General features: G+C 39.3%; 6 protein-coding genes and 3 long non-coding RNA genes across 13 annotated transcripts; 5 read left to right on the top strand and 4 right to left on the bottom strand.

The window, feature by feature from the left end:
• Positions 1-5,841: 5,841 nt before the first annotated feature.
• On the bottom strand, positions 5,842-7,008 carry LOC106913742 (uncharacterized). Its single transcript, XR_001417428.2, has 2 exons — positions 6,012-7,008; positions 5,842-5,932 (listed from the first exon to the last, which is right to left on the bottom strand). It is a non-coding gene; the product is annotated as an uncharacterized LOC106913742 (long non-coding RNA).
• Positions 7,009-12,135: 5,127 nt separating this feature from the next.
• On the top strand, positions 12,136-36,928 carry LOC106910956 (ATP-binding cassette sub-family C member 4-like). Its single transcript, XM_088013113.1, has 31 exons — positions 12,136-12,411; positions 14,253-14,363; positions 18,680-18,800; positions 19,748-19,972; positions 20,063-20,152; positions 20,230-20,393; positions 21,625-21,750; positions 23,208-23,457; positions 24,866-24,973; positions 25,058-25,147; positions 25,874-26,065; positions 26,298-26,392; positions 26,631-26,717; positions 27,085-27,181; positions 28,025-28,213; positions 28,591-28,728; positions 29,575-29,612; positions 29,691-29,806; positions 29,867-30,013; positions 30,261-30,340; positions 30,695-30,845; positions 30,926-31,045; positions 31,119-31,229; positions 31,548-31,648; positions 32,474-32,665; positions 32,875-33,030; positions 34,338-34,427; positions 34,510-34,682; positions 34,828-34,933; positions 35,530-35,664; positions 35,742-36,928. The coding sequence occupies exons 1-31, from the start codon at positions 12,332-12,334 to the stop codon at positions 35,817-35,819; spliced, it is 3,957 nt and encodes a 1,318-aa protein (XP_087869239.1). The 5' UTR covers positions 12,136-12,331; the 3' UTR covers positions 35,820-36,928.
• Positions 36,929-38,649: 1,721 nt separating this feature from the next.
• On the top strand, positions 38,650-42,338 carry hemk2 (HemK methyltransferase 2, ETF1 glutamine and histone H4 lysine). Its single transcript, XM_014977692.2, has 7 exons — positions 38,650-38,920; positions 38,998-39,084; positions 40,078-40,168; positions 40,380-40,463; positions 40,528-40,669; positions 40,745-40,869; positions 42,081-42,338. Exons 1-6 carry the CDS (start codon positions 38,784-38,786, stop codon positions 40,858-40,860), a joined length of 657 nt encoding a protein of 218 aa, XP_014833178.2. The 5' UTR covers positions 38,650-38,783; the 3' UTR covers positions 40,861-40,869; positions 42,081-42,338.
• On the bottom strand, positions 40,866-67,329 carry gart (phosphoribosylglycinamide formyltransferase). Its single transcript, XM_088013141.1, has 24 exons — positions 67,212-67,329; positions 46,682-47,263; positions 46,436-46,524; positions 45,984-46,052; positions 45,754-45,903; positions 45,467-45,562; positions 45,218-45,392; positions 45,026-45,137; positions 44,867-44,935; positions 44,664-44,789; positions 44,501-44,588; positions 44,119-44,373; positions 43,810-44,041; positions 43,434-43,528; positions 43,255-43,364; positions 42,926-43,124; positions 42,598-42,849; positions 42,367-42,519; positions 42,078-42,281; positions 41,866-42,006; positions 41,671-41,801; positions 41,465-41,606; positions 41,258-41,373; positions 40,866-41,186 (listed from the first exon to the last, which is right to left on the bottom strand). Exons 5-24 carry the CDS (start codon positions 45,896-45,898, stop codon positions 40,995-40,997), a joined length of 3,033 nt encoding a protein of 1,010 aa, XP_087869267.1. The 5' UTR covers positions 45,899-45,903; positions 45,984-46,052; positions 46,436-46,524; positions 46,682-47,263; positions 67,212-67,329; the 3' UTR covers positions 40,866-40,994.
• Positions 47,598-49,776, top strand: LOC148160721 (uncharacterized). 2 transcript variants are annotated; one of them, XR_015762386.1, is made up of 3 exons: positions 47,598-48,059; positions 48,384-48,552; positions 49,072-49,776. It is a non-coding gene; the product is annotated as an uncharacterized LOC148160721 (long non-coding RNA). The 2 variants fall into 2 exon arrangements; XR_015762385.1 differs by having other exon boundaries at positions 48,379-48,552.
• LOC106913309 (NLR family CARD domain-containing protein 3-like) lies at positions 52,694-103,402 on the top strand. 3 transcript variants are annotated; one of them, XM_088013152.1, is made up of 11 exons: positions 92,995-93,260; positions 93,978-94,083; positions 94,160-94,234; positions 94,465-94,575; positions 95,382-95,445; positions 95,551-95,779; positions 96,608-98,345; positions 100,123-100,302; positions 101,267-101,440; positions 101,970-102,122; positions 102,637-103,402. In XM_088013152.1, exons 2-11 carry the CDS (start codon positions 94,052-94,054, stop codon positions 102,647-102,649), a joined length of 2,769 nt encoding a protein of 922 aa, XP_087869278.1. In that variant the 5' UTR covers positions 92,995-93,260; positions 93,978-94,051; the 3' UTR covers positions 102,650-103,402. The 3 variants fall into 3 exon arrangements, with proteins under 3 accessions (XP_087869280.1, XP_087869278.1, XP_087869276.1); XM_088013150.1 differs by having other exon boundaries at positions 92,995-93,264; XM_088013154.1 differs by lacking the exons at positions 92,995-93,260; positions 93,978-94,083; positions 94,160-94,234; ... (4 more) ...; positions 100,123-100,302; positions 101,267-101,440 and adding exons at positions 52,694-52,713; positions 52,943-53,923; positions 54,029-54,257; ... (1 more) ...; positions 58,606-58,779; positions 59,741-59,914.
• Positions 66,783-70,340, bottom strand: LOC106911664 (uncharacterized). Of its 2 annotated transcripts, none has more exons than XM_088013201.1 (5): positions 70,217-70,340; positions 69,870-70,132; positions 68,660-68,953; positions 68,215-68,367; positions 66,783-68,143 (listed from the first exon to the last, which is right to left on the bottom strand). In XM_088013201.1, the coding sequence occupies exons 2-5, from the start codon at positions 70,117-70,119 to the stop codon at positions 67,980-67,982; spliced, it is 861 nt and encodes a 286-aa protein (XP_087869327.1). In that variant the 5' UTR covers positions 70,120-70,132; positions 70,217-70,340; the 3' UTR covers positions 66,783-67,979. The 2 variants fall into 2 exon arrangements, with proteins under 2 accessions (XP_087869327.1, XP_014833953.2); XM_014978467.2 differs by having other exon boundaries at positions 67,466-68,143; positions 68,660-68,926.
• A 53,212-nt stretch (positions 103,403-156,614) lies between the features above and the next one.
• ncam2a (neural cell adhesion molecule 2a) lies at positions 156,615-241,924 on the bottom strand. The gene is made up of 17 exons (XM_088008086.1): positions 241,873-241,924; positions 241,597-241,671; positions 232,751-232,957; positions 228,234-228,377; positions 226,022-226,159; positions 212,317-212,434; positions 207,424-207,593; positions 197,844-197,989; positions 191,580-191,730; positions 188,833-189,017; positions 188,572-188,668; positions 187,398-187,571; positions 184,774-184,893; positions 184,130-184,251; positions 181,925-182,099; positions 166,039-166,246; positions 156,615-159,254 (listed from the first exon to the last, which is right to left on the bottom strand). Exons 1-17 carry the CDS (start codon positions 241,922-241,924, stop codon positions 159,140-159,142), a joined length of 2,397 nt encoding a protein of 798 aa, XP_087864212.1. The 3' UTR covers positions 156,615-159,139.
• A 4,606-nt stretch (positions 241,925-246,530) lies between these two features.
• Positions 246,531-267,907, top strand: LOC148160720 (uncharacterized). The gene is made up of 2 exons (XR_015762384.1): positions 246,531-246,652; positions 267,360-267,907. It is a non-coding gene; the product is annotated as an uncharacterized LOC148160720 (long non-coding RNA).
• The last annotated feature ends 20,451 nt before the right edge of the window (positions 267,908-288,358 follow it).

Genomic DNA, 288,358 nt, shown 5'->3' with positions numbered 1-288,358 from the left:
AAACTGATGATATCCACAGACTCTCACCATCTAATTTGACACATAACATCCAGACACGCTCACATCAAAGGGCATTTTAGAGAGATTTTCTTTTGTTCTTCCTATTTTGAGCTTCTTTAAGAGTCGTTTTATGGCCACTTGCCACTTTAAATCCAAATGTGCTGCACCTAGCCACGCTCCCCGACTCAACGTTTACACTTGTAAATGAAAATGGCTGCCAACAGATGTGCAATAGTATCCTTGAATAGTAGAAGTGGAACCTCCTTCACAACCATCAGGAACGCAGCAAGAGGTTTCTGGATGGTAAGTAAACAACAAAACACTTGTCTTTTCCAGCAGCCATTGTACAGCTGACCAGATGCGCTGGAGTTCAGCTTGTGTTGGGGCTGGGCTCTGGTAGGGTTGCTAGGTAACATCGCATCATTTTCCAGACAACAAAAAATATTAGTCAGCAAAAAAGACAAATGGGAGCATTTTAAGAAGCAGTGAAAACCCAAACACAATTACAAAAATTTACAAAATGTGAATTTTGCATAATGGAGCCCCTTTAAATGTAAAAACACTACATAATGCTTTCTTGAGGCATTGGATGCTAATGATAAAGATAATAGTGTTATTACTGGTACTCTCTGCTTCCAGTTTTTTATTTCTGTCATAAAAAGCTAATTTTTCTCTTGATGAATATTGATTATGTGCCTCATGTAAAGGTTCCCTAAAGACATCTGGGCCGTTTCGTTCCACCAGAAAACCTACAAAACCTGGCAAAAGTTGTTCAAATGTCACAATTACATTTACAAACTAAAGGAGCCCCTCTGGTCCGGTCCGGCTTGTTTACATTCTGTGAATATTGATGAGCGAGGGACTCTTCCTGCTCACAGGGCCCGGCGGTAATTTGTCAAGAGATTCCCCATCAGCGTTTGGAGCAAGGCGGCCATTATTGCTTCTGTCGTTCAATCAGTTCACTTCTTTCCCCTCATTTCAACACTTCCCTGCTTTGAAACTGTTGAGAAAATAAATTTAAAATAAGCTAGTTTTAAAACTTAACATGTCTTGATTCAAATGGCCTAATTGGGGTTTTGAAATCAGTAACATATTCTGACTTTTTGACCTTTAATTTACCTGTAGTTACAGCAGATGGTTTGCTAGGATCGTTTGAACTGCCTTTTGTCTGTGTGGGAAACAATACAGGAGAAGTTGTAGCTTTTCACACTCATCTGTGAAAGGCCGTAAACACGGCAGGGGTTTCTGGCTTCAGATAGAGGGTCAGAGATAGCTCCTGGTTGGATGAGCAAAGATACGCCTTATTTGAATAAATTAAAGATAAGAATACGCCTTTTACTATAAAACTTTCTACACAGAATTAACACATTAGATTTTGCTCTTGCAACTTCTCCAAAGACGTCTTTGCTTTTTGTTTGTCGTTTCCATCTTTTGTCTTTTTCTCTCTCAGGTAAATTTATGTGTTGTTTGTGCTCTGAGGTTTCTGATGTTATGTGATGTGTTTGTCTGGTGATAGTTTGCATCTGTCTTGAATAAATGCTGATTATTGTGACGCCGTTATCTCTGCGTGATCTCAGTCTTTGCACACAGCATTTTTCTGAACCTGGGCATAAGAGAGGATTTAACGAGTCAAAAGGTTTTTAAAGTTCAAGAATTTTTCCTCTCTTAACAAAACTCTCTGTAATTACATCCCATGTGGTTCTGGCTGCACACACCACCATCTTGTGGAGGGATTTCGCCGTTGCCAAGTTGTCTTTGAATCATAAATCTGCTAAATGTTTACGAGTTCGCACTGATCAGCCGTGAATGTGACCCATGCTGATCACATCTGTTTGAATTTTTCTATTTACTGGGAATCTTACGTTCTTGTAAATGTGGATGAAGCAAATACAGACGTCTGACACAAACTGTTTTCTACCCAGAAATATGAGGGTAAATAAAGTTACACAACTATAACATAACATTCTCACAATTTAATGTACAAGATGGTGTGTTTTTATTTCAAGCCTGGTCCACAAATCTTTACAGAAATACTATAAAACCTTTAGATGTGTGCTGGTTATATTTTGGTTTAGTTTCAACTAGTAAAGTTTCTTAGGATCATATAGAAGAAAATATGAAAAGTCACTGTTGTAAGAATCGCTATATATTATTCTGTGGTTCCTCCTGTCAGGACAAAATCAAACATCTAAATCAAATGTTAAACTGTAAAAACAACATTTTACCAAGTATTTTGGTTTAGTTTCCACTCCAAATGTCTTATTACATTTGGATTTAGAGAAAATTAACTTACAAGTAACTGTTAAGAAATAAACAGGAGCTTTTTTTAACTAAATAATTCTTATTTTCACTTATATTTTTTTAACAAACTCATTTGTGGGCCTGATTGAAATCAACAGGTATCCTCTCTCCTTCTGCCATGTCTCTATGTGAGCATCCTGGGCTGCTATTGTGTATCCCAGGATGGAAAAACTCACAAAATCTGATAAATAGGTCAATATGTCAGAGCCCAGCTTAACATCAGCTGATAGACCCGGGTTCTCAGACAACAAGGAGGGAAACAGTAACACCAAGGGAGGACAATTCAGTTATTTAGCTCTTTTTATTCCCCAACGGAATAAAATGCTCCGTTTTCTTGTTTGTGTAAAATAACAATAAAAATATAAAAATGTCCAAATCAGAACAAACTAAAATCGTCCAAGATCCACATCCACAAAATCCAGTGAGGACGGTGAATCCTGCGCTCCGTCCAGCCTGCAGTCACGGCCCCAGCGCCACCGCCTTCTGTGGTCATTCCAGCCACTCTAGTTGCTCCGCCCGCTGGCGTCCTGTTAGGACAAAAACACCTGGCCAGAAGAGCGATCGCTGAACAGCGGATGTTTTATCTGTCCCAGTAAGGGTCCCTGAGGACAATCAGTGGAAACGTTACTTACTGACCAGGGCAGAGTCCCCCTCTGCCCGCTGATGGTCCGACACGTCGTTCCCACTGATTGTATCCTCTGCTGCCAACCACTGGCTCGTTCGGGGTCGCAGTCCTCCGTCACGAACCTTCCTGGATTCCCCTTTTTCTTCTCTTCTCAACACAAAGTCCTCTGCCTTTTAAGAGCCACTGCCAGCGTCTTGCAGGTTCCAGGTACGCTGCCTACGGGCACGCCCACCCCGCGCAGGTGACTGGAATCAGCTATTAGTTCTCGGAGTCCACAGTGAATAATAAAAAAAAAAAAAACATGCAGCGAAAACACTCAATAAAAACCACACTTAAAAAGTAAAAACAAATTTCCACTGTGTGACAAATACAGCATCCTAAAGTCTATGTAAGTGTACATTTCTACTATTACTGATTAACTTTTTTATAACTAACAAACTAGACAAGAGTGACACGCTAAACAAACCCCCACTAAACCAGTTAAGGTTATAGCCCAAATCTGTAACTTCAAATTACAGCTCATAATCGCCTCCCATAGACAGACAGTGTAGGCATATCATACATTTTCTGATTCCTTAGAGTCTGTTGAGTATTTTAGTCATTAACTCTTGTGTCCCTGGATACCGCTGGGATGAAAGAAGTGTATCTAGTTTGGCCAAAAGATGTGGAAAAATGTCTAATAATTTTGGTGTAACGACCTCTAATGACCTCTGTGTTGGTCAGAGAAACTCAAAACATGGCTTAAATGAAAGCCAAGATTGTCCCCTTTAAGATGATACCAAATATTGCATTATAGACCTTTGACAAATGCCCATACCATGACCCTAAACCAGAGATACAGCAGTCTCAAAAAAACAGAATTTTTCCAAAGGGGTTGTTTACTTCCTGAGATGATAACTATGACTCAGCTACCATTTTGGAAGGGCTATCATACCAAAATATTAACTACAGACATGTATCTTTTCAAAAAATATTGATAGACTTTTCCACCCTGAAATGGACAAAAATGTCCAATTTTGGCCTCTGGCATAAATAACGTTCAGCCTTCGGTTAACTTCATCTCTACTTCTCTTTGTTAGAACTGTGCTGCCTTTACACAAGAACTCACTCTCATTGCCCCCTGGTGGACAACAGCAGTACAACATGCACATAAACAAAGTGACGGGATACAGAACTTGCAGCTTTACCTTTCAAAGTAAATTAGAAAACATGAACACATAACACAGAATAACTCAAAGACAAGTTAAGATGAGAACATATTCTAACAGGTAGAAAGAGAAAAAACAATAAATAGAGCAAATAGAAATTATTTTGTTTATTTTATATCAATCAGTCCCTCCAGTTTCTTGATTATTATTGTGGAAATTCACGCAACATTAACATATCCCAGAACTTTTTTTGCGTTAATACATAATTTCATACTTCTACTAAACGGTTCAAGTACAATTTTTATAAATGTCGGATTATAGTCCAGGATCTACAACGAATAAAAAGTCAAATTTACCATCATAAATAAGACATTAGCACCACAAACACTTTGATTTTTAAGAATTAATTCATATTTCAGTAGTTTGTGAACAGATTTTATCACAGCTGGCCCTTCAAGACCATTCAAGGTCTTGATTTGGCCCAAAACGAAAACACCCTAACTCTGTAGTCTAACGGGCCACATAAAAACCTACTGGGGGCCGAATTTGGCTCCCGGGCCTTGTGTTTGGTACGTTTGGCTTATAGGCTTATAAATGAGAAATACACACAAAAACAGTTTTGAGGTTTGTAGCCAATTTGCTTTGGACTTTTAATATTTTCTTCTCAGTCAACAGTTCAGGGAAAATGTAAACAAATGTTTTTATATTCTGTCACACAAAATATAAATTAAAAAGACTTTGTATTACCAAAATGTTGAAGCTGTATGAATCCTTTAGATGTCTGGAGTAAATACAGTTCATCACATTTGGACTCATTTATAGGAAAATAAGAGAGAGTAATAAGAGAGAGTAAGTCAAACGCTATCATGAATAAAATCACTAGTTATAAACTCCCTCAATTAAAGTGTAATAAATGGTTTAAACAAAGAACTAAGAGACGAAACTGTTCTCTTAATATCTTTGTTTTTCAGCTTGAGGAGACGTTTTCCTGGAGGAGCGGAGCGTCTAGGGATCGTCTCGTATGTAATAACTTGTTAGGACAGAACCTACACTGCAGGTATTTCAGTTTGAGCTCATTAAGACGTCCTCTTGTCTTAAAGTCACGTTACATCAGACCTCACAGAGCTCCATATGTCACAACACATCTGCTGTAATCACTCCTGGCCTCCTCACGTCAGGCTGCAGGTATTTGCACAGCTGAAGCAGTCAGGGCGATATGTACAACCTGTAGTGATGTTACAATTGACCGACACAGTCCTGTCATTTTATTCTTATAAGTTGACTTTGCAGGACAGTTTTTTATGTCGCAACCAGAACCAAAGTAATGTGGATAAATTTCATTTCAGAACATGCCTTTTCAATTTATTACACATATCTGGTATAAAGTTTATTAATGCCTTCATTCAGGTTCAGATATTTCACACATTGCCTCCATGAGCAGATATTGACCTGGATCTGTTAATATGGGATTCTCTGCAGGACCTCAGATTTACAAGGTGAGATTACAGAGTCCAGTAGTGGAGATTCGTTCAGCTGAAGCTTTGATGGCATGTGAGCCAGCTGTTCAGGAAAGTTTATGATGGGACAGGATGTAATGTCTCCCTGCAGATGTGGAGAACAATCAGCTTTATCAGGTCCTAAAATAGAAAAGGTCCAAGTATGTTTTTTTTTTTTTGGCTGCAAGCAACTTTACATTATCAAACAACTATATGTCATGTCGGGTTCTAGCCGGGTTACCCACATGCAAGAACACACTAAGAGAAGCGATATGAAAACAATGATATTTATTTGGGGAAAGGTGGTGGGGTTCAGGGGAAGCAGTCCTGGAACCTGGGAACGGAGGGAACCGGTCGTCGGACTGTAGATGAGAACAATGGAGTGAACAAACTGGACAGACCCAAGGAAATGATTCTGAGAATCTTTCAGAGAGCGCTTACTTGAAGGCGGGGTTAAGTCTTGTCGGTGGCGGCGGCTGGAGAATAGGTTACCGGTGGAGAGCGAGCAGGTAAGCCTCGTAGCTGGAGGGAGGAGCGAGCTGACATCCGAGCTGGGTTCCGATGGTTATTCCCGGGGCATGAAGCGCCGGCAAGCCCAGCTTGTGGCGAGACGCAGGGGATCCACGGGAAGGGACCAGGGAGGTGAGTGCACGAGGGAAGGCAACCGATCGGTAACACCGATGGCGTCGTGAGGAAACAAGGGAAATCCAGACAGGAACGCTTATCCACCTCGAGGACTCTCTCAGGATGGCTTCAAGGAAACCTGACGGGGAGAACACAAGGAGCGATCAAACACGAGCTCAATCGGAGAAGGCTTTCACAAAGGAAACGTTACCAGTAGAGGCAAACACTCAGGCACTGGAGTGTCAGCTAGTCGGTCCTTATGAAGCACCTCCTCAGCTCTTGCAAATTAGACACCGGTGTGTCTACGGGTTGGCCACCACACTTCTCCAGGGGCCCCGCCCAGTGGTGACATCTGGTGGCTGTAAAGGGAAATAGCCTCCCAGAAAATCCAGGACAGAACAGGAGAGGGAAAAAACAAAAACAAAACAGACCCAACCTAACAGTACCCCCCCCTCAACGGACGCCACCTGGCGGCCGAGAAGAGGAGGAGGGCTGAGAGGCGGTGAAGTCACTAATAAGGGAGGGGTCAAGGATAAAGGAGCGGGGAACCCAAGAGCGTTCCTCCGGACCGTAGCCCTCCCAGTCAACGAGGTACTGGTGACCCCGACCACGCCGACGGGAAGCCACAATCCGGCGGACGGAGTATGCAGGATGACCGTCAATAAAACGGGTGGGAGGAGGGGGTTCGGCCGGAGGGCACAGATCACTGGACAGGACAGGTTTAATCTGCGAGACATGGAAAGTAGCATGAACACGTAGGGAGGGAGGAAGACGAAGGCGTACAGCTGCCGGACTGATGACTGACACTATCTCAAACGGGCCAATAAACCTGGGAGACAATTTCTTGGACATTGATTTGAGGGGTATGTCCCGGGTAGACAACCAGACCTTCTGACCGACCACGTAAGTGGGCGCAGAGGTTCTTCTCCGGTCAGCCTGTTTCTTGTTCTGAGCGGCTGTGTTAAGTGCAGTGATGGTTTCTGACCAGATCTTATTACAACGGCGAATGTGATGCTGTACTGAAGTGACAGATATGTCCTTCTCATCGGCTGGTAGGAGAGGGGGCTGGTAGCCAAGGGAGACCTTGAACGGGGAAAAACCTGTAGCTGCTGAAAAGTGACTGTTGTGAGCATATTCTACCCATGGTAGATATTGAGCCCAGTCCCCGGGATTAGATGCAGTCAGGCAACGCAGCATGGCCTCCAGCTCCTGATTCAACCTCTCCGTCTGGCCGTTAGTCTGAGGATGGTAACCAGAGGTTAATGACACCTTAGCCCCTAGGGCGGAACAAAACTGTCGCCAAACTTGGGAGATAAACTGAGGACCCCGATCGGATAGGATCTCCTGAGGGATGCCATGCAACTTAAAAACATGTTTAATGAGAAGCATGGCCGTTTGAGCGGCAGTGGGAAGTTTGCGAAGGGGAACAAAATGACCAGATTTGGAAAAGCGGTCAACGATAGTGAAAATGGTGGTCATACCCTTCGATGGAGGTAGTCCCGTGACAAAGTCAATTGCGATGTGAGACCAGGGTCTCTTGGGGATGGGTAATGGCTGGAGTAATCCTGTAGGTGGCTGATGGGAGGACTTGTTCCTGGAACAGACTGGACATGCTAACACAAACTCTTTGACATCTCTATGAACTGATGGCCACCAGAACCTTCGGTTGACCAATCCGATAGTTCGACTGATACCTGGGTGTCTGGAAAACTTGGAAGAATGTATCCACTGCAGGAAGCGGGATCGAGCGGAGGTAGGGACGTACGTCTTTCCCTGTGGACATGACTCAGGAGCTGGCTCGGTTAACTGGGCCTGACGGATGAGGTCTTCAACCTCCCAGGTAACCACTCCCACCGTGCAGCTGGGGGGAAGCAGGGGAGCAAGTTCCTTCTCAGCGTCATCAGGCGCATGCAGTCTAGAGAGAGCGTCAGGCTTGCCATTTTTAGAACCTGGACGGTAAGAAATGGACAGGTTGAATCGTGAAAAAAATAATGACCAGCGAGACTGTCGAGGGTTGGAGCGTTTAGCTGACTGAAGGTAAGACAGGTTTTTATGGTCAGTCCAGACTACTATGGGATGCTCGGCTCCCTCTAGCCAGTGTCGCCATTCCTCTAGAGCGAGCTTAATAGCCAGTAACTCTCTGTCCCCCACATCATAGTTGCGTTCTGCTGGCGAAAGTCTGCGAGAGAAAAATGCACAGGGGTGAGTCTTATTATCTTTTTCAGAGACTTGAGACAACACAGCCCCCACTCCAGAGTCTGAAGCATCGACCTCAAGGATGAACTGTTTAGTGGTATCGGGCTGGACTAGAACAGGGGCGTTAGCAAACAGGTTCTTGAGACGGTTGAAGGCTTCCTCTGCTTGAGGGGTCCAGGTGAAACTTGACTTGGTGGAAGTGAGCGCAGTTAGAGGTAAAGCTGTCTGGCTATAGTTCCGTATGAAACGGCGGTAAAAGTTGGCAAAACCCAGGAACCGCTGCAACTGTTTTCGGGTCTCGGGCCTAGGCCAGTCCAACACAGCTCTGATCTTGTCCCCTGAGGGTCTTACCTGCCCGCTCTCAAGGATGTAGCCCAGGAAGGTAACGGATGATCGGTGGAACTCACACTTCTCTGCCTTTACGTACAGTTTGTTCTCCAAAAGACGTTGGAGAACCTTTCGGACATGCATCTTGTGTTCCTCCAGGGACTTGGAGTAGATCAGTATGTTGTCTAGGTAAACGAAGACAAACACATTAATGAAGTCTCTGAGAACATCATTTACGAGGGCTTGGAAAAAGGCAGGTGCATTAGATAAACCAAACGGCATAACTAAATATTCATAGTGTCCCATTGGTGTCTTAAATGCCGTCTTCCACTCATCTCCCTCGCGAATGCGAAGGAGGTGGTAGGCGTTGCGGAGATCGAGTTTGGAGAAAATGGTGGCTTCTTGGACGGGGTCAAAGGCTGAGGAAAGAAGAGGTAAAGGATATTTATTTTTAATGGTGATCTGGTTCAACCCCCTGTAGTCAATACAGGGCCTCAAGGACCCATCCTTCTTCCCCACGAAGAAGAACCCTGCCCCAAGGGGTGACGATGAAGTGCGTATAATGCCTGCTGCCAACGAGTCATTAATGTATTTCTCCATGGTCTGACGCTCAGGACGGGAGATATTATAAAGTCGGCTGTTGGGTAGTGGGGCTCCGGGTAGCAGATCTATGGCACAATCATAGGGGCGGTGGGGGGGTAGAGAGAGTGCTTTGCTCTTACTGAAGACCGCAGCCAGATCCTTATATTCGAGGGGAACAGATGAAAGGTCAGGGGGGTCGGCCTCATGCTGCTCTGCCGTTAGAGAAGTCGGAGGGACGGCAGAGTGGAGACAGGTAGCATGGCACTCACTGGCCCATGACTCAATGGTAGCTTTTTTCCAATTTATCTGAGGGTTATGTGCGAGTAACCACTCGAACCCCAGGATGACAGAGGAGCTGACTGCAGGGAAAACAAAAAAAGAAATTAGCTCTGAATGGTTACCAGAAATCACAAGACGGACGGGTTTGGTCTTCTGGGTTATCCTGGGCAGGATCTCCCCATTTAGGGCTGAAACACGAAGTGGGACCGGAAGTGGTTCTGTAGCGATACCTAGCTGTTCAACAAGGGTAGAGTCAATTAGGTTTTGTTCACAACCTGAGTCAATGAAAACAGCCAGAGGAAGAGACTGATGGCGATGGAAAAGTGTAGCAGAAATAAGGAGACGAGATTTGTTATCCGTGGGTTGCTCCGGCAGCCTCCTCGTCGTTACCGCCGGGCCTGCAGGTTTAAACGTACCGGGCAGTTAGCGATGAAATGGTTGGGACCCCCACAATACAAGCATAACCGAGAGACTAGTCTCTTTTGCCTCTCCTCAGGTGTCAGGCGAGTGTTACCCAGCTGCATGGGTTCTGGTTCTGAGGTCTCCGAGGGGTTAGGTGCTTCCTGGAGACTAGAATGGGTAGCTTGTAGGGGGGCTCTGGCTGAAGGATTTCGGCGATTTCTCTCCTTGGCTCGAGACCGAATTCTATTATCCAGTTTTATGGTCAAACTTATAAACTCTTCTAAAGTTTCCGGTTCATCCAGAGTAGCCAACTCATCTTTAATCTGTTCACTCAATGCATGGAAGTAAGCACTCTTGAGTGCAGCAGCATCCCATTTAGAGGCTGCTGCCTTTATCCTGAAGTCGATGGCAAAATCGGACACAGTTCTTTGTCCCCGTCTTAGGTTCCAAAGTTCTCGGGAAACTGAAGTCTGGTCAGTCTCTTGACTAAACACCTGTTTTAATTCTTTAATGAAATCTGCATAAGAACAACCAAAATCAGTAGGGGAGGAAAACCTAGCCTCGGCCCAAGCCAGAGCTCGACCGGACAGCAGGGACAGCACATAAGCTATTTTAGCATTGTCGTGTGGGAAACTCTGAGGGCAGTAATTGAAAATGATGGAACACTGTAAGATGAATCCCCCACATTTGTGCACATCACCTGTGAACTTCTCGGGGGCTGGCGGTCGAATCTCCGAAAACGTGGGACGGACTGGCGGGTCTGGGGCTGCAGGTGAGGCTGGGGCTGGAGGCTGCGCCTGTTGAACTGAACCTTGCAAAAAGTTAGACAACTCAGTTAGCCGACGGTTTGTCTCGGCCCGTCTATTTCCCAACTCTCTTAAAGCTGAATCATGGGACTGTATGAGAGCATGTTGTTCCGATAAAGCCCTTCTTATTGCGTCTGCTGGGGTAGGCTGTTGGCCTGAGTGTTCTGTCATGTCGGGTTCTAGCCGGGTTACCCACATGCAAGAACACACTAAGAGAAGCGATATGAAAACAATAATATTTATTTGGGGAAAGGTGGTGGGGTTCAGGGGAAGCAGTCCTGGAACCTGGGAACGGAGGGAACCGGTCGTCGGACTGTAGATGAGAACAATGGAGTGAACAAACTGGACAGACCCAAGGAAATGATTCTGAGAATCTTTCAGAGAGCGCTTACTTGAAGGCGGGGTTAAGTCTTGTCGGTGGCGGCGGCTGGAGAATAGGTTACCGGTGGAGAGCGAGCAGGTAAGCCTCGTAGCTGGAGGGAGGAGCGAGCTGACATCCGAGCTGGGTTCCGATGGTTATTCCCGGGGCATGAAGCGCCGGCAAGCCCAGCTTGTGGCGAGACGCAGGGGATCCACGGGAAGGGACCAGGGAGGTGAGTGCACGAGGGAAGGCAACCGATCGGTAACACCGATGGCGTCGTGAGGAAACACAAGGGAAATCCAGACAGGAACGCTTATCCACCTCGAGGACTCTCTCAGGATGGCTTCAAGGAAACCTGACGGGGAGAACACAAGGAGCGATCAAACACGAGCTCAATCGGAGAAGGCTTTCACAAAGGAAACGTTACCAGTAGAGGCAAACACTCAGGCACTGGAGTGTCAGCTAGTCGGTCCTTATGAAGCACCTCCTCAGCTCTTGCAAATTAGACACCGGTGTGTCTACGGGTTGGCCACCACACTTCTCCAGGGGCCCCGCCCAGTGGTGACATCTGGTGGCTGTAAAGGGAAATAGCCTCCCAGAAAATCCAGGACAGAACAGGAGAGGGAAAAAACAAAAACAAAAACAAAACAGACCCAACCTAACACTATAGGGCTTTAGCACGAATAATAAAGAATAATAAAGAATGAAAGAATGTAATGTACACATGTGGCTCTAAAAAAGTGCAACACAGGGATGAAGCGCTTAAAAAAAGGATTTTTGTCAGTGTTCATGTTTTTAGTGTCATCAGAAGACCTGTGTAAAATATTCCTATTCTGAGCCTGAAGTCGCGTTTTAAAACTCAAACGCGTTTCTCATGTGATTGTCACGACCGCAGTCATTGGCTGGACTCGGGTCACATGATCAGAAATATGTAAACACGAGCCCAGAATCCGCAGTTCGCCTCAGTAAAAACAACCGAAAGCGAAGCTGATTATCCGAGGTAAACAACCTCACTTTCCCTCCCAGCTTTCCTCGTGTTTGCGCTGCGCCGTTTGCGCACCAGCTGACTGCAAAGGCGCAGCCGCAGCGAGCCTATAGGCTGAGTCTCCGCCTGCGTGTCCTGTCAGCGATTTGCTCCAGGGTCTGACAGGAGCGCAGCCGGCGGAGCCGATGACAGTCCGAGCATGGAGAACCCGGAGAGAGGAGGCAGGAGGAACAGGAACCCGCTGGCCACCGCCAACCTGCTTTCAAAGCTGTTCCTCTGGTAAGAGAAGCGGCGCGGCGCCTTGTGCAGCCAGGAAATGTTTCTATGTTACTGTTGTTATCATGACTCCAAACGAACCGGGGGTCGGTGCTGATCAGGTTTGGTTCTGCATGTCTGAAGTCTTTTGAAACTTTGTGAATAACTGCGGACATTTTTCTCTCCCCGCCGCTAAAAATATTCAAAATGAAAACAAGACTGTGGGACTGACGGCTGCGGTGAACGTTCAGTCTGTACATGACGGGCCATAATATGCAAATTTATAAGACGTTTCCAAACCACGTGTGGTTAAACATGCTTTGTAAGACGTTATTGCATATGTAGCACTTTTAAATCTGTATTAATTTAACTTAATTTGATCAATTTAAAAAATGGCACCGATTTGGGTGCAGTTTTTCTGAGTATGTTTTGGTAAATTGTAATATCAGGCTAAGATGAGGTTAAATTTTATTTAACCTCTTAAGAGAAATTTCCTCTGCTTTTCTGTAGAGGAATTTTTACAAACTCTTGCAGAAAAACTTATATTTTGTCCACTTTCTTCCTTTTTTAAAAAGCTTTTTTCATTTTACTCTACTGGTCTCATAGTTACTACTTAGTTTAGAGTTTTTTTTGTTTGTTTCGTTTCTTAGAAAAACTTTTGGTTCAGTAATATTTTTAAAATCTTGCTTTCAATTGTTTTGTCGCATAACCCAAGTTTGCTTGAGCTTAAAGTCAAAAACGTATTGTTTTAATTTGATGAAAGTTTAGACATTTATAAGTTTCCTAGGCTGGATGTAAACTCATAACTTGAGTTTGCCTCTCAGGATCCATAAAAACTGGATCTGAAACAATTCGTCTGATTAAGTTTATTCGTAGCACATTTCTCAGCAACAAGGCAGTTCAAAGTGCTTTACATCATGAAAACATAAAAATAAAAACATCAAACAGTCAGCCATTGTCAAAAACAATAACAAACATCACATTTAGTCAAATAAGATCATTAAAATCCACAATAAACATCAAATATGTTGATCAATATTCCATTTATTGTCAATCAAAGGCAGCTATGAACAGTTAAAGGAACTCAGTGTTTCAGCAGTTTTGCAGTTTTCTGGAACTTTGTTCCAGATTTGTGGTGCATAGAAGCTGAATGCTGCTTCTCCATGTTTGGAGATTATTGGAATAACAGTCAACTAATTTTGTTAGGATCTGTGTTTTCTGTGTAGTTTTTCTGTGTTAGTCCAGTTTCCCCTGTGAATCTGTCTTCCCTGTTGATTGCTCCCAGCTGTATCCCGTTCCCTGATTACCTTCCCTGTGTATTTAACCCCACCTGTTGTCTTTGTCTGTGTCGGATCCTCGTCGTGTAACACCCTCGTCTCACGTCTGTGTCTGTTTCCTGTGCTGCCAGTGATTTTCTGTTGTTCCTCCTGATTTATTATTAAATTATCTTCTTCATCATGACTACCTGGGTTCCCCGGCGTCTCTCTCATCGTTCTCCGAAACACATCATGACAAATTTAGTAATTGATTAATCGTTAACTGGAGTAAAATGACTCAAAAAAAAAGAAAAGTCTGATCTGTAATTGAGCCAAAACTGTAAAAAAAAAAAAAAGTGGCACAGTTCAAGTTTTTATCGCATTTTAGGCAATAAAATGTTTCATTTTTTATTTTATTTACTAGGAGGAATTTGTTTGTTTATTTCTAAAACTGTAAACAAAAAATTAAGAGGTTAAATGAAAAATCTTCAGAATTAAGACTAACAGAATAATTAATAGCTAATATAAAGGTTAGTTGCAGCCGTATGAACAGCCGTGGTGGTTTCGGTGCTGCTGGGTTGATTTGGACTCTTTGCGGTTCTGTTTCAGTTGGTTGACGCCGCTGATGCACCGCGGTAACAAACAGCGACTCAACGAGAGCGACATGTACGGCGTTCTGCCAGAGGACCGCTCAGAAAAGCTGGGAGAAAACCTACAGAGGTAAACCGACCTGGTTACTTTACTGATGAACATAAACGACTGAGTGGAGATGTTTGGGCCGGTCCAGAATGGGAGCTGAGTTTCCACCTGATCTGGACGATCCGGTCAGGTTTAATCTGGATTAGTTTCACCGTTCAAACCGTCCTGAGGCTCTGAAAGTTTATCTACATTTGGTAGAAGTCTGTTGTTTGAAGTCTGTTACTATTTGCAGCTCAGGTAAATTTTGATTTTAATTTTTATTTGTCGCTTCTAGTGTGTGTTTTAACTCACCACTAAGATAAGAGGGGAAATATTTGATGATTTTCAGTTAAAAGTCACCTAAAATTTTTGTCATAGTTAAAGTCTTGAATGTTTTATTTGGATCAAAATGATTGTCTATCATCACTCTATGTATTTGTATACTTATTAATGTTGCTTTTTTGATTTATTTACGTAATTTTTTAAAACAGCAAAACATGTGCATAGCTTACTTTTCTGTATGAAAAGCAGTAGGAAGAAGTGAACACTTATTTAATCCTCTCTTATCTCAATTTCATGAAATCTGTTACTTATTGATGCACTAATTATCAAAATGTGCAATTAAGACATGTTATAATTACATTCTTGTGCCTTTTCAAAAGAACCAGTAAATGAATTATGTTACAAGCTGAGTTTCATAACAAGATAAGAAAAACTATGGACACTTAATAACAATAACAATATAATAACTGGACCTATGGCATCAGAATAATGACCAACTCATTACCAATGTACACCGGATGATTATTTGCTTGTTTAGGGATCATAAAATCATTTTTCTTGATGGATTTTTAATATTGTTTGTGTTCATCTTTTGTCTGAACAAAACCTAGTAATATGTTTCGCTCACTTACTATTACACACTTTGATTGCGGCACGCGTTTTCCCTGGAAATGTTTTCTTGCAACACAGAAAGTCAAAGCACTCATTTCCTGTCAGACTTTTAGGATTTTTATCGCCAGCTTGTTCAGGAGAAGAGATGAGTCAATATTTCTCCTTCTTAAGTAGATCTGATCTCTGTGGTGCTTTTCAAAGGTCATGCTTCCTGAAGCACTATTTCTATAATAAGAGTCTGTTAAACTCTACTGTTGCCAGGCCCTGTGAGATGAATCATTTATCCGCCATGTGACATAAATAAGAAGCAGTTTGTTGTATCAGTTTAAAGTCAAGCACTAGTATTTTTGCTTATTTAAATCTGTCCATTTGGCCTAAATATAGGGAACAAGCAGAATAGCTGATGGGTCCAATTGAGGGCCTGTTTGTAATTCGCCCTGTGTGAAAGCTGAGCTGTTCTGGTAACACATTAGTTATTTTTTGAGAGAACAAATGGGATCATGAGACCAAGGAGCAGATCAGACGGGTCAGGGAGAAAGATAGCAAGAAGCTTAAATAGGATTAGCTTATAAAACATTAGCTCAAGCTTTGAGCAATTTGTTCTGTTAAATCCTTTATCTGAGGAGGTAAAGAGAGAACAAATAGTCGATTAAGAGTCGATCAATAGTTAATATTAATTGTTTTTTGTTGTTGTTGTTTTAAACAGCTGAAATTAAGCCATACTGGTGGCATCACCTTTCCTGTTTTGTCCAGTTTTCACTCCACAACGTTAAGCAGTTATTAGGCACAGTAGCAAAACCTTAAACTGCTGCTGCGCAAGTTTCTTAGCAGGTTGTTGCTAGGTAACCAAATAATTAATGGGTTGCTAGGTAACCAAAGAGTGAGCGAGTTTGTTGACTCCACCAACCTAGCTTAGCGGCTGTGAGAGTTATGTATTATCTATTGATACTGATCACGCGCCTATCGTCTGTTGCTGGTACCTCATAATTATTTTTGTGTTGATCTGTCACATTAAATCCTAATAAAATTCATGGAAGTTTATTTATTTTACTTGAGGAAATGTGAAAGTTCAAAAGAATCGATTAATTTAGTGAGCTGTGAAATTAGCACAGCAGCTTCTTTGCCTCGTTTTCTTGTCTGGGTTTGGTCAAGAGTTGTACCTCACAAAAACATTTGGGATCCATGTAGGCATCAACATGTAGGCATCAACAGTGAGCTGAATTTCTTGTGCTTGATGTTAAGTCAGACTTTGGACTGTAAGTCGAGCTAAAGATTAGCTCTATTGCTTAATGCACTAATTAAGCAGAAAACCCCAACGCTGTCAGGAGTGACTGACACCACAGGTTCACCGTAAGGTGAGAATCTGCACTGCTCAGAGAAACCTCCAAACACTCAACAGCTAATGTTGCATCAAACATTACTAGCTTCATTTAGCGCGTACAAAAAACTTTGAAGAAAGAAAACCAGAACGATTATTTGTTTATAGGAGAAGACACAAGTTCATATAGTCTGAAAGACCACAATATATTTGGAATATTGTCTTTGGATGAAAATGGGACCAATGAGCCTTGGCAGTTGTTGGTTCTTGCCTTTACATTCCTACATTTACATTTTCATGTCCGACAGCCGTTTTTACATTTTGACAGCCGATGATTGAGAGTGATGTAATTTTTCTTGTAGACTAATGAAAAGTGGTTTGTTAATTGAATCGGAAATATGCTGTGTAGGCAGTAACTTGTAGACACTTTGGTTTAGTTAAAGGGAGTTCAAGCCTCAGTGGATTTGGGTTCAGTCTATTATCTTTTGCTTAGTTGGGAACAAATTCAGGACAGAAACCCTGACATTCCTTTTCACTTGAGCATGACAGACCAGAATAGATTTATCATACCTCCAGCATGTTCTGGGTCTACCCAGAAGTCTCATACAGGTGAGACATTCCTGGAAAGCTTTCATCAAGAGACGTGAACTCTTCCCATTGAGACAATTACTGCCCTTCAACTTTGACCTCAAATGAGCCTTACTACAACCTCTCCTGGGCACAGAGAGGATCATGGATAAAGAGTACCAACAAAAGCACATCATCTTCAAGACCTTGAGTCTCCCAAACAGAGTGGAGGGTTCCTGTCAATGGCCACACCTTGAGATCCAGTTCTTGACACCATGAACAACATCACCAACGTTGGGTAGCCCCAAATGGATACCCGACATTGGATAGCCCCAATAGGATCCCCAACGTTGGGTAGCCCCAATGGGATCCCCATTGGGGCTACCCATTGGGGATCCCATTGGGGCTACCCAACGTTGGGTAGCCCCAATGGGATCCCCAACGTTGGGTAGCCCCAATGGGATCCCCAATGTTGGGTAGCCCCAATGGGATCCCCAACGTTTGGTAGCCCCAATGGGATCCCCAACGTTTGGTAGCCCAATAGGATCCCCGACATTGGGTAGCCCCAAATGGATACCCGACATTGGATAGCCCCAATAGGATCCCCAACGTTGGGTAGCCCCAATGGGATCCCCAACGTTGGGTAGCCCCAATGGGATCCCCAACGTTTGGTAGCCCAATAGGATCCCCGACGTTGGGTAGCCCCAATGGGATCCCCGACGTCGGGTAGTCCCAATGGGATCCCCAACATTGGGTAGCCCAGGTTAAGTCCAGAGATAACTGAGAACAAGCTAACCTAAGGCACAGGTCTTATCTTGGGGATATGAGAACTAGTTAGCACCTGTATTAGCATCTCTATAATTAATAGAAATACCATATCATATTGAGAGAAATTAACTTATTTTTGACAGTACATACAAGCCAAGACAGGCAGTATCATGAAGTGGTGATGGAGTGAAGTTACTGTATCAAACATGATCTCCTCAGACTGGTCATATGGAGTTTGTTTGTTCTTAAAGGCATTTGAGGTGAATCTCCAGTTAAGTTTATTTATATAGCACATTTCAGCAACAAGGAAGTTCAAAGTGCTTTACATGATAAAAATGATTATATGACATTTAACCACTTTAGCTTGTGTGCATTATAAAGGTGAGATGTACTCATTCAGAGTGTACAACTTCAGTGTTTTTCTGGTCAAACTTTTCCATTTCTGGCTTAACAATCAAAACAGATTAATACATTTAACTGGCAGCCAATCAGAAATGTGAATATGGAAAAAGAATGTTTTCCTGGATTTCCAATTTGTGAGACAGTAAATTGTATTTCTATCTTCTGTTGCCATCTTGAAGAAGTTATTTGAAACGGTGAAATGTATCATTCACCAGTCTGGTTAGCTGCTGGTATGTTAGTGTTTGACCTGCTCTGAGTAAAGATTTACCAGGTTTACTGTCGCTGCATTGACGCCGAGTCAGCAAATAAACTCACATTTATTCACTCTAGCCTCCTAAATAAACACAAAATGCTTTTCTTGGAGACTTATTTGTTTTAATAAAGAATAAAACCATTTGTTTTCTCCTAGAATTTGGACCCAAGAAGTAAGAAGTGCGACAAAGGAGCTCCGGGATCCCAAACTGACCCGGGTTCTCGTTAAGGCCTATGGGAAATCCTACGCTTTAGCTGGGCTGTATGTTTTCTCACTGGTATGTTCTGAAAGTTATTTATATTTTATTAATAGTTAAATCACTTCTAGATTTATATTTACACCTTAAATCATATTTTTGCCTAAATCATACATTCACTGTAAAATGTTTTATCAGAAACAGATTATTTATTTATTTTAGTCGCATAAAGTAGCTAAATTAAATTGCCATGTATTGTTTGGTCCTAAGCTTCAGAAACATGTTATCACACTTACAGGTTTAAGATCATAAAACCAACTTTATTGTCAGACTAAGATAAGCTGAGTAAATACAGAAAGTAGCTTTTAAACGCCGCTCTGGTGAGAATATGTTAGAAAAAATGGCTTCTAACGCTTTCATATTTAGTCGATACGCCAAACATTTGGTTTGATAAGATGCAACTAAATGTACCTTAATTACCTTAACTCAAACTGGGCTTTTCTAAAACTTGACGTACAAGGAACAGAAACACAGACGAACTATAAAAACATTCAATCGAATGAAAGCAAAGGAGGCAGTTCAGCCGTTTGATGAAGCGGAGGTGAATCCAAACGTTTGCTGGACCAGAAATGGAAAAATCTGCTGATTGGGTGGAAACTTGTTTCTAAATAAAAGTTTATTTCATTAAGTGGATCTAGTTTTATAGATACAAGGCTGTGAAAACAGGTGCATCTAGAGTTAATCGCCAAATTTGAACCATTTCACAGCTACGCCTCTGATGCCTTCAGCAGGTGTTGTAGTTACTTTTTCACTTTGTCCACTTTAGTTTGGATAAACTTGTCACCCTTAAAACAAATACATCATATTTATTTTGTATTAAAAAGGTTGGTCTGGTGTTAAAATCCAATTTAAATAAACTGGAATATTATCATAGCTCCTCTCTTTAAAAATGTAAATATTTTCCCTTTTTAGCTTCAAATGGTTGCGTGTTTAATTAAAAACTAACAGCTTCCTTCTTTCTCTTACAGGAAGCCATTAAGGTTGTCCAGCCTCTTCTTCTGGGGAAAATAATTGAGTATTTTGAGAAGTACAACCCAGACGATGCTGCTGGTCTTCACGCGGCGTACGGCTTTGCTGCTGCCATGTCCGTCTCCACCTTCGCGCTGACGATCCTCCAACATCTTTACTACTACCAGGTTCTCCGAATTGGCATGAGGATTCGAGTGGCCATGTGTCACATGATCTACCAGAAGGTCAGTGAAATATTTGGACGATCTGCAACAGAAATACTGGATTAAATTGTTCCAGTTTCCGTTATGTGACAGGAAAATGTCTCTCTGCAGGCTCTGCGTCTCAGCAGCGAGTCGATGGGACGAACAACCACCGGGCAAATCGTCAACCTCCTTTCTAATGACGTAAACCGCTTTGACGAGGTAAGCTAACGCTAAGCTAAGCTAAGCGGTCCAATGTGAATTCTGTTTTCGCTCAGTAGTGTTGGCCGTCTCTGTAGATCATCCTGAACCTGCACTACCTGTGGATCGGACCGCTTCAGGCGCTGGTCATCGTCGTTTTCCTGTGGTCTGAAATCGGCCCTTCCTGTCTGGCCGGCGTGGCCGCCGTCGCCCTCATGATGCCGGTCCAGACGTGGTTTGGAAAACTGTTTGGCATCTTCAGGTGAGAAACAGGAACACTTAACTCGCCTATAAAATGTGATTTTAATACTTTGGGTTTTAGTTTACTTTTATTTCGTTGTGACGTTTTGTTTGTATAATTCAGTTAGTTACATTTTTTATAGTGTGTTCTAGTTTTTCATACTTTGGTTCATTTTTAAGTGCAGAATTAAACTGATTATGTTTCAAGGTTTACCTGGTGGCTGGGTCCTAGGCCGGTCGTTCATCCAGCGGTTTGTTGTGTTTTTGAGTTAGACAATGTTTAAAGTTGACAGGAAATTTGAAAATATCACTTGATAATTTGGTTTTTTGGAAGATTAATATCTGAACACCAACAATTAAGTCTGAAAAAATGAATGCATTTAAAAAAAAAACTTAGATAAATAAGCAATGCTAAGCCTGGTGGGGGCACAAGTAAAGCCTGGTGGCCTGCCAGGCTTATAAAACACTGAGGGAAACCCTGTGTTTACATCAGTTGGTAATGAATGGTCAACAGAAGAAAACATTTAGAAAAAAATCTTTCAGTTATTGTTGAACAACCAGTCGACATCTTTTGCTGTCGCCATGTTGCGGACAAGCATAAGAGGAGGAGTATGGAGCGCCGTAATTTACCGTAAACTGCTTGTGTGGAGGAGAAAAATCAATTTCACATCAGTTTGAAAGGCTAATAAGGCTAGTAAATTAATTACCACTTTTATTTTAGTTAACGAAAATGTTTTCTCAGTTTCAGTTTTCATTTTATTTTTAGTTTTAATTCATTAATAACTTTAATTTACAGACACTTTACTAAATTATTCAGCCTCCTTTTTCTGTCACATTACGGCTGAAAACCTTTTTGCATCTTATTGGGGTTTTTGCAAATAGGGATGATTTTAGGAATAACAAATATTTTTCTGGGCCTAAAAGCAGAAAGTTTTTGTGAAATCCTTCAACACGTGAAGTTTTCTAATGTTTTCTTTCTCTCCATATTTGTTGTATGCCGTGTTAAATCCCGGCATTGAAGGTGGACAAACTCGCTTTTGAGGTTATTCCCATTCAGATGTTGTCAAACTGGTTTGTTTTGCTGTTTAATAATGAGTCACAATGAAAACATGTTGGGACTGAAACGGAGTGGATTCCTGGAAACAAAGAAGCATCTTGAGATGTTTTCTTTTGCAAACACAAGTTTTCTTTTCCCACATCTGCGATGGGAGCTTTTCTTTCTGAGGAACCTGAAGCGCTCCGTGTTTCTGCAGGAGCAGAACGGCCGTCCTCACCGACAGCCGGATCCGCATCATGAACGAAGTGGTGTCTGGCATCAGGATAATCAAGATGTACGCCTGGGAGAAACCGCTGTCGGCCCTCATCACTGAAGTCCGACGGTAAAATTTAACCTCACGTCTCCTGGTGAATGGAGGCTTTCGGAGAAGTTACTTTAACTTTTGTCAGTGTGGAATTAAGAAATGATCTCCTCCTCTTGCCTCTTCACACATAAAAACGGATTTAAATGTTTAGAAATGTTATTAATTAGACTTTCTAATGAAAAATAATTATATACATTTGAATGAGCTTTAGTGTTATGATACGATGTTTTAGTCCTGAAAGATTTAAATATTTTCATGTTTTTAACTGGAGTTTAAAGGCAAAAAAACAGTTTCTACTCAAGAGCTGTTCACAGCAAATCCATCTAAAACCAGATATTTATTCATGTATTTAATTTTATTTATTCTTAACATCCCAGTTGTCCTGTGTTCCTTCGAGAAGAGATACTTTTTAATTTTTTTGTTCTTTATTTGTGCACAATGACATTAAAAGGAGTTCTGATTCTGAATTTAGTGTAATATGAATTTAAAGGTATAGCTACACCATAATCTCAGTTTAATGAGGTATTAAACAGTGTGAGTTAAATATCTTAAATGAAAGATTCAACATTATCACCAATAAAAAAGTTATTTTTTTAGTTTTAGACTAATTCACTTTTTTCAAAAAATGACTTAGGCCTTTTTTTTTAGGAAGGTGATAAAAACAAATTAATTTTGCTCCATGTTTCAATATTGGAATAATTGATTTAATCTGCAGTTCAGATTTTTGTTGCTCTGTTTTTTTTCCAGTCATCTCCTAAATCAGTTCATGTGTAAAACCTCATTGGTGCAGAGCCTCAACTTTGACCTCATGAACTAATTTTCTCTAACATGAATTAATGATTAACAGATGTTTTATGAAACTCAGATTATCTGGAATCCTCCGTTGTTGCTGCTGACATTTGAACTTTCACCTCTCCTTTAACCTTTGAACCTGTGAAATTCCTTATTTTCATTGCATCTCAACTCTTGTGAAGCTGCCACTCAGAAACAATAATAATTTGTTTAATACTTGAGAGGAATTTCACTTATTTCAGCGATTATTTATTATGTTTTAGCTGGAAGTTATGTCAGGAAACTGGATTTAGAGACTTTCTCTTGAGCAATTGAGAAAAAAAATCAGTTTCTAGATGTTTGATCAAACTACAAATATGATGACAACCAACTTTTTAAAAGTTCCCTTAACTTCCATTCCAAGTAAAAAAGCAAAACATTCCCTCATACTAAAGTCATAAATGGTCAGTTTTGGCAGTAATGGATGCCTTTCCGTGACTTTTATCTCATCAAAGCTCTTTGATCTGTTTGAGATTGGAGGCTCCAGGGAAGGAGAATAAATCTGTCCTTAGATCTGCGCTTTAAAGCAGATTTATGTTTGAAATGTACAGAAGTTTGTCCTGATCTTATTCCTGACAAACAGCCCTGGGTGAAGCTGAAAACTGAAGCCTGTAGAATCACGTCAGACTGTTTTTTATTCCCAGGAAAGAAATCTGCCAGGTTTTAAGGAGCTCCTACCTGCGCGGACTCAACATGGCTTCCTTCTTCGCCAGTAGCAAGATCACGGTTTTCGTGACGTTCGCCGCCTACGCTCTGCTGGGGAACGCCATCACGGCCAGCAGCGTGTTTGTCACCGTGTCGCTCTACGGCACCATTAAGCTCACCGTCACGCTGTTCTTCCCTCTCGCCATCGAAAAGATGTCAGAGACGATTGTGAGCGTTCATAGGATTAAGGTGATGTTCAACTCTACTACAAACTGGATTAAAAATCTAATTTAGTGGTTAAATACAGCAGTAGGTTGATCAAAACATGTAAAAATCTGTTCATTCAGGATTTGAGCAGTTTGGGTGGCTTTAATATCCCCTTAATGCCGATTGATGCATATTCTACACATACATATTAGAAACACTCTGATTTCATACCAAATCATGCTAAAATTAGCATATTTTCAGATCAAATACCTGCATTTATGTCTGTTTTGGGTGCAGCAGCTTCTGCTATCCACATTAATGGATATTAATGGATTTACAAATAATTTCAGGCAGTAAAAGTTAATTTCTGCATTTAACAGTGCAAATTAATTAACATAACTTTCATCTCTACTAAGAACTAGAAGCAGCTGCAAACCAGACATATTGTGCTATGATATCTTAAATAAAGATACTTTTAAGACTCAACATTCGGGTGTTGGGGTCAAAATACGCCCCAGCCAATGACAGCAGGGATCCATCTGGCTTCATATTCCCAGTTCAGGCTGGTGGTCAGACTTTTTTTGGGCCCCTTTGCAACAATACAGCTTTGTTAAAACCAGCAGGCCAAGCCGCGCGTTGCTGCTGACCCTGCCCGTCCCTTTAAATTCTCCTGGTGGCCTACATAAATCCCGTCACAAAGCTCGAACAGGCTGAAGACCCGACTGGATTTCATTGGCCTCTGCAGTCACATGATTGGATTTAGAGGAACATCAGATTTGTTTCATAAATCAGCACAAAGAAACGAGACATTTCTGAATGTAAAGACTTCCTTTAATCAGGTTTGGTGAAAAAAACATTTTATTTACACATCAGGAAGTTGTGTTAATATAACAGTAAAACTATGTTTAAAGCTGTAAAAGAATTGGTTTGTACTTTAGTTAGAAATACTCATTTAAAACAAACTCAGTCATTTCCATTTGCATGATTTAACATTTTTCTCTTTTTCTACCAAAAATTGGATGATAAAAGTTTTTGGTTTCACTTTACTATGTTTTTTTGAAGGAAAACTTTGTTTACAGAGACTTCATAAGTCATTTTCTTTGCTGTCTTATTTATGTTGCATATTTTAAATCTCTTCCAGTTCCAGTGTTAAAACGTTCATTAGAATTGAACGTTTATTAATCTTTGAGTTCTTGCATTATTATCATTATATTAATTGAAAATGGTGTCAAAACAACAATATTATCGTTTATTGTAATAACTTCTGGGACAGTTTATCGTCCATTTTAATTTATATGGATAAAATAAACATGGCTGCACAACAAAAACCAAGACAGTTTCTGGTTTCAGTGGTGATTTTCTTAAGAAGCAGGAATAAAAGACTGGAGGACAAAATGTCACCTGCGTTTTGTTATTCCTGAAAATCTTTTGTTTATTAACTTCCTTCCAGAATTTCCTGACGTTACAAGAAGTGGAGCGAAGAACCTTTGAACTGCATCTGGAGGAAATGAAGGAGAGCGCTGTGGCGATGGAGAAGCTGAGCTGCTCCTGGGACAAGGTTGGATTATTGTCCACGGGGATTTAGTGCTTTTAGAAAACGTTTGGAGGGAAGAATTTCATCTCTTGTTGTTGGATCTTCCAGAGTTTGGACTCTCCGTCTCTGCAGAACATTTCTGTCTCAGTGAAACCGCATCAGCTTTTAGCTGTGATTGGACCCGTAGGGGCTGGAAAGGTCAGTAACGGGGAGGTCAGAGGTCAGGCCGTTGGACTGGTTTTGTTCGGCCCCCAACTGCAATTAAAATATGATCCAAATTTGAGCCGTACATGCAGATGGAGAGTTCTAATTTTCTGACAAAAGTATTTGTCTTTTTATAACTAAACTTCAATAAAAAGTAAAACCAAGAGAAAAGTGAACTTTGCTGCACCAAAACCAGGTTTCATTCTTTATGAAACTTGGCTAAATTTACCAAAAGTGACCCAAATGAAACTGAATTTATTCAATCGACCCCAAAAGAAACAGAAAACTGGATTCATTTCTTTTAATGCAGCAAATGTGCAAAATTTACTGCGGTGCATTAAGACCATTGTAAAGAGAAAAGGAGTCAATTTCCAGCAAAACACTCTTTGAAATGTCTGAGTTTCAAATGTCAAAAATACGTCAGAAATATCAAAATTTTTTCTGAGACTAATCTCTAAATTTCTGAGTTTTTTGGTGAAATTGACATTTACTCTGCCTTTTTTTATTTTATTTTATTTATTATGGTCCTAACGCACGTTTGATAAAATCCATTTTAAGTTGTGGACCTACAATAAACATAAAGAGAAATAAATATTATTTAAAAAGTGAACTACTTCACTTGTGTTTTCTTGGCTCAGGTTACAGAAAGTTTAAACGCCCCTGAGTTATTTGGTCAAACTGTCCCGCCTTCCTGTTGCTAACTTTTTCTTCGTGGCTCAGTCTTCGTTGCTGAGCGCCATCCTGGGAGAGCTGCCGCGCGACACGGGCGCGCTGGAGGTCAGAGGTCAGCTGGCCTACGCCTCCCAGCAGCCCTGGGTTTTCCCCGGAACCATCCGCAGCAACATCCTGTTTGGGAGAGAGCTGAACCCGAAGAAGTACGAGAAAGTCCTGCGCGCCTGCGCCCTGAAGAAGGTGAGACGCGTTCACACGTCTTCATGAGTTCAACAGGGTTTCATGTTAACAATATTATAGACGTGAAGTTTGTAGGAATTGATTTATTCTTTGAATTTGTTTTGTTTAGTCAGCAAGTTGCTTCTCTAGACATTTATTCCTATATCAAATTAACTGATCAGAACTCTATTAAAGATCTTTGTCCGTCTTGCAGCTCAAACCTTTTTATTTTTGAAATCTTGTTGCTTTTTAGGATCTGGAGCTTTTTCCTGATGGAGATCTGACTCTGATCGGGGACAGAGGAGCCACGCTGAGCGGAGGACAGAAAGCTCGCCTTAACCTGGCCAGGTGTGGAGACAGTCGCTGACATCATCAAGCTTCATAAACAAACTATATCAGACAAGACATTTTTTATTTTGCATTTAGTTTCACGCAGAAACCATAAATTGCCTCATTTCTTAATAGGAAGTCTGGACATTTCACTCTCATTTGTCTGTAAATGATTCTGTAAATATTTGTAGGTATTTTTATGCATTTAAATGTGAACTGAGATGATTGAGTAATTAAAACCAAGCTGTTGTTTCAGGGCTGTGTACCAGGAAGCAGACATCTACCTGCTGGACGATCCTTTAAGTGCCGTCGATGCTGAAGTTGGAAAGCATCTTTTTGAACAGTGAGTGAAATTTTCTCTTTTATTAAACATTAATTTTTTAGAATAACATCCAAGTTTCATACGTAAGAAATAGGTTATTAAAATTCAAAATGAACAGTAGATGACTTGAAAGCAGCTGTTAGCTGCCTAACCCTAGATGTTTGATGTTTCTGTATTAAAAAAAGCCTTTTTTAGTGGTTTTATAACCGAGTTTTAGCTTTTTTATGTTGACTTGTTACAACAGAGTAACAGAAAAAGCCGGAGGGCCGGATCATTTCTTGTCTGTGTTTGTTTCTGGCTGCCACGCTCCTTCGCCTGCAGGGTGAAATAAATACTCCTTGGTTCATTTCTCTAAATCGCTGTTAATTGGTTGGCTGTCGATGTTCAGGTGCATCTGCGGGCTGCTGCAGAACAAATGTCGTGTGCTGGTCACGCACCAGCTGCAGTATCTGAAGGCCGCAGACAAGATTCTGGTCCTCAGGGAGGTAAGTGTGGAGAAACTGTTGCTCTTTTTTTTGTATTGATCCGTTTCAGTGTCACTCACCCAACTTCCTGCTGGAGGGCAGAAAGCTGCTGGCTAACGATGGCTAGCTCTGGTTTTAGCTGTTACATTGTCAACATAACACGCTAAATCTTAAATTTATGCTTGACGTATACAAGAAAAAGGGACGCAGTGCTTTGCTACTAATTGTCAACACTATGAGAACTAAATACCAAGGTCAGGAAAAAGTTATAAGTAAGAGAAAAAAATATGGAAGGAGAGGGAAGTAGATTATTTATGCTAGTTTGACTTTGACAACCTTAGCATGTAGATGTGGTGTAGAATTCGGTGTTTTGCTTTAGTCACAAAATAAAAAAGGCGACCTGAACACCAACTGTGACAGATCATCAGTAGAGCACCACTGTGTTAGATTAGCTAATAGCAGCATCAGTTAATCTACCTCTGTGTTAGATTAGCTAATAGCAGCATCAGTTAATCTACCTCTGTGTTAGATTAGCTAATAGCAGCAGCAGCTAATCTACCAGATTAGCTACTTATTAATAATCACACATAAAGCCTATACACTTAAAACTGTAACAGACTGAATGTTCTGTTCTTTGTGTTGGAAATATTTGAGTGTTTTTGGTGTTGAATCCTGAAACATAAAGTGTCGCTGTTGTCAGTTGCTATGGTAACGAGTCTGAAAACACTGCTTTTGAGTTGTTCTTCTACTGTTACCTTTCCCTTTGCTGTGGCGCATAGCACTGGTTTCTAAAGAATGCATGAAATATCTGGATGGAAACAATAACATGCAAGAGGAAATATGAAATATCTCGGTGGCCTGCAGGGCCACATCATGGGTCAGGGGAGCTACGGGGAGCTGCAGCGCTCCGGCCTGGACGTGGTTTCACTGCTGAGGAAAGACGAGGAGCAGGACTCCGATAAACTGTCTCTGCACAGTCAGTGGACCAACTTCTCCCACAGTTCCCACAGCAGCCTCCTGCCAGCTGACACCGGCTACTCAGACCAACTTCCTGTGGGTATATTTAAAAAAAATGACATTTTGATCCTTTTATACTGAGAAATTAGTTTGTCATGTAACTTTGTTACTAAAACAGGACCGTCTACGCTTTAACGCATGTGATTAACCAGCATTAATTTGACTTAACACAGATTAATATTTGACCTAAAAGCCTCGGTGGGTTACCTAGGCAACAGCGTTGATGCTTTTGAATAGTGTGGCAGTGTACTCTTGATATTTTTCTGCATTTTAATTGGTTGGAGTGCTGCAGGAGGAGGGGCTTGGATATTTATACGTCAAGTTTTCAAAGTTTGGTATCAACTGTGATTAGTCACAGCGCTGCACTGTGATTAAATTGATAATTGGGGGTTGCATTTTGTGTCGTTGTGCAGGCGGAAGCGGCTCCAACGCTCGCAGAAGAGAGTCGAGCAGAAGGAAACGTCGACAGCCACATTTACCTGAAGTACTTCACTGCCGGCTGCAACTCTCTGGTTCTGCTGCTCATCGTTCTCATCAGCATCATAGCTGAGGTATGTGTCGTCATAGCGACACTAAACCTGATTCCTGATCGGTGAAAAATTCATTGTTCAGGTTTAGTTAGTTTCTATGGAAACTAAACCTGGAAAAACCTGGAGATCTGGAGTGAAAACTGACGGAATAAATTAGTTATATGACAAATCAAGTTTAGTTTGTGAATAAGACAAGTAGGACTGAAACGATTAATCATGATGAACTGATTATTGGAATAATCGTCAACTAATTTAGTAATCGGTTAATCATTAACTGGAGACTCCAGAAAGATAAATTCACAGAAAGAGCAAAAACACTCAGAGCTGCAATTAAGACAAAACATTTGTATTTCACATACAAATAAAAAAGTTTATCTGTAAATATGTTTTACCCAGAAGTCAAGTGACAGTTTTAGCTTCACCTGGATAAAAGTATATAAAATAAATAAATAAAATCTCCACTTTTTTGCCGAAAAGGATTAGGGCCACTTAAAAATAAAATAAGTGAGTTTTTCCTCAGAATTATGACTTTAAATGCAGAATTATGAGATTTAGATCAGATTTCAGAGAAAAATGTCAGAAATATTAGGAAAAAAGTTTGAATTCTTCATTTTTCGGTGGCCTAATCATCTTCCACACATTTTGCATTTAACAACTAATCGGTTAATAGAGAAAACAATCAATAGATCATCCATACACTGTATTGATAAGTGAAGCAGAGCTTTTCACATGTTGAAGTTTGATGGATCCTTTTCTCATTTACAGAAGGAATTGAATTATTCATGTTCATTTCTTAATGTATTTATATTACTTAATAAAACATAATAATAGTAATAATTGCCTGATGACCTTGTTGATCTCCCACAGGTTGCGTACATCCTGCAGGACTGGTGGCTGGTTTACTGGTGAGCGCCGCCGTAACGTTTCTGCTGCGAGCCGCAGCGCGTCGTGATTTTATTCCTTCTTTTGTGCGTCGCTCCCAGGGCGAGAGCCGACGTCTTCAACAGCTCGGCTCCCGTCGACGGCATCAGAAACGGCGTCAACGCCACGCCCACGGACGCAGAGCTCCACCTCCCCTTCTACCTCGGCGTTTACTCAGGTGAGCCTCACCGTCTTCGCGCGTAACCCCGGCAACGGGCTGACGCTAACCTCGCCGCAGGTCTCACCGCGGCCGCCGTGGTGTTTGGTTTTGTCCGGAGTTTGCTCATCTTCCACGGTTTGGTGAAATCGGCCCAGACTCTTCACAACAACATGTTCAACGCCGTCCTTCGCACTCATGTTCACTTCTTCGACGTCAACCCCATCGGTGAGCCGTCACGCCGCAAAAACTATGAACGTTACCAAGTAGCTTTGTCCAAATTACTTATTACACTTGAACTATTGAGTTAAGATAATATATGTTGCTCAAAAGTTACTTGTAAGGTAATTTTCTCTTATTTAAACTGTAATTAGATAAAAGCTAATTGGTAATATTTAGTATTTTTGTAGCGTAATGATGTTTCACTGACATGCTGCATGGATAAAAACTCATCTCTTGTTTTCTTTTGCTTTAGGACGAATTCTCAACAGGTTTTCTAAGGACATCGGCCAAATGGACTCCATGCTGCCCATAACCTTTGTGGATTTTTACCAGGTGAAAACTTAATGAATACTTAATAAAACTTGGCATTAATGTCGTATGTTAGTCATGAATAATGTTTTCTAACATCAGTCTAAAAGGATACATGACTAAAACACTTAAAAAGAAAGAAATATAATTAGTTTTTTTTTTGTCATTTGTAGAAATCTGTTTGCTCTAAATGAGAATTTATGATCAAAACCTCAAATTTAAGTTTCTTTCAAAAACTCGTGCAAATCCAATTGTAATTAGACAATTGGATTATGCTAACTATTCAATAATCAATAAAAACAAGATTCTGAAGGTAAATAGTGAAACGCAGTCAGACGTGTTTGTTTTTTAAAACCTCTCCGTCTGTTTTCCTCCCAGCTGTTCCTGCAGAACCTCGGCGTCGTGGCGGTGGCCGCCTCCGTCATCCCTCTCATCCTCGTCCCCGTCGTCCCTCTGCTCCTCTTCTTCCTCTACCTGAGGCGCTACTACCTGCACACGTCGCGGGACGTCAAGCGGCTCGAGTCGACAAGTTCGGCCACCGACCGAAACAAATGCCAATAATTCTAATAAGTGAAATATTTACCCGTTGTGTCGATGTCATTCCTGCAGCTCGCAGTCCCGTCTTCTCCCACCTGTCGTCGTCTCTTCAGGGTCTGTGGACGATCCGAGCGTTCGGAGCCGAGGAGAGGCTGAGGAAAACCTTCGACTCCTACCAGGACCTGCACTCAGGTCCTTAACGCCTCACCTGTAAACCTGCCGCTGCGTCAGAAAGTCAGGTTTTATTCTAATCTTTCTGCTCCAGAGGCCTGGTTTCTGTTCCTGATGACCTCCAGGTGGTTCGCTTTGCGGCTCGACAGCATTTGTTCCATCTTCATCACTTTCACGGCGTTTGGCTGCGTCCTGTTCAGAGACGGTGAGGTTTAGGAATCAGAAACCAGTTCAAACCAGTTCAGGTCCTTAGAAACTTTTCTCCTGTCTTTTGTCGCTAAGCTGCCCTTTAACACTTAAACTAGAAGTTTTCCCTTCCAAATAAAAGCTTCAAACCGGAAGCAGATCCAGAGTTAGAGGTTTGGTTAAACTTTCATAAGAAACTGATCTAGAAATGTTTTTGTTGCTGTGGTCCTTAAAATATCAAAATCTCCAATCAGTTTTATACTTTTTAATTTTTAAACATGAAATGATTAATAATTTGATCATTTTGAGAATTGAAAACCATCGTCGTGGTTCACAGGCCTGGAGGCCGGGCAGGTGGGGCTGGTCCTGACCTACGCCGTGACCCTGGTGGGAAACTTTCAGTGGACTGTGAGACAAAGTGCAGAGGTGGAGAACATGGTGCGTAATGAGCTTTTTAAAGAGCCAAACTGCTTTTCATCAGGCCAAAATGAAATATCAGAATCTGACAGCAAACTAAATGTTAAAGCTTCCCAGTTTGCATCCCAGTGTTTACCAGTTTATTTAAACCTGCAGGCTTGTTTCTCCCCAGAGCCTCAGGACTCAGCAGCAGAGCCTCTGTGCTGCAGCCGCGACAGCAGGTCATAAATATTTGCTAATTTATGACACACAAAGCAAATCCAAGCCTCTGAATCTTTTCCAGATCGTGTCAAATTAAAACGACAACCTTCAGCATATTTTATCGGATGTCGTTTGGCTCATCTTGAAGATCATGTTTTGTTTGACATTTGACTCAGTTTTCAAAAGGAAACGGAAAACCGGAATAATTGTTTCTAAATAACAAAAAAGAACTAGTCCCAGAGCATGATGCTGCCACTGCCATCACGCTTTCATCCTTTTCACTTCTAGACTCTGGTGGGAAACAATCTGAAAACCTTTTCAAGGGATCTTGTTTTGCATTTATCACATGTATAAAGAAAAGTGACTCTCAGCTTTTCCATGAGATTCTCTGTGGAGTTTCTGTGATCCGTCATAAAAACATCACATTTTTACGATCTCTGCGTCGATGCAGGTTTGGCTTTGTCTTCTGCTTCAAACTTGTTTTTATTCATTAAAATCTGATGTAACTGTGAACATCGGAAACCTGCATGAAAATTAATGTCTTTTCTCACTTAGTTAATCTGACATTTAGCTGATAAAACTCCTGGACGGAGCGGCGCTGCTTTCAGCTGCGCTTTGATTTAAGAACGTTTGTCACATTTCCAGATGACGTCGGTGGAGCGAGTGGTGGAGTACACGGAGCTGGAGAGCGAAGCACCATGGGAAACGGAGAAGCGTCCTCCTCCCGATTGGCCGAGCGAAGGGGCCGTGACCTTTGACACAGTCAGCTTCTCCTACACCGCAGGCGGTCCGCTGATCCTGAAAGACATCAGCGCTGCAATTAAACCGAGTGAAAAGGTTTTATTTTCCAGAAACTCCCTAACGTTTCACATCAGTCGGTTTTTAGTAATCGTCGATAGTATTTTTTTACCTGTAAGCCGTTCGGAAAAACACAAACATATCCAGCATTTCAGGTTTTATTTGTGTAAAGACTCTTTTCTTCCTGTTCACACTGGTTTTGGGATCAACTTTAAGTCCCAGTTTGTTTTTCCAAATGATTTTTTCAGTTGGGGATCGTCGGAAGAACCGGAGCCGGGAAAAGCTCCCTCATCTCGGCTCTGTTCCGCCTGGCAGAACCTCAGGGAAAAATCTACATCGACGGCGTTTTGACCTCTGACCTCGGCCTGCACGACCTGCGCCAGAAGATGTCCATCATTCCTCAGGTGAGTGGAAACGGAGCGCGGCCTGGTCCAGTGGTTCTGTTACCCAGGATAAACCCAGAGATCACAGTTTGACTGGGAGCAGCTTGGTGTCGGACTTTGGACCTTCAGGTCACGACCCAAACACACACACACACACACACGCACACACACACACACACACACACACACACACACACACACACACACACACACACACACACCGTGTGTTCAGCCGGTCAAAGATTTACCGCTAAGCGTTACCTCCAGTCTGCTCTGTGAATTATTGTTCTCATTGCTGCTTTAGTCTATTTAAAATCTGACTTTTTAAATTCAGTGTTGCTGTTTTTTGCCATTTTCTTTGACTTTAGTGAAACTGGAGAACATTCAGGTTTAAACAGAAAAACACAACGTAAACCAAAAAACGTTACATGTGCAACTTAAAAATAATGGTGACAGTATAAATGTTGCTTTAATTTTAGCTTAAATGCACAGTTTAAGTTACACAATATTTAAAGTTCCTACATATTTATTTAATTAATGTAGCATGTGCCTGTAATAAAGTGCTGCTAGTTACAAGATGTATTTTACTTTTCTGTCTTTTGTCATTAATCTACCTTTTGTTAACACTGAACCCGGAAGTTTTTCCTTCAAAATAAAAGCATCAAACCGTAAGCCAGAGTTTTGTAGTTACATTTACTCGAGTAAGTTATTGAGAAAAAAATGAACTTTTAGGAGTATTTTTACTTTTTAATTGTTCTTCAGCAGTTTTTAACCTAATAATTCACCAGACTCAGAGAAACACCTTCAGTTTGTGTTAAAGCTTCATGAGGTTCAAATGGAAAGAAACTAATTTTTTTTAAATCACTTTGGCTGATTTAGTTATTTGTTGTTACTCGTACGAAAAATGTGCATGTTTTTCCTTAAGATCTACACTTGGGTTTATATTTTGGTCCGTCTGATGATGTGTTTTTTAAATATGAGGTGATTGATAATTTGATGAGTTACTCAGAACTTGAGTAGACTTTTTACCAAATTCTTTTTTACTGTAAAATAATTTCCTGGACGTCTATTTTTAACTTTTACTTGAGTCAAATATGTAGAAGTTGTGCTGCTCTTACTGCCCACCTCTGAGTACATTATTTATTTACTTTATTTATTAAAACTAAATAAAGTCAATAAATGCAAAGTAAGGACACAAACAAACCCAAAATAATAGTTCAGGGTGACTTACAGTAGATATTGTGTTGCACATGAGTTCAGGTATTTCAGCTCAGACTATAGAGGATCATCAACGGTTTGGTTTTGTTTGTTTTCCCTCCGACCTGAAGGACCCGGTGTTGTTTACCGACACGCTGAGGAAGAACCTGGATCCGTTCGGCCAGCACTCTGACCAGGAGCTGTGGAGAGCTCTGGAGGAGGCGAGTCTTCACAGACAGTCACCAAGTCTTCTTTAGTAACACACACACATTACGACCGTCAGCGACGTTCCCGTTTCCTCAGGTCCAGCTGAAGTCCGTAGCCGAGGATCTGCCGGGGAAGCTGGAGACGGTTCTGGCCGAGTCCGGCTCCAACTTCAGCGTGGGTCAGAGGCAGCTGGTGTGTCTGGCCAGGGCCGTCCTGAGGAGGAACCGCATCCTCATCATCGACGAGGCCACGGCCAACGTGGACCCCCGGTACGCCCCGGGGAGAACCACACACACACACACACACACACACACACACACACACACACACACACACACACACACACACACACACACACACACACACACACACACAGGTTTGGTCAGATCATAAAACATGTTTTTGTTGTTGCAGGACAGACGAGCTGATCCAGAAAACCATCCGGGAGAAGTTCAGGTTCTGCACCGTTCTCACCATCGCTCACCGCCTCAACACCATCATAGACAGCGACCGCATCCTGGTGAGGCTTCTGATTGGTTGATCGCTCTCTGCTTTGTTTGTTCACACTTGGCCCGTTTGGTCCACTTGAGTCCAGCTCGAGTTCATCTGGGAAGGTTCACAGGCTACTCTGGTTGACCTGTGAACCTGATGTTCAGTTTGGTGGAAGTGAATTCAGGTCTGCTTAAATGATGAATCTGATCCAGACGCTGCTGCTGGAGTTCTGACTAAAACCAGGAAGTTAGAGCGGATCACCCAGTTCTACAGTCCTTCCACTAAGGGAATAGACTTTAAAACATGTTGTTAGTTTATAAATCACTGAACAGTTTAAAGATCTGCTGTTGTAGAAGCAGCATTCAGCTTCTAGGCACCACAGATCTGGAACAAACTTGTAGAAAGACAGAGTTCCTTTAAGTCTAGATGAAGAAGCACAGTCTGGATCTGCTTTTGGCTCGGTGGAACATTGACCCACATACTTGATGTTTATTTGCTTAATGATGGCGACAAAACGTGAAGTTTCATTTGTTGATTTGTTTTGTTTTCTGAGGTCAATCACTTTCACTGCCTTGTTGCTGAAATCTGCTTTACAAATAACTTTGACTTGTATCGTGCCTGAAGGTTCTTGACGGTGGCAGCATCCAGGAATTAGACCGACCCTTCGCTCTGCTGCAGAACCAAGATGGCGCCCTGTACAAGCTGGTCCAGCAGACGGGCGAGGCCGAGGCGGCCGCTCTGCTGGAATCAGCCAGACAGGTGAGGAAGAAATGTTTTTACTTTTACCTCTGAGTAAATCTTCTTCATCCCAGTTAACAGAACCAATGTTTCCACAGGCTGCACACCGAACCCAACCCAACGACTCCCAGGACCCGAGAACGGAGCAGAACATTCCAGAACCAAATGAAATGTGATGTGGACGTTCAGGTGTGTCTTAAATGTCTGAACAGTTCAGTTCAAAAGGAGAAAATCAAAACGCACAGAGTTTTTACAGACATGAATGTCATATTTATATTTTTAACATAGGAACGGCTCAACGTTAGACAGCTTGACCTCATGATGCACCGATGATCTGATGTTTAGTCTAGACCGTCTGGATTCATTTGAAATGTTTGAAGTCTTTTAAACACAGGCATTAATGTTCAGAATTATAAATGTGTCTGATAGCTCTGCACCAGTGCAGCTCATTCAAATACACCAGTAGCTCCTCTAGTTTAATAAATAATAAAGAAACTCAGACTGATGAAAACAAAAGGTCGACTACCTCAGCTAAACATGTAAATAAACGGTGGCAAACATTAGAAACGGTTCAGAAAGTTTGATTAGTAATTATAAATAAATAGCAAATTAAATAATGAAGAAATGTTGCACAGAGCACAAAATATTAGAGGGAGAAAACCAACTTTCCATTGACACTTGATGTTTTTTATATCAGAACTGAATCTGGTATGAATATTTTTGGAGCCAGTTTGTCCTTCCATTCAACTTTCCAAATTATGCATCAAGTTCAAATGAAAATAAAGGAACTACATCATTTTTAGAAATTACTTTTTTCAAATTTTCTGTTTTATGAAAATGCATGTGTAGAGAAAAGAACAGTAAATATACCAAAGACGGATGAGTTTTTAGTTGTAATGACGGTTCTACAGAAACCCTGTGGCGGGTCCGGCTGCCGCGCAGCGGCGGCTCAGATTACCTCCAATCGTTCACTGATTGAAGTAACTTTTTGTGACACTGTGTCTTCACTTTATAGTCTAGTTTTATCTAAATACATGCATTTTAAAGTGAAACCAGACAGAGTAGAATTATGAAATTACCGGTATAAATGTCTTTGTTGCCTTTTCAGTGTTTGTCGTTTTCAGTTCCCATGTGAAACGAGTCGCTCGTCTTCAGATTTCCTGTGTATTTTTGTCTTTACACTCCAAATGCTAATTTAATTCCTGTAAGGAAGAAAGAAAACTGTTATCTGTGAATGTAAACTGTTCAATTTTGTATGTATTTTCATAAACTGGAGTTTGTAAAATTTCGATGTTTAGTGTTTTTGTTTGGTAGCTGAATTAATTTGTGAAGAGTTGCTGAGAAATTTGACCTTAGAGAGAAACTGTGGGCTGAGGTGAGGAGATGAATCTGCTAAACGGGAACATTTGAAACACAAACACCAAGATGATGTTCCTTAAAATAATAATAATAATAATAATAATAATAATAATAATAATAATAATAATAATAATAATAATAATAAACTATTCCTAATAGAAACACAGCAATTGTAAAAAAAAAAAAAAAAAAAACTTGTGTTTTTGCAAAACTGAAACATTTCTCTCATTACACCAGTGACATGATCAACAACCAATATGGTAGATATTTAAAAAACCAACTAAACAAATGGAAATCAATGTTTTTCTAAGGGAACCAAAGACAGTATAGCTATGTTTCTTTCAACATGTTCACTTAAAGTTTTAAATCAATAAATAAAAATATGTGAAATTTTCAGACAAACCACATAAAGGACATTTATTCAAAACTCCTGGATGAACGACAAACAAAAACGAGTTTGCAGTAAAGGCAACGTGTCAGATCCTCTATCGAAGATCTCCAGTCTGTTTCTTCCACCACGTTTGTCCAGGAGACACACGGGGTGCCGGTTTGCTACGTATCGCAGGATTCTTTTATTTCAGCAGTTACTGCATCCAACAACAGGAGGAGATGAAGTTATTGTCTCTAAACTCTAAAAATATCAATCGGTGTCTCTTATTCAACGTTATATGATTTATTTGTTGTTACCACCTATAAAGTAGACTGCCATACAACTTGTTTATATTAAAAAGTGTATGTAGGTCTCTATTGTTACTTCCATTAAAAGGTTGTTTTCCTTTTCTGATATGGTTTGAAATGCAGGTATTATATTATAGTTATGACCCTAACCAGGTGTTATTTATGTTAAAAAAGGTAAGAAGTTCTGATGCTGTGTTGGAATTGTTTTAGATAAACTATTGAGAATAAACAACGTACGCATCAACACCTGTTAGCTCGGTCACTTCATTTAATTAGCGCTTATCTGGAGAGAGTGACCCATATTGATCCTTATGAAGAGCTAAAGCTGATCATTTACATTTGATTGATTTATATAATCAAAGCTGTTGGTTTCACTTTGGATTTTTTCTTTATAGAAAGCTAAAGTACTGCAGTTCTAGAATAAGGCTGATATTTAGAGTTTCATGTCTTTGTGTCAGATCCAGGGACAAGAAGAGGCTCAACAACCTCAGGATGTGATGATACAAAGAAGAATGTTGCATCAAATCCAGACATATTTTCAATCTTGACACTGCTTTTAATGAAAATTGTAAAAGTGGTTTCTTCAGTCAGTGGCTCATTCAAACGTGCCGTTATACAGACTGCTGCAGGAGAAATGCCTACATTTATATCCAAGTCTTTGAGGAACGTTGAAATAATGTAACTTTGAATTGAATAAAGTATATCAAAATTGAACAAATTATATTAATTTGAAGGAATGTAGAGCAACAAAATGCAAAACTACATATTGTAATGATGGTTTTAAAAAAAGGTTTTAGATTTCTATGTGTTTATTCAAACTCAAATTATGCAGAACTGCTAAGACGCCACTTCAAACCAGTTTCTTACAGAATGGTTTACGATTATTCTAACATGAACACTAGCAGGTTTTCACATGACGGTAACAGTTTTGGAAAGGCGGCAGCTCTTGTAATTTCTCCTCCTGGACGGCAGGTGGCGCTGGACACAAACGAAACTCTCCACACCAACACATGGTTTTTGTTTGGCAGAAAACAGCCGAACGCGTTTGAAGTTAAGAAGTCGTTTTAAGTTGTTAAGGTTTGTCTTTACATTATGCAGCTGACATGAGCAGCAGCTACCCCACGCCGGTTTACTCCCACGCCGGACGCGGAAGCTTCCAGGACGTTTACGAGCCGGCGGAGGACTCGTTCCTGCTGATGGACGCGCTGGAGAAAGACGCGGAGACGTTGCAGCAGATGAGGCAGGGCTGCACCTTTCCTCCCTGTGGACGGTGTTTGTTTTCACCGTGTAACTGTGGGCCGTTCACGCTGTTTGCAGCCCCTGCGTGTGCGTGGAGGTGGGCAGCGGCTCCGGAGCGGTTTCTGCTTTTCTGGCGTCGGTGGTCGGACCTTCAGCTCTCTACCTGTGAGTCACTCTGACACTGTATTCAATGCAGACACGATAGTAAAAAGATTTATGCCATAAATCAGCGAAAAGAGACGTCTGGTAATTTAAAATAAGGGAAGTGAGGTTCTAAAGCCATGTTTGAAGCTTTGAACTCGTGTGGAAACGTAAAGTAAGGATCTAAAAACACACGAATCCTCCATAGGGGCTGATTCATATGTGTAATGTGTATATTTGTCAAACTATTCCTTTTTTTGGTAACAAAATAAACATTGTATTTCCTAAAATGCAATATCAGCATTCTTTTAGTCTGCATTTACAACCTTAATCCATGTAATCCTAAATTTTCCCCAAACATGCAAATCTTAAAATCAAATGTCACTGATTGTAATTCGAAATAATCAAGACTAAAAAATAAGCAAAAATTTAGAAATATAAAAGGAAAAGTAGTTTTGTAGTTGGTCAGAATAATGACTGGTGTATTTGGCCAAATACGAAAGATCATAATAATATGAATATAGTTTCTAAATGTTAATATATGTAGCGACATCACAACATTTGCACCATAAATTATTCAACTGATTCTCTGTAATTTGAATTAGAGCACTGTACCAGGATGCATTAGAGCTTGGACATGTTTCCATAATTATATCAAACTTTAGTGTCATCACAGTAACATAGTAGAGGCCTCCTTTTACAAATAAAAATCATAAATAAATAAAAATCATATTTAGTTTATCACACACTAAGACTCCAGGTGTCATGTGACCTCGCTGCATGCTGACCAGGTGGTCCAGCCTTTTGTAGCCACAGCTTCCCTCAGACTGACAGTAGTAGCTATAAATTTGTTGACAAGGAGGCAACAACTGACACAAAACATGAGGTTCCCACTCACTGGTTACCAGACAAACTCCTCCCTCCTGAGACACGATCATCATCAGTGTGAAGTCAGAAAAGACTCGCGTAAAGCAGGAGCCCATCAGAAATGTTTCTGAACTTGTTTTTGACTTGCAGCTGCACTGATGTGAATCCAGCTGCAGCTCAGTGCACAGCCAGAACCGCCTGCTGTAACCGGGTCGCCCTGCAGCCTGTCATCACAGACCTGGTACCGATCACAGAGAAACGTCTAAATAGGAACAAAAGTTATGTGTGTGTTGCTGAATGAAACTGTTAGTGACTTTAACAAAGCATTATTAATTAAAGACTCACACCATGTTACTGTAAGCTGAAGTTCAAAGAAATTTCATTCAACTTTATTCATTTTGAAGTATGGAAACCTAGCAATGCCTTGTATTAAATGATGTATTGTTTTCCAGGTGCAGAGTCTTTTGCCAAGACTTTGTGGGAAGGTGGACGTCCTCCTCTTCAATCCTCCCTATGTTGTGACGCCATCAGAAGAGGTCTGTAACTAGCTAGCTAGATTAATATTTGGATTATGATCTAATGACTTGTTTAAATGTCCAGGTGGGCAGCAGAGGCGTAGAGGCGGCCTGGGCCGGAGGAGAGCGAGGCAGACAGGTTACTGACAGGTTCCTCCCTCTGGTTGCTCAGCTGCTCTCCAGTAGGGGCCTGTTTTACCTCGTCACCATCGCTGAGAACAAGCCAGGTTAGTAGGAATGTTTATGATGCAAAATCTAAGAAGTTATAATAATGAGAAACTGAAGGTTTTGTTTCCCCACAGAGGAGATCATCAGGTTAATGAGGCAGTTTGGGCTGGAAGGACAGACCTGCTTGTCAACCAGAGCTGGGAACGAGAGGCTGGCTGTCCTGCGTTTCCATAGAAACCAGAAGAGGTGACGGTGAAAGGTAAGAACAATCATTGTCATTTATTGTAATGTCATGCAGAATCTATGTTATTGCTACAGTCAGTGATTGACTTTAATGAAAACTGGTTTCTGATCATTTGTCAGACATGCATTAGTGGAGACACTTTAACTCTGTTGCTTCCAGACTACATGTCCATCTGGTCCCAGTTTGACCGCTCCACTGGCCACCAGCTCCAGAGCTTTAGGGAACGCTTGGTGCTCAGCCTCTCTGATTCTGGCAGACAGACTCTCCTCTGTGTCTCCAACCAACACTGGTACCGCTTCCTGGACCACGATGGCGCCTGCATCCACCTCTTCCTGCAAACACAGCAGAACTTGTGTTGTGTGGAAGCAGGTTATTAAATGTATTTTCATCTTGCAACACTTACTGCTACAAAGTGGACAGTACACCCAGTTATTTGCACTCCAGCCTGAAGAGCCTGTTTCTGGGCATTGACCCCCTTGAATGATGGCAGCAGAGAGGGATGGATGTTGAGGAGCCTCCCTGGAGTAAAACGTTAAAGTTATCTGGGGTCCAAATGAAAACCACAGACATTTTATTTTTAAATAAACTTTACAAATAAAGACTTTCATACCATTCCATTTCTTGACAAAGTTCCCAGTAAGGATCCTCATGAAACCAGCAAGGCAGACCAGCTCCACTCCAAACTCCTCCAGCACCGAGTCGATGGTGGCGTCAAACTCAGCTCTGCTGCCATACAGCTTGTGATCCACAACCTGTTGGAATAAAAACAAACCAGTCAGTAAACCTTCACATTCAGTCTGATAAATCCAAACCTACCCTGGTCTGGATCCCAGCCAGCGCTGCTCTCTTCAGACCCTGAACTCCAGGTCTGTTGGAAATCACCAACACGATCTCTGCAGAGCTGCCTGGAGCTTTAGCCTGAGCCATCAGGGCCTGCAGGTTGGTACCTGAACACAACCTGAGATGTTCACCAAGAGCATCACCACCAAACATCTGGTGACGTCAACACACCTGTACCAGAGATGAGAACCGCTACTCTGGTCTTCTTCTGTGTTGTCGCGCCATTTCCATGGCAACCAGCATCCTTCTCTTCCACAGTCCCAGCATTCATCAAGCTCTGCTTCAGGTTGCAAACCACCACAGAGGAAACATCTGGAAAAAAAAATAAAAAGATGAGCTGAATATGTTTACATCTACATTTGCTTTAACTGTTCTTTTCTCACCAGGTTGCTTAGGAACCAGACGGCCCACCACCCAGGCCTCATCATGGACCTGCAGCTGAGACAGAACCTTCTGGGCATCAGCCGGACCGACCACCAGAACCGCACCGAGCCCACAGTTAAAGGTTCTGCTCATCTCCTCCTCACTCAGACGTCCTTCCTCATAGAGCCAAGAGAAAACAGCTGGAATCCTCCACTGGGACGCATCTGCAACAGACCACCACCATCAGTGTTTCTTCCTTCCATTAAACTTTACTGAATGAAGATCAGAGTCTGTCTGCTTTCCTCTCACCCAGCTCTGCTGCCAGACCCTGGGGCAGAACCCGGGGCAGGTTCTCCAGAAGCCCTCCCCCGGTGATGTGAGCGTAGGCTTTAACCGCCCCGCTGCGCAGGACGGGCAGCAGCAGGCGGCTGTAGATCCTAGTGGGAGTCAGCAACACGTCACCTAAACGGAAATTAAAAATAATTAATCAAGGTTTTTTAAGTCTTCCAACATTTGGACCAAAGTTTATTAGAAACTGACCGACAGTCTGGTCCTGGTTCCCAAACGGAGCAGCAGAGCTGAAGCTCAGTTTGCTTCTCTCCAGAACTTTACGGACCAGACTGAAGCCGTTGCTGTGAATCCCAGAGGAAGCCGCTCCAATCAGCACGTCTCCCGCCGAGATGTCCTGTAACCGTGGCAACAAGGCGCCCCGCTCCACTGCGCCGACGCAGAACCCGGCCAGGTCGTACTCTCCTGCAGCGTAAACACCGGGCATCTCCGCCGTTTCACCGCCTGTCGGATGGTTCAGAAACATCATGAAGTCCGTTTGGGTTTCAGACCGGCTGCGTCGGTTCGGGTCGGTTTTTACCCAGCAGGGCGCAGCCGGCCGCCTCACACGCCTTAGCGACGCCGCCGACGATGGAGGAGGCCACCTGCAGGTCCAGACTGCCACAGGAGAAATAGTCCAGGAAGAAGAGCGGCTCGGCGCCGTGAGCCAAAACGTCGTTCACACACATAGCGACCAGGTCCTGACCCAGACCGCCATGACGGCCACAAGCCTGGGCGACCTGGGAACAGAACCGGTCAACAAATTTACTACTTTTTAGTGAAAAACCTCAGGTGACACAAAATAAAGACTATATTTATCCAGGGAATGTTTCAAAGGACAGACTTTAAACACTAAAAATGACCTCTGACCTTCAGCTTGGTTCCAACGCCGTCCGTCCCAGACACCAGGATCGGGTCAACAAACCCGGCCGCCTTCAAGTCAAACAGTCCAGCAAAACCTCCCAGCTCTGCATCACAACCTGACAGAAAGAAACATCAGTGGAGCAGAACCACAAACTCCCTGTTACCAAAGAGCAGAGGAGCGTTACCGGGTCGGGTCGTGGTTCTGGCCAGAGGTTTGATGATGTCCACCAGCTGGTTCCCAGCAGCGATGTCCACTCCACTGTCCTTGTAGGTCAGACGCCTGGAACAAAAAGAAATGTTGAAAACTTTAAAGATCTTGACTGCATGTCAGCAGGTGAATGAGCAGCTAATAAAAGTTACTTTATATTTAACTACAAACATAAACTGGCTGCATAGAACTGGAAATAATTACTGACAAACACAAAGTAGGTCAGTAAACTGGAACAAATCTTTGTCTGAATGCATCTCAGTCTTTTTGGCTTATTTATACCCAACAACTTTAACTATTGTCAACTTTATCCATAAGCCTTTTATTGCAGTGGCTGCAGAAAGTTAACAGACCGGTTCTGGTTCAGGTGAGTGATGGCCCGGTGGCCGATGTCTCGCCGGTACACGGCGCCCGGGAACCCGACGGCGGCCACGGCCCGATTGGCCGCCTGCAGGGCGGCGTCCAGGCTCGGCCTCACCGCCGTCACGGCCAGCACTCTGCCGCCGCTCGACACCACGCGGCCGTCCTTCAGGGCGGTGCCGGCGTGGAACGCCTGCAGCCCGGCGTCCTGCAGCTGGGTCAGACCTGCAGCACAAAACACCACGTCACGCACCCAACGCCTCGACTTCTGGTCCAGAACCAGAACCCTGCAGCAGGCCGACCTGTGATCTCAACCCCTTTCTGGTAGGAACCCGGGTATCCGGCGCTGGCCATCACCACGGTAACCGCAGAGCTGCCCTGCTGCCACACAGGGGCGTTGGAGGCCAGGTTCCCGCTTACAGTGTTCATGATGACGTCATAGAGGTCGCTCTGCAGCAGAGGAAGCAGAACCTGGCATTCTGGGTCGCCAAAGCGGCAGTTGAACTCCAGAACCTTTGGGCCCTGATTGGTCAGCATGAGGCCCGCGTACAGAACGCCTGGAAATACAAAAAATGAGAAAATGTACTTTTACTACACCACCCTTTGGCTTCCATTTAAACTATAAAATAATCTAATTCCTGCTGGATTATTTCTAAACCTTCAATCTGTTATAATCAGTTTTACCCATATAAGGAGTTCCTTCCTGCCTCATCCCATCCACAGTCTTCTGCAGGATCGTCTCTCTGATCTGCTGCAGCAGCTCCTGACTCACCTGTGAGAAAACCGTCAGCTAGAAACCAGAGAAGATAACAGATCAAAGTCACCCTAGCAACTGTCTCCTAGCAACCTGTGGGGTGGGGCAGTAGGCGCCCATCCCGCCGGTGAGGGGCCCCAGGTCTCCGTCCTGGAGTCGCTTGTGGTCCTGAGCCGGCGGCATCAGAGACACCCAGGTACCGTCGCTGAAGCACAAACACTTAGAGACAATTTTACAAAATTAAGTTCAAACGTTTCGTAAAGGCAATTTAGCAGAAAGTTTAACATTAAACTCACAGACACTTCCTGTCCCTCCAAAAGCTCCTCGACCACAACCGTAGTTCCTGCCGACCCAAAGGCTCCGTCCTACAAGAACAGGGATCTTTTATAAAACCAACTCTTTTTAAAGTTGCATTAGTTCGGTGTGGAGTGTTTTGGATATTTTTATTTTCCTGCCTTCATGATCTCCATGACGGCCCGGCAGGCTTCGTCCCGATCCCCGGCGACGATGACTCCCTTCCCCGCCGCCAGCCCGCTGGCCTTCACCACCAGAGCTGGAAAGTCGGCGCTGTGAAGAAAGTCCAAACAGATTCAGAACCAAACTTTTTAACTTGGGTTTCAGAAGACAAGTAGAGGCTCGGAGCCGACCTGCGGATGAAGCTGCAGGCGTCCTGCGGGTCGCTGAAGGAGCCGTAGCGAGCCGTGGGAACGCCGTGACGCTCCATGAAGGCCTTAGCGAAACTCTTACTGGACTCCAACTGAGCCGCTGCAGCCGTCGGTCCAAAACACAGAACGCCCGCCGCCTTCAGGTCGTCCACCATACCTGCAGAGACGATACGGGTCAGAACCGCCTGAGGTTTGATCGAGGGAGAAAAACGACTGGAATCTCGACTCCACCTGCTGCCAGCGGAGCTTCGGGTCCGACTACGACCAAACCGACGTGGTGGTCCTTACAGAACTGAGCCAGGATGCTGTGGTTGCTGACCGACACCTCTGCAGAAACAAGAAGCCTCAGTGGTGCTGAAAGCTACAGAAACTCGCTTCTGTTTTCATAGATTTCCATCAAGTCCCTGCAGCAAAAACGCAGCATGGAGTCTGACCCACGAAAAACACTTTGACTCATTTCAGATAACAGCTCAAGCAGCAACAAAGTCAGTTTCTCAGAGGAGATTCTTCCCAGGTACCAGAGTTGCTGATCTTGCCGCAGCTCGCGGTTCCCGCGTTCCCCGGAGCCACCAGAACCTGCTGGACCCGGGGCGACTGGGCCAGCTTCCAGGCCAGCGCGTGTTCCCGTCCTCCGCCTCCCACCACCAGAACCCGCTCCGCCATCGCGACTGGAACCAGAACAGATTCAATTTAAAGGAGGATTTCCACTCAACGCGTGAAGTCACCGTGTAATTATGCAAGCGCTGACCTTTAGCAGGAAGAGCCGTGACCTTTTCCAGGGGATGGAGGTCCGATTAGATCGTAAATAATAGATCAGCTGGAATAAAAACCAAACAAGACTTTTAGCACAATTTGCATCGATCTGGAGCCCCAGATTACTGCAGAAACTGCGTAAAGATGAGCAGGCTAATCTCTGGGACAACAAAGAGTCCAGTGTTTGACCTCAGCTGAACATCTTTAACTCTGATTCGAGTCACTCGGCTCATGTGACCCAAAGCAAACTGAACATGCAGCTTTTAGACACACGAACTGATAGAAAAGCTCATATAATAAGCTGGGAACAGTGTTAAAATGCTGTATTAAAACATGGATGCGTTATTTACATCCAACATCAAAATTAAGCTTTTCTTTTCTACGCTTTGTTGACTTTAAAGCGAATCTAGTAACAAAAACACGTCGACATCCACAAAATTAACTAACCTCTTAGTATGAACCAGGAATTAGTCGCAGCCCGTTTCACCAGATGTGCATTCCCTGCCCTCTGTGGGTGGACTGACCCTCCGTGGAAGCTGCGGGGACAAATGTCACGCAACACAACATTAACACACACACGCATTGCGTGGACTCACAGTGACGCAGGGTGAGAAAAACATGCAAAGTTTGCACAAAAAGAGAAAAATAAAGACGAAAGACAAGCAAACACCGTCGACACGTGTGGAGTCTTACCTTCACCAAATGATGGGAGGCAAACTTTTTGGATTCCACAACTTCCTCTGGGAGAGAACGCGCAAAGCATCACGGGAGACGTAGTTCATTTATCGCTGATAGCTAAAGTGAAAAAATAGTTCTCTTTCTTTTTTCTTTCTTTTTTTTTTTTTTTTTTTTTTTACAATTTGCAATAAATTACCATTAACATTTCATGAATCAATAATTAATCTTTAATGATCATAATACAAGAAAATTAAAGTAATTTAACTCTTTAACAACTTTGTGAAGCCTTAAGTGGTTAAGTTTGACACATTTACACGAATATAAGTAAGTAGATAAAGTTTCTCTTGAAACTCTAAAGCACTTTTCCCAAATATAAAATCAACCTTAAATTATACTAAGAACAAAACATACAGAAGAAACTAAACATTACATTTTTGTCAGAAAAACAAAACTGCACCAGCTAAATTCCTCCACTGACTGAAAATCCCAATTTTTCCACTTTACTTTTATTTTTAAACATTTTTGCAGAGACAAACAAACTGAACTGGATATTTCATCCAACAATATTTTAAAAACTAACATTCATTAATCATTTACCTGCATTTGATGTATTTTCATACTTAAATACTTTGGTAACACTTTATTTGAAGGGGGTGAATAAGACTGTTATGACACTGTCATAAACATGACATAACACCTGTCATGAACATCAATAAGTTTTCATGAATATTTATGATATTTATATTCATAAAGCGTCATTCGGTAAATAATGACACTTTTAATACAAAGTTGACATTATTCAAAATGTCTGTTATGACAACTTGTCATTAATCTAGACTCTAGATTAATGACAAGTTGTCATAACAGACATTTTGTCTAGATTCTAGACAAAATGTCTTCGTTATGACAACTTGTCATTAACCAAGAAATCATGATCTGACATAAATTTGTTATAAAAGTATTACCGATTAAACTTTAAAAATTAGCTTGATGTAGTAATATTATAAAGCTCTGCCATGTTGTTTAGTCTTAATTTTCTTAATTTAATCGATCCTAAAGTTTTACAGCAAGATGTCTACAAAGCACTTATGAACTTAGCATTTGAAACATTATTTAAGGCTGTTTTAACCCTTGTGCGTGCGAGGACTGAGGCAAACGTAGAGAACTGTGGCAAATGATAAAAGTTTTACGTGTGTGGGGTCGGTTGGTATGGACCCCATTTCTAAACACAAGGGCTAAGTAGTGCAATACACCATCTCCACCAGTGAGAGGCAGTAGTGCACGAACAGGCGTGCAGTGTGTTGGTGAAGAAGAAATCTTCCATATTGTGGCGCAAACCTAACACAAGTTATAACGGCCAGACCTCCTGTTTAAAAAGAAGCCGAAGTTTGAGGTATGTGTCTTATTAACTTTACATTTTCTTTTAGAAAATAACATTGACTATGTTCTCTTTCTCTGTAATGTTAGCTATAAGCAATTCAAGCCAATCCTACCTTGCTGTAAGTTAATGTTAGCTAAAGTTATTAAACACAATTACTGTAACGTTAGCCCTTAATATTAAATATATTTTAAAGACAGGCAAATTGTTTTCCCCCCTCCAATTTTAATCTAGCAAATTAAAAGCTAATATGTTAGTCAAAGTTATCCTTCATGTGCATTATTTAGCGACTTGGCTGATGTGACACAGAGTTTGTGTTCTTTGCTTTGGCAAGTTTAGCCAAATGAAGACCCAGGCTAGCCTAAGGACACATGGTGGGAGGACAAAGTTGCCTAATGAAGACATGCTACGAGTGTGGAGGATGATAATAAGGACCAGCCACCAGAGAAAGAAGTTCCTATTTGACCAAAGAGAAAGAAGCAGATGAAATATTCCCCAAGAAAATTAGGTAAGTTGTTTTTGTGTTAATATTTTCACCAGGTGAAGTGGGGTGGGACAGCCAGGTAAGTGGGGAATGGGGAGCAGGAATCAACATTCACCAGCTGAGTTAAGTTACGTTTTAGACAACTAAAACTGATGTTAAATCTATTTATTTATTAATAAGCTTCTTGCAAACAACCCTAAATTAGAGTATCTGGTTAGAAATAATTTAGAATGCTCATTAAATAAAAAGATGCATTCATGTGCCTAAAACTATATGTTAAATGATGCATTCGAATAACAGTGACAGTCTGAACTTCTGCCAGACAAATATTTGATCAGAATAATTTTGTTCAGCTCCAGTTATTATTCCACTTGTATTAAGAAATAATTGTATTTCACTTTATAACAACCAGTCATGTTAACTAGGCATTTGTCTGCCAGTCTACCATTCTGACAGTGTGCAGCAAGGGACATTTTTGAAATGGTATTTAAATAAATGCTGGAATATGATGACATTGTTTTTTGTTTTTGTTATTTTTTTAAGTGACCACAATGAATTGAGTCATCACCAACTATGAGAATGTCCAGAAGAGATTCACCAAGTTTGAATTCATGAAAAGGCTTTCGCCATGATTAACTATTGCAAGAGCAGCTGTAATTTCTGAGCATTTCTGGACACCTTCAAAGAGCTGCTTCCAGGAAATGAAGACAAGAAGAAGATCTCCTGTTTTCAGAGCATTACAGGAAGACTATTACGAAGGAGATGGCTGACATAATCAAAGCAAAAAATGTTACTGTTGAAAGAACCTATTTTCTTAAGTTAAAGAATAAGTAATTCTGTTTTAGTTTTTCAATCAGCATTTCAGAGTAACAATATACTGACCAGACGTTAAACCCTCTGTTATCTTAGAACAAGTTATCTTTTGTTTTATTCCAATGTACAAAGGGTTTGTTCTACAGTTATGATGGTAGTTATAAGTAGTCCAGTGTGTTTCACTTGATTTGAGGTAAGACTTAATATCAATAACTCTGTTAGCATTGCATTTGACACTAAATTACATCTTTATAATTGTTGCTACTTGTTTCACTTTACTTGAGGTAACAGTTAATATTAATGACACAGTAATGACACTTAATGACATATTCATAACTGGTTCTACTTGTTCCACTTTAGTTGATGTAAAAGAAATTGTTAATGAGTCTGTTATTAAATCATTTGACCGTGTAATAAAGCTTAGTGAAATCTTTATTGCTTGTCCTACTTGTTTTGCTTTATTTCAGGGAGTGGAAATATCAATCATTGTTTTGTTAAATCTTTTGCTAGTGTAATAATTAAATCATTATGACTACTATTATGACAAATTTATGTTAGATCATGATTTCTTGGTTAATGACAAGTTGTCATAACGAAGACATTTTGAATAATGTCAACTTTGTATTAAAAATGTCATAATTTACCGAATGACGCTTTATGACAATAGTCATAAATATTCATGAAGACTTATTCATGTTCATGACAGGTGTTATGTCATGTTTATGAAAGTGTCATGACAGTCTTATTCAACCCCCTTCAAATAAAGTGTTACCCAAATGTTAATGTTAGTACTAATGTTAATGAACTGCCTTGATACCATTTTTGTTGGTGGGCATGCAGCGGTACGAGCCGCATTAAGGGAGGCAGAAGAAGAACTAGAAAAATTGCTGTTCCTAGCGAAACAGCCGTGAGGATGAATATTTGCAGAATGATTGCTGCAGAAAATGCAAAACACAGCAGAACAAAGCATAAGAAATAGGGATAAAAGCAGAATAAAGCTACAGACATACATGGTAGAAATCTTTTGCTAAAGAGTGAAATTTAGCCAAAGACATAGCATGAATTAGCAGAAGCATTATTTTGAATTCAACCTGAAATATTTGAAAAGTAAAATATAGCAACAATAGCATGAATTAGTAGAAGCAGGAATTAGTATACAACCTGATATATTTCCTGCTGCAGGTCGGTCAACTTCCTGTTCTCAGTTTGAGGAACTGGTGAGCTGTTTGGGTCCAGTGTGAGCTCACAGAAGTTTGAAGAAAAATATTTATTTTTTTACGTATTAAAACTATTTGAACGGAGAAAAATGTGTGAAAAGTTTATGGATTATACATCACTTGGCAAAATACTTTATATCAGTAACTTCCTAAGTTACAGAAGAAAAAAACTGATGTGAATAAAAATCATCCACTGTAACATTTTCTGAAGTTTGGCTTCAACCTCTGGACAGAACCGGGTTTAGTTCTGTTCACATCAGATCTCCAATCTACCATCTGATCTTATGATCAACAGGCTAAAAATGGGTTTAAACATTTTAAAAACCTGGTTTTATTTCACGTGTCTGTACCTTTAAATGACAGAAAATCCTGAATAAAATGAACTAAATGTAGCAATAGATCTGAAGCTGGATTTGTTTTCGTGATAAAACTTAAACAATTTGTACAGTAAAACTAAAACATGAAGAAAACAAACTTAAGGCGTTGAAGGCGTCTGAAGACTGAACTACTTCCTGCTTATTAGCTCCACCCACCGAGTTTAGCCGAGTTTTATTATTTTGGGATCACTTTCAACAGAAGTTCACTGTGATGCGAAATGAATAAACTTTACTTCGTAGTTCATGTATTAACTGATTAAATTATCCTTTCTAATCTATAATAGCCTCTATGTTTGTCTGGGTTCTTTTCCACTAGTTTAGAGATTATTAGTCCAACCTACCAACAGGTAAATCTTTTTTCATAAACAACCAAGGCTTTGTTTCCCTTCTGAGTTCTCATTCTGCCCCATAATACAATATAACACCACATTAATACTATTTGCTGCATATTAGTCATGACATGTTTAATTAAACCCTTGTGAAGCACGTGATCACTCTTACTACCAGAATATACTTGAGATTGACGGTGTGACGTCATCTCATTGTCACGTGGCTTCAGCGAAAGACGTCTAGTCAAACCTTTCTATTTCATTTCTGCTTTATGTTTCATTAATAGAACAGAAAAACTAAATATTTAGAGGGAGAAAATATAATCAGTTAAACAGGATCGTTTCTTTAAATAGACCGTATTTCCCATCTATTTTAAATTGAGTCTGACTTCTTCTGACTTTTACTTTGGTCCCTGAACGTCTCTGAGTTTTATTTTCACTTCCCTCATTTTGACGCAGTTTGGATTTGCCGCATAAATCTCAATCTGTGGGTAAGAAACGTAACATTTGTTTCGTTGTGATGGTTTGGATCGTTTTAAGGGTCGTTGCGTTCAGAATCAGCAGAAACTTCCGCTCCATAGCTCCCAGTAACAAACTCCCAGCGGAAACTGGGAGGGACCGATGAAAATCTGCCCATAGAAGAAAACACGGCGGCCTGGAGCTGGAAGACGTTCATAGGATCCATAGATATTTATATTAAATACTAAATACTGTTGAGGTGAAACAATGAGACATTGATGAGAATTTTAACATTTCATAGAGAAATGTCGCTTATTCAAAGCTCCACTTCAGTCAGAGTTAGTTACATTTGCTTCAGTAACTTTGAAAAATGTATTTTCAGAAATACTTTTCTATGCTTTGGTTTTACTTGAGTAATTTTACTATGACGTATTTCCACTCTTACTTGATTTTATTTGAGTTCTGACTCAATAAGCTTCATGATTTTATTCTCCAGCTGTTTTACTAACAGGTCATGTGGACGAGTGTCTCCTGAGATTTTTCTCTCAAAGTCTCAGATTCATCAAGTTTCCTCAAAACACAAAATTATCAATTATTTTCCACTTTATTCATTAATTCATTAATCATTTCATCATTTGATTCTAACTTGATTTAGAACATAAATATAAATTCAATAAAACATGAATATAAAATAAAGTCAATATTTCAAACCTGTTTGTGTTTTTAGGTGAGTGGAGGAGCGCCACCTAGTGGCAGCAGGATCAGTGTGAGGACAGAGAGGACACAGTTCTTCCCTCTAAAATGTCTCTTAGTGGGGAACACCAGGACCACAGGTGAGGTCATGACCTTTACCCGTGCAGGAAAGGTCAAAGTTCAGCAGTGGAATCACCAAACCGTCTCCGTTCACAGGAAGCTATCAGAACCAGAACCAGAACCTGGACCTGGACCTGGACCCAGCCGTGTTTCCTTCAGCAGTAACAACTCAAAGAGGTGAGCTGGATCTAAGTGTTTTATTTTTTAAATGTTCATGTGAGTCCAACAAATATTACCTTTACAAAGTCGCCTTTTATCACCTGAAGAAATATTTTCCTCTAAATTTGACGATTTTATACAAATATATTAATGTGATTATTGGAAAACAATCCAGTCCTGCTGCCAACAACCAGGAGGCTTTTTATCACCAATCCATTTCTAACATGACCTTTTTATTAATTTTCAGGAGTCGTGCAGCTGAGCCCAGCTGTGTGTCATGGAAGAGCAACTGGTCAAAGGAATTTATTATTAATTTTAAATCAGACCAGCCTCCAGCAGCAGAGAGTCGGGTCCAAAGGTTCTGTTCAATGTTCTACTGACATGATCATAAAATATACCAGTTCTGGTCACATTTGATTTTCTGTTTGTATTTTAAAAAGTCATCATGATTGAATGTTTTCAGGGACTTTCTGGGTCTTTAGCAACGTTTGGGAGACATGAGGAACCTAGAAAACTCTGCAGCTGCAGAACAAGATGTGAAAGTTTATTAATAGGGAGAAAACATGTAATGATCTAAGAGCTGCATCAGCTGCTGCCATCTTAGATTTCAGCTCTGTGGAAACCACCTGTTGGAGCATTTTATGAATTTATCTAAAGAAATGCAGATACAATGTTGAGAATCTGTGGATAAACATTAGTGGAGCTCCAAGATTAAAACAGTTGATTCCTGTAATTCACTGATTATGGAGAAAAATATGAATTACATAATTGTTTCCTTTTAAATTTACTGATTTTATTAAAAATTAAATCTGCCAGGGTATGAATAATTTTGGTCTGAATTCTAAAATCAGAGCTAATTGAATTGTTTCTGCATAAAGAAGGTGGATGTTTTATTCTGTTCTGGATATTTAAACCTGAACCAAACAGACTTTTGCTGCTGTCTTTCTCTCAGCGTTTCAGTCCCAATCATCAGAAAACAGATCCTAAAATATCTCAGTGTTCCTAGTTAAACACCGATGGAACCTGTGCTGCTGTTTTTAAGGTTTAGAAAACTAAAGAACTATGCAAAGCTAATTCTGCCTCCAATCTGCAGAGAAGCTTCATCTCAGTTTGTCTCTGTGTGGACAGACAGATTCTGGTTCATTTGTCCTGGTTCCTCCACAGAGAGGATCTGCAGAGCTCAGAGGTTCCCACTGATCCGTCTGTCCAGCTGGACTCCATATTTATGGTCTGTACATCAGTTCTGTTCAGTCTGTAGACCAGAAGACTGTCAGTCTGTCCAACATGGACCTGATGTTCAGATCTAGTCTGATGTCTTCTCATTCTGTTCCAGCTGCTGGAGGAAAACATTGTCACATTCGTGAAGAACGAGCTGAAGAAGATCCAAAAGGTTCTGAGTCCAGATGACCCAGGATGCTCAGAGGGTCAGAGTGAGGATGAGGAGGTGATGGGGGGTGAGGATGAAGAGCAGAGGAGGAGCAGCAGAGAGGCGGTGATGAAGATCACCCTGAACTTCCTGAGGAAGATGAAGCAGGAGGAGCTGGCTGACCGTCTGCAGAGCAGTAAGAGGATTTCTACAACAATTCTGCTGTTATGTCGAATAATTAAAACATGATTACATGAGAAAATGAATTCAACTGAAATCAAACTAGAGAAACGAACAAATACAGAAAATCTTCATCAAACAGTCACATGATCTCAATGACGTTCTGGATTCAGCAGCTTTTTTATTTAAACATCACCTGTGGTGACTGGTTGCTGCTCATGAAATATAAACTTTGGGAACTTTATATTTACCGTAAAATACTGTAAAAAACCAACATGGCAGCAATGCACAAGATAAAAACCCATTTTAGTTTTAATTCCTGCACCCAGTACATAAAAATGTTCCGTTCAGCTACAGATGAAGAACCTTCAGAAACACACAGACAGCTACCAAATTCACACTGTGATGCAGCAGCGCCAACATTGAGGCCAGTAAATGATAAACTGCTGCTGATCTGCATGACATGAACTCTCCGACTGTCTACCGTCCATCTACATGCATCCAGACAGAAGAGGTGGCTAGAAGGTCTCCTTGTTGAACTGAGCTGCAGGCATTTGATGCAGATCATGTTAAAAAAGTTCTTGCCAAGTTTTTTATACAGTTTTTCCTGTTTATCCCTAAACAACCAACTATCAAAGTGTCTTCTGAATCCTTCTGCTTAGGGCAGAACCTGGATTTCTACTGGAAGTTGGTTTGTAAAGAGTAAACAGGATAGTGGAGAGAACAGTTACCTGGCTTGACCCAGTGCTGCATAATATTGTGTCCCAGTTTGCTGTTTTCATTGGTCACTCTTCCCAGCTGCAGTGGCCTGTCCAGACCTTACAGTGTTTTGTCTCCATGCAGGGACTCAACCTGGAAACTGTCAATGGAAACTCAAGTTAAACTTGAAGAAGAAGTTCCAGAGTCTCTCTGAAGGCGTCGCTGAACCTGGAAATCAAACGTTTCTGAACCAGATCTACACAGAGCTCCACATCACAGAGGGGTTAACTAGAGAGGTCAACCAGGAACATGAGGTCAGACGGATTGAAACAGCATCCAGGAAACAAGAAACAATCAGAAGAGAAGACATCTTTAAACCTGGAAGAGATCAACCAATCAGAACAGTGATGACCATGGGAGTGGCTGGCATTGGGAAAACACTGTTAACACAGAAGTTCACTCTGGACTGGGCTGAAGGCAGAACCAACCAGAACATCCAGTTCATATTTCCATTCACTTTCAGAGAACTGAATGTACTGAAAGAAGAAAAGTTCAGTTTGGTGGAACTGATTCATCACTTCTTTGAAGATATTAAAGATGCAGGAATCTGCAGCTTTGAAAAGTTTCAGGTTCTGTTCATCTTTGATGGTCTGGATGAAAGTCGACTTCCTCTGGATTTCCAAAAGACTAAAATGTTTACTGACCCTGAAAAGTCCAGTTCACTGGATGTTCTACTGACAAACCTCATCAGGGGGAACCTGCTTCCCTCTGCTCTCCTCTGGATAACCACACGACCTGCAGCAGCCAATCAGATCCCTGCTGACTGCGTTGGCATGGTGACAGATGTCAGAGGGTTCACTGACCCCCAGAAGGAGGAGTACTTCAGGAAGAGATTCAGAGATGATGAGGAGAAGGCCAGCAGGATCATCTCCCACATCCAGAAATCAAAAAGTCTCCACATCATGTGTCACATCCCAGTTTTCTGCTGGATCACTGCTAAAGTTCTGGAGGATGTGATGAAGACCAGAGAGGAAGGAGAGCTGCCCAAGACCCTGACTGAGATGTACATGAAGTTCTTGTTGCTTCACAACAAAATCAAGGAGGAAAAGTACAGAGGAAAACCTGAAAAAGATCCAGAGAACAAGAAGCTGATTGAGTCTCTAGGAAGACTGGCTCTAGATCAGCTGCTGAAGGGAAACCTGATCTTCTATGACAAAGATCTTGATAAATGTGGCATCAACATCAAAGATGCTGCGTTGTTCTCAGGAGTTTTCACTCAGATGTTTAAAGAGGAGACTGGGCTGGGCAACATCTCCATCTACTCCTTTGTTCATCTGAGCATCCAGGAGTTTCTGGCTGCCGTCTACATGCTCCACTGCTTCACCAGCAGGAGGTCAGAGGTCATCAAGACCTTCCTGGGAGAAAAATACAATGAAACATCTCTAGATAAGTTCATGAAGAAAGTCATGGAGAAATCCCTCAGCAGTGAAAATGGCCACCTGGACCTGTTTGTCCGCTTCCTTCATGGTCTCACTGTGGAGTCCAACCAGAGACTCTTAGAAGATCTGCTGGGTCAGACAGAGAACTGTCCAGAAACCATCCAGAGAATCATCACCAACCTGAAGGAGATGAACACTGATAGAATCTCTGCTGACAGAAGAATCAACATCTTCTACTGTCTGATGGAGATGAACGACGTCTCATTTTATCAGGAGATCCAACGGCTGCTGGATTCAGGGAAGTATCTCTCAGTGACTGACTGTTCAGCTCTGGCCTTCATGCTGCAGATGTCAGAGGTTCTGGATGAGTTGGACCTGAAGAAGTACAACACATCAGAATATGGACGACGGAGACTGGTTCCAGCTGTGAGGAACTGCAGAAAGGCTCGGTGAGTCCAGATGTTTTCATTGTGTGAATGCTGATTCAGCACTATTGTCCTCCTGTTTCTTCTTCTTTCTTCAAGTTGATTCTGGATGTTTTTGGCCTTTAACTACTTCCTTCATCCTCTGGATGATTTCAGCCATTCAAACATCTAAACATTCAGTTCATCCAGGACAGCTGCAGCTTCTGGTTTTTACACATTTTGATCATTTAAAAATATTTAACTTTTTATCAGTTTTCAGGTAGAAATGAATAGAAAACCCTGAACTCTAGAAAATGTCTATTTCCTCTAAGATCCAATCATCCAGAGAGACTTTTTAAACTTTAAACTCTCTTCACTCGTTGAGCTGCTGCTCCATAATTCACCTTTTAGGATCTTTGACTGTTTTTATAAAATAATTGTTTAGGTTTGATGGAAATTTGGACCATTAAAATAAACCATTGCATTAATTATAAACTTTGTGAACAGTGTTGATCTTCTTCATCCCATCATCATCCTCTCCTCTTCCTCCTCCACTAGTTTCCTCTGAGTTTGTAACTGAGACCAAAATGTGGTGATTGTTGTCTGGTTCCAGAAAAAGTCCTAGTTTCTGTCAGATCCTCCCAAAGCTCTGAGAACTCTGCTTCCAGAGCTGGAACCATTTTCCTCATCAACTCTTCATCTGCAGCCTTTGTTGAAGCTGTTAGCTGTCCTCCATGAAGACCTGCAGAGACATGAGCTTCAGCTCTTTAGACATCCCAGCCTCTTTAGTTCTGGAGAACTTTCACTGCTTCACCATGAAGATGCTGCTGGACCCAAACGCTCCGTCTCCTCCAGGGGTTTTGCTCTTCAGCTCTTTAGGAATTTAGCAACAATTTCTTCTGACATCCAAACCTTTGTTCCTCTGAGACGATGGACAGACCACTGTAGAGACATGTGTCCCTCTTCCAACCAGTTTGTCCCAGTTCCTCTCAGACCAACAGAGGACGGTCCAGACCTGAAGGAGCAGCAGGACCGGTTCTGCTGCTGCTCTGCAGGACGACCAGAACAATCTGCAGCTTTTAGCTGAAGCAGGTTGACGACTGTCCACTTTCTACTTTGTTACAGCATCAAATCCAGCAGATGAACGGAGACACAACTGGGAGCATCATGTGTCTGGTCTGCTCCCAGTTTCCTCTGTGACAGCATTTAATAACCTGCTGCTGGGAGCCATGTTTCTATAGAATATACTACTATTATTAATGATGAGGAGGATTCTAGATGCTGCAGCAGCAGATATGGGCTAAACAAACCCAGAGATGCCAGAGGTCCACAGCAGGCTGGACTTCCTGCTCTGCTCACTTCATTTATAACTCACTTCCTGCTTGGTGGAAGATCTCAAGGAGCCAAACGGTCTAGTCCAAGTCAGTGTGACTTGTCAGAGCTGTGAGCAGTTCCTCCTCCTCTCCATCACCTCCAGTAGTTTCCTTCATTCAGCTCAGTCAGCCTCTTCATCAGCTGCTGCAGCTCCTTTGAGGCTCTGATGCTGCAGAGAAACTGAACTTTCCTTCACAGATGATAGAAGATCTTCAACATCTGACTGAGCTGAAGGTCTGAGGACATGAAGCCTGGACCAGAACCAGAACCAGAACCTGGACTTTAGTCAGGAACTGCACAGACTCTCTGTCGGGTCAAACTCAGTAAACTGAAGATCAGATATTGATCAGATGATGACATCATGATGACATCACTGTTATCATATTTTATCTGTTTATGATCCAGATTGATTTCATTAGAACTGAATTTATTTCTTCTCTCATCACAGACTTGGTGGCTGTGAGATCCAAAAGGCTGAATGTGAAGTTTTGGCTTCAGCTCTGAAGTCCAACCCAGATCTGACTGAACTGGAAATAAGTGAGATCCAAGGACTGGGAGACTCTGATATGAAGAATCTGTTTGAGATCCTGGAGAGTTCAGTCAGTAAAGTGAAGAATCTGAGGTTTGTTTTCTCTATTTATACAATAAAATCATTTATTGATACTTTAATCCTTTGTTTAATTAATAATTTTATTATAATATATTTTAAAACAACCTGTTTAAATGTCATTAAAATCTCTAAAACATTTTACCTCATAAATGAATTATTTTCTTATTTCTGATTTTGAGATTATTGAACTTTGTTTTTCAGTTTTTAAAATGTTTTTTTTACTGATGAACAAAATGAGTAAAATAATTCAAATGAAGTTAATTAATGATGGAGATGTTTCAGTTTGGTTGGTAAAGATTCAGATTGTTTTATTTCTGATTCTGATCTTTACATCCAGAATGAAATGTTTTCCTCCAGTCGAGCCACAAACACTGACCAGTTCAAATCATCATTAATGAAACATCTAAGTGACTGATTGTAGAAAAGCAAATCTAGATGATCTGAATGACAGTGAGGTTTGCAGCAGCAGCAGGTTCCTCACTTTGTCCTGAAGCTGTGGTTCTGTTGGGCCGGGTCAGAGAGGAACCGTCCTCTTCAGTCTGACAGCTGTCAGTCGGTTGGAGCCTCGTCTCTGTGATGAAGCTTCATCAGGTCACGTCTCCTTAGGAAATAATGGCCTCCATTGGCTTTCAGCAGCTTTAAGAAGAACCCAAGGCCATTCATGAATAAACTGAGTGGTTCTGATCCGGTTACCAAGTCGGGTCTCCAGCTGATGATCAGGAACCAGCAGAAATAGCTCACCTCATCCAGGCTGCTGCTCATAGAAAACTTTGAGTTTCTTTATTGATAAAATGTTCTGGTTCTGCTGGTTTGGACTCTTTAAACCAGTTTGACTGGATCAGATGTTAGAATCAGTTCATCATGTTTCTTTTACATTCAGGGAAATTAATTTTCTACATTTTTATTTATTTGTTCATATTTCAGTTTTAACTGCATCCTGTTGGCTTCAGCTCATATTTTATTCTTTATTCAGATTGATGAGCTGCAGTTTGTCAGAGACCAGCTGGACGTCTCTGTTCTCAGCTCTGAAGTCCAAACTGACCCATCTGACAGAACTGAACCTGTACAACACCAACCTGGAAGATTCTGGACTGATGGAGCTCTGTGGTTTTCTACAGACTGAAGGCTGCAGACTGAAAACATTGAGGTTTGTAATTATATAATTATTGATATTTCAGTGAATAATTATCTATAATTGATCATTAATCAAAGTTCATATCTTCTGTTCTAATAAATATTTTCTGAGTTTGTTCCTGGACTTGGATCCAGAGTTTAATTTAGTCCCTCTGTGTAACTGAGTTGGACCTGCTGACCTGAGGTCAGAACAGGACAGCATTCGGACCTCCAGTGTGTAGAAATCCCCCTCATGTCAAGCAGGTCAAAGGTCAGATCAAAAACGGAGAGAATGAAAATCAATAATCAATGATTGATGCTTCAACACTTTGATCAGAACCTGGAATGATTTTACTGACTAAAATCCTCCAACACAACATGACCCAGTACCAGGTTCTGGTTCTGGTTCTGAAGTCAGCAGGTCTTTATTGAAGCAGCAGCTTGTTGGCTTTAATATTCATGAGAATCTTTAACTGGTTCTGTTGGACTGGTTCACCTGCATCCTGTTGGCTTCAGCTCATCTTTTATTCTTTATTCAGGATGACTTACTGCAGGTTGTCAAAGATCAGCTGTGATTTTCTGGCCTCAGCTCTGAATTCCAACAGCCTCCATCTGACAGAACTGAACCTGATGAACAACAACCTGAAAGATTCAGATGTTCAGCAGCTGAAGGATCTTGTAGAGACTTTAAAGTAAGTAAATGTTTGTAGTGAGTCCAGCTGCTGTCAGCATATTGAACTAAACCCAGTTAGCATCAAAGCAAAGCTCCAGTGTTCCCAGTAAAGCTGCAGCTTCTCAGTGGGAGGAGAATGGTTCAGGCTTCCTGATTGGACACAGAGACAGCAATCAGCCAATCAGAGGAGCAGCAGCTTGCTGTGTTCCTGTGTTTGTGTTGGTGTGAAGATGAGTGTTGTTGCTGTGTCCATGTCTCCAGGACGTCCAGCTGGACTCCAGCGTCCAGCCGTCCACCATGTCTAGAGACAGTGGTCCTCATTCATCAAACTGTGGCAGCAGCAGATCTGATCTCAGATCTGCTTGTTCTCTCAGTTCAACAGGAAACAACTGATCAGGTTCATCTTGGTCACAGCTCTGAGATCAGTCTGACTGCAGCCTGGAAACCATCTACTGGATGTGCTGCGTCACTGACTGCTGCTGGAGAGGCTGGAAACACTCACTGATCTGATCTCTCCATCCTTCTTCTCTCTGCAGGTTCTGATCTCTGTAAAGTAGAGAACGGTCTCTGTGTCCTGCTGATCCTCAGAGGTTGAAGCTGCAGCAGTTTGAGTCTAAAGAGACTCTGACTGGATCATGATGACCTCTGACCTCCAAGATTTTCCTCCTGTTTATTTTCTCATGTCTGTCATTTAGTGTCTGATATTGTTTGTCTCTTTGGATCAATAAAGATCCGATTCAAACTGGGCTCCAGTTAGAGGCTTCATGGAGTTTTGATCTGAACTGGATTCAACTGGAAAGTAGAGATGTGCCGATCAGGTTTTTTCCCGCCGATACCGATACCGATCACCCATGAGGGCCGATCACCGATACTGATCACCGATACTGATCACATAATTATTATGTATTTATTTTTTATCATAAACCCTACTGGTTACATTATGTGGAAAAAGGAACCATGAATCCACCTTAATTTAGACAAAAACTTGTTTTTAATGACTTTTTCCAAGAAGAAAACTAAACAAAACAGGTATTGTGCAAATTATACTACTATTGATAATACTATCTTTAACAGACTGATAACATATGAAGGCTCTGAAGAGGCTAAATAATACAAAGAGCCAAAATAAAACCTCTCAACATTGCCAAAAAAATTCAAGTATAAAACTTAACATTCAAAGGCAAATACAGGTTCCATTACAATAAACAATCCAGAGTTAATGAATGAAAACTTCCTGTTAGCATGGCGGCTAGCTGATTACTGCTAGCTCTGAGTGGCTGTTTCTGACGGAGCGGAGTAATTATGCAGGACAGGGAGGAGATCGATTATTTGTTTTAGAGATTATCTGTCTCATGTTAGGACAGCGAAAATTTTAATATGTAAAATGTATTTTTTTTTAAGTTAGATGCTGCAGCTTTAAGCAGGTTCGGTGTGAGAGTCACTACCAGGTGGAGCAGAAGCGAAGCTCCTCTGTGAAATATTACTACCTGTAGTGTAGCAGCGGTTCAACAGCGAGAGCAGAACCAGCGTCTTACATCGCAAGCTCGAAGACTTAAATAATTTTTGCGGGTTATTTGTTTAGCTTTCTGACCGTCATGCTAATCCGGGTGAGTGTTTGTAGCTGTGCGCTGCTTTACCTGCTATCTGATCCTTCGTATGTCTTTTTTACTGCAGTGAGCCTCGATGTAGCCAAACTCCGTCAAGTATGGCATTGTTTTTATGCCATATTAGATTCGTTGTGATGATGCATTTTGACCTGCTTCACCCCACCTGCTTTAATTTTCCGCCGCAACACGCAAACTTCCCCATTCACTCAGTGCAATATAGTTCCACATCGCTTAGGATTTGTTGCTGCGCGTTTGCGCAGTGTGAAGGAAAGAGGAGACCAGCTGCACAGGCAGGCTGCGAAATGAGAAGCAGGTGATCGGTATCGGTAAAAGAGACAATGATCGCCGATCACCGATCATGCACTTTTTCACGGAAATCGGCCCGATTATGATCGGTGACCGATCGATCGGCACTCCTCTACTGGAAAGTTGATCTTTTTTCTCTCTGATTCATTTTCATCCTGGAGCCAGAAATGGTCTGAGATGGAAACATGGGAATCATTTTCAGTTCAGCTTTGAATCATAAAGACACTTCAAACCTCTTTTCTCTGCTGCTTCTTCTTCTGTTGACAGGAAAATGTTCCTCAAAGCTCCACAGATAAAAAGATGATTTACTGGAAACTGCAGAGAAACTTCAGCTTCCATCACAGAAACCAGTTTAACCAGTTTAGAACTGGATGTCCCACAGAATCTCTGAATGTTTTTGTGTTTTACTTTTTTAACTCCATGTTTTGTGTTTTACTTTAAGTTTACTAAATAACTTTAGGACTCGATGTGTCACTTCAGGATCTTTACTGAGATTTTATTGACTTATTCAGACCTCAGAGAATCACTGGGATAATGTGCTGATTGGTTTATGTTTGTTTATATTTATTCTAATGTAATGTGGGTTATTTGGTTAATAAAGATTTTAATAATGTTATGTGTACAAATCTAATAACTGCACCTTTTATTATAATCCTTCATGCTATTAAATATATTTAATTTTCTATTTTTACTTTGACATGTTTATTTAGTAATAACATAAACATCCTGTTCAGTTGATTTCAGCGTTTTAAGCTTCTAATTTAGACAACAGTTTATTTTGCATTATTTAGACCAAGAATATTTAAATAAAATACATGAGCTAACTGGTTTCCAGCTTCAGACTAGCAGGTTAACTGGTTCCCAGTGATATAAATGAAGGCAGATTCTTCTCCTGGTTCACTTCAATGTTTTCTCTGTCAGTGTGAACGAGAAGCAGCTCCACAGAGACTCTGAGCTATGCTAGCGATGCCAACAGCTTTTAGCAGCAGCTTGTTTTAAACACAAACTGATTATCAGGAGCTGCAGATCTAAACTCTGATGCTGAACAATGGAGTCTGTCCTTCAGTTCACTGATAATCGATCATAATTTTATAATTCATCATTGAACAAGTTTGAAGGATTTTAGTGTGTAGTTACAATGTGTGACCACAGGAGAGCGGTAGAGAGCGAGTCTGGCAAAAACAAAAATGTAAAAATAATCTTCCGTTTACTACAGTTTAATATTTTTAAAAGCTCATTGACTTTTTAATTTTATTAATTGTTCTTTAGGTGGTTCCACCTGCTTGAGGTCCTGATCTCAGCTGGTTGAAGCTTATCAACAATAAATGTTTTTAGTTTAAATGTTTATAGTTTTTCCAGACTGACTCAAAATTACCCAGGGTGGGATATTTTCATCTAAACTGGCTCAGAGTTCTGGTATCCCCAGTTGCAGATGCTGTAAGTCTTGCATGGATTTAAAAAATAAAAAATTACCAATGCTTTCAAGTAAAATTAATCAAAACAGAAAATAGTTTTCCAGTCTTGGAAGGTAAATTTATCCTTTCATGATCTACATGTATGAAAATGGTTCAACAGTCCTAAAGGTTCAGTCAGAACTATAGAGGAATTGTTTAACTCAAAGAACACTCATGTGTTAAAATGACCTAGTCAAAGACCAAACCTGAATTCAAAGCTAAATCAATAACTAAAAATAAAAACTGATATCCACAGACTCTCACCATCTAATTTGACACATAAAATCCAGACACGCTCACATCAAAGGGCATTTTAGAGAGATTTTCTTTTGTTCTTCCTATTTTGAGCTTCTTTAATTGTCGTTTCATGGCCACTTGCCACTTTAAATCCAAATGTGCTGCACCTAGCCACGCTCCCCGACTCAACGTTTACACTTGTAAATGAAAATGGCTGCCAACAGATGTGCAACAACTGTCCATCCTTGAATAGTAGAAGTGGAACCTCCTTCACAACCAACAAGAACGCAGCAAGAGGTTTCTGGACGGTAAGTCAACAAAGCACTTGTCTTTTCCAGCAGCCATTGTACAGCTGACCAAATGTGCTGGAGTTCAGCTTGGGTTGCTAGGTAATGGGGCTGGGCTCTGGTAGGGTTGCTAGGTAACAGCGCATCATTTTCCAAACAAAAAACATTAGTCGCCAAAAAAGACAATGGGAGCGTTTTAAGAAGCAGTGATAACCCAAACACAAGTACAAAAATGTGCAAAATGTGAATTTTGCATAATGGAGTCCCTTTAAATATAAAAACTACATAATGCTTTCTTGAGGCATCGGATGCTAATGATAAAGATAATAGTTTTATTACTGGTTCTCTCCGCTTCCAGTTTTTTATTTCTGTCATAAAAAGCTAATTTTTCTCTTGATGAATATTGATTATGTGCCTCATGTAAAGGTTCCCTAAAGACATCTGAGCCGTTTCGTTCCACCAGAAAACCTACAAAACCTGGCAAAAGTTGTTCAAATGTCACAATTACATTTACAAACTAAATGAGCCCCTCTGGTCCGGTCCGGCTTGTTTACCTTCTGTGAATATTGATGAGCGAGGGACTCTTCCCGCTCACAGGGCCCGGCGGTAATTTGTCAAGAGATTCCCCATCAGCGTTTGGAGCAAGGCGGCCATTATTGCTTCTGTCGTTCAATCAGTTCACTTCTTTCCCCTCATTTCAACACTTCCCTGCTTTGAAACTCTCTGTAATTACATCCCATGTGGTTCTGGCTGCACACACCACCATCTTGTGGAGGGATTTCGCCGTTGCCAAGGGCACGGAGATGAAGACAGAGGCAGGAGGAAGAGGAGACCCCCGACTCTTCTTGTGATAGTGTGGCAATAGCGGTGTCCACTATTAAATTTTAAAGTATTACATCCAACAATGCCACCCGAGATCTTGGCCCCAGGACTATTCAACTTCTCATATCTACAAAAAGGCCACGCCAGGTCGGGACAGATCATAATGTTTTTAAAAAGAATTTAATTTATTTTTCCAAAAGTTTAAAATAGGCCTTCAACAATAGAATATATGCATTAAAGAAGACAGTTTACAAACTTCACAAAATACATATTGCACATCAGCTCTCAGCGGCAAGTCGTTTTCAAACCCAACAAAAAAACATGCAGAAAACAAAACAAAAAAAAAAACAAACACTGCAACCCAACCAAAGAAAACATGCAAAGCAAATGAACAAAAAGCAAAACGAGCAAAGCACTGAACTAAATAAACCAAATCATGCAAGCAATTGACAAATTAAACCTACATGCAAACAAAGAAGAAAAAAAAATACAAATTGTAAAACGTACTGAAAAATAGGGGAACTCACCATAAACGGTTGAACCCTGGCCAAAATAAAGAATAAATCAATTGGGTAAATGATACCCAGCTGAAAAGGCAAGAAGCAAAAGTAAAGACAAAACAACGGCGTTGGCGTGGCCGTGCTTCCCTTACGCCACGGACAATTAGGCCAGGTGCGCGCACCAGTAAGCGGCAGGAGGAGGGAGGGGGGAACCACACAACAGTCCACCGCCAAGTCCCGAACACCTCAGGATCTAAAAATAAAATTTAAGGTGAACTATGGCACCGAGCTCAACAAGCTGACAATGAACCCACCTACCTCGGTTAAGAGCTCCACGCCCACGACGCGTGCCTGATCACACGCACTCCCAGAGAGCAAAACGGGAGCACCAGCACAACCTCAATCCTGAACCAAAAGGAAGCACAATCACCACAAACTAATCTAAAAACCAACATAAGGAAAATCACAAAACTAACCTGAAGACCATTACTTGATGCTTGAGGAAAGACAGGATCACACAAGCTCACAACGCCATCTCCACAGGTCAAAACAATTGTATGAGAGTGCACACCCCACACACCTGGCTTTAAAGGGTACGTTGGTGCCGCCCACCACTCACCTTAAAGGTGAATTCCACAATAGCTTCTTGTTCAAAACGTCTCCAACGAATGGCTTTGAGAGATTAATATCAAGCGATTAAAAGATTGCAAACTGTTGGAGCCTATTAAGAATTAGATTAATTTATTTTTTGCTAAATTATTAATTTCCACAGATTTAAAGCCATGCGAATGGTAGATCTATTGTTGTATATTTATTTATGTATTTATTTGTTTTGCTCCTTGTCAGCCTCCTGCAGTGATTAACAGGCAGAAGCAGCTGCTGGGGCTGATCTGATTGTTTGGTGAAGGAGTGAAAAGGTTTTTGTACCGCAAGTTAACGTTTTATCTGAAGTCAACTCGGAGATTATTTTTTTGTTATTTTCATAAGTAAAATAAACTCCTTTGAAACAGGAGAAGTCTCCGCGAGCGATTTTTATTGTTTCTGAGTGAGTCGAAAACTTCCTCCAGAGGGACTCTGGCATTTTTGTTTTCTGGACCTTTTGTGATGCAAGAGTGGAAATAACAGTTAATATCTTTTTTTTTTTTTAAACAATTTGCAATAAATTACCATTAACATTTCATGAGGCAATAATTAAGCTTAAATGATCATAATACAAGAAAATTAAAGTCATTTCACTCTTTAACAACTTTGTGAAGCCTTGTGGTTAAGTTTGACACATTTACACGAATATAAGTAAGTAGATAAAGTTTCTCTTGAAACTCTAAAGCACTTTCCCCAAATATAAAATCAACCTTAAATTATACTAAGAACAAAACATACAGAAGAAACTAAACATTACATTTTTGTAATATATTTTAAAAAACTATCATTCATTAATCATTTACCTGCATTTGCTGTATTTTCATTGTCAAATACTTTTTCCCATTGGTTAAATTTCCTCCAACATCCCAATCTCATCTTCTTCAATAATCTTTCACAAACTTTGTTTTTGTTTGCAGCCAGGATTACCTTTGTCAAAAATGTCTTCTTTCCTCTCTGCATTCATTATATTCCCTAAATGCATTAGATAGAAACCACCTCACCTTTTCATTTTATTACCTGCACATCATTCTAGATTCTCTCTATATTATCAAATCCATTTCACTCACAGCCTTTCCACTTTATTTCTACTTAAGTTCAGATATGTTGAAGCAGTGCAGAGTGTCCTGAGGATGAGAATCGCTCCCTAAAAAGAAAAGCAGTCGATCTTCAGGGAACGATTTTGGAAAGTTTCCTAAAAGCTCTTTAAGAAATATATTTTTAAACTTATATCAGCCACTCAGGGAGAATACTTACTAATAGTTTCATAGAGTAATACAGAAGAATCTGTTGGTGTTATTAAGTTATTATTACAATATTACATGTAAATCAAGACAGAAAAACATCATGTTTTTCCATCTGTAGTGGAAGAAGCGGAGCAGAAAATGACCCGAAGCTCACTACCTCCATCTCCATCTCTATATTTCAGTCTCATATCTAAGATGGATTCGATGCTTTTATTGCTTCTGAAAAAAATCAATGAACTCAGAAAATCAGCGTTCTGGCTGAGTGGAGGAGAATAATCGGAGCGCTGCCTTCCAGTCCAGCGTTTCTCCAGTCGGCTCCTCCGTCCTTCACAGCAGAGGAAGTTCAGGAGCCTTGAGGAGCTGCTGAGCCGCATCTGAACCCGTCAGCGCGAACAGCGTGACCCCTGAACTGTACGCCGCCGGGATGCTGACGTGAGCCGTCCTGGGCCCGTCCTCCAGCTCCTCCTCTAACATCATCTGCCTCACTTGACCTGGAGAAAAGAAAACCAGAATCAAACATGGCGGCTCAGAGGTCGGCGTCAGGAGAAGGTCGCCGCCTCACCCTCGACGTCCAGCTGCTGCCAGCGCGGGTCGGACTGGATGTCAGAGAGGTCGGACGGCGAACCGTCGGGCGTCAATCTCTGCAGAACGTCTTCCCGACGAACCAGCAGCACCGACTGGCTGCAGAGTCGCTGGTGAACTTCGACCTCCCCGACTGAAGGAGAGAACAGAACCAAACTTCTTTAAGTTCAGATGAGAGTAGAAAACAAAACAGAGATTCTGATAAAGAAAAACAATTCTGACTTGAAACATTTAGAAATAAAAAACAGACATAAATGACCTGAAATCCACATTTATTTGACAACTCTGCACCAGTACAGCTCACTTAAACACACCAACGTGTAAAAACAACTTTAATTTGTTCACTCAGTGCAATTAGGAGTAAAATAACCAATGAGAAACCAACAGGTTGGTCAAATAAACAATAAATCTTCTGGCTCACACACCTACATCCAAAGGGTTGGTCATAAAAACGGCTCTGGGTGCGACTCCAAATATGAGCTGATGGTGCCAAGCGTCGGGCACCTCCTCGCCGTCGGGCACGGCCAGCTGCATGTTCATGGTCGCCACGGGAACGGCGCCCTTCTTGATCCAGCGTGCGAGCCACGGGACCAGCCTGACGCGCCGCCGGGGATAAAGGTGGAAGAAGCGGCCGACGGCCTTCCCGCCGCTGGCCTCCTGAGCGCCTCGGATCAGCTGAACGTGAGTCGCACCTGGACGAAGGTAAACATCACCGGTCGCTAACGGCAACAGGAAAAAGGATTCACACTAGAGATTTTATCCAGATTTTTTATTTTGTCTCATGGAAAATCTAGATTATTTTTAATTAATTCCTTCCTGGTGTTTACAAAATTCAGAGTGATGTCAGGGCGGCCATCTTGTTTTGACTTTGAATTCAGATTTACAATGAAATATTTGGGTCAAGCTTTGAGTTTTTTTCTATTACAAGAATTAACTTGTAATTTCAGGAGAATTTCAACATAAAACTTAAAAAGTTTAAATGTGAAGTTTTACATTGCTATAAGTTTTACAGATAGTTTTTTAACCATCACCATCATATTATCATCATTACAAGAACTCTAAAAATTTATTTAGTTTGTTTTAACGACAGACAGAACTGATCACATAAGATGTTAATAACTAGAAGCTTTTTTCTCATAAAAACGACTTTTACTTGTAAATTTAAGATATTTATCTAGTAAAATGTTTTATTTTTCTAATATCACGACTTTTAGAAAAAAAAATTAAAAATTTCTTGTAGCCTGACTCTAACACTTCATTGTACAACTTGCAGATAAATATCTTCTGTCATTTGTAATTTCTTTTTACGACGAGAAATTGGATGTCATATGAAACAAATCTTACATTTTATTAATCCAGATCCCTTAAAATTCTTTACCAAATATAACCTGCAGATTTAGATTCAACTCTTTGTACTCTAACACAATTAACATCTTTTACATACAGAAAATCATGACAAGAAATAGATTTTCTCTTTACTTTGGCGCCCCCTGTAGCCCAGCGCCCCTATATGCGTCACTGCTGTCAGCTCTAGTCTCAATATAAATGAACAGCGCCCTATTTCGCTGTCAAACATGTTGGGAAACTTTTCTTCACGCACCAACATCCCATAATATAAACACGGCCGCAGCTCACCAGCTTCGCTGCGGGACAGCAGGTAGTCTGCCAGCGGAGACTCGTTCCTCCTCAGGCGGGTCTGGACGCAGCGGTCAGCTTCTTCCGGCGAAACATCCACTCCGAGGGCCTTCAGGACGTCCACCACCGCTGTGGCCCCGCAGGCCGACGCTCCGATCTGCTGGGTCTGCCTCTCCAGAGCCTCCTGGATGGACCACAGCATGGCAGCAGCCGCCTCTTCCTCCTCCTGGTCCTCCGGCTCTGCCTCCATCCGAGCGCTCCACCTGCGGAGAAACGACCAGCTCGCTCTTATTTGAAATCTAATTCAGCGCCACTATCAGTTATAAAGCGACAACAGCGACACCTACTGTCGCTTCTGTAAAATGTTTCAATCCGTTCGGCTTTTGCTCCGTTTCACTTGATATTTTTCTCCACTTTCAGTCAGACTGACAACCACCAGCTGACTCCAACAACAATGCTCAGTGAGCATGCGCACTGTACACGGCATCATGTTCGCTGCTTCTATTCCAAGACAGAAGAGAAACAGCGCGACCGCCAGCGCCCCTTGTGGTCAGAGGTCACAACTGCAGCCTTACAGGAACATTTTCTACATCCAGGAATAGTGATTTTATACTTCATTCATTAATTTAACCCGAGTTATATTTGATCTAAGTGCAGTTTTATAGTATTTGTTGAATATTTCACAAAAGTGTTGCACTTTTAATGAAACACGTAAGTAGCATTAAAAGTGTAAACTTTGTATTTTCTTTAGTACATAATGACATTTTAATGCAGTTACACTAAAACGTTACATAAAAAGTCGATTAAAAGTGTCAACTTTGTATAAAAAGTTGACATTTTTAATGTCATGTTTACAAAATGACATTTCATGACAACATTTATAAAGAATCCTTTGTGATTTTTATGCACCTTCCTTCAAATAAAGTTACCAAATTTACTTAATTGCAACCAGATTGTTTTAAATTATATCAAACCCTGGTTCACCTACATGCTTAGTTGTTTTTGCTGTGGATTAATTTAACACTGAAACATTTTAAATCAAATCTGAGTTGATATTGTGACATTTTACCTCATTACTATCTTCAAAGAGCCAATAAAAACATACTTTCACATTAATATTATAAAAATTCACCTGGTTCTCTGGACCTCTGAAACAAAAACAAGCCCACAGCATCCCGGATCCTTCACCTTGCTCAACCCACTACAAGTTTTTGTCTGATTTAGCTGATTTATTTTGCTGAGAAATTTCTGACTGGAATTTAAATTCCTCTCATAAAGTCATTCCTTTTGTTGATTCGGAAAATCTGCAGAAGATTCTGAGTGAAAACCAGAAACTGTTTAGAAATCAAATGTCATAATGCTAAGATATTTTAGCCAGACCTGCATGCTTTAATGCTTGTTGCAGCAACAATATAGAGAAAAATGATCTAGTGTCATTTCTAAATCATAACAATATGAAGCAGAAAATCCTGCAGCTTCTTCAGAGTTGGTTTGCATACCTACCGCTCAGCAAGGCTGCAAATAATTTCCTATAAAGTTTAGTTTCAATTTATTTATATAGCGCCAATTAACTTTGTAAAACAATTGAACGAAATCATATTAATGCATTTGGACTTTAAGTCATATTTCACCATGTCTGATAGCAGAAAAAGTGGGTTTGTTTTTTCACTTTTCAATGAAGATTATTGATGCAGTTTCCTTTATGGCCAGCAGATGTCACTGTAGCTCCATCCAGAGAGGAGAAGCTGCAGCTTCGCTCTGATTTTCTTCTCTAATTTTACTTTCCAAATATTTATCAGCAATTTCCTGTGGATAAAAATATTTGCAGCTCTCCCTCCGAATAAAAAACAACCCAGAATTTGGAGGGAAAAACTGAATCACCAAATCGAGACAGCTGTTTGCTGCTAATTATCTCGGAGGAAAATTGAGCAAAAAAACTTCTTGAAAAACTGTGAGTCACTAAAACGTCTTGAAAGAGTTCCTAGTTCCTCGATGCCATCTGCTGGCAAAAAGGACACAAATACTCTTTCATCCCTCGTACTGTTGATATTCCTCTCACCTCCTGCTGCGTTTCCCCTTCGGTTGCAGCGACGTTTGAGGAAGAGGAGGAAGAGGGGATACCTTCGTGTCTCTGGGACGACAGACAGAAACAGAGCAGCCTTCACCTCAGCTTCACCTTTCACCATCTGCAGCTTCAGGGTTTAGCAGCAGAAACCAGATTATGTGCTTCTTTTAGTAATAATTTGAGTTTAATGGCTGCTTGAGATGTGATAAGTCACGATCGGCTCGGCTTTGATCTGAAACCATCAGTGTAGATTCACACCGGCTGAAAATCTGAAGAGAAACTATTATCTAGTCTAGAGCTTGTAATTAAGTTGCCAGATGAACAATGATGCATTTGTAGTACAAAGAACTGCCTGAGTCAAAGAACACCTAGAAATACATCAAGCAGACAGAAACGCAGAGTTACGGCAGGTTGCTTTCAATTATGGAACAGCAGCTTAAACTAAACACTTTAGGAGGTTGAAGAAAGACAGAAATAGTTTTTTTCTCAGGTTCAAATGAATCAGATTAAACTTTTCCTCCTTTAGGTCACTTAGGAACATTATTGCTTTTTTCTAATTTCCTCAGTTTTTGGTTTAATTACATTTAAAGGAGCAGTATGATGTATTTTACAGGAACACAATGTTACCAAAAGTTGTAATAAAAAAGCAATATATATCAAATATGACTTCAATAATTGGACTTAGTAATTTGACATCTTGCTTTTGGGTCTCTGTCTCTTTAAAAACTCCTGCTCCTTCTGAAACTCCGCCTTCAGGAAGTCATCACAACATGGTTCCTCTATTAACCCTTCAACAGTTTTTGCCAACGTTGAACTGAGAAGTAGCTCAGCAGATCCACTAAATGTTTGCTAATTGCAGCTGGCTAGTCTGAAGGAGCAGAGTGTGGGAGGAGCTGCATCTTGGAGGCGGGGCTACATCCACCAAGGCGTTTAGGACAGCTGAATGGTCGCCGTGGAGATTAAATAATTTCTCAAACATGCATGAAAGAATCAAAGTGTGTTTTTGATGAAGGATAATATTTTAACAAAAAGTCAATTTTAAATAATACTGCCCTTTTAAAATATCAAGCTTGGTTCAAAAAATTTTGATTTTAGTACAGCAGCATCTTAACAAGGACTTCTGACAAGTTTGTTATAGTTGCACGTAAATATTGGAACAAATCTGCCTCCAATTAATTCAGATGTTTTGAATGAACCAATCAGGCGCTTAAAAAGCAATGACATCATCATTTTGACTTTTTACCAGACACTGTATTAGTTTAAATTAAAACGAACCATCTCTTGTTATTAATTTCCCAAACATAATTATTATAATCAATGAGCCATAAACCTTTTAGCTCACATTAATTAATTTCTTACAAAACTAGGAAAAATAAAGATCCATAAAACCATAAATATTTTTTTCCTTTTTCTGATAAATTACATAATGACAGCACTCTGGTTTGACTGCCGTACTCCTCTAAGTGGTTTTATTTTACTTTACAGAAGTTTTAAAGCACTCAACTTTCCTTCTAACAGCAGCAGATTTTATTGTATTCTATATTAGATTTGATCAATAGCTCTCCAGGTTTTCTGAAGGTATTCAGCTGCTTTTTCTCTCATTTTCTGTCCAGTCTTTGTACCGCAGCAGCGCATTGTGTAGTGAAATAATAGAGACGTGTAAAGTAGAACTAGAAAGTCAGAGAAGAAGAGATGCAGCAGATGAACCTAAGCATCAAAACTCAAACTACATTACATGAGAAGGCAGATTAATGTTTGAAAATCTTCACTTTGCGCCACGATGCGCTCCGTCACCCATTTGTTGGGACCGGGATGATATATGAAATTTATTTTCCATAAAGCTACACTTGCTTTGAGCATCGACTACAGAACAGCCGCTTGCTGTGTTGAGTTTGTCCGCTCACCTGTGTAGATACACCCGCTGCGCTCTTCACCGCCGTTCACTCTGAATAATGGCCACCAGGCAGCAGCTCCGGGAGGAGAAAGGCTCCCGTCATTTTAAGGAAGCTTATTGGTCCCCCGAAAAACTACAAAAATCCTGACATTTTCATCAATCAAAAAAATCCCCACGGATTGAACTTAAAAATTGGACGGTATGCTGCTAACAGTTAGCTTTCGTCAGCAACTCAGAGGCTGAAGTAGGAGCGTTGCGCAATGCAAATAATCACCCGGCCGGAACACAGTGAGCTAATTAATAAAATATAACTTAACGAAGCTTCGAGGTAGATACATTTTCCTCAATGATTTTTAATAATCGAGGAACTCGAGTCATTGGAGGAATCATTGCAGCCCTGGTTTGTTGTGGTTTATTTCTACATATTTGAGCAAAATGGTGAATCTACTGTTTCAGTTTCTTTATTGTTTGTTTTAGATTGACTATTATACTCCTAATTGCACTGCCTGAACAGATTAAAGTTGTTTTTACATGTTTGACCAAACTTGTGAAGCTATAAGTGAGTTGTACTGGTGCAGAATTATCAGATTAAGTGATAATATTTTGTTGAAAAACAGTTTTAAGTCTCAGTATCAGATCGGAATCGGCCGATACTAAACCTCAGATATTACTATCGATACTGGAAGTGAAAAAAGTGGATGGTGCACGCAAGAACCATAAATGTTCCAGCCGATGCTCCATTCTGCTCCTTTGTTTTGCAGGTGAAACAAACACCTGAAGGTTCTTTGAGATTGTTTCTCCTTCTTGGTTTGTGTTTTTCCTTCTAGAAAAGGTCATATCTGGATGTGCACCTCGAGGTCAAGGGTTCATAAAGACGCAACAATCAGAGCAGCTGCATTTTTAGTTAATCCCAACCTGGCAGGGAAATTCATGAACCTGTCAGCTGTTTACAGGCGGTGCGTTCGTCCCGTCGGGATAACGCGGGACTCTATTTAAACACTATCTGCGTGACCTCTCGGTGCACGGCGGCTCCTCGGGGATCTGCGGGATTAACTGGCGCCTCAGAGGTAAGCTGAATCATTATAAACAGCAGCAACGCTTTAGAAAACACCCATAACGGCGCATTAGCATTGAAATGAGGTAGCGCTTTGTCAGGAGGAAGTTCTGGGTCACGGAGACAAACGGCGAACGGTGCCGGAGGGAGCGGCGTGAGCGGCGGCGTCTCTAATGTCAATAGATGCCGGCTCGTTTGCAGAGGATTCTGCAGGGGATTCACCCAAAGACTCCTCCTCATATGCAGTAAAATTTAAAGGTCCACACAAAGCCCGACTTGCATTCTCCATTCCAAGCGACTGTAAAACACCCCCCACTCCTCACTTCCTTTTATATAGGCCATTAAAGCTGAAAACCTGTCCAGCTTTTACTCTCTTCCCGCAGTAAAAGCCTTCTGAAATCCAAAAGGCAGGTGCATAAATAATAAGAGAGAACATTGAGTCTGTGCGAGGACAGAGCTTTTGTCTTCTGTCAGACATGAGCTGGATTATGCACTCCAGGAAACACTTAAGTGGCAGCACCGCAGGGTTTTACCCAGTCACATAAATCCTGATTTGCAGGTAATTAAAATGATGGAGAGAAGTCAAAAACCTGGGATATTTTCCCCCTTTAATGCTTTACTTGACTGAACACCAACAAGCACATATGCAGGAATCAGTGACAGGAGGCAGAGTCAGAATCTGGAGTCAACATGGAGAAACCTTCAGATCTGTCATAGTTTGACTCCACCAGCTTTAAACGTCACTAGAATTTATCTACTCATTCTTCTTTGCCAAGAAGCTCAGTCAGACTGCAGGAGAACATCTCTAAACATCAATTTATAAGTTCTGATTTAGATAAGAGCTACACACCATGATGCTGCCACCACCATACTTCACTGTATTAATATGGACTTCTGCATGCAGGCCAAACAAGTTCATCTGACCAGAGCACCACCTCAGGCTGCGACTACATGAGAACAGCTCCAGAAATGTTTTCAGCCACATTGTAACAGACGGACTGAATGTGAAAAGTTCAAAGGTCAGAATACCCCACTTTATGTTTTACTACATATAAAGTCCTGCTAAGCTTGAAGTCGGCAAACGTGGCTGATGAGTTCATCAGCTCTAGTTATTACTAGAGCTGATGAACTCTGCTGCTTTCTCTCCTCAGATGTGCTGCTTGTTGTCCGGTCACACACTTAGCATGAACTTTGAATGAACAACAACAGCGACAGCTTGCCAGGAGCCGCGCGACAGCTGCACGTCTCGTTCATGAATACAAATCAAAAAGCGTGTGCCACTTCCAATTAAATCTGAGAGAAGATCTTCTGGAGAACAACTGGCGAACGGAGAAGTGACATGTTTCATCAGAACATGGTGTCTCTCCGAACAAAGAAAGCAGACGCTCGTTTTGTGAGCGCCTGATACTGCTAGGCAGAAAAAGGTGCTTTATAGCCTATTATCAAGTCTAAGCAGCATCAGATCCAGGAAAACAAATGCTCTACATCGGCAGCTAACGGCAGGAAACAACCCGTCCTTGGCAGATAATGCTCCGTCAAGTTGCTGCAGCCTGCTGATTCCCCTCCCTCAGAGACATTTGTCAGGCGTCTCCGACGCGGGGATAATTTCTGCTCCGTGCTCGTACATCACGCTGTAAAGGTGATGAGTACTTTTCTGAAGCCGTCAGCGCTAAATAGCTGCGCTGACATTCCCAATCATGCACATGACATTCACGGAGCGACGAGAAAACTTCCCATCTGTTTACCTGCATGCCGACGTATGCGAGCGGCTTTTCTCACAGGAGACTTTGACTGAAAGATGCTCTTTTGCCGCACAAGACAGCCTGGCATTAGATTATGACGCCTGCTGTGGTAGCTGTCACCAGACGGCCTCTGCTAATACAGCTTGTTGATTTATGTTGCCTCTCTGCCTGCACTTTGGTCCCAAACCTCTGACATTTATCAGGTTCCTCCACAAAACTGGACTCCAAAGCAGCTTCTGACACCCGGATAATCAGAGCGGCTTCAATTCAGACTCCGCTCTTCATCCTCGTAGAAACTAGCTGCACTTGCTTGAGGAACTTTTTTTTTTTTTAAAAGCACTTTTTAGGTAATTCTAGGCTCTCAAACTGAAAAAACAAACCTGAGTTGGAAAAAGAGAAGCCTTCTTTTCTGTCATCCAGACAGAGAAGAGATTTATTAAATCAAAGTGGCAAAAGCAAATGAGGTGGATTAGCAGAGCTTGCCACCTTGGCAACCTTTTTAAGTTTTATATCTACAATGATTTACACATCAGTTTTCTACAAAAATCTCATAATGTTCATTTTAATGAAACAGAAATTGTTTAGTTTATTATTGAAGAGCTAAAACAAAAAAAAAAGCATAAAAAGTTCTTTTTTAAAAGACTGTTTCTAAAAAAAGTAGGAAATTTTTGTGCTTTCAACTTCATTTTGACTGTGATGGCAAAAAGTTTGTACACAATTGATATTTAGCAACAGTCTTCAGTCAGAGGCCTACTAAAATTCGCTCCAAGACTGACTGCTACACAGCATCACCATCTGCAACGAATTTGTGAACACACTTGTAGTTTCCCTTTGGGTTAAATAAAGTATTTTTGAATTTAAATCACATAAAGACACCTTAGAGGAGCTAATTGTAAAGTTTTAGAGTGACAACATATTCCATTGGAGGGAGAGTTTCTGTCCTGTTTTCCAGATCGCTGCCTCAGATCTGATTCCCTCAGACTTCTCGCTCAGTGTCTTCATGTGATTGGGCCTCAGAGGAACAGGAGCATCTCCTGATCTCCAACCAATTTCTATGCAAATCCTACAACTTGATTTGGACCAAGCTGCCGTCGTTCGCCGCACGCCGGCGGCGTTGGTTTAAGGTGCTGCTGACGCCGTGAAGCGCCCGCCTCATATTTCCTGACCTGACAAACTCGCCGTGTGATGCATTTCGCCGCGGCGGCGTTCGGCTGCAGGGCAATACTTTAACGCGGCCGTGACAAACAGCTACAGGGAGGGGAAGGTCGGCAAAGTAATCGCCAGGCTGCAGGGAAATGTTCCTCTTACCCGACGTATTTCTCCGCCTCTGCATCAAACCCCAGAAGCATCGCTCAGGCTGCAGACATCGACATCCGCTGAGAGCCGAGTTTCTTCACAAACACAACATCACCTGGAAATCAATCAACTATTAATCGACTTGCGATTAGATTCAAATCAATTATAATCCCAAAAATTTACTCAGGAGTAGCACTACTTCAGCATATTTTTACTCAAGTAAAAGAAAGAAAATTTGCACTTTAAGAAAATGTATGAATATTTGTGATGTATGATGATTTGTATTAAAAAAATCATCAAACACAGCTTAATTTGTGTTAAGGAGATCCAGAAAATTAGCCCAATTAAGATGAAAATGTTTGAATTTTCTAAACATAGTTACTGAAAATGGTATTTAGAGGTGTAAAATTTTAGAAAATGTGATCATATTTCTCATGTGCATTGAAAACCAGTCCTTTATGTTACGGAAATACTGCAAAAACAGAATCTCAAGTAATTTTGATCCAGTTTCTAGTGGGAATATCTTCATACACTTGAAATAAGACAAACTAACTTAAAAGTAACTTTTTACCAGGTTATAGAGGCTTGTTTTAAGTAAACATTTCTTTATTATTGATGAAAAAGTTCTATTTTCATTGGCAGATAAATTAAAAGATGGGAAAATGTTTTTATTACAAGTGAAATAATCTGCCAGTGGAACTAGAACTGGGTTGCTAAGTAACTGCCTGGGCTTTGGTGGGGTTGCTAGGCAACGGCTTGGCGTGGCTGGGGTTGCTAGGTGACGGCGTCAGTAGAAGTAGAACTATTTCACCAATATTAAGTAATTATTTACTTAAAACAAGCCTCTTTATCTTACTGAAAAGTTACTTGGAAGTTAGTTTTGTCTTAATTCAAGTGTATTGAGATATTTCCACTAGAAACTTGACCAAAAACACTTGGTAAGATTTATTGTTTTAGGAGTTGAAGACAGTTGATCCTCTTCATGCAAGAGAAAACTCAATTATTGATAACAGAACAACACAGCTAACAGAGATGAAGTGTTGGCCAGTAAGCGGCGTCCTTCATCCGCGTTTCTGACTTTAAAGCGGCGTAGTGACTCTAATTTCACTTCCTGTGTTCTTAGAAGGACTCGGGCATCAAAGGCAGCAGCCGCCTCGCATCCTGATGAAAGCCTGAGTGGGGAGGAACGCGCCGCCACACCTTCAGTAGAAACGCTGCTTATCTGAACGCAAAGAGAAGCTAATTATGATGCTTTGTGGGAAACGTGGAGAGGAGGATCAGCGCTCTGGAGCCACTTTCCTACATGAAACTGCATCCAGGGCCGGCGTTCATTATTAATGTCCAACAACTGCGACTGCAGCTCCACAACATAATCTGCTGCAATGTGATGTTTAAACGCTGCTGTCTTAATGATGATTGCTCCAATAAAATGGCTGCTCAAGTGTTTACAAGGACACATTTACTGTGAGGAAAGCTGAGAGTTTTAACATTACATGTTTAATGGGGAGGACGTATTTGATTCCTGCTAACTCGGATCCCCAGAGGAGAAACCAAAGGAGGTTCATTACGACGGAAGAAAAACAATCAGAGGAAATCGTTCTCACTAATCTGCAGCCAAGAAACATGTTAAATATTAAAACAACATGTTTACAGAATGAAGTAAAGTTTAGATATCAGCATTTCTTCAATGATCAGGGGAAGGAAAAAATGAAAACAGAATTAAAAAAAAGGAAAGTAAAGGAAGGAAGGAAGTTTTTTATAGCAGATGTGGAATTGAACCGACAACCTGTAAAGGTTTTCAGCTGTAATCCTGCTGACCTTTACTGCAGCCGAACCGACCGAACTAACGAGGAGAAAAGGTCGATTGTCGGAGCGTCGTCGCGCCCGGATGAACAGAAAATTAATTTATTGTTTCTAAAAACTAGCAAACGAAGCATCAGAGCGTTAAAACAAAGCGTGAAACGTGCTGCGACACGTCAAACACGAATTTTACTCCCAAATCCTGAGCTGCCCTCAACCGGCAGATTGGATTTTCTCAGACAATTATAGAGGAGATTTGGTGACACATTTAACAAACGACACACGCTGCCATGCTGCAAAGTATTTACAGCCTCTTTTAATTATGAGCTTATTAAAACATAAGAGGCTTAACCCTCCTGGTCCCTGGACAGCTGCAGTTTCTAAGTTTTGTTTGCATAACATTGGCTGGGTTGATGCAAATGCTAGAAATAGACAAAGTTGAGTATTTTGCATTATTTTGTGAGAATGTGTTTATCTAGTTATTAGATTCTGTTGCAATGATTCCCCCAGAAAACTTGCTAAGTTGGTGTTAAGGCAGTCATTTTTCCAGCGGTCCGTTGTGTTTTTGAGTTAAAAAAATGTTTAAAGTTTACAGGAAATTTGAAAATATCACTTGATAATCGTGTGTTATTGGAAGATTAATGCAAACATTTTAAAACCTTTTAAATAAGTAATGCTAACGCTGGTGGAGGCACAAGCAAAGCCTGGTGGCCCGCCAGGCTTATAAAACACAGAGGGAAACCCTGTACGCATTTGTGTTCAAATCTCATCGAAGCTTCACGTTGGTGCCGTTTTATAAATTATTTTTCTGGAAATGACCAATTTTCAAGTCAAATCTGCAGTTTCCCTCAGTGTATTATAAGCCTGGCGGGCCACCAGGCTTTACTTGTGGCCCCACCAAGCTAAGCATTGCTTACTTATTTAAGTCTTTTTAAAATGTTTGCATTTTTAAGACTTTGCAGTTGGTGTTCAGGTGTTAATCTTCCAATCTTTTAAAAACACATGATTATCAAGGGGTATTTTCAAATTTCCTGTTAAATTAAAAAAAAAAATTATCTCAAAAACACGACAAGCCGCTGGATGAATGAGTGCCCTAGCACCCAAACTGGTGTTTGGGCCTGGTGGCTTAACAAGTTTTCTGGAGGAAATCTTTAATCTGGGGGAGGAGAAACATTTTAACACAAAAATGAAAACGATAATCAGTCTTGAAGTTAATTTTTTAACACGTTCAAAATTGAATTTGCACATATTTGAAGAAAAAAAGTTTTAATCACTTAAATTAGCATTTTAAGGGCATACAACATCAAAAAGTCCATTAATATTTGTATTGTATGACGATAATTAATAAATTCATGAAATAATTCACAAGTTGACTCATTGTTTCCATCTAACACGGCTTAATTTGTGTTGAAGAAATCTAGCAGCTAATTTACAACTTTGCACAAAATTAATTGATCTATTCAATTTAATATAAAAATGTTGAATTTTCTAAAACTAATTACTGAAAATGGTTTTTAAAGGTGTAAAGTTTTAGAAAATGTGTTCATATTTCTCATGAGCATTGAAAACTAAAGACAAAAATGGCTTCATCTGTATATTTTATGAGTTTTTTTAATTATCCTTCTCAGTTGAACACAAAGGAAGTTAGCAAGAATAAAAGTAAAAAATTAATTACACCAGAAACGAACAATCAAAGTCTGGAAATAAATTACAAGAGGAAAGGTGTGAAACTTCATTTTGAATGTTTTCTTTTTGCGTCTCTAAAGCTTTAAATTAATTTATGAATCTGCAGAACGCCCCGAGTCTTCACATGCTGCCATGAAATACATATTTAATGTTTCAAATCCTTTGACATCGACTTTGCTCCAATCAATAAAAAACAAAAACTGGAGGTGAATTTCTCCTCATCTTTAATATTCAATCAACAAGAGGACAGTACAGAGCTGAATTGGGCTCATTTATTATTAATTTTTCTTTACATAAAGCGCTTTGAACATTTATTAGCACCAAAATGTGTTGGTATTTATCTCTTCATTCTGTCTCTCCACTTTAATTCATCTAAATATTAGAATCCAAAGCATTAATGCAATTTAAAAGTTGGCAAATAGATAGTTTAACAATAAACTAAGCTTTTATTGCTTTAATGAAGCAAATAAATTAATTAGATTTGTTGCTGGAAAGGGAAATGTAAATTATTCTAGATACAAAACTTTAAAAATGACAAATTTTGCTAATATAAATTTTCTTAGCCTTCATTTGGGAAAATAATCAAATTTAGTCAATTTTGATCAATAAAATCAGGATTTAGGTCGTTCTCTCTCTGAAATAATGTTTAAACCAAATTTGATAAATTAATTTGGCTCATTAAATGTTTTATGTTCTTCCAAAAGTTATTTGCAAATGATGTTCTATTCAGTTCTTTATCTTTTTATTTGTTGGATCATTTTTTATTCACCTCATAATTACTCAGTTTTTGGGTCAAAAATAAGGTTTGAATAGAAAAATTCAGAAAATTTTCCAGAATGTCACAAACCAAACCAGAACAGCATCTAAACCTCTGCAGGTTGCCTCAGTTAAGGTAGCAAAGCATTGCTTCCCTTTTATTCTTTTATATATCAGGCGGTCATTTAAGATTTAGCGCGTTATGTTGACAACTTAACAGCTAAAACCAATGCTAGTCATCGTTAGCAAGCAGATTTTGCCTCCAGCATGGAGATAGGGGGCCATGATGTCACGCTGCTTAGAACAACAGTAGAGATTATTTAAAAATATCATGATATATCAAAAATATAAAAAAATATCAGGATTTACTCTCTAGCTGAAAATATCCGTCTATTTCAGACCAGAACAATGACCCAAATGAAGCCAGAAAATAAAACCGCATTTCATGACTTTAAGTGGCTGTTAGTGTTCAAAACTAACCAGTGAGGCTAAATTAAAGCAATTCTGCAAAGAACAGAAGGAAAAAAATTCATTTACAGTGATATAAAAAGCCAGTTCCCAGTTAACATAACAAGTCGATGCCAGTTGTGTGAGCCAAGTGTGGCATAAAAAGCCACTTTTTCACCCAGGAACAAGTTGGTTTGGATACATTTTCCCCATTCAATACATAAAAAGAATATTACAAAAGCAGATTTTTGTATTTATGCTGCAATTAAAATTTGTTTGACGTGAAACAATTAGGTGAAACACAAAAACAGAAGGAATGACAGCAGTGGAAATGCTCTGCAGGACGACAGTAGCAGCAACCGGATTGGACACTAGTCATATTTCAGATTAAACACAGTAATTATTAAACCCAGAGCCTCAAATAGAGCAGAATAATGTGCTAGTTGCCAAGAGACTGTTACTTCATAAGAGGAGAGGCTTTGTGAGACAGAGAATGATAAACAGGCTTTATTTGCCATGAGCAGTGAGATAAAGAAACACAGGGAAGAGTGTTTGCAGGGATTTGTTCCAAACACAGAGCTGTGCAGCCAAGTTCCTGCAGAAAATTAATGAAATTTCACCTTTCTAGTAAAACATCCTCAATTAGTTGCTGGAGAAACCTTCAAATCAAAGAAATATGTGAAGTTTTTATTTGTGGAAAATGGAAAAGCTTCAATTCGCTGCTGAAAAATGGATGAGTTTTAGTCGTTCATGTTTTATTACTTCTATCCAGCATGAGTGACTGTTAGCTTTGACGGAGAATAATCCAAGATTTGTACAGAAACAGAGCTGGGTAGAAAATAGTTACATTTACTTCAATAAATTACGCTTCTAGAAAAATACTTTTACTGCACAAAGTGGGATTTCCTACATAATACATTGTAAATATTTATATACAGTAGCATCCTTAAGAATTGGTTCCAAAAACTTCATGAACAGACTTGGGTAGTAACATTTACTTGAGTAACTGTTTTGAAAAAATGTACTTTTAGGAGTATTTTTATGATGCTTTAGTAGTTTTATTACGAGTAAATTTTTTAGATATTTTTACACACCGAATGAAAAATAAACACATTTTAACCAAATATTCACCAGACAGTTTTTGTTAAAGTTTCATCAGTTTATTATAAGAAAAACAATTTTTTTCGTCTGATTTTGTTATTTTTTGTTACTTAAACAAGGTATCCCCCAGAAAACTTGCTAAGCCTGGTGGTTGGATGCAGTCATTCATCCAGTGGTTTGTCGTGTTTTTGAGTTAAAAAATGTTTAAAGTTGACAGGGAATCGGAAAATATCACTTGATAATTATGTGTCGTTGAAAGACTGGAAGATTAATACCTGAACACCAACTATAAAGTCTTAAAAAATGCAAACATTTTAAAAAGATTTTTAAAAAAATCCATGCTAAGACTGGCGGGGGCACAATTGAAGCCTGGTGGCCCGCCAGGCTTATAAAGCCCTGCCTATATGAATTATTTTCCTTTTAAAGTGCCAAATTTTTCACTTAACTTTATATTTTTGGTTTGTCTGATGGTGTATTTTTAAATATTAAATGATTGATTATTTCATCAGTTACTTAGTGCTTGAGTAGGCTTTTTAGTAAATACTTTTTCACTACTTTTTACTTTTACTAGAGTAAAAATGAGTCATAGTAGTGCTTCTCTTACTTGAGTACAATGATTGGGTACTTTACCCTCCCGTGGTTGTGAATAAGAGTGATTTGGAAATGTTTTTTTTATGTATTATCTGTTGTTTTATTATATATTTGTCACCCCTGTTCTTCCTTCCACTCAACTTTCTTGCAGTCTTTCAGAGTCAGTTCGTCAGACCTTCTGAACTTGAACAATTTGAGATAAAATTAACCGAGTTTGACATAAAGTGTTAGTCCTTTTTTTTAATTTCACCATCACTCAGTCGCTATGGTAACAGCTCCCATATTAAACATAAACTTAATTTTGGTTAATTTTAAACTTTACCCATTTAAAATTTAATTTTTAAATCTTCACTTTTTGAGTATTTTTGTGTTTTATCTTGAATTCTTTGTTTTTAACTGTTGTACTCCAGTAATAAAAAGAAAGTTTGTGTTTTGGATCAGATTTTCTCTCCCTACAGACTTGACGGTTTCCCTGCAGGTCTTTGTTTAGCAGCTCCGTCATTACAGGAAGCTGTGGAGGTGAAGTACCGCCGTTCCCCTCTAAGTAAAACACATCAGAGCGGGACGCCCTGGTTACTCACCCCTGCATGAGGCAGACGGAGGTCGGCGACTCGGCGGCGCTCCAACAATCACAACACCGCTCCGAGAAACGCCGGGCGCCAGAGAACGAGCGAAGTCCACGGAGGAGAGGAACGTGTTTTACTCACAGTTTCATCGTTGACCCGTGACTCGCCGTGAGGGGACAGAGTGGAAACATGCAGCTAAGGAGATTTGTTGGGAGGAACGGCTGGCCCACAGAGAGGCCGACGGTGAACTCTATTACACCGAGGTCAGATTGATATGAGAGAGACGGCGCTTCTGAATAGGGATGAGAGGCCCAACACGTTAGGCTGCATTATGGAGGCTTCCTGGAAACTATTCACCTTAAATAAATTCACTTTTGCCCCTCAATACTTTACAAATAAAGGTTTAAGTGCATATTATGTGAGCACAACCAGTTTAGCCAATTCCAGTCTGAAGAACAAAATAAGCTAAATCAGGTTGGATGGACAAAGTTTTAGTCGGATCTAAAAAGTTGGCTAACTTTTAGGGTGCAATCTAGTTCATTTTTCTATAAAGTCCAGTTCGTTTGGACATATGTGGATACGCAACCATAGAAGCAAACAATGGTTCACCTACAAACCTCGGTTCGGTTGAAGTGAACTCTGGTTCAGTTCAAATCCATATGTGGACGGCAAGTTGACTGGAGACAGCTTCAAAAGCAGGAAGTGGACTACAGCGCAAGGAATTCTGGGTAAATACAACCTAAACAATCGTGCTAGAGTAGAGCTAGAAGGACGCCACTCCATTTTTGATTTTGTGAAAAAGAAAGTTGGCTCAGCGTCTCCTTCAGAGGTTTTATTTGTTGTTTCCTTCGGTAGTTCTTGGTGCAGCGCCCCCACAGGTGAGGAGGGGAAAGGGTTTTTTCCAAATGGTTGCACACTAACCTGACTGAACACCACAGAAGAAGAACATGAGAGACACCAGAACCAAAGCAGACAAAACCAACCTGGGCTTCCTGAAAGCCTCACACACTGCATTGATGCAGAAATTTATACAAAAGGAGAGAAAACCAAGTGCATCAAATACTTTTTCACCTGGCCTAAAATAATATTCCAAGTTCAGAGAACACACATATAAGCCACTATTATACATATTAATCAATTTGTGTGTGATGAATTGAAACGAACCCACTTTTGGAAACGCCATCATTCCGAAATATTTCTCCTAAAATGATATTTTCACATCGCAAACGTCTGTTTCTGGATTTGAGAAGCTCTTTAACACAAAATATGTAATTCACGTAAAGTGTGAAACGTCCTCAAGAAGCTATTTGCCGCCACCGCTGGTAGTTAAATGCAGCTGGCAGCACTTAACCTGCCTGCTGGCAAAAAACGTTTGCAATTAGAGAGGAACGTCCTCTAGGTGCCATTTCTCTGCTCCGCAGGACGCCGCTGAACCGCTTCTGATTGTCTGAGTCGCTTCCCAAAATGCACAAAATTGTAAATGACTTACAAAACATAAAAAGATGTTTTATTTTCTCTACAGGGATTCAAGCTCACAACAGAACGGATCACGTCGGAACACAGTTTTCATCATTTTAACTAATTTTCCGTCTCTCCAGGTGCTCAGGACGATGGGTGGAGGTGGAACAAACCACAAACATGGAGACGCTTTCTGATCAGACACAAAACAGCTTCGGCCTTCAAACTATTACAACCCTAATAACAATTCAAGAATGGCATAAATTTTGTTTTTCAGCTGTGACAGTTGATTCAGACACTTCATTTCTACATAAAATTGTTTCATAAAGTTTCTGTTGCTTGGTGCCAACATGCTGGACTCGTTGAGAAAATACTGAATTAAATAAATGAAAAATCTTTGGACTGAGAAGGTTGCCTCTTTAGTGAAAGCAAGTCTTTGATGACTCATCTGATTCATAAAAAAACAAGTCTCGAGTATTTTTTTTTATAAGTTAGAGTCGATAATTAGTTATTTTGAAGAGGACCTTCAGTAACAGAACAGCTGGGTCTGCTTTGTGCTGTTTAAGGTGCTTTTACACTTGATAGTCTGGTACCAAACTTGCAACATTTGTTACATTCACACTGCACTGAGTCAAACAATCCAAACTAACAGAAAAAGTTGTTCCTTTTTCTGTTAGTTGCACCGAAGGAATCGACATAAACCGCTGAAGAAGACCAGAGCAACTTTCTGCTTCACAAAATGTAAACAAAACTGGAGTTTGATTAAAGCGGACTAAACTGGGCTGGTGTGAATACAACATAATAAGATGTGCAGCTCAGTAATCTGATTTGTAAACACTCTAAGTCTAATTCAACATTTTCCTTTTTTTAAATAAATATTAAAACTTGTGTTTATCTTTAACCTCTGCATGTTAAAATTCAAACAACAAACCCCAGCGGTAAAAAAAAAAACGAATAAAGAGGTTATTAAACTAAATGCCTGCAAACAATGAAGGTCACAGGTTGCAGCTGAATTTGTATGAATGTATGCATGAACTGGAGTCCAATTTCCTGTACAGAAAATTAAAGCAGGCTCTAAAATCTAATTCAAGGGCCCAGTGTGGTTAGGGATGGTAGAGGTTGCAGATCCTGAGGTCAGAGCTTTGCACATTCATTAAGTTTTACCTGAATCAGACATTATCTCATTAATCTAGTTTAACGGTGGACAAAACCCAACGTGGCTCTGCAATTACTACTGAGTTTCACCAGCATGCATCTTTTAACAAAGATTTACAGAGCTGTGAATAAGTAGTTGGATCCTTTTAATATTTCAGATAAATCAAATTTTCATAACAGAGGAAAAAAAAATGTTTTTAAATGTTTTGTTTTATTATTAATGGGAAAAATCCACCCAAAGCATCCTGGTCCAATGGGATGAAAGTCATTCCTCCTTAAATGTAACAACTGGTTGCCATCAAGCGCTGCAATTAAATGGATATAAATAGTTTATGACACTAGAGGGATTTTAATAAAATCATATTCAAATGTTTTTATGCATAATTGGTCTGTTTAAGCTCTAAACTTTGATTAGGCCACTCACAAACCTTTGGTAAAACCAGAAATTACAGCTTTTTTGAAAACATGAGTTTGTTTTCTTTCTGGTTATGATTAGATCTGACATGGAGGCTCAGTCTCTCTTTTATTGTTGGGTCATGAACTTTGACCTTTACTGAGGCAGTTCACCACTTTCAGTGTTCAATAAATTTAGTCTGTTGCCAATCAAACATGCCCACTTTGTCCATTTGCTAATGGGGGCAAATTTGTCTCCAAAGAAATGAGTTTTATTTGGGCTGGTGTTGTTTGGGATATTTTTCACTTCATGTAATTTTTTTGAAACTAGAAGTAAAGGTGGACGACATGGACTTCAAATTTCATCCAGGTATTTTGTGTTTCTATGGTGATAACAATAAAAGTGACGGTAAGAACCATTAATTCCTTCATTTTTAGGTGACTGTGTGACTATGATTGTGTGTCACAGCATTTAATCATGTTTTTGAATGTATTGATATTTATTAGTGGATTAATTAAACAAACAGTGGAGAAAATAATAGACCCCCAACAATTTATGATCAAAAATATAATCAAAAACACTATTGAGACAAACAGCTGTAGTTAATAAAGACCGTCGGTCTTCTGGGTCGAGTAAGTAACACAACAGCATATGGTCAAAGTCTTTCTGCCAGCAAACAATGTATTGATTGGAAATGTTTACATTATGGAATTCAGACATCTTGTATTTTAGAGATGTAAACATGTCGATATTGTTCATCGCACCAATTTTCTGCCAGGCTGCACGGTCAAAGTTCGACTGCACAGATCTCTGCCTTCACATCTGAGTCTGGTTAAGCCTTAATGGCAGCGACAGCTTCATCCTGGAGAACAATCCAGGATGTAATTCCTCTGCAGAAAGCTTCCCTCGAGACGAACAGGCTTAACAAACAGAAGAGGCCTGACGTGATTGTTTCTGCTGCCATAAACATCCCGGTTCACACAGGACCCAGGGGAGGGCAGTCTGATGAAGGAGAAGTAGTTTTTAATGTTTTTGGAATTAGAAAAAGGGGAAAATTAATATTAAATTATAGTGAAGGAGGAGCACAGTGGTACAAATAACAGATCCAAGCTCTATGGACAATTGCACCGTATATTTGTGGGTATTTTTGATCAGTTGCTGAACAGTAATAACAAAACAAAAGCTGAAAAATGGCAAAGAGCTGCATGTTGTCAAGAAGGAGTAAATATGACAGAGAACATGCAAAAACACCAACCAGGACTCCAACAATCAGGCAACAAGAGTTGGTTAATGATGCTAACAATACGAGCAACCAGAGGCACAACAGTGAAATGTTTTGGCACCAAATAAATTTCTTCACGACTCCAATATTTAACATCTCCAACACTAATTATATAGTTTGAAATTCCTTAAACTGAACCTGAATCCAACCACTCAACTGTGTGTGTGTCAAAACTTTCTCCAGCTAAACAGAAACAAAGTTGAAGCTATTATCTTTGGACCAAAAAATTAAATGATCTAGTCATTACAGCTAGAGACTAGCAATCAGACCAAAAATCAGACCTGAACCTTCACAGTTACATGAAGACTGTCACAAAGTTGGTCTTCTATCACCTGAAGAACATTTCCAGGATTAGATTTTGTCTCAGCAAGATCTAGATAAACTCATCCAAGAGTTTATCTTGAGTTGCATCAATTATTTCAACAGGTCTGCCTAAAAAATCAATCAGATCCAGAACGCTGCTGCTGGTGTCCTGACTAAAACCAGGAAGTTAGAGAACATCACCCAGCTCTAAAGTCCCTACACTCAGAAAATAGGGTTTAAAATATGTTGTTAGTTTATAAATCACTGAACAACTTAAGGATCTGTTGTATCGACCTTTGGTTTTCATAGTTGTTGACTGTATTGTGTTTTTATTTTTAGATTTTCATGATGTAAAGCACTTTGAACTTCCTTGTTGCTGAAGTTTTGATTGACTGAAAGTGTCTAAAATGACCATTGATCAACTTTTTAATGCACAATGTCTGCAATTTGAAAAGTTTTCCTGCAGGAATTACGCAATGAAGGTCATTTAAACATTTATCCAGAACACCATCAGAAACCATGTCTGCTGCAGACTATTTGTTTACTCCTGCTATCCCTTGGCTGTGATCCGATTAGCAGAATGGCCTCAGTGTAGCATTGGCCTTGCCAGGCATTCATCATGTGTTGTCGGCAGGTCAGGTTCGCCGTCTTTCTGATGGACGTTTGAGGTCCAGGTCTGTACATCACCTCCAGGTCTATACATCAACTGCAGGTGCCTCATCTTGTTTGAAAATGAAAGTCTTTATTATTGATTTTGGCTCAGACTGTACATCCGTCTCCAATTTGAACTCCATTCGTCTTTGTCTAAAGCACACTATATTAAGTCAACTATCAATCTCCAGGCTTCGCTCACAGTCTGCGGACGTGGATGTGTGGGTGGCTCACTGAGAATGATACATTATTTTTTTCACCTACTGTTTTTAAACCTTTATTTTCCATTGGCAAAAGAAAACAAGTAACAGATTTAATGCTTGCAGTTGGGGTTGTTTTTGGATTTTATATTCATGATTCTCTACAAGTTGCAAGGACGTTTCTAGGATTTAAAATTAATCACAAAGTATTTGTTTCCACCTATATTTCCACTCTATTCATTCCTTTTATGTTTGTTAGAAAACCAGGACAATCAAGGACTAACCTGCAAAACTCTGCTGAGAAAGTGAATAGGAAATGTTTTATTTCATAAGTAGCAGCGGTAGTGAAGGTCAGAAATGTTTCCTTTCTGCCCACTTTACTCATCTAAATGTTTTGTTAACTTTAAACCAAAATCTGGCACTTTGGAGGGTAAAAGCTCCAAACAAGAAAGGCAATGTTCAAATGACCTTTATTCTGTTCAAGCCCAATCTACTGCACTCTGAAGGATACAGAGAGCTGCTAATGTGGCTAAAGGTTTATGATTCTTTGGTGATTTTGGGGGCGAGGGTTAAGTGGTTAAGGACAAAATATAGAGATTTAAAATTATGGTTGAACTATGGCTGGGCGATATACCGAGTATACTCGGTGTACTGCGATAATTTCAATTGATGATAGTTAAAATGGCTATATTGCAACTACCAAATATAAATTGTTCAAATAATAAACTTTCGCAGTTAAATTCACTGAGTACGGTTTATCCGACACCCTATGAATGCATCACTAGTCCCTCCCCCCCTCCCAACCTGAACATTTTCTACCAATCACGTTGCGCTGGGAAAACAAACAACATGGTGACAGCGAGTTTGAGCCCTTGTGAATGAGATGATAACTGAAGTGGAGTCAGATGAACTAGAAAATTCCTGAAGAAATTTAACTGGGGCCTGCCAAAGTGTGCCCGTCGGTTTAGACGCAGCGTTCTGATGCTAAAACTTAGCATCAATGCTAAAGAAAGCTGCAATGTACTCAACAGCATGTGGAGAGTCTCAAGCATGTTCAGTAGCATGGACTTATGCCATTCTCTGTGTTAAAATTAGTGTATAAGCTAAAATTAGCCAAAATGCTAATGTTAGCCTAAATGCTGGCAGTAGCATGTGGAGCATCACTAGCATGTTGTTTTAATTTCTCTTGCTCCATTCAATATACTAAACATGTCTAATTAACAAGCAAACTAGCTAATAGCTAACTTTACGAAAAAGGCTAATCCGCACGTTTTGATACCATTTTTGTTGGTGGGCATGCAGCGGTACGAGCCGCATTAAGGGAGGCAGAAGAAGAACGAGAAAAATTGCTGTTCCTAGCGAAACAGCCGTGAGAATGAATATTTGCAGAATGATTGCTGCAGAAAATGCAAAACACAGCAGAACAAAGCATAAGAAATAGGGATAAAAGCAGAATAAAGGTACAGTCATACATGGTAGAAATCTTTTGCTAAAGAGTGAAATTTAGCCAAGGACATAGCATGAATTAGCAGAAGCATTATTTTGAATTCAACCTGAAATATTTGAAAAGTAAAACATAGCAAAATAAATGGCATAGACTAGCAGAAGCATAAATTAGTATAAAACATGAAATACTTGAAAGAGTTGAAAAAGTAAAATATAGCAACATTAGCATAAATTAGCAGAAGCAGGAATTAGTATACAACCTGATACATTTCCTGCTGCAGGTCGGTCACCTTCCTGTTCTCAGTTTGAGGAACTTGTGAGCTGTTTGGGTCCAGGGTGAGCTCACAGAAGTCTGAAGAAAAATCTTTATTTTTTATGTATTAAAACTATTTGAACGGAGCAAAATGTGTGAAAAGTTTATGGATTATACATCACTTGGCAAAATACTTTATATCAGTAACTTCCTAAGTTACAGAAGAAAAAAACTGATGTGAATAAAAATCCTGCACTGTAACATTTTCTGAAGTTTGGCTTCAACCTCTGGACAGAACCGGGTTTAGTTCTGTTCACCTCAGATCTCCAATCTACCATCTGATCTTATGATCAACAGGCTAAAAATGGGTTTAAACATTTTAAAAACTTGTTTTTTTTCACACGTCTGTACCTTTAAATGACAGAAAATTCTGAATAAAATTAACTAAATGTAGCAATAGATCTGAAGCTGGATTTGTTTTCGTGATAAAACTTAAACAGTTTGTACAGTAAAACTAAAACATGAAGAAAACAAACTTAGAGCGTTGAAGCGTCTGAAGACTGAACTACTTCCTGCTTATTAGCTCCACCCACCGAGTTTAGCCGAGTTTAATTATTTTGGGATCACTTTCAACAGAAGTTCACTGTGATGCGAAATGAATAAACTTTACTTCGTAGTTCATGTATTAACTGATTAAATTATCCTTTCTAATCTATAATAGCCTCTATGTTTGTCTCGGTTCTTTTCCACTAGTTTAGAGATTATTAGTCCAACCTGCCAACAGGTAAATCTTTTTTCACAAACAACCAAGGCTTCGTTTCCCTTCTGAGTTCTCATTCTGCCCCATAATACAATATAACACCACATTAATACTATTTGCTGCATATTAGTCATGACATGTTTAATTAAACCCGTGTGAAGCACGTGATCACTCTTACTACCAGGATATACTTGAGGCTGACGATGTGACGTCATCACATCAGTCACGTGACTTCAGCGAAAGACGTCTAGTCAAACCTTTCTATTTCATTTCTGCTTTATGTTTCATTAATAGAACAGAAAAACTAAATATTAGAGGGAGAAAATATAATCAGTTAAACAGGATCGTTTCTTTAAATAGACCGTATTTCCCATCTATTTTAAATTGAGTCTGACTTCTTCTGACTTTTACTTTGGTCCCTGAACGTCTCAGTTTTATTTTCACTTTCCTCATTTTGACGTAGTTTGGATTTCCCGCATAAATCTCAATCTGTGGGTAAGAAACGTAACATTTGTTTCGTTGTGATGGTTTGGATCGTTTTAAGGGTCGTTGCGTTCAGAATCAGCAGAAACTTCCGCTCCATAGCTCCCAGTAACAAACTCCCAGCCGAAACTGGAAGGGACCGATGAAAATCTGCCCATAGAAGAAAACAAGGCGGCCTGGAGCTGGAAGACGTTCATAGGATCCATAGATATTTATATTAAATACTAAATACTGTTGAGGTGAAACAATGAGACATTGATGAGAATTTTAACATTTCATAGAGAAATGTCACTTATTCAAAGCTTCACTTCAGTCAGAGTTAGTTACATTTGTTCAGTAACTTCTTTGAAAAATGTATTTTCAGAAATACTTTTCTATGCTTTGGTTTTACTTGAGTAATTTTACTATGACGTATTTCCACTCTTACTTGATTTTATTTGAGTTCTGACTCAATAAGCTTCATGATTTTATTCTCCAGCTGTTTTACTAACAGGTCATGTGGACGAGTGTCTCCTGAGATTTTTCTCTCAAAGTCTCAGATTCATCAAGTTTCCTCAAAACACAAAATGATCAATTATTTTCCTCTCTATTCATTGATTCAACAAATCATTAATAATATCATCATCTGATTCTAACTTGATTTAGAAAATAAATATAAATTCAATAAAACATTAATATAAAGTAATTAATTAAAGTCAACATTTCAAACCAGTTTGTGTTTTTAGGTGAGTGGAGGTGCGCCACCTAGTGGCAGCAGGATCAGTGTGAGGACAGAGAGGACACAGTCCTTCCCTCTAAAATGTCTCTTAGTGGGGAACACCAGGACCACAGGTGAGGTCATGACCTTTACCTGTGCAGGAAAGGTCAAAGTTCAGCAGTGGAATCACCAAACCGTCTCCGTTCACAGGAAGCTATCAGAACCAGAACCTGGACCTGGACCTGGACCCAGCCGTGTTTCCTTCAGCAGTAACAACTCAAAGAGGTGAGCTGGATCTAAGTGTTTTATTTTTTAAATGTTCATGTGAGCCCAACAAATATTATCTTTACAAAGTCGCCTTTTATCACCTGAAGAAATATTTTCCTCTGAAATTTGACGATTTTATACAAATATATTAATGTGATTATTGGAAAACAATCCAGTCCTGCTGCCAACAACCAGGAGGCTTTTTATCACCAATCCATTTCTAACATGACCTTTTTATTAATTTACAGGAGTCGTGCAGCTGAGCCCAGCTGTGTGTCATTGAAGAGCAACAGATCAAAGGACTTTAATATTAAGTTTAAATCAGACCAGCCTCCAGCAGCAAAGAGTCGGGTCCAAAGGTTCTGTTCAATGTTCTACTGACATGATCATAAAATATACCAGTTCTGGTCACATTTGATTTTCTGTTTGTATTTTAAAAAGTCATCATGATTGAATGTTTTTAGGGACTTTCTGGGTCTTTAGCAACGTTTGGGAGACATGAGGAACCTAGAAAACTCTGCAGCTGCAGAACAAGATGTGAAAGTTTATTAATAGGGAGAAAACATGTAATGATCTAAGAGCTGCATCAGCTGCTGCCATCTTAGATTTCAGCTCTGTGGAAACCACCTGTTGGAGCATTTTATGAATTTATCTAAAGAAATGCAGATACAATGTTGAGAATCTGTGGATAAACATTAGTGGAGCTCCAAGATTAAAACTGTTGATTCCTGTAATTCACTGATTATAGAGAAAAATATGAATTACATAATTTTTTCCTTTTAAATTTACTGATTTTATTAAAAATTAAATCTGCCAGGGTTTGAATAATTTTGGTCTGAATTCTAAAATCAGAGCTAATTGAATTGTTTCTGCATAAAGAAGGTGGATGTTTTATTCTGCTCTGGATATTTAAACCTGAACCAAACAGACTTTTGCTGCTGTCTTTCTCTCAGCGTTTCAGTCCCAATCATCAGAAAACAGATCCTAAAATATCTCAGTGTTCCTAGTTAAACACCGATGGAACCTGTGCTGCCGGTTTTAAGGTTTAGAAAACTAAAGAACTATGCAAAGCTAATTCTGCCTCCAATCTGCAGAGAAGCTTCATCTCAGTTTGTCTCTGTGTGGACAGACAGATTCTGGTTCATTTGTCCTGGTTCCTCCACAGAGAGGATCTGCAGAGCTCAGAGGTTCCCACTGATCCGTCTGTCCAGCTGGACTCCATATTTATGGTCTGTACATCGGTTCTGTTCAGTCTGTAGACCAGAGGACTGTCAGTCTGTCCAACATGGACCTGATGTTCAGATCTAGTCTGATATCTTCTCATTCTGTTCCAGCTGCTGGAGGAAAACATTGTCACATTCGTGAAGAACGAGCTGAAGAAGATCCAAAAGGTTCTGAGTCCAGATGACCCAGAATGCTCAGAGGGTCAGAGTGAGGATGAGGAGGTGATGAGGGGTGAGGATGAAGAGCAGAGGAGGAGCAGCAGAGAGGCGGTGATGAAGATCACCCTGAACTTCCTGAGGAAGATGAAGCAGGAGGAGCTGGCTGACCGTCTGCAGAGCAGTAAGAGGATTTCTACAACAATTCTGCTGTTATGTTGAATAATTAAAACATGATTACATGAGAAAATGAATTCAACTGAAATCAAACTAGAGAAACGAACAAATACAGAAAATCTTAATCAAACAGTCACATGATCTCAATGACGTTCTGGATTCAGCAGCTTTTTTATTTAAACATCACCTGTGGTGACTGGTTGCTGCTCATGAAATATAAACTTTGGGAACTTTATATTTACCGTAAAATACTGTAAAAACCAAACATGGCAGCAATGCACAAGATAAAAACCATTTTAGTTTTAATTCCTGCACCCAGTACATAAAAATGTTCCATTCAGCTGCAGATGAAGAACCTTCAGAAACACACAGACAGCTACCAAATTCACACTGTGATGCAGCAGCGCCAACATTGAGGGCCAGTAAATGATAAACTGCTGCTGATCTGCATGACATGAACTCTCCGACTGTCTACCGTCCATCTACATGCATCCAGACAGAAGAGGTGGCTAGAAGGTCTCCTTGTTGAACTGAGCTGCAGGCATTTGATGCAGATCATGTTAAAAAAGTTCTTGCCAAAGTTTTTATACAGTTTTTCCTATTTATCCCTAAACATCCAACTATCAAAGTGTCTTCTGAATCCTTCTGCTTAGGGCAGAACCTGGATTTCTACTGGAAGTTCAGTTTGTAAAGAGTAAACAGGACAGTGGAGAGAACAGTTCCCTGGCTTGACCCAGTGATGCTGAATATTGTCTCCCAGTTTACTATTTGCATTGGTCACTCTCCCCAGCTACAGTGGCCTGTCCAGACCTTACAGTGTTTTGTCTTCATGCAGGGACTCGAGCTGGAAAATGTCAACGGAAACTCAAGTTAAACTTGAAGAAGAAGTTCCAGAGTCTCTCTGAAGGCGTCGCTGAACCTGGAAATCAAACGTTTCTGAACCAGATCTACACAGAGCTCCACATCACAGAGGGGTTAACTAGAGAGGTCAACCAGGAACATGAGGTCAGACGGATTGAAAAACCATCCAGGAAACAAGAAACAATCAGAAGAGAAGACATCTTTAAACCTGGAAGAGATCAACCAATCAGAACAGTGATGACCATGGGAGTGGCTGGCATTGGGAAAACACTGTTAACACAGAAGTTCACTCTGGACTGGGCTGAAGGCAGAACCAACCAGAACATCCAGTTCATATTTCCATTCACTTTCAGAGAGCTGAATGTACTGAAAGAAGAAAAGTTCAGTTTGGTGGAACTGATTCATCACTTCTTTACTGAAACCAAAGGAATCAGCAGCTTTAAAAAGTTCCAGGTTCTGTTAATCTTGGATGGTCTGGATGAAAATCGACTTAGTCTGCACTTCCAAAAGACTAAAATGTTTACTGACCCTGAAAAGTCCAGCTCACTGGATGTTCTGCTGACAAACCTCATCAGGGGGGAACTGCTTCCCTCTGCTCTCCTCTGGATAACCACACAACCTGCAGCAGCCAATCAGATCCCTGCTGACTGCGTTGGCATGGTAACAGAGGTCAGAGGGTTCACTGACCCCCAGAAGGAGGAGTACTTCAGGAAGAGATTCAGAGATGATGAGGAGAAGGCCAGCAGGATCATCTCCCACATCCAGAAATCAAAAAGTCTCCACATCATGTGTCACATCCCAGTTTTCTGCTGGATCACTGCTAAAGTTCTGGAGGAAATGATGAAGACCAGAGAGGAAGGAGAGCTGCCCAAGACCCTGACTGAGATGTATATAGAGTTCCTGCTGGTTCAGCTCACAATCAAGGAGGAAAAGTATGAAGAAATAGTTGGAGAAGCTCCAGAGAACAAGAAGCTGATTGAGTCTCTAGGAAGACTGGCTTTAGATCAGCTGCTGAAGGGAAACCTGGTCTTCTATGACAAAGACCTCAAACGGTGCGGCATCGACATCAAAGATGCTGCGTTATTCTCAGGAGTTTTCACTCAGATGTTTAAAAAGGAAAGAGGAACCCGCAACATCTCCGTCTACTCCTTTGTTCATCTGAGCGTCCAGGAGTTTCTGGCTGCCGTCTACATGCTCCACTGCTTCACCAGTAGGAGGTCAGAGGTCATCAAGACGTTCCTGGGAGAAAAATACAATGACACATCTCTAGATGAGTTCATGAAGAAAGTCATGGAGAAATCCCTCAGCAGTGAAAATGGCCACCTGGACCTGTTTGTCCGCTTCCTTCATGGTCTCACTGTGGAGTCCAACCAGAGACTCTTAGAAGATCTGCTGGGTCAGACAGAGAACCGTCCAGAAACCGTCCAGAGAATCATCACCAACCTGAAGGAGATGAACACTGATAGAATCTCTGCTGACAGAAGCATCAACATCTTCTACTGTCTGGTGGAGATGAACGACGTCTCATTTTATCAGGAGATCCAACGGCTGCTGGATTCAGGGAAGGAGCTCTCAGTGACTGACTGTTCAGCTCTGGCCTTCATGCTGCAGATGTCAGAGGTTCTGGATGAGTTGGACCTGGAGAAGTACAACACATCATTAGATGGACGACTGAGACTGGTTCCAGCTATGAGGAACTGCAGAAAGGCTCGGTGAGTCCAGATGTTTTCATTGTGTGAATGCTGATTCAGCACTATTGTCCTCCTGTTTCTTCTTCTTTCTTCAAGTTGATTCTGGATGTTTTTGGCCTTTAACTACTTCCTTCATCCTCTGGATGATTTCAGCCATTCAAACATCTAAACATTCAGTTCATCCAGGACAGCTGCAGCTTCTGGTTTTTACACATTTTGATCATTTAAAATTTTTTAACTTTTTATCAGTTTTCAGGTTGAAATGAATAGAAAACCCTGAACTCTAGAAAATGTCTATTTCCTCTAAGATCCAATCATCCAGAGAGACTTTTTAAACTTTAAACTCTCTTCACTCGTTGAGCTGCTGCTCCATAATTCACCTTTTAGGATCTTTGACTGTTTTTATAAAATAATTGTTTAGGTTTGATGTAAATTTGGACCATTAAAATAAACCACTGCATTAATTATAAACTTTGTGAACAGTGTTGATCTTCTTCATCCCGTCATCATCCTCACCTCTTCCTCCTCCACTAGTTTCCTCTGAGTTTGTAACTGAGACCAAAATGTGGTGATTGTTGTCTGGTTCCAGAAAAAGTCCTAGTTTCTGTCAGATCCTCCCAAAGCTCTGAGAACTCTGCTTCCAGAGCTGGAACCATTTTCCTCATCAACTCTTCATCTGCAGCCTTTGTTGAAGCTGTTAGCTGTCCTCCATGAAGACCTGCAGAGACATGAGCTTCAGCTCTTTAGACATCCCAGCCTCTTTAGTTCTGGAGAACTTTCACTGCTTCACCATGAAGATGCTGCTGGACCCAAACGCTCCGTCTCCTCCAGGGGTTTTGCTCTTCAGCTCTTTAGGAGTTTAGCAACAATTTCTTCTGACATCCAAACCTTTGTTCCTCTGAGACGATGGACAGACCACTGCAGAGACATGTGTCCCTCTTCCAACCAGTTTGTCCCAGTTCCTCTCAGACCAACAGAGGACGGTCCAGACCTGAAGGAGCAGCAGGACCGGTTCTGCTGCTGCTCTGCAGGACGACCAGAACAATCTGCAGCTTTTAGCTGAAGCAGGTTGACGACTGTCCACTTTCTACTTTGTTACAGCATCAAATCCAGCAGATGAACGGAGACACAACTGGGAGCATCATGTGTCTGGTCTGCTCCCAGTTTCCTCTGTGGCAGCATTTAATAATCTGCTGCTGGGAGCCATGTTTCTATAGAATATACTACTATTATTAATGATGAGGAGGATTCTAGATGCTGCAGCAGCAGATATGGGCTAAACAAACCCAGAGATGCCAGAGGTCCACAGCAGGCTGGACTTCCTGCTCTGCTCACTTCATTTATAACTCACTTCCTGCTTGGTGGAAGATCTCAAGGAGCCAAACGGTCTAGTCCAAGTCAGTGTGACTTGTCAGAGCTGTGAGCAGTTCCTCCTCCTCTCCATCATCTCCAGTAGTTTCCTTCATTCAGCTCAGTCAGCCTCTTCATCAGCTGCTGCAGCTCCTTTGAGGCTCTGATGCTGCAGAGAAACTGAATTTTCCTTCACAGATGATAGAAGATCTTCAACATCTGACTGAGCTGAAGGTCTGAGGACATGAAGCCTGGATCAGAACCAGAACCAGAACCTGGACTTTAGTCAGGAACTGCACAGACTCTCTGTCGGGTCAAACTCAGTAAACTGAAGATCAGATGTTGATCAGATGATGACATCATGATGACATCACTGTTATCATATTTTATCTGTTTATGATCCAGATTGATTTCATTAGAACTGAATTTATTTCTTCTCTCATCACAGACTTGGTGACTGTTTGATCCGAAAGGCTGAATGTGAAGTTTTGGCTTCAGCTCTGAAGTCCAACCCAGATCTGACTGAACTGGAAATAAATCACATCGACATATTGAGAGGTGAAGACTCTGATATGAAGAATCTGTCTGAGATCCTGGAGAGTTCAGTCAGTAAAGTGAAGAGTCTGAGGTTTGTTTTCTCTATTTATACAATAAAATCATTCATTGATACTTTAGTCCTTAGTTTAATTAATATTTTTATTGTAATACTTTAAAACAACATGTTTAAATGTCAGAATAAAATCTCTAAAACATTTTAGCTTATAAATGAATTATTTTCTCATTTCAGACTTTGATATTATTGAACTTTGTTTTTCAGTTTTTAAAATGTTTCTGACTGATGAACAAAATGAGTAAAATAATTCAAATGAAGTTAATTAACGATGGAGATGTTTCAGTTTGGTTGGTAAAGATTCAGATTGTTTTATTTCTGATTCTCATCTTTACATCCAGAATGAAATGTTTTCCTCCAGTCGAGCCACAAACACTGACCAGTTCAAATCATCATTAATGAAACATCTAAGAAGTGACTGATTGTAGAAAAGCAAATCTAGATGAACTGAATGACAGTGAGGTTTGCAGCAGCAGCAGGTTCCTCGCTTTGTCCTGAAGCTGTGGTTCTGTTGGGCCGGGTCAGAGAGGAACCGTCCTCTTCAGTCTGACAGCTGTCAGTCGGTTGGAGCCTCGTCTCTGTGATGAAGCTTCATCAGGTCACATCTCCTTAGGAAATAATGGCCTCCATTGGCTTTCAGCAGCTTTAAGAAGAACCCAAGGCCATTCATGAATAAACTGAGTGGTTCTGATCCGGTTACCAAGTCGGGTCTCCAGCTGATGATCAGGAACCAGCAAAAATAGCTCACTTCATCCAGGCTGCTGCTCATAGAAAACATTGAGTTTCTTTGTTGATAAAATGTTCTGGTTCTGCTGGTTTGGACTCTTTAAACCAGTTTGACTGGATCAGATGTTAGAATAAGTTCATCATGTTTCTTTTACATTCAGGGAAATGAATTTTCTACATTTTATTATTTATTTGTTCATATTTCAGTTTTAACTGCATCCTGTTGGCTTCAGCTCATCTTTTATTCTTTGTTCAGATTGGAGAAATGCAGGTTGTCAGAGACCAGCTGGACGATTCTGTTCTCAGCTCTGAAGTCCAAACCGACCCATCTGACAGGACTGAACCTGAACTACAACAACCTGGAAAGTTCTGGACTGAAGGAGCTCTGTGGTTTTCTACAGACTGAAGGCTGCAGACTGGAAACATTGAGGTTTGTAATTATATAATTATTGATATTTCTGTGAATAATTATATATAATTGATCATAAATCAAAGTTCATATCTTCTGTTCTAATAAATATTTTCTGAGTTTGTTCCTGGACTTGGATCCAGAGTTTAATTTAGTCCCTCTGTGTAACTGAGTTGGACCTGCTGACCTGAGGTCAGAACAGGACAACATTCGGACCCCCAGTGAGTAGAAATCCCCCTCATGTCAAGCAGGTCAAAGGTCACTCAACCCAGTCTAGAAAAATGAATTCCTGGAATCTGACAGGAACAAATCAATAATCAATGATTGATGCTTCAACACTTTGATCAGAACCTGGAATGATTTTACTGACTAAAATCCTCCAACGCAACATGACCCAGTACCAGGTTCTGGTTCTGGTTCTGAAGTCAGCAGGTCTTTATTGAAGCAGCAGCTTGTTGGCTTTAATATTCATGAGAATCTTTAACTGGTTCTGTTGGACTGGTTCACCTGCATCCTGTTGGCTTCAGCTCATCTTTTATTCTTTATTCAGGTTGTATGACTGCAGGTTGTCAAAGATCAGCTGTGATTTTCTGGCCTCAGCTCTGAAGTCCAACAGCCTCCATCTGACAGAACTGGACCTGGGAGAAAACAACCTGAAGGATTCAGATGTTCAGCAGCTGGAGGATCTTGTAGAGACTTTATGGTAAGTAAATATTTGTAGTGAGTCCAGCTGCTGTCAGCATATTGAACTAAACCCAGTTAGCATCAAAGCAAAGCTCCAGTGTTCCCAGTAAAGCTGCAGCTTCTCAGTGGGAGGAGAATGGTTCAGGCTTCCTGATTGGACACAGAGACAGCAATCAGCCAATCAGAGGAGCAGCAGCTTGCTGTGTTCCTGTGTTTGTGTTGGTGTGAAGATGAGTGTTGCTGTGTCCATGTCTCCAGGACGTCCAGCTGGACTCCAGCGTCCAGCCGTCCAACATGTCTAGAGACAGTGGTCCTCATTCATCAAACTGTGGCAGCAGCAGATCTGATCTCAGATCTGCTTGTTCTCTCAGTTCAACAGGAAACAACTGATCAGGTTCATCTTGGTCACAGCTCTGAGATCAGTCTGACTGCAGCCTGGAAACTATCTACTGGATGTGCTGCGTCACTGACTGCTGCTGGAGAGGCTGGAAACACTCACTGATCTGATCTCTCCTTCCTTCTTCTCTCTGCAGGTGGAAGGACTGATGATCTCTGTAAAGTAGAGAACGGTCTCTGTGTCCTGCTGATCCTCAGAGGTTGAAGCTGCAGCAGTTTGAGTCTAAAGAGACTCTGACTGGATCCTGATGATGACCTCTGACCTCCAAGATTTTCCTCCTGTTTATTTTCTCATGTCTGTCATTTAGTGTCTGATGTTGTTTGTCTCTTTGGATCAATAAAGATCCGATTCAAACTGGGCTCCATTTAGAGGCTTCATGGAGTTTTGATCTGAACTGGATTCAACTGGAAAGTTGATCTTTTTTCTCTCTGATTCATTTTCATCCTGGAACCAGAAATGGTCTGAGATGGAAACATGGGAATCATTTTCAGTTCAGCTTTGAATCATAAAGACACTTCAAACCTCTTTTCTCTGCTGCTTCTTCTTCTGCTGACAGGAAAATGTTCCTCAAAGCTCCACAGATAAAAAGATGATTTACTGGAAACTGCAGAGAAACTTCAGCTTCCATCACAGAAACCAGTTTAACCAGTTTAGAACTGGATGTCCCACAGAAACTCTGATTGTTTTTGTGTTTTACTTTTTTAACTCCATGTTTCATGTTTTACTTTAAGTTTTCTAAAGAACTTTAGGACTCGATGTGTCACTTCAGGATCTTTACTGTGATTTTATTGACTTATTCAGACCTCAGAGAATCACTGGGATAATGTGCTGATTGGTTCATGTTTTTTTATATTTACTCGAATGTAATGTGGGTTATTTGGTTAATAAAGATTTTAAAAATGTTCTTTGTACAAATATAATAACTGCACCTTTTATTTTAATCCTTCATGCTGTTTTTGTATTCGGATCAACAAAGAAAGTAAGATATATTTAAGTTTTCATTTTTACTGTGACATGTTTATTTAGTGATAGAACCATCCTGTTTAGTTGATTTCAGCTTTTTTAAGCTTCTAATTTAGACAGCGGTTTATTTTGCATTATTTAGACCAAGTTAAATAAAATACACGAGCTAACTGGTTTCCAGCTTCAGACTAGCAGGTTAACTGGTTCCCAGTGATATAAATGAAGGCAGATTCTTCTCCTGGTTCACTTCAATGTTTTCTCTGTCAGTGTGAACGAGAAGCAGCTCCACAGAGACTCTGAGCGGAGCTAGCGATGCTAACAGATTTTAGCAGCAGCTTGTTTTAAACACAAACTGATTATCAGGAGCTGCAGATCTAAACTCTGATGCTGAACAATGGAGTCTGTCCTTCAGTTCACTGATAATCAGTCGTAATTTTATAATTAAACCGATTCATCATTGAACAAGTTTAAAGGATTTTAGTGTTTAGTTACAATGTGTGACCACAGGAGAGCGGTAGAGAGTGAGTCTGGCAAAAACAAAAATGTAGAAATAATCTGTTTACTACAGTTTAATATTTTTAAAAGCTTCATTGACTTTTTAATTTTATTAATTGTTCTTTAGGTGGTTCCACCTGCTTGAGGTCCTGATCTCAGCTGGTTGAAGCTTATCAACAATAAATGTTTTTAGTTTAAATGTTTATAGTTTTTCCAGACTTTGACTCAAAATTACCCAAGGTAGGATATTTTCATCTAAACTGGCTCAGAGTTCTGGTATCCCCAGTTGCAGATGCTGTAAGTGTTGCATGGATTTAAAAAAATTAATTTTACCAATGCTTTAAAGTAAAATTAATCATAACAGAAAATAGTTTTCCAGTCTTGGAAGGTAAGTTTATCCTTTCATGATCTACACGTATGAAAATGGTCCAACAGTCCTAAATGTGCAGTCAGAACTATAGAGGAATCGTTTAACTCAAAGAACATTCATGTGTTAAAATGACCTAGTTAAAGACCAAACTTGAATTCAAAGCTAAATCAATAACTAAAAATAAAAACTGATGATATCCACAGACTCTCACCATCTAATTTGACACATAAAATCCAGAGACGCTCACATCAAAGGGCATTTTAGAGAGATTTTCTTTTGTTCTTCCTATTTTGAGCTTCTTTAACTAAGAGTCATTTTATGGCCACTTTAAATCCAAATGTGCTGCACCTAGCTACGCTCCCTGACTCAATGTTTACACTTGTAAATGAAAATCGCTGCCAACAGATGTGCAATAGTACAACTGTACATCCTTGAATAGTAGAAGTGGAACCTCCTTCACAACCAACAAGAACGCAGCAACTGGTTTCTGTATGGTAAGCCAACAACAAAACACTTGTCTTTTCCAGCAGCCATTGTATACTGCATAAATCCAGCTGACCAAATGTGCTGGAGTTCAGCTTGGGTTGCTAGGTAACGGAGCTGGGCTCTGGTAGGGTTGCTAGGTAACAGCGAAACATTTTCCAGACAACAAAAAACATTAGTCGCCAAAAACGACAAATGGGAGCGTTTTAAGAAGCAGTGATAACCCAAACACAAGTAAAAATGTGCAAAATGTGAATTTTGCATAATGGAGCCCCTTTAAATGTAAAAACACTACATAATGCTTTCTTGAGGCATCGGATGCTAATGATAAAGATAATAGTGTTATTACTCGTACTCTCTGCTTCCAGTTTTTTATTTCTGTCATAAAAAGCTAATTTTTCTCTTGATGAATATTGATTATGTGCCTCATGTAAAGGTTCCCTAAAGACATCTGGGCCGTTTCGTTCCACCAGAAAACCTACAAAACCTGGCAAAAGTTGTTCAAATGTCACAATTACATTTACAAACTAAAGGAGCCCCTCTGGTCCGGTCCGGCTTGTTTACCTTCGGTGAATATTGATGAGCGAGGGACTCTTCCCGCTCACAGGGCCCGGCGGTAATTTGTCAAGAGATTCTCCATCAGCGTTTGGAGCAAGGTGGCCATTATTGCTTCTGTCGTTCAATCAGTTCACTTCTTTCCCCTCATTTCAACACTTCCCTGCTTTGAAACTCTCTGTAATTACATCCCATGTGGTTCTGGCTGCACACACCACCATCTTGTGGAGGGATTTCGCCGTTGCCAAGGGCACGGAGGTGAAGACGGAGGCAGGAGGAAGAGGAGGCCCCTGACTCTTCTTGTGATAGCTTCTCGTTCAAAACGTCTCCAACGAATGGCTTTGAGGGATTATTATCATCAAGCGATTGAAAGGGATCATCTTTTCCTTTTGTCTAAGAGTGCACCCCACCTTTCCTCTTTCTTCTCCATCTTTATTTAACGTGCTGGGAGTTAATGGGATTGTTGTGATGGTGATGTATGGCCGATTGTGTGAGCAGACAGACGGGGGAAATGTAATTACGGATGTTTCATGGCTTCAGGGAGAAAAGAAAACTTGTCACAAAGGAGAGTTCAGGGGAAAGGGACAGCGCCATTCGTCATGTGAGGACGACAGCGGGAGAAAATTAAATCAAGAGTTTTTACATAAACAGATTTTTTTTCTTAAAACTTCACAACACAACTAAAATAGCGTCGGCCATTATCTCAAAGAGTTTAAATTCAAAAAGTCACTGAAAAGTTTCCAAAAACTTCATTATCAGGTTGAGCTCTAGACTTTAAACATGAATAGTTTCTACATTCATAAATAAATCTGACATATCCTCACATCATCGTGACATTAAGCAAATAGAAATAATTTTAGTCATTCTAACTGACCTAAAATAATAAAGTTTGGACACAAAAATATGTCTTTATTTCAACTTCTAGTTTATTTTTGCTTCTTTTCCAAAACACTTGAATTCATTGTAGAAAAGAAAAAAAAAGTCACCCCCTGCACTTAATAACTAGCTTTGACAACAAGAGATGAACCGATCCACTTTGTCTCTCCTGATACCGATATTTTGAGGTTTAGTTCAACACAATTTAACACACCAATAGTGTCACTAGACGATATCTAAAACTCCCAGGAGGTTTTGCCATTTTACTGACGAATTTATGTACAGCAAATATTTTAAATCTCACTTTAACAAGGAAGTTTCTTTTTTTAAATTAGAAACTACTTCTGAATTGCTTTGGTTTTCTTCCCATAGAAAGTGTCCCTGGTTCAACACTTTGGCAGAGCTACGAATGCCATGAACTCTGTGTACTTTGTTTTTCTTTCTCGCAGAAAGAACAACAGGATCAGCGATCAAACTACCAAAAATATACCATAATACTTCCTAATAAAGTCTGTAGACTCCCCTAAAAGTCTTACACATGCAGCCCAAGTAGCTGAAAGCAGGAAGTGACCCAACGTGGCTGAACAGCAGACAGAAAGACACTGAAATGTGGAAACACGGATGGGGTCATGACCCTGGATCTGTGAATCTGTGGGAAAGCGATGTTCCACTGAGCTGGTGTCAACCACAACACCTACACTAACTCTATTCCTCCTTTTCTATCCTTTCCTTCACATCAGTTTGTCAGTATTCCCACCATGTGTTCATAACCTCACAGGACAAGATGCTGCAAATCACTTTTTCTCTAAGTGCTTAACATCTATTTTCTATCCTTTAAGGTGGTTTGGTCCTAAACATGTTAATTTCTATGCCGTTTCGCTGACAGCAAAAATAATTAGTCAACACTTTGAATAATAGTGATGGTGATAAATGCTGTGAACAAACTAAAATCAACACTGAATTTGTCTGTGTATGTTTGACTAAGACCTAATGTATTTCATCCCTCTGGGCTACGAGGTTCTGCTGTACAGAAAATAATTAAAACCACATCAGTGACTGACACCGGCGTAATGAATGGATTTTTTCCCCATTAATACCAACAAACACGGTGCAGTGTTTTATTTTTACTCTATCAAATAAATCCAGCTGCAGTAAATATTCTGCAGAGGTGTGCAGTTTCCAAGGAGACGCACATCACAGGTTTCTAAACTAAATGAGATAAAACCAAAAAGATTATTTTGCCTCTGATATTTTGTGCTTTTCTTTGTCTGAATAAGAGTTTTAATATGACTAAAATTATTATTTGGTAAACAAATGGAACCAGGATGTAAGACGGCCTGTATATATTAACAGGAGACAAAATCAATGCCAATGCTGTTGCTTTGACAACCGTTAGCATCCTCTTCATGACAGTTTTTCAGTCAGAGGCTTCTTCAAATTCACTGTAACACAGACTGCTACAAGAGATCTTTCCTGCCAACAGTCAACAGCATCTACAGTGACTAGGAAGAATTTCAATTAATGAATTACAACATTTAATTTCCTTTTGGGATTAATAAATTATTTTTGAAGTGAATTTGAATATGTACTGTAAAAATATAAAAGTTACACATATTTACAAAATAATTCTTTATTCTTGCTTTTTATACATTTATATTTAAAATGACGAGCAAAGTGGAACTAAGGTAAAGTTTTTTTTTTTTAAATATAACCTTATTTCAAACAAATAACATGAACATGCACAGGGATGTTAACTCAATGACAAATACTAAAACATAATAATAATAAAGACAAATGAAGAATAATTACAGACATTGAGGGTGTTGATGTTAAAGTCTAGAGAGACAAAAGTTAAATAAATATATAAACATTGGTAAAATAAAATGAAGTGTACTTTTTCAGTTATACTGTTTTCATAACAAAACGTGTCAAAAATATATTCAAATACACATGAGGAAGGTTATATTACAGCAAAAATAAAAATAAAAGCAAGTTCCTAAATTACAGTAAAAGCTATTTAGGTCCCGCAACAACAATTTAGCTGATCTTAATATTTCCTGTGTTTTGTTTTGATCATTATTAGACTTATTGTTGAGATGTGTGTGATATGTGTGTCTATCAGATATTTATAGCAATACGGAATAAATCGCGTCTCGTATTGGTTCAACACGGGCGGAGACAACAACCACCTGTCATTTTAGGCTAGCTTAAGCTAACCTGAGTATTTACGACCCTCCTGTTGATACTGACTTTACTTACCTAATGCCTTTCAACCACTTTGAAAAGCTTTTCTTCGTCTCTCCAACATCTTTATCCCCCTCTTCCATTTTCTGTTTTATGCCCCGGAGTTTTTTCTGCCGTCCCATTTTTAGCTCCCTGTTGTCCAGTGCACTACAATTCAAATTTAAAAAAAGAAGAAAAAAAACACCTCAGGGGAGGATCGCCTAATCAGTGCTGTTCCTCTGTTATTGATCATTTCATACACAAACAGCTGTTAAGTACATAAAATGCTGACATCTGCACTTTGATTTCTTCTATCTATCTATCTATCTATCTATCTATCTATCTATCTATCTATCTATCTATCTATCTATCTATCTATCTATCTATCTATCTATCTATCTATCTATCTATCTATCTATCTATCTATCTATCTATCTATGATTGCAAATTTGCACGTTGGATCGTCAAACATGTTTAAAGTTACTAAATCTGGACTAAATTACCTTCAACCAAAACAAGACTGGATGTTTTTTTTAGCTTTCAATGTTAAAGCAGAACATATGTTTGAAAGAGCTTTATTCCCCCCCCCCCCACAAGGTATTATGGCAAATCTTTCATTCTGCCTTGTATAATTATGATGTAATATTTTATTGTATTTCCTTCACCGTCTCTCATGATTTGGTCCCACAGAACTATAGCAGCATCAACCGACTGTGTGAGCAAAGTCCATCAACACACCCACACTGGAGAGAGGCCATGTCTGAGTGTGACGAAGGATGTTTTTCAGTCCATCACCAACATACGATGAACATCTCTGAATACACATTAACAGTTTTAATACAGTTCACTACAAAAGCAAATTAAGCCGGTTCCGGTTTCAACCGAAATGGCAGCATAAGAAGAGCGCTCCTCCTAAAAGATTTTAATAAATCTCCTGCAACCTATTTTATCCTTAAAAAATATAAATGGCAAAACAAATCATATTAATAGATTATTGGTAAATAAATAAATATTGTGAAGAGAAACACTTTATTGTTTCTACATTAGTTTGTTTGGGCTTTCTGTGTAGGAAATTTTTATACCTTTTATAAATAGTGTTTTGTGGTCAATGTTATTTCACTATTATTTTATTAATGTGTGTTGCCAGATTGGATAACCTGAGTTCCTATCAAGCCATAAGAATGAAGGATAACAAAATGCCTCAAGCCTGCAGCCTATAGGCAGAGGCTGGTGGAAGTGGCTCTTTGGCTCAAAATACAAATAAATTGTTGCCTTCCTAATTAGGGAGGCAACAAAAACCTAAATATCATGATGGTTTTAATTTAATTACATGAGTAAGGGAGAGCTGTATGGACATATTAAACCTGAGGGGGCACGGGGGGGTTGCCGATGACATGTTCGCATACACCTCAGAAGGTATGTAGTTGCGCTCCTGGCATCTTCTACCTGGAAATGAGGAGAGAAGAACAGATCAATCCAACAGATTCAGAGAAACTTTTCACTGCCTTCTAACAGTCTGACGTTTAATCACCTTGTAGAGACTTTGGTGTATTCTACTTATTTTATGTGATCTAAACCAACACAGAGTAGAGGACAGTTTGGCGTTTACGATAATTAACAAACAAATCTGAAAACTGTGGTGTGTATTTGTGTTCACCCCCTTTACTCTAGTAGCCCAAAATAAAACCATTTCAGAAGTCTCTTAGAAGGCTCATCTTCATTGACCTAGTCTTGGTCAAGACTCATTTTCAGGCTCTAGTGTTGGTCAAAGCTCATTTCTCACATACATTGGCTTGTTTATCATCTGTTGTTGTAACTATAGTTCATTCATATAACTTGCCTACTTTGTGTGTTGCATCCTTTTCACCTATTCTATCAGAGTACTTGTGTGCACTCAAAAAAATGAACTTAGGGGGTTATTAGATTAATAAAAGAATATCATGTACTTTTAACACAATAATTTCATGTTTTAAACAAAAACGTGATAAAATCATGTTGAACAAACAAGAAATTCATCAACTTAACGTTTATGAAATTGAATCATGTTGAGATAACACGATTCATTATAGTCAGACTGATCTTGTGCTGGAGGCGACGAGCGAGATCACGGCAGATCCCGCGAGATCATGGGAAATCACACGAGGCCCTGCGAGATGATTGTTTTTCGTGCCAGGAAAACGCCAGCTGCAGTTTAGAGAATACTAAATTTTCCTGGCAGGATTGTGCACATATCAGTGTTGCTATGTACACTGAAAGAAATAACTCTTTGGATTAACATAAAAAAAATCATGGAAAGATTTTCCACCTGATTACTTTGCTTTATTTCAGCACTATGTAATTCTGTTATTCCAATTTAAAGCAAATGTGTTGGCTCAACTTAACTTTTGTGGTTGATTCAACTTATTTACTTTAGTTGGACCCAATGTAATTTAATAGAACCAGACCAACTAATTTGCAATGTTTTGGACCAAATTGACTTTACTTGATTAAGATGAATGCAAATTTAGTTGAAACCAACTTATTTAACAGTGATACCTTCACACTATGTAATTGATGTACTCATGTCAGTGGCTAACATGTGTTAACATCACATGAAGTGATGGTTAGCTGGTAATTAATCAGCGTTTTTCTAACATTTGCACCATTTCCTGCTTGCTCCATGCTTGTGTCAAAGCACAACTGAATTGAAGTGGTCATTGCATTTATAAAAAATAACATGTTTAACAGAATTATTTTATGTTTCAAAGGCAAATATGACAAAATCACGTCAAATGAACATAAAATTCAACAACCTAGCGTTAATAAAATGTATTCAAGTTGAGACAACGTGATTCAATTTAGTCAGACTAATCTCCCGCCGAAGAGGGTCTAGCGAGACCCGGAGATCACGCGAGACACTGGCGAGATTACGGAAGATCACGCGAGATGCTAGCGAAATTATGGAAGATCACGCGAGATGCTAGCGAAATTACGGAAGATCACGCGAGATGCTAGCGAGATCACGCGAGATCTTGTGTCTGGGAAAACTTCAAACTGTTCTTTCAAGAGAAGCGGGAAGATTCCTGATTTGGATCTGCTTAATTTGAAAAAGGTAAGATTCAGTCTATTTTCATCCGTCTAAATCAAAATAAAAATCGAAATAAAAAGATGCAAATTAAAATCATCAGACCTTTTAAAAAAAACATTTTTTTCTATGTTTGGTCACGTTTCTATGTAATTGATGTACTCAAATCATGCTAACATCACATGAAGCAGTGTAAGGGTCACAAAGCTGCTGTCAAGACAAAAAACGGACCCCATAAATGTCACAGTTTTGCTCCTCCTGAGGTTGTTAAAACTCCCTGGAAAAAAGTTGGACTGATGTAAATTCAGCATCTGGTGCCATACAAACTCTGAAGTCTGAGGTTTAGTGGATTTTAAACACTGGGGCCAAACATAAGTCTATTTAAATGTTTTTTTATTATTATTATTATTTAATTTCAGTACTGTTATTATGTAGGTAAATGCAGAGTGGACATTGGATGCACACACACTTTTGTGGCTTTCTATCGTAATACAGATTCTTCACTTATTAATAATAAAAAGTATTAAATTTGAGTCAGAGGAACCTGCGGAAACCTTTGCTGTTAGAGCTTTAAATGTGCTTGCAATGTCCACATAAATGTCCACCTGCTAACTATGGATTTCTAGTATTGTTTTCTGGCTGAAACACTCAGAGGATTGTCCATTATTCCTATTAGTCCATGAACAGGCTTTCTTTTTTTTTTTATGCATATATTCCTCTGCTCTAAAGATGTATTTTGTTATTGTACTTGTTTTTCCATAAATAATTGTAGTTCAAAACCAATTTTTAAGTTTATCGGTTTAATTTTGAAATGTTGAGGGTTTTTTTTTATTTTTATGTTTTATATTTTTATTGCTTTCTACCATGTTCAAGTCACCACTGTTCTGCACATACATGCTTGCATGTGCCCAGTGGTTATATTCAGTTTCAGAACAGCTGAAACACTGAGAGCCTTTAAATCTCAACTTAAAACCCACCTGTTTAGAGTTGCTTATAGCTAAATTAGGATTAGTGCGGTTTTAATGTCTTCAATGTTTTTAATGTTTTTGGCTTTACTTTTTATCTGTTTCACTGTTTATTAAATGTTGCATGACTCTGTGTTTCTGTTTTTAATTATGTAAAGCACTTTGAAATGCCTTTCTGCTGAAATGTGCTGTACAAATAAAATTTGATTGATTGATTCATGATCCATTCAAGAGACTTGTACTAAAAGTTTGAATGTTCAGATACAACTCTGCTCAGGGTGAATTACATATTTTAATGTTTGAAAATCTGATCTCTTTCAGAACATCACCTGTCTGTTATCCACCTACATAAGCACTGGTAAAGTGGGTCATCGGCCATCAAGTTTTAGATTGCAGTGGCTAATGGTAAGTTTTGCCAGATCTAAAATGACTGAATCTAGTGTTAGAGTGATCATAAGGGTTCAGCTGAACTTGTATTTGGCAAGTCAGTTTTATTTGTCTTTATTTGCGTGGGGATGTGGAACTGTAAGGAGTGTTGTCTCTCTCTGTCTAGTAGATATGAGCTGCTATCAGCCCTATGCTAGCTACAGAATAGTACAGAGCAAGGGGGAAGAAGGATGAGCAGCAACATGAGATTGTGATTGACAGCACTAAAACTCTCCTGCCACTGACTGGTTGTTTCTAGCACTGGGAGAAGGCAGAGGAAATAGATTTTTCACAGTATATCCCCCTGTACTGAACCCTTGTTTCAGACATAAATATTTCTTAGGTGACAGCTTCAGTTAGAAGTTTAAATAAAATGTTAAACTTAATTTTAGTCATGGCATAATGAAAGGAGAATAACAATTTTAAAGATCTTTCAAATAGGCTGCAAGCCACTGATCACTTTCGTTGTGACTTCATTTGAATTTAAGTTTTCAAGTGTGTGACCCTATAGTATACTGCTGGATTTTGGCGGTTGTTCTCATTGTTTTCTGATCTGCATATTTAGGAAAACACGGCTGAAGTCAGACGAGGGTGGATCCTAAAAGGTCTGTGTGCATACCTGGATGAAGATCCAGAGAAGCTGGAGAAAGAGTACATGGTATGTTAATTTATCTTTGTGTCCACAAAAGAGGTGATGATAGTTGGAGTTAATTGGACTTCCTGTGAATTACCAATAAATTTAAAGTAAGAGAAGATCATTAAAACTCTTCTTTTTTTTCACTTGGGTACATTCAATTTTAATTTGACTTTTGAGATGCTTTTAGATTTCTCCAACAGAAAAGGATAATCATTAGTAAGATTGATATAATTACAGTTATTGTTAAGTGGGTTTAAAATGAGGATTTTTAGGTGAGTTAAACTCCACAAAAAGATCTTTGGCCTGTTTTATTTAGCCTTTTTTTCTAACAGCATTGTTTCATACGCAGACAAAAATATTAAGTAACTTTACCTAAGATGTTAGTACTGATCTATTTGGAAATAACTACCACACATAGTCATGACATTTCCTCCATCCAGGAAATAAGACAGGTTCTTCATGTATAAGATGTTTTTTTTGTGTACAGAGTCAGGGCTTTGTACTGGTTTAGAATGACAGTCTGGGTGGTGGATCCTCAGACTGTCATTTCAATTGAGGAGAACAGGCCATGGAATATGGGGCCTATTTGGGATTCATCCCTTCTCTTCATGTTTTTCCATATGAGACAATATACCGTATTTTCCGCACCACAAGGTGCACCGGATTATAAGACGATTTTTGTGAAAATGTAGAAAATATGGTACCTTTTCTAAATGGGAAATCTTACCACTGGACTCACAATTAACACAGACAGATCTTTGATGGACCTTAGCTGTTGTTGAGTCAGCCAAACAAGTGTAAAGTTATTTTTTTATTTAATGAGATGTGAAATCTCTCCCCCCCAAAACCCCACCCTTGTTCCCATCATCAAGGTGCACAAATGGCCGAGACCGTCTGTGGAATCTGTTATCCGACCGGAGAGTGCAGAGCCTGGCGATTGAGGATGTTGGGATTCTCCTGGACGGGGTGGAAGTGATGAACAACTTGAGCAATGCATCTTTACATGTTTTTCTAAAGACCGCAGTCGAAAACTAAATTTTAACTGTTACAGTTCGCAAAGTTGAGCAAATTTACTGACACTTTTTATGTTGTTAAGAATTTGATCTATGCTAAACACAGCCCAGTTTTTTTCTGGAAAAACAAAACTGACCTTTTGTTGTTTATTTCAACTTTCAACTCAGCTGTTTTTTGTGCTGTGTAAAAAGAAAATGGATAACAATTTTGAAAATACAGTTCATGTACTTTTTCTCATTGTTGAGTGTTCTTTCTTTCAGTGTGGTCTTAAAACACTTCATTTAATAGCACTTAAGAAAATGTCTTTGATTTAACATAATTCAATCATGGAAAGATTTTCCACACGATTATATAGCTTTCTTTCAGCATGAAGCATGTTTGTTCAGCTAACTTAATTTTCATGAGTTGGATCAACGTAATTAAGTAGTGTGAATGTATCAGTGTAAAATTAGTTAGGCTGGCTCTATTAAATTACATTGGGTCCAACTAAAGTAAATAAGTTGAATCAACCACAAAAATTAAGTTGAACCAACACATTTGCTTTAAATTGGAATAACCTTAATAAATTAAGTTGAACCAACACATTTGCTTTAAATTGGAATAACCTTAATAAATTAAGTTGAACCAACACATTTCCTTTAAATCAGAGTAACAAAATTACATAGTGCTGAAATAAAGCAAAGTAATCAGGTGGAAAATCTTTCCATGATTTTTTTATGTTAATCCAAAGAGTTATTTTTTTCAGTGTGTGGTCTTGCATCTTTTCTCCATTTGAAACCTTCACATCCACTAACCGTGACATAAAACTAATTTGCAATGAAAAACTAGAAGTAAATATGTCAAACAGCGCTGATGTATTAATGAGAGTTATTGAAGCATTTTTCATGTTTCTCTCAAAGCGATGAAAAAAAAATCTTTTTTTTTTACACATTCAAGATATTTCATCTGGCAGGAGCTTTCAAGGAGATATCAAGGTATGATACAAAGAGGTGCTATTTCATCGCAATATTATGACATGCTCATGAAGAATTTATAGAGAATGTTATGAATGCTGTGAATAGTAAATACTGCAGCAGTGCCAAGCCACAGTGGGAGAAAAAGCCGTCCTTATTAGCTGGATGATCTGGGCTCAGTCTCTTCTGCTGGCAGGGTTTAGTCCTGCTGAAGGGTCCCTAAGCAAGATGGAGAATCTTCATCACTGCACTCAATGACCTGCCAATTAAATCCCCCATGAAAATGTGTAAACACGTGATTTGAGATTGTCTGCAGACGCTCCAGTGGCTGTTTTTTTGTCCTTGTCCAGCCGAGCGCCTCTTGATGGATCTGCATTTAACCTCACTCGACTCTATATTTTCACAAAGCTCGGGTAAAGAGGGATCAATGAGGCTCTTCATGTAGATGGTTCATCGGCCAGTTGGAGTAAATGGAGCACAGAGAGCTGGCCACGTGTGGTGGCCCCCGTAAGATAGATGAGAAATGAAAAACCTCGCCGTCATTTCAGCTCTATCATCTTCAGCCCTCAGTCACTTTGCCAAGAAAACTACAGGGACGTGACTTCAGCGGCTAAGCAGCTTTGTGCCATCAATGCACACTCCGAGGGAACAAAGCGGCACCAGCGAAGCCAAGAGTCAGTGAACTTTAAGAGGGAAAATACAGCTTGGAGCTCATTCTGTCGATTTAAAGAAAAGAAGGGATAAAACAAGCCAGCCCACTGATGTGCATTCTCATCTCGTATCTCCTACAGACACTGGGTGATCCTGTGGAGGGTTGGAGAGGCGGCCAGATGAAACCATGATTTGTTACTTTCACCTTAAAGCCACAGAGAAAGAGGAGGAGAGCGCGGATTCTGCCCAGAGGCACAACGCAGAGGGGAAATGCCTCGCAGCCGGCGAGTCAGGTGGTTCTTATTGGGATTCAGGACATTAGCCATGTCATACTGCATGTACTTATGACCAGCAGAGGTGTGAGGAGGAAGTGTGCAGATCACCACGTGGGTGTGCTGCTGCTGTCCAGACTCTGCCAAGTTCAACCTCCAGCCAACTAACAAGACCTCACACTCGTTTGCAGTGTTAATTTATATGATTTGCTGTTAAATGCTGGAAAATGTTCACAGGAGAATAACCTTTTTCTTTGTGTACCACCGAACTGCGCCGGAGAGCCTTGGGATCAGTTCAGCCGAGTCTCCTTTGCGAAGCAAAGAGGCAGAAAGAAGCATTAATTCTTAACCCTGTGGGAGGAGCGGCGCAGAGCAAAGTGGACGACTGCAAAATCCATCTCTGTCTTGTCCCCCCAGAAGAGCCGAAAGGTCACTGAGCTGTCAGGAAGTAAAATTCAATACCTGAACCTTTCAAGCATGTCTCTATCTCTGTGTCCCCGTCAGAGCTACACAATCCCTCCCTGACGCGCCTCTGACAGACCGGCCCCGCGCTGAACAGACGAGTCATGTTCAAAACTCCATATCCTCCGTGACACCGACGGACGCCGCTGACAGCCACCAAACCCAGAACCTGTAACGAGCTGCGATACCGCGGCGAGGTTTAAACATGGATGACATGAGGTACGGAGGCCCTGAGGTGCAAAACAGAAAGGCAGAACGGCAACAAAGACAAAAACATTTACAAAAAACATTTTAGACAAAAAAAGCAATTTTGTCACCTAAATGCATGACAGCAACTCTATGCATTTAGGCATGTAGACATGGGGGAAGGAAAAGGGTTCAATTTACTCTAAACAGGGAGGTGTTGTTGGTGCAACATGGGAAGATCTGAAGGTTTCAGATATAAAATGTAAGTCAAGAACAGAAGAACAGCCTGAGGAGACAAAGACTGACGAAATAAAACGTCTACGTCTTGGAGAAGTCCATTATCAGTTGGACGTTTATGGATACATTTATTTAACCCCAAAGAAAAAACAGGCATGGCTACAAAGTTTTTAAAGAGAACCTATTATGTAAATTTCACATTTTGAATGTATTTAAAAACAAGTCATTCTTTCACTTTTTGGCAATAAGTTAACGATTTTTGGTATCTGGAAAATAAGCTATTTCAAAAACGTCCCGGTCAATCAAAGGTCACTGCATTGTTACCTAGCAACCCCAGCTAACCCAGCACGTCACCTAGCAACCAAAGCAGAACTCCAGCACCTTTGACCTGGTTTTTCCACTGTATGCTCTGTACAATGGTTGCTGGAAAAACACAGTAACTATAAATAACACCTGAGAATTTGTTACTGAAATTGGTCTAATCCAAGAAGTTTTAATTTTCCTGTTGAATTTTGTTTTGTCAGTCTTTTTGTACATAAACTATTTTCTTTTGCTGATGTGCTAAAAAATATTGTCACTTGATAAAATAAGATAGTGCTGCTACATTCACTTCAAAGTTGAATGGGTATAATAGCACTTTGCACCAATTTGATGGTTAAATAACCTAAAGAACAGATTAAAAACAAATCTTTGTCGTTTTGCTCTTAAGTCTATTCAATAATTTAGCAGCAAAAAAAAAAAAAAAAATTATTGAAAATATTGTTTATTTTATCAATATATTGTCTTTGATTTCAGAAGGGAAGAAATGGCAACATGATGACTCAAACTCCAGAGACCCGTTTTAGTTTTTTGTCTATGTTACATGAGAGCTTTTGGTTTTTGACACCTCGGGGCCACCATAGAAATGCTATTTCACACTTTTACAAGTTTAGGTTAAACAGCTAAATTTTCTGTTAAGTCTATGGATTAAGCAAGCCATTTAAATCAAAAGTTTCATGTTTCCATTTCCTGTTGAAAGTAACAGAAAATTGTTTATGGAGCTACTCTAAAGTTTTCCCTGGAAAAAAAGTTTTGATGTTTAAAGTTAAAGATAAAAGAGCAACATGAGGTCATTCTGCTTTAAAAAAAGAAAAGAAGCTGTAATCTGGGGACAAAGCAGTGAACTTTTAACTGGTAGGGATTCAGTGTTTTGTTGTGATTGATCATTCCTCCTGCAGAGAAGCAGAGGTCAGAGCTCAGAGGACAGTTTCCATAATTCAGCTCTACATTAAATTTTACACAGGCTATGATGGGGTTTCTGCTGCACATGTTGGATTAAAAATTAAAGCAGTAAGAGATTTAACTTTCCAGCAGCATCATCAGAGAGCAACCTGCATGTTTTTAGATCCTCTGCAGGAAAATGACTGATCTTTATTACAGGATGTGGGCTCAGACTCTGACATGTTTGCACCGAAACACTGAAAGCAAAAAGCCGAGTCCAGATTTCCCAGGACGGCCGTGTAAAGTCGCCGTGTGTTCATCAAGAGTGGCCCGGAGTTTCTGAAGCGCTTTCCCGTTTTGTTGTTTAAAAGAGCGAAAATGACAGCAGCACAACAGAGAGCCGCTGCTTTGGTTGTTGCTGTTTGATCGCCGGCCGTGACGGCTGCCTTTCATGCCGCTTTGAAGACGAAAAGGTTAGGGAGAAAAATGCACAGGCGGCATGCGAGTGGAAATAAAGTACAGCCACAGAGCCGAACTCATGAGGAGAAATGTCACCGCGCAGATGAGCTGAAATATTCCTGCACTCCATCCCTCTGATAGAAAGTAAACATGCTCAGATTGAGAAGTTCTGAACTTACTTTCCACTCAGAAGCTTCTGTACAGTCAAAGCAACACGAGTCAGTCTGTAGATTAATATTTATGGATTAACTGAAATAAGGTGCAACTTTAGACTATCTGAAGATTAACTGGATAAATATGAGCACATCCTGATTTTCCTTTAAGCTTTTTTCAATAGAAATATAAAGAGGTGGGTAAAGTACCCAAAAATTGTACTCAAGTAAAAGTAGAAGGTAGTCATCCATCAAATTACTAAAAAGTACAAAAGTATTTGGTAAAAAGTCTACTCAATCATTTAATATTTAAAAATTGCATCATCAGGCGTACAAAAGTATAAAGTTAAGTGGAAATTTTTATATTTTAGGAGCAAAAATCGCAATAATTCATATAAGTAACAAAATCTAGCAAAATCAGGCAATTTCTTTTTCCAAATATAAAAAAAAAAACTAACAAAAACTGCAGCTGTGTGTCTGTTTGGTGAATTTATTTTTCATTCAGTGTGTAGAAAATCCAGAACTTTTACTCAAGTAAGAGTAGAAATACTTCATAATAAAATTACTCTTGTAAAAGTAAAAAGTACAGCGAAGTAAAAATACTTGATATGAAGTGTATTGTTAGTCATTAATTGTCTATGGTTAGCCATGAATATGTTTATGTGTGTTTCAAATCGTCTTTTTCTGGCCTTTTAATATTGACTTCCAGCAATAAGTCGGTTCAAGACAAAGGAGAAGAATCGTAATGGATTAAAGCGAAACCTTCAGTCTGGTGTTATTGAAGGTTAGAAGGATTTCCCATCGATGCAGATCTGGTACAGCCTCAAACTGTACATTGGGATTAGGAAACCTTTTAGAAGTGGAGAGTGTTTTTAATCAACAATATTTGTCCTGATTCACTCAGCATCCAACCCCAGAACCAACCGTTTAGTTTCACTGCTCAAACGTTTAATCACAGCTTTGCATCTCACCCAGCGCCACATATTTGATTTAAAGGCCCGGCTGTCAGAGTTACAGCTCCGCTATGCTAACGCTAAACCCCACGCCAACGTTTTACGAACGTATCGCTGGAAAGGCAGGTTGGGAAACGGTCCTCAAGTCTCTTCCTCCACTTACTGGGACAATTGGAGGAAGCCAGTGGGTTGGCCAGCGCAGCTTAAGAACCACTGAGCGCTCTGTGTGTTCACATCAATACTGCCTCTCTGGGATGAAACAAAAAGAAAGGGCAGGGAGAAGGGAGAGAAGAAGAAGCGGCATTGATTACAGGAAGTAGGGATGTGGAGAGGAATTAAGCCGAGAGGATTGATCCTGTGATGCTGAAGATGAAGGAGGGCAGAAAAAGGAGGGACATTTCAAGAAAAGCAGGAGACGTGTTCATGGTGGGTGGCAGTGGGCAAAAAGACGAAACATGGAGAGAAAGGGATAATTCCTCTGGGAATGGAGCCAGTTGGGCTGAACAATGGGAGTGCATTGCAGCTGATTAGGAAGGGCGAGGTGGGAGATGACAATATGCTTACTGCTGTTCTTTATCCGGACTCGAGCTCCACCAGTGCAGAAGGCACTCCACTCTCAGCGAGACAATTTCCTTCCAACCAGCAACGCGGGCAATTAACCCAACCACCTGCTGCTCCCCGACAAATTGCCTCTCGTCACTGCCAATCCGGCTTCGGCGGAGAAGAAAGGCAGCCAAGTTAAAACATCAAAAAACAACCAAGAAATGGTTTCCCTTCAGACCCGCAGAGGCTCGTATGGATCCATTCAAGTGTGAACGGTAATAGTTTCATTACATGTGGTATGAAATGTAACAAATCTCAACAGATCCAAGGAAAGTGAAAACATCCATCTTGAAGTTAAGATCTGGACAACGGTGTCGGCTGTGATTGATGTTTGAAGAGGCAGAAACTCCATCATTCAGCAAATGGTTTGACTCCTGAAACCAGAATCCCACAGAAGGATCCTGAATCTGTTCATCTCAACAGGTTAGTGGGTCGGATGGAAAGGCCTGACACGAGACAGAAATGTGTGGCATTGCTTGGGATGGTCTTCTTAAAATCTGGACGTCATTTGCACAGACAAAACTTTCCATTAAAAACATTCTGCTATTTCTAGGAGTTTAATAGAGTTAAGTGAAAAACGGTCCACTAGTTTCCTCCATTTTCTTTCAGTAAGCATGAATTCGAATTGGAAATAAAGTTGAGTATTAACAAATGAGCAAAAGCTTCTCAAGTCCTATAGAGATACAAAATATAATAATTTGTAATCTATATGAGTTAATAAGCTGCTTAGTTTTCATTAGGCTTTTTAGAAAAACCAACTGATCCAAAATTTACTCTTGTATGCACTCTTTGCTTGTCTCCACTTATTTAAGTTATAACAGATTAGCTTAGCTAATGTTAGCTAGATTTTGCTTTTTAGCTGTGTATATACGTTGCAGTCTCATAGATATGAATAAACTGAGTGACAGAGTCCATCTGCAGACCCATTATTTCAGTTTGTGGCGTTTCAGCTTGAACAAAAAGGACAAGCAGCTTATCAGGAGGAATATGGCAGTAACTCAAGCAGCGCCTCCTCTGATGGATGGACTCCAAGGATACACAGATTGTCAAGACAAATATACTAAAACAGTCACAAAAACTGAGGCGTTGCTGCTTTACAAAGCAAAAAGAAGCAAATATATTCACCTTATTATGACCAAAGAGTTTTTAAGGATGCTGTCAAGAAAAAACAATACCCTTCTTCAAGAGTACATTTTGTTCTGCTGCCACTAGATGGCATCAAATTCAGACAAACAACTGGATTAGGGATTAAAAACCTATTTTCTGATCTAAATATAGGAAACAGGCATCTGAAAATATTATTTTCTCAATGAGGTTAAAGTTGAGAATCACAAATACAGCGGTGTTAATTATGCGCTGCAGATTTACTGAAATAAACCCTACATGGGAACTGCTTAACAAAGCATTTCCACTTTAATTAACTCCATTTTACTTTCTGTAATTAATCCCACACAGAGTCGCAAAAAAACAAATATGATCTGAGAATCCTGCACACAGAGCTGTGAATGAGGTCAACCAGTTTGCTAATGCACATACTTTAGCTCTTCACTCTCCTCTTTTCTTACCAGACTGACTCACAGCCATTCCAACTCGCCTTCAGTTTTTCATCAATATATATTTCCACTTTCCTTTCAGCAGCGCCTTCCTTTTTCACTTTTAGTGCTTTGTTTTGAAAGAAAAGCTGCTAAACCTGAAACAGAGATTATTCTACTCTCTGTGCCTCTCTTGAGTCAAAGGTTAAGGCTTTCAGACTCTTCCGCTGTCATTTTCTGTGAAAGTCTCTGAAAAGCAGCTGAAACTACAACATACTTTCAGATTTTCTCTGCTTTAACCGTATTTTTCCTTTTTGTAAACATGAGTTCAGTTTCTCTGGTAATTCCCAGAAACGTACAGGAAAAAAAAAAAAAAACTTATTAGATTTTGCAAATAACTTGCAAAATCTACAGAAAATAAAACACAAAAATAAAACAAAATACGTTAAAGTTTTGGAGAAATTTGATCAAATGCTAAATGGTAAATTTTTGCTAACAAATGTTATACACTGTGTGAGAAATGGCATCCAAATATCCCAGTTTGGGTCTCATCTGACCAGGTTTTCTCCCAGTATTTCACAGGATGAATGTCTAAATATTTTGCAGAAAGCCTTAAACAAACTTTAACATGCATTTACTTCAGCAGTGGAGTCTTGCGCCGTGAACAGGCATAGAAGTTAGCCTTTGTTTTAACTTTTTTTTAGTGAAAAATAAAATCTTACCAAGTTCAAATTCTGAGAAAAATCTTAAAATTTGAAGAAATTTAAGAAATTTTCTAAAATGATGTTACATCAGTCTAAAAATATGCCTTAAATTTACTGGGCAAATCATAATAGATACTAGAATTTGTTTAATTAAGTGTTAATATGGTAAACTACACCATGATGATCTGCAGTCAAACATCCACAAATTTAGATAAATACACAAAATATTACGGAGTATTTTTGTTTAGTTTCTATTTCAAACATCTTATTTTATTTAAAATTACAAATAACTTTTCAGCAAGATATAGCAACTTGTTTTGAGTAAACAAATCCTTAATATTGATGGGAAAATATCTGTTCTATTGGAAGATTATTCCACTTATAACAAGACAATTTTCCCATAAGTTAAATCACTTTTTCATCAAAATTAAGGAATTAACTTCCTATTTCTTGCTGAAAAGTTACTTGTAAGATATTTGCAGTAGAAACTAGACCAAAATGTTTGTGTTTTTTTTGTGCTGAATTCATGATCTGAACCTTGTACTCTGCAGAAAACCACACAAACCTTCATTTCAAGACGAGGTTGTCGACTAAAACCTGGTTCGCATTAGCTTTTATACGATATTCTCTGCCAGAGGGAACTGGTAAACATCAATCCTTTACATCTGGTTTGTGATTACAGTATTTATCTGCAAACGCACATAAACAGGTGGAGGTTAAAAAAAGCTGCCCGGTTCGCTTTTCCTCACATCGCCTCTCCGCTCGGCTGAGGAAGATGTGCCTGTTCCTCTCTAACCCTTTATCTCTATTGTGCAGTTTGCAGAAACCCCCCTGACGGACCTTGTCCACACCTAAGGCCATACATGAGTGGACAGCTGAAGAAAAGAGGGAATTTTTAATCCAATATTACCAGCACGGTGGCACTGCAGTGGAAAATTACTGTTTTTTGCATGAGGGAGATCAAAGTCATTGGCCGTATTCTGCCTTTGGTGCTTGGGATTAAAGTTCCCCTCTTTGCATGGGCTCCTGATCGCACGCCAACATCAAAGCAGCGCACAAGCATCTGCTCTATCAGAGGAAGTGATTTGTCAACTCACTCTTAACAAGGTGCGTCCCTCAAAACAAGGAAGCTGGGTGGGAGAAGCGAAATAAACCGCGAGATAAGAAAAAATAAACTTTCTAGAAGTTGGCAGGCGGCATCTCCGAAGGCTTAGCCAAGATCCAGTTGGCAGCGGAGAGCCTCTGCAGAACACAGATGGATTAGAAAGCGACAGTCCGAACCATGCTAGCAGCCGTCAGAATGACAGATGTGTCGCTAAGGCCCAACACATGCTTTATGAAGGTCTCGGATTAGCCAGAAGTCTCCGGCGCAGAAGGAACCGCCTGCATGTGTGTGTTCGCTTCACAAGATTTCATCTCATACTTTTGGTTTAGCAAGGCTTGAATGGAAAAAAAAATAACCCAAACTCAATCTAAATGGTGAATTTTTGCTTCATTTTAAGCAAATCCCTCATTTACCCAACTATGCGACAGCTCGGATCCCAGCTTCATGAATTTAAACATCTATTTACAGGCAATTTAATGTAATATTTGCATCAACTTTACAGTTTTCCATTAAAGAAAAGTGAGACAGGTGACGGAGGAAGCTGGGAAAGGAGCTTTAAAAAGGGAGAAGTCATTAATTCAGATGAGTTGAGAGGTGAAATGAGTTTTTCTGTCCTGTCATATGAAGCTGCTCATCTGAGTGTGCAAGCAGAGCAGTTTTACGGAAAAAAATAATGACTTTAAAACCTTCTTGAACTCCAGAAATGGCAAATGGGCACAAAAAACACTGACGGCGAGGAAAATGAGACCAGACAAACAATGAAAACGGCGCGTTGTTGTTGGTGGGCTTCCAGAAGCGCGGGGGTTTTGGCCAATGTGATCAAAAGCAGAACATGTGGATCTGCCAACTGTGACCTGCCGGGTTTAGCATCATTCATTAGCCGTGTCCTTTCTCATTAACCAACATCTGTATCTTAATTAGGCAGCAGAAGACAGGAAGAGGCGCAGGTGGCGATTTCTATCAACCTGAGTTTGGGCTGCTGAAGCTGCTGCCACTCTAACAGGTTTTATTGGACGATAAATTGTCCCAAAAGTTATTGCGATACATGATAATATTGTTGGAGGTACAGAGGGTGAAGACCGGTGGTTGTTCTTCAATTTCTGTCGTCTTTTTGTTCATTTAGACAAAACAAACAGGTTTGTAACTTTTACACTTTAGTCAAACTCTGCACAGGTGTGTTCATATATCATATGGAATTACTAGATTATTGCAAAGAGTTTAACGACTTTATTTTTTAAATAAAAGCATAGTTATTTACATTTTCTCATCTTATATGAAACGTGTATAATTTTTTTTTTTTTTTTGGCTTGTTTACTCCTTTGAGTCCAAAGTTAATTAATTGGTAACTGAATTAGTTGACTATCATTAATTATTTATTAATTTAAGTAATGGTTTCAGTCGTAAATGGGTGCATTTTTGAACATTGCTGATGTCTTTCCACCCTTTAAACATTTATTTTTATTAACATATCAAGAGGTTTCACTACAAACACATTGCTGCTGTTAATTTCTTAATTCATTTCAGATATTAGGCTGGATTTAGGTTTTGCTCAGACTGATTCTTTTTGCAAAAAGCAATAAATCAAATAATGAATTAAAGCAAATGTAATAATTTCCATTTGCACAATTTTTAATTATTTTCCTCGTTTTACCAAAATCTTAACGATAAAGGTCTTCAGTCTGGCGCTTTAGGCTCAACTAATCGTCTCTATTTATGAATTACCTGAAATCTGCATGTCCTGCTGCTTTGCTAACCTCAACGCTGAGCGATGCTGATGGCAACGAAATGCCACTTTGGTCGTCTCTGAGCCATCAGTCCTGGTGGATCCTCCTCTTCCTCCTCTTCCTCCTGCTGCACCGCTCTATCGACGTTCAGTCATCCTGACAGATGCTTCAGTCACTTGGGATTAAAAATGAGGCTGATGTGACGAATCGCCTCCTTTGTGAAGGGAACTGTTTTTAAAATGACCCAACAAATTGTAAACGGCAAGAAAACCACAGTAAAATTTACTGTAAATTGAAAGCAGCTGAGGAGATTTTTATGATAGTTAGCTTTCGGGGGCGAGGTCAGCCCCTCCACATCGGATCGACTTGACTTATGATGTTTCACTCAAGGCTATTATTCTCTGGGACTTCTTTTTGGATAGTCCTGTTGTTCTTCAACGAGCATGTAAATTCACTTTTCGTGTTTAAAAGTGGCCGAGACCTTTACCGCTCGTTACTTTTGCACTTTCAATCTCTTTTTACTGTGAGCCGTCTAATAAAGTGACATCAGCATGATAATAGTCTTTGCAGAGACATTTAGACTGAACTGCCCTTGGGTGAGATGTTCCAGCAAACTTCCAGGGAAACTGCTTTTAAAAGATACACTGTGCTTAAGCTTTTAGACCCTTTGAAAAGCCTTCGCTGCAGTATAAGGGAACATTACCTGCTAAGTAAAAAAGGAGGACAAATACCCATCATGCAGTTGAATTAAATTATTATAAAACGAGGAATATTTCTCTGCTAGACTAAAAAGCTGAGCTGTGTATTTATTTTATGAAATACACTAGAAAGATGAGTGCAGCATTTAGAAATTCAAGGTAGATTTTATGCCTCCTTATTCTAATGTAACAGGCGGCTACATGAGTATTCCTCTGAAACAGGTCGAACTCTTTCTCTCTCAAACGATTTGATGCCGTTCAATTTCAGGTCTTTTATATAAACTACACAGATAAGGGACTCTTTAGTCAAATAAACAAACTGGGGAGGGAAAATGAAAAACACTTATTTGGACTGAATTCTTAGGGAAACTTGTCATAATTCACTGTTGGATAATTTCTTCAGTTTCCCTTAAACATCTGATAAACCATCGCTACAGGAATCTAAATCTGCAGACCAACATAAGCGTCAGTAGCACGCCTCCTCCTGACAACCACCAACCAATCCAAAAGCAGGAAATACTCACTTCTGGGAAATTTATCATACAAAGCATGTAAAATATCCGACTACATTATTTTCACATAAAAGCCACAAAAAACCTCCTCAAAGCACAGATGACAAAATAGATTTTTATATACTGCTTGTGCCTCCCCGTTTCTTCTGGCACCCTGGGCAACTGCCCATATCAAAAACCGCTACTAAAGGTCTAATTACGGCGTCACAGAAGGCTCAAATAAAGGCAAAAACTACAAAACAACAAGGAAAAGTCACAACCCAACAACAACAAAGAGTCACAACACTACAGCAAAAGATACAACGCAAAAAGAAAATGTCACAAAAGCAACAATATTAACAACGCCACACCAAAGGGTCACAACACAACAACATGGAAGTTATGTTAGCAAGTTTCATAACGTGGATGGATGCTTTTTGTTGTTGCATTGTGATTATTGTTGCATTGTGGTTTGTGTTGTTTTGTTGTAGTTTTGTGTTGTTTTGTTGTGGTTTGTGTTGTTTTGTTGTGGTTTGTATTGTTTTGTTGTGGTTTGTGTTGTTTTGTTGTAGTTTTGTGTTGTTTTGCTGTAGTTTTGTTGTGGTTTGTGTTGTTTAAAGAAACGAATGTTGGTCTCTAAAGGGTCAAAATCATTTAAACACCTGAATACAGCTGATTTAGGTCAAACAGAATATATTTATGTAACCACATAAAACCTTGAATATCTCGTTTATTTTCCAATTATAAAATTGCTCGCATTAATTCGACACATAGAGGTTGTTGCACTGCAGGCTTGCAGAAAACATTTTTTGTATCTGTGTGGCTGTATTTTTTCCATTTGCAGAAATAAACTCCCAGAAAACTTGTGATGGACAGATTTCTGGCAGCGGCAACATGTTGCGTCAGTTTACAGACCGGAGTGTAATAGACCTGTGTGTCATTAAGCAGCCCATTGAACTGGCTAATAATATGACTTACATGATGGAGGCCAAACAAGCCAGTTAGCTTCTCATTCAGTCTCTTTCACAGAGTGTGCTGGCAGACGTCGGCCCTTCTGACTGGAAAATACTGCCAGGATAAATTATTACACTTTTCTCTAAGCTTCTGGTCTCCGATGACTAGATGTTTTCAGAATAACCATGAGCTGCAGGTTGGCGAGGCGCCTCGGTGAGAATAACGCATAGTTAATTCAAAGAATGGCTCAGCGATTTTCCTCGGGCATGTTGTGTGCGCCGCGTAAAACTTTAAAACCAACCGTCAGCGATGAGTTTGAAAGGAGCTACAGCTCATGATTATTTATCAGATTTTTAACAATGAGAAAATTCAGCAGATTTTCCATCTGACCACATAAGCTGATTTTTTTAAATGTTAAAAATCCAAATGAACAAATAATTCAATTCCTTCAAATAAAATAAAAGATGCATCTGCAGCATTAAAAAGTAGTTTTTTAAAAATTAGGCGAAGCTAAAAGTGCCTCTTGATGAGAACATATTTACAGACAAAGTATATATATATATATATATATATATATATATATATATATATATATATATATATATATATATATATATATATATATATATATATATATATATATATATATATATTGTATATATATATATATATATATATACAAAATTTTATATAACTTTTGTACAGTTTTGGCTTAATTAAATATCTAAGGGTGGTGTTCTAATAGCAGATTAGCTTTTTTGAGTCTGCATAACCATATTAACAATTAATCGATTACAAAATTAGTTTATTACTTCAATAATCTAAGTGTTGCTAGCATAGGACTGTTTTGTAAAGATCCCATCGTGAGTCAAATTAATGACCGAAACTTTAAACTTTCAGTTTATTTAAATAATGTCAAATCACAAGAAATATCATCTTTCCACAAATACACCAAATATTCAATCATATATGTAGATTAGAGTCTACATATTAAAATGCATTAATACGCTCAGCAGAAGCCATTCTGGTGCTACCACAGAAGCTAATTTATTAAAGTGACAGCCAATCAGCACCAAGGAAATTAAGTGCCGGTTCTAGATTGGCTGCTGAAATTTTGAAGGCTAAAATAAAAAAAAAAAGTACAAAAACTTTATGAAAGAAGGCAGAAGAAAAACTTTTCCAAATCAGTTTTCACAGTAGCTAGTGGATAGAACAAAGCTTGTGTATGAACAAGAGGCCTCACTTCAACAGAAATTGTAAGATGTGTTTCTGTATCTTTAATTCAAGCTGTGGTTCAGGACAAATTTAAAGTTATTTTCTGAAGATTTCAGTCAATAAACTTGTAACTGGACCTACATAACCACAAACTGAAGCAACGGAAATAATCCAGCAGACTGAACCAAGCTTTTTAAAGACGATGCAGAGAAGAAAGCGGATAGTGATTTAGTAAACATCCTATTTATTTCTTGTGAATACTTTAACGGTTGTAGAACTTACTAATGGTTTTCTAAGCTTGAGGTCGGCTCAAATCCAACCGCCAAACACTAAAATCAGACGATTAGAAAATAAAACGTTTTCCTCGAATGGAAAGAAATAATGTTTTAAACATAAATAAATTCAGTCGGTGCGTTTAGCTCTCCTTGACGCGCTGAAGCTGCCAAAATGTTTTAAATATTTACCAACAGGTTTTATTTTCCTGCTGCACGTCACATTTTACAGACCATCTGGTGCCGCGCAAAAACTGGACAAACTGGGGAGCAACTGTCACTTAAAATACAGGAAACTATTTTCAACCTTGATTTGATAATTAACTCTCCACTTCAACATATGGACAGAAATATAGGTACGGAAAATAAATGCATCGGGTTTGAACAAAAGGTCAAAGTATATTTAGATAAGTGATTAATCACAGATAAAGTGAACATGGTATCTTTGTGTGAAAAATATTAGATGCAAGTGATTTCTTATTTAAATAAAATACTTTAAAGATTGTAAATAAGCACAGAACAAGATGGCAGATGAAGAACAGGAAGCAACACTTTGTTTGGACTCTGGGTTGATTTTTAGGAAAAACTACTTCTCTGGACTTTTAACGTCCATTCCTAAGAATAAAGTCAAAACATTTCTCTGATCCACACAGGACAAAAATTATATACAAATACACAATAAATTAAATCAATTTCCACAATTTTCACTTTGAATAATATTTTCCGAAGGTTCGTTTTTGTTTACAGAAACTTCATAATCCGTTTTATTTCTGATTTTGGTTGTAAGTGGTTTTTATTTCTGTTTTATTGATTCTTTTTGGTTGTTGGGTTTTACTTTGGATTTTCAAAATGTCTTGCAAACTTGCTTTACTTTGCCAATACCAACATATTAGTTGGAAATAGTCTCAAAATATTCCTGTTTAGTGCAATAATAGTTACCGGGACAATTTAACATCCAGCAAAATTTGTTACCATGACAGAATTATCCACACACTTTGTCAAAATCAGCAAACATCTGGCATATTTACAGCTGAATATTTGATCCAATCAGGGGATCTGAGATCTTGTTGCCTACTTCATGTTGCCAGACAGGTACTATGAAGTTATTTCTCGATATTAAAGATCTGGGATTGATTAGTCAAGTTTATTAGTGTAGCACATTTCAGGAACAAGCACTTTAAGTCATAAAAACATAATAAATTGTGAAATAAAAATAAACATTAGATTTAGTCAAATGCGTTGATCAATGCTATATTTATTACCAAGTTAGCTTAGATTAAAACAAGCTCTGTGTTTCGACTTTTCCAGTTTGTTCCAGATTAGAGAAACATAGAAGCTGAAAAAAAATTAATTCCTGATTTAACAAGGAGAAATATTACTTTCTCACCTAGACACATATAATTTCACAAACTTTTAATCCCTCAATGAATAAAATCAATTTAAAAGTGCTTTTTTTATACATATATCTACGGTTGTGTTCTTTGTTGAAATAATAATGGAGTAATAATAAAAACAGACGGCGCTGTCTGCAGTGTTTGTTGGCAACTCAAGGAAGTGATAACAGTGAAATGGACTCCAGAAGGTCAGTGAGCGTTGCCAGCACATTGTGGCTGGAGGAGGAAATGGAGAGGAAATGGAGGATACTCCTGCCGGCCCGTCTGACCCGGTGAGATTACCAGCAGTGGAATAGCATCGTCCATTTCTCTAATAAGACACAGAAAGGCTACGACCCGACTCGAGCCGTCCTGCTGCCCCAAACCAACAACAAACAGTAAAATACAAACATCCAGAAGAAAAACCTTTAGATCAAAAACTCACAAACCTCCTAACTAGAAATTTCCTCACAATAACACAACCTGAAATGAAAATATTAATCTCTTAATTATTGCTGACTTCTTTGTTCATTCTAATGAGAAAGGTGGCGCTGTTTAGTAAATGTGACAAAACCATGAACATGTTTACTCTGCGTTTTGAGTTATTTACAGATTCTTAAAGTGTTTTAAGCTTTCCGATGACCTCAAACAATCAAAAAAGATGAATTTGTTCTTTACTTTCTTTGTAATTTAGAAGCACAAAAAAAGAAAAATAGACTTGGCAGAAATAAAAATCCTCTTCTGTGCCATTAAATATGAAAATAATCCACCCATATCAACTGTATTTATCTGTTGGGTTTTTTAAATTAATTAATTGAATCATTTTCAATTAAATAAAAATAACAATAGTTGTTGACGTAGGAGAGGGTTATAAGCAAACAAAGTTATAAAAAACAAACAGACTCGTTCGTGATATAGAGCTGTTCAAAGAATCAAATCGTTCCTGAACGATACTTCAGTTCTCTCACACGCCTCCGATCATATAAATATTCTAGCATTATTTATTTACTGATATCTCCAGTTTTTCATTTGAGTGACCCTCCTATCCATTATTACTTTTAAACACAATCCTTTAATAAGCTAGCTGTATCCGTCTCACTTTGAGGAAATAAACAGTTGTTTACATGCGGTACCTTGCGGACCACTAGGGGGCGCCTGTGGGAACCACAGCGTTTATCTTGGCTTTAAATCTGGGCAGTCCTAAGACCTAAATGCCCCCTCTGATCCCTAATGGGGGGTAAATTGGCTGGCTTTGTTGGTACAACAGCGCAGATGATTTTTTGTTGGCTCATTTGCAAAGCGATGGAGCTCGTTCAGAGACGCAGGAGCGTCTGCACTGGAAGGGAAAGATGAGTGCACGTCGACTGGAGCCTGAACAAGAGATGCTCCCTCGGTAGTGGCAAAAAGAGACAAATCTGCCAAAGTTTGGTAAATTGAGGAAGGTTTAAGGAGTAACCTCGAGTCATGTATTCAGTGCTTGTTTTGTCGTGATCTCTTGAGGAAAGGAAAGGAGGTTGAAGTGTCCAAGGCTGTTTGCTTATTCATAGATTTAAGTGTTCCTTATTTAATTAACTAATTTATTCAGCAATCCCTTAAATTAAATATGCAGTAACTTTTTTTTTTTTGTGTTGCCACATGAGATTTTCCTTCCTGGTAGAAAGCAGCAACATGGATATCAGCTTAAAATTTTGCAAACAGGCAGCTCCATGTTCCAAAACTGGTTGTTGACCTTCTATCTTACAGGGTGTGAGTGAATAATGAGCTCTCTGGAGAGCAGCGTGTGAAGAATACATCGGTTTAATGTTCATTCACATCTCCAGAGCGAGGAAGAGAGGGAGGTCGATCCTGCTCCGTTTTAGGATTAGTCATTCATTTTAACAATTTCTGCGGTTTAAAAAACTCCCCAAAGAATCGATCTGCACTTTAACCGTCTTTGATTTCTACGACTACAAACACTGGATGTTCTCCTGCGTTTAGTGGAGAATACAAAACATTTCTTGGATTCATAGAGACATACAACAACAAGCAACAAATGCCAATCCAAAGAAACCATCATACTTCTGCTACCGTGCTTTAAACGTGCGTTCACACCAGCCCTGTTTAGTCCGCTTTAATCAAACTCAAGTTCGTTTGTCTAGGAAGTCTGGTCCGCTTGGGGAGGTGTGAATGCTCGATCGAACTCTAAAAAAGATCAATCTGGTCCGCCTAAAAACCTCGGTCTCGGTTTGGTTGAAGTGAACTCTGACCCGGTTTGAATGGCGCTCCAATAGCAGGAAGCTAACCCTGCTTTTTTTCTCTTTGCTGTGGCGCAATGCAGCTTTTTAAATCTTCAAAAAAAACAATAAACTGGACTAATCGCCTGGTTTGCTTGTAGAACCAGAGTTTCCCACAGTGTATCTGTTATCAGCCTGGCGGGCCACCAGGCTTTACTTGTGCCCTCACCATGCAATATTGAATTATTGACCAGTATAAAAGAGAAATTTGCTTAGTCCTCTCTTTTGTATCTTGACAGAAACCAAACTGTTTATAGATTTACAAACATGGAGAAATGTATATATTTTACATATAAAAACATCAACAATGTTCTCAGCTTTAGTTTAAGCAATATTTTATAGAAATCAGGTAAGAAATAAGAGCATTTTGACACATTTTGTGATAGATTCCTGCTCAGTGGAACAGTCTAGTTTTATGGACATGACTCAGCGCCCCAATAGGTGAGTAGGGGAACGGGTTTTTCAGCTAGTTTGGATTGTTTGACTCAATGCAGTGTGAATGTGAACCCAAACCAGCTGAAAATGTAACAAATGTTGCAACTTTGGTCCCCAATTAAATTGAGTCTATCAGGTGTGAAAACACAAATAGCTGATTAAATTTAGTTCTTTTTAGATCCAGCTTTGTTTTTTTTTTCTAAATTACTCTTGGATGTTGTCTTGGGAGGAGAACAAACATCTGACGTAATGCACAAAAACTCAGAATATTGTCAGGACGCTGTTACACAGGATCTTACGAAGAGACTGGATGCAAAACAGGCGCGTTTGATTAAGTTGAAACGCTAGAATTGGATTAAAATTTACTCTAAATTAGTACAAAAGGAAACACATATTTAAAATGGTAACAGTAACATAAAAGGTGCAGTGGTATAGAAAATGGTTCAATGGTTCATGTACCAAATGATGTTTGGTACATGAACCATTGATACAGGATGTTTGTGTGAAAATTTAAAAAGTGACAACAAAACTAAAAGGAATTTCCAGGTTTTAGTTTTTGCTGCTATTTAATAATATTAAGGATCTCAAGAAGCTATAATGGAGAAAAAAAGGAGGACCGAAGTTTAATTAATTGTTTTTCAACAGCAATAAGTTTCTATAAGGATTATTTTTGCAGAAACTCACTGTTCTAACGATCGGATCAATTTCAAACGTTAAAAGGAAATGAAAACATTGTGAATTGTATTTACTGAGCTGCAAGAGAGGTCATTTTTTTCAGCTCCTTCTGCAGAGTTCCTAGAAAAATGTTACCGCTGCCATTCTCTGAAGTGGCTGAGAATATAATTAACGTGTTTCACATTTAGACTCAGAAATGGAGCTCCAGTGTTTGAGCCTGACTGAGTTAAATGGGATGAGATCAAATGAGGAATAAGACAGTTTTTCACAGAAAAATTCAAGAATTTTTCAAGCATTTTTAATATAAATTCTCAACCTTTTCCAGCACCAAATAATACACATGAACTAAATAAGATATAATTTATCACTTTTATTAAAAATATCCATTGATTGTATCCTGCAGGGTCAAAGTAGACTAAAATATAACACAATGTGACATTTGACATGTCTCTCTGGTCAAAGAAAGTCACCAAAATATATATAAAAAATGTTCTTGCTAAGTTTTTTGACATTTAAGCAAATATAAATATTTTTGGTGATTATAAAACCAAAAACAAGAAACGTTTAGTCTGATTTATCTTCACATAGTATTGGAAAAAAAAAAATGTTTTTTTTAAATTATCTTAAATATGTGGTTTCAACTGCAACTTTGCAAATTGAGGCTTTTAATCAAACGTCAGATTAAACTTTACTACAAAACTTTACACAGAATTTAAGCATTTCAAACCTTGAAAGCATCTAATTGAAAGTCAATAACGCGATAATTTCTCTTCTGATTAATATTTTTTGAATGGAAATTTGGCTTACAGAGACTTGATCCATTTTATTTATGTTTTATTTTGGATATTTAAAATGGTTTCCAGTTCCAGTGTTAGTTATTCTTAACTAAATTAAAGATTATTTGGAGGAATCAACATGCATTATTATGACTTTATCGATATATTAGTTGAAAATGATCTCAAGTCCTAATGTCCCAAATCACATGACATCTATTTTGGGTTTATAATGGATATATGTGAAGCATCAGGAGCTCCAGGAACAGTACTATACGTCTCATGACCCAATTAAATTTTCTGACTGTATGATAATTGCACAGTAATTGGGCTTAATTGTAATTGGAGGTCATGATTTAGATGAATAGGTCCAGTGATTCAGGCAGCTCAAGTGCAGCAAATGCAGCCGCCGAGCTCTGATTTATCTTAAGCTTAATGACATATTGCAAAGACTCGTACTGCACTGCAGCGCTCCTTCACCACAGGGCGCCGCTTCCTGCAGGTAGCATTTCTAAAGACGGAAATAAAATCACTTTAAAGGCCACCGGCCTCCTGCTGCTTTGAAAAAATTCCATTTTATATTTTAGAGTAATTTCAGCGCCCTCTCCCTCTCCAACAGGACAGAGTGTATCATTTAAAATTATCCCGTTCGCGTGTGAGCGATGGTCCAGGAGGGAAAGCTATGGCTGCGGTTACCGGGAAGGTTGTTTTCCAGACAAACCGAGGCAGTAGCTGTGCAGCTGTGCTGCTTTGTGTGTCGGCGGCTCTAAGATAAGTTGCAGAGGCTTATCTGTCCAGGTGCTATCAAACAGTTCAAGCAAAAACACAGATTTACAGATGCATCTGGCTCCCATGAAACGCATCGCTGCTGCCTGCTATCCCCTTTAAGTTCAAGGAAAATTTTAAGCAGAAAGTAAGAACTGGGAAAAGAAGAATTTTACTGAATTTTATTGAGACATTACAAGCTAAATGTTATTTTCTTGGTTTTCTGAGTTAGAAACGTCCAAAATACCAAACCTAATTAAAGAATAATACAAATCTGCACAAGCTGTTGATGTGCAAGGTCACAATGACAAAATTTGCTGGACGATAAATTATCCCAGACGTTACTGAAGTAAACAATAATATTGTTGCCATTATATTCAAGCAATATTACGGAATAATAATGCAGGATTGCATTCTCAAAACTTTAAATTCTAATTAATATTTAACACTGGAACTGGAAAATATTTTAAATATCCAAAATAAATAAACAAAATAACAGATAAAGTGAAGTTTCTGTAAACAAAACTGTCCTTCAAAATAAGGGCTTGTTGGGACCAAAACACCAGATTGAAGATTTAAGTTGTCCAGGTTTGGTAGAAAAAGAGAAAAAAAACAAAGATGATAAATCATACAAATGCAAATTATTGAGTTTGTTTTAATTTATCATAGGATTCATGAATTTATTGCTTATTGTGACAGGCCTACATCCACTTTTTTCATTTATTATTAATTCAGACTAAGTGCTCAAACATCCAGGAACTATTCCTACATTTTCCTCAGACTTTCATGCACACGTTAATTTTGATTTAAACTAAATGCTGCAAATGTTTTCAAAGGTGATACCACCTTTTGTTAAAATATTGCCAGTTTAGTAAGAATGTAATGTGTCCTATTTTAATAATTCAAAATCACTAAATATAACTTAAAATGTATTAACACGCAGAATGAAAACAGGCTTGGCACAACGACATAAGCTAACATCTTCGTTTTCCTTATTTCCTCTTTTAGGCTTTCAGCCAATTACAGTCAAGGAAAATTGGATTGGCTGCTTTGAAAACTCCAGCCAATAGCAAGTTAAGTAGCATTATTTTAAATATTTTAGAAAAACCCTGGACATGCACACCAATATTCCAAGAATAATCTTTAAACAAACATTTCACAGAAAGTGATTCAAACTTTTTCATCTCAAATACCAATGGAGTCTTACTGAAAAGGTCAAAAATAAATCAGAATTGACTGTTTTTAGGTGGTTTTACTGCTGTACGACATATCTGAGCTTTAGCTAAGCTACTCTTTGAAGTTGTAAAACATATTACTTGAAAATGGAGTAACAATATTGATGTTTATTGCAATAATTATTAATGTGACAGGCCTAACTTTCTGGCTTTACTCCTTAGTTTTTGCTGAAAAGGTACAAAACAAACCCTAATTATTTTCTTTAAACAGTTGCCTGAAGCTGTAGTTAATTTTGCTGAAGTGGTAACATTTGGACACCTCTGCTTTAATCGCTAAATATAGTTATTTCACTGTACTCAGACTTTCTTTGTAGATGCTCATTAATGCAAAACTGTAATTTCCCACCGCCCAATGTGAGCATAAATGTTTAAACTAGCATCTGATAAACACGTATTATGCATGTCGAGGGTTTTTAACAGAGGGAACTGCCCCAGGGGGCAGATATCTGACAGCGCTGCTAACTGATAGCAACCTCGTTTTTAAGCGCCTACCTGTTGTATCGTTTAAATTTGAAGTAGTGAGTTCAGAACGACGGCGGAGCTCACGCTGGCTTCACCACAGCCGCCGTTTACGTCTCACAGGCCTCCTGACATTTCCATATTAAATGTTTAATATTTATTATCGCGGCTTGCAACAGAAGTGGAATTGCTTCCTGTTTGTTGCGGCGGCAGCAGCGTTTGGAGGATCAAAAAGCAAAATGAGATTAGGCCTGCGGGATGCAAACGCCATCTCAACAGGAGCAAATTGGGGACTGAGTGATGGGAGAAGCCATTATGCCGAAACCTCTTATTAACAATTAGAGCTGAGGAGGGGCCTTTCTTCTGCTGATTGTTTGTGTTTGGCTGTCACAGCCTGAGGGGAAATTTGACTAGAATAATATGCAGAGTTGGAGGTTCTGCTTGTGAAATAACGACCGACTGAAAAGGTCAAGACAGAGGAACATATTTACACATCTTCATCTGGAAGTGTGTAAATGTTATATTTACTTTTCTACGTTTTCAACATTTTTTCTTGCATCTAGCAATGAGGAATTCACATAAAAAGCTCAGCAGATGCACAGTACAATGAAGGGGTTTGGCAACTGTTGCTGCCGCTAGTCTAGAGGAGCCAAGTGAGAGCAAGTGTTTTGGTTGCCACAGGAGATTTTATTATTTTTCTTCAGCACTAACATACATAATTATCTAACTAGACGTGCAATCGAAGGTAGATTTGTACTTCTAAATAACTGAAAGTGTTGGCCTTATATTGACTTGAAACCTTACTGAAAAACCTAATGGAGATCCATCAGAAACATGGATTTGAACAGCTTTAAGCAGGTATTATGATTTTGTGCATCTTTTCCTTGTGTATCTTTTCTGTATATGTTTTGCTAGAAATATTGAAATAAATGAAATTAAATCTTTATCATGCAAACGGAAATTATTGAGCTTGTTTTAATTTATAATGTGATTTACTCACATTTACTAAAGTAAATGTGAGTAAATGGAACTAGTTACTGTACATAAAACTCTTTTTCTTTCCCTAGTTTTGTTCCCCCGTCTCTCCTCGTCCGCAGCAGAGGCGCACAACATGGACGCCCGTGTCTATGGCAACAAAACCAACGTCCGATCAGTCGTCTTCCTACCCTGGCAGCTTCAACACCGGCCGCACGGTTCAGCTCAGTAGTCTGTGTAAAGGACAGCGCCCGGTTGCCCTGGGCGACCCGCTTACATCTGATCACAGCTGGTGACGGCAGCGAGCATCTGGCTTTGTCACATTAACCGTGACCCCCCTGACCCCGGGGCGGCGAGGCGGCGCGGCTGAGGAGCAGCGAGCCTGGAGATCGGGACGGGAAATGAGGCGAAGAGGACAGCGTCTGCGACGGGACAAGCAGGAAGACGGGACACGCTAGCATGTGTTGACCTCCGCCAACTGAAGCAGATGTTAGAGCAGATTCAGTGACTTGTTCACACTCGGGAACTGGAGTCGAACAAATGGATTCAGGTGAAGCTTCAGATCAAACCAACACATCGGTTTTAAAACTCAAAACGGTGAAATCAGAAGAGCTGGTGGAAGTTAGAACTCCACAAATAATATATGTTTAAGAGAGGAATTTAAAACAAGGAGCAAACAAATAAACATTACGAGAAAGGAAGGAAGGATAAAGGAGGACACAAGGGAAGGGAAAGAGGAAGCAGGAAAGGAAAGAAACAAGAAAGGAAGGCAACGAGAAAGGAAGGAAGTGAGGAAAATGAAGGAAAAGGAAAGAAGGGAGGAAACAAGTCAGATAGGGAAAGAAACAAGAAAAGAAGAAAATGAGAAAGAAAGGAAAGGATAAAACAAGAAAGGAAAGAAATAAGAAAGGAGGGGAGGAAACAAACGTTCATTACCAGGTGGAGTAGATTTATGTCTCATCCTGTCACAATATTTAATTTTGCTGGACAATAAATTATCCCAGTAATTATCGCGATAAACAATAATATTGTTGTTTTGAAATGATTTCCAAGAAATAAGTTGATAATTTCACTCTCTCAAACTTTAATTTAGTAAATAACACTTTCTATTGAAACTGGAAGATATTTTAAATATCCAAAATAAAACATGACAACCAAAGAAAACAGAAATAAAAACCCATCAATTAAATAATTTTCTGTAGACAAAATATGAATAATATTTGAATGTTAAAACTCTCGTTGTTGTAAACAGCATTTTTTTTTTCCAGTGCCGATTTAAAGGAACCAGCAGATTTCAGGTTTTCAGGGAGTTGATTTAAGAGCTGAGGAGAATCTAAACTAAATCCTCCCTCACCTTGTTTAGTTCTGGTCCAAAAATGTTCTGAAATCTATTAGCTCACCGATAAAAGAGCAGCATCTGTCCAGCAAGACAACAACATCATAGTTGGTCTAAGACAGAACATGCTGGGGAAAAGAAAAATGTGTGTGATAAGAAACAGAGGCTTGAAAAATATCCTTGAGTTTAAAGTGAAGATCAAATCAGAGTGAAACGTCCCAGAAGTAACTCCCCACAGACAGGGAAAGAATTGGACAAAGAGAAAAGACGCAGGGAGAGTGAAATGGAGAGAAGTACAAATACATCATGGGAACGACAGAGGAAAAGAAATCAGCTCTGTTCTGAGGAAATAACAGATAACAGCCAAGAAATAAATGACTGTAGTTAGAAAAACACACCATCGTCTCAACATAAAACATAGTCGAACTAAAATAGCAAATAAACCTTAAAGCTGACGATTTTCTAAACCGTTAGCCTAGCAAAGCTTAGCTAGCATGATATTTCCAATACTAAGTGATGCCATCATGAACTTTTTTTGTAGTTTTACTAGTGATGGGTATACGTCTGCTAATCTGGTAACAGTGGATCTAATTTTTTGTTTTGCACTTTAGCATCTTTGCTAACTTTGAAACAATTAGCGCAGTTAGCTTCCGGATAAATTCTAACGTGTTAATTTAAATTAGCTGTTTTGTAAACAACCTGTTGAATAAAGTTTGACATCTGTGTTAAAGTCTTGGTTATCGACTCATCATGCTCTTATTTTGAAGTGAGTGAAGACTGATTAGTTCTGTTTCCTCTCCTCATTTTCTCAACCGAAGCATTGCAGCAAATGGCGTTTATTCTGCACCCACAATGCATCTGTTTCCACAAAAAACAAAAAACAATTTAAGATCTACTGAGGCCAATTAAGCAAAATGAACAATGGCGTTAGCAATATTTGACACAACAAAAACTAAATGGATAATATTGGTTTATTTTCTCGTGAAAATCTCTTAGTACAATTGAAATCAAACAAAACTAAATTAAAAGTAAGTTTCAGAAAGATATACAAGCTTGTTTTAAGCCAATTATTCTTGAATACTAAAAAAATAGTTTAACTGCCAGATTTTTTCCAAATTTTTTCCACATTTCTTCTTTTAAGTGAATAATAATTAAAGACTTATTGACTAAAAACAAGCTCATTTATCATATTAAAAAGTTATTTTTGCACTAGGAACTCACCAAAAACCTTTTGGTAATATTTTTTTGTTTTTGGAGTGCATCTATAAATCTGAAATCATGAGTAAAATGATCATTGAAGAAAGTATTTCTGAATAAAGATGATAATAAAAGGTGTTCATCCTTCTACATCCAGGTCATTTTGTCCTTCAAACAGATTTGTTTTTGAGCTGAAGTGTCGGATTAAATGCCAGATTATATATGTGAAAGTTTCTGAGTGATTTATCATGGTCTCATTATTTCACACCATTTTAACAGCGGTGGTATCTGCAGTTTGTTTCCACTCATTTGATGTACCAGTTCAGACAGAGGCCACCTTGGGGATATTTTATATTTTATGATGCGCTGAAGGTTTACAAGCTTGGAAGCTGCTGTGCAGAAAACTTTCCCCAAATCATCAGGAGATACTCAGCTGATAAACAGGAAGATGATCAAGATGGAGATATTCCTGGATTTGTGTTAGCTTGTAGATATTTCTTCTGGTTGCATCAACCAATAACAGTCGTGGAAAGTGTTTTGATCCAATGTGTTGGCATAATGCCTGTTTTTATTTTACAGTCAAACCACAGAGTATTCTTTTTGGCCTTGTACTGCATATTTAGGGCAAATTTAAGCATAAAATGTAATAAATGTGACAGATGTTCCACTTTGTCGTTTAGTTTGTCACTTTAAACCTCAAACTCGACTAAATCAGTCCAAGTTTAACCCAAAATGTTCCCTCCAAAGAGCTAAAAATAAAACCAAATCTGCTTTTGTGGTTCATTTGCACAGGCTGACTCGTCACCATATTGGTGTGTAATATTTAAATATGCTACAGCAGGATTTCATTAGGACTTAAACATAAAATGGAAACGATAAGTAGCTTTGTAAAGCAGAGAGACATACGGGCGGGAGGACGGTCTCCAGCTGTACCGATTCATGTAAATTATAAACATTTACAGCCATTCTGTTGGTGCAGAGCATCAGTGATTATTCTTAAACAGCATCTGTCACCTTTTCAGGGAGTGGACGCCTCCTTTTCAAGCAGAATGCATCTAATGTGACTGTGTCCAGCGGGTCGAATTAAAGTTATTTAGTCGTCTGTTGAGTAGTCTATTCCATTTCCACATCACCTCCCAAGGTGACAGCCTGATATTCTATAATACACTTTCATGTTGTTTTGATGAAGGAGTAGAAAGAAAGGGTGGCGCAGCGTAATGGCTGCTGTGTTTGCTTTGTCCTCTCCTAATACTCCATAGTGCTTTTTTCTGACACAACCTGCCATTACAGCCTCTCTAATCTGATTTGCCGAGTGCGAGCGCCAAATGCAGGGCTCCCATCTCTGCCAGTGAGAGGGGGGAAGACGTCGGAAGCCTGTTTTGGACAGGCAGCTGAAATAACAGTGATCACTCCTGACAGCAGCACATGAGTGGAGACCGCTCTCACATTTTGCACAGCTCTCAAATGTCATTTCACCTTCGCCGTGCACGCTAAAAGGCGACGGGTTCATCCGTCTTCCACGCTAGCAGGCTGGAGCCGTTTGCTTGGAGTCTTTGGATGAAACGGAGCGCAAAGGCAAATCACCCAAAAATAAGCTAATATGCTAATGGTGGACAAGACGTCTCGCTTCATGGGCTCGGATAACCAGGGCGGGCGGGATTGGTTAATAATAAAGGGCAAATTGGTGTGTGAAGCAACAAAACAATCGTCAGCCGCTACGTGACACAAGCTAATCTGCTTTTTGCATGTGATGAAATGCTAACTAGATCAGTAGGAGAGAGGAGCTTCTCCCAAAGCCCACAGAAAGGATCAAAAAATGCTATTCAGATGATCAAATACTAAGAAATTATACTTTAAAAACAAAATTTTATAAAGTATTTTGGTCTAGTTTCTAATAGAAATAGACTAGTACACATAAAATAAGAAAAAGTTAACTTACAAGTAACTTTTCATCAACATATAGGAGCTTGTTTTAAGTTAATTATTTCTTTTTTGGTGAACTATGGGTTTGTAAAGTGGTATTTGTTTTCTGATTATAATGTTCATAATTTAATTTCAAAATCTAAATTAAAGTGAAACTTAAACTGATTTAAAAAAGAAGAACTGATTATTTTCCTATAAGTGAAACAATCTGCCAGTGAAACTAAGACTTTATCAATATTAAGGATTATTGATTTAAAAAAGATCCTATATCTTGATGAAAAGTTAGTTGTAAGTTAGTTTTGTCTTATTTTAAATATGCTAAGATTTTGTGTTTTTGCAGCGTATATGTAGTAAATGTGCTTGTTTTGAATTACTGGATATAAGAAAAGCCCATTATTCAGTCATAATATATTGGATCCATGTGGGTTGATGCATATTCCTCCCTTCAACCAAAAGAACATCCTTTCATGTTAATCCCTGCAGGTGATTGATACAGCAGAGGAAGCAGACAAAGATAAGTGGAACAGAATCAATCATCGTTTCCTTCAGGTCGTCGGTGTGGACACTGAAACCGGTCGGTTCGCCTCGGCCATCACGGCTACACATCGTCCTTCTGAAGGACAAATACTCCCTTACAGAGCTGCTGCATCATATGGCCCTGTAGATTATTGCAGCAGATTGCCTTAACATAGAGAAATCTAATTAATTTTTCAGGTACAACAATTCAGTGATACCCACAAGTGAAATAATTGTCTGACATGTAATAAAATAAAGGGCCTAATGACTGTATTCATGGTCTTATCTACCATCTGCTGCACTGATAGTGTTGCCTCTTTGTGACGGTTAATTATATCCTGAATATCGTCAGAAATGAATGAGAAACTGTAGCTGCTTTAATGATTTTAAAATGAATAAAGTGTAAAAATAGAATTAAAAATGGAGTATCTCTATACTCATCTCATTTTATTAGTCCACTGTGAAGACATGAATCTAGATTTTCTGGTGCAACAATGTCTACACGCAATGATTATTCTTAAATGTTTAAAAAAGAAAAATTATTGTTTCCAAGGGTAAATGACTTTATGTATGCAATGTCTAGGTAAACATTATTTTCTACAGGAACAGACAAGTGATAGATGAGATGATGGCAAGACCAATGGACTAATGGGATGATGGAAAGATAAAAAGACCAATGGGATGAAGAAAAGACAAATGAATGGCCAGAATGAGGCATAGATCAATGGATGGATGAAATGAGGGGAAGTTGACTGGATGGACAGAGAGACGGATGAACGGATGGTTGGAAAGAAAGACGAATGCATGGATGGAGTGACAGAAAGACGAAAAGACAAATGGAGGAATCGGATGATGGAAAGATAAAAAGATGAATGGGATGATGGAAAGACGAATGAATGGATGAAATAAAGGAAAGATGAATTGATGGCTAGGATGAGGCATAGGCCGATGGATGGATGGTTTGAAGGAAAGACGGATGTTCGGACATAGAGATGGATAGTGGTTTTAACAGCTGGTTTAGGAGCCTCAAACTGAGAATCTGAGAGGAAAACAAAGTAAATTTCAGATATCTAAGTCTTCTTAAAAGGTAGAGTCTCTGAGAACAGTTCTTCAAAATATAGTCAGTGTTTTCAGCAAAGTTGAGCTGACTGTCCAGGAACGACCCAAGGTATTTAAAATTTGCCACAGTTTCAACAGGTTGGCCATCGAGAGAAACTGGAACCACTTTAAGGTCTTGTTTAGATCATTTAATTAGCTCTGCATTCTTAAGAGAATGAAAAATTAATAATATATAATAAAGACTTTGCGGTATTCTGATTTAGTAATGTAATTATATTAGTTGTGTTGCCACCCCCACACCACTAGAGGCAGTATCAACCCCGAAAAGACACCCCGAAATTAAAGACACAAGTTCAAATCCACGCTGAGAGTGGATCTCCTCCAATCAGTGCTCCTCCGCAGCTCTGATTGGCTCAGCAATGTAACGTGATCCTCTGCAGCAAGTGATGGCGAAGCGGGGCGTCATCACGACTTTACACAAGTGTGTCTTTACCTCTGTGGCAGAGGCTCCGCCAAACCCCTGGGGTTCGACCGAACCCACTGCTCTAAGGCCACAGCCCAGATTTCTGACAACGTTGACACCACTCCAGCTGCTTCGACTACTACACAACCAGCAGCAGGATATTTACTTCACAGAAAGTCAGCTCTGTAGCTGTCCCACAAATATAATCCATTAATCAACCCAGAAATTCTCCTCCAACGCTGAAGTCTGACAGGAAAAATGGTGAAAACCACAATAAGCTGCCGATTCAGCCAAGGAAGTACCCCGATCGTAGATTTGAATACAGATATCTCATCTTAGCTGGATGCTTCCCCTTTGATAGTCTCCTGCATATTCATTAATCGTGATCTCCACCAGAAGGTTATTATCCATAAATGTCACTCTGTAATTAATTAATCCTGTCTGCTGGTTTCTCTCCCTGCCTCATTAACGACTCAAGTCTAGCTGATTGTATTCATATTCATGGGTCCAAATATACAGCTCTATTTCAGATTCAGATGCCAGAATATTTCACTTCATTAGCAGCAGGAAACGCCGCGGGGCCATTTGACAGGCAGGATCTGAATCCTGAGTTTCCTGTCAGCAGCGAGCGCAGAAATCAGCTTGTTTGGGTTGTTGCCATAATGAGGAACACATCATGGCTCCGGAGTCAGAGGTGCGGGGCCCCTTCAGTCACTCAGGCGAAGTTTGAGCACATTCCAGTGAGAATCACCTTCTATGGGTAATGCGGTCCAAGGAGACAATCATGGGGTAATTTTGTGCTGTTTAGCAAATTGATTTTTAAAGCCACCCCCAGAGGCACATCTATTACCGCCGGTTTGAGTTTTAATAAAAATCCAATATAAATTTGCACAAAGCCAAGAGGAGCAACTCTGGCGCATTAGGCTAATAGAGAAGAATACCACAACTCAAGGAAGCGGTTTGGAAATAGTTTGACATTTACTCTGCTATGCACTTCATTATTATTGGAGGAAAATTTTATCCCACGGCTCTGCTTGGTTGTGCACCGCAAATATTAAAAACATATAGGCTTAAAGGGAACAAGCAACAAATGTCAGGTAGCTATGGATACATTGGCTCCATGAGACAAAAGCCGTTTCTGATTAGCTAGAAATCTTACAGAAATAGATCTAAAACTGTTTTTAAAAAACTGAACTAGAAAATTAGAAGTGAAGGCTACAATCCTTTAGCTCAAGGTCAGTTTAAGTAAGATTTTTTTAAATAATTTAATCTTATTTGTTCTGAACTAATTATGTCAGTTTTACATTAATTCTGTAACTAAAACAGTTTAAGTGAGAACAATTTAACCTGCCCAAATTATAAAAATCTTCTGAAAACTCATTAGCAACCCCAGCCCCGTTACCTAGCAACCCCAGCCAAAACCAGCCCCGTTACCTAGCAACGCAAGCGGAATTCCAATACAACATTGTTTTGATGTTTCGTTTAAGGGATTTTTTTCCAAACAAGTTTTAAGGAAATTAAGCTGCATTTATTGTTGCTAATTTAAATCATAAAATCAGAGATCTGAATCAGGTTATTCTACAAACAGAAGTTATTTTAAACAGAGCTTAAGATTTATGAAATAATTACTGTGGTTGTGGGAGGGGAAAGAATGCATTTTAATGCTTTTTCAACTTCAGAAAAACATAACATTAAGACCAGAAGCTGCAATAGACAGACCCATGAATTTGTGAAAACAAAAGAAAACTCAAAGGTTTGTTAAAAAATATTGTAAAATATTTCTGCTTAAATACCATCTAGATGCAAAAAATGGAGCTTATGGGACAAACTTCTGGCATTACTGTGCCAGAAATGTTTCTGACTCTTACAAAAAAAAACTTCTGGTCTTATTTAAGCTTGTCTATTTAATTATGCTGACTGTTATTTGGAGGGATGGGGTGTAATGCATGCAGTACCTCCAGTCTGCGCTGATTTTAATTTCAGGTCAGTTTCTGTCATTTCAGCTGCTGCTCTTGTAAAAAGACGAGTTTTACTGAGACTGATGGGAATGTCATTTTGCAGGTCATAAACCAAAATATTGGGGAAATTGGACGTGATGATGACAGTAATTACCTTTTAAAGCAATCACAATACATCACTTGGGGAGGGTTCGGGGGGCGAATAACCAGAAATCCAGCAGCAGTGCAATCCGTCTAGTTGTCACAGTATTTTCTCAAAACCACAAATGTTACACCGATGGTTGTGCTAAATGAGAAAAATCCAGAAAACACTGAAGTCATTAGTCATCCATGCTTTTGATAACATGGATATCAGTAGCTAATTTGTCGCTCGTGCCTGGAAGTCTTACCCCGACCTTACAAGAACCAAGCTGGTACCAGAAAGTTCAAAATGAACTAATAATAGGATGGGAACCGTTAAGCTGGTGTTAATTACTTTAAATTTGCCACAGAAGAGCCGACTACGTTAATTATCTGTGAAACGTGAGGTGTGAGGAGTCGTACCTTTGAGACCCAGGATGCATGGAGAGCTTTAACTTCTTCCCTGCGAGCGTTTCTCCTGGAAATAACAAAACATATCAATATTTTCACCATCCAGTTACCTCACTCATGCTATTAATGTGCAGGCACATTAATCCTATGGCAATAGCAATTAGCAGATATTAGCAGTTTTTAATTAAGCCTTGCATTTAATTTGCTGTAAAAACAGCCCTGAACGGATCTTTGAGACTCTGCAGATTTTTATGCAAACCAAACTGTAATCAACTTGTCTTAGTGAGTCACACACATCAGGAGCTACACAAACACTTGATTGTAGTAATTTATGTACAACTCAATGGGAAAAAAACACATTTAAATCATAGAAAATCATACAAAACAATAAAAAAAGCTGTAACAGAATGGCTGCATGACTGAACTTACTCTAAAATAATGTTTTATGCACCTTTGATTATTTTTAAACACTCCTGCTGTTTGTTATAGTGATTTTTTTTTTTTGCTTGGTTAAACCAAAGCCACTGGGAGATTGCAAAGGATCAACACAATCTCATTCTATAAGGGACAAAAATACATAAAAATTACTTGGAGAAAATGTGGAATAACAGGGGCATTTAAAAAAAAGGAGATTTTTTAAAATGAATAAGAAACTGGTGGAGCTGAATATCCACCAAGCACTGGTTCTGTTCCAGTATTCTTCATTTGTCCAGACTATCAGTGTTTTCACACTTGAGGTGTTTAGTCTGTTTAAAATGAACTCCAGTTCATTTGTGAAGATATGACCAATAAACAGACTGAACGTTTCCTTGTGATTTGTCGCATCAAGTTCTGGTTCATTTGGACTTTTCTCAGTTTCAAAAGAAGCCAAACCTCCTAAAAAGCTACATGTTAAACTCACGAGCAGGTTTAAAACAGAGTGAAATAAACTACAGGTGTGGAAACAGAAACCTTCTCTTGGTGGTTTGTTAAAAATACAAACCGCCAGACATCAGAGAGAAACAGAAAGCTGAAATATTCAGACCACAATTTGTTGAGTTTAGAAAACACCATGTCTGTTAAAGAGGAACAGATTGAAGTAAATCAATTATGGGGATTCATTATTTCAATGAATCCTCGTTGAGATAATGTAATTATTCTCACATTATTTCAACGAGGATTCATTGAGGACTCGAGGTTTGGTTGAACAAACATCATCCAAAACTGAATGACGTCTTTGAATCAAAAGGTGCTTCAGTAAAGTGTCTCTATAAGGAAGGCACACAATGATGTCTTTAAGCTGATCTTTAATCTTTGTTTTTTAGTTGAATTGCAGAGCCATGTGCCATTAAAAGGTGGGAAAACTCTTAAATGTTAAGACATTTTAACACTTTAAGAGCAGCTGAATGAACCATCTGCTTCCTGAGCCTCATTAGCTAATAAACCGAAACACATCTGGTCACTGCAAACTCTTCTTCACCTGGAAAAAACAAACAAACACCTAATCTACTCCACGCAGCCGTTATTAGACTCTCCTGGAGACTCTCCTGTAGACGAAGCAATAAGGGTTTAATGTAAGGCAGTAAAAAGTAATTTCATAATTAATTCAGAATTCTGTGCCAACATGTATTTCTTTTAATTAGTATTATCTGTAAAACTTATACCAAAGTATAACTTCACACTCCTCATTTTCATTTCTTATTTTTCCAAGTTTGAGTTCTCATAAATAAAATTGACTTAAATCTCAGAATATCACAACTATAGTCTCACATTATTTCAACTCTTGTCAGACGTCTGTATTCTTATTAAAATCTTAGTCACAGAGTTGACTTGAATGGACAGGATTAAATAAATAGCTGTCAAAGATGGCCGCCCTGATATTACTCTAAACAACGGAGCGCACTGGTGAAAAAAAGCAAAAAAAAATACAAAACAGATTTTTCCAAAGGTTAAATCTTCAGAAACCATGAATTCAACCATTGCAAACAAACATCCATAAAGGTGATGTTGAAGACTGAAAGAAGAAGTCAGGACATGTTTTGGCACATCCTACTGTTAATTTTCAACCCTTCACTGATTGTTAAAGTTTTTTACTGTCAGAAGACGGTTCGGCTTTAAGAGCGTTTTCTTCAATGATCCTTATAGAAATCTGTGAACACAATCATTTATGTCCCCTGTAGCCTTGAGCTTTAAAACAAAGAGCTCGACTCAGAAAGTGTGACCAGCGTTCGTGACTTCAAGATCTCCATCCTGCACTGAATATCAAAATGCCTCTCTCTCTCTCTCTCTCTCTCTCTCTCTCTCTCTCTCTCTCTCTCTCTCTCTCTCTCTCTCTCTCTCTCTCTCTCTCGCCTGAACGCAACACAACTCGTGTGTTTCTCCGTCACTCGCAGAGAGTTACAGGCCGGAGTAATTTAGACCTATTCCCTTGGAAAATCCTCCCAGTGTGTCCTTGAGCAGTACGGAGGAGTAAAGCTGCCATTTGTCATCTGGATTGTGTCTCAGTTCCCTCCAGAGTTTGGAGTTTGGGGCAAATAGAAAGACAAAACGAAGCTGTTTTACTGCTTCGTGTTTAAAATCAATTTATTTTCACTACGCCTGGACAGTAGATCAATAATATATATTGCAATAGACACATAATCAATATCAATAGATAATACATCTGATAAAAGATTTTATGTTAAAAAAACAACATGGAGAGAAAACTGAGGATAAAACAAACCACCAGTTTGACAGTATTTTAGAAATTTAAAACAAAAAACTAACCAATAATTATCGACATCCACTGATATAAAATGATACATTTTTCAGCCACATTGTCCAGGACTAGTTTTCACACTATAAATGCTAAACTCTGCTAAATGTATGCACCTTTGCTCCAGTTGATGAGGTTAGGTTGAGTTTAACAGGAAGTTATACGACATATTCTGCTCTAATTTAATAAAATGTGGCGAAGCTCCAAATTATGTTCCTGAACTAGAGGAATCAGTTCAGACGGAAATCCCAGCAAAGGGAAATCTCCTCTGCACTGAAACAATCTTCTTGTAATTCCCAATACTCTGCTAAATACGTGGTGTCAAACAATCCCCACCTTTGTCAAATGCGCTGTAATATTGATGCTAAACTCCACTTTACTGCCTGAGCACCTGATAAGTAAAGCTTTCAGTTTTCTTGGTTTATTTCTCTCATCCATTTAGGAGGAATCTTTCAGTTTCCCTCCAGAGAAAAAATGTTGCAAACTTCTGTTTTTGCCATATTTAAATGTTCCACGTCATATCAGGCAATGACAACCTGAGTGAATTTATTTATTTAAGAGAAGGAAAGTTGTCCAAAACAGCCTGATGTGTGTGAAAAAGTGACATCAGGGTTGTGTTTTATAAGCCTGGTGGGCCACCAGGCTTTACTTGGCCTCCACCAGGCCAAACATTGTTTATTTATTTAATTTTTTTTTTAAATGTTTGCATTTTTAAGCCTTTATAGTCCATAATGTCTTTAGATCAGAGCACAGATCTCTTAGCCTACTTCATGTTGTCAGACAAGTTCTTAATCGATTTAATGCGTCAGTCTAGTAAAAACTAGTTTGTTTTTTCATGTATTACAAAGGATGCAATTATATTTTAGGCAGTTGTATTTAAATGTCATTTTATAACTATTAATTCTGTATTAAAGGCTTTTTTTTCATATTACAAAACAAAGTAAAGAAATCCATTTTGCAGCAGGAAGCTTTAGAAAAACAACATACTAAGAAGAAAGGAGTCGATTTGAACACAAACCTCAGAGAGAAAGAACAGATTGATTGGCTACTGATCTCAAACTGCTCTGAAATGGAGCAGTGGGTTTGTTTTCCTCCTGTGAACAGTCATGCAGATCACATTTTATGAAATTAGCCAAAGAAGGATTATTAACCGGAACTACAGGCCTCAGGTCCAGGAGTTTAAACACAAGACTATTAATGGCAATATGGCCGCAGAGAGTCAGACTTCAATGAGACACGAAATGAGCGAAAAACAACAAAGAGGCTTGAGAGGAGCGTATTTACTCTGAGACCAAACAAAAACGCACAAACACTCAAAGAAGGTCGTGAAGGCAGAGATGAAACGACCAAAATGTGACTTTATCTACAAAAGAATGGAAACAGAATAAAAACTGATAGAAAATAAACTCTACTTCCAATCTGATTTTCTCTTACAGTTTTATATTTTAAAAGGAAGTCGTTTTGATCCAACTGATCACAAAGGGAAATGAAATGGAGTCTAAATGTGACCACAGCAGAACTGGAGAAGAAAAGCAGTAGATCGAACCCTCAGTCTCTACCCAACAGATTATTGCAGTGATTAAACTGGAGATTAAACATTTACTACCCCAAGATTTAAATGGCGGACATGTGACACGGCGCCTTCCAAATTGTATTCATGACCCTGAAACTTTATCATTTGTATTCTGCTGCTTCACTCCAATACCCCTAAATAAAATTCACAGCCAGCCATTAAATCCAGACCCATTTAGTAAATACTGACCATCTGTGAGTGGTTTAACTCAGGCCTTCAGAGACACTGCTGAGTGACTTCAATCTGGCCTTTATAGAGAATGTGAGGGGAAAAGTCATAAGCCAGATCCAGTCTGCAGATTAAAACGAGTGACTGAAAAAAGTTCAATAAGTTTCTCTGGATAATGAAGATTTTAGACAAGATAAAAAAATGATGTTTAACGAAGACAAGCTGAAAACAACATGGCAATTTTGTGGTGGAAGCATCAGGTAAAGACAGGGAAGCTAGTCAGAGTTGATGGTACGACCTGCCTTATATTTTATAAGTAAAAATATACAGAATATATCAATAAGTGTCCACTGAAACAAGCAGGTTGAATATGTGAAGTGGAAAGTACATTTTTTATTTACTTTCCACTTCACTATACTTCAATAATACTACTTTAAAGTGGTCAATCACATACATCAAAGTAAAATACTTCATATTTTATGGTTGTCATGTATAAACGTAGATTCTAGAGGTAGGAATACTTTTGCAAGACAGTCCAGTTGTGGTGTTCAAACATTTTTTGTCGTGAGGGCCAAAACTGGCAAATTTAAACTAAATTTAATAAATTGAAAAGTTTGTGATTTAGTTTTTTTTTTGTTTTGTTTTACCTGCTTTTTATGAAATTTGCATATTACTAAAAATGAAAACACAAAAGGATTTTGAACTCTTGCCTTATTAAAAAAGCAAAATTTCAAAATTTTTGGGTAATCATTTTTGACTTGTGGTCAGGGGCCAAACAGAATCATTTGAACCCAAATGTCAACATGACAGACATGGAGCACAGCTAAGTCACATTGTTGTTGTTGTTGTTTTGTTCCACCATTCAATAAACAAAATTAGCTAATTTTCTCATGCAAATCTGAATTTAGACTCTATCTGTAGTTACCATGACGATCTAAACCAAGCAGAAGAGAGAAACACAAGAAGAGGTGTGACATGTCTGCACTCTGAAGATGTTGGAAAGAAAACTGTAAGACCTACGGCAATGATGTTTATATTTCCTCAAAGCAGACACCTTTTGCTACGTCTTGGTGCATAAATTATTTCTCTAGAGTGAAATATGTCCAAACAGCAGCATTTTGTTTGTGAGAAAAGTGGTCAAACTTGAAAAAGCATCAGTTGCTAGAGTGCGCACTCTGGATTACATTGAAAAACTGAAATCGACCAAAAATCTGCATAAAACTTAAACCATGATTACAGAAAAACCGTAACGTATATCAAAAAGCTAAATCATCTGAAGATAGCTTAATGCTGTGTGACCCATTTAAAAGTTGAGTGGAGTTTCTAAGTTGAGGTAGACAGAAGTAGCAAGTTGTCAAACAGCACAAAGTGTTTGTGGAATTATGAAGAATTTCAGTTGAGCTGAAATTTGCATCAAATATCTCAAAAATTATAATAGATTAAACTACAGAATAAGCTCCAGAATAAGCTGGACAATTATTAAAATCAGCTAAATGCTGAAAACAGTACGAGACGTGGAATAATTAAGAGAAACACAATCTGAAGAATGTGTTCTCACTGATAATGAGGTTAGCAAGAGCTTCTTTTACTAACAACTCCTGGCCAAAAACAAAATGTTTAATCTTTCCTGTCTTTAGAGATTTATCGCATCACCATTCTTCAGTGGGATTTATACCTCCAGCCTTCCTCACACACACATCCCCTTCCTGTTCCCGTCTTCTCTCCCGTCAAATCAACAAATGTGCTGGGCGAGTGTGAAATAAAGCAGATTAAAGAAGTGGAGGCTTGTTTATGCCAAAAAGAAATCTCTCCTGGATTTGTCTGCACGGCTCAAAGTCAGTAGAGGCTCCACTTCTTTATTGTGGACAACGTTTCAGAAATTAGCCATCAGAGAAGTGACTAAGGAGCATTCAGGCTCGTCACGGTTTGTAAACTTCCAACAATGGTGGAAGGATTTAGTCCTGGACTTCCCAAACTTCTCTAACAGGTGGGATTAGAGTATCAGGAGAGTCTCTGCAGAAGGAAAGATTAGCAGAGAAATATCACCTGAAGGCTTATAGAGCGATCTAGAGAGACCTCCCAGGTTTCCTCAGAGGACTTTCTGTGTGGTCCATCAGTCCCGTTTGTTTTTAAGAAGGAAATTAAAACAGTAATCATGACATTCAGAGTTTGATGTGCAGACTTCCTCCAGGTCTCTCAGGAAGATAAAGTTTGTTCCCCCTGCCAACAGAAACCCTGGCAGCCAGAATCCAACAGGCTGTTTCCCTCCCTGACCGTCTGACCAACGTCATCTGCTGACTTCAAATGAAGAACAGGTCGCTTCGTTGGGAAACGCTCCTCCATACCACTCAGGGATGCTCCAATCTCTCCTTTCAGCAAACTCTCTAAGAGAAGATGTTGGCAGTTTACAGCAGAAGTGATGAAATTTTGGGAACGACCTTCATGAAAATCCTCCGTCCTCTGGGAAAAAATGAGCTCAGCCAACTTTAACGGAGCGAAAACTAAAGGCCATGACAGCGATGTTTGCCTTTATCTCACAACGACAGAAAATATGTATAATTATTATTCATAACAACGAAAAATAATTATTCATTATTATGTCAGCTAATAATGAATAATTATTATTCAATAATTATTATAACAACAATAATGTCAGCTGACTACGTGACGTCAGCGACAATAGGCCGGAGCGGTCTATGCTTTACATGTGTCTGTGCAGGCGCGGAGCTATAGGGGGGGCTGAGGGGGGGTGCTGCCCCCCAAACCGGGCCGGATGGGGGCCCGGGCCTGGAGGGAGGAATGGTTTCAAGTCATTGAATATGTGATTATAGACAGAGAAAGTGCGCCCTCGCCTGTTGAGAAGGGTGTATTTAATCTTAAATCCTCACCCCCCCCCCCCACACACACACACACACACACACACACCCTGCTCAACAGTTTCAGTTTCACTTCACGTAAGGGGCCCAGTGATTCTTTAGGAGCCCAGTGATTGGTTAGGGGCCTGGTAATTGGCCCCGCCCCCCGGCCCGACGCTGACTTGTTCCGCTAGTGTGCCTGTGGTTTCTTTGCTAGCTGTTTATACATTTTCTGCTCCATTATTCAGCTCGTAGTTCGGTTCTGGTTTTGGTTCTAATAGTTCATGTAGTGAAAACAAACAAACCTACGGACAGAGTTGTTCTGGTTCTCCAGAGCCGAGCACCGTCACCGTCATGTAAAAGAATTAGCACTTCGCTCAGATCACTTTCAAACTACTTTAGTAGTTGTTTGTGAAAAATAGAATAAAATAATAAAAAAAATATATACTTGGGTTGTTGGTAAAGAAACTGACAGACTGGTCCCGACAGGAAGGTGAAACCCATAATAGCATAGTTAGCTTACCTGACGTGTTTTCCTCTTCGTAGCAGACCCCTCTTTTCCATTTTAAAACTCTGCCAGTGGGTGTTTTCTACAATAACTCTGACTAATCTTGAATTAATACGAGTTACAGCAACATTTAATTTCCCTTTGGGATCAATAAAGTATGTCTGAATTGAAATTTTCCATACAGCCACCAGGCACCCAAATAAATTTCTTTTCAAGTTAAAATTTAACAACACAATCCAATCTCCATGTAGTTTGCCAAAGTTTTTAAAAGTCAGACAACTTATTAGGACGCGTGGTGTCATTAACCACAAATTACACTTTATTTTTCTTTAGTTTTAATTAAGTCACTTACCTTCAAGGTTTGTAAATTTGTCCACAGAAAAAAAAATTCAAGAACCTTTCAAGCATTTTTAAGGGAAGTTTTCAAACTTTTCCAGCATAGGACTCTGGAGACAAAAACAATACAAAGGCAAAAAATTCACAATTATTTTCTTCAAATCATCACAAACATAACCAGTGTCTTTTGTAGACTAGTGTAGATGTGAAAAACAATGGTTTATACATTTTTGGGATTTATTTTTTTCTGACTTTTGCAAATTAAAAGCATGTCAAATGATTGTATTTTTATTTAACTGTTCAGTGATTTGTTTCTAACCTAAATCTTCGGATCATGTTTTTATTTATACGAATATCTATGTGTAATTGGCATCCATCCAACCTAGGTTATATTACAGTATCTTGTATTTCTACTGTTAAGAGCGTAACGAATGCATGAGTGGTTCCTGTGAAAAGTCAATGTAAAAAAAACAATGAAAGTTGACATAAAATGTGAAAAAGTGTCTGAATTTCATATTTTACACAGCAGGTGATTACAGCTTTGGCATTTATATTACTGTCACATGACATTAATTACTGAAAATGTAAAAAATTTGGATGCTTTTTATTAAAACCAGGTCCAAGGTTTCCCTCAGAAAACTTGCTAAGCCTAGTGTGTCATTCATCCAGCTGTCGTGTTTTTGAGTTAAAAAATGTTTAAAGTTTACAGGAAATATGAAAATATCACTTGATAATTATGTGTTAATGAATGATTGGAAAATAAAACACCTGAACACCAACTATAAAGTCTTAAAAAATGCAAATATTTTAAAAACACTCAAATGAATAAGCAGTCCTTAGCCTGTTGTGGGCACAAGTAAAGCCTGGTGGCCCGCCAGGCTTATAATACACTGGGGGAAACTCTGCAGGTAAGAATAGAAGTAAAAGTTCTTAAAAAGGAAACGTTACTTAACCGTAAAGAAAATTTTCACTAATTAGTTAAAAAGCATTCGTCCGCCCAGAATCCTTCAGTGGGCCTCAAATGGCCCCCCAGCCGCACTTTGGACACCACACATTTGAACTTTTCATAACACAAAGATAAAAGACAAGTCGCCACTCTCTTCTACCAGGACATGTTTATTTACAGCGGCAAAATGATACGAGTCACAAGTGTTCCACAGGTACATACAGAGAAACATCGATAGTTCCCACTTCCTGCACAATTCAGCGGGGACAGTCCAGGGGACACGGGGACAGAGAGGACACATAATGTACACTGAGCTCAAACACGTCTGTTTTAACCCCGGACAGAACCGAAAGGATCGAGGAAACGAGTGGCTTCAGACTCATATTCAAATACAAAAAGAACATGTACAAACTGTATAGCCTCCAGGCACTGTGCTCCGGTATTTACAGTGATCATCAACAGGCAGCAGAACCAAACCCGAGTCACATATGCAGGTTTAATTTTTGTTTTCTTTTTGCGGCGCTTCACGGGTTGGAGATAAAAGCTCAGAGGCGTGGAGGGGATTAATCACCGTCCGGATCCGCGTCATGTCATCGTTACCCGGAAACAGAAAAACGCCTGGAACTGAAACCGAACCGGATTTCTACCCGACTGAACTCTGAATCGATTTTAGCGTCGATGAAACCAGGATGAGCCGACGGTCGTGGACTTACGGTACAGTACGTGCAGATACATTCAACAGACATACATGCAACCTGAATGTTAACGCGCACACACATGTATGCACACGCACACACACACTCACACACGCACACACACACTCACACATATATGACAATGATGGGTTACACACCAACAGAACCAGATCTCTGTTTACTTCCAGGCTCCTACACTTTTATCAAGTAAAAAGACTCAATTTCCCAGAATTCCCAGTCGAAAAACGTTAACCAGGAATCTGTGGACATCAATAAAGGGGAAGATTGAAAAACAGAGAGAAGGAAAGAAAAGTAGGGAATGATTCAAGGATGGCTAGGAAACAAGTAAAGGAGGGAGTTAGGACACAAGAAAGGAAAAGAGGATGGATAAATAGAAGGATAGAAAAAAGGGCAAGATGAACAGAAATACAGAAGGAAGGAAGGAAAAGTAGGACATGACTGAAGGTTAATGGGAAACAAGTAAGGGAGGAAAGAAAAGTAGGGAATGAAGGTCAAGTAAGTAAGGAAGGATACAGGGAAGAGTGGGAGATAGGACATAAAAAAGGGAGCAAGTAAGGAAACAAGTAAGGGAGGGAGTTAGGATATAAGAAAGACAAGGAAGTAAAGAATGAAGGACAAGTAAATAAAGAAAGGTAGGAAGGACAGGAAAAAGGGAGCTAGGAAAAAAAGAATTAAAAAAGGGAGGGGAAAAAAAAGAAGGGATGCAAGACAGAAGGAAAGAAAGAAGGAAGGATGGGTGAGGTAGAAAACAAATAAGGGAGATAGTTAGGATACAAGAAAGGAAAAAGGAAAGGACACAAGTAAAAAGGAAAGAAAGAGGGAAAGAAAGAAAAGGAAAAGAGGAACAGAGGGAGGAAAAAAGGACACAAGTAAAGGAGGGACACAAGTTAGGAGACAAGGAAGTAAAGGGAGTGGGCGACTGAAGGAATCAGGAAATTAGCAAAAGAGAAAAAGAAGAAAACAAAGAAAGAAGACCAACTTTTAGGACAGGAAGTCTGAAAATACAAACGCGTTTTCCATTTTCTTATTTTCTGTCGGAACCGTGTTCCACATCTGAGTCCAGAGCAGCCGGCCGCCGCAGCATCACCATAAACATCCACTCTCTCCGGCGCAAAAAGCAGCAAATCAGAAGCTGATTTCATGGAGCGAACTGCACGAAAGGGAACGAAAAAAGGAAAGAAAAGGCACATTAATGCCGTAATTACTGCCGTGGAATCGCCTCGGGGTTCGGGTTTCCCTCAAGGGGAAGCAGATGAGCGGAAAAAGCAATATTACACCAGAACCTGAACGCAACGGGGAGAGGAAGTAAAACAAAAGCCAAGCCTTCTGCACTGTGGAAAAAAAGACATCCTTTTTTTAATATATTTACATAAAAGCTCTGTAAAATATCCGTTTTTTTCACCTATGTACAACACACAACGACATCAGAGAGAGTGCGAAACAGAAAAGGGGTTTCTTTCTTTTCAAAATAAAAGCCAGATTTGGGGTAAAAATGAGTGTTTCCACGCTTTGGGTCATTTTCAGATCAAAAACACTTTTTTTAGTGTTTAGAAACATTATTTGATTTGTTTCTACGTCTCCAAAGCATGAAAACACAGAAAATTAGAAACGAAGATGGCGGCTGTTTCACCATCCCAAACCGCAATAAAAAAACGAAAAGGAAATTCTGAGGAGTTTCATTAAAAGAGACAGAAAATAAAATAAAAAATACAATCATTTAAGAGGCTCCTACTGAACAAAATGCCTTCTGGATGTCAAAAAGTTTCCTTCACGTTTCCTCTCTTTTAATTTTATTTACACGTGCCTTTCATTCGGGCATTAATATAAACAGATATAGTATTTTACTCCACTATTTTCACTTTTCCAGGTCGTTGGTCTCGTGATCCGAATGTTCTTTTGGTGGCGAGGGGAGCCGACCCCGTTCTTCTTTACCATTACGTTATATATATATATATTTTTATTTTTACGCCTTGCTGTCGTCCGGCTTTATGTGGATGCTGTTGTCGCTGTGCACTTTGATTTCAATCGTATCCGGCTTGAGAGACTCTTTGCCATTTTCTTCCTTCAGCGGCAGCTTCCTGCAGGAAAAAAAAGAGGTGGAGCGACAGGAGGAAAGGAAAAGTTCACAGCTTTTCACCGCTCAAAACCAGAAATTTAAGGATTCAGGATGGAGCGCAAACACTAAATGTGCACATAAAACAGAGTGTTTTTCATTTAAAGCCCAGGAATAATTTAGATTATTCTTTAAATGCATGAATGAGTTGCTTTATTTAAGAAAAACCAACAAAGATTGTAAATATTCCTGCTTCAAAATGAGTCTGAACGACAGGATGCAAATAAGGAAGGATGGAATGAAGGGAATAAGGACACAAGATGGGAAAGAAAAACACAAGAAGGAAATGAGGAAGGAAAGGTCGCAATATATTTTTCTAAATGATAAATTGTCCCAGTTATTATCGCGATAAACTGTAATATTATCGTTTTGAGCTAGTAATGCAAGAACACATTCTTAAAGATGAATTTAATTAACATTTTAACACTGAAACTGGAAGATATTTGAAATATTCAAAATAAACAACCACAACAAATAAAATGGATTATTTAGTCTCCCAAAAACTGGCTGGTCGAGACAAAAACACCAAACTGAAGACTTTTATCATCCAGTTTTTGGTAGAAAAAGAAAGAAAAATAATAAACCGTAAAATGAGTTTTAATTTATCATGTGGTTAATTGATTTATTGATTAATTGTGACAGGCATAAGTAGTACACAGGGAAGCTTGTGCTGTACAAAAAACATAAAATAATAGAAATAAATAAATAAAATAACACAACAGAAAAGCTATAAATAAATGCAAACGAATAAAAATAAGTTTTAAGAACCGATTTAATCTGGAAAAGTAACTTATTCTAGAGAATAGGAGACACAAGGTAAAAATAAATAAAAAATGAAAAAAAAACAATTATGTTTAATTCAGTCAATAAATACAAACTAAAAAAATAAAAAAAATTATGGTAGAGGAAACTCAACCATCCAAGAATGGGCTCAGATCGTAGCGAATATTTACAAAGTGTAAGAAAAACCCCCCATAAAATTTACAGTCATTTGAGAGTTAAACTTATTTTTCAAACACTGAAATAAATGGGAAAAAATATACAAAACAAAATTTGTTAGAAATAATTTGGAATATTTGAGCGAAATGAACAAGAATAAAACACTTGGTGTAATTCATTTCTTTACTGTTGTGTGCTTCATTTCTGTTTTTACAAACAAAAACCAGAAAAAGTTGCCATACGAAATTTAAGTGTCACTATCTGAAGTTTAAAAAATAATAAAAATACCGACAAGAGCTGGAAAGGAAGGAAGACGACACTAAAATGTGAGGCGTTACAGTTTGCAGATGCAAAACTCTGACGAGGAAACTGAAGTAGAAACTAAAATCACCATGTTGGAAAAACGTGGCACCATTTTTCCAGTGGTATGGTGGTGGCAGTGTCATGATGTGGGAAAGTTTTACTTCACAGTCACAAGACGGATGGAGCAATCAGATAAGAGCATAATGAGGGATGATCGATCAAACAGTTTAAAGGTGATTTTATGAAGTCCTGATAAACTGAATGTAAACTTCTGAACGTATTTGAGTTTATGTGAATTTATAGAAGAAATGTTGATAATAATAATATGTTTTGTGTAATAATAAGATTAAAAAACTATGTTCAGTTTTTGGTTTTCATCCAAAAAATGGATGAAAAACTAAGAAAAATCTGTTTTTGTTTTTACTTCAACCATTAAGTTCAATTTAAAAGGAACAAAAAGGAAGAAATACAGAAAAAAGAAAAGGAACAAAAAAATAAGAAAAAAGAAATAAGGGAAAAATGAGATAAGAAAGAAAAAGAAGAAAAGATGGAAGAAAGGAAATAAAGAAAAAAGGAAGGAGATAAAAATGAAAGAAGGTTAAATAAGAAAAACAAAAGAAAGAATCAAAGTAAGAAACAAGGAAAGAAGAAAAGAAAAAGTGAAGGAACAGAAAAATGACAAGAGCAAGAAAGAAAGAAAAAAAGCAAAGAAAGGAAGAAACAAAAAGAAAGAAGTAGAAGGAGGAAAAGCCATGATGATGTGAATAAGGCCACGAGGAAACATACAAAAGGAAGAAGTGAGAAGAAATGAAGGACACAAGAAGAGAAAAAAGGGCTTAAAGTAGGAAGGAAGGAAAGGATGAAATATGGAAGAAGGATGGAAAGAACAAGAGGAAGAGAGGAAGTGTGATGGGGACACTTTCAGATTCTCCAGATCTGAGACATAAAGCCTCAAACTCCATCAGGAACATTTCAGATGTTGAATTTTAACTCCAGTCATTCAGATTTAGAGGATTCATTTCCACGTGATCCATCGCTCTGATTAGAGAAAATCAATCCCTGATCGCTTTAGAAACACGACTGTATCTGGAAACACAGTCAGGCTGATGAATCACTTTAATATCTGGCCAGTTCTTTGGGGAAAAAGTTATTTTAGATCAACCGAAGAACCGAGCAGAGTTCACCACAGGGGCGAGCTTCGACACTCCAACTCTTCATTAATAGAAATTTGTATTTATACAAGCAGCAAATGGTTGATTTTTTACATCTGGGGCATTTACTGAACTGCGGGGGAGTTTCCCGGCCAACCGGATCGTGAATGTAAAACAGTGACCCGCTGAACCTAATAAGCCCAAATGTTGCCGCGGGCAACGGGGGGCTTCCCCTCGCCTGATTGGTGGATGCTGAAGTGGCTGCAGAGTGGAGCCAATTTCATGTCTCATTAGCTTCATGCAAACCCAGATTGGACCTCAGATGGGGAGTTTCCTCACATCCTGGTTCCTCCTGCTTGCATGTAAATCAACACGAGATGCATTTCAGAGAGGTGTGAGATATGAAAGTTGGAGTTGTAACTCTTTATGCGCAGTTTGTAGTTTCAAAGTTACAAGACTCTAAATATTTTAAAGCTGCAGCATGTAACTTTTAGTAAAAAAAAATATGTTTTTTGTCAGTAAAGTTTGAAATAAATTTATACCACAGAAGTTTATATTTTATAACTCTACAGTTTGTGGTACGGTTCAATTTCTTTTGCTTTCAAATAGAAATTTAAAGCAATTTTTAAAAAAGTTGCAGTATAACTTTTATAATAATATCAGTGAAGTGTGAAATCTAAAAGCTATAAAACAGAAGTTGAAGTTGTAACTGTTTATTCACACAGTGTGAGGAAAAATTTTTAAAACTTTTTTTTAATTTTAATTTCAAATAACCAGATTTTTTTAAAACTTCAGTGTGTAACTTCTATGAAAAATACGTTGTATCAAGAAATTGTGAAATATTTAAGTACCACAAAAGTTTGAGTAGTAACTCTTTACGCACACAGATTGCAGTAAAGTTATTTTTTTTTTTTTTTTAAATTTTGCTTTCAAATAACTGAACTTTTTAAACTATTTTAAAGCTGAAACTTGTTAATTCTAAAAAAAATTATGTTTTTTTATCAGTAAAGTTTGAAAACTAAGTTATAGAACAGAAGTTTAAATTCATTTTTTTAATATATTTATTTGATTTCAAAATTACCAAATGTTTAAACATTTTAAGGTATGTCACTTTTGAAAATAAAATATGTTTTTTTTTACATATTTGTTAAAATGGTCACCATGTTTAACCCTTTTACGCCGGAGTTTCAAGCGTCTGCCTAAATAAATCTTCCTTATTTTAATTGTAAGTAGTTCTTTAAATGTCCTGTGAGATGATATACTTACCGATGTATCGATAACAACTGGAACTTTCAATATCCAGCAAGTTATTTTCGCAATATGCCGTCTATAAAACGAGTGCCCCCCTGATTAATTACACTCTCTGCAGCTGCAGCTGTGAAGTTGCCGTATTAACCCGATACTTGCTGGAAAGGGCAACGCCTCCCCTTTCAGAAACCGTTGGAATTTTTCAGATAGCGCTACGTGTGGCGGAATTACGGTACTGCAAATTTGGATGTGTCGCCGCCGACACGTCCCCGCGTAAAAGGGTTAATATGAGACAGATAATCTGTGAAAAGATCGATCTTTTTCATTTCCTCAGTGAGCTACTATTATCATCTGAAGAAATGCACAAAAACAGCCAATCAGAGCCAGGAGGAGGGGCTTAACACAGTCAATCAACCTCATGTATGTGATACTAAATGTGCTAATGGTGGAGAAACAACTTATGGTTACAGGAAAGCTGTTTATCCGCCACCATTAGTGGCTATGCTAACAAATTATCGCTTTTTTTTTCGTTTATACACATTTTGAAATATGTAATGGACATTTTAAAAATATTTTAATGATGCTAATGAGCTCTGTGTGCAGTAAAGGTTATTCTGCTTTCTGCAGCTGCAAGAGCAGATAAATAAAAGTCAGATCTGTCTGCTGAGAAACCAGCTTTCACTGTTTGTCTTCTCCTGTCCTTGAGTGTAAAAGACGAGTTTTTGACCCTGGAAGTCAGAGCTTACGCTCTAATGTGAAATCTCTGTTACAGCCTTTGACCCTAAATAAACCTGACTGACTGCTTTTTACCTGAGCACTGCTTCCATAAATACCTTCCTCCTCAACAAATTGTTATAGATTTAACAACAAACTGCTTCAGGATTCATGTTGAAGTTTAATATTTAACAAGTTTTCTACAAAGAAATATTGTGGTTTAAAAATGGTTGCATCACTTTTTCAATGCTCTTTTAATCCCAGATGGAGACGGGATCCACTTTGTTCCTGCTGTGCTCAGCAGTTGGTTTCTAGCAGAGCAAATGCAGATTAAAACATGTGGGAGTTTCTACTTTCACAGGATTAAAGGGAAACTATCACAGCGACCTCTCTGTCAAAGCCAGAAGGATGATCTAATTCACACGACGATACTCTCTGATTATTACTATATAGATTTTTGTTTACATTGCAGCTTGGGAAGCTACGCTACTTATCGACAGCATTTCCTCCTCACTGCTGCAAATCTTGTGATTTCTGTCTTTTAAATGAACACATCTTTATAACGTAGCATCAGTTTTTAGCGGTTGTAGGATTTGTCTTTTGTTTTGACTAAACTCACTTAGAAGATTTTGAATGTCCTCTGAAATGATTTGTAAAACTCGTCAATAAACCGTTAAAAAATTTGGCAGAATTAAAACTATGGGAGAAGATTACTGCCACTGGAAATTTTTTTTAGAAAATTCTGGTTTTAATCTTCTGAGATATAAAGTGAAAGTTTTGAGAAAAAGGTCAGAATTGTGACTTTATTCTCAGAATTTAGATTTTTATTTACCCCCAGAATTATTACTTGTGATCTTAGAAGATTTAAGTCAGAGTAACTTCAGTCAATTCTGAGAAAATAAAAAAATCAAAATTCTAAAATAAATGGTAGAATTTTGACTTTTTTTTCCACAGAATTTAAACTTTTTCTCTCTCAGATTTTTGACATTTCCCCCCCCCCCAGAATCTGATCTCAAATATTAAAGTCTGAATAACTCCAGTCAATTCTGAGAAAAAAAACAACTAAATTCTAAAAAAAAGATTTAGAATTTTGACTTTTCTCAGAATTTTGAATTTTTCCTAGAATTCAGATTTTTATTTTATTATTTTTTTTACAATTTTTTTTTATTTGAATCTCAAAATATTAAAGTCAGAATAATTCTACTAAATTCTGAGAAAAAAATTCTAATAATGTTATCACTCAAATAAAAACTGCTTTAATTTGAGTGATAAAATATTATTTAAGCACACAATGGTTATCCATCCATCGGTTTAATATTTAACCAGTCTACACCTGTTTGCTATTTATTCCAGGATTTTACAGTTATTAATTTTGAAACGATAGAAAACATGGAGGAACCCTGAGAGATGGGATCAAAACAATCCTGGCGGTGGAACAAGGAGGAAGCTAAGCTAACAGCTTCCTGTAGAGATCTGAGATGATGATGACGATGTTTTCCAATGTTGCATCCTCTGATTAGACATTTCAGTTTAAGACTGTTTCTGATTTTATTAAATCTCCATCCATCCAATAGCCTGAATGTCAGATTATGCAGAAATACTATAATGCAGGAACAAGAATGTCAACATTTTGTAATGATATGGGTACAAAAACAACAGTATTTCATGTTGCTCCGTATCTATCTGCAGTGTTTGCTTGTATGGAGTGTTTTGCATCGCTCTGCTGTCCACACAGACACACACTCTGCATGCAGCCTGAGCAGCCAGTCACTTAGTGACTCAGCGAAAGTCAAGGCCCCCCTCCCTGCTCCTTCTTCTCCCCTTCACACCGACAGCATAAAAAAAACCAAAGAGCGGCTCTGCGGAGGCGAACCGAGGCCTCGTTTCATCCTGAGTCGTGAACTTCTACGCTGAGGAGAAGCAAAGCACAGAGGCAGCTCATGCAGCAGCAGCAACAACAACACAGGCGACTGGAACGCCACAGCATGCAGAGGAGAGGAGAGGACTCACAGCACAGTGGATGGAGGCACAGACGTTAGTGAGAAAGACATAATCAGAGACATACTGTGGTTGAAAGGGTGGTGGGGCGGCTGTTGTAGGTGTACCTACAGTAAACGGTAAAAAGAAGTCTCCTTTGCTCATTTGTAGCAAATAAAGGAGTGACATGAAAGGCAATTTGTGACATTCGACTAAACTGAGGGCTGATTGTTTTTCTCTCTCTTCAGCCCAAAGTAGGAAACAGTTTCTACAGATTTTCATTCATCCCTTCCGGTCTCTAAGGTTGTTGATACACCCACAGCAGATGTTCCAAGCATGAAGGACCTGGCGACTTGCAAACATCAAAAATCCAAACAGTTGATCCAAGATCTGAAGGAGCAGGAGGTGGATACTCACAGGTAGGCCGCCTTGCCCTCCTCCATCTCTTTGCCCTTGCCGCTGGTGGCCGTCTTCTTGCTGCAGAGCGTGCGGGTGATGCACATGAGCAGGCCGCAGTGGCGCAGGAAGAAGCAGCTGACGTCCACCAGCACCAGGAGCAGCAGCAGCGCTCCGAGGCCGAGGCCCACCACCGCGCCAAGCCCCAGGCCGCTGAACAGGGATTCTGCTAAGGCAGGGGACACACGACCACACACACCTGTTAGCCGAGTCAGTCTGAAGGCGTCTGGCTCGAACCTTCATCCACAGGGTCAAACTGAAGACCACTTCCATCTTCATCACATTGGCTAAAGAAGTCACGATGCAATAAACCCCCAACCTAAAACCAAACAAATGAGGTAGATCCAAAGCTTGAAGGAGATTTTTTACAACGGTGTATTAGGGCAACAACAGAAAAAAGGAGGCAATTTCTGCCAAAAACTCAGGAGAAAATTTGACACTTGAAATGTAGAGTTTAGTAGAAAATTTCTAACTTAAAATCTTATTACAATCTTAGGAATCTAAAAGTGTTAGATTTTTTTCAAGCAAATTCTCAACCTTTCAAACTCAGAAACTTCCATCTTTTTTTCCTGGAAAATTTCTGACAATCTCAAAATTTCAATGTTTTCTCGCCAAATTTGCTTCAGTTTTCAATTGCAGCTGGGGGCCGCACAGAATCAGTCCAGGGGCCACAAATGGCCCCCATGCCGCGCTTTGGACACCTCTTCTCAAACTGTGATCTGTAAAGTACTGCATGTGAACAAGTTTCTGTGTTTTTCTTACGAGAAGGAAAAGCGAGAGGTTAGTTAGGTGTTGGAGTCTCTGCTGCTGAAGGACGATCCTTCTGGTCAGGTTCCTGCAGAGTGGAGGCTGAAGGCCACAGCTCCAGCTATACATCCATACATTTCACACAAATAGAGACAACTGCAACGTAAGGGAGGGAAAAAAGAAAGTAGAAACTTTCTCAGAATGACTCGAAGGTCAATGAATTCTTTCGAAGCGAGCTGGAGAGTTCCCAAACTAATCCGCGATTCTCAGTGGAGCCTGGAATAATCTTGAATATTAGTGTGAATCCCACAAAATCTCCTCCAAAACAAATCGATTTCTGCCTTACAAAGTTTCCGCTATTTAGGATTAAAGTTTCAAAGACTTGAATAAATAAGGAAAAGGAGATCTGCGGCAATCCAAAAATCTTTTTGTCGTGGCGATTTAGGTCTTTTGATTTGTTTTCAAACCCACTAAAACCTCTGGGTTTCTCAAACGACAGAACGTCTGCGCGCCCTCCGGCCTCGCATCTTCACTCAGCTTTATGTGGCAGCCGCCTGCATCTCTGCAGGGGAGATGTAGTGCACATTTCCCAACTCCACTGCTCCACAGAGCATCATTAACATGCTGATGTTTCAGCCTGAATCCTTCGGGCGCCTCTCGTTTCACAGCTTGCAGCCAATAACTGGTTCATGTGGGGCAGAAACTCCACTTTTTCAGGCAGGGGAAAAAACAAAAAAAACATGGCGGGCTCGGAGAAAGCCAGCGATGGATTGAATTAATAAAATAAATACATCAGGGTAGGACAGTGCAGGGCAGCTCCCATGGGGCAGGAATGAATAGAGCCGGGGCCTTAAGTGATCCTGGGGTTGAGCAAAGTGAAAAGAAGCAGCGAGGACGGCTGGAGGTCAGCGAGGCTGGGAGTAATCAGTGATTGGAGATAGACTCAACCTACCTGTTCAGATAAAGCTTCCAGTCAGAGAGGCTTAGCTTCTCTCTGTTTGCTGCTGGAGGACAGCAGCCAGCTTTACTCGCTCCATTTTCCACTAATACTCTCTCTGTTTGCTATTTTTTCTGTCGTTAACTTTGTGCTGCCTCTTTGTTTTCTCTTTTTATGGAAAGTATTCGCCTCAGTAGCTGCGTTTAAATTACAAATATACGCATATGTTGTGGTGTTTCCATTAAATAAGAAATGAAGCAGCAGTGGATCTAAACAGCTAATAATCATGATTCAGCCAATCAGAGGAGTCTTATTCAGGCAGCTACGTACACCGGGAAATTGCTGATTGGAAATAGTAGTCGGCCATTTTACAGAAAAAAAAGATGGATTCCAACGTGTTAGAATGACACAAATTATATATATGTATATATATACATACATTATCTTCCTACAACTTCCTGTTGTCGTCTTCTTTGTAGTTTCTGCCAGTAGTAACTCGTAATGTGAAAGAAATGTTTCCATCACAATTTTGTTTTGTTTTGATATGGCTGGAAAAAAAAGAATCCTTTCTTTTTTTTTTTTACAGAAAACATGAGTTTTTTCAAAAGTAGCATTTATTTCATAATTTCCATTTGAGTAATTTTATGTCTTTCTGTCTTTCCTAAACCTAATCAAACTGGAATAATCTGTTATTGAACTGGATTAAAATCCAGTTCAATAACAGTGAAACGTAACTCAGTTTATTTGGGGAAAATTTGTGTTTTCACATATTTTTTCTAAAGTTTTATAAATAAAATGCAGCTTGGTTGTTATTAGCGTCTGTGCTAATGCTAAAACAACTTCCATTGAGTGTATCAATGCATGTTAAAGTATATTTAACATGCATTGATACATTGTACATTTAATTTTATATAAATACTACTAAAATTAATTAGCTGGAGAAACATTTTCTGGTGCATTCAGTAGTTTCTCAGTCAAAGAAGGAGAATTAGCAAAAATAATCCAAAAATAATTGCAGAACTTTCTACTATCCGCTTTAAATCCTGATAAACAAAGTTGTTGGTGCGAGCAAAATTGAGCAACATATTCAAAGAGGGGATGAATGTTGTGTTTGATCCCTCAACAAGACAGGAGGAGGCGATATCTCCTTTTGGACGCTGTCCAACTGAAAGCAAAACCCAGAGGGCTCACTGTAAACAATTTCAAGGTCCACAAAACAGCTTTATAGCCGTTATTATCGCACAAAACAAGAATTACAGAGGTCAAAATATGTGCAGCAGAGGCCACGGTAACCCAAGGAGAAAGCTCTTACAGACAGGTTTTAATATGCAACCAGCAGTGGATTCCCCCCTTTAGAAGTTCAAATTAATTAACCCTGAACGTTGCTTTTGAACTTAAACAGAGGCAGAGAGGCTTTAAGGTTAAAAGCCTGAAATACAGTGAAACAGGAGCGTTCACACGGCACAATGTCAGGATCGCAAGGGTTCTGTTGACATTTGGAGCTGGGAAGGAAAGCAACAACAGGAATCAAGAAAAATAGCAAAAAAAAGGTATAAAATTCTGCAATACGATGTTGGATCATCAATAAGAGATCCAAAATGATCACAAAACGACAAAATGAAGCGTTCAAAAATCAGAGGAAAATGAGAAGAAGATTTCAAATCAATCTGTGAAATATGCAGAAATGAAACAAAAAAGGATAAAAACAAACAAGAAAAGCAATAAATAATGACCCAAAATTGATAAAACATTGTTAAAGGTGACCTATTATAATTCTTTGAACAGGTCAGGATAGCTCTATGGGTTATAGAAAAACATGTTCCTTACATTTTGTTGAGATTTCAGTCTATTTTGAGCTACCTCCAGAATGAGCTGTCACTTTAAATCCAAATAATCTGCTGCTGGCCACGCACCCCCAACTCAATGTTTACACTCGTACATGAAAATGGCTGCAAACTCATGTGCAATTATACAACTATACATCTTTGAAAAGCAGAAGTGGAGCCTTCTGCACAGCCAACAAGAAAGCAGGCAGTGTTTTCTGGATGATAAGTCAACAACAAAATGCTTAGTAATGCAGATTGGGTTGCTAGGCAACGGATGGAGCTCCTGTGTGGTTGCTAGGTAATATCACAAATCAGCAGGTACTGCTGATATGTGATATTACATTAAGAAGGTTTTTGAAACTGCTCAAAAAACTTTAACTTATTGCCAATTATTGTTTTTGTAAGCCAAATGGAAGTACAAAAATGTGCAAAATATGAATGCTGAACAATATTCAAAATTATTATAAAAATGAACACAACTGTGAGCAATTAAAAAAAGCGAATAGTTGACCCGGTGCATGTCTTGTTCCTCGGTACAGAACCTGATTGCTTCTGCACCCACAGTGGAAACCTGAACCCAGATGACTCTCACATCTGTGGCTTTGTTCTCGACTCACAGCCGAAGCTTCAGACAACAGAGCCTGGCAGCGATCCCAGGCACAAAGAGACTCAACCTGGTGGCAAAGGGAGCTCTAATTAAAACTCTTTGCTTTTCCACGAAACAGAGCGACGTGGGATTTGCGACTTCAAGACCAGATCAATTTCTTTTTTCAATGCCACAGGCGGCTGTTTTCTGTTTTACCCTTTTGAAGGTTGATTTGAGCTAATTTGGCTGCAGAAGCTGCAGATTCAGCGACCGTAAACAACACCTCAAGCAGTCCCGTTTTCCAAAGTCGAAAAGAAACACTGAGCAAATACTTTACTCAGTTATCAGTCTGCTGCAGATTTAAGTTAAAAAATAAACCTAAAAAAAATCTCCAAAAATGTTCTTGATAAGTTTTGTCATGTAGCAAAATTTTAGAACCTAAATATGTTGCAATTTTCCTATTAACTAAAAAAATTGCTGTTTGCGATACACCAAAACTCATAATTACTTTAAAAAAATTTACATCTGTTATATCTTTCACTGATGGGTTGATGATGCATAACGGTACTGGAATCTACAGGGAAAACACAGGAAGGCTAACTTTACCCGAGCTGTTGTTCATCAGACTGTGTTTGACGGTGTAATTTTAGATAATGCCACACTGTGTCACTGTTGGCTGAAATTTAAAAAACAACAACAAAGAAACAGTGAGGTGAATCTGGATCGCTTCCCACATGGAAAAAACAAAAAAGAAGAGCGCAGAGGGAGAGAGTCGGAACCGTACACAACTTCCGAAGGATCTACATTTGTGCTCTCAACATTTCTCTCCAGAAGAGTTTGAGTCATTTGTACGAGTAAAACTGACAGAGGCTCTAACAGGTGATCATTACCTTAATGAGCTAAAAAAGTTTTATCCACAAAGCGCCTGAACCGTGCTGCCACTGGAGCAAAAAACGCTGCAAAGAACATCGGCAACAGCGCTGGAAGCTCTGTTAAATGCTGATGGAGAGTAAACAAAAACTAAACAACCTACAGTATTATCACTTTGTTGTTTTTACATCTAAAATGAATATTTCTCACATAAAGTTTGTTACAACTAATCATGGATCCTTTGAAATAAACACCTAAATTAAATCAATCTTTGTGTAATAAATCTCTACAAAAATGAGGCTCAAAACTGAAAAAATAATGTTTCGATATATAAAAAAGTAGAAAATATTGTAGCTCTTGCCTCATAACTTATTTTCCTCAGCAGTTCTACCCGGTTATATCTAACATGTTTCTACAACCCCTGGCAAAAAGTATGGAATCACCAGTCTTGGATGAGCACTCATTCAGACATTTCATGCTGTAAAACAAACTCAGATCAAAAACATGATACAATATTAAGGTCGTTCCAAAGTGCAACTTGTTGGCTTTCAGGAACACTCAAAGAAATGAAGAGAAAATATTGTGGAAGTCAGTGAATGATACTTTTATTGACCAAGCACAGGGAAATAAATATGGAATCACTCAATTCTGAGGAAAAAAGTGTGGAATCACTCAAATTGGAGGTAGAAAAAAAAGGACACACCCAGTCTATTTACTTTCCCTAAATGGACACCTGCCCCAGATTAGATGTGCCCGTTAGTGTGCAGTTCAAAACACCTGCAGTCATGACACCTTGGAGGGCTGCTGGACGAAGTGGAGTGGTGAGAACCATGGCTCCAACAAGAGAAATGTCCCTTGAAACAAAAGAGAGGATGGTGAAACTTCTTGAAGAAGGTAACCCGTCACGCATGGTTGCTAAAGATGTGGGCTGTTCACAGTCAGCTGTATCCAAGATATGGACCAAATACAAACAGCATGGAATGGCTGTTAAAGCCAAGCGTACTGGTAGACCAAGAAAGACATCAAAGCGTCAAGACAAACAACTTAAGGCCATTTGTCTTGAAAACCGAAAAAGTACAACTAAACAGATGAAGCATAAATGGGAGGAAGTTGGAGTCAATGTATGTGACCGAACCGTAAGAAATCGCCTAAAGGAGATGGGATTTCAATACAGGAAAGCTAAACGAAAACCAGCATTGACACCTAAACATAAAAGAACGAGACTCCAATGGGCTAAGGAGAGGCAATCATGGACTGTGGATGACTGGATGAAAGTTGTCTTCAGTGATGAGTCAAGAATCTGCATTGGACAAGGTGATGATGCTGGAACTTTTGTTTGGTGCCGTTCCAGTGAGATTTATGAAGAGGCCTGCCTGAAGAAAACAACCAAATTTCCACAGTCCTTGATGATATGGGGCTGCATGTCAGGCAAAGGCACTGGGGAGATGACTGTGGTTAATTCTTCTATCAATGCACAAGTTTACATTGACATTTTGGACAGTTTTCTCATCCCTTCAATTGAACAGATGTTTGGTGATGATGAAATAATTTTCCAAGATGACAATGCATCGTGCCATCGGGCAAAAACAGTGAAGGCATTCCTTGAAGAAAGACACATTCAGTCGATGTCATGGCCTGCAAATAGTCCAGATCTCAACCCAATTGAAAACCTGTGGTGGAGATTGAAAAAAATGGTCCACAAGAAGGGTCCAACCAGCAAAGCTGATCTGGCAACTGCTATCAAAGAGAGTTGGCACCAAATTGATGCAGAATACTGTTTGTCACTCATCAAGTCCATGCCTCAAAGACTGAAAGCTGTTATAAAAGCCAAAGGTGGTGCAACTAAATACTAGTGATGTATTTTGAATGGTCTTTTGTTTATGCGTTTTTCATGATTCCATACTTTTTTCCTCAGAATTGAGTGATTCCATATTTATTTCCCTGTGTTTGGTCAATAAAAGTATCATTCACTGACTTCCACAATATTTTCTCTTCATTTCTTTGAGTGTTCCTGAAAGCCAACAAGTTGCACTTTGGAACGACCTTAATATTGTATCATGTTTTTGATCTGAGTTTGTTTTACAGCATGAAATGTCTGAATGAGTGCTCATCCAAGACTGGTGATTCCATACTTTTTGCCAGGGGTTGTATATTAAATCCCTCAACAGGGGGAGTGGTTGTCTCCACTCCGATGCGTCTGTGGTAATATTTTTTTTAGCACTGACCGTGCTGCAGCACCGTTTCTTATTTCATGCTCTCTGGCCGGAGGTCAGTCTGCTAGAAACAGCCTGAATGCTTCCCTGCTTGACGTTTTTAATCACATCTACATTTTGGACTCAAGGCAGCAATGGAGGAAACTCAATCTGGCAAACTAATGCCGCCTGACGGCTGTTTGTTGATTTCAAAGAGAGATAAATGGAACATTTTCCGCTGCTGTCAAATTTATTTGGCTGTCAATTTTCAATTTCGGTTCACAATGTAATTTAGCTTGTCTTCCGTCAGCTGTAATTTACTTGAATTCATGACAGAGCAATAATAACCATCATTGTTGCCGTCTTCTCTGTAATTTCTTTCTATTCTGCTAATATTGCTGAAAAACCTTGTTTCCAACTTGACACAAAGAGTTTGGCCTTTTTCACAATTCAGGTTTTATTTTGTCTTCATATTTTAAACATTGTTGTCAACAACCATTGTTCTCAGTTGTTACTCTTATATATATTGACTTCCTGTTGCTGTGCTTAGAATATGTGTTCACAGAACACTTTATGTATATAACAGTGAAGACTTGCTTAAACTTAAAAATCGTATCAGAATGGAAAAAAAGAGGAAATTTATTTACTTTTAATGTTTGACAGCTACATAAGCTGGTCCAGAAAAAAACATTTTTCTTGTTTGTAATGTAAGATCTAGCCTGGTCATTTCCTTCCTACGCAGTTGATTCTCATTTCCCTTCAGTGCCGTTTGGGGTTTCTCTCATTGATCTTGATTTCTCAGGATGAATTTCAACGGGACCAATCAGCAAAAAGGAGGAGGAGTGAATTTTAGAATTATAGTCAATGATCGTTAGCTTATTGAAGTTTAGAAAATATGCTAGTCTGTTTACCACAATCCAGCAGCTGAATGCATTTAGTCATATAAACATGGTGAAGACGCCATGTTGAACATTAAAAAGTATCAGAATAGCATGTTGAGTTATTCTGGCTTCCAAAACTGCATTTTCTTTAGAAAATGTAAGATATCCAGACAATATTTTGCATATAATTGGAAGTTAACTTCTTCAGATATTTCTGTAATATTGAAATGAAATTCAAATGTTCACAACTGAAAGTATCACCTTGTTTATTCAAGTCTAGGGTGTCCTAACTTTTCTCCCACTGCACTGAACCTCCTGGTTATTCCACCAAATAGTGATTTCCAAACTCTTCCTGAGTTAAAACATTAGTAGTTTTTTAAACGATAAATTAAATTAATATGAACTTGTTTCTCTGCATTATTTGAGGTCTGAAAGCGCTGTGTCTTTCCGTTATTTTTCTGCAAATAAATACTACATTTTTGCTTGGAATATCGGAGACATGTTCCCTGTAGTTCATAGAATAAAAGAACAATGTTCATTTTACTCTAACGTATACCTATAACATGTAAAATCAGGTCTCTTATTATTTTAGAGCTGTATATTTAATTCAGTAAAGAAAACAAGTTAAGATTAGACATCAAAATGTGAACATTTATTTGAAATGACAGCATATTTAATGGGGTGTCCTAATTTTCAGAGTGATTTACTTCTAACAGCCCAGCTTGCAAATTTAGACATTAAAGCAACAAAGATCAATTGGATGGATGACTGTTTTTGTGTTATCACGTCAAGACAAAGTCTTTCGGCAGGAAATCGTTTGGAGTTTTCTCAAACTTCCCCAGAGTGGGAACGCAGCAACCATTAATTCCTATTTCTCTGCTCTATTAACCCCTTTCCTGGCTTCCTCTGATTACTTGTTGATCTATAGGCCTATTAGCAGCATTATTCAACAACCAGACATCCAAGAGCATGGGTGGCACCTGAAGACATTCATATACATCTCTGACAATAACATCTCGTTAGACCTGACCCATGATTGACTGTCTATAGATTGGATCTGCGAGGAACTGACTCAATTAATAATGACCAGACGAGAGCTCATTGATTGTGACATTAGTGGGGATAAACATGATCGTTAAGGGATGGGTGTAAGGATTCATTTGCATGGCTCAGTCTGATATGTGACGAGGAGGCCTGAGGGGGAAACTTTCTTTGAGGAGGGCCTCAGAAAGCGAAACTTAATAATTAAACTCGGCTCAGTTTGAAGGAGAGGGATGAGTCCTCTCTCTTTTGTCAATTTCCTCGGAGGAAGCATTCGATCCCGGACGAAACTCAAGTGCACTCAAGAGCCGGCGAAGGAGTAATGAAAAGGCATGGAAAATTACTCAGAACGCACAAGCATATGGCATTTTTTTAACAATCTACCTCAAAGGAAAAGATTTGGTCCACTTTTAGTAATCGCTGCTATCTGGGGTAAAAAAAAAAAAATTGTCCGAGAAGAATCAAGACCTTGATCTTCGTAGCTAAAATCTGATCTCAAAACAGCCAGAAAAACAGAAATATAACAAGAAATGTTGACAGCAGAGCTGCTGCCGAAATGGGTCCTGGAACGTCGAAATGCCTTCAGCGGCTGCTAGGCAAGTTTCCTGAACATGAGTCGATCCTGTATGCAACTTTTTGACTCCGTCTTCTCAATAAGGTCCAAAATCTCCAAGAAACTCTTTGCTGAATCTGCACCATGAAGAATTAAAGCAGCTTTAAAGGTAAATGGGTTTCCCACCCGGTACCAGCAAGGGTTGTCTAATAAAGTGGTCAGTGAGTGTACATTAAGGTGAAAAATGATAGATCTTCGCTTGGTTTCTTTTCATTATTCCCTCCTTGCGTATTTTAATTTTTAATACTCAAACATTAAATTAGCAGTCATAGCTATGACTAATTTAAAACCTCATAAAATCTTTGGAAACTCAAGCATAGAGCTGTAAAATCCATCAGATAATGAATTCTTTGGATGGAAAAAGAGAGATAATCACGGCTAAATTAACCGCCAGCCCTTTGCTTTTGGTAGCTTCCTCCCAACAGTCCGGTTTGATTATTTTCTCTGCTCTCTGCTGAGGAGAAGACGCTGAGGTCATAAAGGGATGGACGTACCAGGAATACACTCGGCTGGGTTATGATGTGTAAACAATATTCAGTTGAGTTGAAGGGGCCACATCAAAATTAGATCACCTCGGTTGTAAGAACTGGTGCTTTAGACTTCAGCAAGTTTTCGTCACGTTTAGATGCACATTTTTGAAATATTGCATTAGAAAAGCTTGAAGGAAATAAATAGTTTATTCAATTTCTCAACAAAAATGGTTTTTGGCGTTTTGGAAAAGGAGGTAATGCTCCAAAACGGAACGGAAACACATTTAAAATGGCCTAGTCCAAACATCCAGCATGTAAGGGAGGACTGTTAGCTTGGAGAAAGTCTAGACTGGGATTGGAGTGGTGGGTCTGCGCCTTACCAGGGGCACGAAACCATCAAAAACTTTAAGTTGAGGTTCTGGGGTCCGTTCCTCCAGTTTTTAGGGGACAACTCTACATTTTCTGAGTTGTGTGGTCCATGCTATCTTATAAATGCTAACTCTTGTTTAACAGAGCCATACAGAGTGTCAGCTTCAATAACAGATTGATTCCTCTTCCTTAAAATCTATTAAAATATATTTGGATTTTAATCTAAGCAGATCAAAATCAATCTATCTAGGTTGATTTTAAAGTCGACAGGATTGTCGCAAGATCACACCAAAGCGAAGGAAGCTAATAAAAAAAGAATACCTGCTTTAGTCATTGTTTACATCCAGATTTACCAAATCTGGCTTCTTCTGGTGCAGAATTATGACACGTCTCATGCCAGTGACGTAAAAGTTGGATAAAATGCGACATGACTGTTCCGAATGATTTAGTAGCACATGTGGAAGTGAAGGATTGCAATTGGGACATTCAGACTGCCAGAAAAAGGTTGGAAATGCATTTTTCAATATTACCTCAAATATTAAGGTTTAATCTTTGGCACCAGGTAAAAAAACACCAAAGATCACAAATCTTTGGTGATCTTTAGCAGTTTAGCAGTTGTGTTTAGCCTCAACTGCTAAACACCAGTTGAGGCGTTTAGCAAAGATTAAATCTGTTTATCTCGCAGCAGTCTAGAGACAGTAATCCTAGCTTTTATCACATCTCAGCTCAATTATTGTAATGGACTTCTTTTCCAGGCCTCTGTTTCTTGCTTACAGCTATTATTTCTCTGTTGGTTTTTACCTTTGTTCTTTCAATTTTTGCTACTTTGCTTGCTGTACAGCTTGTCGCTTCCAAAATAAGTTTGATCTGATCTCTAGGTAGATTTCAAACTTCAGGAAGTTGACTCGTTGAAGGTCAGTCTGCACCACAGGAAGGTGATGCGTCCAAAAATATGAAGCCACCGCCATCTGGTGAGGTGGGTTTTCCTCTGATTGAAGCGTCCCGACAGACCAGCTGTCCTGCGAGTTAAATTGAGGAAGCGAAGCAGGAAACTGCGCATGTTGAGTTGCCTGTTCATCAGAATGTGATGCTGCAGATGATTTATTCCACACTTGCTGGGAACCAGCAGCTATCTGAGCCTAACTATAATCAGCAAGCATTTACACCTTGTGATGGTATGCATTCCCCATCCCCAGTCTGCTCTCCAGTTCAAAACTCCTTAATAGCTGTAAACTGACTCTCCTTGTGCATCTCAGAGCTGCTTGTTGTGGCTGATAGTCGGTAGTATTGCATATCAAACTTGGTGTTTGGCTCATTTTTCTGCTTTTCAGGATGACATTGATATCGTCTCTTTGTAGCTGCGCTCGGAAACCCAATCCTCTGATCGCTATGGGATTATCTGCTCTATGAATAAATAAGTGGGAACACATCAGCTGGGATCTTATATCATACTGGTACACCAGTGAGTACATTACAGGCATTATTATGTTGACTGCGGCATATTTTACACAAAGCAAACAAACAGAAGTCTTTGATTACAGTTCTGTTTACAGTTAAATCCCCGTCGTTCCGTTTGCATGAATCCCCCAAGACGGTTTGATTTACATGCCTGATAATCGGGGAAGTGGCTTAGAGGCACGTTAAGCCGCAGATGGAGTTTTTATCTTGGCGTACTGGTTGTTAATCGGAAAAGAAATGCTTTTTCATCAGAACGGAAACAGATTGTCACAGGGACGCAGTCATATCTGTTGATACTAGTGTTCTTTCAAACGAATGATGCTGGTAATTATTCACATTACCTCAGGTGAATAAAACAAACACATATGGATATTTTTGCTTATTTTACGCAGTTCTGTAAATGTCCAGTCAGTAAATATATTTGCCCATTTATCCACAACAACTGGAACTTTCAATATCTAGCAAGTTATTCTTGCACTTTACCATCTACTAAAAGTGTTTCATCAGATTAAACTGAAGTAAAACCTGTTTCCTGCAACGGCGGGAGTAAAACTACCGTAATAACCCGATACTGGATGGAAAGCACAACGTCTCCCATTTCAGAAACTGTTGAAATGTTTCAGATAGCGCAAAGTGTTGTGGAATTACGGCACTGTAAAGTTGGCTTGTGAAAATGTGTCATTGCCGACACATTTGGCTAATTTAAGCGAGTGGCTAATCATCAATATGTTCATAAACCACATAATATCTTAACCTACAGAACTCAAATGTGGAGTTCCCCAGGGTTTAGTAGTTGGACTAATGTTTATTATCTTTTTACAGATGATATTAATCTGTGCTGCTTATTGGTGTTGCTCCTTGAGGTCCTCTTGAATTAACTTAGCATGCTAACACTAGCATGCTAACATGCTAACATTATAAAAATCCTAAAATTCACAGAATATTGTAATTTTCAGAATAAGTAAAATCACTTTACATGCTAGAAATGAATCATAATAATTTCCCATGATGCATTTTCATACAATAATAATAATAATAATAATAATAATAATAATAATAATAATAATAATAATAAAAACTGGCTATCTGATAATAGTTGGGCTTAAAACTCAAAAATGTTTGAGTATTTTTTCCCGCTATGATAAATAACAAAGTGTAATAGTTTATTTGATATTAGAGTAGAAGTTAAAGTCTGTTTAAACTACCTGACTAAACAAAAATAAATGTTTAAAATATTAAGCTATGACAGTATTTTTGATTCACTGGGATTACTTCCTGAAAATACCAACAATATAAAAAAAAATAATAAAACGTTTTGCTCAAGCTCCTGGAAAAGAGGACAAAAGCCTGTCAAGATCATTCTCCCCTCCAAGTGCTTTGATGAGATTATTACAAAGAAAATCCATCACGGCTGTTTCAATCAAAGCCTCTTCATGACGCATGAAGCAAAAAAAATAAATAAATAAAAAAGCGAGGAGAGCGCCAGGAAATAAATGCAGCAGCCACAACAAAGCTGGGCGCTGGCAGCGGTCAGGCTGCAGGGGGGAAATCAAGAAAACTCAGACATCAAACTACTTCATTTTCTGCTGGCACAAGCTGGCTGTAAGGACCTTGCTTTATTTTAGATTTATGCATTTTTTAAAGCTGGATGGAAGACGTTAAAGTGACCAATTTGTTCTGGTTTCTCCATTTTTCCAAGACAAAAACAGTTTTAGAGTTAAATGGGTTTAGATTTATTTATAAGGTAAAGAAAGAAAAATGTAAACCAATAATCAGTGTCTCTTGACCCAGTTTCAGAAGCCACCAGAGGCCCACAGCATCACAGATCCACTACCGTACTTAACACTTTGTCTGAGCTGCAGGTTTCCATCGTTTCTGTCTTTGTTTCACAGTAAATGCAGCTAAAATTAGAGATGGTTGGTCAGAAAAGAAGAAAACAAAAGACTTTTGGTTTGCTTTAAGAAAGCAGGGACCAAGATGTGAATGTTTTTTAGGGACTCTATATGTGTTAACATTGCTATATTTTGTTGAAAATATGCAAAACATCCAAAATGACAGTGATGTACCGCGAATAAAATAAAAAGTTTAGTATATTTTATAAATTTGAGTCAATTTTGTATGAAATGACGACGTGAAACAGAGAAAATTTGTGTTTTCCGAACAAAAGATGGCGGACAATTTTGCTGGAACTGTTATTCTTTAAATTAAATAGAACATTTTCATCCACACTTCTTCCTTCCACTCAACTTTTCAGTAACATGCTAATATACTTGGATATTTCTGCTTTAAAATCTTTTTTTTTTTTTTTTTAATCCGAACACTCTTCTACTGACTCCAAATTGACTCGGTTGCACCTGGTGGGAAAAGAAATGTGAAATAAAAAGGAGCAAATTGAAAAGGGAATCAAGGGCTGTTTTGCAATCAGCACATTTTTCTCCACAAGCAGAAAAAAAAGAGAAAAGTATGCAGCCAGTTATAAGCTGAAATAGTACGGAGGAAGAAGTGAAAAAAAAAAGAAGCAATTCAATACACGACAAATGCATAATACATAGGAGGAGAATTGAATAGAGGAGATTGCTTGGCGAGAGATAGAGGGAACATATATGTGGACTCAGTTTGTTTCATTAGGTCTGCAGTCGGGTCTTTATGCAGCATGGCGGAGGATAAAAACACGGCAGCAGACCTCAAATGGAAGTGGCGGATGTTTCACATCTAATATCGTTGATTGATTCTGAAGAGACTTCTTCAGCGTCTGACCTGATTTAGAGGAGCAGGAAACGACGAGTCCGCAGCGTTTCTCCATAAAAAATAAACTGATTTTGGCTGGAAATATGAAGAACGAAGTCTTAATCTTAAACTTTAACAGGACCTGGGCTCGGCTTGGCTGGACTACACCATGTTAGAAATGTTTTTGGGTTGTTTTTTTTTTCCCAGGCTCTCTGCTTCGATTCCCCGCTGTTCGCTAACAAGAGAGGACAGCCAATCGAAGTGACCCACCTTCAGCTCGCCACTTCCCAGCTCTTGTTTTCTGGCGGAAAAGCGAGCCCGCACTCCGGCGGCCCATTTAGCCGCCGCGGTAATGACAGAGGCAAACACTGGCTGCATCCAAACCGGCACAAATGGACGCGGTAAAAGGCAGAGAGGCAAAAAACAAAACAAAACTGAAACACAGCACTTTGGTTTCCCAGCTGATTTTGTAGCAGTTAGATTTTTATATCAGATAAAGACAAGATGAGTTGGTAATGATTTATTTGTAAGAAGGAGAAAAAACTGTTAGCTCTAACTCTCTGGTCAAGTCGTTTTTGGAAGCTTGCTGCTAAAAATTAAAATTTTAAATATAAAAAAGAAGAAAACTGGACTTTTTTCAAAAAGAGGTTTCACCTCCAGTTCAGAAACAAATATAAAAATTTCACTAATATGGATGTTAAGGTCAAAGGTCATTAAAATGGTCATAATGAGACGACTTTGCTGCTTTATTATGTTCTTGTTTATTTCAGAGACACCAAAAATAAAATTTTAAGTGGATTTTGGAGAATATTTCAAAATCTTACTCAGTATTTTTGATCTACTGTCTCGGTGAACGAGATCCGATCTCTTGCTGAAAAGTTACTTGTAAGTTCGTACAAGTGTACTAAGACATTTGCACTTGAAATTAGACAAAAGTACTCAGTAATAATTTTGATTTTCTGCTTTCAGTTTTCTGAGATATTTCTTTTACTTTTGTTTGTCGGCGAAGTCGACGCTCTTTACAGGGAAATGAAAAGCAACAGCAAAGTTCAGAAGCTCTTTCAGTGTTTTCAGAAAGCCTGAAAGAGGAAGGTAAAGTGGGGCGATGTTTACCTTTATCGTGCTTTTACCTGTAATGTCGGGCTTCTGCGGCATGAAGAACTGATAGAAGGTGGGCTCCGATAGGCCCTTGACGTTGCGGGCTGTGATTTCCACTTCGTATCTCGTGTTCCACTGCAGCGGCTGCAGCATCGCAAAGTCGTTAGCTCCTGGAACCAGCTTGGTCATCCACTGTTCCTCTTTATCCTGCAGGAAAGGGACCAAAAAATAAATTAGAACTCAGGGTCAAAGCGTGTTAGCTTGATAAACAACAGGTTGGGTTTTAATCCAGTCTCCCTTTACTCCTCTGGCCAAATGCGTTTATGTTCCAACCTGGCAACCCATCGCACCAAATCAAGCTTATTGGAGGGAGCCAGTAGTGCTGATTATTGAGTGGAAGGAAATTTTTTATTTTTTTTTTACAATAAAATATCCTCAAAAGTGTGGTGAGCTTTTTATGGTGAATCATGATGTGGAATATTTATTTTCTGTTTACTCTACTTTGCTTTTGTCTTAATCTGCAATTAAATCCATTTCTTTTGGACAAATTATGAAGCTGAATACTTGATAGAGTTTCATATTTTTTCTTATTTCTCTAAGAATCATTTCAAGCTTCTGCCCTTGAGCTGCCTGTTTAAAAAGTGACACAAAGTCACAACATCTTGACAGAGTATATTCATAAATAAATACTGTTTATGCTATAAAAACAAATAATGTTAGCTCAGAAAATACTGAAATATGTTGCTAAAATATCTACTTATTGAATAATGCATAAAAAATATGTGACGATTCAAACTGACATTTTTTATTATTCCCAAAAAGAAATTGAATGTCTGGCTGTGGGGAGGAAGGACCTCCTGTACCAGTCTGTGTTACTGGGCATACAAAGACGCCTCTGACTGAAGACTCCCTGTTTCACGAGTTGTCTTTAATTTCCTTGACTTCATATTAGGTTTGCTTTCCTCTTTTTGATAAAACTCCCCTTTGAGATGGCGGCCATCTTGGTCAGGTCACAGGGATTTCATTCCAGAGGCAGAGAGAATGCGTAGAATAAAAGATATGGAGAAAAAAATGTCAAAAATGAATATTTATGTGCTAGGAGTTTTTATTTTAGTTTTCTATTGTTGAAAATCATCTTTCTTTTTCTTTATATCCCACTTTAATGCATTGAATTTGTGTTCCTCCATCATATGAAACACTCCACAGCCTCTTTAACCCTTATGCTCTACATTTAATCTGAACCACCATTAAAATAGACGAGCAAATCCTGAGAGACGGTTTGTCCTCTCATTAAAATTGTAAGCAAAACGAGATGTGAAAAACAGAGATCTGCCAGCAGAACATTATTCATTTAAGGAACCAACTCAACCCAGCAGCAAATCAGTCCAGCCTCGCCTGGTGTGCGAAGGATTATGTCAAATATGAAAAAAACTCCATCAGCGTGAGTTACTTTTTAGAAAATGTAAGAGCACGACTTGTGCAAACTGAATGGCCTCATGTAAATTTAATGAACGCTTGATTTCCAAACCGCGCCTGTTGTGTTTCGCTCTCTTTGTGCTCGACGTCAGAAACAGGAGTGATAAATGTGAAACATTTATTCTGTCTGGTAAACAGAGCTGCTCAGTAATCAGAGCCTCTCATGAATAATAATTCAGAATGTAAACCCGGGCTAAAAGAGCAGCACAAAGTTATTTATCCTGATAGAAACGGAGCAAACGTCCATCCTGTCAAAGATTCCCTCTGTATTTTATCTCACTGGATACTAATAAAAATTATTTACATTTACTTTATTGTTTTAATTTGCTCTCCAAAATAATACATTTTAATGTTTATTGTTTGTTCATGATGTTGAAATGTGCTGTACAAATAAATTTGACCATAAGTATTTTTGAATTTGAATCTGAACTCCCAAAGAAATAGAAAAATAAAAATATGAACCATAATTAATAGACAAAATTAACTAAAAAAATACATATTAATAACAATAATAATAGATTAATGATGCTATAAGTAAATGGTTCTAATAACAGAAGATAAAATAACAATTTGCAGTGGATTATTTCACCCGTCTCAAAAAACGGGTGAAATAATCGTTTTCTCCCCCACATTTCTGTGCATTTCTGTCACACATCCAATATTTGTATAAAAAAAAAAAAAAAACCCATAAATTTCCTGGAGAATTTTGGAATAAATTTGCAAAAACAAAGTTTTAACAGACTGAAGGTTTTTCTGCTCACTGTTTTGTATTTGACGATGTATTCCACGATGGGCATCCCGCCGTCGTCCTGCTTGACCAGCCCCAGCTTGTAGGCCTTCCCCACGCCCCTCTGGCCGTGGACCGCCGGCGGACTCGGTTCTCCTGAGGACGACAAGCGTCACATCTTCATCACCTTGCTCTTTTATGGCGTCTCCTTTCCAACGTTTCTGCACTGTTCTCCCAGACGTTTGGCGGATAAATAAAACGCTTACGGTGAAATTCCCTGCAGACGAGGAGAATCTGACAGAATCCATTCCAGGTTCTGATAATCTAAGTTCATATCTGTGAAAGTCGGGAGATTGAGGCTCTCTCAATATAAATTCACCTGGGTTGTGTAATGTGGCAAATAGGTCTAATTCTGCAGAGTTGCTGATGCTCTGAATAGATTCTGGAGGCATGTAATGCATTTCTGTGCATTTCTGTCACACATCCAATATTTGTATTAAATCAGAAGCAAAACATTTCCATATTCCTGCTGAATCGAGCTGTTTTAGTTTACAGCCTGAACTGCTGAGGGGCCCGACGACTCAACATCAACACCCAGTGAGACGTTAGAAACCGTTAAAGTGCGAGGCAGGCGTCGCTATCGCAGGTTTTGATTGGTTAAATTGGATCCCGACTTACGGATGGGTAAAGTCTGGAAGGTCTCCATGTGGCTGAACTCTCCCTGACCTTTCCCGTTCACGGCCGCGACTCGCACCTCGTACGTCGTGTTGGGCTCCAGTCTGGTCAGAACTACGGTGGCTGCAGAGAGACAAAACACCACAACTCACTTTTTCTGTTTGCAGAAAAACAAAACACAGGAGAAGAGGTTTATTTTAACACATCACTTTAATGAGCATCATTACTCCATTTAATGCAGGAAACAGCAGCTTTTTCTGCAGCAGGTTTGGACTTTTTACTATTTTAATGTTAGAAATCAAGCGATTTCTAACATTAGAGGCTAACAGAGCTCTAACCCACTAGCCTCCTAATTCTTTTTAAAATAATCTGTAAAGTGTCACTAACACAATAAAGCAAGTTAGATGATTTGAAAAGATGGACTTCTGCGCTTTCAAAAGAAGCTAGCGCTTCATTTGAGGAAGAAACTAGTTAAATAGCTATTAACTAATAGTTATTTAATTAGAAGTTAAATAACTAGTACTTGAGGAAAAAACTGTTTCTTCCTCAAAAACTGCAGATAAATTTCTCAAATCTTGGCAGAAATCGATCTAAACTTCTTCCACTTCTGTTTACGCAGCCGTAGTTGTTTGCATTTTGACTTACCCTCATTACATCACTAAATGCCCGGCGCCATCTTGTGATGTAATGAGGGTAAGTCAAAATGTAACCTGGGAAAAATGTTACAAGTGAAGTAATCTGCTACTGGTTATAAAATTATTTACTTTATCTTGGTGAAAAGCTGCTTTGTCTTATTTCAAGTGTAATAAGATATTTGCACTAGAAACTGGACAAAAACACTTTGAAAGACTTTGTGTATTTGCAGTGCTCTTCTTTTTGACCCTAATGTTACAAAAGCTGAATTTATTAGATCCAACATGAAGTTTTGCTAATCTGGATTAAATTCTTATTTAAATCTCACAGATTTTATTCTATCAGCCAGCAGAGGGAGAGTGAAATCTTGTTGTTTTTGTCGGTGTGAACAAATTAATTCCTTTGCTGGTAAATAGGAGCTTTTTCAGTCTTTTGGTCCTGGAAAGGAAAACAAATGTTTTGCATTTTGCATCAGCGTTCTGCTTCCATCGCTGGCGCTGAAACGAGGCGAGTCCAGACCTCATTATGCTGCAGTCTACTGAGGGGACCTTCAGCGCTGAAGTCTGTGATTAAATATGGAGACACTTAGCATTATGTAATTAGCTTTGCTCACTTTTTTTGCATTTTAGATCAAATTCTGTTGAAATAATCCAAATTGGACTCATTTGTAGTTGTGAATTTTTCCCTTCATTTCGACATCCTGGTTGGTTTCCTCCTCAGTAAATCTCCAAACTGTAATTGACTCTGAAATGAGGGATATTAGCGATAAGCCCTTCAGGTTTGTTGGAGCTGCTTATCAGCCGGCCATTCTTCCCCCGGCTTTCATTTTCCATCCATCCGTCCGTCAGCACGCGCCGTACTTCCCGACAAGGCTCAGAAATCAATTTGGAGTCGTAAAGCACAGGAAGAGGAGAAGGGCACGCTTTCAGGCCGGACCGGTCCTGGCGCCGGCCGCCGCCAGGTGTTTGGAGCGTCGTCAGGGGCCGACAACATCCCAGGGCCAAAGCTTTGAAGGATCCTGTGACCGATCGTGCAATTATGTGTGAACTGGGCCGATGTCGAGGCGTCAACACAGGAGATTACAGGAATGTCGGTTTACAGTTTCTCTCTCTGACAGGTGAAGGATGAAGTCAATCAGGTGTTTTCACTTCATGAGAGTAAAGTCAGCTTTCCGTTTCCTTCAGGGTTGTAAACATAACGCTACACAGTCGGATGTTTCTCTTCAAAATGGGAAAAACAATACAACATGCACTTCAAAAATGGCTGAAATGATTAAGAAAAAAATCTTTTCTGTCCTGTTTTTGTTTAGACTAAAAACTCCAGAAGGATCGAATGTAAAACAGAGAACATGGTAACTAGTTTGAGGTACGAAGGAGGATCCGTCATGCTGTGGGCCCACACAGTAACAGCATATAATGAGTTTGTGTTCCCAGGTCTGGGAAAAACACTAAGCTGGCATTTTTATTTAAGAAGATATACATATTTAATTTAAAACATCCTAAGAAACACAGAAAATCAAAATGTTTTGTCGTTCTTCACCGAGGCTGTATGAAATTATCACAAGGTGATGTGAAGCTTTCTGTTTTTTAAAGCTTCACTTTTCAGTGGATCATGAAATTACAGAGTATTTTGAACAAAATTCTGCCAGAAAAAGAGGCCATCTTGGATTTTTTTTAAATAGCAAATTGATAAAAAAAAAACAACAAAAAAAACAAACAAAACAAAAAAATCCCAGCAGAAATGGTTCAGCAGACATGAAATCTATAGAGGAGAAAATCAAAGAGGAAAACTTTGACAACAACAAGAATAACCATTGTTACCTCAAGCCAAAAACAAAACAAATAGTTGATATTTTTTACCCTTTATGTGTCAAAAATCTCACCAAAAAACACAAAAACTTTATCAGGTTCAGCTGCTACAAAACATGAAAATATAAAGAGAAGCAGAAAACTGCAACTCCTGACTGATAAATGATGTTCGGACATCAAACTCACTCTGCACGCTGTGCGACTTCACATCCCTCCAGTCCATGGAGCCCAGCTCTTTGTACTGGACCAGGTAGAAGCTGATGGGAACGCCGCCGTGAGAGTCCGGCTTCATGAAGGTGACGGTCGCCAGCCGCTGGGAGACGGCCGACAGACGGACGGAGTACGGATTGGAGGGGACGTCTACGAGAAAACAAGAAAAAAACAAAACACCAGAAACTGCTGAGATCTGAGATGAACAGCGTTTAAAAACGACAGGAAGGAATAAAAAATATGAAAAATAACATCTGATATGGGAGGAAAGGAAAGAAGAACAGAAGGGAAAACAAAAACTGTAAGAAAAAAGGAAGGGAAGAAGGAAAAGAAGGAAAGAAACAAGGAAGGAAAGAAAGAAGGAAATAAGAAAGGAAGGAAGGATAGAAAAGAGGAATAAATAAAAACAGGAAGGGAAGGAAAGAAAAAGCTGATAAACACTGGAAGGAAGGAAGGACAAAAAGATGAAAAAAGGACAAAAGTGGGAAATAGAGGTATGGAACAAAGAAGAAAGAAAGGAAAAGAAAAGAAAAGAAGGAAGAAGAAAGGAGAATTTTCAACAGCAGCAGCAAAGTGACAGGAAATAACAAATAGACTCACACTAACAGAAAACATTAAATATAGATGAATAAACAAAATAAAAAATAACATACTGTACAATAAAGGCAAAATTTCAACATGAATAAAGTGAAGTTATAAGAAAAACTCCAGTCCAGAAAAATGTGCTACTCAGGTGATAAAACAAACATTACAGATGAACAAAAAGCAAACAGGAAATAACCTGATAACAGAACCAATATAAAATAAACAAACAAGGAGATTTAAAATGGATACATAATCAATTGAACACAATGAAATTGTTTAACATATGTGGGTTAGGACATACTTTTTACTTGAATCTTGGCAGTTATTTTCTAATTTGATTTATTATTTTTCTATTCTCTAATATTGCCTGATTAGCCTGATGTGATATTTTGGGTAGAAGTGGAAAAGAGGTTTTAGAGTCTAACAGAAACAACTTTAATGTATTTAACTTTTATTTAACCAGGTGAGTTATAAAAAAACACAGACGGGAGATTATTTTGTTCCAGACTCGTTTTCGTTTTTCATACCTGGAAACACAGAAATGAACTTTTCCTCTCTCTCTCACCTGCCTGGGCCAGGATGAACTCCTGGTACCGCACTCCGATGTTGTTCCGGGCCGTGCAGTTATACCGGCCAAAGTCTCGGTCTGACATCGGAGTCACCTGAAAAAGAAAAAGAAACCTTTTATAGCAACATTTAGGAGTGGTCTAGTCAAAGTTCGGACTTCAAATCAGCTTCAAATGATGTTGTGTGGCATACTTTAAGTGAAACGTAGATAAATAAATGCAGGAGATGAGGATTGGCCCCTCAGAGCCTCCGTACCCACCTCCAGCACCGACTTCCCGTCGGTGCCGTAGATCTGCATGTGCGGCGTTCCCTCTGAGATGGTGAAGCGTTCCCTCCTCCACAGCATGGTGGCGGGCGGGTTGGACATCACGTCGCAGCTGATGTTCACCGGGTTCCCCTCCCACGAGTAATAGATGGTGTGATTGGTCAGGAATTTAGGAATATCTGAGAAAAAAAAGAAGAAAAAAAAACAAAGTTAAAGCTGCAGTTTGTAACTTTAAAAAAAAAATCTTTATATCTTTGTTGAAGCTCATTTTGATATGAGAGATAATCTGTGAAAAATGTAGCTCTTCTGCCTTGTCCCAGTTCTGACGAGAAACAACCAATCAGAGCCAGGAGGCGGGTCTTAGCGCTGTCAATCATCCTCTGTGCTAGCATAACCTGTTGTGAATGCTCAGGACAGTTAGCTTGTCCAGTGATGATGGAGGACAAACAGTTTTCCTGTAACAGTAAGTTAGCATGAGGGTGATTGACAGCGCTAAGCCCCGCCTCCTGGCTCTGATTGGTTGGTTAAGTCAGAAGCCAGTAACAGCTCAAAGAATAGGTGAAGGAGATCGATCTTTTCATTGTTTATCTGTCTCATTTTAAAATGTTACAAAATGGTGATGCTTCCACCAGATGCATTAAACACATATATTTTATAAAAGTTACACACTGCTGCTTTAAAACCAGTAAACTGCTGGTGTGTTGAGCGTTCATGGCAGCTAATTAAACTCTGAAATCAAAGGTGGAGCTGGGATGGATGATCAAAGGCGTCTTAACCCACACATTCTGCAGAAGTAGAAGAAGAAGAAAATGCTTTGGATTTAAACCCACTGGAGAGAAACATGTTGGCCTCAAGCGGGCGAGTGAAGGATGCAAACAGAGGGCGATAATGAAAGACTGCGGCGGCGGGTGTTGTTGCTGCTCGGACGTTTCCTGGCCCGGCTGCCCGGCTCACTCAGACACACATTATGCTTGTTTTATGCTCCCTTGCAGGACGCCATTAGAGAGATTGATGCGCGGCTCCCTGTCACAGCTGAGGACGTGCCATCGCCTCACAGTGACTTAGTAAATGAGTTCATTAGACTCTCCGTCTAAAACATGTTTACAGTGGAAGAGCAGCAACTTCCCACATCCAGACGAACATGTGTGCATTTCTCCCCTCGCGAACTTTCAAGGGATTTCTTTCCCGAAAATGTCAATTTATCTGACGGCTCAATCTGCTGCGCTGGTATAGTTAAAGCATCTCGTAATGAAGCCAATCTCTCCAAAGCCGAGATGAAGATCTCTGCTGCAGAGCTCATTAGGCAGGGGAGAGGCAGGCGGCCCCAAATAACCCCAAACACGACACGACGAGCAGAGGAAGCCGTCAGCAGGAGAAACCCAGGCTTTTCATTAATTATCACTCTTCAGAGACGATACGACTGCAGGGAGGAGCTGTTTGTAATCATTTCCTCTGCTTTAACAAGACAACCAGCTGGTTTCCACAGGGAATGGGAAACTTTTCACCTCTGGAATAACCTTGACAGGTGTAAATATTTGACGTCAATTTGTTTTATTGGGAAATAATGAAGATTTTCAAACAATTTTGGGAAATAAAAGTCTGGAAAAAACTCATATCTCTAAATAAAAATGGAATATAGGTGAATGAGTGAGGGAAGGTTAGAGAATAAAAGACACTACAGAATGGTTTGTTTTGGTCTAGTCAAAGTATAGAAATAAACACAAATCAGTCTGACTGAATTTGAGAAAATAAAAAAAAAAAGAGTGGAGCAATAGCCAAACAGATTTGCACCAAAATTTGAAAATGACACATTTTTTAAGCATTTATTAGTAAAAAAAATTTCCTGTTTAATTTTTTTCTTTTTAGACAAAATGCACCCAAGATCTGTCTGCATGAATAATTTTAAATCTAGAACCGCAAAAAGGCAAAAGTCCATCGTTTATGTAATTACTATCAAAGCGTTTCTGTAAACACGAAACAGCTGAGAGATTAGCCTGGGAAAACAGAGGTCTGCCAGCACCACAGCTCCACCTGGTGGTGGCAGAGATATTACCTACTTACAGCTGGGGTATGTAACTTTTATAAAAAAATAATTTATTTTTACATATTTGTTAAACTATCCGGATGTCATGACAGTGTCAGACAATAATTTGAACTCTTCTGTCTTCTCCCAGTGCTAATTAAAGCAACCAGTCAGAGCCAGGAGGCGGGTCTTAGCGCTGTCAATCACCCTCATGTCCTCTGCTTTCTCTCTGATAGTTCACCATGAACATTGAGGCTAGCTAGCATAGCCGCCGATAACATAAATGGTTTTCCTGGAATGCCATGCTGTTTCTCCGTAGTTAGCATATTTAGTAGCACGTACATGAGGTTGACTGACAGCGCTAATCCCCTCCTCCTGGCTCTGATTGGTTGTTTTTGTTTGGGAGTGGTGCGTTTCTTCAGATGGCAACAGCAGCTCAGAGAAAAGGTGGATCTTTTCACAGATTATCGGTCGTCACATTTTGATCATTTTAACAAATTTACTAAAAAAACACATATTTTAATCAAAGTTACATAATCCAGCTTCAGGACAACAGTAAAGCTCCTCATTTCTGATACATTTTACTATAGAGTTTTACAGAAAAGTAAAAAATACTGTTATGTAAACGTTAGCATTAGCATAGTAGCACAGCTAGCAGTGACAGGAATCTAGCTCATTAAAAAGCTTTAAAGTTTCCAGTTAATTGTACTTAACTTACACTCAATGTCCAGAAACATGCTCTTCTGATGGCCTCCTATCCTACTTTGGGCCTCGCAGTCAAAGCGGCCGAGGTCGCTGAGCCGCACCCCGCTGATGGTCAGCACGGACTTACCGTGACGACCACGGACCTCGAACCGCCCATCCCGACTCTGGAAAACAAACACAGAGTTCCTATAAACATACCGAGGAGCAGAAAGTACTGAGAAAAGCTGAGAAATGCTTCATTTTCCAGCTTTGTAGCTGAGAATGACCCCAGTCGCTTTGCCCTCGCAGGCTGCAGTCTGGTGTCACACCGTGTCGAGGCTAATCCAATAAACCGCCGATACATTACAAGGCCGTTACATCGGTATGAAGACAGATGGCAACAATTTGAAGCGACGGGTCAATTACAGCAGACAAGGCTCTTAGTGCAGCCGTCCCTCGTAATGAGACCAAAACACCCTGGAGCGTCCAGGCTGGACGCTTTCCATCAGGTGACCTCATGACCCCAGGAGGCGAGTAATGGAAACTGTTAAAACACAACTAAACATATCTTTCTACCACGCTCCTGTTAACAGATAAAACTGCATTTATTCATCAGGAAGTGCAGCATTAAGGACAGTGTGGTGAGGAAATTGACTCAAATCAGAAACCAAAACAAACTTTACCCCCCACTGAGCTATTTTTGCAGCTTCAATTTTAATCAGAGGGAGATTACTGCCTTCCTGTTTCTTTTCTTCTCCCGTCTGATTAAAAAGCAAAAGAAAACATCAATGGTTTTATTTAATTTTTACAAAATAAATAACATCTCTCTACAGAAAACACTAAAAAGTGTCAGATTGTGAATTTGCAGAGATTTATTTTCAATGTTTCCCCCCTCCCTCACCTGTTGCTGCCAGCCTGAGTGAGTATTGTGTATACAAAGAGATCTTAATATTTTTTATTGTTAAGTTTGTCATATCAAAGCTGTTTTTCTTAATCTGCTCCCACTGTAAGATAAAATGCTCCTGTTGCTTCTTTTAAACAAAATAAACTTAAAATGTACTTAAATTTGAAATTTATTCAAACTTAAATACAGTTTAGATTTTTTCTCTTTTTTGTTTTTACTTTATTTCAAACAAATAACATTACATAGAGGATATTTAACACAATGACCAATATCACAATATTATGATATAAGTAACAAACAATACTGGTGTTAAGATTTTATCATAGCAATCTACAAAGTAAAATAGCAAAAACAGCAAAAAACAAAAACAACTATTTTTCTGGTGTTAATTGAATATGTACAGTGATAATGCATGAAATGTGACATATTTGCACATGTTTCTATTTTATTTGTGATATTGTGTAGCTCCAATTCAAAGTATATACATTATTATTGATGTTTTTGATGCATTTTAGGAGTTTCTTGTCTTCTAGAAATGTTTCAGAGATTATATAAATCTGCGATTTTGCAACTATTCTATTCGATTTGAGATATTGTGCAGCTCCAATTCAAAGTAAATAAATTATGGAACGTTTCTCGTCCTTTAAATGTGGCTTAGGGATCTTGAGATCAGAGATAAAGTAAATCTGGTCCATAATTGTAGTTTTCTGACATTTCTCCTCTCCGCTAGCAGCTCCCACCGTCACCGTTTGCCTCCATCTGTATTCCCATCCTTGTGTACATTTGCATATTTAGGCCGCTGTATTCCTGTGCACACTCAGCCTCCGCTTTCCCCATAAATCAACGCACAGTTCTCTCTTTGTAATGCCCTGCTGTCGCCCCCCGACCCGAACGCTCCTCTCCTGCTCCAGACTCCTTCTTGATCCTGTTTGGAACGGCTTTCGTTTTGTCGTCACAAAGCTTTCAGCTAACGAGGTGGAGCGCCGCTTAAAGGCTCGGCTCTGGTCGCTTTGCGACTTCGCTTGTTTGCCTGGCGAGTGGCACTGAATGAGGATGCTGAGGATGAGGCAGCAGAGAGACAGAGAGAGAGAGAGGAAGAGGAAATCTTCTGAGTCAGGAAATTACTCCCCCACTGACAGGGCCTGTGTGTGGAGACAAACTCGCGCCCTGAAGCTCGGCCTGCTTGATATGCAGCTCAGTCACCTGGCCAAACGTGAACACAGAGCCGCATGTAGGAACAGCAACAGGAAGCACCAATATCTCTCTGCGTTTGCATGAAGCACACAAACTCTTAAATGGATTTTGGAGACTGTGACTGCGTTATTTTAGTTTTAGTTTCAGATATTAAAAATGTCAGTGGTAAATGTCAGCGAGGCCCGTCTGATTCTCGGCGCTTTGTGGTGGGGATGAACATCAGGTCTGCTGCGTCCGCCTGGTTTTTATGAGTCCTGCGCCACCTCGACCTCGCCGTGGCAACAAAATGACATTTAATAATGGCTTTTCTGCTTCAAGGAAATGGAGGCCAGAGAGACAAGTTCAAAGTGAAACAAAGCCAGTCGGTGGCTAAACATTTCAATTATCTTGAAATCGAAGGATAGACGGTAGCATCTGCGACTGCTTCTCCAAGTCTACCTTTTATTATAATAAATACAGTAAAGGAGCAAAAGTTTCACTGAATTTTGTTGAATTACATGCAGAAAAAACGAGGAAACTGTACCCAGAAAAAGAACAAACATCCAACAATTTGATTGTTTGATAAGGATTTCACGCTGGTGGAGACTCTCAGTCAATTAGGACAAGGAAATGATGACCGCTTCAATAAATGAGAACTAAACTGTTCCTCATGAAAATATAAAATAAGTGTTGCTTTGGGAAAAAAGAAGAAAATATGACTTATTGAAGACTTGTTGCCATAGCAACAGACAACACCACTCTGCGTATCAGGATTCAACACCAAAAACCATCCAAAGAACTGAACATTCAGTCCGTTACAGTATTCTATTTTTAGGCTTGATGTTTATTTAATAAGCGGTGGTAGATTAGCTACAGCAGCTATTAGCTAAGCTAACACTGTAGTGGTAGATTAGCTACAGCAGCTATTAGCTAAGCTAACACTGTAGTGGTAGATTAGCTACAGCAGCTATTAGCTAAGCTAACACTGTAGTGGTAGATTAGCTACAGCAGCTATTAGCTAAGCTAACACTGCACTGATAGGTTATCTGCCACTGCTAATAGCTGAGCTAACACTGTGGTGGTTGATTAGCCAATTTAAACACCTGCTCTACTGATGATCCGTCAGAGCTGGTGTGAGGTTCACCTGTTTTTAAATTGAACTGAAACACATCGAATTCCACATCACGTCTATATGCTATGGTTTTCAAGGTCAAGCTAGCATAGCTGAGCTACTTCCCTCTCCCTTTCTCTCTCTCTCTCTTGCTAATTTTCTCTAATTAAAACTTTTTTCACCTAGTTATCTAGTTGTCATAATATTGAGTTAGTAGCAAAGCACCGTGTCCCTTTTTTTCTTTTATAAATCACAAATAGATTTAAGATTTAATGCAACTTAATAGCTAAAACCAATGCTAGTCATTGTTAGCAAGCAGCTATTGATGACTAGCATTCATCAACAGAGTGAAATAAAAAAATATCTCCAACTATTTTTCTAAAATTATACATAAGAGTAACTTAGAACATCACTAATCTAATCTAATCTAATCTAATATTAATTACATTAACCATAATTATCCATTTGAGGTGTTGGTGCTGATGTGCTGCACTTTCTTTTATCCCAGTTTTGTTGCTTGTTTGCTGACCTCCAATCCAACAGGTGGCGCCAAACACAACAGAAAATTTTGAAATTGAAAACGTAAAACAGCAGCGAAACAAAACAAATATTTATTACTGTCAATTTTTTGCTTTCAATGTAAAGTTTTTCAGAGTAACCGTTAATATATTCAGTGACATTTTCAAAGCCAATATTTCTTTTCCATTTCACTTTAAGCTGTCGTCGTTTTAGCCTCATAGGTTCATAGAAACATCTGAATGTGGACGTTTTATTGTGAAAGGATGGACTATGCTACTTTTTCTGGATTGAGAATGCAGGAAATCTTAGCTACACAATCTTAATGACAATCACTGGCATTTTTAAAAAGCACCTTGCTGGTTGCTTCTGTAGATTTCTGAGTCACTTGGTCTCTTTTTCAGCATAACTGTGACTCAGAGATTCACAGAAAGGCTCTTAAGTCTTCTCAGAAACATCCATCAAAACTCTGTTTTAATCACCTAGTTTATTTCCGTCATGCTTCCATCAGTAGCTCCTTACACTGGGATGCTAGTAACAAATAAACCCCCTACCTCACAACACCAAGCAATGAAACAATACACCAACTCAAACCCTCCTTCAGCACATAATTAAATCCTACAAACTGCCTCCCATTACGCTCTCTTTCCGAGGGTCATGGTGTTAGCAGAGAAAGAAAGAGAGGAAGCAAGCAGCATTATGTAGAGAGTAAAACTAAGCCTCTCGGTGCAAGACGCCTCAGCGGGAGGAGAGAGCGCAGGCTGGATATGCAGATTGGAGAGCAAATTGAGAGAGGAGCATTCTGCCTTAAACCCAAATGACTGCTGCCATCCATCACGCCCGGGCGCCGCTCGACTCATGTTTGTCTTTGCGCATGTTTAGGTGTGTTGGTTTGCTCCGCGCATTTCCATAATTGCATTTGCAGTGGGGGGAGAGAAGCACTTACTCTCATTTTCGGCTGTGATTTATCAAGCCGAGCGATTCGAGCCAACGCACACATTCATTTATCTCCGCCGTGACCTTTTTCCCAGCAAAAGATCGTCTGGCTCCTTTGTTTTTTTTTTTTTTTTGTCCTTCTGTGGAAACCTCAGTCCAATGCTAACACTGACAGAACGCTGTTGAAAAATAATTACTGCTCCCAGAAACGTCTTGAGTCAAACCCAGAGTCTTTGAGGCCGGATCACACAATGCCTTGTTAGGTGGAAGGAAAGCACCAAACAAAGTGTAAACTGAAACGTTTTCCTTGAAAACTTCAAGGTCCTTGGTGCTTCTTTTTGCCTGGAGCGAAACAAAATAAAAAGTGTGCGCTGATTTCCTGAGGGACTATAAACTCAGCCAGGTATGAGCGCAGGGCGAACGTGCATAAGTTATGTCTTTGAGCCTTTTAACATTTATAAACGCTTGGAAAAGACAGCCATCTATTTGTGTCTGCTGCTCCTTAAATTATACCCGTTTGACCCCAGAATGTGGATTTCACAACGTTAACCTCTGCAAGCAATAAAATGACCGAAACCATGGAGACGGGAAATGAAATATTAATGTTTAAACAGTTTCCATTACATGTACTGTCCACAGTTTAATATTCACGAGACAATGGTGATTTTGGAAAAACACACGTCGTAATATTGAATTTATCGCTTGATATTCATGAGTTCAAGCATAACAAACACCTAAAGTAACTTTATTTTTTGCTGATAAACTAAATAGTTTTTTAGGTTCTCTCCTTGTTTCTGTGAATTTTGACATTTTTGTATTAATTTTTATTTTGCTTAAATGGTTGAACGGTTCATAGGCAACATGGATTAAAGCTTCCAGATTTATTATGAGTTTATTATTTGACTAAAAAGTCACGTAATGTGTGTTAATACAGCAAAAAAATTACAATTAAGCAAACAGTGTTTATATAAAGCTGAAAACTGTCTAAAAAAGTTATTTCAAATTCAAATTCAATTTATTGGCCTCAAAAGGAAAATTAAATGTTGTTCAGGGCGCTATCTCTGTTTCTACGTGAGTTTTAACATTTTTCTGTAAATTTGTTTATTTCCACATTCATTTCTGTAAAAAAAAAAAAAAATGTTTTCGCCATGAAAGTTTCCAACAAAACAGAAGAAAAAGTTTCTAACTTGTCACTAATTACTTTTTTTGATAAATTCATTAGAAGTGTCTGGAAAGAGGCTTAATGTAGCAAGAACATTTATAAGTATGCGCCATTTTGCCCCTCCTCTGATTTCCCACATTTGGCCACGCCCCCTTTGCCTCTTGGCTCCGCCCACTTTGCTGGATGCATTTAATGTTTAGTTACACTTTCAAGGTTGTAGCTTTTAAAATGTTGAGTGAAACCATGTAGGATGACTTTTATAGCATCAACGTAGAATATTTGTTTTGGTAATTTTGAAGAAAAATCAAAACATAAGCTCTCTTAGAGTCACTGAAATTTCTCTGTTTGGTGTGAAAACTTGGCCAACTTCCTCCTCACCCCTTCTAACTTATGCCCCATTTGTTTTACACAACTTAAAGTCGACCGCTTGGTGTGTGACGCAGCAAACAACACACACACAGAAAGAGAGCCAGATGGACTTTCTGGCAGCGTCTACCTTGTCTCCGTCCACGAAGGTCTGTCCGTCGCTGGCTCTCCTCCAGGAGATGTCAGGCAGAGGCTCGCCCTCGGCCACGCAGGAGATCATCACGGCGCTGCCCTCCACGGCTGTCACGTTCTTCAGCTGGGTGATGTGGGGCTGGACTGCCGGCCGGCCGCAGAGGACGAGAGAAATAAATTAGAGAAGAAAGAGCAGAGAGGAAGGACAGAGGAAGCAGGAGTGAAACTGTCAAGTGTGTGCTGCAACTCGTAAAGTAGAGTAGATGAAGGCGATACCGCGGGGTTTAGACACGGAGCTGATGCATGACTTTGCACTGACGATATAGGCCAAGATCATTTGTTCACCGCAGTCACACCTCACAGCTTTGATGTAGTGGGGTACGATGGCCTCTTGTCCCTTTTTGCATTGATTCAACGGCGACAGAAAACCGACTTCGGTGAAGTTTTGAGGCACAAACCTTGGTGTTTCTTTGAATAAATATAGATTTTTGTCTGGGAAGACTCCTCTCCAACACCGTGTGATTTGCTTTTGACGCACTAAGAGCAGATAAGTGCTGCAAAGCCACCGAGGGCCGGTCCCTCCTTGCTTCCACCTGATAAGGTGCACCAAGCAAGCCCTGATGCATGTCAAGGGCGCGGCACGTGCTACATGAATCGTGGATTACTCTCTCCATGTAAATCCTTAGCAGGCGGCTAAGACGTAGCGTGGCATCAAATCCGAAAGGAAACGAGGAAGCGAACAGGAAACAGTGAGCCGAAGGCTTTTAGCGGCGCTCGGAGGCGGAGTCCTGGGACTGTTCTGGCAATTTCACATGTTAGCATGCTAGCCTCGGGGTGGAGGAGCCATCGCTGGGGATTTGGAGAGCTTGTCAAAACACGAGGGTCACACACACGTACACACCAACACACTCCTGCATTATTTTACCTCCCAGCACCTTCAGTAAACAGATCAATGATCTGAGGACGGAAACGGGTTTGTGGGTAAATACCAGCCTGAGACGGTGGAGAAGAGCAAACATGTAGATCCATTTACAGAAGGGCTGAAGGATCAGTTTTTATTAAATTACTTAGAATTGGAACAACTTTGACTTAATTATTAAGAAATGGGTGTTAAATAGATGCAAATATTAACATTTTTCAGCAATAATTGCAATTACAGTAAAGTAATATTGGTATTAATGCCATGCAAAGGCTAAACATGTTCTGTACATGTTTAGCCTTTGCTAAACATGTACAGAACATGTTTTATTTATTAATTATTTCACTTATAATTATAAAACCTCCATTTATTCTTTTCTTCTTTTTATATTATTTTATAGTTTGTCCAGCTGGTTTCTGTTTGTGACCTAATATGAATCATAATTTCGTTCTGTTATGTTGAATGACAATAAAGATAATCTAAATCTGAATTGCATTTGAAGTCTGGACTTTGACTAGGCCACTCCAGAAACTGTTTCTGGAGCCATTCACAGCTGAACTTGCGTCATTTTGTTTCTTCAGGTTAACTTCTATATTAACATTTGTTTTGATGATTTGAAACAAAAAAAAAAATAAAAAGGAAGAAATTAGTAAGGATGTAAATACATTTTTACAGCACTGACAAATCATCTTGACCAGTCCATTAAATGCTAAATAATTATGTATAGCAACTGAATGAATAAATTGCACTTAAAAAAAATATAGTTTAAACACCAAAAATGTCCTAATCTGAATATCTAACATTATAATCCTCGATGTCTCAACTCTTGGTGGTTCAACTCCAAAAGTTGGAGACTTCAGTCCAAATTTTGACCATTATATTTGAAAAAAAAAAAGTGAATTATGCCTAAAAACTAAGTCTGTTGCAAAATTTAAATAAAATCCCAATCCCAAAGGAAAAATCCAGCCAGAATTAGTGGATAAGTTTCTTGTTGGTGATTAAATTTTTGCTAATGCTACAGAAGGAAATAAATGAAGTTAGAAAAGATGCAGCGACATCAAGGGTTTGGACGCTCAAATGTTTTTACAGGTGAAATTCAGAGCCAGTTAGTCATCTTTTAATTAGAAAACAGCGACAGAGAAACATCTCAAACTGGCAGGAGAAAACACAGAAACCCTGCAGCAGGATTAGAAAAGCTGCACAGAAACTACCTTTTTACGCTGCTGCCATCTGGCAGTGGAGATGTGCTCTGTGGTACCGACAGAAGCAAAAGTTTCTTCAACAAAAACAAAAAGTTGTATGTCTGAATGGTGGAAATGATGGAAAAATTTGATTTTACTAAACCAGAACAAAAAGTTATCCTAGAAACAGCTTTTCTGAGGCCATATATTCCTTAAAAATGCTGAAATTCTTGAAACATTTTCACTATATTCTAAATTCTGTTCCTTTATAGGGCTGAAACGATTCCTGGAACGACTCGAGTATCTCAATTATTAAAATTCCTTGAGTAAAATGTATCTGCTTCGAAGCTTTGTTAAACTATGTTTTATTTAGCACACCTTTTTGTGATTACTCATGCTGCGCAGCGCTCTCACTTCCGCTTGAGTTGTTGATGAAAGCTAAGTGTTAGCAACATAACGTCCAATTTTTAAGTTTGTTCCTGGGGGATTTTATTGATTGATGATAATATCCAGGTTTATATCGTTTTTCGGGGGACCAAGAGGCATCCTTAGAATGAGTACGGCAGCTTTTCTCCGCCTGGAGCTGTTGCCTGGTGGCCGGTGTTCAGAGCGAACAGCGGTGAAGTGCGCGGCGGGTGGCTGCGCAGCAGATGATTAACGTAAGTATAGTTTTACGGACGAACCGGAAAACAAATGAACCACCATCTTGATCTCAACAAATGGGTGGTGGAGCGCATCATGACGATAGAGCTGTTAGTTTTGTTTTCATGTATGACAAAGGAGCCAAATCCTGTCGCCAACATGGACAAAAAAGCTGTAAGTGGCTGAGCAAAGTGAGAGTTCATCTATTAGACTGACTGAAGATGAAAACATAAACTAAAAGGTAGGATTAAATAAGTGTTCACTTCTTCCTACTCCTTTCAAACAGAAAGGTAATAGTAAACCATTTTTTTGTTCCTGCTTATTTATGCACGTTTTCTACTGTTTGCTTGTTTTCTTGTTTTTAAAAACCTGTTTGAAATAAATAACAAAAATGAAATCAAATCAATTTTTATAAGCGTATTTGTGAGCCTGCCTCAGAATATCATTTGTGTAACTATTCTTCAGGTTAATTTAGAAAGTGAGCTGTTCTTGTTACAGGTTAATTTTCTAAACTACAGAAAAGTAACTATTAGAGAAGCTCAAATATGAAAAAATGGACTTCTGTTGATATCCAATGGTAACACTGTTATTATGTTAGATTTAGCTTCATTTTAGCAATTTTTAAAAATACTTGTAAGAATAATCTATAGATTGCTAAAATATTCATTTACAACAACCCAAATCCTTCACAAAGCTTTGCAGAAGTGCAATATTATATTTGTCTGAAGAATTAAAGGCTGCAAACATTTCTATGAGCTTTTCATGATATTCACATATTTTAGATCTGCTTGGCAACGGGGATAATTTCCTAAATCTCACTCTTTAAAGCCAAATCAGAACAATTTGGAGCTCATTCAGCATCAAGTATCGGTTCTCAAATAACAGCACAAACCTGCTTTAGAGCCATTTTTATTCAACGACAAAAGATCACGGAGAAAACAAGTCAAAATTACCTTAAACAATTGACCGACTCACTTTAAGGCTTCATAATGAGACCAAATGGCTGCTGGGATGATTTCTGCTAAGAGGGAGACGCGTGGAGCACTCAGGATGATTGGCCACATCTATTACACTTTCTAAAAGCTTTTAAAACTTTCGCAGCTCTTAGAAACACACAAAATACACACAGTGAAAGGTTTGAATGGCCGATGTAGTGAGTGAGCTCTTCATCATCAGCGCATGTGGAGCTGCTCTGCCTCAGATTCCCCTCATTGTGAAAACATTACATGGAAAACGTCTCATTCATCAAGATCCCTCTGCTGGGAACGTTATTAATAAAGAATTATCTGCAATATTTCAGGCCTAAATGAGAGAGAGCCGAGATGCATTTTGATGAGAAGAGTCGAGAATTAAACGACCTTCAAAGTTTTGGATTATCGTAAAGACTTTTTACGGGGTTTTTTTGTGTAGCACATTACAGAAATTACAAAGTTAAACAAACAAAAGACACCACAATGAATAGTTTCTGCAAACAAAGACCATCTGTTGAAGCCATTTCAGATCAGTAACCAACAATTTCTACAAATAATGAGGGTGAAACTTTATTATTTAAGGTCGACCTTAATGCTGCCACTTTAATTATTTGTGCTAAGCTAAACGTGTTTTATTTGTTTTTGCACTTTTTGTTCCTCTGTTTTGCTGCAGCTCCCTCATGTGGTGAGTTTAGGTTACTACACATTATTTCAGCAGCCTGTCAGTAATTTTGCATTTTAATTTGACGCTTTGTTAGATGTTTTTTGACACTATTAAACTGAAGTTTTCCCATTTCTGAACATCTTTTGTCTCCGTCTCTCCCAGTTATCCAGCCTCTCTTTCATTGTCGTTTTTATGCATCATTTTCCACAGGAAGTTGTCACTTCTAGAGATTCGTTTATGTTTTTAAATCTAGCCTAACCACTCAGATTTGATTCAGTTTTAAGATAAATAATTTTTAATAATAAAGCAAAAGTGTTCATCTATGGTAAACATTAAACATGGTGGCTGATAAGATTAATCCTGCAGGTGTGGTTCAAATATATCATTGCAAATAAAATAAAATAAAAAAGTCTAAAATCTTCTGTAAAAATGTTAGACTTTATAAAAGTACTTAAGCCTGACTGAAACAAATAAATAAAGGCTGAAATAATTTCAATAAAACATCTTCTTATAACAACCCCCTACTCTTGAGATCTTGTCTGCTAAAAATATTTAATTTTTCTTTCTACTTTAAACCTTGTAGATCCTACTTTAGTCAAAAACATTCATCTCCAATATTTAATAGACTTTAACCTTTTAAAGCCCACACTGTCTGAATCACTGGTTATTACTCGAACATAAAATGCATTAGATGGGAAAAAAAAGAAGCAGAAACAGTCGAAGTCTGACGTTAAATCTGATCGATTGAAAGACTGCTCTCCTTTCACTGCATGTTTTTGCTTCCATCTTCTGACATAAAGCAGAAAAAAGTGTTGAAAGCTTCATCATCCAGCCGGTTTGATGACGACTCCCTTTATCACTATAATTACAGTTTATTATATCAGTTAGAAGCCAGGCATTACATTATTATATGGATGATGTAAGCCACTAGAAAATGCTATTTATGTGTCAAAAAGACAAGAAAGTAACATAAACACGCAGTGTGAGTGTTTAAAATTGCACAATTAAAGCTGGAAAAAGCTGCTGTTTTCTGATGAGTTTTATTTTTACCGTCTCTGTTGGAAGTTTTGATGTTACATAAAGCTCTTATCCCACCCACAGACAGGCATCAGGAAGCAAAAATGTTCAACTTGCTGCATCGGATTGGCCTAATGCGTGTTGTTTGTTGTTTTAGCCGAGCAGATCCATAAAACAAATGTCAGCACAGATTCTCCCTGCTGGATCCACCGCTAATAGCCAACAGGCTCTAATGATAAAAGCCACCGCTGGGCCCGTTCTGCTACATCATCTACATTTTTCGGTTTATTTAAAACCGCTGAAAACTGATGTTGTTTACTTTCCTTGCTCTTTTGTCTTATGCTGATCCTTGGATTGTGTGTCATGTTTCCACTCATTAGGAAAAAAAGAGGAAGGGAGAACAATGTCGTGATGCGAAAACCAGATATTGTATTTCACGCACCACTGGCGAAACCGTAAGAGAAAAAGTGGCAGAACACTCTGATTTTGTCTGCAGAGATAAATCTCCCAAGCCGCTATGATGAATTTCTCCTGATTGCTGCTGGGGGAAGAAAATAAATCCTAGCAGTGCATTTAATATTCAGATCCTTTGTAATTCCTCCTGAAACTGAGCCGTGGTGCGTCTACCTTTCTGCATCTTACTGCTAATTGAGTCCAGTGGACATAAATATAAAGAGAGACACACCTACCTGTATAAAGAGAAGTGCATCATTTTCTACTCTAACAGAAAAATGAAGTAAAATCTTTTGAGTCTAAAACTGACAAAATCATTCCTTCATCTTGTAACATCAAAAATCTACATTTCCGGCTAATTAAGGACACTTTTTAAGGACAAGATGATGGCGTAGTTATCCCAAGTTCCTGAATTTATAGTATCTGGACTTTAATCCAATAAACATCACCACAGGAACTGATTGTATTTGATTTATTGTTGGGTTAAATGTACAAATGTTTGCTATATTCGAGGGTGCAGCAATGCCTCATGTATTGCTAGCATGCTAACATGCTACAATGAGAAAATTAGGCAAAAGGAGCTTTAGTAAAATCATTAAAAAAATATTTTATGTCTTACTTCATTAGTAATCAAACTATGCAAATCTTCCTTTCAATTTTCTCAGCATGGAGAAAAAATTAGCAAGTTGCTAACAGATTTTAATTTTTATCAGCATAAAATTTGAATAAGTTTCACTAGTTGGGCAACCAGTTAAAATTTGATGTAGATTAATGTTTCAATCTAATATTAATAGTATTAAACCTTGATTTATACAGTAGAATCTCTTGAGGATTTCTTATTTACAAGAGACCTGCTAAGCTAACCAAGCTAACAGATAGCTTCTCAATTTCCCATCTTGACATTAAAAACAAGTTAATTTTTAAACATTCTCATTATCATTCACTTTAAACTGAAAAACATTAATCTCTAGAAAAAAAGAGGAAATAATCACTGCAATAAATAAACCTGCAGTTCTTGCTGTATTTGGGCAAACTCAGTTAATGCTACCATGCTAACATGTTAGCTTGAAAAATGTTTGGTTTTAGGCTGAGAATGAAAGACAAAAGATGTAGCTGTAGCAAAATCATAAAACAAAGCCATGAAATCTTGTCTTATTTCAGTTTGTTGTTAAATAAAACTTAGTAATTGAACAATCCAAATTTATTTTAATTTGCTCAGCCTGAAGAAAAAGTTAATAGTTAATTTAATCAGCATATAATTTGAATATGTTTCATTAGTTGATTAATATGTTCGCAACTGGTATAGTTTAGCTAGCTTTAACCTAGCAATTTGAGCTAATTCTCATTACCATTCCCATTTAGCTGGAAGGTATTTACCTCTAGAGAAACAAGCAAAGAATTGTTGAAATAAATACACCTGCTATATTTGAGTAAATTGCACTTAATGCTAGCATGCTAACATGTTAGCATGTAAAATCTTGAGTTTTAGGATAACTGTTGTTATTGAAAATAAAAACAAAGTCTATCTTATTTCAGTTGGTTGTGAAATAAATCACATTAGTAATCGAACAATCCAAACCTGCAGGTAATATTTTCAGCCTGAAGAAAAAGTTAACAAGTTGCTAACGTCATTTTTTTTTTATCTGCATAATATTTTAGTAAGTTTCAGCATGGACCAAGTTGAGGTGGGAACTGAGACATCCCTGAAGCCACGCTGCTGGCATGTCTAACCCAGAGGTGTTGTGCATGTAGATATTCCCTCACTGTGTGGATTTGTTTCTTTCAGACACACACGACTCAGGAGCCTGAAAGCAAGACGAGCTGGAATAATCCCTGAAGACTGACAGAACGCTCTCATTTACAGCTCAAGGGCTGCTTCAGAAGAGACTCTGCGCCCAGATGTCAGCGCTAACGTTTACACATGTGGAATAAGAATAAGGAGAACTCAAACATCCACAGAAAGTGCTCAGAAACTAATTTAACGGTGTAGGGTGTGTCAGATTATTATGGTGAACAAAAAGCGCACACACCTCAAATATCTCGTCTAATTTACAGTAAATGACCCGTTTTCTTTCCGCCTTTGCGGTCAGGAGTAATAAAACTAACTTACAACAGCATTTCCCTACAGTGCAGTCAAAAAGGAGAGCTCCTCCCTGCTGCTTAGCTTTCCCCCATTAAAATGCGCATTTTGACGAACCAGCGTTTCTCCACATATTTCCGCGAGAGGAATATCAGAGCAAATAGCCAGCAGGTTCATGAAATTAGAAATTGATTTTTTTTTGTATTTATGCGAACTGGTCGAAATTTGAAACGATAAATGAGATATTTCTTTGCAGCAGCCGTTGGTGGTGGTGTGGGCTGGCGGCCATTTTTGGACTCTGACGGTTTTGAAAAACCGTTTTAGGATAAAAGAAGATTGTGAGCATCCTCACCATAAAACTTTATGGATGGACATAAAACACTCCTCAGTGTAATGGATAATGCTATTACATCTGGATTTGCTGGAGATACACCAGATAACAGGAAAGGAAAGAAGAATTACTCTATTTTAGTTTGTATGGTTGATTAATAAATAACAATAAAGTTGGCCTTATGCAGCCTATTTGATTTAAACTCCTATGTTTTTTTCAAATACATTAATATAAGTAACAAAAATAAAGGTTTAAACTGCCTGTTTTTTATGTTTTAGTTAATTTATGAAAAATATGTTGGAATTTAAATGAGTGGCGCTCACATTCTTAAGAACTTTAAACTAAAAGAAGGTTTTCATCTCAAACTTTAAAGTGACCCACGATTAGTTGAACATGTTAGCCTAAATATTTTGTAATATTCCTACTAACTTTATCATTATTGCGTTTGACTGGTGTAATTTTAAATAATGTCACACTGTGTCACTGTTAGCTGTAATTTAAAACAGAAAGACAAAAGTGAAGTGAATCTGGATAATTTCCTACATAAAACAAAGACGAAGAGTCGGACCTAATCTGTGCCCTCAACATTTCTCTCCAGAAGACTTTGGGTCATTTGTACGAGCAACACTAACAAAGACTCCAACAGGTGATCGTTATCTTAACAAGTTTAATAGAAGCAATTAATAGTTATTTTCCACTCCTGTTTTACTACTTATGTATGAAGACGCAGCAATAAAACTGCAGATAAATCTTGTTAGTTTTAAGTTTCCCCTTATGCCAACATACAGGCAAGTAGCCAATTCTTAATTTAAATGATTGAAGATTTTGTAACTAATTTTCTTTTCATTAAAGAGAAACATTGTGGTGTTTACCCTGTTTATGACCAAAATTATATATTATGTATATATATTTTGGCTGCAGAAGTATTTAAAAAGTGCTTCTTCTCCATTTTTGTCGCAGTCATTCATTATTACTGTTTTGAGTGAAGAATAACAATTAAAAGGACAAAAATAAACTAATGATAAAAATTAACTGCTGTGGAAATTTGACAAGAATAAAATGCACTTTGTAAAAACAAATCTGAACATTATGCAAATTACATATAAATTCAGAATCTTCAGACAGTGAATCAGTTCATTTGAACCCAGATTAACTAAATTTAAAACTAGTTCTTGTTATTTTATTAACACTCTGAATAACCAATCAACTCTTTTGGTTAATACATTTTTATCTCATTCTCTTGAGGAGACAACGTAAAGATTTTTACTGGTTTCTAACACATGTAAACATTGCAGATTTAGTGACTGTTGACTTTCTCACCGAACACTTTGAGCAGAAGCTCTCTCTCCTGGAAGCCGGCCTTGTTGGAGGCCTTGCAGGAGAACGTTCCTCCGTCAGCCTGCCGGATGTTTCGGATGGTCAGCATGCTGCGTCCGCCCTCCAGCTGGCTGAAAATGTACTTCTCTGAAGGCTCCAGCTGCTGCCCCTTCCTGCACAAACACACAAACTAACACCTTCAGACCTTCTGCACTTCATAAAACAAAAATATCCTCTCTCAAATTTGTCTACAGTCACCTCTGGACTGCAGCACTTTCTAAAATCGCTCCTCTGACGCACTGAAAGCTCTGCTGACTTAATGTCTTTTTCACATTGGACTCTGTTGGAAAATTAATCAGGGGGAAAGAAACAAGCAGCTAAATTGATCCATGTCTATATTAAGGCTTCCAAGCAGAAGCACAATGGTGAGAAGCAGGTTTGCTGCCTCCCCCGCTTGTTTATTTGTGGCTGTTTAACCAGCCGTGTAATCCACAGGGGTAAGACTCGGATTTTATGGGGGGGGAAAATGTCAAATTTCTGGAGCAGATTTAGACAAAAACATCATAAAATGAGTCACTGAGTGAATGATCTCAAAACTTTTTTGGACGAGATATAAATGACGTTCCTGAAGCATCTTCTGTCCATGTCTACAAACTATTTCGATACGGCTGAAAAACGTATCGCAGTAAAAGTGTTTCATCTCAATCGATGTTGGTAATTATTTGGTTTTGTTTTAAATATCTGACTTTCTGACAAACTGATGCTATGACCTTTTTGGTTTCAACCAGAGTGTGTTGTTTTTACTTTTAAGCAGTAATGTTGCAATCACAGCAAACACACTTTGCACGTCAAAAACACGCGTGTGCATTTGACATTTTGCTCTAGATGAGCATCAGATGTGTCAAAATCGCTCTAGACGCTCGTCGGGATGAGCCGTTGTTTCCCGTTACCAGTCTCTCTGTATTATGGAGAATGAGATTGAGAGAGCTGCACCAAAATATTATGTAGTGAAAAGCTTCTGCTGTCACAACGGCTCAGATGTCTCTGCTGAACTTTTTCTGTTCAGTTTTTATTGAACAAACAACGTCAACAGCTGATAATGACGTGTTAGGATGAGTCTCTTGCCTTTTTTTGTCTCCCAGTTACTTTGAACAATGGCGGATGAAATATTGAGAGTGTCTGGGTTTTATTTACTGAAATCGATAAGATGTGGCCATCGGACATGTTTGAATTCACCAGATAATTCAGAGGTTTTGTGAGTTTCACAAGCTGGCTGGGCGCTGACGACGGTCGCAGTCAGCGCTGTTTTTGTACCAACTACAGGTCACTACGTTACATAGAGGAGACTCTCTGATTGGTTGAGGCTCTGCATTGAGAGGCGAAAGTTCAGATTTTCCAACTCCAGCGTCAGACGCTCGAAATGCTTCAATCACGCCCTCGACGCGCCTCCACATAGACTTTGAATGTAAACCAGACGTTCAAATCCCGTTTGGTGTGAATGCAGCATTATAAGACACAGTGGTGAAACATGAAACTGCTCAGTAGGTTGTTGCTAGGTAACCAAAGCATGAGTGAGTTGCTAGGTAACCATGGAGTGAGAGTTAGTTGTTTCCACCAACGTAGCTTAGCTAGCCATGAAGTTGAGCGACTAAAGTCTTTCCTCTGCCTACATTTCCCAGAATGCTGTGCGTTTCTGGATAATTTCAGTGAAATTATTGATTAATCTAACAGTTGCATTATCTATTGATTGATTTATTATCCAACCTTAATGAACTCAACCAATTATATAAAACAGGTGGTTCTATAAGCTGATGAATAGTTTTTCACACAAAGTTTTCTATTTTTTTTCATAAATAAGAGTACTCAAGTTCAGGTTTTAATAAATGCATAAAAACCTTCTAATATTAGATTTTAAAAAATATTTCGTCACTAAAACAAAACAATTAAAGGAGGGTAAACTTCATTTTTTCAGCATAGCTGGATGCATGTAAACTAATATGTATTTCCATCTGGACAAGCCTAAAACTTACCTACATGTGTAGTTGAATCTATATGTATAGAGCTATACGTGTTTCTAAACAAAGCCAACCTTCTCGTCTGGTAGGAAAAACCTCATTTAAAGTCGGCGGAGGAATCACCAAAGCAAAGTAATAATAACTTTACGAGGCAGAGAGGAAATGAAGAGAGGCGTCATCGTAGCAGTGGACAGTCTAGGACGCGCCGCAGCAGTGGATGTCATTACACTGACTGACTGCTGACAGATAGTCTATTACCAAAGATGCTCAGCGGACGAGGTGAAGCCTCACTCTGACAGGAAATGCAGCTGTGAGGCTGGAATATGCTGGGAGGCGCGAGATCAGAAGCAGAAACTAAATTGGGTTGTGATTTGTTGTTGGCGTCAAAGACGTTTTCTTTGTTTGCTGGTGAAGAGTGTGAGCGACCTGCAGGCTGGAAACACACCTCCACTGTTCCAGTCAGTGGGCCTGCTGATTATCTACCGCTAAAATGGCTTTTGTTTGATTAGTGGAATACTAATGCGGAGCAGAATATGTAGCACCTGGATTAGCGGCAGTCAAACAAGCCGCAGAGTGATTACATCAACAGGACAGAGCCCAAATATTTTTTCAGAGCCTTTTATTTTTCAGTAGAAGTTAACAAGTCAGATTTTATGGGAGAGGCTGGAGTATAAAAAGGAAAATAAAAACCAAAAGATTAAATTTTATGCTATATAGCCTGAGGTGACTGGATTCAAACCAGCAATATTAATCTGTCACTGAGTCAGACTGTCATCCATTAACGGCAGAGTTACGTTTACTTGAGTAGCTTTTTAGGAGAAATTTACTTTTAGGAGTATTTTTATTTCAGCAATTTTATTATTTAGTATTTCTGCTCTTACTTGAGTTAATATTTCTGCATTTTCTACCCACTGAATGAAAAACAAACATGTTTTAACCAAAAAACTCACCAGACTCAAAGCTCAAAGTTGGGACAATAGAGCAACATTTTCTGGTTGCGAAGTTGCTAAAATTAGCGTTTAATTTCATCCACAAGCAATAAACTGGTTCTGTCCTACCATCACAAATATAAAAATGGACTTTACTCATAACATGTCGAAGATTATTACGAAATTGTTAAATGGAGTGGATTATTTTCAAAGATTAATTTACATATCAGCAGACTTAAATACATTTAAATAAATAAACAAATGTATTTTTTAATTTCTTCAACAGCAGAATCTTAAACTTGAATCCTGAACACAAGTTTGATGAGATGGAGAGAGGGTGAGAGAAATGGTTAAAGATCACATAATGCATGCTCAAATATTTCCAAATATCACTGGAGAAGATTAAATGTTGTCCTTTTGACAAAAGAGGTTTCATGTGTAAATTATTACTAGCGTAGGTGCTAAAACCCTGCAAATTCTTGCACTTAATTAGTCGACTCAAAGTAAAGGTTGGATTTTCTAATGTGATTATTCTAATGTGGTAAAAGGTGAATTTGTTAAAAGGATTGATGCGTCTTTGCTATTAGTGCCTAAAAATGTGGAAGAAAGGAAAGAAAAAGTTACAGCTTTTGATATTTTAACCATTTCCATCAAATTAAATCTCGCCTGCAGTGAGTTTCTAAAGAACGCTTCATTTTTTTGACTGTTTTCTTCCAGAGAACCATCGATTTCTGTTCACTTTGGCACCGCGTGTAAAACAAGTCGCAGAGAAACCCGCCGGAGCAGCGAAGCGTGTCACAGTTACAACTGTTTGTGACATCTTTACAGTTCGCAGCGATGAAAATAGTTGCAGGAAACACCGCCTCTGTGCTCCGTTTAGACGAAAGGCAGAATGACAGAAAACAGAAAAAGATGGTGCAGGGAAAACAATATGACCTACAATTGAATCCCCATAAAGTGCTATCAACAGATGCCCAGGTGCAAAGAGCTTGTCACAATTGCCTGCTGAGTGGGAGCGAGCTAATTGCTGGATGTTGGAGAGAAGAGCGGATAGCAGAGAGTCAACTACTTCTGGTGCAAATTCTCGCACCGCTGCTGTTTGACATTTGATCTTTTTCTGCAGCTGTTGGAGGTGATGTGTGAGGGCGGATTGCAGATTCCTTAATTGGAACTGCGACATGATATCTTTGTTGTCTGCAACTGAAAATACTGAATCTAGAGTGTGTGAGTTATGGGTAAAAGACAAGAGTGATAGTAGAAACTGTACGGATTCAGTTTATGTTCATGAACTTTAAATGACATGCAGGGTTTCCCCCAGAAAACTTGCTAAGCCCAGAGCTCAGGGCGCTACGGCTGGCGGCCATGTTTTTGAGTTAAGAATGTTTAAAGTTGGCAGGAAATTTGAAAATATCACCTGATAGTTATACAATTTTGGAAGATTAATACCTAAACACCAACTATAAAGTCTTAAAAAAGGGCAATTATTTTAAAAACCCCTAAAGAATTAACAATGCTAAGCCTGGTTGGGGCCCAAGTAAAGCCTGGTGGCCCGCCAGGCTTATAATACACTGGGGGAAACCCTGGGCATAGTGGAAGGTTGTTGGATCAAATCAAAATGGCGTATGTCCTGGAAAATGCTTAAAAAAACTAAATTAAAAATGAAAACTTTATGAGAAATAGACACATCTGAAGTAAATTTTAAATATTTTCAGGATCATAAACTGGGTAAATGCACCTTTTTTTTAATGAAAAAAAAGATGCAAGTTTGATGATGTGGAGCAGAATCTCATAATTACGAGCCATATTACGATATTTCAATCAGAGGCAATGCTGAATATTCACTCTTAAAGGAAAAGAAATTTGATTACTTTCCTTTACTTTTAACGCTAAGTTTGATTTTTTTTTTTCTGTTTCAACTCTTTTCTATGAACAAAAAGTATAAAAGGCATTACCTGTGCCATGTGACCAGAGGATCAGGAGATCCTGAAGTGATGCAAGTGAAGGTGACTGACTCCTGGTAGTCGGCTGTGGCGTTGAAGGACTGCTGGAAGACCGATAGCGATGGAGGAACTGCACAGACAGGAACAAGGAGTCACACATTCTGCCGAGGTAATGGGACAAAAACTAAATGTTCTGCAAGAAATGTCAGTTTTCATGAAGCCGTATAAACACCTTCTGATCACATATGCAGGAAACAGCAATAAGACAACAAGCTGGCATTGTTAGCAATCTGTTGGGACTTCCTGGAAATGCTGCGGATGTTTGTAATTCCCACGGGGATTTCAGTTGACATTTTGACCCAGCTTTGGTGAAAACACAGGGACGTGAAACGATTATGTTGTTTTCTGCTTCCGAAATGCTCGGTTAAATCCATTCGAACGGAGACGAGACGGAAACGTGTTCGAATCAGAGGAAAACAGAGAGTTTTTGCTTCCTGTCTCATTCACAAGACCTGAGCTGATCATGTCAGGCCGATTTCTGTGGCTCAGTAGAGACACTTCAGTCCGGTGGTTGTTAGATTAGGAGTTTGAAGGATATGCAGCATGAATGTTATTTTCTTTCCAAGGTGCATATCATTTTTACCTTTGGGAAAATGTAATTTTATACTGAAACGGCTACTTCAAAGAGATGGAAAGGAACATTTTTCTGGTTAAAGAATGGCTCAGTTAGCAGAATAAATAAAAGATTACTGTGGCCAAAGACACAGCCTTGAGGAATTCCTTACATCTCAGGAACCACAAGGTTTATTCGAATTGTTGTGGAATAAACACAAAGCTACCGATGCTACTAGCTAATCTAACACATCAGTGGTACATTAGCTGCTGGTGCTTTAGCTAATCTAACACATCAGTGGTACATTAGCTACGGATGCTATTAGCCAATCTAACACATCAGTGGTACATTAGCTACCGATGATATTAGCTAATCCAACACAGCACAACTCCACTGATGATCTGTCAGAGTTGGTGTGTTTTGGTCGCCTTTTTTGATTTATAACTAAAGCAAAAGACCAAATTTCACAGCACATTTACATGTTATGGTTGTCATAGTCAAGCTAGCATAGCTAAATTACTTCCGTCCCTTGCACTATGTTTTTTCCTTAATTAAAGCTTTTTCCTGACCTTGTTGTTATTGCAGTGTTGAATATTAGTAGCAAACACTGCCTCCCCTTTTCTTTTATAAATCACACGTTATATCGATAACTGAACAGCTAAAACCAAGGCTAGTCATCGTTAGCGAGCAGCTTTTTGCCCTCTAGGAAGAAGCTGGGGATGTGACGTCACGCTGTGACGGTCTATATGATGCAGGAAATAATTATCCATGTCAGCAACTGCATGTCTTTCGGTGTATTTTATGTGAGTAGAAGCGACATTCCTATTACATGAGCCACATACTGTAAATACAGCGTGTCTCGCTAATCTGCAAACAGCAGCATTGTTACAGCAGAGGCCCTGATGACTTTATCAACGGCGCTGGGTGAGGGCTGTCAGCAACACGCAGGGAGTCCCTGTCACCCAGTCAACTGCCGCCTGTCGTTTTATCAACCAACAGAAGGAGACCAAGGCGAGAGCAACCTCGCTCTCATCTTTATTCCCCGTCGCGCTGACAAGGGAACGACAACTTCATGGCGCTTGAATGTAAATGAAGCAAATCAACCCATTTCTCCAGCACATATTTACGCTGCGCCTCTGCTCCCACTGCTGCCACCCTTCCCAATCTCAAGAAGTGATTAAGCGTGTTTGGAGCAGCTTAGTGGTGCTCTGGATGTTTACTCTCTCCAGTTTGCCTCGGCTGGGTGGGGGATGATTATGATGTGCAGAAAAATGGCCGACGCTGGAGCAACTGCAGCTGGAGGAGCAATTCAACCAAAGACAGAAGATTTTTGTGTTTGGTTTTTATCAGAGGGCTGGAAAACCAAACAAAACATCTGTCATGGCTACGATCGCGTCATAATTAGCACCAAAAAAGAAAGAAATAGAGAATGTCAGTCGTTTCTGAGGAGTTTCTGGATTCAAAAATAGTGTTTAACTTTACTTTTAAAAATAACCAGGTTGACTTCATTCAAAATTCAAATATAAACACCAATTTCTTCCAGCTGCCTTTTCTTCTTAATCGCAGCAGGAGGCCTTAAACAAAACAAATAAATACATAAAGAAGAAGGTTTTCGACCACTTGTATACATTTAGAATCATTTTGCAAATAATTCGTCAAATACTTAACAGGCCACAACATCAGCAACAACAAAAAAGGCACATAATTCTTAAATAATTCAATTATTTCACTTTTTAAAAATGTGGCTCTTATAATTAAGAAAGTCTAAATAGTCAATGGTTTTCAGTATTTTTTATAGAAATACTAAAATCCACTTTGGCATTCAAACAAAAATGTCATAAAGTCAAATTTATTAGTACAACACATTTCAGCAACGAAATGTTTTATGTCATAAAAACATTAAATAAAAAGAACAGAAGTAACAAAAAGTTATAATTTAGACCAAAATTAATCTATTTTTCAGAGGCAACTCTAAAAAGTGAGGTTGACTTAAAGTAAAAGAACTCATTGTGCCTGAAAGTAATTAAAAAGACAAAACTGTTGCTTTAATGTCTTTTCAAACAAACCTGAGAAACAAAACACTAATTTCTTTCTTTTTGTTCTTATCCTTAAACGCTAAAAATCACCAAACTCCTGCTTGCATTTTGCTCCTGGAAGGCAGAAACGATCCCTTTCCTCTGAAACGGAGCCGTGAGCGAAGCTCAGGCTGCAGCTTCAGGACGGGAATATCAGTCAGACCAAACTGCAGCTCCTCCTGCACCATCTGCATAATGAAATCTGATTACAGTGTGAGGGAATCGGCTCAGTGCAAAGCCTTAATAATGCCAGGTGTCGGTGAGAAAGCCTGCTATCTGTCGTTATTAAACAAATAATGCATCTCGGTCGGTACACAGCAACCCATTACAACACATTACGGTAAGCAGGATGTAATTGCGCTGGAAATTTAATTTTGTTTTGTGTTTTGTCTAACCTGACGTGATGGAGTGTTTTTAAAAATTTAGTTAAACGACAACCACAAAAATCAAATAAAACTTTGAACTTATGATGACAAATTTATTAGAATTAAAATAATTATTAATAATGTGACTGCAAAACAATAATCAATCCTCCACCGTCATGCGCGACGCTTGCTAAGAGGTGTTACGATTTCCTCAATTTTGAGTGACTGTGTGCAACTCACAAATTGAAATAATCATGTAATGTCTAAATATTTAGTTAGATTAAAAGTCCTAATTATTTTCATAACATTAGGAAACAATTTTAAATCAACATTTAAAGCTTTTGTTCTCAATTCTAAATGGTAAAGACGTTTAAATTTAGGGTGTAAGTTACAAGAAAATCAAAGAGACAAAATATAAGTAAGTTTGAGAACAAACATAACAGGAAGTGCTTTTATTTTGATTTTTCTGGCAGGAAGTAAGTCATAATCAGAGGTGGGTAAAGTACCCAGATATTTTACTGAAGTAAAGAGTAAAAAAGTATTTGGTAAAAAGTCGAATCAAGTCCTGAGTAACTGATCAAATTATCACCTAATACTCGTCAGACGAGCAACAAGGGTGTAAAGAAAATGGATGGATGGAAATTTTGGTGTTTTAAGATAAAAATTGACAATAATTTATATAAGTAACAAAAAATAACAAAATAACACAAAATAATTGTTGTCCAAATCGGTTTCTTTGAATAAAAAAACTGATTAAACTTTAACAAAAACTGCAGCTGTGTATCTGTGTCTGGTGAATTTTTGGTTAAAACATGTTTCTTTTTCATTCAGTGGGAAGAAAATCCAGAAATTTTACTCAAGAGAAGAAATACTTCATAATGAAATTACTGAAGTTAAAGTAAAAAGTACAGCATAATAAAAATACTTCTAAAAGTACATTTTTTACTTTTACTACCCAACTCTACTCATAATATTGCAGCTAGCTTAGCAGCTAAGCTACGTTTATTTTGTTTCCTGAATGATCCGCTTAACATGGGGTTTGTTATTATGAAGTGGCGGCTAACATGAACAGATTATGAATCAAACATCCCATAATAATCCAAAACGTACCACCTAATAATCAAGGTTATCCTTTCAAAGTAAAAGCTGCAGTCTGTAGCTTCCTTTCACTCTTCAATGAGACACATAGCCACGTCAAATCTGGAGAACACATCCCCTTTTCTTATGTTCTTAAAATGACCTGTTCAGATTTTTAATCACATAATCTCTTCTTTGGTGATTCTGAAACCACCTCATAGTAAGAAAGCAGGAAGAGCCCAAACATTAGAGCAGAATGAAGCTTCACCAGGCTGAAAATGAGCTAATCTCTGATCAAAACCATTGATTCCAGCAGCAGCTGTTCTCCAGTGTCGTCCTCAGGCGTCAGCGCGCCTCGCTGAAGCGTTAATGAGACGCTGCCAAGCTGAGAGACTTCAAACGAGCAAACCGGCAACAGGCTGGACGCATCCAACAGGAATCTGGCAAGATTCATGAATTCTTCATGCATTAGTCATATCCTTCAAACTTCAGACGATCGGTGGAGATAACACACACTTAAACAAACACTGTAATCACGTTTTAAAGGTGACAAGTTGCTTGGACTGATTTAAAAAGCTCCAAAATTTGTTTTCCTTTACAGGCTAATGGGCTAAAAGTTGTGAAATCCTCTGAAAAACCACTGAAAATGTTGCTTTCTGGATTAGCGCTGGAACCAAGCCAGCTTTTATTTATATGAATAAGTATTTATACTCTTTACCTCATTGTGATTTATGTCAAGAAAAAGTACTTGAAGAAATATTGACGGACACAAGCGGTGGTTTCCACTGACAGCAGAAGAAAGGAAAATTGCAGGCTCTGGTTTGAGAGTGAGTGAGCCAACAATTAGGTGAATGTGTTGAGGAAAGCTACTGGGAAATTAGAACGCTTTTTTCTGTTTTGACTTAAAATATTACGACTAAGACAAAAATAATTGATGGCTTGGAAAAGGTTTAACAGGGATTTCATATGATGTTTGCGAATCTCTTGGTTTTATAAAAATCACAACCAGTGACGACTGATTTTATTGAGTTTGGGTCTGCAGAACAAACACAGCTTTCAGAAAATTACTTTATAATCTGCTGCTGCCAGTATCCTATAAAAACTTTCCTGAAGTTAAAAGTTTCCTCTTGACAAGGAAACAGTATGATATCTGGTTAAAACGGCACAAAAATGCATGAAAACCAACTTTTGAGGCAATTTTACTAAATATTTTTGGTCCAGTTTCTAGTGTAAATAACTCATCTTAAACTAATTTACAAGTAATTTCTCAGCAAGAAATATGAGCTTGTTTCAATAAAACCATAATACTGTTGAAAAAGTACTTGTTTCATTGGCAGATTATTTCACTAAAACATTGTAAAGTTTTTGTTTTAAGTTAAATAATCTGCCACTAGAGATGGTACTTTTTTCATAAATATTTAGACTTAAAACAAGCTCATATTTCTTGTTGAAAACTTACTAAGATATTTCCACTTGAACCTACTTAGTGAGCTTTTGTGTTTTTATAAAAAATGTCAAACTATTGTTTTAGTTTAACTGGAGTTGGTGTCGAGTTTCGGAACATGTCCGCCTCAGGGGAAACCTGAGCTCCGTCTTGTTTCATTAGAGTCCAGAACTCCGACACAAACGGACTGAACTCAGAACAGGATTAAACTTCAAAATTACCTCGTTGTGTCAACTTTCCACCAAATCAAACTTAATTCTCCACTTCCACGATTCTTCTTTTCCAGATAAACCCCTGAAATGTTCAGCATTCTTCTCAACGCCAGGCCGTTTCGCCCTTGGGTTGATTAGCCATTCAGTGGGTGGCCCGCTTTTAGTCAATATGCCATCGCTCTCATCTACGGCCGCTTTGATGGTACACTGGAGGCCAGGCGCTCCTGAGGGTCAGAGGAGTTTCATTCGCTGCATGTTTGCTGGAAAAAACACACTTTTATGAAGTGGTTCATTAATATTTATGGCTTTACATCGGGGGGAAGCGTACAGTAAGCTAATTCAGTCCTGCTTTCAGATGTTCTGCATGACTGGTTAAAGCAGTCGCAGCGCTAGCAGACAAGCTGCATCAGAAGAGAAACATGGCTAATCAGGACGGCTAACACTTCCTCTGAAACACTTCATTTAGAGAAAACTAAAAGATCTTTGGACGTAAAGAGGAACGAAAATTGTGTATTCAAAGAAAAGGTTAAAAAAATAACACTAAATAAGTTTTTCTGTAGCTAAATTCTCCTTTAATCTCTGCCCCAGGTTGTGAGTTTAGCGACACCTGGGAACTTCATCAACTCTAAAGGCGAGAAACGGTCAAACAGCACAAGTAGAAAGAGACAGAAGAGATGGCTGGGAGGCCCGAGTTTGTCAATGAGCGCAACAGACTAGATGTTTTATCAATCAGCTGCAAACTGTTTATTGTTCTCTGCTGCAGCGCCGGGGGATACAGACAAACCGGTGGGAGAAAAATGAGGCATAAATACTGTTTTTCTTTTCTGTTTCTGCCGGAGGACGAAGGAGGAAGAAAGGCTGAGAAGTTAACTGATGTTGCAGCAGAGCTTCTTTGGGCTTCACCTCTGCTGAGGCGTGACCGCCACTTTAAAGGCGTCTTTGTCTGAAAAACTGGACTGGGCATTGATTCCTGTTAGCACGGCCGTGGCAGAGCCGGGTTTGGAAAGTTACCAGCAGACATTTATAGTTTTAATCTGAATCACTAACTTTTTGGTGACCAGACTTTTACAACTTTCACAAACATCCGAATAGATTACGTCACTCCTATCTGCACAGCAGTAATACGAAATGTTACCAAGTAGTTTTGGTCTCTTCTTCTTCAGAAGTTCCTGCATTAATTTAAAATTCATGGTGTCGCACAAGTTGAGGTGACCAAGAAGTTTTAGTCTAGTTTATAGACCAAATATCTTCATAGACTTGAGATGAGACAAAACAAAACTTTTGAGTTGGTGTTAAGTGACTAATTTCCTAATATTGATGAAAAAGTACGAGCTCTATTGGCAGATTGTTTCACTAATAAGATATTTTTACAATGCAAATTTGGCTGGATCATCGCCGACGTGTTCGGTCTACAAGGGTTAAAACAAGAATCTATATATTTCTAAAAGGTAATTTGTAAGTTAGTTTTGTCTTATTTCAAGTGTAATCAGTTATTTTCTCTACAAACTAAATCAAAAATACTTTCATCCTCTTTCATCAACCTGTGAGTCATCAGATTGCGACATTATGGATTTTAGATTAACTCCTGAATTACTGCTCCCTGTGCAGAACAGACACTCCTACATTTCCTTAAGCACACAAATACTCTCAATAAAGCAAAATCATTGAACCAGTTTGTGTTTTGACAAACCAAGTTTTCCTACTTGCAGTAATTTTTAAATTAGATTTCAGAGTTTGCTGAAGGACCACAGCTTGTTCTCTCGTGACCCTCAGTCTGGTCCTCAACAGCAATAATTGTCCCCCAAGGAAACATAAGCAGCTATAATTCTGTACGATGGACCACTGGCTGAAAACAGTTTATGTAAGTATGTTGATTATCTAAGTGCATACTTAGATAAACTGTACCGCATTCTCACAACACGACACAATGTTCTACACGGAGCTGCAGGGTGTAAGGAAAACGTGTCCTTGTGCTCCTCCTGAATAAAGTCATATCGTTTATGGATTAGCCACATTTTCAGCTGTTTATTTTCTTTCATTCAACGTCTCCAGCTTTAACCTCATCCTCTAATAAACCACATCCAAACTGAGGGTCTGGAAAGTAAACCCAGCAGGACAAATACGACGCCTGAATGCAAAATGTGAGTCTGTTGCCAACTCAAGGTTACTGCTGGTGAAAGCAGAGTTTACAGAAACCTCAGAACATTAATGATTTAAATTAATATCCTACGAAAATCTTAAAATCATTGGACTCCGCTGCAAAGGTACATTGATGGAGGATTGATCAAAAACTAAATCATGCTCAGCAACGCTAATGCTAATGCTAACATCCAACATGGTCACACTTACCATACTTCAATAAATGCTTTTCAAAATACTGCTTTGGGTTTATTGTAAACACTTGAAGTTTATCCAGAATATATTCAGTATTTCCATCTCAACAACATGGTTATATTTAAAGAGACACTGCAAACTTTGGTCACAACTTTGTCTTGTACCTTTTCTTGTAGACTATACAGAAGTATCTTTTTTATTAAATCATTTTTACAAAAGGCGACTTTATTCATGACAATTATTCATTCTAACATGCAAAATGTTTTGTAAGCTGTTAAAATTTGATAATTGGCAACTGAGTCATCAAAAATGTCAACTATTATTCATCAATCGTACACTTGTTTCTTGAGTATCACTGTTTGTTCTCGATTGAAATGCTAAATGTTTTTCTGTGGGTGGTTTTCTGTCACAGCTCAAGTCTAAGATCAAATTTGTGGGTGAGGAAACCGTCCCTTTTAATGATACGCCTCAGTGTTTTGGTTAAACCGTAACTTTAAATTTAAAAGAGTGAATGGCTTTTGGGCTGAAAATAAAAACGCCTAATTCCTGAAAAGCTGCACGCTGGAGGTAAAATGAGGCATGAATGAGAAGCCGACCCCATGACAATATATTTCCACTTCCTACAAGGCTGAGGCAGGAGGCTCGTGTTTGTGTGCCCCATGACAGTCTGTGGCATTTAAGTAAATGTCTCTGCTAGGCATGTCACCATTATCACCCCTCTCTGCACACCTTTATGCCAGAGGCTAAATTAAAAGCCCCTCTGGGCCGGGGACAGCTGCTGCCCCAGAAACAAATGGGCATGTAGGAGGAAAAACACCAAAAGAAGCAGCTTGGTGCTTCACTCACTCGCTCAGACCTTTTCTGTTTGGAGGCAGACCTGATCAAATCAAAAGACTGGAAGCTTTTCTGCAACAATTGCTCACTTTGTCAGATCAGACTGGAAGTTTGGCCAAAGCCTGTTAGCGTTAGCGACTGGAGCGGAGGCTGCAGCGTCGCTCCTGCAGCTTTATGCAGACATCTTGGGAAAAGAGGATTAATCATTACAATGCTGCAGCACCAACATCTATTTAAAAATCTATTTAAAAAATAACAGAAAAGCTTATAAAATAACTTTCTGAAACTAGTTTAATACACAATGACTCACAGAAATTTCACAAAATGATAGATATTTTGTTTTCTTCAAATTTTGAACTTGACATAAATTCTTTTGGCATTTTGTCAAATTAAATTTTATCAGTTTAGGTGTTTTAAGCAGTTAGCATGTCCTTAAGCTAGTCTGGAAGCTAAGTCTTTAATTATTAAATTTTCAAATGTGATTACTTTAGTAACTTTTACACCAGGGGTTTCCAACATGTGGCCCAAGGGCCATTTGTGGCCCCTGTAATTTATAAATGATATAAATGTTCCCCGTAGATCCAGATTGAGTTGTTTTGAACTTGTAGCATCAGATTAAGTTAACTCTCTTTTACATCCACATTGTAAGAACTTATCAGTTATTATTTTGTCTGTTTTTGCAAGAAATAAATATTTTTTTTCAAAGAATCAAGTCAGAAGTGCGTTCAGAAACAAACCACCTGTCGCCATGCATGGATCATTTTATTCATTTTTGTTTTTGTAACTTAAAAAGACATCGAGTTTAAGAATCAGACACTTTCAATACATTACATTTAAATATTTAAGAAACAAAGAGCAAACTTGTGGTTTTTTGGTAACAGTAACGGGTCGAAATCTACATCAGAGAAGAAAAAGGCAAAACAAACAAAATTCAGTTGAATAAAAACTAAATCTGACAGAGGAGAAATGATGAGATCATGAAAGCGAGGAGCCAGCTACACTTTGTTCTTCTGTTTTGTTGTTAGCATTCAGCAGCTCGGCCTTTTCTCTCTTTGCTGTTGCACTGCAAACCCGATAATATTTAACAATTCACAAAGGGGATCTTATCCAAAAAGTTCACAAGCGGCAACATGAAAAGCCGACGGAGGACACCTGTGAGCCGTGAGGTTTTAAAGCTAACAGTTAGCGCCCCGTCAGGTGTTTAAACAGAGGAGCTGCAGGGCGAACATCCTCCAAGACGGGGTGAGCAGAGAGTTTCTTCCTGAGGCAGAGAGAGTTTATCAAGTGTGTCTGCGAGCTCAGCAGAGGCCTGCAGCCCGTCCCATCGCAGCACCACATGGCAAGTGTTGCATCACTGCAATAATGGGCCGCGCCTCATTGAGCAGGCTTATTGGATCTTCCACAGAAGTGAGGTAAGTGGTGTGCTAAATTAAATGCAATTCATACTTTTTTGGGCTGGGTCCCGCGCTGCTATTACATTAAGTGTGAGAGAATTACATAGGCAGAGACAATATTGCAGCTGTTGGAGCATTACAAGACGCTGGTGGCTTTAGTGAGATCACATTTCAATCAAGCCGGCAGTCTCAGGTGACTCACCGTAAATGAGAACAAATGAGGAAATTAAAATGACATCCATTGATTTCTGGACCGCGGCACCCGGCGCCATTACTAATTTTATTTTTCAGCCGCGTCGGAGAAGAAAGGGAAGAGAAAAGTCGCACTAATAGAAGCTTAAGAGGCAAGCGAGCCAGAAAGTGAGTTTACCCGGGTGAGTCTGCAGGAGACGACGGCTCTATTGTGAACTAATGGAGAAACCTGAAGGTGTTCATGTCATTTCACAGCCACTAAACCAACTGCAGATCATCCAGACCTCTGGATAGATCTACTTCCAGGTCAAAGTACTCAGGCTTATGTTTTGTCTTTTCAAGCATTTGGAGCTAAAGTTTTAATTTACTGTTTTATGACATAATTTATTACCTCTATTAATAATGTTTTGTGATGAAAAATGTATATTTTAGGCAGAGTCAAAGTATTCAGATTTATGTTTTGAAATCACATCCAACGCACATGAAAAGTCTGAGAAGAAAACACCAATTTAACAAAAAATATCATTTTAATAACTTTTAACATCTAAAATATAAGCCAACCTTTTAAATTACACAGATGAATGAGATATTTTAAAAATATATTTTTTAATATCTCTAAAATATTTCTATTTTTTATATTTAGACATTTTAAAATATTTTTTAAAAATATTTTTTAAAATATTCTAAAAAAATAATTTTAAATATTCTAAAAAAAATAATTTTAAATATTAAAAAATATTTTTTAAAATATTTGGACATATATTTAAAATATTTTAAAACATTTTTAATATTTTAAAATATTTCAATGTTTTTAAATGTATTTTTAAATATTTCAAAATTTTTACAAATATTTAAAAAGTATTTTGTGATATTTTAAAATATTTACAAAAACATTTTAAAAATATTTTTGAACGTTTTTAAAAATATTTTAAAGAAATAATAATAATAAAAAACAATGTTAAAATGTTCTAGCATTTTGTAACTTAAAATTATTTTGTTATTCCAAGTAAGAAAAACAGTCAGTAAGAAAAGTGTCTGTGTTTCAACTGTAAATAACGTTTTCCAAATTCAGGCTTTTAATCCAACGTTACAAAACTGTGCAGTTTGAATATCAAGCACTTCCCAAACCTTGAAAACACCTGATTAAAACTCAAGCCCTTTCAAGGACCTGGAGCATCCATAGGAACCCTGAAACCAAGCCGACAGTTTCATCGTGCAGTGAGAACCATCGCTGCTTTTCCTCTGCCCTCGTTTCATTATTGCACCTTTAACCTCGGCCACCTGAACAAAAGCAACGATTCATGTTGAGTTTAGAAAAACAGGAGCACCAAAACAACTTGTGTATGCAGAGGGAGCCCGGCCCCTAATGCGCATCAATCTGCTGGCACTGTGCGAAGAGGAGCACGTGTGTGCCTGGAATCCCGATGGATGTTTTTGTTGGTTTATCCGAATCGAGGAGACAAAGACCAGCTGTGCAGCTTTTTTTTTTTTTTTAACTACATATTCCAACACTGCTGTGACAGACTTATTTTGTTGATTCTTCATCCCAATTTTCAGATCAGGATCATTTTTTATAATTGTGTTGAGATTTGTGCCAGTGATCTTGTCAAACACAAACACCTGGTTGTGCTCTAAAGTTGGAATCATCATCGATGTTTTAGTTAACAAGCAAAACATTTTGTTCAACACATTAAAAATTGGACAGTTACTCTGGTTTTCACTGATTGGCTCTATTTAGTCGATTCATCCTTTAACCAACTGGTGCAAAGTGAATCTGGCGTCTAAATTTAGTCACAGATATTAAATATGCTAGTCAAAGTTGATGGAGAATCAGGATTAGCCACTTTGCCAACTGTGCTTCTGATTGGCTGGCCAGCCCTCCTGACGTCTCCTCTACCAACTCTGGAAGTTATGATACCGTCATGTCCAAGAAACCAGTTTATGAGGCTCAAAGTGGATCTAAAGAACCATCAGTACCTTGAACTATTGACAGAACTCTGGTGCACTGAGTTGATTGGCTAAAGTCGGCATTTGTGTTTTTAAATAATCAACCTGTTGTATCTGTGGGAGATGAGTGTAATTCAAGCATGTTTTCACACCTGGCAGTTCAGAAGACTCAGTTTGATTGGGGACTAAAACTGCAACATTTGTTATTTTCACACTGTTCCTGTTCCCCTCCTCACCTGTGGGGGTGCTGCACCAAGAACCACTGAAGGAAGTGATACAAAGACCTCCAAAGAAGACATGAAATGTAAATGAAAATGAAGTGGCGTCTGATTTTAGAGGTGATTTGTCTTTGGCAATCATTTCTCCCACTAATGCTAGGCGCTCACGTTTGTTGTGGCTTTATTTATTTTGTACCCAGAATGCACGGCATTGTAGTCCACTTTCTGCTTCCTGCATCCCTCCAATCAAACTGGACTTTCTAGACAAACTAGCGCCGATTAAAGTAGCTTAGCATAGCAAGCATAGCTTAATCATGCTACAAAGTCATCCTGAAAAGGGAGGAATAACTCACTTTCCTTCTTTTTCCCCCCAGCTCCAAAGGGATTTAGCTCATATGTTGCAAAAATCTAATGTTTCCAATCTCTGGAATTTCTTTTCTTTAAATGCAAAATCAATCTACCCAAGTAAGAGAAGCAATAGTAATATTACTCAAGTAAAAGAAAAAAGTACAGAGCAGTAAAACTACTCTTAAAAGTACCTTTTACCCAAAAAGTTACTCATTTGAACATAAATAACAAAAATAGTAGCCTATTCTTCTTAATAAGCTCAACGTAGCTTAATCATGCTACATTAGCTAGTATGTTTAGCTAACATAGCTAGTAAACAGCATTACTGAATTCACTCGGTTAGTTTGCGGGGTAAAAGCTGTGCAAAGTTCGTTGCCATGATTATAACAGACATCAGCACATCTTAGAGCTCATGTTGCGTTTAAAGGCGGCTCGGAAAAACACGTTACAGCATGCTAACAATGGAGTAAACAGTTGTAACGGCTAAAAAAAAGACAAAAATGCAGAGGGAACAGATACAGAAATGGTCAGATTTTAGTGGTTATTTGTTACTTTCACACTCTTTAGGTGGGAAACCAGCCCCCCCAGAATGTTAGTTATCTAAAAAGCTAAAAATGTAAGAACTACATGGCATAAAAGCAGCAGTTTAAACGATCGGACTCACCGTTGACGACCACGGCTATGTCCACAAAGTCGATCTCCCCTCTGGCCTCCACGCTGGCCTCGCAGCGGTAGACGCCCTCGTCCGCCTTGGTCACCTGGCGGATCTGCAGGTTGTTGTTCGGCAGCACCTGGAACCTGCCTTCACGGGTCAGGAGGAGAGGAGAAAACAAAACAACGGCAGCGTAAGAGGAGCAGGAGGAAAATGCCATCTCCAGTCCAACGCAGTCAGCCTGTCAGTCTCAGCCGCAGCTCATTTACCTGATAACGTCCAGACAGATAAACTCTAGCAATTACAGCTCGGCTCTGTTGGGCCTCTATCTGCTCTGCCCAGCAAAGATATTTATATCCCCGCATCACAATTAGAGAGAAATGATTAAAGAAGAAGAAGAAAAAACAAACGCGCTTTCATCACTGTAGTGTCACAGAAGATTTGAATTTCAATTAAAAATGTGACAGATTGAAGGATTCAAAGGGTCACTCTTTCCAATCACAGCCTTTTTTTCTTGAGGAGAGAGTTGTAAATCAAGGAGGAGGGGAGATGAAATAATGAGCGCCTTTCGCACTGCATTACTGATTTTACAGGGACGGAAATGACTAAAAATGAATTCCTCCTTTGAGTGCTCCTCTCCCTCCATCTTCCTTTTTCTTTGCAAATTAAGTAGACCATTCTCCTGATATTTAACACTGTTAAAACTAAAAAGGGTGGGATTACCAGGGAGAGCTCTATAAATGGTATAAATCATCTTTTGCTTAAAGGGAACAGAGGAGGGCTGACAATGAGACTGTGAAATCTTCCATGGAGAATTGGCAGTACAGGATAAAAACACGCATTTCTCCACTGTTTTTATGTATTTTCTCCATGTTTTTCTGGTGTGTTTTTAATCTCACGGGGAAGCGGCGCCTTTGAATGTCACCCATCCAGCAGCTCCATAATCCATCCTCTCACAGAGGCTTGTTAACACGGGCTCTGTCCAAATTAGATGCCTCCTCCATTGGGTTTCTATCCGTAGATTTTTATACCCTTGTCTCATTGTGAATCCAACACAAAGGAAGGGAAAAGCATTTCCTAGAGAACTGAGTTTTTGGCACGTTTTCAATGAGATGAAACAAGATCGGCGCTCCTGAGCATTTCTTCACTTGATATTCGAACGTTTAGGTTCAGTTCCTCTGAGAATGGCTCTTCTTACAACTTTTATGGTCCAAATTATTAGAATAACCAGCGCCGCCTGGTAACCCAGACTGTAATGTTATTTCCATGGTTATCACAGCTCCAAATCTAAATTGTGAGGTGCTGAAAATGACAGCTATTTCCCTGCAGATCGGACAAGCTGTAAGCTGCAAATTTCTTGGCAAGTTACAGCTGATCCGCTGGCTGAACACAAACCAAGAAGGAAAATGTTTGCCAGATGAAAATAACCCGGCCGCAGCATTAGATACGATTGTTGTGGCTTTAGCTGGTACGTTTTGCTCCAGTTTTTAATGCACTCAGCGATTCAACTTTTGTCGCATTCTCCATTTCTGCAAGGCGGCAAAATTGCTGTTAAGTGCAAAAGATGTTAATTATCACATTTTGGAGCCAGAAAACATACAATCTTTTAAGAATTGAACATAAATAAAACACAGTTTCTAATTATGAGTTTCACTTTCTGAAAATATCGCAACATTTTGTTTATTTGAGAGATAAAAACCATTTTTTAGTGGAAATGTGCTGCAGGGATGTTTGAACAAATATTACAGACAGAGAAAAATGATATGGCAAGCACTTTTGCTATAAAATGACCAATAAAAATGTAAGAGGGAGTTAAATAAATACATAAAATACAGGATAGAGAGGATACATTCCTGCTTGGCTAACAAAACAAGGAGACAAAAACTAGAAGTGAATGGATCAGAAAACAAAACAGTATCTCTTATGGCTTTAGCCAATACTGGAGCAGGGAGTCGACAGCCAGACCACCAATATGTTGTTTGTGAGCACAAAGTTAATCTGGTAAGAACAAGCTTCATTTCACCAATAATGTGCTAATTTCTAACAAATTACGGCTGCCAAATATGTTTCCACTGATTCCTGTAAGCAGATACAAACTTAGAGCAGCATTTTAAATTAAGCTTGCTCACAAATTATGGGAAAACCTTACGTTCCCTTCTAGTAAAAAGAGCAAAACTAAACAAAAAGGTCAATCAAAGTGAGTCAGAAAGTGGCGATAACTCACTGCGGTGCTCCTCTGTGATCTCTTTGTCCTGGTAGTACCAAACCACCACCGGCACCGGCGAGCTGATGACATCACACACCACCTCCGCCGTCTCGCCGTGCCTGAACTCCTGCGGCGACTTTACATCCCGGAACGTCAGTTTCTCTGTGGAGCCAAACGAAAACACACATTTAACAAATGCTACGGATATGAAGCTGTTATAAAGTAAAAAACATGTCTGGATAAATTGATATTTAATCACCAGTTTTTATGCGGAGAAAAATTGAAGAAAAGCCCTTTCAAAAAGTCTTTGAAATGTAAAAAAAAGAAAAGAAAAAAAAGCACTGTAATTCAATCTGCAACATGACAAGGTCCAAAACAAACCAGACAATTAAAGAATCCCACGTCCTGGGCCTAGTCAAAGCCCAGATCTCATTAAGACTCTTTCAAACACTGAAAAACACTGAAAATGCCAAAAAACATTAAAAATATTCCCACATTTATATAAATGTCTTTTATGAAACAGGATTATTTTTTGGTGTTTATCTACAAAAATCACTTTCTTTAACAGATTAAAAATCAGGATGAGCATTTCTTAATAGAAAAATTGAATACTTAATGGAATCTTGATGTTTTTATTCTTCCAACCTCTGCTAATCATCTGTCTACTGAAAAAAGTGACACAAACACAAGTGGAGGCCTAGTCAAAGTCCAGACTTGAGATCAAACTGATGTTAGAGAGAAGGCTGCAAGATAAATCTTAACGAAGAGAAGCCATTTGCTGCAGCTAGAAGACGTATTTTAAGTATTTAGTTTAATTTTTTGAAGTGAAATCTTTTTCTTTTCACGATATAAAACTACCAAAAAAGTGAAAAGTTCTTAGTAATCACCTAAACGTGAATTAGGGTGTCCTAATTTTTTCACAGAGCTGCATGTACTGAACAAATACAGCAGGAATGAAAGAAAAGCCCCTGATGAAATGAAACCCAGACATTCTGGTTCTGCGGAGCCTCTTCAGCGATTGAAGAGCTTCCCGCTAAGCAGCAGCAGATCCGTCTCCAGGCCTCATCAGCGCCTCTGATGCGGGCCAAAGATGGCTCTGCCGGCGCCGCAGCCGCATGCCATCACCTGCGTGGCGCATCATGAAGGCGTGAATAAATCAGTGGCGGCTCTCCTATCAGTCTTCTCCGTTAGCGAGGCTCCAGCATTAGCATTTCAGCTGGGTGATTTATACCAGGCGGCTCCCTAAAATGAGCTTTCGCTCCCCGACTGCACCCTCCGCCCGGCGACGTGTCTGGAATCTCACCGTCTTCATTAACTTCAAGGATGCCTGTGCATGTTTCTGTCACTCACTCCGCTCTCATCATTCCCTCAGCCGCTCTTTGCTCATTTCCAAAAAAAAAAAAGAAAAAAAAAAGACGCTCCTCATTTCTTCTTCTGTAAAGTTTGAATACTTCTGCTGTCAGTTATTTACTCTGTTTGTATCCATTTCCTGCTTCCTTTTGTAGTCACGTTGCTCGACAAGAGAATCTGAAAGGGAAAATCGTCTCTGGAGAAACGCGCTGCTGCAGACTTGACATCAGCAAAATGAGGAAACGCTCAGCAGAGTTTCTGCTCTCCTGTTCGCAGAAACACTGAAGTTAAACACCTTATATCAGACAGTTTCCCTCCGTCCACATCTGGACTCTGATGATGCGTTTGGAAAATACGCCTACCAAGCACTTTAGTCAAATACGAAAGAAAAAATGAAAAAAACTTGGCGATGAAAGAAGTCAAAAAAATAACTTGTCTGATTTAAAACTGGAGCTACACTGAAGCGCAGCTGGTTGGAAATAAAATCTTTGTAGAGATTCTGGTCAAATCTCTACAAAACCTGATGCACCGATTTGATGATCTGGGCCAATATCAAAGTCCGATATCATCACCGTTGTTACGGCTGATATTTACCAATATTATATTTATTTTCCTTCACTTTCGACACCATGACATAACAACCATGTTGCTTCTTTTGCTTCTTTACAGGATCACATCACCAATCTCCTAAAACACAAACAGTAACACGCCTGGTTTTACTTATCAAATCAATACTGACATGTCAATATTCCAGGTGCCAAATTATATCGTAAATAACGTTTTCCAAATTTAGACTTTTCACATTTTAGATTGCATTCATTACAAAACTGTGCAGTTAGAATATCAAGCACTTTCAAGAACTTCACCCCTAAATCGGGGGCTTTTTATCATGTGGGCCAAAATTGTAGATTCAAAAAAAAAAATGGCAGGGCAAAAAAACCAAAAAGAAAAAATAGCTCATATGTTTTGTAGATCCAAAACTTGAAAGGGAATCTTAAAACGGTGTAAAAAAGGAGTGAATTTCTGCCAAAAACTAGAACATTTTTTGATTAATCAAGCATTTTCAAGGATCTAAAAGCTCCAGTATGAACCTTATATGTGGCAGGAAAATTTCCCTGGACTGGCCTCACTGTAACGACGACATGCTGGAAATCACTGCATTTCACAAACATGGAAGTTGATGAAATCAATAATTTGGAGGGCCGACCCGGAGTGTGTGTGTGTGTGTGTGTGCAAAGGTGCGTGTGTGTGTACTTTAACCCTGAGGTCAGATTGTTCTGTCCAACACGCTGCAGACCAGCAGGTCCACCCAGGAGCGCAGGCGGGACGGCGCGCTCCGGCTTCAGCAGGGCTCTTCATTCGCATTCTGCTCATGAAGCCCACGCCACGGGGCTGCGCACGAGCGGCGCTCGGTTGCCAAGGAAACAGCGGGGCTGGTTATGCGGAGAATGAGGCTATGACTGAGCGGCGGCAGGTGGGATTGAGGCTGTGATGTCTCAGCTAATGCTTCTCTGGGAGAGGAAGGGAAGACAGCAGCCCAGCAGGTGATGATTTCCAGAGCGCATGCGAACGTGTCGGTTTCCCTGGAGTTAATCCTCGTACTTTTGACGTTTCCTCTAATTAAACTTGGTGTTGTCTCCTGAACATGCACAAGGGTATTTAGTCAGTCCCATCACAGGGCTCACTGGGTAATTTCTCAGTGAGGAAATCTTGTGCTTTATTGTTAATTCATCACATGTTTCTGGCTTTGAACAGGAATGAGTGTGTTCTTTTTTTACTCCTTTTTCCAGTTAAGGTCGGGTCATTTCAAGGATGTAAGCGCTCAAATGTTATACATTCAGCTGTGCAGAGTGTGAAATGTAGCAATTTATGGGCTTATGTTAAAGAATCTTAAATCCTTTCATGATTTATGCCTTCAAGTGGCTTCAGAAATGGACCCTATGGAAGGCCAGAGGTGACAAAATGAATGTAATTTCAAAGTTAAAAATATGGCGATTATTTATTTGGAAAAAAAAAAAAAAACACATCTGATATGATATAGTCAATTAAATCAATGACTCAATGCAATCTGCTGGGTTTCCTTTAGATAATTAATTGAGAATTGAAAGTATTTTTTTGAAAAGTACCAAGAGATGACATTTGTTGTGAATTTATACACAAAACTGATTTGAATTATAGGGAAATAGATTCATATCTAATTGGTTGACTGGAGCAACAATAGCCCCGCCCACTGACTTTGATGACACAAATTAATTAAAAGTGACCTATTATGTTTCCTTGAATAGGTTAGGATAGATTTATGGGTGATACAAAACATGCTAATTACATTTTTGGCACAAAATCGTTCTTAGGTAATGAATTAGTTTATGAGATGTTTTAGGGCCTCTGTCACTTTAAATCCAAATAGGCTGCTGCTGGCCCCGCCCCCCAACTCAACATTTACACTTGCACATGAAAATGGCAGACTCAATCACACAACTGTACATCTTAGAAAGAGCCTCCTGCACAACCAAGACAACAAAACACTTGTCTTTTCCAGCAGCCATTGTACAGCGCATACAGTGGTAAAAGCAGTTGACCAAACATTTTGGAGCTCAGCTTGGGGTTGCTAGGTAACGGGCAGTGCCTGCTGATTTGTGACGTTACATTCTGAGGCTTTTGAAACTTCTCATTTTCCAGACACCAAAAAACTTTAACATATTGTGTTTGTTTAAGGACTAAGGCTGTTTTCAGAAGTGGAAGTATGAAAAGTTTGGTTCCCTTTACGGGTTTGGCTTCATTATGCGCTCAATGAGCAAAGGGCAGGAAACTGACTGCTTGCATGTAGGAGAGTCTCAGTAGCGATGGAGTGACCCCCTGCCTCATAACATCAATGGGCCACAAAGGCAGGTTAGACAAAGTGCCAGGTCTCTCATTAAGCCTGGCAGGATCCGAGTCCCGTAGGCATCGCTGATGATTATCCTTTAATCATCAACACAGATTCACAGGAGCCACAGGCACACGTGGACCTCAAGTTCAGGGGCATCCTTAACAGCTTGTGGTGCAGATGAGAATATGAATCAGCTGTGATCAAAACCTAATTTCAAAGCTTTATTCTATTCGTGTCTGACTCTCCCCAGGAGGCCAGCGTGGAGCATCTGCAGGTTGCTGTGAAGTGCGGTTGCATGGTAACAGGCGAAACTTACGGTAGATTTCGAGCACCACCGACGCCTCCTCCGTGTGGCCGCTGGCGTCGGTGGCCTGGCAGCGGTAGATCCCCGCGTCCTCGATGATGGCGTTGTAGATGATGAGTCGGGATCGGGACGCCTCCGTCTGCAGGTTCATCCGTTTGCTGCTTACGATGCGCTCACCCAGAGGGTTGAACCATTCCAGCCTGACAGGCTCACCGATAGCTGGAAGCAGACAGAGAAACAGGAAAACGCAAATGAAACCAACTTCAGATGGAGGTTCTGATCCAGTTCTTAGAAACAAAAATCACTTTGGGATGATGGACGGTAGAAATAGGGACATAACTAAAAAAGAGCCAAAGAACTTCTGGTGTTGGACCAATGACTCCAACATGGTTGAATACTGTTGGTATAGGATGTTTTTATTATACTGTATAGCTGTGAGTTATAGTCAAACACTTTGGTGTCATCCCACCAAAAGACATTGTTCTAGAAATCTTATAGTTCATATTTCTAAGGTTGTTTTCACACCTGATAGTCCAGTAGACTCGGTTCGATTGGAGATCAAAATTGTAATATTTGTTACATTTTCAGCTGCTGCAGTTTTATCGTCACACTAGACTGCCCAAAGTGATCCAAATCCTTTGGAAAACCAAAAACTCCTGAAGGAAACGACACAAGAACTATGCACAAAAATTGTAAACAAAAATGGATTTTAGCAGTTGTAGGATTTCTATTTTGTCTTTGGTAAAAAAAACCTCGAGACATTTCTCAAGCTTGCGCTAGACTCTCGTGTCTGTTTTGGCTGAATTTAACCAGAATTAACTTCCTGCTTTTGGAGCGGTTTCCAGTTCGCTTGGTGTTCATATCTGCATTCAAATTGTACCAGAGTTCAATTCAACCAAACCGACACCTTAACTTCTTTTTCTTGGTCTGCATCAGAGTTCGACTCCACAATGAAGAGGAAATCTAAAGCAAACTAACCAGACTTCAATTAAAGCGGACTAAACATGGCGGGTGTGAATGCTTTCCATTGTTAGCTCTTTCAAACAACCAATATTTGTTCAGCCTCTTTGTGTCTAACATGCCAACTAAGGTTTTCAGAGTCTCAGAGGGTTCTCTTTTTGTTCGTTTCTCCTGACTTTGCTACATCAACTCTAGGAAACATTGTTGCATGATTGGAAATTTATGTGATGTGAATCAACGATGGCTTTCCAAAGGTACGCTACCTGTACGCTTCTTGACATTTGATTGGATACGACTCAGCTGCTGCTTCCCCTTTTAAAAGCGGATGCATCAAGGATTTAGTTGAGTGTCTTCTTGGTACATCAAACCATGGAACCAAAAGAGGAAACACTTCCGACGTAAATCCGTTCAGATCAAAACTGAACTTGAACCGGGGCGTCCTCATGTGCCCCGTGAAGCGAGACCTCGTGCAGCTACTTAAGGAGATGACAGAGCCATCTGCAAGCAGCAGGTGCCCCTCGTCTGGAAGGCGTGTTAATAAAACAGCGACTGTGTCAGCCCATTATCTGGCTTATCCATCAGCCCAGAACAAGACCAGAGACAGATCCTCATTTTTTCAGTGAACTAAATAGGAGAAGACGGCGGATTTCTGCAAAAACCCTAAGCCGACAAATTAAATACAAGATGCCCTTGAGCAAAACTGAGGCGTGACCTATATGGTCTATAGTGGTGATTGTAGCCTGGAGGTAACGCCTGATGGACGGAGGGGAGGTTGAGCAAACAAATAAGCTAACTCTCCTCCTCTGCCACTTTTTAACTTCAAAGCACACCGATCGTACACCATCCCTGCACCCAGCAGATTCCTCTGCCTCATGTGGGCACTTGAAAGGAACAGATAAGTGCTCAGTATCACTGCAGCTGCCTTTTTCCACCTGCTAGCACCACAATGTTATCGCCTCTCCGCATTATACAGCCTTCTGACAGCACATACAGTTATGAGTTCGAGCTGATGCAACCGGCATGGTGACAGCCCCATTTGAATCAGAGATGATGGGAGAAGACAGGAGTGTGCAGCGTGCCGGCCCGTTCTGCACACTCAGCCTGGCATCCCTCTGTGTGTCTTAACATCTGCGTGAATAGCACATCTTAAAATCTGCATAAGCTCCGGCGCCACGGCGACATCTTGGCAGGAAAAGTAAGCGCTGACTGAGAGGTGCGATGGCAGGACAATGATGACCACTTCTCCAGAGGCTAGCAAAACGCAGACACGGAGGTATTCTGATTTATCGACGCTGGCAGCAGCGAAACCCTCGTTTGGAGATTAGAATAGGCTTGGAAATGTAAAAAAAAAAAAAAAAAGAAATATGTAAAGGTTTCTAGAACTGAAGCATGGAGCGGATCGCCTTGCTTGCTGCAAGGGGAAGATTACAGTCTATAAATGTCTACTGGAGCCAATATTTACCAGGAACATCCTGGTAAAACTCAAGGAAGAAGCCAGTTTAAAGCAGGGAGGGAACGTTCTCAGGCATTTATGTCCGTCCTGGAAATGTACTGTAATCCCACTAAAACAAGACACAAGCTGTTCCTTACTTTAAATATAAAAGTGAACTCAGAAGTGGAGTCGAGCATCACTTAAATCCCCTCTGGTTTGTTCAAATTTGTTTCCACAAGGGCGAGAATTGTGAAAGTGAAACTCAAAAATCATTTTATTGAGAATTTTATCTGCTCTTTAATAAAATAACCAGACAATATTTCTATAAACAGGAAGATATCATGGTAGATCCCAAGAATAAAAGGTTTTGCATGTCAGAATCAGCTTTATTAGTCAAGTTTGTGTGAAAACTAAGGAGCTTCATTTCAGTTTCTTGATGCTAATGCTAACTGTTGCAGTTTTTTCTATTGTAGGCAGACAATAGAAGATATTTTGCTAATTTAATTGTTAAAGCAAACAAAAATCAGATACAAACTGTTTCTACTCAGCTTTTCTGAGGCTAATTTAGCATGAGCTGCATATCAATTTGGATTATTTTGTACCACATTTTAGTTTCAAATCTACCAGATTTAGACTTTCTGCTAGGAAATAGTTTTTTTTATTTGAAATTTTATTTTTTAAAATAGCAATGATTTATCCTAATCTCTGGTATTTTAAGGTTTTAACTTTGATGATGAAAGTCTTCGAGGTTGGAAAGCCTCCACACCATCACCCTAATCTTTATCTTTTTCCACAGATTCTCCATCAATTTCAGAAAGTAAAACATAAAACTTAATATTTGACAGTTCACCTATATCTAGGTCCTTATGCACTTTTAACAGTGTTGATCAGTGGCACCAATATGCAAATTTTCAAACTATTCCAAATAAATAATTTGCTAAACTTAGTTAGGAGAGAAAACAAAACTAAAGAACTGGATGAGTTTAGTACCTTTTCACAGAAGACACTTGCAGAACTGCAAACTTTTTGTGCCACCTTGCGATTTTTCTAAAAGTTATCTATTTTTTTTATTTATTTAGTGCTTTCATCTGCCACCAGGGGAGATTATGAGCCGCTGTGTTACTGGGTACTCAGACAAAACCAGTGTGTGTGTAACAGAAGGAAACGAAGCTGTTGGTGGGAGAGTTTTCATTTCAGGTACCAGTGAGATGATGAAACACCATCCAGGGGTTTTCAGTTTGCATAACATCTTTAGAGCCGATCTGTTCAAACGTGGAGCTCCTGTGTAGGAACGAATCATTTCATGTGCCTCAGCTGCAGCTGCTGCTAAGAGAAGCCAGAAAAACTTGGTGTTGGCATTAGATGTTCTGCTCTGTGGAAGTTTCTGCTGGGTCCTCTGAGTCGGGCCTTCATTAAAACGACTGTGTGTTGAACATTTCCCCACCCAGGAGTGAGGATCTGAATAAAAAGCAAGAACTTTACTCTATATGATTAGAAAAAACAGTAAAGGTACATGGATACATGGTGGATAGACGTAATTACAATAAAAGCGTTGTTGTTGGCTACAATGTTTACACTGTTTGCTGCTGCAGATGAAGCTTAACTTGTGGTTTCAGGTGGTTTGGGTTATAGATTTATTAATCGTGTGATCGATCAGTAATAGACGAGGAATCAAGATAAATGCAGCTGAGGAATCAAACCCAACCGTCGCTGAAGCAGAAGAAGAAAGATCGACAATTAATTATGATTTTAGATAAAACTGTAGATAAAGTTACACTAATAATTAATTAGTGTATGACATTTGAATATCTTCTCTGTTTTTCCACTGGTTGGAACATAAAGGGACTGGTTTGCATTATTATCCTGTTTAGGAAATAAAAGTTCATGTTCTGATTAGAAGTTGCTCCGACTAGTCGATTCTTTAGTCTGCAAAGACTTTTTATGGAGCCAGTCGACAAAACTGAGATGATAGAAGGTGAACTAGATGAGTTTGTCAGGCAGTTATAATTGTATAAAAATGTAAATAATTCAAGGTTTCCCCCAGAAAACTTGCTAAGCCTGGTGTTTAGGTGTCATTCATCCAGCAACCTGTCGTGTTTTTGAGTAAAAAATGTTTAAAATTGACAGGACATTTTTAAATATCACTACATAATTATGTTTTATTGGAAGATTAACATCTGAACACCAACAATAACCTCTTATAAAACGCAAACATAAAAAAATAACGTAAATAAATAAGCAATGCTAAGCCTGGAGGCCCGCCAGGCTTATAAAAAACTGTTCATATCAGTGCTGGTAAACAAAATCCAAAACATAAAAATACAAAGAAAAGAATATAAATAAAAAATAAAAACTTGAAAAGAAGGTTCATATGTAGGAAGGTTGCACCTCTGAAAGGTTTAGCCATTTCATGTCAACTTTAAAGTCATGCAACCCCTAGTTCTGACATGTTTTATTTTTTTTTTCCACAAATGATTCATCAAGTTGTGAAATGTTGGACAGGAAGAACAGAAACAAAAACTGGAGTATTAAATGAGGGAAGCATGTCTGATCCACCTGCAAACCGTGTTTTTACGTCATTTTTTAATTTTAAACCTACTGTCACAAATGTAAATATCTGGACACAGGCTTCTGATCACATAAACAAAATAACAAAAAAAATGCTTATTTAGACACAAAATCAACAGTTTTTCAGAGATTTCCTTTCCTCGTTGAATAACTGGTGCATAAAAGAGACGGATCAATTTTAGGGATTTTTTTTTTTTTTTTTCACACTTCTCCACCAGGAGCGCTAATAACTGTGAAGGCCAGTGGAATAAAACACTCAGAAAAAACACACAATTAAACCTACCTAGCCTCTTTAGACAGGCCTGTTCCTGTAATCTTTAGTAATTGCTTCAGCAGAGTAGCAAGGTTAAAATGATTAATACTTACAAAGCAGAGCAGCTGCTAACGGGGTGGTTAAGTGTTAGCAGGTAGCAATTACCACAGCTAACATGAAGGTTGTAATGTTCCTTTACAGCAGAACTGGTGCTTAACTGCAGGTTGGGGCTGAGAGCTAACAAACAAGGCTTTTAAAATGTTTGGAGAAAACTACAACAGCAACAAAAGATGAAATCAAACCGCCCTAAATATCAATAATTTAACAAAGACATCTTGTTCTAAACATGAAAGATTTTATCCTCTGTAGAAGTGATGTCCTAATGTTACGACACTGTTCAATTTTTATTCATTTTTAATTAAAAATAAAGAAAAAATAAAAGAAAAATGTTTTCTTTTTACCTGCACAACTAACACAACACAATGTTTTAATGAAATAAAGACGCATTAATCTGTAAACAAGGGAGTAATAAATTATTATGGGTCTGAAACATAAAATCTAGCAGGTTTGTCTTATTGTAAAAAAAAATCATAAATGTTGATGTTTTTCTATTATCTTTGGATTTTTCGTGCTAGAACTGGATGTGTGTTGCTCATTTTTCAAAAATGTATTGATTTAGTGGAGTTTACTGAAAGTCACTGGATGTTTGAGAAAGTTTTGACTATGAAACTGAATAAAAAGCGAAAAAAAATGTTGATGGAAGACAAAACTTTGTGTTGAACTTTACAAATGCAGAAAACTTTCATTTTTGTGAGCATTTCTTTGTTAGTTTGTGCCATTTTGAAACAAAGTGACCAAAATCCTGCAAAATCTGCTGTAGTGTATTAGGGCCATTGCAGTAAAAATTTCAGAAATTTTCTAGAAAAAACAAAGAAATTTGTCAGAAAAAAGTCACATTTTTAGATTTTAAACATTTCCTACCAAAAATAAACTGATTAATCACTAAATTACTGAGAATTTGGTGAAAATTCACTCCTTTTCTTTTATTTACTATTATTCTAACACATAGTGGTAAACATATCTTTATGGTTTTGGATCTTCAGTAAATATCAGGCTACTTTATTTGCTTCTTTTGACACCCCTGCTCTCTGGTTTACCTTCTGTAAGCTTTATAAAACATCTGAACAGCAAAATATCTGAAAGAACAAGCTGACAGGAACAAAGGCTCTTTCTTTGGACTACTTAGCTTCAACTTCTTCCTAAGGTCAATCTAAAACTACCAACTTAAAGTTTTCTCTTTCAGCTTCTCACTCCTCTCTTGGCCTCCTACAGTTTCTTTTTCGAAGGCCATGTGGCAGAAAATAAAGCTTTTCTGTGCTAAGAGGGGAAGAACAAAGGCAGGAAGCCTCTCAGACTTTCTCCTTAAAAGCAAGAATAAGTCGCCAGGTGTCAAATCTTCTGTTCTGGGACAAAAGCTGGAAGTGGCTCCACTGCTGGACCCAGCGGCTCGAGCTTTCAGGTGTTTATTAGCAGGTGAAAATGCAGCAGCTCAAACTATCGAACCGCTAGTTATCATAAAAAGCTAACTTCTTTTATGGCTTTAAAAGCATCTGATCCTAACAACATGTTCCCATAGCAACGCAGTTACATCTAACGTCAGGTTAAGGTGATTAAAATACTCCTAGTGGTAACATAATGTCATATTCACAATATTTACTAGTTTATGTTCTTGTAAACAAGGATTTTAGTCACATAAACAAATTTATTTTCAGTTTTTCAATTATTCTAATAATTTACTGACTTTCCTTAAACCAACCTGTTTAAAGTTTTGAACCATAATTAATTAACTTAGGCAAAATGTAATGTTTCACTTGTTAAACTTTGTGTTTTTATGATGTAAAACACTTCATGCTGCCTTCTTACTGAAATAAACTTGATTGATTGACGTATTTTTGTGAAACTAAACCTATGATTTTCAACAGATTCACAATCTTCACAACAATGTGAGATTATAAACCAATCCTTTTATTGGCTTATCTTTGCTTATCTAGTTGTAAAGTGGCCTGAATGACAAAAAAACAGTCTAATTTTTTTGTGTTTTCTCAAATAAAATAAAGATGTCATAATTTTTTCTTCAGGTCTAAATTTTCACATGGGATAAAAATGCAGCAATTCTGAGATTTTAAACAAGATTTATCCATAAAAACATGTATATCTTTTTAGGTGCAGGGATAATATCAAGGGGAAAATTCAGATTTAGTTAACTCATGATTTTTACTCACAAATTAATAACTAATTACCAATGTTTCCTTTTACTTTAATGAGATCCTAATCTGAGGTCAAAGGTCTGGAGAACCTAATAAGATTGTGTTCAAAGTTCAGCTGCATACAGATAAAAATGTCTCTGCTTTTCTTCTTGGATGATTAATAACAGAAAATTTTGTTTTAAAAGTTTATTCTGTCCTCAAGGCTGCATCTGGACACACAGTGAAAACACCGTAAAGTAACAACAGAAACAATAAATTATTGTTAACAAGTTCGGTATCCTTATATCACTTCATATAAGAAATTGACCTATTATCTGTGTAATGGTATTATTGGATGCTATTTTAAATATAAACATATATTTATAAATGCATGCTTGGTGCTCTTGGAGGCCCAAACTTAACTTGCCAACAGCTGGAAGATGATTGCAGCTGAAAGCCAGAAAAATCCGACTTTTTGTTTGCAGGTTCGTTTCAGCTTCCTGCGTTTGGCAGAACTTCCTGCCAGCCTGGTACCAGTCCAGGGTGGAAAAGGTGATACAAACATTTCCACAGACACATTTTCACCGTGCTTCAAAAGCTTTTCCATTTTCTTCTGTAAGCCTTTCACATTAAAAGCTTTTTTTATCCTCTGGTTTTATTCATTTCCTGTGTTTCTGCCCCTCTACCCCGTTTCTTCACTGCTCAGTGTGCCTTAACTCTCCCTCACAATCCTCCAAGCGCGTTTCTACCCTCTTGATTGTTAGCCCCCTGTCGAGTGGGTTGGCAGGAGAGAGACGGCAGCCAGTAGGAGGCGGGCCGGGCCTGCCAGAAAACATGGCCGCCCCACCGAGCCGCCGTTGGCCCCGACAACGGCTTATTTGCTGCTGCGCACGTGTGGCGTTCACAAAGGGACAAACGTTAATGACAGGGCATCCAGGATGCCGTAGCTGACAGCAAACACACCCACAACCCTCACAGCGCTTCACCTCGACGTGATTGACGGGGATTTTACGGAGAAGAAACATTTTTTTACAAACAGAAACATCAAATACGCCCAGACAGAGTTAAAGAGGAGGTGGGTTAGCAGCTGATGCTGCTGAGGAATATAGTCTCTGCTAAGCTACAGAGCTGTTAGCATGTCACAGCAACAGCCTTCAGTCAGAAGCCTCTTCAGATATGTTGCAGTACTGACTGCTACCTGAGATATTTCCTGTCTACAGCATTAACATTTAAAATGTCGTCTTCTTTTAAAAAAACACAATGTCTTTAGTCAGAGGTGACTTCAAATTCGTTGTACTACCGACAGCTACTGGAGATCTTTGAGGAATGTTGGATTAAGATGAGTTAATTTAAACATCGTTTAAATTTCCTTCTGGACAAATAAAAAGTTTTAAATTACCTGTGCAGATGAAGAATTTGGACTCTCCGACGCTTAACTCCACCTTGTGCAAGGATATGGAAACCTGCAGGGAAGCTGGAAAAGAACAGAAAATAAACAACGGTTACTACAGAAAAGATCTGTGCAGTACTTTGTGTTCAATTCTGCAACAAGTGTGCCTTTATGTATCTGACAGCATTTTATGAAGAAGGTTTTTACACATTGTCACAGTTTGATTCTAATTAAATCTTAACCACTTTGACTTATTGTTCGAAGACGTTTGGCGTTGGATCCGACCCGTTGTCGGTGTGTTAAATGCTTCAGTAGAAGGAAAGTGGACGTCTCTCATGTTTCCACTGATAAGCCTTTTAGATCGGAGGTGAAACATCTTTAAGAAACAACAGAAATCCACTTGTTTTCCTTCTTGATTGTAAAGTTCCTGATGATTAAGAAATTTCTTTTTAATGGCAGCAAAGACTTGAGTTTCTTTACATCAGAGCACGATGTGTTGCGCTTCTGGATCTTTTAGCGGACAGGTGCAAATTCAAAATATTTCCTAAACCGTCTTAGTAAAATTGCAGAAGCTAACATCCTTATCTCAACTCTTTGGGATACAGTGAAGGAAAATAAATGGCACTTTCCAAGTACCAACCATTACAAAGTCAAGTCGTATCGCTCCAAACTGAGTTTTTCAATATGTTCAACGTAAAAAACATCATAAAATACTTTAATTTTCCATGAGTAATTTCATATATTTACTGAAAATATCTTCATCTGATATAAAAATGCAGAATAACTTTTCAGTATGAATATGTAAACAAATTCAAAACATCAAGTAATAATAATAAATCAATAATTTATCTCTAAGAGGCAAGTAAATATACACATATGATGGATAAAATAATACAATTAAGTTATTTCAACCAATTATATACAATAATAATTCATATAGAATATTTTATGCAACCAATTTCTCCAGAAATTGTCTTTTTGGTGATGGTTAACACACTAAAGGTAATGTTTAGGAATTGTTGACATGGTGATAATGGGAAGAGATGGAGCCATAAAAAAAAAATCTAAATATGTATTTCAGACTGAAAATGCCTTTTATAGCTCAAACACGTCTACATATCCTATTGTAATGGCCACTGAAATGAGACAATGGATGTTTTTTCACCTGAAAAACACGAAGAATGAGCGGCAAAGGAGCGGCAGAGACCCAGATAAAGAGCTCTTTAAATCTGGGCTTGGTGGAGGGAGGAATGTGTCTTGATGTTTAATGAGCGGTGATTGGCAGCTCTGCATGGAGGAGGTCACTTTAAGGCCAGAGGCTCCTGATGCAGCGCTGCAGTCAACACGTCGCTGTCTGGAGCTGGATATCTGATGAGCCTGTCAAAACCCCACGTTTCCTTTTTTTCCCCAATGTTGGAGCTGCAGTCCTCGTTAGGATCAACATCCCACCACTCTCTCGCTGAATAATCATATTCTAATGGATGTTAATTCGCTCCACAACACTGGGAACTTAATAGTAGAGCTCAAGGCGCCTGTCAATAATCGGGGAAATGATGAAATCATTATCTGCTGCTTTTCTAGGAGGGATGGCTGCAGCCTACGGCAGCAACGCTCTCCAGAAATCACTGGCAGCAATCTGCTGTGGCGCAGAGACGCCTATAGATGGCAGTAGATCGGCACTGCTGCATGGACATGAAGAGGTGCAGGAGCCGATTTATCAATACTTATGATCATTTTCCTAACTCAGATGCTCCCTTTATTCTATTGTGTTTGAAAATATGAGTTCAATCTAAAGAAACTGAGAAAAAACAGCAACATTACACGATTTAGAAACGGAAACGGACACTCCTATTTCAGAGATCCTTGTTGAAGTTGACCCACTTCTGTTACCTGCTGACAGGTATTCCAGCTCAGGATGATTGGACTATACTCCACAATCTCTTCCAAATGTTTTAGAGACAAAATAAGTTAAAGAGTTGATGAAATATCTCTTTAATCCTGTCGAAATATCCTCTTTCTGAACATATTACGTAACCAGCTGGAGTTAATAGGTGTTGATTGCCATTCATTGACCATTTTAGTGATTCTTCCATTTATTTAAACAGCGGTTTTGTTTCATTCATGTCTTCCTTGTTTTGGTTTAAAGAGCTAACTTTTTAACCAAAGCTGTTCAAAGAAGACGTCCTTCCTCTCATCAACCATCATGATCCCAACTAACTCAGTGTTGACATAAATGTTTTTTTTTCATACATTTTTAAAACCCTTCTCAGCTGCATATCTATTTGCCAGTCTGAATTTCTTCACTGAGTGACAATAAATATTATTTCTGACCAACCAGTAAGTTAAAATGTTTGTTACTGGTTTTCAGCTGGTGACTGGATGTTGTTTTTCTGATGTAAAGCTTCTTGAACTGCCTTGCTGCTGAAATGTTCTGTATAAATAAACTTGACTGACTGATCTGTAATGCATAACATCCTCAAAGCCTGATTGGTTAGTCTCCAGAGAGAGATGCATTGTTTCATTGTTTGAAATGAGTCCCAGTCCAGTTCTGAGCCTGATTGATCTGGCCTGTTTAACCTCGTGACCTTCCACACTGCCTGCCTCCAACTTAAGGCACATTCCAATCACCGCTTCAAGTACTTTAAAGGTTTTCAATTATTAATTGATTCGCCGCCGTTCGCGGTGTGCGTGATTGATCGCGTAATAAGCTGCTCACTAGAAGCTGCAGGTACAAGGAAAAATGAGCCTGGGCTTTTTCTTGTGCTACTTGGTGTGAATAATAGAATCGAGTTAATCCTTTAACTCCCCGATGAGGTAAAACGCACATCCCAGAAGTCGTTACCGCGGCTGAATACGGGGTTTTACGCGACCGAGTTTGAAATGTGACGAGTGGGAATTTGTTTGTTCTCGCTGTCGTGCAAGCAGGCGACGCACACAGACGTGCTAATTGCTTCGTCTTTTCCAGGCATGGCCGTCTCTGTTCAATCGGCTCATTACTGCGATCCGGTCAATATGTTATGAGCCTGGTAACCATTATCAGCTCCAATTATTATCTCACCGGAGACGAGCAAAAAACCACCAGAAACAAAAGCATTGATTGCCATTTGTAAAGTGTCAACGACGGCCAATCAGCTGCTACCCTTCAGATTCCCAAACAACAATTACAAATGAATCAGGATGATCTCAAAAGGCGGGGAGACGTGTGTTTGTGTTAGCCTCAAAGTTTCATGTTTCACATCAAAACAGCGACAGGTTAAAACCACAAATTAGACTTTTAAACTGTTTTTAAAGGCAGGAGTAACGTCAATGAAATGATAGCATCTTAGCTTCCACTTCATCTATAATTACTTGTTTGAGCAAGTCAACAAATGTGACTGATCAGACAGCATTTCCTTCGCTAACGTAGCTTCATAACCACTAATTACTTAGATTATATTATAAATTATCTGGTTGTCTTTGTCAACATTTTCCTATCAAGATGCTATCATGATGCCATGCTAACAGATTTAGACACAAAGCTTTTTAGCGTAGCAAACTTAGCACAATGTTCCCGCTATGGAATCGTTGGACTGAAAACTATAGCAACTGTGTGATAAAGAAAAACAAAAATCTGATCCTTTAAGAGCTAAATAAAGAGGTGGACTGGATTCCAGCTGGATACAAGATGATCAAGTTGAGCGTCATTGGTAAAGGCTTTGAATACTTGTAGAAATGTGACTCTTTCTTCTTATTATTTTTGATTAAATCACTCAAAAAGTTTTTTTTTGCCAGAGCTAAAAGTATGTAAAAAAAACAAAACAAACAAACTCCATTTTAGAATGTTTTTCTTCCGTTTTATTGTAAAATTAGCTTAGCATAAATAGTGCCTCTCACTGTCTGATTTTAGGTTTTCTTCTAAGAAATTTGTCCGTTTTATTTTTGCTATGTTAGCTTGAGGAGCAAAGCAGCCAATCAGAAAAGAAGTTAAAATTTCAATAAATTATTTTAACTCATATATTTTTTTTAAAAGTATTTAAAAACATTATTGATTTTATGATAAAAAAAAATCACAAAGTTGTTCTTTTTTTTTCTCATCCTCCCTCCAATTTTCTGATCCCTCTCTAGCGCCCTCTTGTGTCCCTCCCAGGGAACAAGCCCCCCACAATTTGATCTTTTTTTTATAAATGTGAAATTATTCATTATCTCTCCAAGAAAGAGACATGCATAAAACCAAAAGGAGTGGTTCAAAGACAAAACCCTGAGGGACTCCACATTAAATTCTGAGAAGATGCAGTTGATATGAAAACTGAACTTTCTGTCTGAATACTGAGACATAACCTTACTTCAAAAATAAAACAAGTTGCCAGGTAACTAAAATTTCCAGAATGGTACAGATAAATATTAAGTTGAATATCAGCTTGCCATATTAGGCTGCGTGAGCTGAAGGAGAAGCTCCTGGTGCTTTTCTACGCCACCTGTCATCCTTGAAGTTGTTTTTAGCAGCAGCCTGAGTCCAAATACTTCACTGATAAGGAAGAAAAGTGTCCAATCATCTGCCAGGAAGAGAGGTGTGTGAATATATAATCCCTTTTCTCCATTAAAAAAGCTCAATTAAAGCCATAGCGAAATAAAATGCACCACAGAGAAGCAGGCTTTGTGTTTCCGTACATAGAGTGTGGGAAGGTGCATGTGTGCTGAATCCCTTTATTTTGAGTGTGTGGGTGGAAGGGAGGGTGAATGCTCTACACACACCGAGCGCTTGGCCCCGAGGCCAAAAATGCTCTGCTTTAATTGTGTGTGATTTTGAGAAGGAATAAAAGGGAATTCTTCCCTTGAACCCTGAAGACAGAGGAGCAATAAAGACAAGCAGAAGACAAAGAGCAAACCAAGGCAGCTGATAAAATACTAATTACTATGTTTTGTATTCAGCAGAACTTGTGTATCTTATGCTTTTCTTCAGAGGTGTTGCAACGGCAGGGACGATTTGCAGCATGAAATTAGCTTCTGAAACACTTCGGAGTCAGCATTTCTGACAGCCACACTTCACAGATGGGATGTGTGGTCGGGATCTGCGGCTTTTCGGCGGGTAAGTTAAAATAAACTTTCACTGAATTCTTATGGATTCTTATGGATTTAGACTATTTTGTATTTCTATTCAGCCTATTTGTGGAATCTAGCTAAATTATTCATGAAAAATTAATTGAACTTATGTAAACCTTTCAGAAAAAGAATAAAACAGAGTTTAGGAAGACAAAACAGCAAGACGCAATGCTGCTCGACATGCTATTGGCTGGCCGTCTAGTGTCCTTTGCACTGATTGGCTGATACCGTAAGAGCAGAGAAATGAACTTATATCAGTATGTATAGTTTCCACTGTGTTTATTAATACATAAAGAGGCATATTTGGTGTTGAGAGTTTTAAAATAAGCAGTTTTAAGTGTTTGTAAAGGTGATCTTATATCATGGAAGATTTCAGCTAAAATCTTATTGTTAGATAGAAAACCTGAACTAAACATGGAGAAGCAGCATTTAGTTTTCTACACTCCTATAATGTGGAGCAAACTCCCAGAAAACTGAAAGACGCTGAAACACTGATTTGTTCAGAGTTGCCTCTGATCAGCAGTAACTGGACTGATTAAATGATTATTTGATAAAATAGCTGCTGGTTAACAAAACTGGTTATTGTGTTACGTTTTTATGACGTAAAAGCACTTTGAATCGTCTTACTACACCAATAAACTTGATCTAACAACAAAGACAACCTGTCTTGAAAATAGCACCTGTCTGACAGCATGAAGTAGGTGAAAGGACGTTTTAGAAAGATTCAAAATCTTACGATTTCAAGGTTTTAAGCTTTGACCGGGTCATTCTGGCTCGTTTGTAGAGGTTCAGAGCCTCGGCTCATATTTGTGTCCCTTCCAACTCGCCGACCTGCTTTCATGCTGCAGAGGAACGGGGAGTGAGGGAGAAAGCTGGCTCTACTCAGCCAACCATATCCAATTGTAGCAACATACAGTAGCGAAGTCTCAAACAGAAGCCACAGCTACCTATTATCTTCCACTCTCTCACACACCTTCTCTGTATCTCTGCTTTCCACTCTCCAGCTGCTTCGCCATTTATGTCTCCCTCCTTAAGCCTCTTAAGCTCTAAGCCGCTGAGGCCTTGATGGACCTCATGCAGCGACGTGCGAACACACAGATGTGTGCCTTCAGACAGATGTGTAATCTTTTTATAATTAGCATGGAGAGGCAGCTTGATCTTATCTAGCAGGTGGTTGAAGCTGTAGGTTTTGCTCATTTTCTCGGGGTCCTCGTATGTATTTATTGTAGCGACGCACACAGGCTGCGTTTTTAATCAATGTGAGCTGGGATTGTTTCCATTGAGGACAGATTCCACAGGATCCATTTCATTTAATCCCCACCTGAGAGTCCATGTTGAGGGGAAGATGAGACACCAGAACCAACGATGCAGGTGAAAAAAGCAACCAAGGTCCAAAGAAACACTTCAAAAGATGCAAACAAGAGACAATCGGACCTGCTGTGAGTCGGTTTTCGCATTTTGGGCTCAAAAACGGATGAGATTTTAGTCCGACTTTGTGATAAAAAAATTATCACGATTGGTGATAAACAACACAATAAGATTTCCTCATGAATTAACCCTTAAAGGCTCTGGACGTCTGACAGACAGTGAAGTCAGAGTCAAAGGACATTTGGGGGAAAACAGTTGAGTTTCAAGTGTTAAAGCAATCAGGTCAGAAACACGGAGGGTAAACACACAAGGCCTCTCTACCTGCAATCAGAGCTTCTCGATGCCAAACAAGATGAGCAACAGAGAGACGTGGAGGAGGGAAGGTATTCTTGGACGTCCCCTTTAAACAAACAGTCTGCAGTAAATCCTCGGTGTTTTCTCATAACCTCCGTCTCCTTTATCCTCCATCAAAAGAGGTGATTTCTATTCCAGATTATGAATAAACTGGGGCCTCACGCTGTGACAGAATAAATCACATTTTCCTGGATATTGGGCTCATATTTATGGAAACACAGGGAAAAATAGGGCCTGTACACATCGGTGAGAGATAATACCGTTATCCGCATTCCCTTTTCAAAAACAGAATCATGCTTCACAGGGTATCAGGCGGGAGCTTCGACTATCTGGGTTCTGAGTCCTGTGTCTAATCTATTAGTCTTATTTTTCTTATCTCTGTCGCCCTTTCTTTTCTGCTCCCATTTCTCTCCTTACGTCACCAATCTCTCTCAGGGGGAAACCGAAAATGTGTGATGATACAGAGAGACATAACCTTCTATTATTTTTGGTAAAAACTTTTCACTTTTAGGTCAGTTGGAAAATCATGTCTGTTTGCTTAATCCCAAAAAATAAAGCGATATTGAAGGTTTCTTCAAACAATCAGAGAAAATCCGTTGATGGCGACGTTATGGCTTGGTACTGGTTTGAAGTAAAAGTCAACATCTCAAACTCAACCGACTCGTTTAAAAGTTTGGTACTATTGTGTTAACGATAAAAGCAGTAAGAGTTACTTATTACTTATTTCCTTCTTCTGCTCATTAACTTCCTCTTCGTTTCATTTGCAGCAGAGCTTTTGCAAAATCAAATCTAAATGAGCACTGACTGAAAAATAAATCTAATCAACTGTAGATTTTGTTTTAATAGTGACAAAACAAAAGTCGCCTATAGATTGAGTTGGAAGTCGAAGAAAGTTTTAATTCAATCGGTTATTATTCGCCACCATATGAGCTTCAGAGGATTGACTGTAGGCATGTTTGATGTCTGAGTCAAATCAATAAGAGTCTGCAGACAATGAAGACCAGCTGAGGTGGGCGAGATGTTTACTTCTGACGATCTGTGAGAACTTGTGAATAACCAGGCATTCAAAAATAAGCCGGCGCTGCATATTGATCTGGTGGGAAGGTGGCAGACTGAGCTGATTACTCGAAGCAGACCAGCCCTGGCTTCCCGCTCCTCGGAGGGCTACTCAGTCGAGTCTGGAAAGAGATTCAGTAATAAAACGCCAGGCCTCGGAGGCAGCGTTTGATTTTCTGAGAGGAGAGTCGAGGTTAGACAGCGAGTCGCCGACGTAAAAGAATAGAAACGGAGCTCATATTTGCTAAATCACAATAACGAGAACGAGAAAATTGTTTTGCAATGTCTTCACAATCAGAAGTTTACATACGCAGTGACTGCTGTTTCTTTAAATGATGAGGAAAAGCCCAGATAAGGAAGTGATAGCTTTGGAAGCTTCTGATAGGCTAACTGGCAAGCATAGTAGAGTCATTGTGGAAAGAAAAAGGAGCAAAGTTTTGCCTAAAAACTCAGGAATTTTAATAGAATTTTTTTTATATCTACAATGGTCATAAAAATCCCTTTCAAGTTTTGGATCTACAATAAATAAAAGCTTAATTTTATTTGGGATTCTTTTGGCCTGCAGCTGTTTTTATTTTGAGGATTTGTGTGTGAACGGTTTATGATGCAACGTTTGGCCTTTCTAGTGACTATTTCAGGAACAGACATATTGTTTGCAGCACTTTGTGTTGATCCGCTGCATAAAACCCAAATGAAACCATCAGACTTTGTGGTTGTAACTTGACTCGGCGTCATTGTGGTGGCTCTGGGCTGGTCGCGTGTGAACTTCGGCGCAGCAGACGGAGCGGCGTCTTTATCAGCGGCCATTAGAGCGGCGGCGGGGTGTTTGTGTGCCGTCTGAATAGCATCGCGCTCGGTGATTAAAAGCTTTCATGGCGGCGGCTCAGAAGGGAGCAGAAGCAAAGCAAAGGCTGACCTTAGCAACCACTGTGGACACATTTCACTGTCACAGATCTTCAAGTAGAACACGCTCACGCTCTGCTGCAAAACGATTCTACATACTTTCTTTCTCCAAACCTCACTTGCAAACGAGTGGAGATAGTTGAATTTGCTCTCTTTTACCTGGATCAAAGGTTAAAAATAAATACCAGCCACGCCAATTTTCGTCTGGCACCAACATTAAATCCTCCTTTGTGTTTAAAAGTGGTTAAAAATTAAATATTCACACTGTTCAAAACAAGGACATACAATTTGTCTGTCTTGGGGCTAAAGATATGCTCAATTTAGCTTTCATCTCCAACCAGGAGCCGCTCGCCGTTTGGTGAAAGAAAGAGGCTATTATTTAGTCTCAGCATGCCAGTCAGGCTCACGTTGACAATATGTAATTCTGCCAGTCAGACCGCCCCGAATACGACCGACTGTACAACACAGATGAGTTCTGTAACACCCCAAAAATGGGAAGAAATTCAACTTATCCCGACATGTTTTCAATAAACTTTGATGGTCTGATGTTAGACGGAAAACGAAGGAGGAGCTTGGTTTTCCTTGAGTAGCAAGCAAACATCTTTTTACGTATTTTTCTTGTTTAGTTCATAGGTTTACTGGCTGGTTACTGTTTTTAACCAAATCCTGCACTTCCTGTTTCACCTGTAGCTGCAAACTGTCAGTCATATTCAATTAACTCCATGAATATTCAGCTCTTCTTCAAGAAATTTCTGTCTAATCCAGGGTTTTCCCCAGTGTTTCATAAGTCTGGCGGGCCACCAGGCTTAGCATTGCTTATTTATTTAAGTCTTTTTAAAATGTTTGCATTTTTTAAGACTTTATAGTTGGTGTTCAGGTATTAATCTTTCAATAACATGATTATCAAGTGATATTTTCAAATTTTTGGTCAAATTTAAACATTTTTGAACTCAAAAACATGACAAACCGCTGGATGAATGACAGCCGTAGCACCCAGCCACCGGGGGAAACCTTATAATTTAATTATTAATTCAGAATTTGATTTGATTAAGCAAAAAAATATCTTCAAACAAAAACACGTTTCCTAACTCTGGGTTTTAGTGACTTCTCTTAGCGTCTGTTCAGATGAGCTTATGTGTCAAAACATGTTGGTAGCGACCAAACTACAAAATATTCACCAAGTTGGATGTTTTACCCTTTTTATTGCTTTTACAAATTAATAATGTTCAGCAAAATTTGTATTTTTTTTGACAAATGAAAAAGGTGAAAACTAATTTCTACAAAATCAGAACAAAAATATGTAACATAAAATGTTCACCACTTTAAAGTGACTAAACTAATTCAACACATGTCCATCCAGTTGGTGCAAATCCAATTATTAATTTAAAAATATTTGTGTTTGTCATTATTTTGTAAAAAATCTCTTCTCAGTTTGACATTTAAAGGTTTTTTTTAATATCTTTTTTCTCTCAAAAAAGCCACTTTTTGTTGATCATGATTAATTTGTAAAAGCAAAGTGAATACAAGCTGTACATTTCTTCAACCTTCAAAATCTTAAGAAATTATGTTTAAATCACCTTTGTGATTTAAACATAAACATAGATCAACAGAATTTGCTAATTTTTCCATAGAAAATGTTTTTATTTAGACAAACTTCCCAGTTTTTGTCAAAAACTGGCAAAATTCAAATTTCTTTTTAGTATTTAGTTTTTGCAAAGCAGAAACTGAATCTTTACACTGATTTTCAGTGTTAATTTTTTTTTTTAATTAAGGACTATTGTCGACTTAACTTTGTTTCTGTTTCAAAACACTGAACAGAAATAGTGACGGTTGTGCAAAATTAGGATACAAAAGCTTCTAAAGTGTAGTTTTATTTGAGAGCAGGAAACCTTCAGGAACAATAAGCGGCTAAATGTGGAGAAGCTGAAGACGGCAGAACAACCTTCAGCGAAAAAATTAAAGACAAATCTCAAGCTTTTAAAGAAAAATCCTTTCAACAAATGAACTTCAAACTGAAAATAAAAAGTAGATTTCCATAAATAAAATAAAAAAAGAGCACCTCGAGCGACTCCGCGTGGAGTAGATCAATCATGCTTTGGGACTTGCTGCAGCTGCTGGCATACTGAACATGTCAGGGCTACAGAGACAAATGAGTTCAATTTAACACCAGCAAATACTGGAAGCAAACTTCGCTCTGCACAGAGAACAGGGGAACCGTCACACCGCCAGGAGAAGACGAGCAGCATCAAACTTTCACAACCGCATCGACTCACTGCCATTTCTGCTGAACGGGTTAACGTTACGCTCCAACTTGATTTCAAAAAGGAAACTTTAGGAGACACAAATACGGACTTTAAAGTAGAAACTTACATCAGTCGTATGTTCTCTTGTCTTTCCCAAACAGGAAGAAGTCATGACTTACATGTTTCACTTATTTTACATCTTTAATAGACGTGCAAATAAATCAGAGCAAATCATTTCCTCTCAGAGTTTAAATGTCAAGGTTGGTTCTGTAAAACAGGTCCAGCTTTAACAGTCGGTTTTCTGCAGTCTGAATAAAAGATGCGTTTGTATTTGTTTCCTTCCTTGGCGGAGGGGCGACGGTTGCCGTGGGGGCTTGGAGTGGCACGGCGGTGGATTGATTCTCCTCCTGCCACTTCCTGCCGCTGGCAGTGACACGGCCATTATCTCCGCCTATGGATTAATTCAGTCACAAAGGAGAGGTCAGCGGCTCCAGCCGGGCCGTAGAGAATAGACTCCGGGGATTATGGGAAGGGGATTCAGAACGGTCCTTATTTTTGGATTTGCTACAATGAAATTCAAAGGTTCGAGGTCGACTGGCTCCCTAATTGGAGGCCACATCTCAGGACAATAGCAGCCCAGATTATTAAGACCACGGCTAAGTGATCTGCATTGTAAACTGGATGGGATAAAGCTCTCCCTGTAGTTTAGGAATGAACTGTATTGGATTTTAAATCCCACTTATGCTGAACTGGAAATCAATCCGCAGCAAAACCAGAGTCTGAATAAAAGACGTTTAAGTTTTGTACAACTTGAGTAGCTTTTCAGTTCGGGAGAAAGGATTAAAGTGGCGAAGTGACGGGTCAAGATGAGGGTCCGTACAGTAAAACTCAAGAACTTTTCCAGCATTTTCAAGGGAAGTTTTCAAACTTTTCCAGCATCACACTAAAGTGGAGTTCATACAAAAAAAGACAACTTCATTTCACTATTATATGATATTTGTTATGGTGATATTTTACATTTAACAGCAGGGAAAAGGTAAAATAAAATAGATATAACATTTTGAAATGTTTCTCTAAAAACGCCAATTTAACAATTTCAACAACATTTTTTTAATGTATAAATTTAAGGCGATCAATAACTCAGGGAGCCATTAGGAATAATAAACATTCATTACACTGAAAAACAATCCAAACACTGAAACAATCAGATGAAATGCTAAAACAGAATATACAACCAAAGATAATCTCAAAAAATGTTTAATCCAGCAAATAAAAATAATTCTGGTAATTCTGACTAACTTAAAACAAGAAAAGTTTGGTTTGATTCAACTTCAGAGTGAGACATTTTATACACTGTGAAACATTTGAGCTGGATTTAGTTTAATATATTTGACTTTCTAAGTGAGTTTGTGAAAGATAAACTTCCATTAGTTAGTTGTGTTAACGTTTTATTCATTTTATCAAACCTCCAAGAGTTGCATAAACTAGTTTTAGGTTCGCACTTTAAAAAACTGAAAGAAGACAAAGACAGGAGTGGGAACCATTTCCCAGAATGCTTAGCGGCACATTTTTGTATCCTGAGATTGAAGTGCGTTACATTGATCTGAATTGTGTTTATTTTAATTAAATTTTGTGATGTTTAATAAAATTCACTATCAGATCAGAAATGTTGTCCATGCAATTTGAAACAAGAATTTAAATGATTCTGAAGTGAAATAGGTTTTTATTTTAACTTGATATCGTGAGTGAAAATATCTCTTTTAGTTAAACCACCTTCAAATGTTTTACAGTGTACCGAAATCAAGCACTTTTCAAACTTTAATAAACACCCAAATGAAATTCAAAGATTTTCAAGGATCGTTGCAGAAACTACAGTACAGATCCTGCATGATCTGCCGGTGTTTAACATAATTTGATGTTCCCAATGAGGAAAAAGACCAATAATGAGGATAAGAGATAAAAAGAAGTCGTAGCCTCGGCTAATGTCATCCCCCTCTGATCTTAAGATCGGGGATTCAAAGGCTCCCCCTGTTTCATTCACTTCCCAGCTTGTTCAATTCCTCCCACCCCGGCACACTTTTATACTTCTATTTCCCTTTGCTGCTATCACCTTTAATTTTACTCAAGAGAGCCTTTCATCTTTTTTCTTTTCTTGCTTCATTGTGCAATGAATCGCCCGCTCACCTTTTCTGTCAGACTCCTTCCAGATATCGCGTCTCTTTGTTCCTAAACTCAGCGACGGCTTCAGCGGACGTGACAGACGCTGCCACCAACTGTCGCCATGGCACCGGCCAACGAGGAATTTGGACCGGCCCGTCGGAACGGCCATCGTGGAGTTACATTATGCCAGAGTAAATATTACTCAGCCCAGCTCCTGCCAGGACTGATTCAACACCAGTAACATGCAGAGGCAGCACTAATGGTTACATTGGGTTATCAGAAAAGATAGAGTAAGGAAATTCACATCTTCTATATAGTTTTGTAAAAGCTCAAAAGTTTTGTTTTTCTTGTATTTAGTTTTTAATTTGACCCAAATGAAGGAAGAAGGCAGAAAATATTCAGGGTTTCTCCCAGTGTATTATAAGCCTGGCGGGTCACCAGGCTTAACACTGTTTCTTTAATAGAGGGGATTTTTTTTAAATACACCAGTAACAGTGTTACAAGTCAAAGAGTCTCTTTAGTGAAACGGCTGGAAGCACAATGGCAACATAGTATAATAAGTCTGAAATTTATATTTTAAATTCACCAAAGCTTGGTAACCGCTGCCCGTCTTCACCGATCTACACGTTAACAACTTCAGCGAATAATCTGACAAGTCATGGATAAAGGATCCAGAAATGTTGGACACTTTAATCAGCATGAAACAACTGAGGCACAAAACATTATATTTCTTTTAATTGTATGTTTGGTTTTTGTAAAACGTACAATATGTGTTTTCCAATAACGTAATTATGCAGCCATATTTTAAAATTTCCTGTCAACTTTAAACGTTTTTTAACTCAAAAACATGACAGTCCCAGAGTATCCTCTCCATCAGTTGTTAGCTAGCTCTGCTAATCCAGCTCATTTACCTTTGCTGCTCCTGTCTAAATCTCTGGAAGTGTAGAGTCTCTTGCTGCTGCTTGGTCCTGCTCTGCAGCCGTAACGCCTCTGGGACTCAACAGTTCAGGTGCTGTTTGAGCTTTAGAGAAGCTACTCAGCTGCTCGCAGTTGTAAAAGCAACACCTTGTTGCCACGGTTACGCATTACAGCAACTATCCATCTAGAAAAATAAAGCAGAACTAATGCAGCAGAGATATTCAACTTTTACTAGATTCCCTCAGATGACGGACACTTTAAAGGTTATTTCAGGTGTCCGAAAACGTGGACTGGATCAGTAACTGGATCTTAAAACAGGAGACTGACACTAATGGGCATGTTAGCGGTTCTGCTGCAGTTCATCTGTCAACTCAAATGACTGGTTTGATGAGTTGATAGCTGCTTTTATAGCTGCAGTCCAAACAGAAATGCTAGATCAATTACAGCGTCTACAGTAATAACGTCTATCTCTCTGGTATTTCACGGCGTACTCCACCCACTAGGACCTGGTGTGGAGGGTTACAGTATGAATGAATGAATCCTGACGTTATCACAGCGGTTCATCATGTTCTCTCCCAGATCACTCTTTTGGAAATATAACTGTGTTCAAAGCTGCCAAGGCTGCAGCATTAAGCAGAGAAGCAAACAGCTACATTACCTCCAACATTTATTGGGAGCTGATGAAGGCTTCCATTAAGTTAATGGATTATTTACAACAGCAACAAAATGCTCATATGAGTGTAGCAGTATTGAAGAGGATCATAAATCCTTTCAAAAGAAGCTTGTAGTTTGATGAAGGGAACCCTCTAAACCCTTGCAGTGCGTTTTTAAAAGCCCCTCCATTGATCCCCTTTATTCATGCGATGGATGTTTTTCTAGGCATGTTAGCATTTTGTCTGCAGTGATTCACTTTGCTCACCAGTAAACACTGACATCATCGTTTGCTTGATACTGCAGTTTAAATTGCAGAACATATTAAAAGGATTATTTGGATTTTTTAAACGTGGGCTTCTCGGGGGTAGTTATTAGCAGTCAGCGTCTTTTCTGCGCGTGTGAGAAAGTTATATTGCAGAATAGATTCCAGTTTAGTAGAACAACTTAAATAATAAATATATTTCATCCTGTAACAAGTCAACAAAATGAAGAAAAAGAATGGAGGTTATAGGTCAACATTGGTGTGTCTTTTTTTTATGCTACCTGTGTTACTTTAGCTAGGGCACTTTCTATTGAGCCACTCAGGAATGGAATAGCTGCTTTGCTCTGGATCATTGTCCTGCTAGTAGGCGTGGGAATTTACCGTATAACTTCAGGGTTTTATTATAAGCCTGGCGGGCCACCAGACTGTACTTTTGCCCCACCAGGCTTAACATTGCTTATTTATTTCATGTTTTGTTTTTAATGTTTGCATTTTTTAAGACTTTATGGTTGGTGTTCAGATATTAATGTTCCAATAAGACATAATTATCAAGTGTTATTTTTCAAATTTCCTGTCAACTTTAAACATTTTTAACCCCAAAACACGATGGGCTGCTGGATAGATGAGCTTAGCGCCCAAACACTGGGCTTAGCAAGTTTTCTAGGGGAAATCTTGAATTTATAATTTTTCAGAATAGGTACCTGCCATAGCAATGCATAGGCAGGCACCTATTGTTCTACACCTCAAAATAACTGCCTCTTCCCACTACCGTTAATGCGGCTCGTACCGCTGCGTGCCCCCTTCACTTTATACATATATCAAAACACGCGGCTCGATCCCGTGAAGGGAGCTATTGCTTTTGTTGGCATTTTGAGTAACGGTGGCGACATAATTAACACAAAACAAGCCAAATTCAACTCAAAACAAAAGTCTGACACAAAACAGGGTCAGTTAGACTCAAAATAGACGTAGACTTTTGTCTGCCCCTCTGAGCTGCTCTTTAGAACTACAGACATGGTGGAACACTCTGCTAATGCTTTTCCTTTTGTGTTTTATTTACGTTGTCATAGCAACTGAACTAACAGGTGCTGGGAGGAAAAAGAGCGACGGCGGTTCTAGTTAGCTGAAGTATAAACCTACTGTACAGGAGCTGAATTTCGATCTGTTTATATGTACAGATTGCTTAATACACCTTTGAAATAAAATGGTTGTGGAAGTTGTTGGAAAGTAATATTGACATGTTTAGATTGTTTTTTCGTTACATGAGTCGAATCTGTTTAGCTATATTGTGTCTTTCTGTGAAAATGTTCGTGTACAGAAAAACCCCCAAATATATTGTATATTTTTTATGCAGTAGCAGATGGGGGTTGTTCTGAGACTTAAGTGTGTGACATAAGCTGTACCTTTGTATTAAAGGATCTAAAACTGTTTATTACAGGAATAAGTATATTGTCTAGAATGACAAAGAAAATAACGTGGACACAATGATTATTTTGAAGAAAGATCAGGTATGGTGCTGTTTGGAAATGTTAACTATTTAACCAGAACAGATTCCAGGAGGATTAGTGAAGCACAGATTTGTTTCTGCCTCATCACTCCTACCTGTTCTAGACCTTTTACAGGAAAATCAGCATCTGTTACACCGACACCAGCCCTGATGTGTGTAACACATGCTACAATCTTTAATATGTTTTCTGGAGATCTTGGCATCAGAGCCGCTGCTATAAACTCATTGCATATCTGAATAGTGCTGTTTATGTTATATTATCTAGTGGCGGAAAAAGCCACAAAAAAACTATTATGCTATGTACTTAAGATGGAATATATGCACATATATTCATGACATGCTTTGATTAAAGTAATTTATTCTCGGTGTAATTCCAGTACCGAAAAATTAACTTTACACCAGGTGAGTCTCTCACCTGAGAATGTGAATCTACTGGGCTGATTCTGTGCCTTCAAATAATTTTAATGCTCCTGTAGAAGATTCATAACTTAAAAGTTACAAAACAGTCTGTGTGCTACACTCAAGACATCAGTGATGACATCAAAGAGTGATGTCATCACTGATGATGTCATTGTTACCATAGGAACTAAACATTCTAATGGTGCATTCACACCAAACACGTTTTGAGCGTCAGGCGAGTCTGCTTTATATTCAAAGTCTATGTGACGTATTTGATGCGCTGGACATGTCAAACGCTCCAAACGGTTCAAATGACGCCGCGCTAGACGCTCGAAGAGCGCCGCAACGGCCCTCGACGCGCCTCCACATAGAGTTTGAATGTAAACCAGAAGCGCCTGACGGTGTGAATGCACCACTATAGGTCCAGTGTCATATTAGGGCCACCATATTAGGACCAAAGACTTGTCGTAATATGGTGGATTCATTGCTTTGGGTCAGGGGTAATGTTTAGAGGTAAGATGTGAATTAAGGTTTAGTTAATGTTAGGAATAGACTAATATTGGTTTGGGTTAGGGAAAATCGCAGCTACTAAAATGAAGGGAAATCAATGCAAAGTTCTAATATGGATCAAAATAGTTTTGACAAGCCTGCATAGAACTTTGTTTTCTAAATCATTCTATAAATGATTATATAATGTTAGGTTGTTTTTCTGCAAATTGCATAGCTGCCGTACGCTAGTAGTCTAATGTGTTGAATGTACTGAGACACATTCAACACATTAGAAACCAATAAGAACCAAAAGTTTGTCTTTTGATTCTGATTGGTTGTTTCTGGACAGTAGCAGAGCCAAATGAATTTTCACAAATTCTCTGTTTCGTATTCTATTGTCAACTGTTTAACAAATATTCATCCATCATCAAACATACCTATGTATGTTAGATGATGGATGAATAAGGAACTTGTTAAACAGTTAAAATGATGATGATGAATATTTGTTAAACAGTTTGAGGCTTTGCCAAATTTGTGCAAAGCCTCTAATTTTCATAATGCAAAGTGTTGGCAAAACCTGGGCTGGGATAGTGACGTAGGTTAGTGCCACCTGGGTGTGGGTCGGTGTAAAGGCCGAGCCGGGCTTAGCTTGGCCTTCATGCCAACACCAACATGAAGACCCTCCATGCAACCAGTGGAGGTTGATCGCATGGATGTCTGTCTTTCCTCGGACCTCCATGTTTGTGTGGAGGTTTGGCTTTGCGTGGACTCCTCTGTTTGCAACCTGAGTGTGGGTCGGCGTAAAGGCTGAGCCAGGCTATGCATGGAGACCCCTAGTTGATTCAAGATCTGTCTTTCTTCAGACCTCCCTGATTGATTAGAGGTCTGACTTTCTTCGGACCTCCCTGATTGATTAGAGGTCTGACTTTCTTCGGACCTCCCTGATTGATTAGAGGTCTGACTTTCTTCGGACCTCCCTGATTGATTAGAGGTCTGACTTTCTTCGGACCTCCCTGGTTCATTGGAGGTCTGACTTTCTTCGGACCTCCCTGGTTCATTGGAGGTCCGTCTTTCCTCGGACCTCCCTGGTTGATTGGAGGTCCGTCTTTCCTCGGACCTCCCTGGTTGATTGGAGGTCCATCTTTCTTCAGACCTCCCTGGTTGATTGGAGGTCTGTCTATCCTTGGTCTCCTCTGTTTGTAGGGAGCCTTCTCTTTGCAGGGGGACCTCTGGTCGGGTGGAGACTCTAGGATGGTTGTTTTCTAGAGCAAGTTTCAACTCCACCTTCAGGTCTGCAACCTAACCCTGCAGAGCTTTCACCATTTCCTCCTGAGCCTTAAATTAGCACATTGATTTTAGATGTGTCCTTTGCTACAAATTACAAAGGAATGACATGTTTTTGCATTTTAGGCAAGTACATGTTTATTTTCTTAATTATAAAGGAATTTGCATCTTTCAATGTAAACCAAAAATATTCAGAATGAACCACCTTTTTTATTTGATTAATCATCAGAATAATTGATAGCTAGTTCTAGTTTTCTTTAATATAAGTATTAGTGGAAAACCTGCAGACTGGTTGATGGACAGCAGATTAAAGGATGGACAGTCAGATGCCTTCAGGCGTGTTTTAGCTGTCATCCACCATAAGTAGGACACAGCTTAATAGGCTAATTAATAGGCTGACAGAGTACTGTATGTGGCGATACGGTACATGCATACTGAAGGATTGCTCCAAACACGGCAGTAAGCACATTAAAGGAGGATCTGTCACTGAGCTCCTGGGCGAGAACAGCAGCTCTCTGGCCCTGCGCCGCTGACGGATGATAGCTGCGAGTTTATATGCGTCCACCGGCTCGGCTCTGCATGGCTTTCAATTAGAACTGTCAGGACATGCACTCAACGAGATAAAGGTGGGCAAACACATCAGCATGCATGGAGGAAAGCATCCCTATAAACTATTACCTCTGACTCCAACTGTACGTCATGCATTCACATAATACTGCATTGCATAAATAAATGCTGAAAACATGTATATCTGTCTGTATGGGAGATTCTGCCCTTGTCAGAGGCAGAACTGTAGCTCACTGCGAGGATCCCAACTTAGATAAATGTCACTGCTGCAGCTCCAAAGACAACATATCCCCCAGCTTTAGAATTAGCATATTCATTATTTAACTGGGGAGCAGCTGGCTAATTGGCAAATGAAATGCTTTCAAATAATGTTCACATGAGAAGAGGAATTTGATTAAACTGAACCTGGGGAAAATACCAACAAAGTACGGGGGCGGAGGAACGGAGTTTGGAAAAGGCTGGGAAAGTTTGGAATGACGAGGTTTGGAAAACCATCCGTCCATTCGTCCTACCCTTTGTTCATCCATCCAGATGTTTATTCTACCATCCATCCATTTATCCATTGATCTGTCCATCCAACCCCTAAAGGTCTATCCTACTCTCTCAATCTATTCATCTGATTTCTCCATCATCCATTCATCTATCCTAATTCTACACTATGTGCATCCATCCACATCCACCTGTCTGTTTGTTCATTCACTCATTTTTCTCTCCTTCACTCCTTCTCTTCATCCATCCTATACTTTATTGAGCTATACTACCATTTGTCTGTCCCTCCACCCCTCTTTCTCTCCTTCCAGCAATCCATCTGACCTTCCATTCATCCATTTTCTATCTATCCATACGTCCTTCTGTCCGTTTATCCATCCATCTGATTATCTTCCATACACCCTGCCCTGTCTTGTTCATTCACCTTTTCATCTTTTCTCTATTTCCATCCATCCAACACTTCCTACCACTCCTTCCTTTTTCTTTAACTCCCACAATCCTGTTTATCTATCTATCCATTCCTCCATATCCACCCATGTGGCTATTTGCTCATCCATGCATTGTTTTGTCCAACCAACCAACCATTTATCCTTTCATCCCATCCAATTGTTCATCCTCTGCCATCAATACACAGTAAAACCGAGTATAAGGCCTAAAAATTGTATAAGGCCTAAAAATTCACATAAAACATCTGGAAAGCGACTAACTTTCTTCCCCAGACATCTATAATCAAACGCTGAATCACGCTGGTTCTGGGTTATGAGCAGAGCGCCAGATCACGCCATCGCTTCCTTACTGCAGACGTACAGATTTTTCTGTGCCTTGGCGCAAATAAAGCGGATCAAAGTGAACTAAAAAAGAAAGCATCAAAACAAACCCATAATATCTCTGTTGTTAACCGTATGCTGTTGAAAATGAGAAGTATATCACTGCTGCGTTCTGGCACAAACAGTCTCATTTTTATGCACTGCCAAAGCCAACTAGGAGATGTCAGCTTTCTAAATCAGAGAGGAGGGATGGGTGTGAGGGGGGGCTGGATATATGCTCATAAAAATGCCCCCACAGTTCTCGTCTCTGCTCGTTTGAGTTAATGACACACACTCTCAGGCCATATATCAGCGTCTGTTTGATCCTGGTTGAGGATATTAAACTTTGATGGTTTCCCACACTCACTAGTTCCCGGCGTTTCTTTGCAGCGGACGGCGTGGGGTTCATTCAATATGCGCGCCTGGCTGAGAGTCAACAGGAAATGACTCATAAATGGATCCAAAAGCCAATTCGGCAGTTTTTCACTAGTTGTGATCCTCAACAAAGGGTGATGGGTGTCGGCAGGACATCGTCAAAAGGAGAGGCTGTTGAAATGCCTGGATCAATGCATAGCTGGGTTTCATCAGCTGAGGCCGGTAGTTCATCACTAAACACCAGCTGGCAGCCGCCTAAGAGCTTCCCAGTAGAGCGCATGTACCCTAGCTGTGGTGCCGGGGATATAATCAGCGCTAGTCATGCTGAAATGACTGCATGGCTCTTTCTGAGTCACAACAAGAAGGAGAAGAACTAGTATGAAGCTGTGACAGGTGACAACCCGTCAAGAAAAAGAGGAAAAAGCATATTGATTCAAGCTGTGCGAGTCCAAAGGTAACTTTAACTGTTCCTGCAAAACTTTATGATATTCTGAAGCTAATAATTTTCCCCACTTGTTCAGGATAATCAACTGAACAATAATGCATGTCTAGAAAGTTTCCCAGTGGGGAAAAAAAAAAAAAACTTTTATATTTCATACTTTTAGTGTGAAATATGCGCACACAGCATTCTGGGAGTCACTTTCCCCCAGGTGTAGCGCAGACATACTGGATTCACCCCAGCTTAGGCCACAAGACGGAAGGCACCTAGCAACAGGAGAGCTGTCTCAGACTACGAGATCTACAAGGAACTACAATAGAGTAGAGATTTAGTGAAATTAGAAGGGGCGTCCTTCCAATATGTTCAAAAATGTCCTGTCATCAAATGAGATCAAGATTCTTTTGTTTCTTTTCAATCTTCAGGACTCAGCATCTCCTTGAATGTTCGTCTGATCATCCATCTATCCCTTGTCTTCTCCAAGATCGGTTGGCAGGAGCAACAAGTTTAGGATGGAGACACAGAAATCCCTTTGGGGGATACCAAGGTGTTGTGAGGTAGTATTAGGCCTACTTCCTACTACTGCCAGATGCAATGATGAAAAACGTCTTAGTAGTTCAAGAGTTACCTCTCCATGCACCTTGAGGTTCGGTAAGGTTGTGCCAGAAACCTTTGGTGGTTCCCAGGCCAGGAGGAATCTACAGTTTCTCAATGGGTTTTAGGTCCTACCTCCCTCCAGACAGAGCTCCTCTCCCCGTCTCTAAAGCTGAATCCAGCTACTCGACTAAATTCAAAGGTTGCACCATATAAAGCATGGAAAATTAATTTTCAAAGACAATGTGCACAGAACAGAAAACAATGTTTGCTTTTTGACGGCATAGATAGCTAACAATACCACAAAACTGCACTGAAATCTCCTTTTTTTTGGAACATTTTGTCAGCAAACCACTGGAATAATGTCATCCATTAGACTGGAGTGAAAACTGAGTGGATTCCTGTGGTTCAGCTCACTCAAACAGACCCCATTTGAAAAGTTTCAGTGAAGCATGTCGGTCCCTAAAACATCCAATCCAGAGTTAGAGAATCCCAGCCACCTAATTTCAGTTTAATTATATGCATTACTCATAATAACTTGGCCTAGTGTTTCGCTTTTGCTATTTGTTTTCCAATTTCCCACTTTCTCTTTGTTTTTATATGCTTACTGATGGGTGAACATTCTCTATGTCTGACTGTGATGAGCCTTGTGTTGCCCACTGAATGTATATTTTCCACACTATCTTTGGCAAAAAGGACCAGTGGTAACATTCAGAGATGGAGTCCCTGCTGAGAAAAAAAAAAAAAAAAACCTTAGTCTCTTTAGTGGCTTGAGTTGCTTTTATCCCTGTACTGTTGGTACTGATAATGGTGTTTGTAGCTGGACCACATGGGTGCGTAGGATGGTGGGGCTGGAAATAGGGGGTAAAAAACAAGCCTCCACAGCTGCACCAGTGGCTTGGCAACAACGAGCATCCTGGGCGGCTCTGACGCAGTGCAACAATTGTTTGAGGATAAAAAAGCAGCAATGAGTCAAAAGAACGCATCTTGGCTTTCTTTCTTATTAGCATTGGAAATGAGCTGCAACATCAGGGCTCACTAGGGAAGCTGTGATGTAGAGGTTTTGTTGATAACATACAGATGGAATCACACACACAAACTGTTGCAAATCGTTTCTTTTTCTTCCTGTCTGACCATCAATCAAACTCAACTTTTTCTGTTTTGGGTCAGTCTGGGTGACCGAAATTCTTTCCAATGATGAGACACAACCTCAAATTTCCTTACATTTAATTTTTTTCTTTTTAAACACTATGGCGTGGGACAAAACATTTTGTTCTCTCAGTAGTTTGATAGATCACATCGTCCATCTGGTCGACTTCCTGGCTGATGACTTTAGACATTGCTTTAATCTTTACACATAATCTTTCCTCAGGATGTCATTTATTTAATGAAATGCAGCAAAACAGCCCTAAAAAGTGATGCTACACAGTTGGGATTGTCTCCCCGTTTTCCAAAACTTTTTGGTTTCATCCAACCACGGGACAAATCTCAAGAAATTAAGGTTTTGTTGTTGTTTCTGTCGTCATGGCTTCTTCCTCCGATTGGCCTTCCAGTCCATGTTTCACTGGAGTTACTGACACTCTTAGCAGCTTTCCAAGTTTCTTTTCTTTTGTTCTGTTTCCACATTTCGTATTTCAATCTGTTCATCTTCGGGCATCTAAAAATTGTACCGGAGGATAAACCAAACCTGTGGAAGTCCATATTTCTCTTCCTGATACTTTCTATTCTCGGTGTGCTGCCTGTTTTTTTACACAGTGTATGTAAATAACTGGATTCAGGCATATACAGCAGTACGCATCTCTGAACGCCACAAACTTTGTGTCAAAAGTCCTCTGGCATCTTCATGATGTTTACACCAATAAGAGATAAAATGACTTCCTTTGGAGTAAAAAGAGAATGAGGTTTCAGTTTCCCACTCGTCCCTCGTTTCACCTCTCGGTGTTAATTAGCTGCTGTTTCTCCATCGCTATCAATGGCGCAGCCTGTTTAATTATTCATACTGAGCCAATTCTTTCTCCCATTGTTGTCTGGATCATTCCTGCCTAGTTGTCTTGCTTTAAAAAGGAAAAAGAAAACATGTATTGTAAGAAGATGCCTGATTGGCTGAACTTGGTTGTTAGTTTGAGCACCACTTGTGCTCTAAAGGAGGACCAACCAGAGACCCTTGTCTTTTAGCATGATAATGAGTCGTAGGAACATATTTCATCTCTGCAAATACTTTGATATGTTTGTTTTGGTGCTAAAGGAGGGCTGCGGTTATGAATGATGATGTGGCACGCATGCAGGCGATGAATAAATAACAGAGTATCACAGGGGAGGCCTAGATTCTCATCCCTTTGATACGCTCTACCTCCGATCACGATCATCCGTCTCCAAAACATCCCAATCCCTCCCGACGTTCCTCTTCTTCTCCTTTCCATCTTATCCTTCTCTGCCACCCCCAACACCTCTTTTAGGTTTCCTTTGTTTCCATAGTAACTGGGTCTTGTCCCATGTATTCTTCTCTCGTGGCAGCAGCTTCCTTCCCTGCTGCTGGAAGAGTATCATTCTTTCCAAACAAGCAACAGCCTGCAGCTTATAAAATCTCACAGATGCCAGTCTCATGTTAACCTTTATATGTTGCATACAAGCGCATATTAACTGAAAGTGCAATTTTGGTGTAACAGGACATGATATGCAAGGGTTTCTTCTGGATTCTGAAAGCGAAAACCACCACTTACCTCCAATCCGTGAGGGAAATTAAATACTCTACATGATATTCATTAGGCAGAAGCTTGAAATCAATGTAGAAAACCACGAGGGAGAAGATGTTGCTGTTAAGGTTGAAATGAAAACAAGTAGCCGAGCTCAGAAATAAAGATCTGACTTTAAAATATTAGGGCTTTACATTCATCCCTTAATTCTGTTTGATGTTTATTTCATACAGTGCAGGAGTTGCAAGCATGTGGAAGCTGTGATTAATTAACAAATTCTTACTTACAATGATGGCCCGCTGCCCTTTATCCAGAAAGGGCAGCGCTGCCAAGGAAAGTTAATGGATGGGATGGAGGACGTGCTTCCAGGCAGCGAAAATTGATCCAAGAATCTAGTTTGCGTGTTTGAAACGAGGTACAGATCGGCGCTCTGATGGGAAATTTTGTATGTGGTTAAAATAATCAATGACTTAAATGAGGCCACAGTGACCACGTGATCAGCACAACACAAAACCGCCGACATTCAGAGCTCAGCGCGCGAAGCTCACCAGAAAGACCGAACCACGCTCTAAAAATGTTAGCAGTCGTGTTCACAGGAAATGAAATCCAAATCAGAGGTAAAATACAGAAAACCAGATGAATGTTTAACACCTAATCTAGAACTCTAAGGTTCACACAACAGGTTTTCATGCTCAATTTAATCTTTTGCGGGTTTCCCTCAGTGTATCATAAGCCTGGCGGGCCACCAGGCTTTACTTGTGTCCCACCAGGCTTAGCATTGTTAATTTATCTTAAGTTTATCAAAATTATTGCCTTTTTAAAAGACTTTATAGTTGGTGTTTAGGCATTAATCTTCCAGTCTTCAAAAAATGCATAACTATAAAATTATATTTTCAAATTTCCTGTCAGCTTTAAACATTTGGAGCACCTTGAGCACCGGGCTTAGCAGGTTTCCTGGGGGAAACCCTGAACCAGATCACAATCAGACTTCTGTGACACAGCATTGTCACGTCTGCATGAATTTAGAAGTCTTGTCACAAAATGATAATGCGAGAGAATCTCATAAAAAGAAAACGCAGCGGATAGCAAAGGTATTTTATGGAGCTTTGACTGCAACTTCTGCTCTGCTTCCACAGAACCAGAACCAAACATGGAGAAGCAGAACCACAAATCTGGAGCAAACTTCAAAAAAACTGCAAAACAGCTGAAACACTGAGTGCCTTTAAATCTAGACTAAAAACCCACCTTGTTGCTTTTGGAAGATAATAAATGAAACATTAATCAACAATCTGATGTGTAACGACTGTAAAATGTATTGTTTCAATTGTTTTAATGATGTAAAATTAGGATAAAATGACCAAACAATCAGATAATTACCTAATTTAGTGCCACATGTGGAAGAGTTTGGTCGTTCAGATTTGCCTGCTGTCTGATTGCAGCTTTAGGTGCTCCCCCTCCAAAGCAAGATCTGAATATTCAACTACTATGAACCTGGGCCTTGCTGAAGGACCGAACCTCATTTTAAACACAATTAAGTTTTTGCAGCAGCTCCTCATCGCCTGTATTCTGAAACCAGACAGTTACTTCTTGAAATTGCATCAATTTCAAAGATCTACAAGTTACATCACATCAGAGCTTCTTCTCCTTCCTTTTTCCTTTAATTAAAAACATTTCCAAAATCAAAGATATGGTCTCCTGAGAAGATCTTCCGAACATTATTCATGCTTTTGTGCTTTTGTGTTTGGCCCGTTGTAAGGCTCTTTTTACCCGTCTGGACAGATCACCACTCTCACATCTGCAAGCTATTCAGACTTCATACCAAGTCTAGTCAGTACACTCACCAAGGTCTTATCTCTGCACTGGCTCCAGCACGTTTTTAAGTTCTGATTGGTCAGGATTTTAATTATTTGAGTCAACTTTGCTACTGTGAAGAAAGGTTTGCAGAGCAGAAAGAGGAAAAGCTGCAGTTAGAATCACAACTCTCATCTTCCCCAACAAAAGAAAACAATGTGTGATTGCACCCTGCAATGGGTGATATTATGTTTGGGTTTTATGAATATTTGATTTTGTGTGACTAAAACTTCTTCTTCTTTCTTTTTTTTTTTTTCTTCTGAGCAGATTAGCCAAACAAAGCCTTTCAGAGAGCATATGAAGTACAATTCAGATCACTGGGTAAACATTCCCAGACCGATTGTTGTGGATTATTTGCTTAGCTGACACTTGTCAAAATAGAACATGCCTGCCTGTTGGCAGCACACAGTGGGGATTTAACCAGGTTATTAAAGCTTTTATCCATTTGAATTCAGCGCGTGCTAAATGGATAACAACCACAGAGATGGATTTCCATTTTATCCTAATTCACTGGCTCGTTCCGGCGTACTCCATTTCTCCGACGGGTTCTCATTCCACAACATCCATCTGCATCAAGCATTTCTCTTTCATTATCTGTGAGTTTAATTTCATCTCACACTCCCCGACGAGCGCCGACGGAGATGGGAGGCTGCTTTTCAGTCACACGGCCGTAAATATTTGCTGAAAAACGGAGGGCAATGGAAAAACACTCACGTAATTAGCAGCGATTGCAAAATTAATTACCGATTGCATAACCTGAATGATCTGACGACGATATGTGAATGTCGAAAAGGGATCTTGTTTTTTTTTTTTAGGAACTCTTAGCAGGGGAGCGCAAACTTTGATCCGTGTTGGTGCTTCTTGTTTTGTCAAGCTGCGCCGTCATATTCCATGGTCTAAACGAGATAAAAGTGCAAATTAACATGCTGACCTCTTAGACCTTCAAATGCAATACAGGCGATAAGAGCTGCTGTGCAGAGATAAAGGAGGCAATTATTAAAAGAAAACCGAACGCTGACGATGATTTAAAGGAGGTTGTCATCAGTTTTTCACCAACAGGGAAGAATACCTGGCTGGGAGGGGAGTTTTCTGGAGGTTTCACTAACTGAAATGTGCAGAAGAAAACTGAATATTAATTACCACAATAATTAATTACCATAATTACCCAACATTGGCTGGAAAGCGCAACGTCTCCCCTTTCACAAACCATTAGAAGTTTTCAGATGGCGGAAAGTGTGGCAGAGTTACAGCACTGCATATTTGGCTGGATCGTTCGGTGTGGAATCTAAATCTAAGACTTGTAATTAACTTACATTTTATAAAGATGAATTTAAGACATTATTATTTTAGATAAATTAACTTGAGACATTCTAAAGGGGCAGTATCATGTGTTGTCCAAGAAAATAGTGCCATTTCACAGTATAATAAACTAACTATGTTACCTTCAACTGTTATAAAAATGTTTTATATATCAAATATGACTTAAAAGACATTTTACTTCCTAATTTAACGGCTTGAAATTAGGCCTCTGTCTCTTTAAGAAACTCCTCCTGTAACCTTGTTTTTACCAGAGTTGCTCTGAGAAGTAGCTCCTATAACGACTTCCACCAGGTGTTTGCTAATTGCTGCTGGCTAGTCTGAAGGAGCTTCATCTATAACATTTTAACAGAATGTAAAGATAAAAAAAAGTTGACTTTACATAAAACTGCTTCTTTAGTTTAAGGATGTTCTGTAATTGTGTTTGGGGGTGGAGGTAAAGCGGGATAAGCCTCCATTTACCAGCAGAGGAACCAAATCCCCCAGCAGCCCCAGTCCAAATCAGTGATTAAATGCAGCCGCTCTGTTTCCACAACACGCTTTACAATTCTCTTTATAGCTCATTCAATCAGACATTTTATGACTCACTTGGGTAAATCAGCATTTCCAATCTACTAAAACATTTAACAAATTGTCCCAGAGTTTTCAGATGCAATCACACGAAGTCGGCAAAACAACAGCTGAGTTGCTGGCCTGAAAACACAGACCCTGGATCTGCTGTTGTCCTCGGTGAGACCGCAGCAAATGTTTGGATATGTCTGGGATGTTTAAACAGATGGCGTTCTAAGCCCTTACTGCCAATCGGCATCACCTGATGCTGGTCTTGTCCCTCACACCTCCCGTGTCTAACAATTCCTCCAAACTGCCTCTGCGGTAACCAGCCGCACCGCCTGCACCACTGACCCCCAGCTGCCCCGGCGACCCCTGCCACTCTCATTACGCCAGCTGTTTTCTCTGCAGAGTCCCGGCCTCCTTCATTACGGCCCTCGCTGAGCTCACCGCCGTTCCCCCCCAGGGCTCGTTATCAATAGCTCTGCAGTGAGGCGAGCAGCCGATTGGAAAGGCTCGCTCCCCGCGGGGGCGGGAGAGAAGCTGGGGGGGGGAATTCATTAGAGCCTAGTGGCACCACTAAATCTGATGCAGCTACTGCGACTTATGCCTCGCTCTGATAGGAGGAATTTATTGGAAGGGGAGTCTTTTCCACTCTCCTGTGATGTGGGGATGAGAGGGGCTGTAAACACCGGGCTCTACTTGCGACTTGTGAAGATAACGGAGGCAGAAGGTTATCTGCGTCGCTATGGGAATGATGCATGCAAGCCAAACGACGGGAGAGCGGCGTATTATTGCCTCGCGTCCCTGATGGCCCGGCGTCGGCGCGTCTCATCTCGGCCGATCAGATCGGTTGTTGAAATAAAGATCTGTGGTAAACACTGGGGGGTATGTGGCTGTGGTTGTCTGAGCTGAACTCAAACACAAATCAGCCGCCTTTGCTTTGCTCTTCCTTCCAGATAAACAAGGCTGAAAACAGAGTCGCAGCCTCACACGCGCACAGTCTGGGTTTTTAAATCGCAACTCTATGCAGAAATAATGGACTTTAGAGCCTCTTACAGGTTCAGAGTGCCACCGGACTGCTGCTGAGCAGAGAGTATGGTTCAGAAGACAAACAGCCACTGGCTTTGGTTTGGTTAAAGCGAAAATGATTGAAGGTCAAGATGTTTTGTAAAGCATTTAGCTACGGCTCAAATCTAGACCAGGAAGCACTTCAGCGCCAGACTGATTTTTAAAAAGTTTATTTTACACTGAAATTTTCTATTTAAATTCCATTTTGATGTTCTTGTATTAGTTTCCTATCACCAAAACAATTTTATATGTGCCATAAAAAAAATAGGATACGTGTTATGAAACACTTTTTTTCATATTTTAATTTGGAAAATGAAGTCATGATATTATAAGATTGCAGCTTTAATAATACGAGAATAATTTGTGTGACAATATGAGAATAAAGTCTCAATATCACAAAAATAAAGATGTAATGTTAAGAGAAAGAAGTTGCACTTAAAATTAGAATCTGTTTTGAAAAAAATCCAACCCCAGAAAGAAAATACAGATCAGTATTTCTATGGCAAAACAGCCAGTTTTGACCAATGTCAAATTATTTATAAAACAGGTATTAACTGCACCAAAGCATAAAGTATTATTATAACCAGAAGCAACTTTTCCATAAAAAACTTTGTTTTTCTTGCACAGACGACTCGTTACCTGCGGTTGCTAGAAACTTGAAGCTGAAGGAAATCAGCCTTTAATTGCCACATCTTCATCTGAACAGTCAACAATAAAACCATTCCTTGTTTGAAAGTGAGGCTCCTGTTTTTACTTCTGAGGCTGAAGCCATGCTCTGGCCTGGGGACAAAAGAAACGATGAGCGCTGCCGTGTGACAGCAGCTCCGGCCGCGAGTCGAGGCCAAGCTGGGTTTGGCTGAGAGCGACGCTCAGGTAGATAATAGAGGGGAATAAAGAGCCATCACTGGGAAAGAAAAAGGCAGACAGCTCTGCATGCATAACTGGAGAGTACTATGGCCTTTACAAGGTTATGAGGGGTGCATGCATACAAGCTATACAAGCTGAGACACAAACGAGTTGCCTTTCCCTTGAAAATCTGCCTCATCGATCTGCACAGCCTGACTGGAGTAAATGTACTATTCACAATCTCTCTCCTCGCTTCTAATTTCCATTTGAGCAATTGGCCGGTTTGGTTGGAGCATTGCCCGGAGGCTGAAGTCTACAGTGAGTGACTCTATTGTCTGGTGCTTTATTTATTCTTCTGTGGGGCAGAGGACTGCAGTTTCACCAGCCAACACCCTTTAGCGAAGCGGCCAACAGCAGCACAAGCATGAGCGCAGAGCAGTCGACTGCTGTAACCGCCGCAAGAGTCTTGCAGAAATTCTCAGAGTGTCAGAAGTAAATTAAAAGTGCTGGGGGGGATGGCTGTTCAGATTCACTAGTCAGTGTTTCATCTGCAGTGGGACTCCTGGAAGCTCAGAACGTCTGCTGTGGTAACATCTACCTGGAACACAAAGAACTAAAAAAATCTACTATGGACTTCTGCACATTTTGAGACACATGATCAATATCAATACAGAATAGAATAGAATAGAATAGAATAGAATAGAACATTCACTAAATTCCCATCCAGAACTGCAAAGCATTCTGGGGGACTCAACCTCTCAGACTGGTGGAATCTCTTTGATTACCTAGCAACTCACTAATTATTTGGTTACCTGGCAACTCACTAATTCTTTGGTTACCTGGCAACTCACTAATTCTTTGGATACCAGGCAACTCACTAATTCTTTGGTTACCTAGCAACAAGCCGTTGAGTAACTTGCGCAGCAGCAGTTTCAGGTTTCGCCACCGTGCCTCATAACTGCTTAAAAAAACAACAACAAAAAAAAACAAACTATGTTGAGTAAAAACTTGAATAAAACAGTAAAGGTCACGCCACCAGTTTGGCAGGATTTCAGAACTCTAAAACAAAAAACTAATCAATATTTATTGATATTAAACAATTATTGTATGATATATTTTTCAGCCACCTTGCCCAGGTCTAACCTACTGTGTTATGCATTTTTTTCATGAATTTTAGACGTTTTACCTTTTGTAAAATATCTGAAATGATGCTTCAGGATATGTTACCCCCTCTGCTGTATTTGTAGACCTAAAACACGCCACAAAAATCTAAATGTTTTACATGTCTAGAGCTCAACGAGGCTGGATTTCTTCTACAGCGACAATCCAGTAACACATCCAAACACCATGTTGTTACATCAATCCAGTTTTCAGAAATGTGTTTTTTGTTTCCACTCTACTGTGAATGCAATGAATCTGATGGCTTCTGATGTTAATATGAAGGATTACCAGGCATTATGTTTGTTTTCATCTTCGCTCCAGGTGTTTTTCTAGCAAGGAAGTCAAACCAGAGCAGGAGGCATTCGGAGCCTGAAGAAGACGAGCTGATTATGGGATGTTCAGTTTGTAATGCTCTGCCTGAGGGTGTGTGGTGTGTGCCACTCCACTTTAAAAACAGAACAAATGCATGCATATGCAGCCAAATAATTTAATTACATCATAGTTGTATCAATAGATCTGGGTATTGTTAAGTGCTCTTTGTGTTTTGATTGTGTGTGCTGTGGTGATTAAACTCCAATTAATGGTTTGTTTTGTAGCACTGAGTTTCCAGTATTAACCCTTTGAGTAGAAGCTCCCAGCGCCATCATCAGGCGACGTCTTGTCATGACTTCTGTTTGATTATTTGAGGATTTCTAGACTTTTTTTCCCTCCATAATTTCCTTTCTTCTCTACAATAAAAATAAAATCAGGCACCAGCTGAAACATCAAGTCGAAATCCTCCTTCTAGTCCTTAACAAAATTCTACAAAACCTGTGGAAAATAAGAAGCTTATTCTACCAAGAAAAGAACAATTTTGCCAACATTTGTATCAAAACGTGAAATAGAATTTAATTCATTTAATTTTTTAAAATTGCAGGTAGAAAACCGAACCTGGCAGACTAAAGACTGGTTTATGTTTGATGCGTACATCGATGTGTAGCATTTATACTCAGACCCGGCTGGACTCTAGGGGGCAGTGTAGAGCAAAACACTCACTGGGTTATCTGCTTTTTGTAGCTTCCACAAGCTACTGAAAACCAACAAAAACCTCAAGTTGGTTTAATAAATATCCAAAAGACAATCAATTAGCCAAAAGACAACTGGACGTCTCCTCTTGTTAAAGACATTTTACCTCATCTAAAACACAAAACAGCTCGTGTGACATCATGAGGGACATGTGTGGATGGTCAAGCGTCAACAGCTCAGACACTGAGCTGAACATGAGGTAGGGCCAGTGGCTCTCATGTCTTAATCAACCATTAGTGTCGTTTTGATAAACATGCATAAGTCTTTTGCATGAAAGGTCCAGTTGCTTTCTAATTAACCAGTTACGATTGTCATGTCAATTTAACATGAATTGTTGCAAATTAACAACTTTCAAAGGCACACAGGGCTGCTAGAATCCACTATTATTCTTGAAAAAGTAACAAAAATGAGCAGACATTACCATAAAATATTAAGACAAGCAAGTTATCCCATTTCTAGTCCTGTTTTTATATGCAAATATCCATATATCTCATCTAAAAGCTGAATGAAATTGTGCACTAGAAAGAAAAATCGGACAACTTCTCTCTCTCTGAGATAAAAAGTAACTCGAGTCAAGGCTGCGCCAATGAGACGCTCTAATTTATGTGTTAGAGTTGACCTTCTGCGTCAACGACACTTGGGATCTGACTAAAGTAGTTGTGAAAGGTTAGCTTCAGAAATATAAGCGCTAACTGACAACTTGCTGGTAAAGCGGGGAGTAAGAAGGAGAAAAAGGGCAAAAGAAGAGGAATAAAGTATGGGAGGGATGTCCTGATCAGGCTGCACTCTGAGATTTCTCCACTTCTTTTTAATAACTCCCATAGTATGACCATCTGGCCCAGCAGTGCTGCTGGGGCAGCAGAGCCTGAAGACATAGCTGTCAGCCTGTGGCTCTGCCAGAACCACATCCACCTGCGGTGACCTAACAGTGAGCCCGTCTGCTCAGAAGGGCCCGCTGTAACCCGGGCTTGGCTCAATTAGGTCCTCTGTGGGTGCTTCTGTTTGGTGTCAGAGAGGATGTGGATATTTTTCAGGTGTAAGTGTGTGCAGCGAGGTATTTCTGGAATTGTAAGTAAGAGTGACGCCGGGTTTCTGTCTAAAAGAGAGAGGCAGCAGTCAAACGAGTGAGCTGGGGACGTTGGCTGTCTGTGAATTATAAAGAGGGTCAACCTCACGCTCACTGTCCTCCCCTGTTGGACACTGCTAACCAGGCAACAGATGGCCCACTGGCATAATCAGCTGTGTAATGGCCACACAGTTGGCACAGAGATAGAAAGCCAGGCGCACCACTTCCTTTCACAACAAAGAAGTGCAGATAAAGAAAGGAGGGGGAAGAGGACATCCTGCAGCTGCAAGAAGCAACTTCAAGAGCAGCGATGGGAGTAACTAGACAACAGCTCACAACTTTAAGATTTCTAAAGTTTCCACCCAGAAGAAACTGACTTTTATGCTAATTTAGGCAATAATAAAAGAGCTAAGATGGGCAGACCTGGAGCAAACAGGATGAATTAATAATATGGAGCAATAACATGACCTAAACTAAGACCATATGCCTTAATCAGATGGAATATTATAGAGCGCTGGAGGTTTATGGTGAGTATATTTTTATAGAGAAAGAGGCTTAAAGTTGCAGCTGAAAGGTTCTGCAGAAGCAGAATATTCTGAATATGTTCAGAGAAATGTTCTGGTCCTGAACTGTCCTCATAATTAATGTAAAATGTGAAAATCACAACATGTTTTTAAAATACCTTAATACAAATATCACAGGCAATATTCCACATTTTCAGTTTTCAGGAGGGATTTGCTCAAAACAAATATTGTAAATAAATATTTATAGTTTGTTTTTGTTTGTCGTACTTTTTAATTTAGTTCCGATATGGTTGAACTAGTTTATGTGCTGAGAAATGTTGTCGTCTTTTTGTAATGTTTGTAAGTCTTTGAAGCAGTTAATTTGAATTTTGTGTTTAATTTAAGGAATATCGTTATATATTTTTTTTGTAATGTTTGGTGTGAATCCCACAAAGATTAGTTTCTACTACAGGAGAAACAAATAAATATTGTATATGGTAAAAAGTGATTTTTTTTCTTTTGCCTAAAGTAAGTCGTAACAAAAAACTTACTCTTATTTTTATCTATAAGTCTATGCCTTTATGTCCACACTTTGAATACCAAGGCTGAAAAACTCGCTGTTTTTAGCAGAGGAGCTATCATACAGCCTTCACTGCATGCTTAATAAAGGTAAGAAGAGTTAAACAAAAGCAGTAGAAATGTTTCTTCAGTTCAGTGAAGTTTAGCTAGATTGGATTTAAAATCATAAAATGTAAAGTGGAATAAATTAGACCCAGAACTGCTGATATGCAGGTTTGTGTTCAGGTTTCACAGAAGAACCAATAAAATGTGCATCGAATAAAATCAAGTTGGCTGCAATTCCCATTTTTCAATCATACGTTTCAATAAAGGATGTGCTCTAATTAGCTTTTCTGTTCCTGTTCACAATTCCTGTTCATTTGTTTTGAATTATTAGCACCTTCCTGTGCCTTTTTCTCCATTTCCTGAAGTTTCCAGCCTGGGCTGAGGACTAATTAGCTTGTTTAAATGGTAAGTTCTTGCTGTCAGCCTGTGAGGAGAAGAGGCAGTTAGCTCTCTCTGCTCCCAAATTAACACCCTCTAGATTACATTCATTACAGGCCGGGGCAGGAAGAGAAGCACATCCTGCAGACCCCTGCAGAGCAATGCTGAGTCATAAATCACAGGCTCCTGACCGGCGATCACCTCACAAGGAGGCTGCGACCTTGTTTTGAAATGCTAACACACCCAACTGACTATTAGCTGCACGTCGTGCCTTTGGATTGGGTGAGTCATTAGTGCGAGTGGGCCTCTCTACATTCAATTCATTGGCTTCACAGTTCAACAACCTCTGTGAATATATGAAGCTAATACAGACGACAGCGGTCAGGCAGAGATGAAGCCGTTGTTATTAAGTTGGTGGGGCTGCGATGATGAAACGTGTGCGGGTAATTCAGTATCGACTAAATGAGTTGGAGGCATAATGAGTGAAACATATGGATGTACACACATTATCTCAGTGTTGAGGGGAATAAAAACCAGTCATTCACTGCGTGTGACTGCTGTGTTAGGAGAAAGAAGTACAGCTTCTCATTAGAGCAGATCTTTTACAACTTGAATGAGGGCAAATTTCTGGAAACGAGGCGCCGTCTTTATCTTTTCAGCCTCCAAAGTTTGAAACAAACAAAGTTCTGACATCTTATGTAATGTTTCAGACTTTGTTCTACACTCAGATAAATACGTCTAGCGAATTATCTGCCAGATCAAAGCCGGCCGAGAGCCGCTAGACGACGTACCTACACATGATTGAAGAAAAACAGTCGGAGGAAAAGCCTCTTTTCTTTCCTACAGCTTTGGATTTTCAGCCACATTTCGAAGGTAAGACTTCAATAATGGAAAACATGACATAAAAATTAAATTGAACTCATAGGAGCTTGTTGGACTGATTTGTGCAGAATCGGTTTAATTACTTTCTTGGTTTGCTTTCCAGTGGATCCACAGCGTTAAACTCTTCCTGCTTTTGACTTATTTGCGTTTTAAAAGGTTAAATGTCTGATTCAAATGATGTAGTGAGTCTAAGCGAACTGTAATTCACGTATCAGTGCCAAGAAACGTGTCACAATCAATCTCATTATCATTTTTTAGACTTTTAAATTAAAGTAATTAGTTTGAGGGGTTGGACAGTAATATAGTTATAAAGAATACAGAGGTCAGTAGAAGATTATATAAGCAGGTAAGAGTTTACTTTCAGCATAACTCAACGTTGACTTTATTGGACGGACATTTTGAGAACAAATAAAGTTTTTTTAGTCATTTTTTTTTAGCTACATTTGTATGTAGGAATAAAAACCAACACATGGTGACTAAAAATCATCCAGATTTCAAGCAACAAAGTGTTTCCTAACAGCCAATCTCCAAAATTATTGGTTAATTTTTTGCTCTTATTTTGCTTTAACTATTGAAATACAGCTAAACTGGTGGCTGTTTTCCACATCTTCAACCTTCAAACGGCAGCAAATGCTTCCAATACTGTCCTGTGTGTGTAAAATATGCATCAACAGGCATTCAGAAATAATATTCAAGGATTTGAATGTAATGACAAAACAAAATCACGACTTTTTAATCAGATATTGATAATAAATCTCTAAAGTCTATTTATTTAAATGTAAAATCAGTATACTCTAGTACGAGTAGCAATAATAATAATATTTTCAAGTTAAAGAGAAAAGTACAGTGCAGTAAAACTACTCTTATGCCTTTTTTCCCAGTACTACTCACTTTTAAACATAAATAACAAAATTAGCAGCCTATTCTTGCTAACAAGCGCTAGTCATCATTTAGCTAACCATGCTAACCCAAGAGGATTAGCATTGTTAATTTGTTAGCTTTTTAAGACTTTATAGTTGGTGTTTAGACATTAATTGTCCAGTCTTCCAAAAATGCATAATTATAAAATTATATTTTCAAATTCCCTGTCAACTTTAAACATTTTTTAACTCAGAAACACGGCGGGTAGCTGGATGACTGCCGTAGCGCCCTGAGCACCAAGTTCTTTGGGGGAAACCCTGCATGTCATATTCGTTCTGGTAAGCCTTTATGTTTCCTACATTGTTGTGACAAACCTGCCCATTGCTAGAATCATGTAAAGATATTCAGATAGCAGGAAAGGCTGATGGAGTCAGTAGATTTTATGTTAATTGTGTGCATGTGATCGCCACCCTGGCTCCACAGATGATAACAACCTTGCACATGCTAATGGTTCATTCATATCTGATGGCGTGTCGTTAATTTCTCATTAACATGGATCATGGTGCATGTCAGGTGAATATGACAGCCCTCTGCGATGAACAGGTGTACGTCTGGTAAAACAAGGTGTGTTAACACTGAGCTATTTTTCTCAGTCAATAAGAAAAAAAAATAAAAAAAGTTTTTCTTCTTGGCGCCACGTCTCAACCAGATGCCCGAACCGGGACAAAATCCAGATTCATGGGTGTGCCAAAGTTCGACACGGAGCCTCGTACAAACTTATTGGCTCAATGGCGCGTGACGGCTAAGGTGATTGGATCAACAGTGCGTGAGATCCAGTTCGATTGGGTGAGGTGACCAGGAGCTGAATGGAGGGGACACAGCTGCTCTGCACACTCGCTGCTCCCCGTCTTAGGTTTACTCGCACACACACAGGCACAAACCTTTGGGAGGGCATGTTGTAGCTCCATATGTAGCACCATGCTGTGTTGCCCAAGGGAGACATTACCATTTAGAGTAGAGGGAACGATCCGGCAGTGCTTGACGGAGCCATGGCTCATGTGGCGGCCACACTCGCCTTCTCAGGAAACGACTCGTCTCGGACGCGGCCTGCTGTTGCTCTGTCCAGATGCCAGCACGCCATTAGCTAGAGTGCTATCCATCATGAAACCTCTCCGCTTCGGACGTAAAATTCATTTGCTCCTTCTGTTTCCAGGCTGAATTGTTTTTAGAGCAAGAGAGCTACATTTCAGTTCTTCACAATCAATCAGGAAGAACAGCAACCTGATATATTATGCACGACGGACACAGCAACTTGTTGGTGGCACGCTATGAACACAGCAGCTCCACACACATGGTGTTACTACACCAACAAACCAATCAGAGTTCAGCCATTTCTAATGAGCTGCTTTACAAACATGCAATGCAAATCCTCAGGAAGGTGAGCATGGTGGTATGAAAGTATCAGACCATGTGCTTCCTGCTCCTTCAGGCTTGTTAACTAGTAAGTCTACTTGTGCTCATCGTCATTCATCCTGAGCTACTTGGCTGAAGAAACAACTCGAAACTAGATTGCAGTACTAAACAACGAACATCTAGGCCTCAATAGTATCTGTTGCCCTTGAAATAAGGTCAAAGTTGGTGTTCAAACACATTTAAATACGACTGCAGACATCTTAAAGTCCCAGGTGTACCTGAATGCATCATGGCAGCTGTTGGGAAAATCCCGTCTCATCAGTGATTCCTATGAGGTCTGAACTGACTGGACGCTGGATGTGGACGTTAGCCTGTACTGGACAGTTCTGGTATATTACATCCCTAGTGACGATAACATTTAGTGTTTATCAGTCATGTTTTCATCTAAAAATATCAAGTCTATGTTGTCTCTCATAAGGTTGTAGCTTCTGCTAACTCTTGTAACTGGGCTGAACTTGTACGTCATCCTCAAGACATCAGCATGGAGTCAAACTCACAACCTTCCCATAACTTCATGAGGTTTTGAACAGAGGATTAATACTTTCTGTTTCATTTTTAATCCCTTAGGATCTAAAAACAATCCCGGCAGAGATCGTTCCTCTGATTTCCTCTAACAATCGCAGGGAATATCACTTCAACCTCCTTCCAGGTTCGGTCTCAGATATGATGGATGTGTGTTTAATGGCTTTCCTGTCTCTACTACTCATTTTTCAGTTTACTAAAAATCAGACATTGGTAATCTGAGTGTAAACAAAGCTTAAACAGGGGATATTAAATGGAAATGTAATCATATTTAAGCAGCCAGTCCTCTACAGCGTACACATGCTAACTGCAGAGCCCCTGTTTCCCTGCATTTGGTTTCCTTCTGTTTGATTCTCGGCTCCAAGCAGGTGCACACATTCATCTGAACCAACAGCTCAACAAGGACGAGCCTGCTGCCTGCGCCGCTCAGCCAGCTATCTGTGCAGCATGAGGAGCGTGTGAATGTACTGCAGGAGACAGAGATGCCCTGCAAAGTGTCTCTCTCTCGCCTGCCCTGTTCTTATCAGAGGCAGGGAGCCGGTGGCAGGCAGTGGTGGCCCGTCACGGCTCTTTGGGCTGCCAGGAGATGGCCATTATCGCCGGCTCCCCATGACCGTCTGAGCCACTATCTGCACTCCACAAGGTCCCTCTTTATGTGCTGGGGGACAGTTCCCCAAAGTTTGCGCACGGCTGCAGAGAGGAAGGTATCAAGGATGCTCGATACAGAGATCAATACGGGCTGTGAAAGCTTTCAGTGGTCTGAAACCTGAAAAAACTTTCCACTATGATACCAAATACTCTCCGTTTTGGTCTGAGAAGTCCTGATAATGAGATCCAGTTGAAGGTCATCCTAGAAAATACAACACAGTTAGCCTAAAGGATCCTAAAGATATCTTTTTACATTGTTAAGTGTCTGTAAACACGATAAAATATTAATAAAAACCATTCATATTATAAATAATGTGTATTTTGGCCTGTTTTACATCCTGTCTTTTCTAGAAACCAGCACATATCCAGGCATTTAACCACATTATCCAAGGCTCAGAGGTGAAATATTAAAGCTTGTGTGTGTTCCACCAATATAAAGTTACAAATTAACAATGACAACTTGGCTGGTAACTCTGCTGCTCTGAGGCTGAAACACAAATGAGGACGGTACCAGCCAAACGCAGTGGGGTTTTATGTGAGAGCAGCTCCAAGTGGTGCAAAGCAGGAAAACGGCAAATAAAAAAAATATGTGAAAACTGCACAAAACTGGAGAATGAAAGTTGGAGGCATCGTGTTTTCCTGCAGCATCTGCAGACAATAACATGCAGATTCTTTCTCCAAAGTTAATCCTGCACGTTTTGCACAGGTGAGAATGACACAGTAACAGCCACTCCCCTTTGGTCAAGCAACCTCTGCAGCTCCTCCAGAGCCACCAAAGCCTCCTGGCTGCTTCTCTGATCATTTCTCTCCTTGTTCCGTTTTGATACTTTGGCTGATTTTACTGTATTTGCACCGTTTTGGGCACAATCAGTCAACCTCTAAAGACATCTAGAAATATCAGCCGTTACGCAGATGATATTCAGTTGTACACCAAAAATGAGACGTCTGAACTCCACAGTTTGTAAGGTGGTTAGTTCTGTTAAACAGAGGAATGGCTGATAGTTTTCTTCAACTATAGGAAGGCAAAACTTAAATAATTATCTTTGCACCAGAAGGAGACACCTGGACCTCCTGGTTCTTTGGTAAAATCCTCTGTTGGAATCTGGTTTCATGGTTCATTTTGGTTCAGTTTGATGGTAAAAATGGTTCATTTCCATTTTTACCATATAACAAAAGTCCACTGACTCGCTCTGTACTGGATTTAAAATGATTTATACTTCTTTTAAAAAACCACTCTGACAATTGTATGTTGTTGTGCCCCACGTTTTCACGTGACTCTACTCTTGATGCAACTACTCTGGCTTCTGCTTTATTTTAAGATAATTTTATTGACTTTAGGAGCTCTTAATGGACAGCTACCAGAAGTCAGAGGATTTCTGCTCTCAAATGTCCCTAACAGGTTCCTGTAGATCATGTCATCCAGGTCTGTTAAGAGTTACAAATTGGTGGTCGCTTTTTAAATCTGATTTTTCTTACCATCTTCATACATTGTCGAGGCTCATTTTTAACAAAGTTTCACCTACTTTATGTGGCTCTCTTCCATCAGTTAAAATGCAAATGATTTAATAATTAATTGGCTGTTCTGGGATATATTCGGCTTGTTTCTCTTCAGAAAGATTTAACTGAACCCAATGTCTATATGCTTCTGTTTGGTTTCGCGATTAGATTCTCATTATCCAGATGAGAAATAATGAGTATTAATGCAGCCATCATCCACTGTCTCATCCCCACAGACCAGCTACCATGTCCATCCTGAGGCGAGGAGATAATTACAGCAGCTGGTGTCACCTGACTGCTTGTTGCACATGCACACGCAAATTGAAAACAGGAATGTAGAAGCAACGGCGACGTTGTTTGTTTATCAGGAAGATAATTTGCTGTGGAGCTCGGAAGTGGTCTGCGGTTGCACGTGCTGCAAGTTCTGCCTCGTTATGTCATCGTTTCCTAATAATAATGAAAACAAGCCCAGTTTCACCTCCCGTGGTCTAAGATGGAGGCGGCTGCTTTCTGAGAGCAAACAAACAAAATCCGGCACAGATCCTTGAACGTCACAAACATGTTAGCTGATGCTGGAAAATGAATCCAAGCAGGATGTATAATGTGTCGTTTTACCAAATGAGAGCAAGCAGCTCACACGAGTACTTCCTGTTACAAAGCCTGCGTTTCCATTAAAAACGGAACCAAACCACTCAGATTTTCTTCTGACTATTTGTGTTGAAAGCTTTAAAAGCGCCTGAGTGATGTGGTGATTTATCCCCCGATTCTAACGTGTTGACATTCTGGAAACGTTCCCCTATAAAGACTTTATCATCGTCTTTATCATCACCAACGCCTGGATGTGTCATCGAGCCCCTGCAGTTTGCTAATTAGCAAAAGTCAGCAGATTCTACGCAGCAGGAGAGAAGAAGAAACTGTCGCTTTATTCTCACACGTCTCAACTGAGTTGTTTGTTTTCCTAAAGTTTGAGTTTATTAATTTATGATTAATCTCTGTGACCAGTTTGCCATATTTGGGCTTTTTTCAGCAGAGAGAGAGAGAGAGTGTGTGTGTGTGTGTGTGTGTGTGTGTGTGTGTGTGTGTGTGTGTGTGCGTGTGTGTGTGTGTGAGAGAGAATGTTATTATATTTTCACCCGGCATGCCTTTGTTTATGCATCGCACCGAGTTTTGCATAACTCCTCCATTTTCCTCACCTCCACTCCTGCGAAATGCAGGTGTTAAAATTCAGGTCAGAGATCGGTGATGTTCTCCATAAACCATTAAAGGTGTATGAGCGGGAGAGACGGAGCGCGGCAGTGTGTGGGCGTGTACGCGAGCGCGCGCTGCCGGCGATGAGGCGGGATGTGCTGACGGCGAGAGAGTTTACAGATTGTGTTTTCCTCTGGGTGCGCCTTCGCCGGGTTCAGGCTAAAACGTGGAGCTGGAGGATTTCCTGTCACCAGAGTGTCGCTGAGGACAGACGGTTGATCCAGGCACAAATAAATCAGAGTTAACGGTCCAAATAGTGTCCAGCATTGAAGTTTGCATTTTAGTGTGGGATCCTGGAGTGGAGTGGGTTACAGCGATTTATTGGTTTACTGCTAATTCGAGGTTTCAGTTGCGATAGTGCAATTTTTAATATATGTTTTGTCAAATTACAGCCATAAACCTCAATGTTTTTATTGGGATTTTATGAAAGATTTAGACGCTACTCAAGTTTTACGCCTCTGTGCAAGAGCTGGGCTACGATTGGTGGAAACGAGGAGAGTAATGCAAAATCAGCACTAAGGTAAAATAAATCCTGCACATAAAGAGCATGGTTTTGTTGTGTTCTGTATTTTCTGTGTAGTTATTTTTGAGGTTTTCTGTGTTTAGCCCTGTCCCGGTCCTGTCTTCCTATTGATTGCTTCCCAGGTGTGTCTCATTCCCTGATTACCCTCCCTGCGTATTTAAGTCCACCTGTTGTCTCTGTCTCTTGTCGGGTCCTCGTCCTCGTCAGTAATTGTCTTAGTCGTCACAGTTGAACTGTATAGTCCTGTGACGGCGTTGGCTCTTGTATGTCAGTCTTATTAGTTTCAGTTGCTACCGGTATCAAGCTGTTGCTTATTTCTCTGCCGTGCCGCCTGGACCGGACTGTTTGTGCTACTGTCAATTAAACCAATCATCATCATCATCATCATCATCGCCTCTCAGTCTGGGTCCTGCCTGCGTTCACTCTCACCACCTCCACCTCAACTCATGACAGGTTTTATAAATAAAATGCTCCACAAGCAGACAGAAGATCGTATCAGACGTTTACTCTCATTCTCCTTCACTTCGGGTTCAAAACTCAAACATAAGAATGTAAATGAGAGTTTTGAAACTAAACTAATGCCAGGACTCTCCATCGAACGATGTCGATGAAAAGGAGCCGTTACATGTGGAGACATCAGTGAACGGAAATAAAAAAATGATTAAGCAGTTTAAAAATAGATAAAAAGCTAAGTTACTGACATTGTATAGGGAAGATAGGAATTAACAAAACATGAGTTTTTCCTTCTATTCTGTGTTACTATTAACTCTATTGGCAGCTTATCATGGTTGTCATTAGCAGGGTTTCCCCCGGTTTTACTAATTTAAGTGTTCAGGTGTTAATCTTTCAATAACATGATTATCAAGTGATGTTTTCAAACTTCCTGTCAACTTTAGACATTTTTTAACTCAATGAAGGACAAACACCAGGCTTGGTAAGTTTTTAGGGGAACCTTGATTAGTTTCTCTCTCTATCTGTTTTTTTTTTTTTTTTTTTTTTTTACATGTTATTCATTGCTATATAACACAGATTAAGAATAATTTATAGTTGTACATTCTTGGTTATGTATGAACATTTCTGTCTGTTTTCAAGTGACAAAAGCAGGAAAGGTTCAAGTAACATGAATAGTTTTCCTCAGATTAATCAGCTGAATTCCTAATCTGAACTCAACTATTCCCTTTAATTGTGCTAGCATGTGTCAAATGTGACTCAAAAATAGTAAAACACATGTGACCCATATATTATTGCACAAAAATAGTCATAAATCTCCCCCAGTATCCACTGGAACAAACTGCAGCCAAGTGACTGCAGTAATTAATATAATATCGATGAAAGGTTGTTTTGGAGGAGACGTTGCTGCCTATAACTGAGGTGAAATTCATTGCTTTCCCAATTAAATCAACCGTTTCTGGTCCGACTGAGATAAATATCAGCAACAAGCTGTGATAGTCTGTTTCTTTTAATTGACCTGAACTCCTTTTTGCTACTTTTTCCTGCAGAAAGAGCCGCGCCGCTCCCACTCAGAATGAAAAATGAGACTTTGTTTTACCATCAATCCCTTCCCCCTATGCGATACGCAGCTGATTAGCTAGGAATAAACCATGGCTCATTAGCAGTCATTATAAACTTTATCAGATACAAGAGCAAGTGACTTCAAAAAGGCAGTGGAAACAAAGAGGATTAGGGCAGCGAGAGGAAAAATGCAGCAGATTCAGCCATTGTGGGTTGAGATAATGAAATCCCGTCCTAGTTAGAGGAGTTTCAGTTCTGATGTCGACAGAAATTGAATTTTTAGTGTGAATTCATGCTAACTTCCAGGTGAAAAAGAAAGGAAGTGAATGCGAAGAGAAGGAACAGAGGGACAAGGCAGCAATCAAGGCTCAATCTGCACATCCTCTGCCCTCAATTAGTGTAATAAATCCCATCTGACACCTTCCAGCACAAACTGACACAAACAACAAGAGGCTGCGTCAGAAACAGGCGGGAACAACAGAGACGTTCAGGAGGAAACGGGAACGTGAGGCGGAGCGGAATCAGCCTGGAGCGGCGGCGTCACGTCTGTCAGCACTTCCTGCTCCACCCGTTGGCTGAGCCAGACAGGAACGCAGAGAAAGGAAGAGGAGCAGGACGGGTCGCCGTGACGACACGGGTCCTTAATGTGGGGGAGCAGAGGATCGAAGGCTCAGTCCTTACAAATAACCATCAACACAAACCTTTAACACTCACTCTCATCTCTTCATTTTTAGCTAAAATTAATCATTTTTATTTTACTGTGAGTTAACTGTAGAGGCCAGGCTTTATTATTTTGTGTGTGTGTGTGTGTGTGTGTGTGTGTGTGTGTGTGTGTGTGTGATACTGACAAAATGTAGTGATAAAATTCTATTTATTGAATCTTCTTTAGGAAAGTGTGTGTGTGTTTTCGGCTGCATGGCACAGCGTTCACTTCGCCACAAACACAAATAAAACATATTCCCATTTGAAATGAGCTTCTTCAGCCAGCCACTCACTTAAATAAGTTTAATTTATATTATTAAGCTGCACATGGTAACTTTATTCAATCATATTTAAAATGTACTGATATTTTTGGATGATCTTGGAGAAAATGGTAAAAATTGTTTCCCATGATACTTTCTGTTTATTTTTTTGTTTGATATCATTAATTGAAATTTATTGAGACAATATGTCAAAATCCTCATAAGAAATGTTCGTAATTTTCAACAAATCTAAACTTGATATCAAAGATTCCTTCATTTCTGTTTTTTCAGTCACAACAAAAATATTTTTGAAATCACACAAAGATGACCTTTGTTTGATTTACTAAACCCAGGACAGAAATCCAGACTCCAGATGAAAAATAATCCTGTCAAAACCTGAAACCTGCCTTCAAGTGTTTGCAGTGATTTTGTTGAGTTTCCATTTCAAATGTGATCAAAACTCAGTGGATAGAAACCGACTTCATCATCCCATTAAATAGGAAACACAATTAAAATCACACATGAATACGTTTGTCATTAAAAGCATGCCACACCATCATCCTGCTACCACTTCCTGTTGTCTTCTTCGTATTTTCTGCCAGTAGTAACATCCTGGTTGTTGATCACATGACTCATGATGTGAAGGAAAGTGTTTCGATTCAGTCAAAAAACTTAATCCTACATAATTATTTGTTTCAGCCAAACTGGTTGAGCTTTTAAGGTCACGTCAAAGCAGCGTCATCGAAGTCAGGCCGGTACTTTGACTATCCTGCAGCGTAAACACAAGATCCAAGGTCAAATCGTCCCTGTAGACTGAAACCTTGAGTGTTTAACCCAAGCTAAAGGAATCTCCTCTCCTGATTTCCACCTGAAACTTCAGCTGAAAGTCTAACAAATTTGTCATTCAGCTCCTTGCTTCAGTGAATCAGTGCCACAGCTGAACACTTTGGAAATCTCTCTCTCTCTGTCTTTATAACAAAACACTTCCTCCTGCTCGCAGACACACCAATGCATCAGTGAGATGTTATTCTTCAGTTCACCCGCTCTGCTGGAATACTCCCCGAGGCAATTCTTTGACTACTATCTCCTCATTGAATTTGACAGCTGCGCAGCGCCATCTTCAAGACAAGATCATCTTTTAATTAACCTGGGACGAAGTGGATCTTCCTTCTTCTTGTTTCTTCCTCCTCCCCACCTTTCTGCTAAGCACACACACGCTTCGCTGTCAGGACTCCTCGCTCCCACAACTCTCACACACTGTGGCAGAGTTCAGACATGTACCCAGAAGTTTATGCCAAGCCCGCTTGTTCAGCACCTTTGGACCCCAAACTGTCATCCTACATCCTTCGCCCTCTACTTTGAGTACTGGGATGGGAATACCTTCCAGGTTTCCATGGAAACATGGAGGTTACACATTAGGTTACATGAAAGATGCCATAAAAAACTCTCTCTGTCGATATATATAAATATACATGTGTGGATCTATCTTTGTCTCTTTTTATCTTTCTACTTATCCAGCATTCTTTCCTTCTGCCTATATTTTTATTTTATGAGTATCTTTCTATAAACGTAATTA

The sequence above is a fragment of the Poecilia mexicana genome, unplaced genomic scaffold, assembly GCF_051168715.1.
Source record: "Poecilia mexicana isolate PSO_F unplaced genomic scaffold, ASM5116871v1 scaffold_2, whole genome shotgun sequence".
NCBI lineage: Eukaryota > Metazoa > Chordata > Actinopteri > Cyprinodontiformes > Poeciliidae > Poecilia > Poecilia mexicana.
The sequence above is the reverse complement of the archived record's forward strand: the minus strand, read 5'-3'. Positions and strand labels throughout refer to the sequence as shown.

Excerpts from the sequence above, each read along its gene's own strand:
- LOC106910956 (XM_088013113.1), top strand. The coding sequence starts at position 12,332 with ATGGAGAACCCGGAGAGAGGAGGCAGGAGGAACAGGAACCCGCTGGCC. Across the intron at positions 21,751-23,207 it reads CTCATCACTGAAGTCCGACG|GAAAGAAATCTGCCAGGTTT; the intron begins GTAAAATTTAAC and ends TTTTATTCCCAG. Across the intron at positions 34,934-35,529 it reads TAGACAGCGACCGCATCCTG|GTTCTTGACGGTGGCAGCAT; the intron begins GTGAGGCTTCTG and ends TCGTGCCTGAAG.
- hemk2 (XM_014977692.2), top strand. The coding sequence starts at position 38,784 with ATGAGCAGCAGCTACCCCACGCCGGTTTACTCCCACGCCGGACGCGGA. Across the intron at positions 38,921-38,997 it reads GAGACGTTGCAGCAGATGAG|CCCCTGCGTGTGCGTGGAGG; the intron begins GCAGGGCTGCAC and ends CGCTGTTTGCAG. Across the intron at positions 40,670-40,744 it reads CATCGCTGAGAACAAGCCAG|AGGAGATCATCAGGTTAATG; the intron begins GTTAGTAGGAAT and ends GTTTCCCCACAG.
- gart (XM_088013141.1), bottom strand. The coding sequence starts at position 45,898 with ATGGCGGAGCGGGTTCTGGTGGTGGGAGGCGGAGGACGGGAACACGCG. Across the intron at positions 44,374-44,500 it reads GGAAGGAACTCCTTATATGG|GCGTTCTGTACGCGGGCCTC; the intron begins GTAAAACTGATT and ends TTGTATTTCCAG. Across the intron at positions 42,850-42,925 it reads GGCCGGCTGCGCCCTGCTGG|GCGGTGAAACGGCGGAGATG; the intron begins GTAAAAACCGAC and ends ACCATCCGACAG.
- LOC106911664 (XM_088013201.1), bottom strand. The coding sequence starts at position 70,119 with ATGGAGGCAGAGCCGGAGGACCAGGAGGAGGAAGAGGCGGCTGCTGCC. Across the intron at positions 68,954-69,869 it reads GCTGTCCCGCAGCGAAGCTG|CGACCGGTGATGTTTACCTT; the intron begins GTGAGCTGCGGC and ends TGTTGCCGTTAG. Across the intron at positions 68,368-68,659 it reads GACCAACCCTTTGGATGTAG|TCGGGGAGGTCGAAGTTCAC; the intron begins GTGTGTGAGCCA and ends TCTCTCCTTCAG.
- LOC106913309 (XM_088013152.1), top strand. The coding sequence starts at position 94,052 with ATGTCTCTTAGTGGGGAACACCAGGACCACAG. Across the intron at positions 95,446-95,550 it reads AGCTGGACTCCATATTTATG|CTGCTGGAGGAAAACATTGT; the intron begins GTCTGTACATCG and ends ATTCTGTTCCAG. Across the intron at positions 101,441-101,969 it reads TGCAGACTGGAAACATTGAG|GTTGTATGACTGCAGGTTGT; the intron begins GTTTGTAATTAT and ends TTCTTTATTCAG.
- ncam2a (XM_088008086.1), bottom strand. The coding sequence starts at position 241,924 with ATGAGAGACGTCCACTTTCCTTCTACTGAAGCATTTAACACACCGACA. Across the intron at positions 226,160-228,233 it reads GATCACAGAGGAGCACCGCA|GCAGGTTCCAGGTGCTGCCG; the intron begins GTGAGTTATCGC and ends TGACCCGTGAAG. Across the intron at positions 212,435-226,021 it reads CATAGCCGTGGTCGTCAACG|TTCCTCCATCGCTATCGGTC; the intron begins GTGAGTCCGATC and ends CTGTCTGTGCAG.